At 51.4% G+C, this 284,697-nt stretch overlaps 1 long non-coding RNA gene across 1 annotated transcript; it reads left to right on the top strand.

Moving 5' to 3' along the window:
* Nucleotides 1–122,977: 122,977 nt before the first annotated feature.
* LOC137480446 (uncharacterized) lies at nt 122,978–262,590 on the top strand. Its single transcript, XR_011002920.1, has 3 exons — nt 122,978–123,102; nt 261,936–262,034; nt 262,487–262,590. It is a non-coding gene; the product is annotated as an uncharacterized lncRNA (long non-coding RNA).
* The last annotated feature ends 22,107 nt before the right edge of the window (nt 262,591–284,697 follow it).

Genomic DNA, 284,697 nt, shown 5'->3' with positions numbered 1-284,697 from the left:
ATGGCTGGCGCCACGGTCCCCTCTGGTGCCACGGTCCCCTCTGGTGCCACGGTCCCCTCCTGGCTCGTGGCACGTCCCTGCTGGTGGAGGAGCCCTGCTCGTGCTGCTGCCTGCGTTCAACAAGGCCGGTCCCGCTCCCCAGCCAAAGAGAGACTAAAGCCACTGCTTTGGGCAGCTCCTTTGAACGAGTTTAACGCTTACTCATCTCTATCCCAGAGCTCTCAAAAGCCACACAGCAACAGCATAAAGTCACCTCGTCGACAGAGGTGAGGAGGTCTGAGCGAACAGAAGGTCGGCTTTCAAGCACATCGGGTCTTTTATTTAGTGGAAGCACTCACTCCTTCACGAGCCTGTTATAAATAGGGACAAGCCAATCTGGATTAATAATTAATAACTAAATTTGTTTGCTATCCCATATAACTATTTAGAGTTCGAATTCACCCACAGTCCACAGAGCAGCTCTGGGTGCAAAGCGACAGAATCGGTGCCTCCTCAAGTTTGCGCACCATTGTATTTCCGCAGAGGGTTTTTATACTTTTTATTCTGCCTTCGGCTATAAGTCATTGTGGCAAGCTGCATATTCATGCAGTCTTCTCTCACAGAGAAGGCATTTTGGCCGCTGATATCTTCTGAACAGCAGATCATCAGCTAGTGATGAATCCAGATGTCCTCTTCCTTGTCTTTCCTCCTGATGTTGAGTCTAGGTCCTGTCCTCTACGCCACCTGCTCATGATTTGCTTGGGCGTGCCTTAATGGCCAGCTTTTTGGTTATTGCTTTCTGCTGGCTAGGGCTTTTAAAATGCTAATTAGGTACCTGCAACTTGCTTGGCAACTTAATCTGCGAATTCCCTTCGCCTTGGTTTTTTACAGTAACTCTAAAACATTTTATGCCTACAGTGTGTAGCATTTATAACTACAGTTTATTACATGCACTCCTAACTGCACGAATTACATCTATAACTGGCTGCTATCTTGGCATTCGGAAGCTGTACGAGAGCAGAGGGTCAGCTGTTGATTTTTCTCCACGGTTTTCTCGTAACTCTGCTCATAGCATTGGTAGCCTGACTCCTGCAGTGGAGTTGTGGCGCGTCTGTGGTTGTCCAAAGAGCTCTGCTGAGGGTTCTGCTGCTGCCCAGTGCTTTCATTGGCCTCTTCATTGCTGGGCCTTGTCCTGGGGGGCCCGCTGGGGCTGCAGCCAGTGCTGGCTCCCACTGAGGCTGCCTGGCCAAGAGCAGCCCCAGGGGCACAGGGCAGAGGCAAGGCAAGTTCTCAGCATTGTTTGGGCAACACAGTTCAGGGCAGGACAGTGCTTATTTAGTAGCTCATGTAAAGTTTCATGGTAACAGTGATGTTACCGGACAAGCAAGTTTGCTCCAGTTCTGTGTTTAAACAAATCCAACCTGATGAAGGTTTGGCTTTGGCCTTGAGGCTTTGCTCTTTGTGTGAGCCCTGTTCTGGATTGATTCCCACTCAGTCTAGGAGCCAGTTTTGGGTGAAGGCTCATCCCAACCCTGACCCTTGGCAATTCTGGTCTCAAAGGGACCGCCGAGGCTGCACTGCACATGACTGGGGTTCAGGGCTCCATTATCAAGGGGCTTTGAAAAGTTTAAATTACTGTATTCTTAGTTTTTGGTTTTCTTTATGGAATTCCTTGACTTTTTTTAAGCTTAGTTTTTAAAAAAAATTCATTTCCAGTGCTTCTTCCAGTTATTGTGTATAGTGAATGATGGCATAATTGCCCCATAGCCGAATTAGAAAACAGTAAGTACTATAAAATGAAATAACTTTTACACACTTATGTCTTTCACAGACTCATGAAACTTATGTTGGTTTGATGCGACCAACAGAAGAGTTTTCCTCTGCTTTTAATTCAAAGAAGAAGAAGAGGTGGAACCTGTTGAGAAGAGTCTCTTCACTTCATAGCTAAAGCAAATTGCCAGCGTGCTTTTTTTGCAGCTCTGGGCAGGAAGATAAAAATCGATCAGCAGAAAATACTCGAGTGAAGGAACTGATATAAATTAGGGACTTGGTCTGTTTGCTCCCTAAGCCCTGGGTTCCTCAGAGCTGCAGCTCCCTGCTCCCTTTGCAGACAGAGGCTGGCTGTGGATGGCAGTCACCTGTCTGGCCTGGTGCACAGCAGGTGCACACACGAGCTGAGGGATCATCCCTGCACACCCCATCCTGGCAGAACTGAGCTCCTTGATGAATCTGACACGGTTTTACAGCATGGCAGCAAAAGAAGGCAAAAGAAAGGCTAGAATTGGTACCATTCCAACCGCTTTACATTTTGCCATGTGTAATGGAGATGGGAACTACAAGTTTCCTATTCATGCACAATTTGCTGTCTGAGAGCACTCCGGTCTCAAATCACAGGGGCTTGCAGCTCTGTGTCTGAGATGACTTTAAAAACAAAAACAACCTTTATGTGCAACACCTGTGTATCAAAACTTCACAATACAAATCACAAGCTGATTTCAGCTGTTAAATGGATGGAAAAAAACCTAAAAAGCAAAAAGCAAAAGCAAAACTGTGACCAAATAAAACAGGCAAACACAACAACCACCAAGAAAACAACAAAACCTGTAGCGAGATCTCGGGTCTCCAGGACGGTTTGGATGGATGAGAGATCTCTGACGTCAGGTCTTAGAAGATGTGGTTTATTAAAAGGGGGGAAAGGCCCTGCTTGGAGTTGCCAGGCGCAACTCGTGGCAGGCCCAGGGAGAGAGGGAGAGGGAGAGAGAGGGAGCGAGGGTTCCAGGTGAGGGTCCCAGGGGAAGGTCCAAGAGAGCATCCGGTCCCTCGGGCACACCTTATCAGGGGGCTTCAAGGTGGGCTGGAACAGGACTTGGGCCAATGGGGTCACAGATACCTGATACTTCAGGGGAGGGTCACAGGTGTGGGATGAACCATACATTGGGGGTGAGACAGAGCATTCCATTTGACCCTTGGACCTATCTGCAGGTAAAGGGCATTGTTTAATCAGAAGGGGGGATTGCTTTCAGCCTGGCTATACTACTGTTTTCTAGTTATTCAGTAGTCAAGGTTTGTTATTTCAAATCTAGTTCTCATCTCAATGTCTGTATTTTCCAAATCTTTTGCCAGGCAATCATATTTATAAGGTTTTCCTATTTCATCTTCCCCAACAAAAACCAACACAAACATCCCCAAAAATCCAGAAAAAGATAAAAGTCAGGTGAAGGAGGCAGAGATCCAAGAGCAACAAATGGGCAGAGAAACTACAGGAAGGACAGAGAATAAGAAAGGAGAGATAAGAAGTGCCTCTGGCATCAAAGTAGCCAGGGGATCTGAGACAGTGTTCTAACCCTTCTGAAAACAATCTGACATAAAAATGAACAGAAAATAAATGATGATGATTGTGATAATGGGAGTCTGCATGTTTAGCTTTAATATATCCATTGTGTGTGAGTTGTGTTTTCCATGTTAAGTCACATCATCTGGCGAGGGGTTTTTTTCTGTCCAAAGAAAAATACTGCAGTGGAAAAAGGGGCCGGCTTGGAAAACACTAAAAGCAAGAGCTAAAAATAAAGTACTTTTTTTTAATATGTTTTTTGGTTGTTTTTCTGGTTGTTCATGGGTTTTTTGTCTGTCTTTGAAAGCAGCCCCTCGGATGTTAATGCATGCAACAAGTCCTTTGTAAAGGGCTGTCTTTGCAAAAAACCTGCCAGCTTTGTGATGCAAGACAGAAACAGCATCCCTTGGCCTACACCCAGGATGTTATAAATAAATTTGCTTTCATAGATGGAGTTCTTAATGGTTTATTATTACGATAAGTTTTTTTGGATTGTTAATGAATATAATGAGTTGTTATATAATTAATGTAATAAGTTATTAAGTTGAATGCGCAGTTGTTTAAGTGTATGTATATGGCTACTAAACAGAGAAAGGGGGGTGGTAATAAGGTGCAAGGGTAAGGATCTTCTAGAAAAGTGACATCATAGGGTGATGACAGCAACTGGAGCTACGATTGGGAAACGAGCCACCCAATAAGTTTGCTGTGTTCCAAAATGTTTGCTCAGGACTGCACTATCTTATAGAGCGATCAGCGACCAAGGAAAGGACCGGTCGGCAAGAGGATCCGAAGCACACCAATCAAGCACCCCCAAGAGACTTTAAAAAATCCCTGGGTCGGAGCACCCAGGCTCTTTCGAGGGTACCTCGTGTCCGCAGGAACACCTTGTCACACAGAACTGTCAGAGCTCCCTCTGGCTTGTCGCGCAGGCCCTAGGCTTACCCTGAGAACTCGGCCTCTGTTGTTCTAAGTTTTAATAAACAGGCACATTCTTTATAAAAGTCATCAGCTTCCTTTTAATTTCATTTTGCCTGTTTACCACAAGGAGGCCCAGCAGCTCCTTGCTGAGGGCCCATTTCATGCAGGAACTGGCACTCAGAATATGAAATCAATAAAAAATGAAAGGGTGGGCGGAGGCGGCAGTGAGGTGGCCTCAAAGGTTCAACTCTGCACTCTGCTTTTGTCACCAACCTTGGCCAAGTTCCTGTGCTTGTTTTCCTGGAGAAATTGTACTCAACAAGGCTTCAGTGCCTTTGATCAAATCAGTCTTAAGAGCAGCTCGGGGCTGGGTCGGTCATTGAGACCTGAGCAGGGACTGGGGTCCAGCCAACAAAAGAACATGAGCTGCAGGCCACCCATACAGCTTTTCCTATTAATGAGCACTAAGCCTTTCTTTTGGCAAACAGAGGGATGGTGGGGGGATTTTTGCACCATCAGGCCAAGGCACAAGGCTCTGCATCCTCCCAAGGAACAGAGCCAGCCCCCTTCAGTGCGAGAGGGCGCGGCCTCAGTTGCAGCCCCGGTGCCTCCTGTGCCCCAGGGCACGGCCCTGGCTGTAAATGTCCTCGGCTGCAGCTCAGGGCCAGGGCGGAGCTCAGCAGCCTCATCAGAGCCCAGGGCCGCGGCCCTTCCCTGCCGGGGCCCTCGCCTGGCCCGGCCCGGCCTGAGCAGCCCGGCCTGGCCCCAGGGGACGGGCTCTGCCCGCCCGCTGTGCCCGCAGCCTTCCGGGCCCAAGGGTTTGCAAGAGGCTTTCTCCCAGCCTTGCAAAACCTTGGCCAGGTGTCCCTTTGCTGTGCTGAGAAGAGTAAAAAACCCCTCACATTTACGCTGATACACAGCTCATGAGGGATCCCTGCACACCTCAGCAGAGACCCCAGAACATCCCTGTGTGCCTCAGGAAGTCCAGGCCCAGATGATCCCACTGAAGGAAATGTGCCCTCAGCCCAGGGACACTCAGCATGGGCTCCCCCAGCCCCTCGGGGCCCCGCCGCTGCTCACAGCAGCCCCGGCCTGGCTCCTGCCTGCCCTCACCGTGGGCATCCACAGCTGCTCCTGGGCATGGAGCTCAGCCAGAGCTGGTGCTGGCTGGGCTTTGCGGGTGGTACAACATGGACATATCTATGACAACTCTATTTCTTTATTTGAACATAAAATTTGGTCCAAGCCCTGCCCTGGCAGAGAGGGGCTGCCCACCTTCAGTCGTCTTTGGGCAACAGGACCAGGGGGCTCTGGGGCAGAGGGTCTCGATGTGGAGGGATGAGTTTTGGGATGGGCTCAAGACATTAGTGCAGCCGCAGCAGGGCAGATAGGGACAGAAGTGAAGAGCTGGGAACACAGGTCGAGTTCTCTCTGCCTGAGTTTTTAGGCTCCACTTCTGAAGATGCACAGGGAGCACCTTTGGAGAGAGGAGTGGCTGAAGCCCCCGGCTGCCAGTGGTACACTGGGACCCTCCTGCACAGCAGGGCCCAGAGCTGGCAAGGCTCCCCAGCACGGCTGGAGCTGCTGGCACAGCTTGGCCCAGCTGAACAGCTGCCCCTCAAGGCCCCGGCGAGCAGGGGACGGCTCTGGGCAGGCTCCCTGGCCAGGAGCGGGCCCCAGAGCGCGTCTGCCTTTCGAGGGCAATCTCGAACCCGCTCTTTCTCCTCCCCACCTTGCCTTGTCTCCGCCCTGTGCCCCTGGGGCTGCTCTTGGCCAGAATTAATAATCCGTGATTGTTCTATCAGGAAAGGGACATGGAGAAGTTGCTCCAGCATGCACCATGGTCTTCACACTGTGACTGGCCAGCACTTTCAGTCAATCCATATCATGATCCCAGTGTAGAAGGAAGCACAGTCCAGAACCGTTTTCATGCTCTGCTGGGTCATGCTCTGCGAGGCCCTTGTCGTGCCCACGGCGTTGCTCGGCAGCCCCATCGGAGCCCGGGGTCGCAGCCATTCACTGCCGGGGCCGGAGCTGGCCCGACAAGGGTGCGAGGATACTGGAAACCCCGCCCGGCCCCCAAGGATGGGCTCTGGTCGCCCGCCGGACCCGCAGGCTGGGCCCAAGGCTTTGCAGGAAGCTTCCTGCTGACTTTGCAGCACCTCGACCGGGAGTGTCCCTTGGCTGTGCTGAGAAAACTGAAAAACCCCCTCTAGTTTAACCCCGGTGCACACCTCCTGAGGGATCCCTGCACAGCAGAGCAGAGACTATCAATACTCCTTTGTGCTTCAAGAGGGATTCCTGCGCCCCTCAGAAGAGACCCCAAAAGAGCCCTGTGTGCCTCACGATGAATCCGTGCACTCCTTAGAAGAGACCCCAAAATATCCCAGTGTGCCTCTTGAGGGATCCATGCACCCCTCAGGAGAGACCCCAAAAGAGCACTGCTTGCTTCATGAGGGATCCGTGCACACCAATGCAGAAACCCCAAGCCAGCCTTGTGGGCCTCACAAAAGAACCCAGCCTCCTGCCCACCTTCAGAAGGACTCAGCTCCTCTCCAGGCCTTGACGGCAAGCACTAACCCGCCACGTTAATCACGAGGAACTCAAGCCCCGGCCAGCCTTACAGAGGTCTCCCGTCACCTGTATGATCCCAAATCCCCTAAGAACCTCATGAGGAGCCCCTGCCACGTGCCCTGCTTACAAAGGACCCAAAGCCCCGCATGTCTTACTGCAAAACCCTGCACCCACAACACCCCCCGCCACCTCATGTGCCCCATGACGGAGCCCGGTCCTCTGCGAGCCTTACAGGGGTCCCCTCATCACCTGCATGCCATAGAAAAGCCAGGCCTGCCATTAACCCTAGCCAGCAGCCTGTTCCCTGACAGAAACCAGTTCCCTTCTGGGCATCCCCCAGAGTTGTGGGGCCGGCAGCATCTGTGGGAGCAATGGGGAGCGTGAGCCCGCGCCGTGCTGCGCTGCTGAGCTGGCAGCACGGTGGATACGGCCAGGACGTTCTCTGCTTCCCCCAGAGCTGGGGCCTGCAGGCACCTTGCCGCCCCTCGGCACAGGCTGTGCCACCCAGCAAAGCCCAGCCGGCCGGGAGGAGAGCCAGGGGCCAGCAGGAAGCTGAGAGAAGCCCCTGCTCTAGAAGTGAGGCAGTTGTTGCAGAAGCAAACAAAGATGGTGACTTGACGAGATTCCCACTGTGCTCAAAGTTTGCCTCTGAAGACTGAGACGTGAGCTTGTCAGAAATCCCAGAACACGTCAGGGAAAAGGATTTGTGTTAGATGTTGTGATCAGGCACAAGTCTCCAGTGGGAAAAGAGCCTCTGAAGCAGGCTGTGAGTCTTGGGGTATATTAGTTCTTAGTAGAGTATAGATTACCAATTAAATGCAATTTTATTTTTGATTCTAGAAATGTAAAAATGTTCTAAGTTTTTCTGAATTCTAAAACTACTTTGAAAAATATGGAACTGTGTGGGAAAAGGGACGAAATATTTGGAGAATTTTCTATGAAAAATATTCCTAAAACTTGAAAAATGAAAAATAAACATAGTAGCTGCTGGTCTCGGGAGCCTGATGCCCGGCTGCTGCCTGTCCATCACTGGCTGTGACCAGACAAGCAGCTCTGCCAGTGCTGGTGGTAGCACACAGGGACCAGGGCTGAAGCACAAAGATGTTGCTCAAGCCCTTTCCAGGCAAGAGGGCTGCACCTTCAGTCCTGGAAAGACAACAGAGGCAGCATCCTCGGGGACAGAGGGTCCTGTTCCGGGGGGTGGCAGCATGTCCCTGGCAATAAGTGGGCCATGCAGCTGTGGAAGGGACAATGGACACGGGCACAGAGATGCATGACAGGTCCAGTTCTCCCTGACTGACGTCTTTGGCCGGTCTTGTGAAGCAGCAGAGGCGCTCCTGTGGAGAGAGGAGCGGGTGAGGCTCCCGGCTGCCAGTGGCACACTGGGACCCTCCTGCACAGCAGGGCCCAGAGCTGGCAAGGCTCCCCAGCACGGCTGGAGCTGCTGGCACAGCTTGGCCCAGCTGGACAGCTGCCCCTCAAGGCCCCGGCGAGCAGGGGACGGCTCTGGGCAGGCTCCCTGGCCAGGAGCGGGCCCCAGAGCGCGTCTGCCTTTTGAGGGCAATCTCGTCCCCGCTCTTTCTCCTCCCCACCTTGCCTTGCCTCTGCCCTGTGCCCCTGGGGCTGCTCTTGGCCAGGCAGCCTCAGTGGGAGCCAGCACTGGCTGCAGCCCCAGCGGGCCCCCCAGGACAAGGCCCAGCAATGAAGAGGCCAATGAAAGCACTGGGCAGCAGCAGAACCCTCAGCAGAGCTCTTTGGACAACCACAGACGCGCCACAACTCCACTGCAGCCTCACTGGGAACATTCCCTGTCTACATTAGGCTTCCAAAAGAAGCTGTTTGAGGGATTGATGAACAAAACACTCACCGTTTTCTCTTCCAATGCTTCCAAATTCCGGCACAGCATAAAATGAAGACAAGCTCCAAAAGAAGCATGCCTGCCATTAACCCTAGCCAGCAGCCTGTTCCCTGACAGAAACCCATTCCAGTGCCCTTCTGGGAATCTGGAACAGGTGTTGTGGGGCCGGCAGCATCTGTGGGAGCAATGGGGAGCGTGAGCCCGCGCTGTGCTGCACTGCTGAGCTGGCAGCACGGTGGATACGGCCAGGACGTTCTCTGCTTCCCCCAGAGCTGGGGCCTGCAGGCACCTTGCCGCCCCTCGGCACAGGCTGTGCCACCCAGCAAAGCCCAGCCGGCCGGGAGGAGAGCCCGGGGCCAGCGCAGTTGCTTGGGCAGTCGCTGCTTGGAGGGACACGGGCCAAACCCATCCCTGAGCAGCCCCTGCCAGCCCTGGCCCTCCCTGCCCCGTGACAGCTCCCCCAGCCCCAGGGGACAGACTGTCATAAAGTCTACAGCCCGGAAAGAGATTGTCCCAGTGTCCTGCTTTAGGGCAAATTTTGGAGAAAACCCCCAAAAGGGCCCGCCCCAGAAATCAAGCTCACACCGCCCCTCCCCCCAATCAGTTTGGGAAAAAAGTCCTCAGAGAGAAGTGGAAAAAACCTGTATATTTAACAGGCAAAGCACTCCCCAGCCCAAAAAATGAGCAATACCAGATGACAAAACTCATTTGTCGCTCTGGAGAGATGACAGATTCAGAAAATCTCTCTGGTGGATGGTGGCTCTGTTATCAGTCCCTCTGGCACTGGGAAAGGCTGCTGCCCAGAGTAGCCCCCCGTGGGCCACAGAGTGCAAGCTCTCGGCGCTTCCCCAGGTCCCGGTCCGGAGCAGGTTTGAACGGATCCAAGGAAAGGGAAAGAAAACCAGTCGAGGGAAAACTTGGACTGCCTCAGCTAGCTAAAGCAACTAAAAAGCAAAGGAGCGCGGTGTTCTGCCCCGTCCGTGGCCAGAGAACACCGTGGAGTTCTGTGTTCCAGCAGACTGTGGAGGAGTGAGTGCAGTCTCTGATAACAAACTCCGTGCTTCTTCTTCTCCCCGCCTTCGCTGTCAGAGCCCGTCTGGAAGGCACACCATATAATATCCAGCATCAACAGAACACACCATCGGGGATACGAGCATCATAGCATCGCCCTAGGACGCCCAGTAATCGTGTGCTGCTTTTCTTCCCTGCAGTTGCTCCCAGAAACATCCCCCACACTGCTGGAAATGCCCACACATGGTCTGATCAGTCCCTATGCCTTTCCAGTCTGCTCTCAGAAATTTTGCAACAAGTTCACCAATAAATTCCAGGTTACCTCTGTGAATTGCACACTACAGTTTCCTTCATTTTTTCCCCAATACCTGGAAGCTCCTGTATATAGTAATGGCCTTGAGGATCTCGGATTCTTTTCAGTCTTTTTTTTTTTTTTTTTGTATTGAGACAGAGGGAACAGCCTTATTGCTTTTAGTTTTGGCACGTCTGTTTTTTTTCTTGGCCGGATGGTTTACTTATTATCTACACATGAACAGATTTTAATTTATGGTTTTTGTTTTTTTTTTCTTCCTCAAGCAATTATTTTGACAATCTGTCATTCACTCCTTAGTTAATGTTCCATATATGAACAATTTTGACTCTCTTTTTATTGGAATATAAAGATCTCAGAAAGCTATACTTTTAATGCTGATGACACTCTCTCTCCCCACTCCCAGCTGTCACAGTGATCCTTTTGGAAACATCCCTGAGGATAGGTAGAGTTATTTGGGAAGTGCTTGGCTTAACCTGGGTAACAGATTAATATTTTCAGCGCTATAAACCTGCATTGCTTCAGGCTTCACAGCCACTGTCCTGATTTGTGGCTCACTGCATGGATGCCAGTCTGAATTAAAACAATGTTTGTGAGGCAGCTGAAGAGCTTAGACCTCAGAGATTAAAATTCCTGGGAGGAGGAGGAGGAAGAAAGGATAAAATCCTGTTTCAAAGGCTGTTTCTTCATTTCTAGGATGCCAGAAGTATGGTAGACTACAGCTGTCTTCAAATGTCATTTAATTACAGAAAAACCCTCTACAGTGCCAGACACCAGGACAAATTACTCGACACTTTACCTCACAATTCGTCAGCTTGAATTCTAGTGAGAGGTAGGCCTTAGTTACAGTCTGATTCGAGCAAATCCACATTGTGTGAATGGCAAGAAGAATTTGCTTGGGAGCAGATGAATATGTCCCACTCAAGAATGAACAAAATTTGCCTTGACTTGGAAGAAAGTAGACAGGGAGCAAGGCAGCATTTGGGTTTTATCCAGCGATAAACAGGGCAAGAAGCTGTAACAATTTACCTGTTTTACAGAACACAAGTACTGATACAGCCAATAGTGCACCCACACAAAGGGATCTTCAGGACATTCCTTTATTTCTTAAGATGGAATGGGCAGCAAAATGCTGGCATTTATCTGCACTGGAAGCTGTGTTCCTCTCCTGTTTCTCCTTGAGCACACTGCGTGTTATTTGCAGACTTCACTGCCCAGCCCACCAATCCTCTCTTGGCCATTTGCTAAATGGCACAACTACCAAAATACAGGTGCCAGCATCGTCACCCCAGCACTAATCCCGCACTGCTTTGATGGAGCACAGGAGCACAGAGTGGCTTGGGTTGGAAGGGACGTTTAAAGGCCATCTAGTCCAATGCCCTGCAGTGAGCCAGGGGCACCTTTGACTAGGTCAGGTTGCTCAGAGCACGAGCTTGAATGACTGCAGGGATGCGTGTCCACCTCTCTGGGCAACCTGTGCCAGGGTTTCGAAAGCTACAGTGTAAAAAATGGGTTTCTTTTGTCTAGTCTGAATCGACCGTCTTTTAGATTAAAACCATTCCCCCAAGGTCTGGTCACAAAAGGCCCTACTAAGAATTCTGTCCCATCTCTTTTACAAGCCCCCTTAAGGTACTGAAAGGCAGCAATCAGGTCTCCCTGGAGTCTTCTCTCTTCCAGGCTGAACACCCCCAGCTCTCCCAGCCTGTCTCCAAAGCAGAAGGGCTCCAGCCCTCAGAGCATTTTGCCCCTCCTCTGGACTAGATCCAACAGAACCGTGTCCTTCCTGTGCTGGGGACCCAGAGCTGGATGCAGTACTCTGTCACGGTAGAGACGGAGAAAATACAAGGCAACACACGCCATTTCCAGAAGGCTTCAAACCCTGGTTTTATTCTAGCATGCATGCTTTTTCTACATTCTTCCAAAGCACATAAGTTTACTCATTGGTCACCAGGGGCAAGCCAAGTGCTTATTGGAATAGGCAGTTGCAGGTTTCTCTTATTTATCCTTCTTGCTTTCTTGGTTTCTATGTCAATGACTTTTGGTAGAAAATTCTTTCAGGGGTAAACATGGATCCTCTTATCAAACTTCTCTCTGGCTCACAGAAGACGCTGTAAAACGCGGGAATCTTTAAAATTAGAGGGTTTTGGGAAAGCTGCAAAAGGCAGGCCTCAGAGACAGCAGAACTGCGATTAGAGCTAAGCAGTAGCTGTAAGATTTGTCAGCAGAAAAATTATATAAGAAGTGGAAAAGTAAGGACAAACAGTACAATGGTCTGTGTATTACCGCTTGGCTAGAATGACTCCCTAAGCTACAGAAAAGTATCTCTAGCAAGACACTAGGAAGTTCTAAGCTTAATAATGGAGCTCTGTGCATTGGGTTTTAAGGCTTACAATACAAGTAGGTATTGTATTTGAAAGAAGCGAGCACTGTATTAACAAAAGGTACGTGTGCTTATAGAGGTTGGATAAATCTATTGTCAATATGCTTTTGCTTTGTGTGATTGGTCAAAAAGCTTTTAAAGTAAGTTGTCACATTAAGTTCTTTGTCTGCTGCCGGGGATGTGAGCTGCTGGCATCCTCCCATTGTCGTCACCATGTAATGAGGCTGACGCTAGAAAATAAACAGCTCGAGACGCGTTCCTCAGCAGTCCTGTCCCGTTCGTGATTTGTACACAGACCCCCGGCCAGCAGTTTAAAACACCTTCCACAGTACTCCAGGTGGAGTCTCACCAGAGCAAAGAGGTGGAATCACCTCCGTCAACCTCCTGGGCACTCTCCTTTGGATGCACATGGCTGACTCATTTCCAGCCTCTCATCTAGCACCAGCCTTCTTGGCCGGGCTGCTCTCCATCCCTTCATGCCCCATCCTGTGAGATCAGCTGGGGTGGGATGTGTCACAACCCTCGGACAGAGCTGTTGGGCAGGGTGAGCTCCCTGCCAAAGAAGGCAGATCCCACTCCCCACACAACTCCAGCCTGGCCATGAGGTCACAGCAGGCTCTGGGGTCACAGCAGGCTGAGGTCACAGCAGGCTCTGAGGTCACAGAGGTGCCAGAGCCCCGTGGTTGCACAGCACCACAACGACCGAGCAGTCAGTCCTTGAGCACAACTGCTGTGGCAGCAGCGGCGCTGGCAGCAGTGGTGCTGACACTGCGACAGCTGTGTGAGGACAGCGGTGGCAGCAAGAGCTGCGGGACTGGCAGAGGGCAAGGCACCATGGCCCTTGCTCTGCGCCTCTTCCTCCTGCTCCTCCTGGCCGTGGCCCTGCCTGCCAGGGCTGCCCAGGCTGCTCCGCTGCAAGCGCGGGGAGCAGGTGAGCCGGCAGCCTGGCTGCCCTTTCCCGGGACAGCGCTCCCTGCTCCCCGGGAAGCGCTGGGGGATGCTTTGCCCCTGGGCTTTCGGGAGGGTTTCCTCAGAGGGAGGGACAGAGCCCTCAGGGACCCTGGGCTGCTCCAGCCGCCCTCCCAGGGATGTTGCACAGGGCCTACCAAAACTGTGGAGAGTGGCCAGGAGCCAGCCCAGAGCTCCCCAGGCCCCTGTGCGGCTTTGGTCGTGTCCTTTCACATCTGGCTGCCACGGCCTTGCCTGACCACCTTGCAGTCCCAGTTCCCAAAGGCAGAGGGGGATCCCAGCACACCAGGAAATGGTTCTGTTCTGTGCTCCCTTCTAGATGAGCATGCTAGGAAGGCTTCTCCAGCAGCTTGGCTGCAGGAAGATTTCCAGCCTCTTAAGCCTCCTGCAGGTATGTTGTCAATGTTCCTAAAAGAATAATCATTGACAACCTGGCAGGAAGCCGGTGACAGAAGCTTCTGTGCCTGTTGAGTTACAGGTGTGTCTGCAGGGAAGACTTTCCAGGCTCCTTTCCTGGTTGCTGCACAGAAGCCTGGCTCCCATCGCAGCAGTGAGTCGTGTGTCCCTGCTGATCCCACAGGCTGAGCCCTGGTTTTGTGAGATCCATTCTTCTGAAATACAAACACTTCTCCTAAGGTCCTCCGAGAGAGAGGAACAAACCTACAGGAGACAGTAAATCCCTGGAGGCAGCCAAACATCTAGACCAGATGCTGACTGACCTGGAGAGACGCCGTGGTGGGTGCATTTCCCTCAGCCTTCCCCTGGGACTCAGCAGCCAGGGCCTTTCCCGGCACATCTGGACACGCCGCTCCCGGCACAGCGGGAAGGGATCCATGGTGGCCTGGCTGCCCTGCTGCTGCTTTCACGGCCTGCAGGGCTGTTTGCCAGCCTGGCCTGGCTGCAGCTTCTCCCCAGCCTCTGCAGGAAGGCATTTGGCACCAGCTGACAGGGAGCCCAACCTGAGATCCCCTGCAATTTCCTGCTCTCTGAACACATCTGGAGGGGCAGCTCTTTGGAGGAGGGCGGGCCCTGGAGCAGCCCCAATAACCTGGTCTTTATCCTGAATCTCATGCATGACAGTGACAAGCATTGCCTCCTGAAGATGCCACCTTCCCAGTGGGGAACAGCCCCACCTGATCCAGCTGTCTCTTTTCCTTTCCCCAGAGATGGAAGGAGAGGCTGTGCTGAAGGCTGAGTTTCCCGGAGGAAGCAGTGGCTCATTGGCAGCCTCCTCTGCAGGAAGGGAGGCGATGCCAGGCACAGTCACAGGAGGTAATTGCTGTGCCTCTGGGCCTGCTGAGCCCTGCTGAGGCTTGAGCTGCCCTCTCTGCTGCTTGGCAGTGCGGGCACACAGCATTACCTGAGCCCCTTGCAGTGCTCACTTCCCCATAGAAGGGGATCCCAGCACACCAAGGAACATTTCCCATCCGTGCTCCTTTCTAGATTGGGACCGTGACTTGAATATTTTAGAAATGCGGGCAAACCACGGTTCAAGCGTCTTGGAGCTTGGTGAAGGTAGGTTATCAGCAACCCTTTCCTAACCGAGCAATTATTGTCCAGAGTAATATTCATGTGTGATTTCCATAAAGATGCTTTGAAGTTGGATGGATTCTGGAAATCCTGTCCTCTGAATTTCTACTCTTGTGCCCAACAGTGATCCCACAGGATCGCTGTCAGTGGGAGGAAGGAGCATTTAGCTCTCCATCTTCCACCCATGTGCCATGCCAGTGTGTCCTTCCGGGTGCTCTGTGCAGCCACGGAGAAGAGCAGAGAGGGAAGGGGCCGGGCCCAGGGCTGTGCCCCGGGGCTGTGCCTTTGGCAGCTCCTTTGCTGGCCCCAGGGAGCCTGAGCTGCTCCTGCTGCTGCTGCCAAGCCCTGGCCCAGGCTGGGGCTGGGTTTAGAGCTGCTGGCAGCTCCAGGGAGTCCTTTCTCCCCCAGCTGCCCCGCAAGGGGCTCCTTCCATCCCAGTGTGGGGCCACCGCAGGCACGTGGTCCCCCTGCCCCTGCTGCTGAGTGGAAGGCAGAGCTGAGGGAGTGCCTTGGAGGCCACCAATCACCCAGGGGCACTCACTGCCACTCTGGCCTGAAGGAGACGTGGAACAACTTTCTGTTAAGGTCCTCCTACATGGAAGAACAAGGACAGAGGTGACAGTAAATCCCTGGAGGCAGCCAAACATCTAGACCAGATGCTGACTGACCTGGAGAGACGCCGTGGTGGGTGCATTTCCTTCAGCCTTCCCCTGGGACTCAGCAGCCGGGGCCTTTCCCTGCACATCTGGACACGCCGTGCCGGCACATCGGGAAGGGATCCATGGCAGCCTGGCTGCCCTGCTGCTGCTTTCAATGCCTGCAGGGCTGTTTGCCAGCCTGGCCTGGCTGCAGCTTCTCCCCAGCCGCTGCAGGAAGGCATTTGGCACCAGCTGACAGGGAGCCCAACCTGCAGCATGGGCCATGCACACCCTGAGATCCCCTGCAATTTCCCGATCACTGGGCAGACCAGGTGTAGGGGCTGCTTGGATGAGGGAGGTCATTGGCACAGCCCCAATAACCTGGCCATTTTCTACTGATCATTATCCATTACTTTGACAAGTATTGTCTCCTGAAGATGTCATGTCCTGGAATGGCGAATGGCTCCATCTGATCCAGCTGTCCTTTTTCCTTTCTCAAGTGAAAGAGAAAAAGTCTATGCTGAAGGTGGCACATCCCAGAGGAAGCAGTGGCTCAGTGCCCACCACTGCTGGAGGAAAGAACACAATGCCAGGCACGGACACAGGCACGGGCACAGGCAAAGGAGGTAATTGCTGTGCCGTGCTCAGCCGGGCTCAGCCCTCGGCAGGGCTGTGTGTCAGCAGCTCTTCCCCCAGGCCCTGCCCTTGCACGGCCCGGCAGCAGCCAAAGCTGGAGGCGCCTCGGCTTCGAGGCCTCTGGAGCTCGTTCCCAGCCCCGGGGAATCGGGCCTCGAGCACCGACGCCCCTCCCGCTGCAGCTGCTCCCGCAGCTGGCCCTGAGTGCCCAGAGGCCCGAGGCACAGGAGCAGCCCCGAGCGGGAGCCCTGCTGCGAGCCCAGGGCCAGAGCCAGCCCTGGCTCCTGACTGGGCAGGGGCTGCACTGGCTCCTGACAGGGCCTGACTCTGTCCCCTGGGGCTGGGGGAGCTGTCACGGGGCAGGGAGGGCCAGGGCTGGCAGGGGCTGCTCAGGGATGGGTTTGGCCCGTGTCCCTCCAAGCAGCGACTGCCCAAGCAGCTGCGCTGGCCCCGGGCTCTCCTCCCGGCCGGCCGGGCTTTGCTGGGTGGCACAGCCTGTGCCGAGGGGCGGCAAGGTGCCTGCAGGCCCCAGCTCTGGGGGGAGCAGAGAACATCCTGGCCGTATCCACCGTGCTGCCAGCTCAGCAGTGCAGCACAGCGCGGGCTCACGCTACCCATTGCTCCCACAGATGCTGCCGGGCCCACAACACCTGTTCCAGATTCCCAGAAGAGCATCAGAACTGGTTTCTGTCAGGGAACAGGCTCCTGGCTAGGGATAATGGCAGGCATGCTACTTTTGGAGCTTGTCTTCATAGTGTGCTGCTTTGGAATCTGGTATTCCTGGAAGAGAAAGCGTTGAGTTTTTTGTTGCTCTTGCCCTCAAACAGCTTCTTTTGAAAGTCTGTTATAGTCAGGGAATGTTCCCAGTGAGGCTGCAGTGGAGTTGTGGCCGGTCCGTGGTTGTCCAAAGAGCTCTGCTGAGGGTTCTGCTGCTGCCCAGTGCTTTCATTGGCCTCTTCATTGCTGGGCCTTGTCCTGGAGGGCCCGCTGGGGCTGCAGCCAGTGCTGGCTCCCACTGAGGCTGCCTGGCCAAGAGCAGCCCCAGGGGCACAGGACAAAATCAAGGCAAGGTGGGGAGGAGAAAGAGCGGGGACGAGATTGCCCTCGAAAGGCAGACGCGCTCTGGGGCCCGCTCCTGGCCAGGGAGCCTGCCCAGAGCCGTCCCCTGCTCGCCGGGGCCTTGAGGGGCAGCTGTCCAGCTGGGCCAAGCTGTGCCAGCAGCTCCAGCCGTGCTGGGGAGCCTTGCCAGCTCTGGGCCCTGCTGTGCAGGAGGGTCCCAGTGTGCCACTGGCAGCCGGGAGCCTCACCCGCTCCTCTCTCCACAGTCGCGCTGATGCAGCTCCAGCACCCTGGCCGAGAGAGAAGGCGTGACTCTCCCTCGCCCCCAGGGAGCTCAGAGACCGGCGGCTTTGGCAGCTCTCAGGCGTGGCCTCCGCAGCAGCAGCTGCCCAAGAAAGCAGAGCACCAGCACGCCGTGCCTCCCCCACCACCCCCAGCCCGGCCGTGAAGCGGAAGCCTCCCGAGATCCCCCCACCTCCTCCCCTCCCGAGCCCGCCGCCCTGGTCCGGCTAGGACTGGAACTGGGCCAGGCTCGGCAGCGTATGGGCCACCAACAGCTTTGGGCACCTGCTCTCCTTTACAAATGACACCCGTTACCTATGGACAACAGCCAGAGTCAGTTTGCATCCTGTCCTACCTTCAGCAGGAAGGGCTGAAGATTCTTCCCTGCCCTGTCTCATCCTTTACCACTTTGATTTTCATACAGCTGGTTGCTGGCTGCGTCTGTGAAAGACTTTACTAGCACTGCATGTTTTACCCCACCTGTCAGGGGGAAAAAATAAAAGAATTCTTCAGTTTAGACTTTGTTTTTAGTGTGGTTGGGCCACTCACATTTTGAGCGATTAATTTTCCATGGTACTTCTGATGGAGTAAGGGTTCAATTTAGTAGCTTAGAATTGAAATCATAGGAATGATTTCTAAACTGTATCGGGGGTTGGTGGTGGCCAGAGCAGGCAGGTAGAAGGAACAGGCCTGGACCTGCAGGACAGCCAGGCCGTGGGAGTGAATGATAGCCCCGTTACAGTGATTGTCCTAACCAGATCAAGCATGGTCTTCAGCAAATCAAGCATAGTCTTCAGTAGGTCAAGCGAAACTGCACCTGTGTGGGAATGGGAACTAGAATGGAACAATATAAGTTTAATAATTAATGTGGGGTGGGGGAGAGTAGAAGGGGTTATAAGCTACCGATTCGGGTGTATCGTTGAAGCCCAGATCTGGGGTCTCACCCCGGGGCTTCCGCGCGCTTCAATAAAACACCTTCATATACAATCAATTCTGATTGTGTGTGGATCCTGACGCTAACACTTCTTCCCTTTTCCTTACTACCCATAAAAAGTTCATCTGGACATTAAAATCACCAGAATTCCTGAGATTTACCTCAAAGCCCTGAGGGGAATCTAGCACAAAATATTCTCCCTGTGTACTGCACAACAAGAACTATCCAGAGCTAAGTACATTGGCAGCTGAGGCTTGTGGAACTCCCAGAATACTGAGCCTGCAGAGGAGGTGTCACCGTAGAGCAGGACGGGAACAAAAATGACTCCAAATCAAAGGCAAAGAGAATGAACTCCGATTTATTTTAAATGCACCGCTCCATTTATAGAGAACATAGTGCGGACTAATTTCATTGGCCTTAGAGTAAAACCATCTCACATTGTTATAAACGCCAATCACTTGGTTTTAAAATTTTAAAAGTTTAATAATAATAAAATAGTTATAAAAATAGTAATACAATTAGAGTAATGAAAATTTAGAGTTAGGACAATTACAAGACAATAAAAAGCAAAGAATTACGGACGTCCGGATGCTCTCGGGAACTTAAGCCCGATAAGCATGCCTTGTGAACAAAGGAATAATCTTTAGAAGCAGTAGCCTGTTGCATATTCATACATCTCACACATGATGCATAAATTCCTTGCAAATTAAGAACTTTTCTGGTTTTTGTCAACTTCTTCCCCTTAATCCTGGTGGTTCCATACAGACGGAGAGAAGGTGGAAGAATGTTTGTCTTTTCCGATAAGGAGGCAGTAATTCTTTATGGGCCCCCATCATTGTCATCTCTGGGTGAAGAGTTTCTTCATTATCTCATCTCTTGCTTGAGCTGGTAAAAAAAAAAAACCCACATACATAGGCTCTATTTTAACTACAAAACTAAATTTACCATACTATTAAAATGTTAATACAGCACTTATAATCAATATAACATAATACATATAGTATTCAATTTAATATTTGCGAAAAGCCAATCACAAAATATGCATTTTTCACAATCCCGACTCTTATTCTTTATAAATCATTTGGCTTGAGCAATATTTCTTATCTAATTGCATTCTTTAGACTATGTTAGTAATCAAATAAATGAAGGGATTAAACGAGGAAGAAACATCAGAGCAGTTGTAAAACATCCAAGGAAGAATCTTAATTTCTTCCACTATCCATTCTTCAACACATTACCCCATCAGTTAGTTTTTAACATTGTTTTCCCACTTTTGGACCGGTATCTGGGTTATTTCTTTAATTCTAATGCCTGAGCGGCTTTGTTTGTTATCTTCTCTATGACTGCTTGGAGTCTTATAATACGATTCAGTATCTAATTTGGGTTTAATACAGAGGTAGATTGCTGTGCTGGTTTCACCTTTTTGTTTACTAATGGCCTTTTTGCAAAATCTTGGACTGTATTCCTGAAATCAAATGTAAAACAAATCCATCTCTCTCATTTTGGACATTCAATGCCCCATCTATTACCACTTTTTCTTAAGTTCCTTGTAATTCAATCTTTTTCCCCTTTTTTTTTTTTTTTTTTTTTTTTTTGCAGGTACTCAGTTCGGATGGGTTATAACAGTGGCTGTTGACATGGGCGTGTGTAACAAAAAGGAACTTTGGTTTCTTTCCATGTAGTATTTGTTTTGTAGCATTTGTGACACAATCTTGCCAGTATCTCAAAAGGTAAAAGACAACAAATGAGAGACAGAAACAGGAATAACAGAGGTCTGGTATGGCTTATACCCCCACCTCCCCTGCCTATGGAGTTGCTTCCCGTAGCAGGTATGCGTGATCTTCTCGGTGGCGAGTACAGTGGTCAATGCAGGCTTGCCCTCTGTTTCCTTTGTTACCCTTTTTACTAAATATTTTTAGGCAAGTCCTTTTCAACACTCCTTAGCTGAGGTTTCTTACCATTCCTCAGGTATCTCTCAGTCAACAGGCACTGATAATTCCCATCCACAAAACAAAGTTATTACCTCAGTTGCTTTGAGTTCTATCTGTATAGGGGATAGATTCAGTACTCAATACCTATTGCAATGAGAACATAGATTTTGTGAGCTTCAATACCAATTATTCTCATAATTTGAACATTTACTTATAACCCAGTTAGCGTGTCCAGCACTGGGATGAATCAAATAAAGTTTACAGTATAATACTAATGGTAATTTCCCTTCTTCCCTGTACAAGTCACAGGCTAAGGCCAGAATGTGAGAACTCTGATTAAAATAATCTTGATCTTCCTGTTTGAAGTGGCAATGTTCCTCTCCTAAGGAGGCGTCGGAGGCGTCTGAGGGCTTATTTAGGCAGTGCTTAAAACCAGTGATGTAAACTTTGCTTTATTTCTCAGTTAGGTGTTATTCTTTGTACCTTCCTTGGTTCATTTGGGTTTTCCCAAACCATTACCACCCAGTCCCAGTTGAAAGTCAATTTGATATCACCCGGTTTAGATGTGATAGTCCATTCTTCAAGGTTCTTCACAAGTTCTTTGATTTTGCTGTCGTGAATTCACCCTCTTTCTGTGGTTCAGATTGCTGCTTTAGTGGTACCTGGAAAGGACTTCTTAGTAACACAGTGTTAAAAGAAAGACAATACTGCGTTAACTTTTACCATTAGTTTTCTTCAAAACTTTCTGGGTTTAACTAAAAGCTTTTTCTACAGCCGCTTCTTCTTCTTGTGTCCAGCTGTTTTAATAGCTGCAGAGGCCAATTCTTCTTCTTGTGAGCTATAAGTAGTTAAATAGAAAGACCAGGCCAATTTTAACACCACATGTATCACATCTCTTGCTTTTTACTTTTTGGGCAACATTTAACCCATTCTTCAGAACAAAAAGCCTCCTCTTCTTAACAACAAAAAACCAGAAAGAGAAAAGAGTTCTTGCTTAAACAAATAAATCACTTTGTGAAAGTCAGCTATCTCTGCCTTGATCTTATCTCTAGTGGTGGTCCCTTTCTTTTATTTATTTATTTGTTTATTTTTTAACAGTCTTGCATTTAACTCTGTCCTTCGCCTGCCTCTCTCTTTTTTCTCTCCCTCTCTTTCTCTCTCTTCACATTTTAACATCCACATTCCAGCATCAGTCCACCTTCTAACATCAGTCCACATTCCAATGTCTCAGAGAGGTAAGTCTGCCAATCACCCCTCCCCCTTTTTCAACTTCTTTACAAATTAAATTACTTTTGTTATGTGCGTTCTGCAAGCATGCAATTCATGGCACTCTCCACCAAGGCTACTAGCTACTCACAGCTGACACAGTACTAAAACTAAAGACTTGTTTTTTCTAACACAATTTTTTTTCCATTCACAAGCTCAAAAAGGTTGTAGGAACAAGGTAAACAACAACTTACTTCCGAAGTGACCCTACCTGCACCAAAAAATTTAAGACAATGCTAGTTAGTGCAATGCAATTTGCAACGAAGCCAAGGTATGATTTGGGAAGGGCATCTGAGGACACAGAGCATGAGTTTTACAAATCCATATTTTGAAGAGAGAATGGACAAAACATGAATACAGTGGGGGGAGACAGAAAGTAAGGAATTTGTCTCTGCAATACCTTCTCTTTGACTGCTAGGAAACGCTGTTCAAAGAGGCTCCTGTGGTAGAAACAATAATTGGATGGCAAGAGGCACTCTTGAATTTAAGCTTTAATGTCACAATAGGAAACAGCACCTGAGCACTGCAGTGGTGAAGCACCCTGCCTGCAAACTCACTAGAGGCAAGCTACTGCTGCCACGCTGCAGGGCTACCTGCAGCACAGAGGGAATCACGACCAAGCCCTCCTTGCAGGCCTGGGTAAACCACACAAGGAACCCACAACTTCTTCATAGCTGTCTAACTCATTCCAGAAATAAAACTACAGCAAGCAGAGATTCCCCCCCCACCATTTTTTTTTTTTTTTTTAATGTGTGTGTGTCACACACCTACAGCGATGCTGAAAGTAACAAATTAACAGCTTACATTAGAAGATACTGAAACCTTTTCTTCATCCAGCTTTGTGTGTTCCCATTTATATATGTAGCCATCTCCAATTCTTAGGTCAAAAAAAAAGAGCCCTATTTTTCAGAAGTGCTATGCATGAACAACTCTAGCTGCTGTTCTAGGTGCACTACAAGTAGTCAGCACTTCCAGAAACACAAACAAAACAAAAACTAACTAATAAAGCAAAACACATTTGGGTACACGTAAAAGGACAGGCTGGAAAAAAAATGTTTCCCATTGACCTGCTAAGCAGCAGGTGTTACCTTTAGTTTAACTTTACACACTGAGAACCACTTGATTGAACAGCCTTGCATCGATTCAAAATAAATTAAAAGTATGTTTGGCTATGTCACAGCTGTAAACTAGTTTTTCAACCTTAGAGTATAGCAAGTTACAAATTTTAAGATGAAAAAATCACAATGCAAATTGGAAGAAATAATTGAAACTACTTGGACACAGTAAAGGGAAAAGAATTAGCTGAATTAACAGCTCAATGGAGACATTTGCTCAGTATGAAGCATCTTCCCCTATTTCCTTCTCTAGCCCAAACTTCCTTGTTAAATTTTTTTTTTCCTTGTTACTTTTACAGTATCTTTGCTCACATTATAATATTTTGGAATATTTAACAAACAGGTTCTTTTTTGCCCCTGTGTCTACTACAAATTCTAATTCTTTTTCTTGGGGACCCACTTTTAAAGTTATCACAGACTCTAGATGGTATTTGTCCTTTAAAAAAATAGAGCCTCTAACATCCCTATTCTTCTTCTCTGCTCATCTCTCAGAAGATTTTCAGATCTGTTGCTCTCTTAGGACAATCTTTCTTATAATGTCTTTTGCTCTTACAGTAAAAGCAGACATTCCTGGAATGCTCCTCAGACTTGGTTTGTTTCTCACATCAGTCTCCGGATCCATTCTGGAACGTTGCCTTATATTTCTCCCAAGTCTGTCCAACCATTCAGTTGGATCCTCCCCTTTCCCTTGTTGCGCCTCAAAAGTCCTTTCAGCATTTTGCCCTCGAGATGATGCCCCGTTTTTTCTCTTGATTATTAAATTACAATTACCAGGGGAACGCAGCTCAGGGGAGCATGGGCAGGGTTCGCTGCCGGAACCGCCAAACGAGGGGGCATTTCCAGGGGATACCAGCCGGGAGCGTGGTTAATGGCGGCAGGGTCAGCTGTTCCCAGCAGAGGCGAAGCAGCAGCGGCGGTGCCCAGCGCAGCTGGCACAGTCTCAGAGTCGCTGGGGATGGGGCAGAGGAAACAGCCGCAGGAGGAGCTGTCAAGGATGGGACAGACGGGACGGACGGGACGGGCGAGAGCCCGCCAGGCGCGGCCGGCAGAGCGACCACGGACCAGCCGGGCGGGATGGGGGCAGGGGCCGGTTGGGCAGCCGCGAGCAGCGAGACCGGGACTGGTACAGAGGCTGCGGGTGGCGAAACAGGCACCGGGACAGGCGCCGGCACCGGGGCCGGCGGAGCTGAAGGCAGCAGCTCGCTGGGACCCGAAACCGGTGCTGGGGCCGCAGGCGGTGCAGGCGTGAATGGGAAGGGAGGAGGCAAAACCTGCAAAGGATCCCATTCTTTTTCTTTTCCTCTTTTTTCCTCTTGCTCCCCTCCCTTCTCTTTCCCTTTTTTCCCTTCTTGTTTTGTTTCGGGGATTTCTGATACCTTAAAGATTTCTATTTTCCTAAGATCCCCTGTCCAACACGTGGCAGATTCTTCTGAATTAAACGATTCCTTTGAGTTTACAAATACATTTAGAGCCTGACAAATCCATCTTTCAAAAGAACCATATCTAGGCCAATAAACATGGTCAGATCTTAGTTCTTTTGTTTGGCCATTCAAGCATATAAAATTGTATCATCTTTACTTTGTCCTTTTTTCTTGCACAAGGGCTTTTTTTTCCCCAGTTGGCTAACATAACTCCCAGGGGACTATCTTGGGGTATCTCTATTGATAATTTCTTACTCCTTTTTTTTCTTTCCTGTATTTTCCTTACTGGATTTCTGTCCCATTTTTCAAGATCTTATCTACTCACCCCCTGCCTCTGTTTTTCACTTTCCTCCCCCTACCCAAATACCACTTTTCCTTCGACTACACTCTCAAAAAAACCCCTCCTTTTTCTCACACCACCCCTCAACACAACACACTTTCCTCCAAGGAACTACAACAAAGCTTAAAATAAGCAATCTGCATTACATATACTTTCATTCGTCCCCATTCACTCAAGTTTATTTTTCACTTACTCACACACACAACAAAACAACCACAACAACAAGGTACCTTTTATTTTTCAACACACCTATTACACTTTTAGGTGTCCCTGGCCAGTCCCAGTGTTCTTGGATACCCCTCAATCCAGCTGTGTTGTTCCCAACCCCAGATTCTCTCGGGTGTACCCTCACTCCGGCAAAATTTTACTCAGTCCTGGGTGCTCTCGAAGATTAATATCTCAACCCAGCAGCAACCCTGGGTGCTCTTGAAGATTAATATCTCAACCCAGCAGACTTTTATTCAACCCTGGCTGCTCTTGAGGATTAATATCTCAACCCAGCAGCAACCCTGGGTGCTCTTGAGTATTAATCCCTCAACCCAGCCCATTCAATTCAACCTAGCAAAAAAAAATTTAAAGGCCCCTTTTTACCTTCTTATTTTCCCCAATGGATTATACCAGGAACACCCTCGGCTTCTTCTCTCCAAGGGGTCCCACTCCTTCCCCGAGACGCAATCCTAATTTTCCCCGGGGGGATTCTCTCACTCTTTTATCATTCTCTTCATCTCTGTACTGGCCGCTTTTCTCGCGAAAAAGACGGAAACGCAGCATGAGAAACGCCGCAATCTCTTAGCAGGTCTGGGGTACCCAGCCCGCCTCTCGTTCACACACATTCATCCCCCCCTTATCCACCCCATCCCAACAAATACTTACCTATCCCTTGTCCTTGGGTCTTTGTTCTTCACGTACACTTTGGTCATAGGGGCTAATTACCGTGGTTTTAGGGAATCCTTTCCCTTTTCTTTGTTTTATTGTCTCCTTTTGTCCATCGGATCGGAACCTGCATCTGTCGGTAGCACCAGGGGAGCACAGTTAGGCCGCCTAATCAGGGCAGGACGCGTCTCCCTCACTCTGACTCTCCTAAGGCACTGGCAGAGAGGTGTTAGGAACCATCCTCTGCTACCGTTTGTAATAAACGCCAAACACTTGGTTTTAAAATTTTAAAAGTTTAATAATAATAAAATAGTTATAAAAATAGTAATACAATTAGAGTAATGAAAATTTAGAGTTAGGACAATTACAAGACAATAAAAAGCAAAGAATTACGGACGTCCGGATGCTCTCGGGAACTTAAGCCCGATAAGCATACCTTGTGAACAAAGGAATAATCTTTAAAAGCAGTAGCCTGTTGCATATTCATACATCTCATACATGATGCATAAATTCCTTGCAAATTAAGAACTTTTCTGGTTTTTGTCAACTTCTTCCCCTTAATCCTGGTGGTTCCATACAGACGGAGAGAAGGTGGAAGAATATTTGTCTTTTCCGATAAGGAGGCAGTAATTCTTTATGGGCCCCCATCATTGTCATCTCTGTGTGAAGAGTTTCTTCATTATCTCATCTCTTGCTTGAGCTAGTAAAAAAAAAAAAAAACCCACATACATAGGCTCTATTTTAACTACAAAACTAAATTTACCATACTATTAAAATGTTAATACAGCACTTCTAATCAATATAACATAATACATATAGTATTCAATTTAATATTTGCGAAAAGCCAATCATAAAATATGCATTTTTCACAACATCATTGGTGTGCAGTGAATGATGCACGGTGGCAGAACATATCTATGAACAATGTGAACAACAAGATAGATGAGAGAATTATTTACATTCTTTCCCAACTTTCTCCCAGGCTCTCGCCTGGTTAGAAAACCTTCTCTTTTTCTCTCTGACTGAACTGAGAATATCCACCTTTCCTCCGTTTTGTTTACACTGGGGCCTCGTACATCCATGCAGGGTAAGTAACTTGAATGCATACTAATTTTGAGGCACATTGCTAGACTCAGGATCATCAGGACCCCCACTATGAAAACTCCTCTGCCTCTGCCTTCGCCCACCGGCTTGCCACCAGCGGCGGGGTAAACCATCTTCTCAGCAGCAGGAATAGTCTTTTGTGGTTTTGTACCTGGATCGAGCCGCATACCTCTGTTTAAAGATGCCCTACCTGGATAGTTTGACTGAGTCTGACTGCAGGATACTTTGTTTAACCCTTGGCACTCAACAGTAATGATTTTGAGCTTTTTACTTTAATTTTCCCCTCAGCCCATTTTGGACTAGGCAAAACCATACCCAGGAGTCTACTTTCATTATACCCAGACGAGTGGCGAGCCCTAAAACATGGCTAGTCAGGCACATCACACAAGCCCTTTGGCCAGAATCTCTTTATACAGTGTACCAGCCAAACCTCATCACAGTATTCACACTTAAAATGCACAAAGGGACAACAATCACACCCTGGTGGTTCAGTGCACCTTATCAGATCACTATCAGTCATTTACTTGGCCAGCACAGGGTTAACTTCAGGTCTCCAGGGGGAGAGGTGACTTCTTCCTCAGGTGTCTCTTCCTGGTTCTCGATCTTCTTTACTCCAGGTATCCAGGCTTTTTCTGCTGTCTGAATTGCTGTGTCTGTGGTTAAAAGGACAATAAAAGGATCTTCCCAGTGAGGGGTGAGGGGGGCTTCCCTCTAGGCTTTTATAAGCACTTTGTCTCCAGGTTACGTATAGAGAACTTTAAAGGGGTGCTCTGTGTCACCATCTTCTGTTTTTACAATTCTTGTCTTTTTTATCCCATGTTTTCTAAACAAATTTTAGTTTGCATGTTATCTCAGATATAAATACAAGTCCCCAGAAACTGGTCTAACTGGTCTGACACCTCTAAGGGATTATCTATCAAACTGCCCATCTCTTTTCTGAAGGCTCTGATGTCCCCGATGTTAAGTGGCACATTGATGGAGCTAGTAACTCCCGGTGTGGCTGGAATTTTTCTCAATGGGAGTAGATTGTGTCTCTTGACATGTACTACTGGGACTGCTTCTGGTCTCCTAATAGCTTCTAGGATTTGTTTTTTTTTTTAATTCCTCATGAACCAACCCTCGTCTACAGGTGCTGATCAAGCTTCTTTTTTTCCCAAATTTTCCAAAGGTGTGGACCACCCCAGAAGTGTATTGAGAATCAGTAAAAATCGCCCCTCTCTTCCTTTTTTAACTTTTTAAGTGTTTGTAAAACTGCACACAGTTCACAAACTGGTGCTGAACAACTGGCACCTAGGGGTCTCGACGCTACCACTTTTCCTGACTTCCCATCTACTATTGTATACTCTGACTTCCTTTTCCCTTCTATAAGCCTCTGCAATTTTACCACTTTTATAGAAATTTCACCTTCTCACTATACCCTTCAAAAATCTACCGTCCATCCTCTTCTTTTTCTTCCCCCCTCATGATCCTGTGCCCCAGACACCCGACCTTTGGCTTAGCAACCCACAACTTAGATTCTGACACCTCCAATCCCCTTCTCTTTTCTTGTATACCTTAGAATCTCCCTCCAAGAATCCTTTCCAGCAAGTAATACACTCCACTTCCTCTGAACCAGGGCTCCCCTGGCCACATATCTGCTGATAAATTACACAAACACCCACTTCCACTTTTACACTAGGGCCACTTTATGAACCCCTATTGTAATTTCCTCTCTGGCCAATGTTCTGTCCTATAACAAATCATCCTCACTTGATCCAACTTCCAGCCCTTTAGCCCTTTCCCACTTACTCCAGCCATCTAGCACATTACCCAGGGTGGCCTCTAGGAGGAATACCCCCACTCTTCTTCCTTGGCTGTCCTCCTTTGTCTACTGTGGGTCTGACCCAAGATGATTCCCAGCAACTATAAGCTTTCGGGCTGGTAAAAAAAAAAAAAAACAAAACAAAACACAAAAAAAAAAAAAAAAAAAAAACAAAAAAAAAAAAAAAACAAAACAAAAACAAAAAACAAAACTCAAAACTGCCCACTGCCACTTGCCCCCTTAAAATGTTCTCCTCTTGAACAGTTTCTGAGGAACACACAATCATTATTTTCTTCAGTAGGAAAATCTACCCCATCATTCCATACAAAAAGAAGGTAGCCAATCTGCTCCACAGCCTAAAATCCCTTTCTTACAGAACGGGGAAAGAACATGTATCTACATTGCTCCTACTGTGATGTGTTAATGCTTAAATTATTAGGAGCAAGTTGGCACATCTTCCAGGTACAGCTATTACCCAGTTCAACTCAGCTTCCTCTGGCTGGGGTAGCAAATTCTCTCTACCACAACTGAGATGTGTCCCAATACTCTATAAAAATGCTACAGTAACCTTTGTCAGACAGCAACACGGCAGCACTCCTGCTTCAGAAGAGCATTGCACAGCCTGTCAGTTTTCCCATCTCTCTGCAGACCATTCTGGTGAGGTCAAAGGAAGCTGTAGATACACCCTCAGCTATGCTCATTACTGGAACCAAGCAACAAACGCTACCTGGACTGTTGTGCTCTTCATTCATCCAAGGGAGGAGTCTAAAGCTGTTCAACAGCTCTAACAGCAATGTGGAAAAATGAAGACTGATTATGGGAAAAGAGGAAATAGCCCCCCCACCCCTTTTTTTTTCCTTTTTTTTTTTTTTTTAGCAATACAACATTATTGTTGTTCATGTTCAACTGAAAATGCTACACACTTTTCACTAATCTAAAAGTCTTAGGATAAGTGACTATGCTCTTCAAAACGGTGCAGAATCAATTCAACCCAGCTAAAACACCATAAAGACAGAAGAAGCAAGGAGAATGGGTCCTACTACTGACAGTACTGCCTCTGGTCATCTGAGAGGCCTGCTGATAGAAAAGAGGTCTCCTAGAAGTCCAGCCACAGGCAGAAACATAACTGCCATCAGGTCCTTTACAAAGAATATAGGCACCTTTTAAAATCTTATGAAAAGTTATCACTGACTTGTGAAGCTCATCCTGAATTAAGGGCAAGCCACTATTTGTTTATACAAAAATTGCTCCTTGTGGGTCCAACCTGAACCAGTCACAGATGGAAGCCTCATGACAAGTGAAGAGGTCTACTGACTGCAGCACATCATGCAATGGACCCAGCAAAGGGCCAACAGAGTGCACACTGAGCATGATTTTGTACTGAACATACTCAAGAAACACCTGAAGAGCTGATAATTTGGCAGCCCCTCACCCTCACAGGAATGATGCTGTAAAAAGGAAAAGCACATTTCCAAAAAAACCCCAAAACCACTGAAAAACAAATTATTTTTGCAAAGTCAGATAAAAAAAGACCCCTCAAACACCAGGGTCACTGATCTTCAGTTCAGAGAGATGCCAAAACACAGTTTAATCCCTGCAGCAGTTAACAGTGTGCTGACATTTGAATGAGGCCACACAGGAACTGACAGGAAAATTGGGAAGGCCCTTTGTCTCAGAGTGCAGGAAGGCAGCACTTTCTAACACAGTGCAGTCAACTGTGCAACTGTCAACCAGAGCAAATCCGGCACCTGCAGAAAACATGCCAGAAACAGATAACAAAACTCCTGTTCTAGAACAAATACTATGCATAGGAGCTCCTGAACGTCACTGAATACTGTCAGAGGTGAGTGGCAAAACCTGCTGCAGGTGAACAACAGAGTACACTGAGTTGGAAAGGACACACGGGAATCTATAAAAGCCAACTCTTGGCCCTGCCCAGAGCAGCTCCAAGAACCAACCCCAAGAGCACCACACCAAACAAATCCAGCTGTTTCCTACTAGGTCATCATTTTAGGATGAAGCTGTTGAGCCAGGTGTTTGCAACACAGGTATAGCATCTGGCACCTAAAAGGTCCATTTAAGTTCTACCAGTAGTCTGGGGACAAAGCCTGGATGCCGGCACCTTTTCCCTGGAGGGAGAGTGGCAGATTGAGACAAGGAGTGCATTTCTCAGTAACACACAGCTAGTGTTCATCCTATGAGAAGCTAATACCAAATTAACTCTGACAGAAGAGAGGCAAGTTTGTTAAGGCTCTGCCAGCTCTTCTACACATTTGCTCATAGCACATCATTTCAGAGGGTTATATACAAACTCAGATGCCAAAGTGCAGTTTCATTCTTATCGCCTGCACTAGATTAACTGCAGCTACCAGACCCAGGTCTTAACAGATCTTGGTTTTATCAAGCCAACTATCCCATTCAGCAGAAAGCAATTTAATACCCTGAGACCAGGAGTTTAGGACATGGTAAAAAGGGGGAAAAAAACAAAACAAACCAAAAACCACAAAAAAACCCACAAACTTATACAACAAGCAATTTTGCTAACATCTCCTTACTGTAACTCTTTGCTGAGTTCTAGAAGGAAACAAAAAAAATTTAACTGGCACTGTACTTATGCCTGTTTTTTGTTCAAGTTTACAAGCCTACTAGCCTCGCAGCGAACCGATTTGTGGATTTTTGGCTGATAATGAGCTCTCTTACCTTTTCCTTTCTGTACTTCCAAAGTCCTGGACCGAAGAGGTTTACCACTTCTCGAACACCCGAGAACGCACCCTCCCTCCCCGGTCCGCCCGTGATCGAACCCCTGAACTCCCCGAGTTGCAGGCTTTACGTGTGAAATGAGTTTTCCCGGTTCCGTCCGCTTCCCCCGCGACCGACCACTTTTCTCGCGGGATAGTGAAACTGCGGTCTTGGGTCCGCATTCGTCCCTTGACAGCGACATGTCTCACACACACGCTCGATCACCCCTCACTCAACCACGCGATACTTACGGTCCTTTTATCCGCGTGGATTCTTCGTGCACGTGGATTTTTATGAGTGAAAAAATTAACCGCGGCCTCAGAGATTCTGCTCCAAGTTCCCGAAAGCTCTGGGCCCATTTTATCCCCCTTTTTTGATAGTGACTCAGGCTCTGAGTTCAAAATCTGGTTGGTTCCACGGGACTCCCCAATCCCGTCTTGCAGCAGTCAGAGGCCCTGCAAGGCCTCCCTGGCGGTTACCCGCCTAAGACAAGAAATGCAGAGTCATGTTGAGTGGACCAGAGTAGCCCCCCTTCCGTCTTCGGACCCTTGTTATCTCTCTGTAAGGCTATAGGTCGTATTCTCCTCGGCCCTGGCCATTGGACAGTTTCCAACACCCCAGTAGCCTACATAAACCCCCATCTCTGCCCAGTTCAGGGGAAGAGCTGTCGCTGGAACCCTTCAAAGGACCCTGATAATATAGACACCGCTGCGGAACTCTACACAAGCTTCTCCTCTCTCAATCCCTGCGTCTGCCGAGGCACCTTTGTGAGCTCAGAGCTGAAATCACTAAGAGCTGAACTCACAGAGCTGAAATCACTCAATAGTGCTCGCTTAGGTTGCTTGCGGCTGGGAGTTAGCCCGAGGGACCCAGGGAGGTTGTGCCTCATCAGCACAGCGCTATCCGGGACACCTACAGCGGCAGCTGCCCGGGGGGCCAGACGGACAAAAAAAGGGTTTCCCTGGACCCCCAAATCAGATGCCCACATTCTCCACCAAGATTGTTATAAATGAATGCTCCAATTTATTAACTAAAGAAAATTTGTCAAATGGTCCAAATATAAGTTTAGAGAATAACAATGAAAAGCCACTATCAAAAAAGGACAGTGCCGAGCCCGGGATCGGCGCTGGGTGAGACACAGGTCTGACCACTGCAGCATAGGGTCCCCTATGTTCACCCCGACTGTTCTGTCCGAGCGATTTTCATAGGGTTTTTCTTGCCTGAGGCAAAGTCCCTTTCTTCTTTTCTGGGCTGCACCTATTCATGTGCTGTTCCTTCACTGTGGCAAGTGGAACAGAACTCTTCTGGAGAGTGATGATCACCCATGATCCTGTTCCCGGAGTTCGGTATTCAGATGTATCTCTCTGATGGTTCTGGTTATCTCACTCTCGGCTACTTATCGTGTGTTCTTCACCCGGGTGTTCCTTGGACCACCTTGGGGAAGCACCCATCTCCGAGCTGGCCACGTCCATTTGTTTGCAATTTAGGTCCTTTTCTCCCTGCCGCCAGCTGTGGTTTTGAAATACTGTGAAGCAACCTTCCCGTCCCCGGCTGGGGCGCTTAAAAATCTTACAGGAATATTTCTTACCAATATAACATATTTCATATATCTATTGCTCACAAGCACGAATTATCTAAAATACAGATAACAGAAGGGTGAGAACACTATCTCAGATCCCCTGGCTACTTTGATGCCAGAGGCACTTCTTATCTCTCCTTTCTTATTCTCTGTCCCTCCTGTAGTTCCTCTGCCCATTTGTTGCTCTTGGATCTCTGCCTCCTTCACCTGACTTTTATCTTTTTCTGGATTTGTGGGGATGTTTGTGTTGGTTTTGTTGTTTTCCTGGTGGTTGTTGTGTTTGCCTGTTTTATTTGGTCACAGTTTTGCTTTTGCTTTTGGCTTTTTAGGTTTTTTTCCATCCATTTAACAGCTGAAATCAGCTTGTGATTTGTATTGTGAAGTTTTGATACACAGGTGTTGCACATAAAGGTTGTTTTTGTTTTTAAAGTCATCTCAGACACAGAGCTGCAAGCCCCTGTGATTTGAGACCGGAGTGCTCTCAGACAGCAAGTTGTGCCTGAATAGGAAACTTGTAGTTCCCATCACCATTACACATGGCAAAATATAGAGCAGTTTGAATGGTACCAATTCTAGCCTTTCTTTTGCCTTCTTTTGCTGCCATGCCGTAAAACCGTGTCAGATTCATCAAGGAGCTCAGTTCTGCCAGGATGGGGTGTGCAGGGATGATCCCTCAGCTCGTGTGTGCACCTGCTGTGCACCAGGCCAGACAGGTGACTGCCATCCACAGCCAGCCTCTGTCTGCAAAGGGAGCAGGGAGCTGCAGCTCTGAGGAACTCAGGGCTTAGGGAGCAAACAGACCAAGTCCCTAATTTATATCAGTTCCTTCACTCGAGTATTTTCTGCTGATCGATTTTTATCTTCCTGCCCAGGGCTGCAAAAAAAGCACGCTGGCAATTTGCTTTAGCTATGAAGTGAAGACACTCTTCTCAACAGGTTCCACCTCTTCTTCTTCTTTGAATTAAAAGCAGAGGAAAACTCTTCTGTTGGTCGCATCAAACCAACATAAGTTTTATGAGTCTGTGAAAGACATAAGTGTGTAAAAGTTATTTCATTTTATAGTACTTACTGTTTTCTAATTCAGCTATTGGGCAATTATGCCATCATTCACTATACACAATAACTGGAAGAAGCACTGGAAATAAATTTGTTTTAAAAACTAAGCTTAAAAAAAGTCAAGGAATTCCATAAAGAAAACCAAATACTAGAATACAGTAATTTAAACTTTTCAAAGCCCCTTGATAATGGAGCCCTGAACCCCAGTCATGTGCAGTGCAGCCTCGGCGGTCCCTTTGAGACCAGAATTGCCAAGGGTCAGGGTTGGGATGAGCCTTCACCCAAAACTGGCTCCAAGACTGAGTGGGAATCAATCCAGAACAGGGCTCACACAAAGAGCAAAGCCTCAAGGCCAAAGCCAAACCTTCATCAGGTTGGATTTGTTTAAACACAGAACTGGAGCAAACTTGCTTGTCCGGTAACATCACTGTTACCATGACACTTTACATGAGCTACTAAATAAGCACTGTCCTGTCCTGAACTGTGTTGCCCAAATACTGTTGAGAACTTGCCTTGCGTCCGCCCTGTGCCCCTGGGGCTGCTCTTGGCCAGGCAGCCTCAGTGGGAGCCAGCACTGGCTGCAGCCCCAGCGGGCCCCCCAGGACAAGGCCCAGCAATGAAGAGGCCAATGAAAGCACTGGGCAGCAGCAGAACCCTCAGCAGAGCTCTTTGGACAACCACGGACGTGCCACAGCTCCACTGCAGCCTCACTGGGAACATTCCCTGTCTACATTAGGCTTCCAAAAGAAGCTGTTTGAGGGAATGATGAACAAAATACTCACCTTTTTCTCTTCCAATACATCCAAATTCCGGCACAGCATAAAATGAAGACAAGCTCCAAAAGAAGCATGCCTGCCATTAACCCTAGCCAGCAGCCGCTTCCCTGACAGAAACCCATTCCAATGCCCTTCTGGGAATCTGGAACAGGTGTTGTGGGGCCGGCAGCATCTGTGGGAGCAATGGGGAGCGTGAGCCCGCGCTGTGCTGCGCTGCTGAGCTGGCAGCACGGTGGATACGGCCAGGACGTTCTCTGCTTCCCCCAGAGCTGGGGCCTGCAGGCACCTTGCCGCCCCTCGGCACAGGCTGTGCCACCCAGCAAAGCCCAGCCGGCCGGGAGGAGAGCCCGGGGCCAGTGCAGCTGCTTGGGCAGTCGCTGCTTGGAGGGACAGGGGCCAAACCCATCCCTGAGCAGCCCCTGCCAGCCCTGGCCCTCCCTGCCCCGTGACAGCTCCCCCAGCCCCAGGGGACAGAGTCAGGCCCTGTCAGGAGCCAGTGCAGCCCCTGCCCAGTCAGGAGCCAGGGCTGGCTCTGGCCCTGGGCTGGCAGCAGGGCTCCCGCTCGGGGCTGCTCCTGTGCCTTGGGCCTCTGGGCACTCAGGGCCAGCTGCGGGAGCAGCTGCAGCGGGAGGGGCGTTGGTTCTCGAGTCCCGATTCCCCGGGGTTGGGAACGAGCTCCAGAGGCCTCGAAGCCGAGGCGCCTCCAGCTTTGGCTGCTGCCGGGCCGTGCAAGGGCAGGGCCTGGGGGAAGAGCTGCTGACACACAGCCCCGCCGAGGGCTGAGCCCGGCTGAGCCTGGCACAGCAATTACCTCCTGTGACTGTTTCTGTGCCTGGCATCGCCTTCCTTCCTGCAGCAGGGGCTGCCAATGGGCCACTGTTTCTTTGGGGAAACACCTCCTTCTGTCCTGCCTTTTGGTCTGTCACTAGGGAAACAAAAAAGAACAACTGGATCAGGTGGAACAATCACCCATTTGTTTGCTGATATCTTTAGGGCGTCATGCTTAGCAAAAATGGAAATAAGATTCATAAAACATCTGGGTTTTTAGGGCTGGGCCAGGGCCCCCCCTCCTCCAAACAACTGCCAGTCCCGAGCCGAAGTCGGATGAGATTGCCCAGGGTGAGGGCGCACACGTGCATGGTTCTGTCCTGGCACCTGCAGCCATGGCCTCCGTGCCGAGCTTTGGGCTCTGAGCTGGCGGCTCTCCCAGGGGAAAGGCCTTGACCTACCCTCACCATCTCCCAAAGGCGCAATCCTGAACGTGGGTTGGGAAGCCAGATCACTTTTAGCAACAGGTTCAGCTGCAAAGAAAGGCAGGACAGAACAGCTCCTGTGACTCTGCTGAAGATTCTCCTTCAGGCCAGAGTGGCAGTGAGTGCCCCTGGGTGATTGGTGCCCTCCAAGGCACTCCCTCAGCTCTGCCTTCCACTCAGCAGCAGGGGCAGGGGGACCGTGTGCCTGCAGTGGCCCCACACTGGGATGGAAGGAGCCCCTTGCGGGGCAGTTGGGGGAGAAAGGACTCCCTGGAGCTGCCAGCAGCTCTAAACCCAGCCCTAGCCTGGGCCAGGGCTTGGCAGCAGCAGCAGGAGCAGCTCAGGCTCCCTGGGGCCGGCAAAGGAGCTGCCAAAGGCACAGCCCCGGGCCCCGGCACCTTCCCTCTCTGCCCTTCTCCGTGGCTGCACAGAGCACCCGGAAGGTCACATTGGCATTGCACATGGGTGGAAGATGGAGAGCTAAATGCTCCTTCCTCCCACTGACAGCGATCCTGTGGGATCACTGTTGGGCTCCAGAATGGAGCAGGGGAGGATTTCCAGAACTGATCAACCTTCAGGGGAACTTAAGGGAAATGCCACATGAGTGAGCTCTCGCCACATTGACACTGATTATTCTGTCAGGAAAGGTACATTGAGAACTTGCCTCCAGCCTCTGGTAAAGTCTTCAAACCACCATTCACCAGCATTTCCAACTCGTAATCCCAATCACCATTCACCAGCATTTCCAACTCGTAATCCCAATCACCATTCACCAGCATTCCCAACTCGTAATCCCAGTCTAGAAGGGAGCACAGATCAGACCCATTTCCATGGTGTGCTGGGATCCCCTTCTGCCTTAGGGAACTGGGCACTGCAAGGGGGTCATATAAGGCTGTGGGAGCCTGTGGCTCCTGGTCACTCTCCATACTCTTTGCAGGCCCTGTACAACATCCCTGGAGGGGCAGCTGGAGCAGCCCAGGGCCCTGGGGCTCTCTCACTCCCACACAGGAAACCCTCACTAAATGCTTGGGGAAACTGCAGCAGGCAGTGCCACAACTATCCCTCCCAACCTTTGTCCCTCCCTCCGGCTCACCCAACTGACCGCGGAAAACCTCTCCTAGACCAAGGACACAGAGCCAGGCCCTCTCCGGACATACTGGAGCCCTGCTCTCGCCCTGCCCTTTCCCCACCATGGGCACCCCGTGCAGTCTCTCCCCGGTTTTGGGACGTTTCTCCCACGGAGGGACCGCAGCAGGACTGCTCAGTACCCGAGTGCCCCGAGCATAACAATTCCTCTGGGCTGTGCCGGTCTTGTCTGGGCTGTGCCCGCACTGCCAAGCAGCAGAGAGGGCAGCTCAAGCCTCAGCAAGACTCAGCAGGCCCAGAGGCACAGCAATTACCTCCTGTGACTGTGCCCATGCCTGGAATTGCCTCCCTTCCTTTAGGAAATGCTGCCTTCCATAACGCCTCTCTGTCCATCCCTTGAGAAAGGAAGAGGCACAGCTGGATCAGATGGAATCATTACACATCGGGAAGGTGGAAACTTCAGGAGGCAATACTTGTCAAAGACATGGATAAGGATCAGGAAAGTCCTGATTGCCCCAAGCCCTTGGGGCTGGCTATAGCCCTTCCTTCTCCAAGCAGCCACCCCACAGGATGTGCCTGGGACCAGGAAATTGCAGGGGAGCTCAGGGAGTGCATGGCCCATGCTGCAGGTTGGGCTCCCTGGCAGCTGGTGCCAAATGCCTTCCTGCAGAGGCTGGGGAGAAGCTGCAGCCAGGCCAGGCTGGCAAACAGCCCTGCAGGCCGTGAAAGCAGCAGCAGGGCAGCCAGGCCGCCATGGATCCCTTCCCGCTGTGCCGGGCACGGCGTGCCCAGATGTGCAGGGAAAGGCCCCGGCTGCTGAGTCCCAGGGGAAGGCTGGGGGAAATGCTCTCACCATGCTCTTTTTGCAGCTCCATCACAGCTTGCTTCAGGATGTTGTTTGGCTCACGGAATTTCTTCTTTCCTGTGCCTTTGTTCTTCCCTCTCAGAGGACCTTAACAGAACGTAGTTCCATTTCCCAGGAATGGATCCCACAAAACCAGAGCTCAGCCTGTGGGGTCAGCAGGGACACACTACTCACCCTCACCATGGGAGCCGGGTTTGTGTGTAGGAATCAGCAAAGGAACAGGAAAAATCCTCCCTGCAGACACATCTGTAACACAACAGCCACAGAAGCTTCTGTCACCTGGGTCCTGCCAGGTTGTCATCAATTATTCCTTGGTGAGACACTGGGAACATACCGGCAGGAGGCTCCAAGGGCTTCAGAATTTCATTCAGCCAAGCTAATGGAGAAGCCTTCCCATCAACCTCATCTAGAACGGAGCACAGATGTGAACATATTTCAGGGTCTGCTGGGATCCCCTTCTGCCTCTGAGAAATGGGCACTGGACGACAGTTGGGTAAGGCCGTGGGAACCAGATGTCAATGGACACGGCCAAAGGTGCCCGGGGGCCTGGGGAGCTCAGGCCTGGCTCCTGGTCACTCTCCACACTCTTTCCCTGCCCTGGCAACATCCCTGGAGGGGCGGCTGGAGCAGCCCAGGGCCCTGAGGGCTCTCTCACGACCACAGCTGGAACTCTTGCTAAAGCACTGGGGAAAACTGCAGCAGGCAGTGCCAGAACAATCCCTCTGGCCCTCCCTCCCGTCTGCCCTTTCTCACTCCCTTCCTGCCTTCTATCTCTCCATCCCTCTTTCCCCTGGGAGAAATCCCGCAGCCCAAGGACACATAGCCAGGCCTTCTCAGGACACACTGGAGCCTTGCGCTCGCCCTCTGCCCTTTCCCCACCATGGGCACCCCGTGCAGTCTCTCCCAGGTTTAGGGACGTCTCTCCCACAGAGGGACCCCAGCAGGACTGCCCAGTACCCGAGTGCCCTGAGCATAACAATTCCTCTGGGCTGTGCCGGTCTTGTCTGGGCTGTGCCCGCACTGCCAACCAGCAGAGAGGGCAGCTCAAGCCTCAGCAGGGCTCAGCAGACCCAGAGGCACAGCAATTACCTCCTGTGCCTGTGCCTGTGCGTGGCATCGCCTCCCTTCCTGCAGCAGGGGCTGCCAATGGGCCACTGCTTCTTTGGGGAAACACCTCCTTCTGTCCTGCCTTTTGGTCTGTCACTAGGGAAACAAAAAAGAACAACTGGATCAGGTGGAACAATTACCCATTTGTTTGCTGATATCTTTAGGGCATCATGCTTAGCAAAAATGTGAATAAGATTCATAAAACATCTGGGTTTTTAGGGCTGGGCCAGGGCCCCCCCTCCTCCAAACAACTGCCAGTGCCGAGCCGAAGTCGGATGAGATTGCCCAGGGTGAGGGCGCACACGTGCGTGGTTCTCTCCTGGTACCTGCAGCCATGGCCTCCGTGCCGAGCTTTGGGCTCTGAGCTGGCAGCTCTCCCAGGGGGAAAGGCCTTGACCTACCCTCACCATCTCCCAAAGGCGCAATCCTGAACGTGGGTTGGGAAGCCAGATCACTTTTAGCAACAGGTTCAGCTGCAAAGAAAGGCAGGACACAACAGCTCCTGTGACTCTGCTGAAGATTCTCCTTCAGGCCAGAGTGGCAGTGAGTGCCCCTGGGTGATTGGTGCCCTCCAAGGCACTCCCTCAGCTCTGCCTTCCACTCAGGAGCAGGGGCAGGGGGACTGCGTGCCAGCAGTGGCCCCACACTGGGATGGAAGGAGCCCCTTGTGGGGCAGTTGGGGGAGAAAGGACTCCCTGGAGCTGCCAGCAGCTCTAAACCCAGCCCCAGCCTGGGCCAGGGCTTGGCAGCAGCAGCAGGAGCAGCTCAGGCTCCCTGGGGCCGGCAAAGGAGCTGCGAAATGCACAGCCCCGGGGCACAGCCCTGGGCCCGGCCCCTTCCCTCTCTGCTCTTCTCCGTGGCTGCACAGAGCACCCGGAAGGACACACTGGCATGGCACATGGGTGGAAGATGGAGAGCTAAATGCTCCTTCCTCCCACTGACAGCGATCCTGTGGGATCCCTCAGGGCTCCAGAATGGAGCAGGGGAGGATTTCCAGAACTGATCAACCTTCAGGGGAACTTAAGGGAAATGCCACATGAGTGAGCTCTCGCCACATTGACACTGATTATTCTGTCAGGAAAGGTACATTGAGAACTTGCCTCCAGCCTCTGGTAAAGCCTTCAAACCACCATTCACCAGCATTTCCAACTCATAATCCCAATCACCATTCACCAGCATTTCCAACTCGTAATCCCAATCACCATTCACCAGCATTTCCAACTCGTAATCCCAATCACCATTCACCAGCATTCCCAACTCGTAATCCCAGTCTAGAAGGGAGCACAGATCAGACCCATTTCCATGGTATGCTGGGATCCCCTTCTGCCTTAGGGAACTGGGCACTGCAAGGGGGTCAGATAAGGCTGTGGGAGCCTGTGGCTCCTGGTCACTCTCCATACTCTTTGCAGGCCCTGTACAACATCCCTGGAGGGGCAGCTGGAGCAGCCCAGGGCCCTGGGGCTCTCTCACTCCCACACAGGAAACCCTCACTAAATGCTTGGGGAAACTGCAGCAGGCAGTGCCACAACTATCCCACCCAACCTTTGTCCCTCCCTCCTGCTCACCCAGCTGACCGCGGAAAACCTCTCCCAGCCCAAGGACACATAGCCAGGCCCTCTCAGGACACACTGGAGCCTTGCTCTCCCCCTCTGCCCTTTCCCACCATGGGCACCCCGTGCAGTCTCTCCCAGGTTTAGGGACGTTTCTCCCACGGAGGGACCGCAGCAGGACTGCTCAGTACCCGAGTGCCCTGAGCATAACAATTCCTCTGGGCTGTGCCGGTCTTGTCTGGGCTGTGCCCGCACTGCCAAGCAGCAGAGAGGGCAGCTCAAGCCTCAGCAGGGCTCAGCAGGCCCAGAGGCACAGCAATTACCTCCTGTGACTGTGCCCATGCCTGGAATTGCCTCCCTTCCTTCAGGAAATGCTGCCTTCCATAAAGCCTCTCTGTCCATCCCTTGAGAAAGGAAGGGGCACAGCTGGATCAGATGGAATCATTACACATCGGGAAGGTGGAAACTTCAGGAGGCAATCCTTGTCAAAGACATGGATAAGGATCAGGAAAGTCCTGATTGCCCCAAGCCCTTGGGGCTGGCTATAGCCCTTCCTTCTCCAAGCAGCCACCCCACAGGATGTGCCTGGGACCAGGAAATTGCAGGGGAGCTCAGGGAGTGCATGGCCCATGCTGCAGGTTGGGCTCCCTGGCAGCTGGTGCCAAATGCCTTCCTGCAGAGGCTGGGGAGAAGCTGCAGCCAGGCCAGGCTGGCAAACAGCCCTGCAGGCCGTGAAAGCAGCAGCAGGGCAGCCAGGCCGCCATGGATCCCTTCCCGCTGTGCCGGGCACGGCATGCCCAGATGTGCCGGGAAAGGCCCCTGGATGCTGAGTCCCAGGGGAAGGCTGGGGGAAATGCTCTCACCATGCTCTTTTTGCAGCTCCATCACAGCTTGCTTCAGGATGTTGTTTGGCTCACGGAATTTCTTCTTTCCTGTGCCTTTGTTCTTCCCTCTCAGAGGACCTTAACAGAACGTAGTTCCATTTCCCAGGAATGGATCCCACAAAACCAGAGCTCCGCCTGTGGGGTCACCAGGGACACACTACTCACCCTCACGATGGGAGCCGGGCTTGTGTGTAGGAATCAGCAAAGGAGCAGGAAAAATCCTCCCTGCAGACACATCTGTAACACAACAGCCACAGAAGCTTCTGTCACCTGGGTCCTGCCAGGTTGTCATCAATTATTCCTTGGTGAGACACTGGGAACATACCGGCAGGAGGCTCCAAGGGCTTCAGAATTTCATTCAGCCAAGCTAATGGAGAAGCCTTCCCATCAACCTCATCTAGAACGGAGCACAGATGAGAACATATTTCAGGGTCTGCTGGGATCCCCTTCTGCCTCTGAGAAATGGGCACTGCAAGGCAGTTGGGTAAGGCCGTGGGAACCAGATGTCAATGGACACGGCCAAAGGTGCCCGGGGGCCTGGGGAGCTCAGGCCTGGCTCCTGGTCACTCTCCACACTCTTTCCCTGCCCTGGCAACATCCCTGGAGGGGCGGCTGGAGCAGCCCAGGGCCCTGAGGGCTCTCTCTCCCCCACAGCTGGAACTCTTGCTAAAGCACTGGGGAAAACTGCAGCAGGCAGTGCCAGAACAATCCCTCTGGCCCTCCCTCCCGTCTGCCCTTTCTCACTCCCTTCCTACCTTCTATCTCTCCATCCCTCTTTCCCCTGGGACAAATCCCGCAGCCCAAGGACACAGAGCCAGGCCCTCTCAGGACACACTGGAGCCTTGCTCTCCCCCTCTGCCCTTTCCCACCATGGGCACCCCGTGCAGTCTCTCCCAGGTTTAGGGACGTCTCTCCCACAGAGGGACCCCAGCAGGACTGCTCAGTACCCGAGTGCCCTGAGCATAACAATTCCTCTGGGCTGTGCCGGTCTTGTCCGGGCTGTGCCCGCACTGCCAAGCAGCAGAGAGGGCAGCTCAAGCCTCAGCAGGGCTCAGCAGGCCCAGAGGCACAGCAATTACCTCCTGTGCCTGTGCCTGGCATCGCCTCCCTTCCTGCAGAGGAGGCTGCCAATGAGCCACTGCTTCCTCCGGGAATCTCAGCCTTCAGCACAGCCTCTCCTTCCATCTCTGGGGAAAGGAAAAGGGACAGCTGGATCAGGTGGGGCTGTTCCCCACTGGGAAGGTGGCATCTTCAGGGGGCAATGCTTGTCAATGACATGGTTAAGAATTAGGAAATCCCTATAAACATTTCAGGTAGGCCAGCGGCCTCCTCTTTCCAAACACGTGGGCTTTCTAAACTATCCAGAGACTGGGAAATTGCAGGGGTTCTCAGGGTGTGCATGGCCCATGCTGCAGGTTGGGCTCCCTGTCAGCTGGTGCCAAATGCCTTCCTGCAGAGGCTGGGGAGAAGCTGCAGCCAGGCCAGGCTGGCAAACAGCCCTGCAGGCCGTGAAAGCAGCAGCAGGGCAGCCAGGCCGCCATGGATCCCTTCCCGCTGTGCCAGGCACGGTGTGTCCAGATGTGCAGGGAAAGGCCCCGGCTGCTGAGTCCCAGGGGAAGGCTGAAGGAAATGCACCCACCACGGTGTCTCTCCAGATAAGTCAGCATCTGGTCTATGTGTTTGGATGCCTCCAGGGAATTACTGTCTCCTGTAGGTTTGTTCCTCTCTCTCAGAGGACCTTAAGAGAAGTGTTTGCATTTCAGATGAATGGATCTCACAAAACCAGAGCTCAGCATGTGGGATCAGCAGGGACTCACAACTCACCCCTGTGATGGGAGCCAGGCTTCTGTGCAGCAACCAGGAAAGGAGCCTGGAAAGTCTTCCCTGCAGACACACCTGTAACTCAACAGGCACAGAAGCTTCTGTCACCGGCTTCCTGCCAGGTTGTCAATGATTATTCTTTTAGGAACATTGACAACATACCTGCAGGAGGCTTAAGAGGCTGGAAATCTTCCTGCAGCCAAGCTGCTGGAGAAGCCTTCCTAGCATGCTCATCTAGAAGGGAGCACAGAACAGAACCATTTCCTGGTGTGCTGGGATCCCCCTCTGCCTTTGGGAACTGGGACTGCAAGGTGGTCAGGCAAGGCCGTGGCAGCCAGATGTGAAAGGACACGGCCAAAGCTGCACAGGGGCCTGGGGAGCTCTGGGCTGGCTCCTGGCCACTCTCCACACTTTTGGTAGGCCCTGAGCAACATCCCTGGGAGGGCGGCTGGAGCAGCCCAGGGTCCCTGAGGGCTCTGTCCCTCCCTCTGAGGAAACCCTCCCTAAAGCCCAGGGGAAAAGCATCCCCCAGTGCTTCCCGGGGAGCAGGGAGCGCTGTCCCGGGAAAGGGGAGCCAGGCTGCCGGCTCACCTGCTCCCCGCACTTGCAGCGGAGCAGCCTGGGCAGCCCTGGCAGGCAGGGCCACGGCCAGGAGGAGCAGGAGGAAGAGGCGCAGAGCAAGGGCCATGGTGCCTTGCCCTCTGCCAGTCCCGCAGCTCTTGCTGCCACCGCTGTCCTCACACAGCTGTCGCAGTGTCAGCACCACTGCTGCCAGCGCCGCTGCTGCCACAGCAGTTGTGCTCCAGGACTGACTGCTCGGTCGTTGTGGTGCTGTGCAACCACGGGGCTCTGGCACCTCTGTGACCTCAGAGCCTGCTGTGACCTCAGCCTGCCGTGACCCCAGAGCCTGCTGTGACCTCATGGCCAGGCTGGAGTGGTGTGGGCAGTGGGATCTGCCTTCTTTGGCAGGGAGCTCACCCTGCCCAACGGCTCTGTCCAGGGGTTGTGACACATCCCACCCCAGCTGATCTCACAGGATGGGGCATGAAGGGATGGAGAGCAGCCCGGCCAAGAAGGCTGGTGCTAGATGAGAGGCTGGAAATGAGTCAGCCATGTGCATCCAAAGGAGAGTGCCCAGGAGGTTGACGGAGGTGATTCCACCTCTTTGCTCTGGTGAGACTCCACCTGGAGTACTGTGGAAGGTGTTTTATACTGCTGGCCGGGGGTCTGTGTACAAATCACGAACGGGACAGGACTGCTGAGGAACGCGTCTCGAGCTGTTTATTTTCTAGCGTCAGCCTCATTACATGGTGACGACAATGGGAGGATGCCAGCAGCTCACATCCCCGGCAGCAGACAAAGAACTTAATGTGACAACTTACTTTAAAAGCTTTTTGACCAATCACACAAAGCAAAAGCATATTGACAATAGATTTATCCAACCTCTATAAGCACACGTACCTTTTGTTAATGCAGTGCTCGCTTCTTTCAAATACAATACCTACTTGTATTGTAAGCCTTAAAACCCAATGCCCAGAGCCCTATTATTAAGCTTAGAACTTCCTAATATCTTGCTAGAGATACTTTTCTGTAGCTTAGGGAGTTATTCTAGCCAAGCGGTAACACACAGACCATTGTACTGTTTGTCCTTACTTTTCCACTTCTTCTATACTTTTTCTGCTGACAAATCTTACAGCTACTGCTTAGCTCTAATCGCAGTTCTGCTGTCTCTGAGGCCTGCCTTTTGCAGCTTTCCCAAAACCCTCTAATTTTAAAGATTCCCGCGTTTTACAGCGTCTTCTGTGAGCCAGAGAGAAGTTTGATAAGAGGATCCATGTTTACCCCTGAAAGAATTTTCTACCAAAAGTCATTGACATAGAAACCAAGAAAGCAAGAAGGATAAATAAGAGAAACCTGCAACTGCCTATTCCAATAAGCACTTGGCTTGCCTCTGGTGACCAATGAGTAAACTTATGTGCTTTGGAAGAATGTAGAAAAAGCATGCATGCTAGAATAAAACCAGGGTTTGAAGCCTTCTGGAAATGGCGTGTGTTGCCTTGTATTTTCTCTGTCTCTACCGTGACAGAGTACTGCATCCAGCTCTGGGTCCCCAGCACAGGAAGGACACGGTTCTGTTGGATCTAGTCCAGAGGAGGGGCAAAATGCTCTGAGGGCTGGAGCCCTTCTGCTTTGGAGACAGGCTGGGAGAGCTGGGGGTGTTCAGCCTGGAAGAGAGAAGACTCCAGGGAGACCTGATTGCTGCCTTTCAGTACCTTAAGGGGGCTTGTAAAAGAGATGGGACAGAATTCTTAGTAGGGCCTTTTGTGACCAGACCGTGGGGGAATGGTTTTAATCTAAAAGACGGTCGATTCAGACTAGACAAAAGAAACCCATTTTTTACACTGTAGCTTTCGAAACCCTGGCACAGGTTGCCCAGAGAGGTGGACACGCATCCCTGCAGTCATTCAAGCTCGTGCTCTGAGCAACCTGACCTAGTCAAAGGTGCCCCTGGCTCACTGCAGGGCATTGGACTAGATGGCCTTTAAACGTCCCTTCCAACCCAAGCCACTCTGTGCTCCTGTGCTCCATCAAAGCAGTGCGGGATTAGTGCTGGGGTGACGATGCTGGCACCTGTATTTTGGTAGTTGTGCCATTTAGCAAATGGCCAAGAGAGGATTGGTGGGCTGGGCAGTGAAGTCTGCAAATAACACACAGTGTGCTCAAGGAGAAACAGGAGAGGAACACAGCTTCCAGTGCAGATAAATGCCAGCATTTTGCTGCCCATTCCATCTTAAGAAATAAAGGAATGTCCTGAAGATCCCTTCCTGTGGGTGCACTATTGGCTGTATCAGTACTTGTGTTCTGTAAAACAGGTAAATTGTTACAGCTTCTTGCCCTGTTTATCGCTGGATAAAACCCAAATGCTGCCTTGCTCCCTGTCTACTTTCTTCCAAGTCAAGGCAAATTTTGTTCATTCTTGAGTGGGACATATTCATCTGCTCCCAAGCAAATTCTTCTTGCCATTCACACAATGTGGATTTGCTCGAATCAGACTGTAACTAAGGCCTACCTCTCACTAGAATTCAAGTTGACGCATTGTGAGGCAAAGTGTCGAGTAATTTGTCCTGGTGTCTGGCACTGTAGAGGGTTTTTCTGTAATTAAATGACATTTGAAGACAGCTGTAGTCTACCATACTTCTGGCATCCTAGAAATGAAGAAACAGCCTTTGAAACAGGATTTTATCCTTTCTTCCTCCTCCTCCTCCCAGGAATTTTAATCTCTGAGGTCTTAGCTCTTCAGCTGCCTCACAAACATTGTTTTAATTCAGACTGGCATCCATGCAGTGAGCCACAAATCAGGACAGTGGCTGTGAAGCCTGAAGCAATGCAGGTTTATAGCGCTGAAAATATTAATCTGTTACCCAGGTTAAGCCAAGCACTTCCCAAATAACTCTACCTATCCTCAGGGATGTTTCCAAAAGGATCACTGTGACAGCTGGGAGTGGGGAGAGAGAGTGTCATCAACATTAAAAATACAGCTTTCTGAGATCGTTATATTCCAATAAAAAGAGAGTCAAAATTGTTCATATATGGAACATTAACTAAGGAGTGAATGACAGATTGTCAAAATAATTGCTTGGGGAACAAAAAAAACAACATAAATTAAAATCTTTTCATGTGTAGATAATAAGTAAACCATCCGGCAAAGAAAAAAAACAGACGTGCCAAAACTAAAAGCAATAAGGCTGTTCCCTCTGTCTCAATACAAAAAAAAAAAAAAAAAAAGACTGAAAAGAATCAGAGATCCTCAAGACCATTACTATATACAGGAGCTTCCAGGTATTGGGGAAAAAATGAAGGAAACTGTAGTGTGCAATTCACAGAGGTAACCTGGAATTTATTGGTGAACTTGTTGCAAAATTTCTGAGAGCAGACTGGAAAAGCATAGGGACTGATCAGACCACGTGTGGGCATTTCCAGCAGTGTGGGGGATGTTTCTGGGAGCAACTGCAGGGAAGAAAAGCAGCACACGATTACTGGGCGTCCTAGGGCGACGCTATGATGCTCGTATCCCCGATGGTGTGTTCTGTTGATGCTGGATATTATATGGTGTGCCTTCCAGACGGGCTCTGACAGCGAAGGCGGGGAGAAGAAGAAGCACGGAGTTTGTTATCAGAGACTGCACTCACTCCTCCACAGTCTGCTGGAACACAGAACTCCATGGTGTTCTCTGGCCACGGACAGGGCAGAACACCGCGCTCCTTTGCTTTTTAGTTGCTTTAGCTAGCTGAGGCAGTCCAAGTTTTCCCTCGACTGGTTTTCTTTCCCTTTCCTTGGATCCGTTCAAACCTGCTCCGGACCGGGACCTGGGGAAGCGCCGAGAGCTTGCACTCTGTGGCCCACGGGGGGCTCCTCTGGGCAGCAGCCTTTCCCAGTGCCAGAGGGACTGATAACAGAGCCACCATCCACCAGAGAGATTTTCTGAATCTGTCATCTCTTCAGAGCGACAAATGAGTTTTGTAATCTGGTATTGCTCATTTTTTGGGCTGGGGAGTGCTTTGCCTGTTAAATATACAGGTTTTTTCCACTTCTCTCTGAGGACTTTTTTCCCAAAGTGATTGGGGGGAGGGGCGGTGTGGGCTTGATTTCTGGGGCGGGCCCTTTTGGGGGTTTTCTCCCAAATTTGCCCTAAAGCAGGACACTGGGACAATCTCTTTGCAGGCTGTAGACTTTATGACAGTCTGTCCCCTGGGGCTGGGGGAGCTGTCACGGGGCAGGGAGGGCCAGGGCTGGCAGGGGCTGCTCAGGGATGGGTTTGGCCCATGTCCCTCCAAGCAGCGACTGCCCAAGCAGCTGCGCTGGCCCCGGGTTCTCCTCCCGGCCGGCTGGGCTTTGCTGGGTGGCACAGCCTGTGCCGAGGGGCGGCAAGGTGCCTGCGGGCCCCAGCTCTGGGGGAAGCAGAGAACGTCCTGGCCGTATCCACCGTGCTGCCAGCTCAGCAGCGCAGCACAGCGCGGGCTCACGCTCCCCATTGCTCCCACAGATGCTGCCGGCCCCACAACACTGGGGGATGCCCAAAAGGGAACTCGTTTCTGTCAGGGAACACGCTGCTGGATGGGTTAATGGCAGGCCTGGCTTTTTTATGGCATTTAGGTAATGGGGGGACCCCTGTAAGTCTGGCAGATGACCAGGCTCCGTCATGGGGCCCACGAGGTGGTAGGGGGTGTTGTGGGTGCAGGGTTTTGCAGTAAGACATGCGGGGCTTTGGGTCCTTTGTAAGCAGGGCACGTGGCAGGGGTTCCTCATGAGGTTCTTAGGGGATTTGGGATCTCTGCTGTGTCATACAGGTGACTGGAGACCTCTGTAAGGCTTGCAGGGGCTTGAGTTCCTCGTGATTAACGTGGCGGGTTAGTGCTTGCCGTCAAGGCCTGGAGAGGAGCTGAGTCCTTCCGAAGGTGGGCAGGAGGCTGGGTTCTTTTGGGAGGCACACAAGGCTGGCTTGGGGTTTCTGCATTGGTGTGCACGGATTCCTCGTGAGGCACACATGGCTTTTTTGGGGTCTCTTCTAAGGAGTGCACGGATTCATCGTGAGGCACACAGGGCTCTTTTGGGGTCTCTTCTGAGGGGCGCAGGAATCCCTCCCGAAGCACAAAGGAGTATTGATAGTCTCTGCTATGCTGTGCAGGGATCCCTCAGGAGGTGTGCACCGGGGTTAAACTAGAGGGGGTTTTTCAGTTTTCTCAGCACAGCCAAGGGACACTCCCGGTCGAGGTGCTGCAAAGTCAGCAGGAAGCTTCCTGCAAAGCCTTGGGCCCAGCCTGCGGGTCCGGCGGGCGACCAGAGCCCATCCCTGGGGGCCGGGCGGGGTTTCCAGTATCCACCGCACCCTTGTCGGGCCAGCTCCCGCCCCGGCGGTGAATGGCTGCGGCCCCGGGCTCCAATGGGGCTGCCGAGCAACGCCGTGGGCACGACAAGGGCCTCGCTGCGCCCTGGCCCTGTGCTGCAGCCAAACACCTTTACAGCCACGGCGGTTCTCTGGGGCACAGGAGGCTACAAGTCAGGCCGTGCCTTCTCGCACTGACGAAGGAGCTCCTTGCATTGCCCTGTTCCCTAGAGCACGCGGGGAGCCCAGCAGAGCATGAAAACGGTTCTGGACTGCGCTCCCGTCTACACTGGGATCACGATATGGATTGACTGAAAGTGCTGGCCAGTCACAGTGTGAAGACCATGGTGCATGCTGGAGCAACTTCTCCATGTCCCTTTCCTGATAGAACAATCACGGATTATTAATTCTGGCCAAGAGCAGCCCCAGGGGCACAGGGCGGAGACAAGGCAAGGTGGGGAGGAGAAAGAGCGGGGACGAGATTGCCCTCAAAATGCAGGCGCGCTCTGGGGCCCGCTCCTGGCCAGGGAGCCTGCCCAGAGCCGTCTCCTGCTCGCCGGGGCCTTGAGGGGCAGCTGTCCAGCTGGGCCAAGCTGTGCCAGCCGCTCCAGCCGTGCTGGGGAGCCTTGCCAGCTCTGGGCCCTGCTGTGCGGAGGGTCCCAGTGTGCCACTGGCAGCCGGGGGCTTCAGCCACTCCTCTCTCCAAAGGTGCTCCCTGTGCATCTTCAGAAGAGGAGCCTAACAACTCAGGCAGAGAGAACTCGACCTGTGTTCCCAGCTCTTCACTTCTGTCCCTATCTGCCCTGCTGCGGCTGCACTAATATCTTGAGCCCATCCCAAAACTCATCCCTCCACAATGAGACCCTCTGCCCCAGAGCCCCCTGGTCCTGTTGCCCAAAGACGACTGAAGGTGGGCAGCCCCTCTCTGCCAGGGCAGGGCTTGGACCAAATTTTATGTTCAAATAAAGAAATAGAGTTGTCATAGATATGTCCATGTTGTACCACCCGCAAAGCCCAGCCAGCACCAGCCCTGGCTGAGCTCCATGCCCAGGAGCAGCTGTGGATGCCCACGGTGAGGGCAGGCAGGAGCCAGGCCGGGGCTGCTGTGAGCAGCGGCGGGGCCCCGAGGGGCTGGGGGAGCCCATGCTGCGCGTCCCTGGGCTGAGGGCACATTTCCTTCAGTGGGATCATCTGGGCCTGGACTTCCTGAGGCACACAGGGATGTTCTGGGGTCTCTGCTGAGGTGTGCAGGGATCCCTCATGAGGCACACAGGGATGTTCTGGGGTCTCTGCTGAGGTGTGCAGGGATCCCTCATGAGGCACACAGGGATGTTCTGGGGTCTCTGCTGAGGTGTGCAGGGATCCCTCGTGAGCTGTGTATCAGCGTAAATGTGAGGGGTTTTTTACTCTACTCAGCACAGCAAAGGGACACCTGGCCAAGGTTTTGCAAGGCTGGGAGAAAGCCTCTTGCAAACCCTTGGGCCCGGAAGGCTGCGGGCACAGCGGGCAGGCAGAGCCCGTCCCCTGGGGCCAGGCCGGGCTGCTCAGGCCGGGCCGGGCCAGGCGAGGGCCCCGGCAGGGAAGGGCCGCGGCCCTGGGCTCTGATGAGGCTGCTGAGCTCCGCCCTGGCCCTGAGCTGCAGCTGAGGACATTTACAGCCAGGGCCGTGCCCTGGGGCACAGGAGGCACCGGGGCTGCAACTGAGGCCGCGCCCTCTCGCACTGAAGGGGGCTGGCTCTGTTCCTTGGGAGGATGCAGAGCCTTGTGCCTTGGCCTGGTGGTGCAAAAATCCCCCCACCATCCCTCTGTTTGCAAAAAGAAAGGCTTAGTGCTCATTAATAGGAAAAGCTGTATGGGTGGCCTGCAGCTCATGTTCTTTTGTTGGCTGGACCCCAGTCCGTGCTCAGGTCTCAATGACCGACCCAGCCCCGAGCTGCTCTTAAGACTGATTTGATCAAAGGCACTGAAGCCTTGTTGAGTACAATTTCTCCAGGAAAACAAGCACAGGAACTTGGCCAAGGTTGGTGACAAAAGCAGAGTGCAGAGTTGAACCTTTGAGGCCACCTCACTGCCGCCTCCGCCCACCCTTTCATTTTTTATTGATTTCATATTCTGAGTGCCAGTTCCTGCATGAAATGGGCCCTCAGCAAGGAGCTGCTGGGCCTCCTTGTGGTAAACAGGCAAAATGAAATTAAAAGGAAGCTGATGACTTTTATAAAGAATGTGCCTGTTTATTAAAACTTAGAACAACAGAGGCCGAGTTCTCAGGGTAAGCCTAGGGCCTGCGCGACAAGCCAGAGGGAGCTCTGACAGTTCTGTGTGACAAGGTGTTCCTGCGGACACGAGGTACCCTCGAAAGAGCCTGGGTGCTCCGACCCAGGGATTTTTTAAAGTCTCTTGGGGGTGCTTGATTGGTGTGCTTCGGATCCTCTTGCCGACCGGTCCTTTCCTTGGTCGCTGATCGCTCTATAAGATAGTGCAGTCCTGAGCAAACATTTTGGAACACAGCAAACTTATTGGGTGGCTCGTTTCCCAATCGTAGCTCCAGTTGCTGTCATCACCCTATGATGTCACTTTTCTAGAAGATCCTTACCCTTGCACCTTATTACCACCCCCCTTTCTCTGTTTAGTAGCCATATACATACACTTAAACAACTGTGCATTCAACTTAATAACTTATTACATTAATTATATAACAACTCATTATATTCATTAACAATCCAAAAAAACTTATCGTAATAATAAACCATTAAGAACTCCATCTATGAAAGCAAATTTATTTATAACATCCTGGGTGTAGGCCAAGGGATGCTGTTTCTGTCTTGCATCACAAAGCTGGCAGGTTTTTTGCAAAGACAGCCCTTTACAAAGGACTTGTTGCATGCATTAACATCCGAGGGGCTGCTTTCAAAGACAGACAAAAAACCCATGAACAACCAGAAAAACAACCAAAAAACATATTAAAAAAAAGTACTTTATTTTTAGCTCTTGCTTTTAGTGTTTTCCAAGCCGGCCCCTTTTTCCACTGCAGTATTTTTCTTTGGACAGAAAAAAACCCCTCGCCAGATGATGTGACTTAACATGGAAAACACAACTCACACACAATGGATATATTAAAGCTAAACATGCAGACTCCCATTATCACAATCATCATCATTTATTTTCTGTTCATTTTTATGTCAGATTGTTTTCAGAAGGGTTAGAACACTGTCTCAGATCCCCTGGCTACTTTGATGCCAGAGGCACTTCTTATCTCTCCTTTCTTATTATCTGTCCTTCCTGTAGTTTCTCTGCCCATTTGTTGCTCTTGGATCTCTGCCTCCTTCACCTGACTTTTATCTTTTTCTGGATTTGTGGGGATGTTTGTGTTGGTTTTGTTGTTTTCCTGGTGGTTGTTGTGTTTGCCTGTTTTATTTGGTCACAGTTTTGCTTTTGCTTTTTGCTTTTTAGGTTTTTTTTTCCATCCATTTAACAGCAGAAATCAGCTTGTGATTTGTATTGTGAAGTTTTGATACACAGGTGTTGCACATAAAGGTTGTTTTTGTTTTTAAAGTCATCTCAGACACAGAGTTGCAAGCCCCTGTGATTTGAGACCGGAGTGCTCTCAGACAGCAAATTGTGCATGAATAGGAAACTTGTAGTTCCCATCTCCATTACACATGGCAAAATGTAAAGCGGTTGGAATGGTACCAATTCTAGCCTTTCTTTTTCCTTCTTTTGCTGCCATGCCGTAAAACCGTGTCAGATTCATCAAGGAGCTCAGTTCTGCCAGGATGGGGTGTGCAGGGATGATCCCTCAGCTCGTGTGCTCACACAAAGAGCAAAGCCTCAAGGCCAAAGCCAAACCTTCATCAGGTTGGCTTTGTTTAAACACAGAACTGGAGCAAACTTGCTTGTCCGGTAACATCACTGTCACCATGACACTTTACATGAGCTACTAAATAAGCACTGTCCTGTCCTGAACTGGGTTGCCCAAATACTGTTGAGAACTTGCCTTGCCCCTGCCCTGTGCCCCTGGGGCTGCTCTTGGCCAGGCAGCCTCAGTGGGAGCCAGCACTGGCTGCAGCCCCAGCGGGCCCCCCAGGACAAGGCCCAGCAATGAAGAGGCCAATGAAAGCACTGGGCAGCAGCAGAACCCTCAGCAGAGCTCTTTGGACAACCACGGACCGGCCACAACTCCACTGCAGGAGTCAGGCTTCCAATGCTATGAGCATAGTTACAAGAAAACCGTGGAGAAAAATCAACAACTGACCCTCTGCTCTCGTACAGATTCCGAATGCCAAGATAGCAGCCAGTTATAGATGTAATTCGGGCAGTTAGGAGTGCATGTAATAAACTGTAGTTATAAATGCTACACACTGTAGCCATAAAATGTTTTAGAGTTACTGTAAAAAACCAAGGCGAAGGGAATTTGCAGATTAAGTTGCCCAGCAAGTTGCAGGCACCTAATTAGCATTTTAAAAGCCCTAGCCAGCAGAAAGCAATAACCAAAAAGCTGGCCATTAAGGAACGCCCAAGCAAATCATGAGCAGGTGGCGTAGAGGACAGGACCTAGACTCATCATCAGGAGGAAAGACAAGGAAGAGGACATCTGGATTCATCACTAGCTGATGATCTGCTGTTCAGAAGATATCAGCGGCCAAAATGCCTTCTCTGTGAGAGAAGACTGCATGAATATGCAGCTTGCCACAATGACTTATAGCCGAAGGCAGAATAAAAAGTATAAAAACCCTCTGCGGAAATACAATGGTGCTCAAACTTGAGGAGGCACCGATTCTGTCACTTTGCACCCAGAGCTGCTCTGTGGACTGTGGCTGAATTCGAACTCTAAATAGTTATATGGGATAGCAAACAAATTTAGTTATTAATTATTAATCCAGATTGGCTTGTCCCTATTTATAACAGGCTCGTGAAGGAGTGAGTGCTTCCACTAAATAAAAGACCTGATGTGCTTGAAAGCCGACCTTCTGTTCGCTCAGACCTCCTCACCTCTGTCGACGAGGTGACTTTATGCTGTTGCTGTGTGGCTTTTGAGAGCTCTGGGATAGAGATGAGTAAGCGTTAAACTCGTTCAAAGGAGCTGCCCAAAGCAGTGGCTTTAGTCTCTCTTTGGCTGGGGAGCGGGACCGGCCTTGTTGAACGCAGGCAGCAGCACGAGCAGGGCTCCTCCACCAGCAGGGACATGCCACGAGCCAGGAGGGGACCGTGGCACCAGAGGGGACCGTGGCACCAGAGGGGACCGTGGCGCCAGCCATGCCCAGCCACCATGAACAGGGTGGCAAAGTCAGGTGCTGCTGTCAGGCTGCATTAACAGCCCAGGCGAGGCATCATCAGGAGCCAGGTTTGGGGACCATCCAAGGAGTCCTGTCAAGAGCAAATCATTTGAATATTCTCTCTAGGACAAAAAAAGAGCAAAGCAATCCAGCTGACATGTGAGGAAAGTGAATTCAAGTTCATTTAAAGCGCTGCTCAATTCAGGATTGGGTTTCTTTTAGGTGAACTGATGCTAATAAATGTTTTCCTTCATATGCTGGGGTTTCTCTGCGATCAGACTTCTTTGATGATACATTTCTGACCCCATTTGGTTTTGCTCTTTAAGGCAAGTTGAGAAGCTGAGTAGCTTTCTTGAGGAATGCAGAATTGTTTGTAGCTCAGTTTTTTCTCCGGAGGAGCCTTCCATTTTAGCACAGGAGGAAGGGGAGGCAAAGGTTTAAAAGCTTTCCCTCCTGGAGTGACACACCTTCAGAGGAGTCTGTGAGGAGAAGTCCCCTCAGCCACTGCCAGGGCTGTTTGCCTCCTCTGCAGGCTCAGTATTCTGGGAGTTCCACAAGCCTCAGCTGCCAATGTACTTTGCTCTGGATATTTCTTGTTGTGCAGTACACAGGGAGAATATTTTGTGCTAGATTCCCCTCTGGGCTTTGAGGTAAATCTCGGGAATTCTGGTGATTTTAATGTCCAGATGAATTTTTGATGGATAGTAAGGAAAAGGGAAGAAGTACCATGGAAAATTAATTGCTCAAAATGTGAGTGGCCCAACCACACTAAAAACAAAGTCTAAACTGATGAATTTTTTTATTTTTTTTTTCCCCTGACAGGTGGGGTAAAAATGCAGTGCTACTAAAGTCTTTCACAGATGCAGCCAGCAACCAGCTGTATGAAAATCAAAGTGGTAAAGGATGAGACAGGGCAGGGAAGAATCTTCAGCCCTTCCTGTTGAAGGTAGTACAGGATGCAAACCGACTCTGGCTGTTGTCCATAGGTAACGGGTGTCATTTGTAAAGGAGAGCAGGTGCCCAAAGCTGTTGGTGGCCCATGCCCTGACGAGCCTGGCCCAGTTCCAGTCCTAGCCGGACCAGGGCGGCGGACTCGGGAGGGGAGGAGGTGGGGGGATCTCGGGAGGCTTCCGCTTCACGGCCGGGCTGGGGGGCCGTGGGGGAGGCACGGCGTGCTGGTGCTCTGCTTTCTTGGGCAGCTGCTGCTGCGGAGGCCTCAGCAGAGAGCTACCAAAGCCGCCGGTCTCTGAGCTCCCTGGGGGAGCGGGAGAGTCACGCCTTCTCGGCCGGGGTGCGGGAGCTGCGTCAGCGCGACTGTGGAGAGAGGAGCGGGTGAGGCTCCCGGCTGCCAGTGGCACACTGGGACCCTCCTGCACAGCAGGGCCCAGAGCTGGCAAGGCTCCCCAGCACGGCTGGAGCGGCTGGCACAGCTTGGCCCAGCTGGACAGCTGCCCCTCAAGGCCCCGGCGAGCAGGGGATGGCTCTGGGCAGTCTCCCTGGCCAGGAGCGGGCCCCAGAGCGCGTCTGCCTTTCGAGGGCAATCTCGTCCCCGCTCTTTCTCCTCTCTACCTTGCCTTGCCTCTGCCCTGTGCCCCTGGGGCTGCTCTTGGCCAGGCAGCCTCAGTGGGAGCCAGCACTGGCTGCAGCCCCAGCGGGCCCCCCAGGACAAGGCCCAGCAATGAAGAGGCCAATGAAAGCACTGGGCAGCAGCAGAACCCTCAGCAGAGCTCTTTGGACAACCACGGACCGGCCACAACTCCACTGCAGCCTCACTGGGAACATTCCCTGACTATCAGCCGCATTTAAAGGTGCTGGAGGGTAGCGATCAGCAACAACTTACTGTTTCTTTTCCTTCCGCCACCGGAAACCAACATAGCACAGCACCACAGAGAGTGGCACAGTGAACAGTGTCACTACTGTGCCTATCACGCAGGACCTGCGCACATCCTGGGGGCACAAAACTCTTGGGGTGCTCGGTGGATTCTGAGCCTTTGCACGTGACTTGCCAAGCAATTCTGTTGGAGCAATGGGGAGTATGAGCCCGCGCTGTGCTGCACTGCTGAGCTGGCAGCACGGTGGATACGGCCAGGACGTTCTCTGCTTCCCCCAGAGCTGGGGCCTGCAGGCACCTTGCCGCCCCTCGGCACAGGCTGTGCCACCCAGCAAAGCCCAGCCGGCCGGGAGGAGAGCCCGGGGCCAGCGCAGCTGCTTGGGCAGTCGCTGCTTGGAGGGACACGGGCCAAACCCATCCCTGAGCAGCCCCTGCCAGCCCTGGCCCTCCCTGCCCCGTGACAGCTCCCCCAGCCCCAGGGGACAGACTGTCATAAAGTCTACAGCCTGCAAAGAGATTGTCCCAGTGTCCTGCTTTAGGGCAAATTTGGGAGAAAACCCCCAAAAGGGCCCGCCCCAGAAATCAAGGCCACACGGCCCCTCCCCCCAATCACTTTGGGAAAAAAGTCCTCAGAGAGAAGTGGAAAAAACCTGTATATTAAACAGGCAAAGCACTCCCCAGCCCAAAAAATGAGCAATACCAGATGACAAAACTCATTTGTCGCTCTGAAGAGATGACAGATTCAGAAAATCTCTCTGGTGGATGGTGGCTCTGTTATCAGTCCCTCTGGCACTGGGAAAGGCTGCTGCCCAGAGTAGCCCCCCGTGGGCCACAGAGTGCAAGATCTCGGCGCTTCCCCAGGTCCCGGTCCGGAGCAGGTTTGAACGGATCCAAGGAAAGGGAAAGAAAACCAGTCGAGGGAAAACTTGGACTGCCTCAGCTAGCTAAAGCAACTAAAAAGCAAAGGAGCGCGGTGTTCTGCCCCGTCCGTGGCCAGAGAACACCGTGGAGTTCTGTGTTCCAGCAGACTGTGGAGGAGTGAGTGCAGTCTCTGATAACAAACTCCGTGCTTCTTCTTCTCCCCGCCTTCGCTGTCAGAGCCCGTCTGGAAGGCACACCATGTAATATCCAGCATCAACAGAACACACCATCGGGGATACGAGCATCATAGCGTCGCCCTAGGACGGCCCAGTAATCGTGTGCTGCTTTTCTTCCCTGCAGCTGCTCCCAGAAACATCCCCCACACTGCTGGAAATGCCCACACATGGTCTGATCAGTCCCTATGCTTTTCCAGTCTGCTCTCAGAAATTTTGCAACAAGTTCACCAATAAATTCCAGGTTACCTCTGTGAATTGCACACTACAGTTTCCTTCATTTTTTCCCCAATACCTGGAAGCTCCTGTATATAGTAATGGTCTTGAGGATCTCTGATTCTTTTCAGTCTTTTTTTTTTTTTTTTGTATTGAGACAGAGGGAACAGCTTTATTGCTTTTAGTTTTGGCACGTCTGTTTTTTTTCTTTGCCGGATGGTTTACTTATTATCTACACATGAAAAGATTTTAATTTATGGGTTTTGGTTTTTTTTTTTTTTTTTTTTTGTTCCCCAAGCAATTATTTTGACAATCTGTCATTCACTTCTTAGTTAATGTTCCATATATGAACAATTTTGACTCTCTTTTTATTGGAATATAAAGATCTCAGAAAGCTGTATTTTTAATGTTGATGACACTCTCTCTCCCCACTCCCAGCTGTCACAGTGATCCTTTTGGAAACATCCCTGAGGATAGGTAGAGTTATTTGGGAAATGCTTGGCTTAACCTGGGTAACAGATTAATATTTTCAGTGCAATAAACCTGCATTGCTTCAGGCTTCCCAGCCACTGTCCTGATTTGTGGCTCACTGCATGGATGCCAGTCTGAATTAAAACAATGTTTGTGAGGCAGCTGAAGAGCTTAGATCTCAGAGATTAAAATTCCTGGGAGGAGGAGGAGGAAGAAAGGATAAAATCCTGTTTCAAAGGCTGTTTCTTCATTTTAAGGATGCCAGAAGTATGGTAGACTACAGCTGTCTTCAAATGTCATTTAATTACAGAAAAACCCTCTACAGTGCCAGACACCAGGACAAATTACTCGACACTTTGCCTCACAATGCGTCAACTTGAATTCTAATGAGAGGTAGGCCTTAGTTACAGTCTGATTCGAGCAAATCCACATTGTGTGAATGGCAAGAAGAATTTGCTTGGGAGCAGATGAATATGTCCCACTCAAGAATGAACAAAATTTGCCTTGACTTGGAAGAAAGTAGACAGGGAGCAAGGCAGCATTTGGGTTTTATCCAGCGATAAACAGGGCAAGAAGCTGTAACAATTTACCTGTTTTACAGAACACAAGTACTGATACAGCCAATAGTGCACCCACACAAAGGGATCTTCAGGACATTCCTTTATTTCTTAAGATGGGATGGGCAGCAAAATGCTGGCATTTATCTGCACTGGAAGCTGTGTCCCTCTCCTGTTTCTCCTTGAGCACACTGTGTGTTATTTGCAGACTTCACTGCCCAGCCCACCAATCCTCTCTTGGCCATTTGCTAAATGGCACAACTACCAAAATACAGGTGCCAGCATCGTCACCCCAGCACTAATCCCGCACTGCTTTGATGGAGCACAGGAGCACAGAGTGGCTTGGGTTGGAAGGGACGTTTAAAGGCCATCTAGTCCAATGCCCTGCAGTGAGCAGGGACACCTTTGACTAGGTCAGGTTGCTCAGAGCACGAGCTTGAATGACTGCAGGGATGCGTGTCCACCTCTCTGGGCAACCTGTGCCAGGGTTTCGAAAGCTACAGTGTAAAAAATGGGTTTCTTTTGTCTAGTCTGAATCGACCGTCTTTTAGATTAAAACCATTCCCCCACGGTCTGGTCACAAAAGGCCCTACTAAGAATTCTGTCCCATCTCTTTTACAAGCCCCTTAAGGTACTGAAAGGCAGCAATCAGGTCTCCCTGGAGTCTTCTCTCTTCCAGGCTGAACACCCCCAGCTCTCCCAGCCTGTCTCCAAAGCAGAAGGGCTCCAGCCCTCAGAGCATTTTGCCCCTCCTCTGGACTAGATCCAACAGAACCGTGTCCTTCCTGTGCTGGGGACCCAGAGCTGGATGCAGTACTCTGTCACGGTAGAGATGGAGAAAATACAAGGCAACACACGCCATTTCCAGAAGGCTTCAAACCCTGGTTTTATTCTAGCATGCATGCTTTTTCTACATTCTTCCAAAGCACATAAGTTTACTCATTGGTCACCAGAGGCAAGCCAAGTGCTTATTGGAATAGGCAGTTGCAGGTTTCTCTTATTTATCCTTCTTGCTTTCTTGGTTTCTATGTCAATGACTTTTGGTAGAAAATTCTTTCAGGGGTAAACATGGATCCTCTTATCAAACTTCTCTCTGGCTCACAGAAGACGCTGTAAAACGCGGGAATCTTTAAAATTAGAGGGTTTTGGGAAAGCTGCAAAAGGCAGGCCTCAGAGACAGCAGAACTGCGATTAGAGCTAAGCAGTAGCGGTAAGATTTGTCAGCAGAAAAAGTATAGAAGAAGTGGAAAAGTAAGGACAAACAGTACAATGGTCTGTGTGTTACCGCTTGCTAGAATAACTCCCTAAGCTACAGAAAAGTATCTCTAGCAAGATATTAGGAAGTTCTAAGCTTAATAATAGGGCTCTGGGCATTGGGTTTTAAGGCTTACAATACAAGTAGGTATTGTATTTGAAAGAAGCGAGCACTGCATTAACAAAAGGTACGTGTGCTTATAGAGGTTGGATAAATCTATTGTCAATATGCTTTTGCTTTGTGTGATTGGTCAAAAAGCTTTTAAAGTAAGTTGTCACATTAAGTTCTTTGTCTGCTGCCGGGGATGTGAGCTGCTGGCATCCTCCCATTGTCGTCACCATGTAATGAGGCTGATGCTAGAAAATAAACAGCTCGAGACCCGTTCCTCAGCAGTCCTGTCCCGTTCGTGATTTGTACACAGACCCCCGGCCAGCAGTATAAAACACCTTCCACAGTACTCCAGGTGGAGTCTCACCAGAGCAAAGAGGTGGAATCACCTCCGTCAACCTCCTGGGCACTCTCCTTTGGATGCACATGGCTGACTCATTTCCAGCCTCTCATCTAGCACCAGCCTTCTTGGCCGGGCTGCTCTCCATCCCTTCATGCCCCATCCTGTGAGATCAGCTGGGGTGGGATGTGTCACAACCCTCGGACAGAGCCGTTGGGCAGGGTGAGCTCCCTGCCAGAGAAGGCAGATCCCACTCCCCACACCACTCCAGCCTGGCCATGAGGTCACAGCAGGCTCTGGGGTCACAGCAGGCTGAGGTCACAGCAGGCTCTGAGGTCACAGAGGTGCCAGAGCCCCGTGGTTGCACAGCACCACAACGACCGAGCAGTCAGTCCTTGAGCACAACTGCTGTGGCAGCAGCGGCGCTGGCAGCAGTGGTGCTGACACTGCGACAGCTGTGTGAGGACAGCGGTGGCAGCAAGAGCTGCGGGACTGGCAGAGGGCAAGGCACCATGGCCCTTGCTCTGCGCCTCTTCCTCCTGCTCCTCCTGGCCGTGGCCCTGCCTGCCAGGGCTGCCCAGGCTGCTCCGCTGCAAGAACTGGGAGCAGGTGAGCCGGCAGCCTGGCTCCCCTTTCCCGGGACAGCGCTCCCTGCTCCCCGGGAAGCGCTGGGGGATGCTTTTCCCCCTGGGCTTTAGGGAGGGTTTCTGCTGTGGGAGGGACAGAGGAACCCTGGGCTGCTCCAGCCGCCCTCCCAGGGATGTTGCACAGGGCCTACCAAAAGTGTGGAGAGTGGCCAGGAGCCAGCCCAGAGCTCCCCAGGCCCCTGTGCAGCTTTGGCCGTGTCCTTTCACATCTGGCTGCCACGGCCTTGCCTGACCACCTTGCAGTCCCAGTTCCCAAAGGCAGAGGGGGATCCCAGCACACCAGGAAATGGTTCTGTTCTGTGCTCCCTTCTAGATGAGCATGCTAGGAAGGCTTCTCCAGCAGCTTGGCTGCAGGAAGATTTCCAGCCTCTTAAGCCTCCTGCAGGTATGTTGTCAATGTTCCTAAAAGAATAATCATTGACAACCTGGCAGGAAGCCGGTGACAGAAGCTTCTGTGCCTGTTGAGTTACAGGTGTGTCTGCAGGGAAGACTTTCCAGGCTCCTTTCCTGGTTGCTGCACAGAAGCCTGGCTCCCATCACAGGGGTGAGTTGTGAGTCCCAGCTGACCCCACGTGCTGAGCTCTGGTTTTGTGAGATCCATTCATCTGAAATGCAAACACTTCTCTTAAGGTCCTCTGAGAGAGAGGAACAAACCTACAGGAGACAGTAATTCCCTGGAGGCATCCAAACACATGGACCAGATGCTGAATTATCTGGAGAGACACCGTGGTGGGTGCATTTCCTTCAGCCTTCCCCTGGGACTCAGCAGCCGGGGTCTTTCCCTGCACATCTGGACACGCCGTGCCTGGCACAGCGGGAAGGGATCCATGGCAGCCTGGCTGCCCTGCTGCTGCTTTCACGACCTGCAGGGCTGTTTGCCAGCCTGGCCTGGCTGCAGCTTCTCCCCAGCCTCTGCAGGAAGGCATTTGGCACCAGCTGACAGGGAGCCCAACCTGCAGCATGGGCCTTGCAGACTCTGAGATCCCCTGCAATTTCCCAGTCTCTGGATAGTTTAGAAAGCCCACGTGTTTGGAAAGAGGAGGCCGCTGGCCTACCTGAAATGTTTATAGGGATTTCCTAATTCTTAACCATGTCATTGACAAGCATTGCCCCCTGAAGATGCCACCTTCCCAGTGGGGAACAGCCCCACCTGATCCAGCTGTCCCTTTTCCTTTCCCCAGAGATGGAAGGAGAGGCTGTGCTGAAGGCTGAGATTCCCGGAGGAAGCAGTGGCTCATTGGCAGCCTCCTCTGCAGGAAGGGAGGCGATGCCAGGCACAGGCACAGGAGGTAATTGCTGTGCCTCTGGGCCTGCTGAGCCCTGCTGAGGCTTGAGCTGCCCTCTCTGCTGCTTGGCAGTGCGGGCACAGCCCGGACAAGACCGGCACAGCCCAGAGGAATTATTATGCTCAGGGCACTCGGGTACTGAGCAGTCCTGCTGGGGTCCCTCCGTGGGAGAAACGTCCCTAAACCTGGGAGAGACTGCATGGGGTGCCCATGGTGGGAACGGGCAGAGGGGGAGAGCAAGGCTCCAGTGTGTCCTGAGAGGGCCTGGCTCTGTGTCCTTGGGCTGGGAGAGGTTTTCCGCGGTCAGCTGGGTAAGCAGGAGGGAGGGACAAAGGTTGGGAGGGATAGTTGTGGCACTGCCTGCTGCAGTTTCCCCAAGCATTTAGTGAGGGTTTCCTGTGTGGGAGTGAGAGAGCCCCAGGGCCCTGGGCTGCTCCAGCTGCCCCTCCAGGGATGTTGTACAGGGCCTGCAAAGAGTATGGAGAGTGACCAGGAGCCACAGGCTCCCACAGCCTTACCTGCCCCCCTTGCAGTGCCCAGTTCCCTAAGGCAGAAGGGGATCCCAGCACACCATGGAAATGGGTCTGATCTGTGCTCCCTTCTAGACTGGGATTACGAGTTGGGAATGCTGGTGAATGGTGATTGGGATTACGAGTTGGAAATGCTGGTGAATGGTGATTGGGATTACGAGTTGGAAATGCTGGTGAATGGTGATTGGGATTACGAGTTGGAAATGCTGGTGAATGGTGGTTTGAAGGCTTTACCAGAGGCTGGAGGCAAGTTCTCAATGTACCTTTCCTGACAGAATAATCAGTGTCAATGTGGCGAGAGCTCACTCATGTGGCATTTCCCTTAAGTTCCCCTGAAGGTTGATCAGCTCTGGAAATGCTCCCCTGCTCCATTCTGGAGCCCTGAGGGATCCCACAGGATCGCTGTCAGTGGGAGGAAGGAGCATTTAGCTCTCCATCTTCCACCCATGTGCAATGCCAGTGTGTCCTTCCGGGTGCTCTGTGCAGCCACGGAGAAGAGCAGAGAGGGAAGGGGCCGGGCCCAGGGCTGTGCCCCGGGGCTGTGCATTTCGCAGCTCCTTTGCCGGCCCCAGGGAGCCTAAGCTGCTCCTGCTGCTGCTGCCAAGCCCTGGCCCAGGCTGGGGCTGGGTTTAGAGCTGCTGGCAGCTCCAGGGAGTCCTTTCTCCCCCGACTGCCCCGCAAGGGGCTCCTTCCATCCCAGTGTGGGGCCACCGCAGGCACATGGTCCCCCTGCCCCTGCTCCTGAGTGGAAGGCAGAGCTGAGGGAGTGCCTTGGAGGGCACCAATCACCCAGGGGCACTCACTGCCACTCTGGCCTGAAGGAGAATCTTCAGCAGAGTCACAGGAGCTGTTGTGTCCTGCCTTTCTTTGCAGCTGAACCTGTTGCTAAAAGTGATCTGGCTTCCCAACCCACGTTCAGGATTGCGCCTTTGGGAGATGGTGAGGGTAGGTCAAGGCCTTTCCCCTGGGAGAGCTGCCAGCTCAGAGCCCAAAGCTCGGCCAGGAGGCCATGGCTGCAGGTGCCAGGAGAGAACCATGCACGTGTGCGCCCTCACCCTGGGCAATCTCATCCGACTTCGGCTCGGGACTGGCAGATGTTTGGAGGGGGGGGGGGCCCTGGCCCAGCCCTAAAAACCCAGATGTTTTATGAATCTTATTCCCATTTTTGCTAAGCATGATGCCCTAAAGATATCAGCAGACAAATGTGTGATTGTTCCACCTGATCCAATTGTTCTTTTTTGTTTCCCTAGTGACAGACCAAAAGGCAGGACAGAAGGAGGTGTTTCCCCAAAGAAACAGTGGCCCATTGGCAGCCCCTGCTGCAGGAAGGAAGGCGATGCCAGGCACAGAAACAGTCACAGGAGGTAATTGCTGTGCCGGGCTCAGCCGGGCTCAGCCCTCAGCGGGGCTGTGTGGCAGCAGCTCTTCCCCCAGGCCCTGCCCTTGCACGGCCCGGCAGCAGCCAAAGCTGGAGGCGGCTCGGCTTCGAGGCCTCTGGAGCTCGTTCCCAACCCCGGGGAATCGGGACTCGGGCACCAACGCCCCTCCCGCTGCAGCTGCTCCCGCAGCTGGTCCTGAGTGCCCAGAGACCCAATGCACAGGAGCAGCCCCGAGCGGGAGCCCTACTGCCAGCCTAGGGCCAGAGCCAGCCCTGGCTCCTGACCGGGCAGGGGCTGCACTGGCTCCTGACAGGGCCTGACTCTGTCCCCTGGGGCTGGGGGAGCTGTCATGGGGCAGGGAGGGCCAGGGCTGGCAGGGGCTGCTCAGGGATGGGTTTGGCCCGTGTCCCTCCAAGCAGCGACTGCCCAAGCAGCTGCACTGGCCCCGGGCTCTCCTCCCGGCCGGCCGGGCTTTGCTGGGTGGCACAGCCTGTGCCGAGGGGCGGCAAGGTGCCTGCAGGCCCCAGCTCTGGGGGAAGCAGAGAACGTCCTGGCCGTATCCACCGTGCTGCCAGCTCAGCAGTGCAGCACAGCGCGGGCTCACGCTCCCCATTGCTCCCACAGATGCTGCCGGCCCCACAACACCTGTTCCAGATTCCCAGAAGAGCATCAGAACTGGTTTCTGTCAGGGAACAGGCTCCTGGCTAGGGATAATGGCAGGCATGCTACTTTTGGAGCTTGTCTTCATGTTGTGCTGCTTTGGAATCTGGTATTCCTGGAAGAGAAAGCGTTGAGTTTTTTGTTGCTCTTGCCCTCAAACAGCTTCTTTTGAAAGTCTGTTATAGTCAGGGAATGTTCCCAGTGAGGCTGCAGTGGAGTTGTGGCCGGTCCGTGGTTGTCCAAAGAGCTCTGCTGAGGGTTCTGCTGCTGCCCAGTGCTTTCATTGGCCTCTTCATTGCTGGGCCTTGTCCTGGGGGGCCCGCTGGGGCTGCAGCCAGTGCTGGCTCCCACTGAGGCTGCCTGGCCAAGAGCAGCCCCAGGGGCACAGGGCAGAGGCAAGGCAAGATGGGGAGGAGAAAGAGCGGGGACGAGATTGCCCTCGAAAGGCAGACGCGCTCTGGGGCCCGCTCCTGGCCAGGGAGCCTGCCCAGAGCTGTCCCCTGCTCGCCGGGGCCTTGAGGGGCAGCTGTCCAGCTGGGCCAAGCTGTGCCAGCAGCTCCAGCCGTGCTGGGGAGCCTTGCCAGCTCTGGGCCCTGCTGTGCAGGAGGGTCCCAGTGTGCCACTGGCAGCCGGGAGCCTCACCCGCTCCTCTCTCCACAGTCGCGCTGATGCAGCTCCCGCACCCCGGCCGAGAAGGCGTGACTCTCCCTCGCCCCCAGGGAGCTCAGAGACCGGCGGCTTTGGCAGCTCTCAGGCGTGGCCTCCGCAGCAACAGTTGCCCAAGAAAGCAGAGCACCAGCACGCCGTGCCTCCCCCACGGCCCCCCAGCCCGGCCGTGAAGCGGAAGCTTCCCGAGATCCCCCCACCTCCCCCCACCTCCTCCCCTCCCGAGTCCGCCGCCCTGGTCCGGCTAGGATTGGAACTGGGCCAGGCTCGGCAGGGTATGGGCCACCAACATCTTTGGGCACCTGCTCTCCTTTACAAATGACACCCGTTACTTATGGACAACAGCCAGAGTCGGTTTGCATCCTGTCCTACCTTCAACAGGAAGGGCTGAAGATTCTTCCCTGCCCTGTCTCATCCTTTACCACTTTGATTTTCATACAGCTGGTTGCTGGCTGCATCTGTGAAAGACTTTAGTAGCACTGCATTTTTACCCCACCTGTCAGGGGAAAAAAAAATAAAAGAATTCATCAGTTTAGACTTTGTTTTTAGTGTGGTTGGGCCACTCACATTTTGAGCAATTAATTTTCCATGGTACTTCTGACGGAGTAAGGGTTCAATTTAGTAGCTTAGAATTGAAATCATAGGAATGATTTCTAAACTGTATCGGGGGTTGGTGGTGGCCAGAGCAGGCAGGTAGAAGGAACAGGCCTGGACCTGCAGGACAGCCAGGCCGTGGGAGTGAATGATAGCCCCGTTACAGTGATTGTCCTAACCAGATCAAGCATGGTCTTCAGCAAATCAAGCATAGTCTTCAGTAGGTCAAGCGAAACTGCACCTGTGTGGGAATGGGAACTAGAATGGAACAATATAAGTTTAATAATTAATGTGGGGTGGGGGAGAGTAGAAGGGGTTATAAGCTACCGATTCGGGTGTATCGTTGAAGCCCAGATCTGGGGTCTCACCCCGGGGCTTCCGTGCGCTTCAATAAAACACCTTCATATACAATCAATTCTGATTGTGTGTGGATCCTGACGCTAACACTTCTTCCCTTTTCCTTACTACCCATAAAAAGTTCATCTGGACATTAAAATCACCAGAATTCCTGAGATTTACCTCAAAGCCCTGAGGGGAATCTAGCACAAAATATTCTCCCTGTGTACTGCACAACAAGAACTATCCAGAGCTAAGTACATTTGGCAGCTGAGGCTTGTGGAACTCCCAGAATACTGAGCCTGCAGAGGAGGTGTCGCTGTAGAGCAGGACGGGAACGAAAATGACTCCAAATCAAAGGCAAAGAGAATGAACTCCGATTTATTTTAAATGCACCGCTGTATTTATAGAGAACATAGTGCGGACTAATTTCATTGGTCTTAGAGTGAAACCATCTCACATTGTTATAAACGCCAATCACTTGGTTTTAAAATTTTAAAAGTTTAATAATAATAAAATAGTTATAAAAATAGTAATACAATTAGAGTAATGAAAATTTAGAGTTAAGACAATTACAAGACAATAAAAAGCAAAGAATTATGGACGTCCGGATGCTCTCGGGCACTTAAGCCCGATAAGCATACCTTGTGAACAAAGGAATAATCTTTAAAAGCAGTAGCCTGTTGCATATTCATACATCTCACACATGATGCATAAATTCCTTGCAAATTAAGAACTTTTCTGGTTTTTGTCAACTTCTTCCCCTTAATCCTGGTGGTTCCATACAGACGGAGAGAAGGTGGAAGAATGTTTGTCTTTTCCGATAAGGAGGCAGTAATTCTTTATGGGCCCCCATCATTGTCATCTCTGTGTGAAGAGTTTCTTCATTATCTCATCTCTTGCTTGAGCTAGTAAAAAAAAAAAACCCCACATACATAGGCTCTATTTTAACTACAAAACTACATATACCATACTATTAAAATGTTAATACAGCACTTCTAATCAATATAACATAATACATATAGTATTCAATTTAATATTTGCGAAAAGCCAATCATAAAATATGCATTTTTCACAATCCCGACTCTTACTCTTTATAAATCATTTCGCTTGAGCAATATTTCTTATCTAATTGCATTCTTTAGACTATGTTAGTAATCAAATAAATGAAGGGATTAAACGAGGAAGAAACATCAGAGCAGTTGTAAAACATCCAAGGAAGAATCTTAATTTCTTCCACTATCCATTCTTCAACACATTACCCCATCAGTTAGTTTTTAACATTGTTTTCCCACTTTTGGACCGGTATCTGGGTTATTTCTTTAATTCTAATGCCTGAGCGGCTTTGTTTGTTATCTTCTCTATGACTGCTTGGAGTCTTATAATACGATTCAGTATCTAATTTGGGTTTAATACAGAGGTAGATTGCTGTGCTGGTTTCACCTTTTTGTTTACTAATGGCCTTTTTGCAAAATCTTGGACTGTATTCCTGAAATCAAATGTAAAACAAATCCATCTCTCTCATTTTGGATATTCAATGCCCCATCTATTACCACTTTTTCTTAAGTTCCTTGTAATTCAATCTTTTTCCCCTTTTTTTTTTTTTTTTTTTTTTTTTTTTTGCAGGTACTCAGTTCGGATGGGTTATAACAGTGGCTGTTGACATGGGCGTGTGTAACAAAAAGGAACTTTGGTTTCTTTCCATGTAATATTTGTTTTGTAGCATTTGTGACACAATCTTGCCAGTATCTCAGAAGGTAAAAGACAACAAATGAGAGACAGAAACAGGAATAACAGAGGTCTGGTATGGCTTGTACCCCCACCTCCCCTGCCTATGGAGTTGCTTCCCGTAGCAGGTATGCGTGATCTTCTCGGTGGCGAGTACAGTGGTCAATGCAGGCTTGCCCTCTGTTTCCTTTGTTACTCTTTTTACTAAATATTTTTAGGCAAGTCCTTTTCAACACTCCTTAGCTGAGGTTTCTTACCATTCCTCAGGTATCTCTCAGTCAACAGGCACTGATAATTCCCATCCACAAAACAAAGTTATTACCTCAGTTGCTTTGAGTTCTATCTGTATAGGGGATAGATTCAGTACTCAATACCTATTGCAATGAGAACATAGATTTTGTGAGCTTCAATACCAATTATTCTCATAATTTGAACATTTACTTATAACCCAGTTAGCGTGTCCAGCACTGGGATGAATCAAATAAAGTTTACAGTATAATACTAATGGTAATTTCCCTTCTTCCCTGTACAAGTCACAGGCTAAGGCCAGAATGTGAGAACTCTGATTAAAATAATCTTGATCTTCCTGTTTGAAGTGGCAATGTTCCTCTCCTAAGGAGGCGTCGGAGGCGTCTGAGGGCTTATTTAGGCAGTGCTTAAAACCAGTGATGTAAACTTTGCTTTATTTCTCAGTTAGGTGTTATTCTTTGTACCTTCCTTGGTTCATTTGGGTTTTCCCAAACCATTACCACCCAGTCCCAGTTGAAAGTCAATTTGATATCACCCGGTTTAGATGTGATAGTCCATTCTTCAAGGTTCTTCACAAGTTCTTTGATTTTGCTGTCGTGAATTCACCCTCTTTCTGTGGTTCAGATTGCTGCTTTAGTGGTACCTGGAAAGGACTTCTTAGTAACACAGTGTTAAAAGAAAGACAATACTGCATTAACTTTTACCATTAGTTTTCTTCAAAACTTTCTGGGTTTAACTAAAAGCTTTTTCTACAGCCGCTTCTTCTTCTTGTGTCCAGCTGTTTTAATAGCTGCAGAGGCCAATTCTTCTTCTTGTGAGCTATAAGTAGTTAAATAGAAAGACCAGGCCAATTTTAACACCACATGTATCACATCTCTTGCTTTTTACTTTTTGGGCAACATTTAACCCATTCTTCAGAACAAAAAGCCTCCTCTTCTTAACAACAAAAAACCAGAAAGAGAAAAGAGTTCTTGCTTAAACAAATAAATCACTTTGTGAAAGTCAGCTATCTCTGCCTTGATCTTATCTCTAGTGGTGGTCCCTTTCTTTTATTTATTTATTTGTTTATTTTTTAACAGTCTTGCATTTAACTCTGTCCTTCGCCTGCCTCTCTCTTTTTTCTCTCCCTCTCTTTCTCTCTCTTCACATTTTAACATCCACATTCCAGCATCAGTCCACCTTCTAACATCAGTCCACATTCCAATGTCTCAGAGAGGTAAGTCTGCCAATCACCCCTCCCCCTTTTTCAACTTCTTTACAAATTAAATTACTTTTGTTATGTGCGTTCTGCAAGCATGCAATTCATGGCACTCTCCACCAAGGCTACTAGCTACTCACAGCTGACACAGTACTAAAACTAAAGACTTGTTTTTTCTAACACAATTTTTTTTCCATTCACAAGCTCAAAAAGGTTGTAGGAACAAGGTAAACAACAACTTACTTCCGAAGTGACCCTACCTGCACCAAAAAATTTAAGACAATGCTAGTTAGTGCAATGCAATTTGCAACGAAGCCAAGGTATGATTTGGGAAGGGCATCTGAGGACACAGAGCATGAGTTTTACAAATCCATATTTTGAAGAGAGAATGGACAAAACATGAATACAGTGGGGGGAGACAGAAAGTAAGGAATTTGTCTCTGCAATACCTTCTCTTTGACTGCTAGGAAACGCTGTTCAAAGAGGCTCCTGTGGTAGAAACAATAATTGGATGGCAAGAGGCACTCTTGAATTTAAGCTTTAATGTCACAATAGGAAACAGCACCTGAGCACTGCAGTGGTGAAGCACCCTGCCTGCAAACTCACTAGAGGCAAGCTACTGCTGCCACGCTGCAGGGCTACCTGCAGCACAGAGGGAATCACGACCAAGCCCTCCTTGCAGGCCTGGGTAAACCACACAAGGAACCCACAACTTCTTCATAGCTGTCTAACTCATTCCAGAAATAAAACTACAGCAAGCAGAGATTCCCCCCCACCATCTTTTTTTTTTTTTTTTTTTTTTTTTAATGTGTGTGTGTCATACACCTACAGCGATGCTGAAAGTAACAAATTAACAGCTTACATTAGAAGAGACTGAAACCTTTTCTTCATCCAGCTTTGTGTGTTCCCATTTATATATGTAGCCATCTCCAATTCTTAGGTCAAAAAAAAAGAGCCCTATTTTTCAGAAGTGCTATGCATGAACAACTCTAGCTGCTGTTCTAGGTGCACTACAAGTAGTCAGCACTTCCAGAAACACAAACAAAACAAAAACTAACTAATAAAGCAAAACACATTTGGGTACACGTAAAAGGACAGGCTGGAAAAAAAATGTTTCCCATTGACCTGCTAAGCAGCAGGTGTTACCTTTAGTTTAACTTTACACACTGAGAACCACTTGATTGAACAGCCTTGCATCGATTCAAAATAAATTAAAAGTATGTTTGGCTATGTCACAGCTGTAAACTAGTTTTTCAACCTTAGAGTATAGCAAGTTACAAATTTTAAGATGAAAAAATCACAATGCAAATTGGAAGAAATAATTGAAACTACTTGGACACAGTAAAGGGAAAAGAATTAGCTGAATTAACAGCTCAATGGAGACATTTGCTCAGTATGAAGCATCTTCCCCTATTTCCTTCTCTAGCCCAAACTTCCTTGTTAAATTTTTTTTTTCCTTGTTACTTTTACAGTATCTTTGCTCACATTATAATATTTTGGAATATTTAACAAACAGGTTCTTTTTTGCCCCTGTGTCTACTACAAATTCTAATTCTTTTTCTTGGGGACCCACTTTTAAAGTTATCACAGACTCTAGATGGCATTTGTCCTTTAAAAAAATAGAGCCTCTAACATCCCTATTCTTCTTCTCTGCTCATCTCTCAGAAGATTTTCAGATCTGTTGCTCTCTTAGGACAATCTTTCTTATAATGTCTTTTGCTCTTGCAGTAAAAGCAGACATTCCTGGAATGCTCCTCAGACTTGGTTTGTTTCTCACATCAGTCTCCGGATCCATTCTGGAACGTTGCCTTATATTTCTCCCAAGTCTGTCCAACCATTCAGTTGGATCCTCCCCTTTCCCTTGTTGTGCCTCAAAAGTCCTTTCAGCATTTTGCCCTCGAGATGATGCCCCTTTTGTTCTCTTGATTATTAAATTACAATTACCAGGGGAACGCAGCTCAGGGGAGCATGGGCAGGGTTCGCTGCCGGAACCGCCAAACAAGGGGGCATTTCCAGGGGATACCAGCCGGGAGCGTGGTTAATGGCGGCAGGGTCAGCTGTTCCCAGCAGAGGCGAAGCAGCAGCGGCGGTGCCCAGTGCAGCTGGCACAGTCTCAGAGTCGCTGGGGATGGGTCGGAGGAAACAGCCGCAGGAGGAGCTGTCAAGGATGGGACAGACGGGACGGACGGGACGGGCGAGAGCCCGTCAGGCGCGGCCGGCAGAGCGACCACGGACCAGCCGGGCGGGATGGGGGCAGGGGCCGGTTGGGCAGCCGCGAGCAGCGAGACGGGGACTGGTACAGAGGCTGCGGGTGGCGAAACAGGCACCGGGACAGGCGCCGGCACCGGGGCCGGCGGAGCTGAAGGCAGCAGCTCGCTGGGACCCGAAACCGGTGCTGGGGCCGCAGGCGGTGCAGGCGTGAATGGGAAGGGAGGAGGCAAAACCTGCAAAGGATCCCATTCTTTTTCTTTTCCTCTTTTTTCCTCTTGCTCCCCTCCCTTCTCTTTCCCTTTTTTCCCTTCTTGTTTTGTTTCGGGGATTTCTGATACCTTAAAGATTTCTATTTTCCTAAGATCCCCTGTCCAACACGTGGCAGATTCTTCTGAATTAAACGATTCCTTTGAGTTTACAAATACATTTAGAGCCTGACAAATCCATCTTTCAAAAGAACCATATCTAGGCCAATAAACGTGGTCAGATCTTAGTTCTTTTGTTTGGCCATTCAAGCATATAAAATTGTATCATCTTTACTTTGTCCTTTTTTCTTGCACAAGGGCTTTTTTTTCCCCAGTTGGCTAACATAACTCCCAGGGGACTATCTTGGGGTATCTCTATTGATAATTTCTTACTCCTTTTTTTTCTTTCCTGTCTTTTCCTTACTGGATTTCTGTCCCATTTTTCAAGATCTTATCTACTCACCCCCTGCCTCTGTTTTTCACTTTCCTCCCCCTACCCAAATACCACTTTTCCTTCGACTACACTCTCAAAAAAACCCCTCCTTTTTCTCACACCACCCCTCAACACAACACACTTTCCTCCAAGGAACTACAACAAAGCTTAAAATAAGCAATCTGCATTACATATACTTTCATTCGTCCCCATTCACTCAAGTTTATTTTTCACTTACTCACACACACAACAAAACAACCACAACAACAAGGTACCTTTTATTTTTCAACACACCTATTACACTTTTAGGTGTCCCTGGCCAGTCCCGGTGTTCTTGGATACCCCTCAATCCAGCTGTGTTGTTCCCAACCCCAGATTCTCTCGGGTGTACCCTCACTCCGGCAAAATTTTACTCAGTCCTGGGTGCTCTCGAAGATTAATATCTCAACCCAGCAGCAACCCTGGGTGCTCTTGAAGATTAATATCTCAACCCAGGAGCAACCCTGGGTGCTCTTGAAGATTAATATCTCAACCCAGCAGACTTTTATTCAACCCTGGGTGCTCTTGAAGATTAATATCTCAACCCAGCAGCAACCCTGGGTGCTCTTGAGTATTAATCCCTCAACCCAGCCCATTCAATTCAACCTAGCAAAAAAAAATTTAAAGGCCCCTTTTTACCTTCTTATTTTCCCCAATGGATTATACCAGGAACACCCTCGGCTTCTTCTCTCCAAGGGGTCCCACTCCTTCCCCGAGACGCAATCCTAATTTTCCCCGGGGGGATTCTCTCACTCTTTTATCATTCTCTTCATCTCTGTACTGGCCGCTTTTCTCGCGAAAAAGACGGAAACGCAGCATAAGAAATGCCGCAATCTCTTAGCATGTCTGGGGTACCCAGCCCGCCTCTCGTTCACACACATTCATCCCCCCCTTATCCACCCCATCCCAACAAATACTTACCTATCCCTTGTCCTTGGGTCTTTGTTCTTCGTGTACACTTTGGTCATAGGGGCTAATTACCGTGGTTTTAGGGAATCCTTTCCCTTTTCTTTGTTTTATTGTCTCCTTTTGTCCATCGGATCGTAACCTGCATCTGTCGGTAGCACCAGGGGAGCACAGTTAGGCCGCCTAATCAGGGCAGGACGCGTCTCCCTCACTCTGACTGTCCTAAGGCACTGGCAGAGAGGTGTTAGGAACCATCCTCTGCTACCATTTGTAATAAACGCCAAACACTTGGTTTTAAAATTTTAAAAGTTTAATAATAATAAAATAGTTATAAAAATAGTAATACAATTAGAGTAATGAAAATTTAGAGTTAGGACAATTACAAGACAATAAAAAAGCAAAGAATTACGGACGTCCGGATGCTCTCGGGCACTTAAGCCCGATAAGCATACCTTGTGAACAAAGGAATAATCTTTAAAAGCAGTAGCCTGTTGCATATTCATACATCTCATACATGATGCATAAATTCCTTGCAAATTAAGAACTTTTCTGGTTTTTGTCAACTTCTTCCCCTTAATCCTGGTGGTTCCATACAGATGGAGAGAAGGTGGAGGAATGTTTGTCTTTTCCGATAAGGAGGCAGTAATTCTTTATGGGCCCCCATCATTGTCATCTCTGTGTGAAGAGTTTCTTCATTATCTCATCTCTTGCTTGAGCTGGTAAAAAAAAAAACCCACATACATAGGCTCTATTTTAACTACAAAACTAAATTTACCATACTATTAAAATGTTAATACAGCACTTCTAATCAATATAACATAATACATATAGTATTCAATTTAATATTTGCGAAAAGCCAATCATAAAATATGCATTTTTCACAACATCATTGGTGTGCAGTGAATGACGCATGGTGGCAGAACATATCTATGAACAATGTGAACAACAAGATAGATGAGAGAATTATTTACATTCTTTCCCAACTGTCTCCCAGGCTCTCGCCTGGTTAGAAAACCTTCTCTTTTTCTCTCTGACTGAACTGAGAATATCCACATTTCCTCCGTTTTGTTTACACTGGGGCCTCGTACATCCATGCAGGGTAAGTAACTTGAATGCATACTAATTTTGAGGCACATTGCTAGACTCAGGATCATCAGGACCCCCACTATGAAAACTCCTCTGCCTCTGCCTTCACCCACCAGCTTGCCACCAGCGGCGGGGTAAACCATCTTCTCAGCAGCAGGAATAGTCTTTTGTGGTTTTGTACCTGGATCGAGCCGCATACCTCTGTTTAAAGATGCCCTACCTGGATAGTTTGACTGAGTCTGACTGCAGGATACTTTGTTTAACCCTTGGCACTCAACAATAATGATTTTGAGCTTTTTACTTTAATTTTCCCCTCAGCCCATTTTGGAATAGGCAAAACCACACCCAGGAGTCTACTTTCATTATACCCAGACGAGTGGCGAGCCCTAAAACATGGCTAGTCAGGCACATCACACAAGCCCTTTGGCCAGAATCTCTTTATACAGTGTACCAGCCAAACCGCATCACAGTATTCACACTTAAAATGCACAAAGGGACAACAATCACAACCTGGTGGTTCAGTGCACCTTATCAGATCACTATCAGTCATTTACTTGGCCAGCACAGGGTTAACTTCAGGTCTCCAGGGGGAGAGGTGACTTCTTCCTCAGGTGTCTCTTCCTGGTGCTCGATCTTCTTTACTCCAGGTATCCAGGCTTTTTCTGCTGTCTGAATTGCTGTGTCTGTGGTTAAAAGGACAATAAAAGGATCTTCCCAGTGAGGGGTGAGGGGGGCTTCCCTCTAGGCTTTTATAAGCACTTTGTCTCCAGGTTACGTATAGAGAACTTTAAAGGGGTGCTCTGTGTCACCATCTTCTGTTTTTACAATTCTTGTCTTTTTTATCCCATGTTTTCTAAACAAATTTTAGTTTGCATGTTATCTCAGATATAAATACAAGTCCCCAGAAACTGGTCTAACTGGTCTGACACCTCTAAGGGATTATCTATCAAACTGCCCATCTCTTTTCTGAAGGCTCTGATGTCCCCGATGTTAAGTGGCACATTGATGGAGCTAGTAACTCCCGGTGTGGCTGGAATTTTTCTCAATGGGAGTAGATTGTGTCTCTTGACATGTACTACTGGGACTGCTTCTGGTCTCCTAATAGCTTCTAGGATCTGATATTTTTTTTTTTAATTCCTCATGAACCAACCCTCGTCTACAGGTGCTGATCAAGCTTCTTTTTTTCCCAAATTTTCCAAAGGTGTGGACCACCCCAGAAGTGTATTGAGAATCAGTAAAAATCGCCCCTCTCTTCCTTTTTTAACTTTTTAAGTGTTTGTAAAACTGCATACAGTTCACAAACTGGTGCTGAACAACTGGCACCTAGGGGTCTCGACGCTACCACTTTTCCTGACTTCCCATCTACTATTGTATACTCTGACTTCCTTTTCCCTTCTATAAGCCTCTGCAATTTTACCACTTTTATAGAAATTTCACCTTCTCACTATACCCTTCAAAAATCTACCGTCCATCCTCTTCTTTTTCTTCCCCCCTCATGATCCTGTGCCCCAGACACCCGACCTTTGGCTTAGCAACCCACAACTTAGATTCTGACACCTCCAATCCCCTTCTGTTTTCTTGTATACTTTAGAATCTCCCTCCAAGAATCCTTTCCAGCAAGTAATACACTCCACTTCCTCTGAACCAGGGCTCCCCTGGCCACATATCTGCTGATAAATTACACAAACACCCACTTCCACTTTTACACTAGGGCCACTTTAAGAACCCCTATTGTAATTTCCTCTCTGGCCAATGTTCTGTCCTATAACAAATCATCCTCACTTGATCCAACTTCCAGCCCTTTAGCCCTTTCCCACTTACTCCAGCCATCTAGCACATTACCCAGGGTGGCCTCTAGGAGGAATACCCCCACTCTTCTTCCTTGGCTGTCCTCCTTTGTCTACTGTGGGTCTGACCCAAGATGATTCCCAGCAACTATAAGCTTTCGGACTGGTAAAAAAAAAAAACAAAACACAAAAAAAAAAAAAAAAAAAAAAACAAAACAAAACAAAAACAAAAAACAAAACTCAAAACTGCCCACTGCCACTTGCCCCCTTAAAAAGTTTCCCTCTTGAACAGTTTCTGAGGAACACACAATCATTATTTTCTTCAGTAGGAAAATCTACCCCATCATTCCATACAAAAAGAAGGTAGCCAATCTGCTCCACAGCCTAAAATCCCTTTCTTACAGAACGGGGAAAGAACATGTATCTACATTGCTCCTACTGTGATGTGTTAATGCTTAAATTATTAGGAGCAAGTTGGCACATCTTCCAGGTACAGCTATTACCCAGTTCAACTCAGCTTCCTCTGGCTGGGGTAGCAAATTCTCTCTACCACAATTGAGATGTGTCCTAATACTCTATAAAAATGCTACAGTAACCTTTGTCAGACAGCAACACGGCAGCACTCCTGCTTCAGAAGAGCATTGCACAGCCTGTCAGTTTTCCCATTTCTCCGGAGACCATTCTGGTGAGGTCAAAGGAAGCTGTAGATACACCCTCAGCTATGCTCATTACTGGAACCAAGCAACAAACGCTACCTGGACTGTTGTGCTCTTCATTCATCCAAGGGAGGAGTCTAAAGCTGTTCAACAGCTCTAACAGCAATGTGGAAAAATGAAGACTGATTATGGGAAAAGAGGAAATAGCCCCCCCACCCCTTTTTTTTTTCCTTTTTTTTTTTTTTAGCAATACAACATTATTGTTGTTCATGTTCAACTGAAAATGCTACACACTTTTCACTAATCTAAAAGTCTTAGGATAAGTGACTATGCTCTTCAAAACGGTGCAGAATCAATTCAACCCAGCTAAAACACCATAAAGAGAGAAGAAGCAAGGAGAATGGGTCCTACTACTGACAGTACTGCCTCTGGTCATCTGAGAGGCCTGCTGATAGAAAAGAGGTCTCCTAGAAGTCCAGCCACAGGCAGAAACATAACTGCCATCAGGTCCTTTACAAAGAATATAGGCACCTTTTAAAATCTTATGAAAAGTTATCACTGACTTGTGAAGCTCAACCTGAATTAAGGGCAAGCCACTATTTGTTTATACAAAAATTGCTCCTTGTGGGTCCAACCTGAACCAGTCACAGATGGAAGCCTCATGACAAGTGAAGAGGTCTACTGACTGCAGCACATCATGCAATGGACCCAGCAAAGGGCCAACAGAGTGCACACTGAGCATGATTTTGTACTGAACATACTCAAGAAACACCTGAAGAGCTGATAATTTGGCAGCCCCCCACCCTCACAGGAATGATGCTGTAAAAAGGATAAGCACATTTCCAAAAAAACCCCAAAACCACTGAAAAACAAATTATTTTTGCAAAGTCAGATAAAAAAAGACCCCTCAAACACCAGGGTCACTGATCTTCAGTTCAGAGAGATGCCAAAACACAGTTTAATCCCTGCAGCAGTTAACAGTGTGCTGACATTTGAATGAGGCCGCACAGGAACTGACAGGAAAATTGGGAAGGCCCTTTGTCTCAGAGTGCAGGAAGGCAGCACTTTCTAACACAGTGCAGTCAACTGTGCAACTGTCAACCAGAGCAAATCCGGCACCTGCAGAAAACATGCCAGAAACAGATAACAAAACTCCTGTTCTAGAACAAATACTATGCATAGGAGCTCCTGAACGTCACTGAATACTGTCAGAGGTGAGTGGCAAAACCTGCTGCAGGTGAACAACAGAGTACACTGAGTTGGAAAGGACACACGGGAATCTATAAAAGCCAACTCTTGGCCCTGCCCAGAGCAGCTCCAAGAACCAACCCCAAGAGCACCACACCAAACAAATCCAGCTGTTTCCTACTAGGTCATCATTTTAGGATGAAGCTGTTGAGCCAGGTGTTTGCAACACAGGTATAGCATCTGGCACCTAAAAGGTCCATTTAAGTTCTACCAGTAGTCTGGGGACAAAGCCTGGATGCCGGCACCTTTTCCCTGGAGGGAGAGTAGCAGATTGAGACAAGGAGTGCATTTCTCAGTAACACACAGCTAGTGTTCATCCTATGAGAAGTTAATACCAAATTAACTCTGACAGAAGAGAGGCAAGTTTGTTAAGGCTCTGCCAGCTCTTCTACACATTTGCTCATAGCACATCATTTCAGAGGGTTATATACAAACTCAGATGCCAAAGTGCAGTTTCATTCTTATCGCCTGCACTAGATTAACTGCAGCTACCAGACCCAGGTCTTAACAGATCTTGGTTTTATCAAGCCAACTATCCCATTCAGCAGAAAGCAATTTAATACCCTGAGACCAGGAGTTTAGGACATGGTAAAAAGGGGGAAAAAAACAAAACAAACCAAAAACCACGAAAAAAAAAAAAAAACTTATACAACAAGCAATTTTGCTAACATCTCCTTACTGTAACTCTTTGCTGAGTTCTAGAAGGAAACAAAAAAAATTTAACTGGCACTGTACTTATGCCTGTTTTTTGTTCAAGTTTACAAGCCTACTAGCCTCGCAGCGAACCGATTTCTGGATTTTTGGCTGATAATGAGCTCTCTTACCTTTTCCTTTCTGTACTTCCAAAGTCCTGGACCGAAGAGGTTTACCACTTCTCGAACACCCGAGAACGCACCCTCCCTCCCCGGTCCGCCCGTGATCGAACCCCTGAACTCCCCGAGTTGCAGGCTTTACGTGTGAAATGAGTTTTCCCGGTTCCGTCCGCTTCCCCCGCGACCGACCACTTTTCTCGCGGGATAGTGAAACTGCGATCTTGGGTCCGCATTCGTCCCTTGACAGCGACATGTCTCACACACACGCTCGATCACCCCTCACTCAACCACGCAATACTTACGGTCCTTTTTTCCGCGTGGATTCTTCGTGCACGTGGATTTTTATGAGTGAAAAAATTAACCGCGGCCTCAGAGATTCTGCTCCAAGTTCCCGAAAGCTCTGGGCCCATTTTATCCCCCTTTTTTGATAGTGACTCAGGCTCTGAGTTCAAAATCTGATTGGTTCCACGGGACTCCCCAATCCCGTCTTGTAGCAGTCAGAGGCCCTGCAAGGCCTCCCTGGCGGTTACCCGCCTAAGACAAGAAATGCAGAGTCATGTTGAGTGGACCAGAGTAGCCCCCCTTCCGTCTTCGGACCCTTGTTATCTCTCTGTAAGGCTATAGGTCGTATTCTCCTCGGCCCTGGCCATTGGACAGTTTCCAACACCCCAGTAGCCTACATAAACCCCCATCTCTGCCCAGTTCAGGGGAAGAGCTGTCACTGGAACCCTTCAAAGGACCCTGATAATATAGACACCGCTGCGGAACTCTACACAAGCTTCTCCTCTCTCAATCCCTGCGTCTGCCGAGGCACCTTTGTGAGCTCAGAGCTGAAATCACTAAGAGCTGAACTCACAGAGCTGAAATCACTCAATAGTGCTCGCTTAGGTTGCTTGCGGCTGGGAGTTAGCCCGAGGGACCCAGGGAGGTTGTGCCTCATCAGCACAGCGCTATCCGGGACACCTACAGCGGCAGCTGCCCGGGGGGCCAGACGGACAAAAAAAGGGTTTCCCTGGACCCCCAAATCAGATGCCCACATTCTCCACCAAGATTGTTATAAATGAATGCTCCAATTTATTAACTAAAGAAAATTTGTCAAATGGTCCAAATATAAATTTAGAGAATAACAATGAAAAGCCACTATCAAAAAAGGACAGTGCCGAGCCCGGGATCGGCGCTGGGTGAGACACAGGTCTGACCTCTGCAGCATAGGGTCCCCTATGTTCACCCCGACTGTTCTGTCCGAGCGATTTTCATAGGGTTTTTCTTGCCTGAGGCAAAGTCCCTTTCTTCTTTTCTGGGCTGCACCTATTCATGTGCTGTTCCTTCACTGTGGCAAGTGGAACAGAACTCTTCTGGAGAGTGATGATCACCCATGATCCTGTTCCCGGAGTTCGGTATTCAGATGTATCTCTCTGATGGTTCTGGTTATCTCACTCTCGGCTACTTATCGTGTGTTCTTCACCCGGGTGTTCCTTGGACCACCTTGGGGAAGCACCCATCTCCGAGCTGGCCACGTCCATTTGTTTGCAATTTAAGTCCTTTTCTCCCTGCCGCCAGCTGTGGTTTTGAAATACTGTGAAGCAACCGTCCCGTCCTCGGCTGGGGCGCTTAAAAATCTTACAGGAATATTTCTTACCAATATAACATATTTCATACATCTATTGCTCACAAGCACGAATTATCTAAAATACAGATAACAGAAGGGTGAGAACACTATCTCAGATCCCCTGGCTACTTTGATGCCAGAGGCACTTCTTATCTCTCCTTTCTTATTCTCTGTCCCTCCTGTAGTTCCTCTGCCCATTTGTTGCTCTTGGATCTCTGCCTCCTTCACCTGACTTTTATCTTTTTCTGGATTTGTGGGGATGTTTGTGTTGGTTTTGTTGTTTTCCTGGTGGTTGTTGTGTTTGCCTGTTTTATTTGGTCACAGTTTTGCTTTTGCTTTTGGCTTTTTAGGTTTTTTTCCATCCATTTAACAGCTGAAATCAGCTTGTGATTTGTATTGTGAAGTTTTGATACACAGGTGTTGCACATAAAGGTTGTTTTTGTTTTTAAAGTCATCTCAGACACAGAGCTGCAAGCCCCTGTGATCTGAGACCGGAGTGCTCTCAGACAGCAAATTGTGCATGAATAGGAAACTTGTAGTTCCCATCACCATTACACATGGCAAAATATAGAGCAGTTTGAATGGTACCAATTCTAGCCTTTCTTTTGCCTTCTTTTGCTGCCACGCCTTAAAACCGTGTCAGATTCATCAAGGAGCTCAGTTCTGCCAGGATGGGGTGTGCAGGGATGATCCCTCAGCTCGTGTGTGCACCTGCTGTGCACCAGGCCAGACAGGTGACTGCCATCCACAGCCAGCCTCTGTCTGCAAAGGGAGCAGGGAGCTGCAGCTCTGAGGAACTCAGGGCTTAGGGAGCAAACAGACCAAGTCCCTAATTTATATCAGTTCCTTCACTCGAGTATTTTCTGCTGATCGATTTTTATCTTCCTGCCCAGGGCTGCAAAAAAAGCACGCTGGCAATTTGCTTTAGCTATGAAGTGAAGAGACTCTTCTCAACAGGTTCCACCTCTTCTTCTTCTTTGAATTAAAAGCAGAGGAAAACTCTTCTGTTGGTCGCATCAAACCAACATAAGTTTCATGAGTCTGTGAAAGACATAAGTGTGTAAAAGTTATTTCATTTTATAGTACTTACTGTTTTCTAATTCAGCTATTGGGCAATTATGCCATCATTCACTATACACAATAACTGGAAGAAGCACTGGAAATAAATTTGTTTTAAAAACTAAGCTTAAAAAAAGTCAAGGAATTCCATAAAGAAAACCAAATACTAGAATACAGTAATTTAAACTTTTCAAAGCCCCTTGATAATGGAGCCCTGAACCCCAGTCATGTGCAGTGCAGCCTCGGCGGTCCCTTTGAGACCAGAATTGCCAAGGGTCAGGGTTGGGATGAGCCTTCACCCAAAACTGGCTCCTATACTGAGTTGGAATCAATCCAGAACAGGGCTCACACAAAGAGCAAAGCCTCAAGGCCAAAGCCAAACCTTCATCAGGTTGGATTTGTTTAAACACAGAACTGGAGCAAACTTGCTTGCCCGGTAACATCACTGTTACCATGACACTTTACATGAGCTACTAAATAAGCACTGTCCTGTCCTGAACTGTGTTGCCCAAATACTGTTGAGAACTTGCCTTGCGTCCGCCCTGTGCCCCTGGGGCTGCTCTTGGCCAGGCAGCCTCAGTGGGAGCCAGCACTGGCTGCAGCCCCAGCGGGCCCCCCAGGACAAGGCCCAGCAATGAAGAGGCCAATGAAAGAACTGGGAAGCAGCAGAACCCACAGCAGAGCTCTTTGGACAACCACGGACCGGCCACAGCTCCACTGCAGCCTCACTGGGAACATTCCCTGTCTACATTAGGCTTCCAAAAGAAGCTGTTTGAGGGAATGATGAACAAAACACTCACCGTTTTCTCTTCCAATGCTTCCAAATTCCGGCACAGCATAAAATGAAGACAAGCTCCAAAAGAAGCATGCCTGCCGTTAACCCTAGCCAGCAGCCGCTTCCCTGACAGAAACCCATTCCAATGCCCTTCTGGGAATCTGGAACAGGTGTTGTGGGGCCGGCAGCATCTGTGGGAGCAATGGGGAGCGTGAGCCCACGCTGTGCTGCACTGCTGAGCTGGCAGCACGGTGGATACGGCCAGGACGTTCTCTGCTTCCCCCAGAGCTGGGGCCTGCAGGCACCTTGCCGCCCCTCGGCACAGGCTGTGCCACCCAGCAAAGCCCGGCCGGCCGGGAGGAGAGCCCGGGGCCAGCGCAGCTGCTTGGGCAGTCGCTGCTTGGAGGGACACGGGCCAAACCCATCCCTGAGCAGCCCCTGCCAGCCCTGGCCCTCCCTGCCCCGTGACAGCTCCCCCAGCCCCAGGGGACAGAGTCAGGCCCTGTCAGGAGCCAGTGCAGCCCCTGCCCAGTCAGGAGCCAGGGCTGGCTCTGGCCCTGGGCTGGCAGCAGGGCTCCCGCTCGGGGCTGCTCCTGTGCCTTGGGCCTCTGGGCACTCAGGGCCAGCTGCGGGAGCAGCTGCAGCGGGAGGGGCGTTGGTGCTCGAGTCCCGATTCCCCGGGGTTGGGAACGAGCTCCAGAGGCCTCGAAGCCGAGCCGCCTCCAGCTTTGGCTGCTGCCGGGCCGTGCAAGGGCAGGGCCTGGGGGAAGAGCTGCTGACACACAGCCCCGCCGAGGGCTGAGCCCGGCTGAGCCTGGCACAGCAATTACCTCCTGTGACTGTTTCTGTGCCTGGCATCGCCTTCCTTCCTGCAGCAGGGGCTGCCAATGGGCCACTGTTTCTTTGGGGAAACACCTCCTTCTGTCCTGCCTTTTGGTCTGTCACTAGGGAAACAAAAAAGAACAACTGGATCAGGTGGAACAATCACCCATTTGTTTGCTGATATCTTTAGGGCGTCATGCTTAGCAAAAATGGAAATAAGATTCATAAAACATCTGGGTTTTTAGGGCTGGGCCAGGGCCCCCCCTCCTCCAAACAACTGCCAGTCCCGAGCCGAAGTCGGATGAGATTGCCCAGGGTGAGGGCGCACAGGTGCATGGTTCTGTCCTGGCACCTGCAGCCATGGCCTCCTGGCCGAGCTTTGGGCTCTGAGCTGGCAGCTCTCCCAGGGGAAAGGCCTTGACCTACCCTCACCATCTCCCAAAGGCGCAATCCTGAACGTGGGTTGGGAAGCCAGATCACTTTTAGCAACAGGTTCAGCTGCAAAGAAAGGCAGGACAGAACAGCTCCTGTGACTCTGCTGAAGATTCTCCTTCAGGCCAGAGTGGCAGTGAGTGCCCCTGGGTGATTGGTGCCCTCCAAGGCACACCCTCAGCTCTGCCTTCCACTCAGCAGCAGGGGCAGGGGGACCGCGTGCCTGCAGTGGCCCCACACTGGGATGGAAGGAGCCCCTTGCGGGGCAGTTGGGGGAGAAAGGACTCCCTGGAGCTGCCAGCAGCTCTAAACCCAGCCCTAGCCTGGGCCAGGGCTTGGCAGCAGCAGCAGGAGCAGCTCAGGCTCCCTGGGGCCAGCAAAGGAGCTGCCAAAGGCACAGCCCCGGGCCCCGGCACCTTCCCTCTCTGCCCTTCTCCGTGGCTGCACAGAGCACCCGGAAGGTCACATTGGCATTGCACATGGGTGGAAGATGGAGAGCTAAATGCTCCTTCCTCCCACTGACAGCGATCCTGTGGGATCACTGTTGGGCTCCAGAATGGAGCAGGGGAGGATTTCCAGAACTGATCAACCTTCAGGGGAACTTAAGGGAAATGCCACATGAGTGAGCTCTCGCCACATTGACACTGATTATTCTGTCAGGAAAGGTACATTGAGAACTTGCCTCCAGCCTCTGGTAAAGTCTTCAAACCACCATTCACCAGCATTTCCAACTCGTAATCCCAATCACCATTCACCAGCATTTCCAACTCGTAATCCCAATCACCATTCACCAGCATTCCCAACTCGTAATCCCAGTCTAGAAGGGAGCACAGATCAGACCCATTTCCATGGTATGCTGGGATCCCCTTCTGCCTTAGGGAACTGGGCACTGCAAGGGGGGCAGATAAGGCTGTGGGAGCCTGTGGCTCCTGGTCACTCTCCATACTCTTTGCAGGCCCTGTACAACATCCCTGGAGGGGCAGCTGGAGCAGCCCAGGGCCCTGGGGCTCTCTCACTCCCACACAGGAAACCCTCACTAAATGCTTGGGGAAACTGCAGCAGGCAGTGCCACAACTATCCCTCCCAACCTTTGTCCCTCCCTCCTGCTCACCCAACTGACCGCGGAAAACCTCTCCTAGACCAAGGACACAGAGCCAGGCCCTCTCCGGACATACTGGAGCCCTGCTCTCGCCCTGCCCTTTCCCCACCATGGGCACCCCGTGCAGTCTCTCCCCGGTTTTGGGACGTTTCTCCCACGGAGGGACCGCAGCAGGACTGCTCAGTACCCGAGTGCCCCGAGCATAACAATTCCTCTGGGCTGTGCCGGTCTTGTCTGGGCTGTGCCCGCACTGCCAAGCAGCAGAGAGGGAAGCTCAAGCCTCAGCAAGACTCAGCAGGCCCAGAGGCACAGCAATTACCTCCTGTGACTGTGCCCATGCCTGGAATTGCCTCCCTTCCTTTAGGAAATGCTGCCTTCCATAACGCCTCTCTGTCCATCCCTTGAGAAAGGAAGAGGCACAGCTGGATCAGATGGAATCATTACACATCGGGAAGGTGGAAACTTCAGGAGGCAATACTTGTCAAAGACATGGATAAGGATCAGGAAAGTCCTGATTGCCCCAAGCCCTTGGGGCTGGCTATAGCCCTTCCTTCTCCAAGCAGCCACCCCACAGGATGTGCCTGGGACCAGGAAATTGCAGGGGAGCTCAGGGAGTGCCTGGCCCATGCTGCAGGTTGGGCTCCCTGGCAGCTGGTGCCAAATGCCTTCCTGCAGAGGCTGGGGAGAAGCTGCAGCCAGGCCAGGCTGGCAAACAGCCCTGCAGGCCGTGAAAGCAGCAGCAGGGCAGCCAGGCTGCCATGGATCCCTTCCCGCTGTGCCGGGCACGGCGTGCCCAGATGTGCCGGGAAAGGCCCCTGGATGCTGAGTCCCAGGGGAAGGCTGGGGGAAATGCTCTCACCATGCTCTTTTTGCAGCTCCATCACAGCTTGCTTCAGGATGTTGTTTGGCTCACGGAATTTCTTCTTTCCTGTGCCTTTGTTCTTCCCTCTCAGAGGACCTTAAAAGAACGTAGTTCCATTTCCCAGGAATGGATCCCACAAAACCAGAGCTCCGCCTGTGGGGTCAGCAGGGACACACTACTCACCCTCACCATGGGAGCCGGGTTTGTGTGTAGGAATCAGCAAAGGAACAGGAAAAATACTCCCTGCAGACACATCTGTAACACAACAGCCACAGAAGCTTCTGTCACCTGGGTCCTGCCAGGTTGTCATCAATTATTCCTTGGTGAGACACTGGGAACATACCGGCAGGAGGCTCCAAGGGCTTCAGAATTTCATTCAGCCAAGCTAATGGAGAAGCCTTCCCATCAACCTCATCTAGAACGGAGCACAGATGAGAACATATTTCAGGGTCTGCTGGGATCCCCTTCTGCCTCTGAGAAATGGGCACTGCAAGGCAGTTGGGTAAGGCCGTGGGAGCCAGATGTCAATGGACATGGCTAAAGGTGCCCAGGGGCCTGGGGAGCTCAGGCCTGGCTCCTGGTCACTCTCCACACTCTTTCCCTGCCCTGGCAACATCCCCGGAGGGGCGGCTGGAGCAGCCCAGGGCCCTGAGGGGTCTCTCTCCCCCACAGCTGGAACTCTTGCTAAAGCACTGGGGAAAACTGCAGCAGGCAGTGCCAGAACAATCCCTCTGGCCATCCCTCCTGCCCTTTCTCACTCCCTTCCTACCTTCTATCTCTCCATCCCTCTTTCCCCTGGGACAAATCCCGCAGCCCAAGGACACAGAGCCAGGCCCTCTCAGGATACACTGGAGCCTTGCTCTCCCCTCTGCCCTTTCCCCACTATGGGCACTCCGTGCAGTCTCTACCAGGTTTAGGGACGTGTCTCCCATGGAGGGACCCCAGCAGGACTGCTCAGTACCCGAGTGCCCTGAGCATAATAATTCCTCTGGGCTGTGCCGGTCTTGTCCGGGCTGTGCCCGCACTGCCAAGCAGCAGAGAGGGCAGCTCAAGCCTCAGCAGGGCTCAGCAGGCCCAGAGGCACAGCAATTACCTCCTGTGACTGTGCCTGGCATCGCCTCCCTTCCTGCAGCAGGGGCTGCCAATGAGCCACTGCTTCCTCCGGGAAACTCAGCCTTCAGCACAGCCTCTCCTTCCATCTCTGGGGAAAGGAAAAGGGACAGCTGGATCAGGTGGGGCTGTTCCCCACTGGGAAGGTGGCATCTTCAAGAGGCAATGCTTGTCAAAGTCATGGTTAAGAATTACGAAATCCCTATAAACTTTTCGGGTAGGCCAGCGGCCTCCACTTTCCAAACAGGTGCCCTTTCTAAACTATCCAGAGACTGGGAAATTGCAGGGGATCTCAGGGTGTGCATGGCCCATGCTGCAGGTTGGGCTCCCTGTCAGCTGGTGCCAAATGCCTTCCTGCAGAGGCTGGGGAGAAGCTGCAGCCAGGCCAGGCTGGCAAACAGCCCTGAAGGCCGTGAAAGCAGCAGCAGGGCAGCCAGGCCGCCATGGATCCCTTCCCGCTGTGCCGGGTACGGCGTGTCCAGATGTGCAGGGAAAGGCCCCGGATGCTGAGTCCCTGGGGAAAGCTGAGGGAAATGCACCCACCTTGTCCTGCCTGCAGCATTTCCTTCAGCATTTGCCTCATGTGCTCAGATGGCTCGTGCGGTTTCTTGTGTCCTGTAGCTTTGTTTTTTCCTGTTGGAGGACCTTAGAGCAACATAGTTCCATTTCCCAGGAATGGATCCCACAAAACCAGTGCTCAGCCTGTGGGGTCACCAGGGACACACTACTCACCCCTGCGACGGGAGCTGGGCTTGCGTGCAGTAACCAGCAAAGGACCTGGGAAAGTCCTCCCTGCAGACACACCTGTAACTCAACAGCCACAGAAGCTCCTGTCACCTCTGCAGATCTGCACCGGCAGCACGGATCCGCAGGAGCGCTGAGGGGATGGTGCAGGGCGAGGGCACACACGTGCATGGTTCTGTCCTGGCACCTGCAGCCATGGCCCCCTGGCCGAGCTTTGGGCTCTGAGCTGGCAGCTCTCCCAGGGGGAAAGGCCTTGACCTACCCTCACCATCTCCCAGAGGCTCAGTAATGGCTATGGGTGGGGAAGCTGGACCACCTTCACCAACAGCTTCAGCTGCAAAGAAAGGCAGGACAGAACAGCTCCCGTGGCACTGTAGGAGATCCTCAGGCTCCACCAAGGCTCAGCCCTGGGGCACAGCCCTGGGCCAGCCCCTCCCCTGTCTGCTCCTCTCTGTGGCTGCACAGAGCACACGGAAGCACACACTGGCATTGCACTCAGGAGGAAGATGGACAGCTAAATGCTCCTTCCTCCCACTGACATCGATCCTGTGGAGTCACTCAGGGCTCAAGAAGGGAGCAGGGCAAGGTTGTCAGAATCCTTCAACCTTGACTTAACCTTAATGAAAATGGCAGATGAGTGAACTCTTTGCCACCTTGACCCTGATTATTCTGTCAGTAAAAAGGGAAATTCAGAACTTGCCTCCAGCATTCTCCATGATCTTTAAAGTGCCATTCACCAGCACTTGCAAATGATTCAATTCGCGATCCAAATCTAGAGGGAAGCAGAGACCAGACCCATTTCCATGGTGTGCTGGGATCCCCTTCTGCATTAGGGAACTGGGCACTGCAAGGGGGTCAGGTAAGGCAATGGGATCCAGATTTGAATGGACATGGCCAAAGCTGGACAGGGGCTTGGGAATCTCTGGGCTGGCTCCTGGACACTCTCCACCCTCTTTCCCTGCCCCGTATAACATTTCTGGAGAGGAAAATGGGGCTGCCCAGGGTCCCCGGGGTCTCTCTTCCTCCCACAAAAGAAACTCTCCCTAAAGCCCAGGGGAAAAGCATCCCCCAGCGCTTCCCGGGGAACAGGGAGCGCTGTCCCGGGAAAGGGGAGCCAGGCTGCCGGCTCACCTGCTCCCAGTTCTTGCAGCGGAGCAGCCTGGGCAGCCCTGGCAGGCAGGGCCACAGCCAGGAGGAGCAGGAGGAAGAGGCGCAGAGCAAGGGCCATGGTGCCTTGCCCTCTGCCAGTCCCGCAGCTCTTGCTGCCACCGCTGTCCTCACACAGCTGTCGCAGTGTCAGCACCACTGCTGCCAGCGCCGCTGCTGCCACAGCAGTTGTGCTCAAGGACTGACTGCTCGGTCGTTGTGGTGCTGTGCTGGCATTGCAGGTCAGGCTGTGTCCCTGGAAATGCTCTTGATGGCTTCCCTCTTTTCCTGGGCATGCCACTGGAGGAGGTCCAGGCCCAGATGATTCCACTGAAGGAAATGTGCCCTCAGCCCTGCCTGGCTCCTGTCTGCCCTCACCGTGGGCATCCACAGCTGCTCCTGGGCATGGAGCTCAGCCAGGGCTGGTGCCGGCTGGGCTTTGCTGGTGGTACAACATGGACATATCTATGACAACTCTATTTCTTTATTTGAACATAAAATTTGGTCCAAGCCCTGCCCTGGCAGAGAGGGGCTGCCCACCTTCAGTCGTCTTTGGGCAACAGGACCAGGGGGCTCTGGGGCAGAGGGTCTCGTTGTGGAGGGATGAGTTTTGGGATGGGCTCAAGACATTAGTGCAGCCGCAGCAGGGCAGATAGGGACAGAAGTGAAGAGCTGGGAACACAGGTCGAGTTCTCTCTGCCTGAGTTTTTAGGCTCCTCTTCTGAAGATGCACAGGGAGCACATTTGGAGAGAGGAGTAGCTGAAGCAGCTGCCAGTGGCACACTGGGACCCTCCTTCACAGCAGGGCCCAGAGCTGGCAAGGCTCCCCAGCACGGCTGGAGCTGCTGGCACAGCTTGGCCCAGCTGGACAGCTGCCCCTCAAGGCCCCGGCGAGCAGGGGACGGCTCTGGGCAGGCTCCCTGGCCAGGAGCGGGCCCCAGAGCGCGCCTGCCTTTCGAGGGCAATCTCGAACCCGCTCTTTCTCCTCCCCACCTTGCCTTGCCTCCGCCCTGTGCCCCCGGGGCTGCTCTTGGCCCGAATTAATAATCTGTAATTGTTCTATCAGGAAGGGGACATGGAGAAGTTGCTCCAGCATGCACCATGGTCTTCACACTGTGACTGGCCAGTGTTAAAAACAGGCGAATCAGAGCCAGAGTATTTTAAAAAGCCTGGGCCTGTTTATTAAAAACAAAGGCAACCGAGGACGAGGCCCCCGGATAAGCCCAGGACCTCGGCGGCAAGTCAGAGTCTCAAAAAGTAACAAGTGTCTGTGCACAGGGCACAGGGTGCTTCTTTGGGTACAAAGTCCGCAGAAAGACCCCGGGTGGCCAGCACCTGGGGCTGTTAAAGTCTCTGGACGCTGACGATTGGTGCGTTCTTGATCCCTTTGCTGATTGGCCCTCTTTCTGCTCGCTGGTTGGTCCATAAGGTGGTGCATTCCTGGCCAATCATTCTGGAATTTCGAGGCACTATTGGCTGGTCAATCCCTCCAATCGCAGGCTGAACTGGTGATATCACTCTTCGATGCACCTCGTCTCCTCCCCCTGGTTGGCAACCATGCACATCCACTTAACTCAGAGTACATATTTAACTTTGTGGAACTGTCCACTACATTAACAATCCATTACATTAGTTGGCAATTCCTTATGACTCATTTGAAACAATTAACCATCATCAACCCCACCTACTAAAGCAACTTTATTTATAACAGCCAGCACTTTCAGTCAATCCATATCTCGATCCCAGTGTAGACGGGAGCGCAGTCCAGAACCGTTTTCGTGCTCTGCTGGGCTCCCCGCGTGCTTTAGGGAACTGGGCAATGCAAGGAGCTCCTGCGTCAGTGCGAGAAGGCACGGCCTGACTTGTAGCCTCCTGTGCCCCAGAGAACCGCCGTGGCTGTAAAGGTGTTTGGCTGCAGCACAGGGCCAGGGCGCAGCGAGGCCCTTGTCGCGCCCCCGGCGTTGCTCGGCAGCCCCATCGGAGCCCGGGGCCGCGGCCATTCACCGCCGGGGCCGGAGCTGGCCCGACAAGGGTGCGGTGGATACCGGAAACCCCGCCCGGCCCCCAAGGATGGGCTCTGGTCGCCCGCCGGTCCCGCAGGCCGGGCCCAAGGCTTTGCAGGAAGCTTCCTGCCGACTTTGCAGCACCTCGACCAGGAGTGTCCCTTTGCTGTGCTGAGAAAACTGAAAAACCCCCTCTAGTTTAACCCCGGTGCACACCTCCTGAGGGATCCCTGCACAGCACAGCAGAGACTATCAATACTCCTTTGTGCTTCAAGAGGGATTCCTGCGCCCCTCAGAAGAGACCCCAAAAGAGCCCTGTGTGCCTCACGATGAATCCGTGCACTCCTTAGAAGAGACCCCAAAATATCCCAGTGGGCCTCATGTGGGATTCCTGCACCCCTCAGGAGAGTCCCCAAAAGAGCACTGCTTGCTTCATGAGGGATCCGTGCACACCAATGCAGAAACCCCAAGCCAGCCTTGAGTGCCTCACAAAAGAACCCAGCCTCCTGCCCACCTTCGGAAGGACTCAGCTCCTCTCCAGGCCTTGACGGCAAGCACTAACCCGCCAGGTTAATCACGAGGAACTCAAGCCCCGGCCAGCCTTACAGAGGTCTCCCGTCACCTGTATGATCCCAAATCCCCTAAGAACCTCATGAGGAGCCCCTGCCACGTGCCCTGCTTACAAAGGACGCAAAGCCCCACATGTCTTACTGCAAAACCCTGCACCCACAACACCCCCGACCACCTCACGTGCGCCGTGACGGAGCCCGGTCATCTGCCAGCCTTACAGGGGTCCCCTCATCACCTGCATGTCATGGAAAAGCCAGGCCTGCCATTAACCCGAGCCAGCAGCCTGTTCCCTGACAGAAACCAGTTCCCTTCTGGGCATCCCCCAGAGTTGTGGGGCCGGCAGCATCTGTGGGAGCAATGGGGAGCATGAGCCCGCGCCGTGCTGCACTGCTGAGCTGGCAGCACGGTGGATACGGCCAGGACGTTCCCTGCTTCCCCCAGAGCTGGGGCCTGCAGGCACCTTGCCGCCCCTCGGCACAGGCTGTGCCACCCAGCAAAGCCCAGCCGGCCGGGAGGAGAGCCCGGGGCCAGCGCAGCTGCTTGGGCAGTCGCTTCTTGGAGGGACACGGGCCAAACCCATCCCTGAGCAGCCCCTGCCAGCCCTGGCCCTCCCTGCCCCGTGACAGCTCCCCCAGCCCCAGGGGACAGACTGTCATAAAGTCTACAGCCCGCAAAGAGATTGTCCCTGTGTCCTGGTTTAGGGCAAATTTGGGAGAAAACCCCCAAAAGGGCCCGCCCCAGAAATCAAGCTCACACCGCCCCTCCCCCCAATCAATTTGGGAAAAAAGTCCTCAGAGAGAAGTGGAAAAAACCTGTATATTTAACAGGCAAAGCACTCCCCAGCCCAAAAAATGAGCAATACCAGATGACAAAACTCATTTGTCGCTCTGGAGAGATGACAGATTCAGAAAATCTCTCTGGTGGATGGTGGCTCTGTTATCAGTCCCTCTGGCACTGGGAAAGGCTGCTGCCCAGAGGAGCCCCCCGTGGGCCACAGAGTGCAAGCTCTCGGCGCTTCCCCAGGTCCCGGTCCGGAGCAGGTTTGAACGGATCCAAGGAAAGGGAAAGAAAACCAGTCGAGGGAAAACTTGGACTGCCTCAGCTAGCTAAAGCAACTAAAAAGCAAAGGAGCGCGGTGTTCTGCCCCGTCCGTGGCCAGAGAACACCGTGGAGTTCTGTGTTCCAGCAGACTGTGGAGGAGTGAGTGCAGTCTCTGATAACAAACTCCGTGCTTCTTCTTCTCCCCGCCTTCGCTGTCAGAGCCCGTCTGGAAGGCACACCATATAATATCCAGCATCAACAGAACACACCATCGGGGATACGAGCATCATAGCGTCGCCCTAGGACGCCCAGTAATCGTGTGCTGCTTTTCTTCCCTGCAGTTGCTCCCAGAAACATCCCCCACACTGCTGGAAATGCCCACACATGGTCTGATCAGTCCCTATGCCTTTCCAGTCTGCTCTCAGAAATTTTGCAACAAGTTCACCAATAAATTCCAGGTTACCTCTGTGAATTGCACACTACAGTTTCCTTCATTTTTTCCCCAATACCTGGAAGCTCCTGTATATAGTAATGGTCTTGAGGATCTCTGATTCTTTTCAGTCTTTTTTTTTTTTTCTGTATTGAGACAGAGGGAACAGCCTTATTGCTTTTAGTTTTGGCACGTCTGTTTTTTTTCTTGGCCGGATGGTTTACGTATTATCTACACATGAAAAGATTTTAATTTATGGTTTTTGTTTTTTTTTTCTTCCTCAAGCAATTATTTTGACAATCTGTCATTCACTCCTTAGTTAATGTTCCATATATGGACAATTTTGACTCTCTTTTTATTGGAATATAAAGATCTCAGAAAGCTGTATTTTTAATGCTGATGACACTCTCTCTCCCCACTCCCAGCTGTCACAGTGATCCTTTTGGAAACATCCCTGAGGATAGGTAGAGTTATTTGGGAAGTGCTTGGCTTAACCTGGGTAACAGATTATTGTTTTCAGCGCTATAAACCTGCATTGCTTCAGGCTTCCCAGCCACTGTCCTGATTTGTGGCTCACTGCATGGATGCCAGTCTGAATTAAAACAATGTTTGTGAGGCAGCTGAAGAGCTTAGACCTCAGAGATTAAAATTCCTGGGAGGAGGAGGAGGAAGAAAGGATAAAATCCTGTTTCAAAGGCTGTTTCTTCATTTCTAGGATGCCAGAAGTATGGTAGACTACAGCTGTCTTGAAATGTCATTTAATTACAGAAAAACCCTCTACAGTGCCAGACACCAGGACAAATTACTCGACACTTTGCCTCACAATGCATCAACTTGAATTCTAGTGAGAGGTAGGCCTTAGTTACAGTCTGATTCGAGCAAATCCACATTGTGTGAATGGCAAGAAGAATTTGCTTGGGAGCAGATGAATATGTCCCACTCAAGAATGAACAAAATTTGCCTTGACTTGGAAGAAAGTAGACAGGGAGCAATGCAGCATTTGGGTTTTATCCAGCGATAAACAGGGCAAGAAGCTGTAACAATTTACCTGTTTTACAGAACACAAGTACTGATACAGCCAATAGTGCACCCACACAAAGGGATCTTCAGGACATTCCTTTATTTCTTAAGATGGAATGGGCAGCAAAATGCTGGCATTTATCTGCACTGGAAGCTGTGTTCCTCTCCTGTTTCTCCTTGAGCACACTGCGTGTTATTTGCAGACTTCACTGCCCAGCCCACCAATCCTCTCTTGGCCATTTGCTAAATGGCACAACTACCAAAATACAGGTGCCAGCATCGTCACCCCAGCACTAATCCCGCACTGCTTTGATGGAGCACAGGAGCACAGAGTGGCTTGGGTTGGAAGGGACGTTTAAAGGCCATCTAGTCCAATGCCCTGCAGTGAGCAGGGACACCTTTGACTAGGTCAGGTTGCTCAGAGCACGAGCTTGAATGACTGCAGGGATGCGTGTCCACCTCTCTGGGCAACCTGTGCCAGGGTTTCGAAAGCTACAGTGTAAAAAATGGGTTTCTTTTGTCTAGTCTGAATCGACCGTCTTTTAGATTAAAACCATTCCCCCACGGTCTGGTCACAAAAGGCCCTACTAAGAATTCTGTCCCATCTCTTTTACAAGCCCCCTTAAGGTACTGAAAGGCAGCAATCAGGTCTCCCTGGAGTCTTCTCTCTTCCAGGCTGAACACCCCCAGCTCTCCCAGCCTGTCTCCAAAGCAGAAGGGCTCCAGCCCTCAGAGCATTTTGCCCCTCCCCTGGACTAGATCCAACAGAACCGTGTCCTTCCTGTGCTGGGGACCCAGAGCTGGATGCAGTACTCTGTCACGGTAGAGACGGAGAAAATACAAGGCAACACACGCCATTTCCAGAAGGCTTCAAACCCTGGTTTTATTCTAGCATGCATGCTTTTTCTACATTCTTCCAAAGCACATAAGTTTACTCATTGGTCACCAGAGGCAAGCCAAGTGCTTATTGGAATAGGCAGTTGCAGGTTTCTCTTATTTATCCTTCTTGCTTTCTTGGTTTCTATGTCAACGACTTTGGTAGAAAATTCTTTCAGGGGTAAACATGGATCCTCTTATCAAACTTCTCTCTGGCTCACAGAAGACGCTGTAAAACGCGGGAATCTTTAAAATTAGAGGGTTTTGGGAAAGCTGCAAAAGGCAGGCCTCAGAGACAGCAGAACTGCGATTAGAGCTAAGCAGTAGCTGTAAGATTTGTCAGCAGAAAAAGTATAGAAGAAGTGGAAAAGTAAGGACAAACAGTACAATGGTCTGTGTATTACCGCTTGGCTAGAATGACTCCCTAAGCTACAGAAAAGTATCTCTAGCAAGATATTAGGAAGTTCTAAGCTTAATAATGGAGCTCTGTGCATTGGGTTTTAAGGCTTACAATACAAGTAGGTATTGTATTTGAAAGAAGCGAGCACTGTATTAACAAAAGGTACGTGTGCTTATAGAGGTTGGATAAATCTATTGTCAATATGCTTTTGCTTTGTGTGATTGGTCAAAAAGCTTTTAAAGTAAGTTATCACATTAAGTTCTTTGTCTGCTGCCGGGGATGTGAGCTGCTGGCATCCTCCCATTGTCGTCACCATGTAATGAGGCTGACGCTAGAAAATAAACAGCTCGAGACGCGTTCCTCAGCAGTCCTGTCCCGTTCGTGATTTGTACACAGACCCCCGGCCAGCAGTATAAAACACCTTCCGCAGTACTCCAGGTGGAGTCTCACCAGAGCAAAGAGGTGGAATCACCTCCGTCAACCTCCTGGGCACTCTCCTTTGGATGCACATGGCTGACTCATTTCCAGCCTCTCATCTAGCACCAGCCTTCTTGGCCGGGCTGCTCTCCATCCCTTCATGCCCCATCCTGTGAGATCAGCTGGGGTGGGATGTGTCACAACGCTCGGACAGAGCCGTTGGGCAGGGTGAGCTCCCTGCCAAAGAAGGCAGATCCCACTGCCCACACCACTCCAGCCTGGCCATGAGGTCACAGCAGGCTCTGGGGTCACAGCAGGCTGAGGTCACAGCAGGCTCTGAGGTCACAGAGGTGCCAGAGCCCCGTGGTTGCACAGCACCACAACGACCGAGCAGTCAGTCCTTGAGCACAACTGCTGTGGCAGCAGCGGCGCTGGCAGCAGTGGTGCTGACACTGCGACAGCTGTGTGAGGACAGCGGTGGCAGCAAGAGCTGCGGGACTGGCAGAGGGCAAGGCACCATGGCCCTTGCTCTGCGCCTCTTCCTCCTGCTCCTCCTGGCCGTGGCCCTGCCTGCCAGGGCTGCCCAGGCTGCTCCGCTGCAAGCGCGGGGAGCAGGTGAGCCAGCAGCCTGGTTCCCCTTTCCCGGGACAGCGCTCCCTGCTCCCCGGGAAGCGCTGGGTGATGCTTTTCCCCTGGGCTTTAGGGAGGGTTTCCTCAGAGGGAGGGACAGAGCCCTCAGGGACCCTGGGCTGCTCCAGCCGCCCTCCCAGGGATGTTGCACAGGGCCTACCAAAAGTGTGGAGAGTGTCCAGGAGCCAGCCCAGAGCTCCCCAGGCCCCTGTGCGGCTTTGGCCATGTCCTTTCACATCTGGCTGCCACGGCCTTGCCTGACCACCTTGCAGTCCCAGTTCCCAAAGGCAGAGGGGGATCCCAGCACACCAGGAAATGGTTCTGTTCTGTGCTCCCTTCTAGATGAGCATGCTAGGAAGGCTTCTCCAGCAGCTTGGCTGCAGGAAGATTTCCAGCCTCTTAAGCCTCCTGCAGGTATGTTGTCAATGTTCCTAAAAGAATAATCATTGACAACCTGGCAGGAAGCCAGTGACAGAAGCTTCTGTGCCTGTTGAGTTACAGGTGTGTCTGCAGGGAAGACTTTCCAGGCTCCTTTCCTGGTTGCTGCACAGAAGCCTGGCTCCCATCGCAGGGGTGAGTCGTGTGTCCCTGCTGATCCCACAGGCTGAGCCCTGGTTTTGTGAGATCCATTCATCTGAAATGCAAACACTTCTGCTAGGGTCCTCCGAGAGAGAGGAACAAACCTACAGGAGACAGTAAATCCCTGGAGGCAGCCAAACATCTAGACCAGATGCTGACTGACCTGGAGAGACGCCGTGGTGGGTGCATTTCCCTCAGCCTTACCCTGGGACTCAGCAGCTGGGGCCTTTCCCTTCGCATTAGGGCACGCCGTGCCCGGCACAGCGGGAAGGGATCCATGGCGGCCTGGCTGCCCTGCTGCTGCTTTCACGGCCTGCAGGGCTGTTTGCCAGCCTGGCCTGGCTGCAGCTTCTCCCCAGCCGCTGCAGGAAGGCATTTGGCACCAGCTGCCAGGGAGCCCAACCTGAGATCCCCTGCAATTTCCCGCTCTCTGAACACATCTGGAGGGGCAGCTCTTTGGAGGAGGGCGGGCCCTGGAGCAGCCCCAATAACCTGGTCTTTATCCTGAATCTCATGCATGACAGAGACAAGCATTGCCTCCTGAAGATGCCACCTTCCCAGTGGGGAACAGCCCCACCTGATCCAGCTGTCCCTTTTCCTTTCCCCAGAGATGGAAGGAGAGGCTGTGCTGAAGGCTGAGATTCCCGGAGGAAGCAGTGGCTCATTGGCAGCCTCTGCTGCAGGAAGGGAGGCGATGCCAGGCACAGTCACAGGAGGTAATTGCTGCGCCTCTGGGCCTGCTGAGCCCTGCTGAGGCTTGAGCTGCCCTCTCTGCTGCTTGGCAGTGCGGGCACACAGCATGACCTGAGCCCCTTGCAGTGCTCACTTCCCCATAGAAGGGGATCCCAGCACACCAAGGAACATTTCCCATCCGTGCTCCTTTCTAGATTGGGACCGTGACTCGCATCTTTTAGAAATGCGGGCAAACCACGGTTCAAGCGTCTTGGAGCTTGGTGAAGGTAAGTTATCAGCAACCCTTTCCTAACCGAGTAATATATTGTCCAGAGTAATATTCATGTGTGATTTCCATAAAGATGCTTTGAAGTTGGATGGATTCTGGAAATCCTGTCCTCCGAATTTCTACTCTTGTGCCCAACAGTGATCCCACAGGATCGCTGTCAGTGGGAGGAAGGAGCATTTAGCTCTCCATCTTCCACCCATGTGCCATGCCAGTGTGTCCTTCCGGGTGCTCTGTGCAGCCACGGAGAAGAGCAGAGAGGGAAGGGGCCGGGCCCAGGGCTGTGCCCCGGGGCTGTGCCTTTGGCAGCTCCTTTGCTGGCCCCAGGGAGCCTGAGCTGCTCCTGCTGCTGCTGCCAAGCCCTGGCCCAGGCTGGGGCTGGGTTTAGAGCTGCTGGCAGCTCCAGGGAGTCCTTTCTCCCCTGACTGCCCCGCAAGGGGCTCCTTCCATCGCAGTGTGGGGCCACCGCAGGCACGTGGTCCCCCTGCCCCTGCTCCTGAGTGGAAGGCAGAGCTGAGGGAGTGCCTTGGAGGGCACCAATCACCCAGGGGCACTCACTGCCACTCTGGCCTGAAGGAGACGTGGAACAATGTTCTGTTAAGGTCCTCCTACATGGAAGAACAAGGACAGAGGAGACAGTAAATCCCTGGAGGCAGCCAAACATCTAGACCAGATGCTGACTGACCTGGAGAGTCGCCGTGGTGGGTGCATTTCCTTCAGCCTTCCCCTGGGACTCAGCAGCCGGGGCCTTTCCCTGCACATCTGGCACACCGTGCCCGGCACAGCGGGAAGGGATCCATGGCGGCCTGGCTGCCCTGCTGCTGCTTTCACGGCCTGCAGGGCTGTTTGCCAGCCTGGCCTGGCTGCAGCTTCTCCCCAGCCTCTGCAGGAAGGCATTTGGCACCAGCTGCCAGGGAGCCAACCTGCAGCATGGGCCATGCACACCCTGAGCTCCCCTGCAATTTCCCGATCTCTGGGCAGACCAGGTGTAGGGGCTGCTTTTGTGAGTGAGGTCATTGGCACAGCCCAAGTAACCTGGCCATTTTCTACTGATCCTTATCCATGACTTTGACAAGTATTGTCTCCTGAAGATGTCATGTCCTGGAATGGTGAATGGTTCCATCTGATCCAGCTGTCCTTTTTCCTTTCTAAAGCAAAAGAGAAAAAGTCTATGCTGAAGGTGGCACATCCAAGAGGAAGCAGTGGCTCAGTGCCCACCACAGCTGGAGGAAGGAAGGCGATGCTAGGCATGGACACAGGTACGGGTAGAGGCGCAGGAGGTAATTGCTGCGCCGGGCTCAGCTGGGCTCAGCCCTCGGCAGGGCTGTGTGTCAGCAGCTCTTCCCCCAGGCCTTGCCCTTGCACGGCATGGCAGCAGCCAAAGCTGGAGGCGCCTCAGCTTCGAGGCCTCTGGAGCTCGTTCCCAGCCCCAGGGAATCGGGACTCAGGCACAAACGCCCCTCCCGCTGCAGATGCTCCCGCAGCTGGCCCTAAGTACCCAGAGGCCCAAGGCACAGGAGCAGCCCCGAGTGGGAGCCCTGCTGCGAGCCCAGGGCCAGAGCCAGCCCTGGCTCCTGACTGGGCAGGGGCTGCACTGGCTCCTGACAGGGCCTGACTCTGTCCCCTGGGGCTGGGGGAGCTGTCACGGGGAAGGGAGGGCCAGGGCTGGCAGGGGCTGCTCAGGGATGGGTTTGGCCCGTGTCCCTCCAAGCAGCGACTGCCCAAGCAGCTGCGCTGGCCCCGGGCTCTCCTCCCGGCCGGCTGGGCTTTGCTGGGTGGCACAGCCTGTGCCGAGGGGCGGCAAGGTGCCTGCAGGCCCTAGCTCTGGGGGAAGCAGAGAACGTCCTGGCCGTATCCACCGTGCTGCCAGCTCAGCAGTGCAGCACAGCGCGGGCTCACGCTTCCCATTGCTCCCACAGATTCTGCCAGCCCCACAACACCTGTTCCCGATTCCCAGAAGGGCATTGGAACGGGTTTCTGTCAGGGAACAGGCTGCTGGCTAGGGATCATGGCAGGCATGCTTCTTTTGGAGCTTGTCTTCATTTTATGCTGTGCAGGAATTTGGATGTATTGGAAGAGAAAACGGTGAGTATTTTGTTCATCATTCCCTCAAACAGCTTCTTTTGAAAGCCTAATGTAGACAGGGAATCTTCCCAGTGAGGCTGCAGTGGAGCTGTGGCACGTCCGTGGTTGTCCAAAGAGCTCTGCTGAGGGTTCTGCTGCTGCCCAGTGCTTTCATTGGCCTCTTCATTGCTGGGCCTTGTCCTGGGGGGCCCGCTGGGGCTGCAGCCAGTGCTGGCTCCCACTGAGGCTGCCTGGCCAAGAGCAGCCCCAAGGGCACAGGGCGGAGGCAAGGCAAGTTGGGGAGCAGAAAGAGCGGGTTCGAGATTGCCCTCGAAAGGCAGACGCGCTCTGGGGCCCGCTCCTGGCCAGGGAGCCTGCCCAGAGCCGTCCCCTGCTCGCCGGGGCCTTGAGGGGCAGCTGTCCAGCTGGGCCAAGCTGTGCCAGCAGCTCCAGCTGTGCTGGGGAGCCTTGCCAGCTCTGGGCCCTGCTGTGCAGGAGGGTCCCAGTGTGCCACTGGCAGCCGGGAGCCTCACCCGCTCCTCTCTCCACAGGAGCGCCTCTGCAGCTTCACAAGACCGGCCAAAGACGTCAGTCAGGGAGAACTGGACCTGTCATGCATCTCTGTGCCCGTGTCCATTGTCCCTTCCACAGCTGCATTGCCCACTTATTGCTGGGGACATGCTGCCACCCTCCAGAATAAGACCCTCTGTCCCCGAGGATGCTGCCTCTGTTGTCTTTCCAGGACTGAAGGTGCAGCCCTCCTGCCAGGGAAGAGCTTGAGCAACATCTTTGTGCTTCAGCTCTGGTCCCTGGGTGGTACCACCAGCACTGGCAGAGCTGCTTGTCTGGTCACAGCCAGTGATGGGCAGGCAGCAGCCAGGAATCAGGCTCCTGAGACCAGCAGCTACTATGTTTATTTTTCATTTTGCAAGATTTAGGATTATTTTTCATAGAAAATTCTCCAAATATTTCGACCCTTTTCCCACACAGTTCTATATTTTTCAAAGTAGTTTTAGAATTCAGAAAAACTTAGAACATTTTTACACTTCTAGAATCAAAAATAAAATTGCATTTAATTGGTAATCTATACTTTTCTAAGAAGTAGCACACCCCAAGACTCACAGCCGGCTTCAGAGGCTCTTTTCCCACTGGAGACTTGTGCCTGATCACAACATCTAACACAAAACCTTTTCCCTGACGTGTTCTGGGATTTCTGACAAGCTCAGCTCTCAGTCTTCAGAGGCAAAGTTTGAGCACAGTGGGAATCTCTTCAAGTCACCATCTTTGTTTGCTTCTGCAACAACTGCCTCACTTCTAGAGCAGGGGCTTCTCTCAGCTTCCTGCTGGCCCCGGGCTCTCCTCCCGGCCGGCTGGGCTTTGCTGGGTGGCACAGCCTGTGCCGAGGGGCGGCAAGGTGCCTGCAGGCCCCAGCTCTGGGAGAAGCAGAGAACGTCCTGGCCGTATCCACCGTGCTGCCAGCTCAGCAGTGCAGCACGGCGCGGGCTCATGCTCCCCATTGCTCCTACAGATGCTGCCGGCCCCACAACTCTGGGGGATGCCCAGAAGGGAACTGGTTTCTGTCAGGGAACAGGCTGCTGGCTCGGGTTAATGGCAGGCCTGGCTTTTCCATGACGTGCAGGTGATGGGGGGACCCCTGTAAGGCTGGCAGATGACCGGGCTCCGTCACGGGGCACATGAGGTGGCGGGGGGTGTTGTGGGTGCAGGGTTTTGCAGTAAGACATGTCGGGCTTTGGGTCCTTTGTTAGCAGTGCACGTGGCAGGGGCTCCTCATGAGGTTCTTAGGGGATTTGGGATCATACAGGTGACTGGAGACCTCTGTAAGGCTGGCCGGGGCTTGAGTTCCTCGTGATTAACCTGGCGGGTTAGTGCTTGCCATCAAGGCCTGGAGAGGAGCTGAGTCCTTCCGAAGGTGGGCAGGAGGCTGGGTTCTTTTGTGAGGCACTCAAGGCTGGCTTGGGGTTTCTGCATTGGTGTGCACGGATCCCTCATGAAGCAAGCAGTGCTCTTTTGGGGACTCTCCTGAGGGGTGCAGGAATCCCACATGAGGCCCACTGGGATATTTTGGGGTCTCTTCTAAGGAGTGCACGGATTCATCGTGAGGCACACAGGGCTCTTTTGGGGTCTCTTCTGAGGGGCGCAGGAATCCCTCTTGAAGCACAAAGGAGTATTGATAGTCTCTGCTGTGCTGTGCAGGGATCCCTCAGGAGGTATGCACCGGGGTTAAACTAGAGGGGGTTTTTCAGTTTTCTCAGCACAGCAAAGGGACACTCCTGGTCGAGGTGCTGCAAAGTCGGCAGGAAGCTTCCTGCAAAGCCTTGGGCCCGGCCTGCGGGTCCGGCGGGCGACCAGAGCCCATCCTTGGGGGCCGGGCGGGGTTTCCAGTATCCACCGCACCCTTGTCGGGCCAGCTCCTGCCCCGGCGGTGAATGGCCGCGGCCCCGGGCTCCGATGGGGCTGAAGAGCAACGCCGTGGGCACGACAAGGGCCTCACTGCGCCCTGGCCCTGTGCTGCAGCCAAACACCTTTACAGCCACGGCGGTTCTCTGGGGCACAGGAGGCTACAAGTCAGGCCGTGCCTTCTCGCACTGACGAAGGAGCTCCTTGCATTGCCCAGTTCCCTAAAGCACGCGGGGAACCCAGCAGAGCACGAAAACGGTTCTGGACTGCGCTCCCGTCTACACTGGGATCGAGATATGGATTGACTGAAAGTGCTGGCTGTTATAAATAAAGTTGCTTTAGTAGGTGGGGTTGATGATGGTTAATTGTTTCAAATGAGTCATAAGGAATTGCCAGCTAACGTAATGGATTGTTAATGTAGTGAACAGTTCCACAAAGTTAAATATGTACTGTGAGTTAAGTGGATGTGCATGGTTGCCAACCAGGGGGAGGAGACGAGGTGCATCGAAGAGTGATATCACCAGTTCCGCCTGCGATTGGAGGGATTGACCAGCCAATAGTGCCTCGAAATTCCAGAATGATTGGCCAGGAATGCACCACCTTATGGACCAACCAGCGAGCAGAAAGAGGGCCAATCAGCAAAGGGATCAGGAACGCACCAATCGTCAGCGTCCAGAGACTTTAACAGCCCCAGGTGCTGGCCACCCGGGGTCTTTCTGCGGACTTTGTACCCAAAGAAGCACCCTGTGCCCTGTGCACAGACACTTGTTACTTTTTGAGACTCTGACTTGCTGCCGAGGTCCTGGGCTTATCCTGGGGCCTCGTCCTCAGTTGCCTTTGTTTTTAATAAACAGGCCCAGGCTTTTTAAAATACTCTGGCTCTGATTCGCCTGTTTTTAACACTGGCCAGTCACAGTGTGAAGACCATGGTGCATGCTGGAGCAACTTCTCCATGCCCCCTTTCTGATAGAACAATTACAGATTATTAATTCGGGCCAAGAGCAGCCCCGGGGGCACAGGGCGGAGGCAAGGCAAGGTGGGGAGGAGAAAGAGCGGGTTCGAGATTGCCCTCGAAAGGCAGACGCGCTCTGGGGCCCGCTCCTGGCCAGGGAGCCTGCCCAGAGCCGTCTCCTGCTCGCCGGGGCCTTGAGGGGCAGCTGTCCAGCTGGGCCAAGCTGTGCCAGCAGCTCCAGCCGTGCTGGGGAGCCTTGCCAGCTCTGGGCCCTGCTGTGCAGGAGGGTCCCAGTGTGCCACTGGCAGCCGGGAGCCTCACCCGCTCCTCTCTCCACAGGAGCGCCTCTGCTGCTTCACAAGACCGGCCAAAGACTTCAGTCAGGGAGAACTGGACCTGTCATGCATCTCTGTGCCCGTGTCCATTGTCCCTTCCATAGCTGCATTGCCCACTTATTGCTGGGGACATGCTGCCACCCCCCGGAACAGGACCCTCTGTCCCCGAGGATGCTGCCTCTGTTGTCTTTCCGGGACTGAAGGTGCAGCCCTCCTGCCTGGAAAGGGCTTGAGCAACATCTTTGTGCTTCAGCCCTGGTCCCTGGGTGGTACCACCAGCACTGGCAGAGCTGCTTGTCTGGTCACAGCCAGTGATGGACAGGCAGCAGCCGGGCATCAGGCTCCCGAGACCAGCAGCTACTATGTTTATTTTTCATTTTTCAAGTTTTAGGAATATTTTTCATAGAAAATTCTCCAAATATTTCGTCCCTTTTCCCACACAGTTCCATATTTTTCAAAGTAGTTTTAGAATTCAGAAAAACTTAGAACATTTTTACATTTCTAGAATCAAAAATAAAATTGCATTTAATTGGCAATCTATACTCTACTACATGGCATGCAGGTGATGAGGGGACCCCTGTAAGGCTGGCAGACGACCGGGCTCCGTCATGGGGCCCACGAGGTGGCGGGGGGTGTTGTGGGTGCAGGGTTTTGCAGTAAGACATGTGGGGCTTTGCGTCCTTTGTAAGCAGTGCACGTGGCAGGGGCTCCTCATGAGGTTCTTAGGGGATTTGGGATCATACAGGTGACGGGAGACCTCTGTAAGGCTGGCCGGGGCTTGAGTTCCTCGTGATTAACGTGGCGGGTTAGTGCTTGCCGTCAAGGCCTGGAGAGGAGCTGAGTCCTTCCGAAGGTGGGCAGGAGGCTGGGTTCTTTTGTGAGGCACTCAAGGCTGGCTTGGGGTTTCTGCATTGGTGTGCACGGATCCCTCATGAAGCAAGCAGTGCTCTTTTGGGGACTCTCCTGAGGGGTGCAGGAATCCCACATGAGGCCCACTGGGATATTTTGGGGTCTCTTCTAAGGAGTGCACGGATTCATCGTGAGGCACACAGGGCTCTTTTGGGGTCTCTTCTGAGGGGCGCAGGAATCCCTCTTGAAGCACAAAGGAGTATTGATAGTCTCTGCTGTGCTGTGCAGGGATCCCTCAGGAGGTGTGCACCGGGGTTAAACTAGAGGGGGTTTTTCAGTTTTCTCAGCACAGCAAAGGGACACTCCCGGTCGAGGTGCTGCAAAGTCGGCAGGAAGCTTCCTGCAAAGCCTTGGGCCCGGCCTGCGGGACCGGCGGGCGACCAGAGCCCATCCTTGGGGGCCGGGCGGGGTTTCCGGTATCCACCGCACCCTTGTCGGGCCAGCTCCGGCCCCGGCGGTGAATGGCCGCGGCCCCGGGCTCCGATGGGGCTGCCGAGCAACGCCGGGGGCGCGACAAGGGCCTCGCTGCGCCCTGGCCCTGTGCTGCAGCCAAACACCTTTACAGCCACGGCGGTTCTCTGGGGCACAGGAGGCTACAAGTCAGGCCGTGCCTTCTCGCACTGACGCAGGAGCTCCTTGCATTGCCCAGTTCCCTAAAGCACGCGGGGAACCCAGCAGAGCACGAAAACGGTTCTGGACTGCGCTCCCGTCTACACTGGGATCGAGATATGGATTGACTGAAAGTGCTGGCTGTTATAAATAAAGTTGCTTTAGTAGGTGGGGTTGATGATGGTTAATTGTTTCAAATGAGTCATAAGGAATTGCCAGCTAACGTAATGGATTGTTAATGTAGTGAACAGTTCCACAAAGTTAAATATGTACTGTGAGTTAAGTGGATGTGCATGGTTGCCAACCAGGGGGAGGAGACGAGGTGCATCGAAGAGTGATATCACCAGTTCCGCCTGCGATTGGAGGGATTGACCAGCCAATAGTGCCTCGAAATTCCAGAATGATTGGCCAGGAATGCACCACCTTATGGACCAACCAGCGAGCAGAAAGAGGGCCAATCAGCAAAGGGATCAGGAACGCACCAATCGTCAGCGTCCAGAGACTTTAACAGCCCCAGGTGCTGGCCACCCGGGGTCTTTCTGCGGACTTTGTACCCAAAGAAGCACCCTGTGCCCTGTGCACAGACACTTGTTACTTTTTGAGACTCTGACTTGCTGCCGAGGTCCTGGGCTTATCCTGGGGCCTCGTCCTCAGTTGCCTTTGTTTTTAATAAACAGGCCCAGGCTTTTTAAAATACTCTGGCTCTGATTCGCCTGTTTTTAACACTGGCCAGTCACAGTGTGAAGACCATGGTGCATGCTGGAGCAACTTCTCCATGCCCCCTTTCTGATAGAACAATTACAGATTATTAATTCGGGCCAAGAGCAGCCCCGGGGGCACAGGGCGGAGGCAAGGCAAGGTGGGGAGGAGAAAGAGCGGGTTCGAGATTGCCCTCGAAAGGCAGACGCGCTCTGGGGCCTGCTCCTGGCCAGGGAGCCTGCCCAGAGCCGTCCCCTGCTCGCCGGGGCCTTGAGGGGCAGCTGTCCAGCTGGGCCAAGCTGTGCCAGCCGCTCCAGCCGTGCTGGGGAGCCTTGCCAGCTCTGGGCCCTGCTGTGCAGGAGGGTCCCAGTGTGCCACTGGCAGCCGGGAGCCTCACCCGCTCCTCTCTCCACAGGAGCGCCTCTGCTGCTTCACAAGACCGGCCAAAGACTTCAGTCAGGGAGAACTGGACCTGTCATGCATCTCTGTGCCCGTGTCCATTGTCCCTTCCACAGCTGCATTGCCCACTTATTGCTGGGGACATGCTGCCACCCCCCGGAACAGGACCCTCTGTCCCCGAGGATGCTGCCTCTGTTGTCTTTCCAGGACTGAAGGTGCAGCCCTCTTGCCTGGAAAGGGCTTGAGCAACATCTTTGTGCTTCAGCTCTGGTCCCTGGGTGGTACCACCAGCACTGGCAGAGCTGCTTGTCTGGTCACAGCCAGTGATGGGCAGGCAGCAGCCGGGCATCAGGCTCCCGAGACCAGCAGCTACTATGTTTATTTTTCATTTTTCAAGTTTTAGGAATATTTTTCATAGAAAATTCTCCAAATATTTCGTCCCTTTTCCCACACAGTTCCATATTTTTCAAAGTAGTTTTAGAATTCAGAAAAACTTAGAACATTTTTACATTTCTAGAATCAAAAATAAAATTGCATTTAATTGGTAATCTATACTCTACTACATGGCATGCAGGTGATGAGGGGACCCCTGTAAGGCTGGCAGACGACCGGGCTCCGTCATGGGGCCCACGAGGTGGCGGGGGGTGTTGTGGGTGCAGGGTTTTGCAGTAAGACATGTGGGGCTTTGCGTCCTTTGTAAGCAGTGCACGTGGCAGGGGCTCCTCATGAGGTTCTTAGGGGATTTGGGATCATACAGGTGACGGGAGACCTCTGTAAGGCTGGCCGGGGCTTGAGTTCCTCGTGATTAACGTGGCGGGTTAGTGCTTGCCGTCAAGGCCTGGAGAGGAGCTGAGTCCTTCCGAAGGTGGGCAGGAGGCTGGGTTCTTTTGTGAGGCACTCAAGGCTGGCTTGGGGTTTCTGCATTGGTGTGCACGGATCCCTCATGAAGCAAGCAGTGCTCTTTTGGGGACTCTCCTGAGGGGTGCAGGAATCCCACATGAGGCCCACTGGGATATTTTGGGGTCTCTTCTAAGGAGTGCACGGATTCATCGTGAGGCACACAGGGCTCTTTTGGGGTCTCTTCTGAGGGGCGCAGGAATCCCTCTTGAAGCACAAAGGAGTATTGATAGTCTCTGCTGTGCTGTGCAGGGATCCCTCAGGAGGTGTGCACCGGGGTTAAACTAGAGGGGGTTTTTCAGTTTTCTCAGCACAGCAAAGGGACACTCCCGGTCGAGGTGCTGCAAAGTCGGCAGGAAGCTTCCTGCAAAGCCTTGGGCCCGGCCTGCGGGACCGGCGGGCGACCAGAGCCCATCCTTGGGGGCCGGGCGGGGTTTCCGGTATCCACCGCACCCTTGTCGGGCCAGCTCCGGCCCCGGCGGTGAATGGCCGCGGCCCCGGGCTCCGATGGGGCTGCCGAGCAACGCCGGGGGCGCGACAAGGGCCTCGCTGCGCCCTGGCCCTGTGCTGCAGCCAAACACCTTTACAGCCACGGCGGTTCTCTGGGGCACAGGAGGCTACAAGTCAGGCCGTGCCTTCTCGCACTGACGCAGGAGCTCCTTGCATTGCCCAGTTCCCTAAAGCACGCGGGGAGCCCAGCAGAGCACGAAAACGGTTCTGGACTGCGCTCCCGTCTACACTGGGATCGAGATATGGATTGACTGAAAGTGCTGGCTGTTATAAATAAAGTTGCTTTAGTAGGTGGGGTTGATGATGGTTAATTGTTTCAAATGAGTCATAAGGAATTGCCAGCTAACGTAATGGATTGTTAATGTAGTGAACAGTTCCACAAAGTTAAATATGTACTGTGAGTTAAGTGGATGTGCATGGTTGCCAACCAGGGGGAGGAGACGAGGTGCATCGAAGAGTGATATCACCAGTTCAGCCTGCGATTGGAGGGATTGACCAGCCAATAGTGCCTCGAAATTCCAGAATGATTGGCCAGGAATGCACCACCTTATGGACCAACCAGCGAGCAGAAAGAGGGCCAATCAGCAAAGGGATCAGGAACGCACCAATCGTCAGCGTCCAGAGACTTTAACAGCCCCAGGTGCTGGCCACCCGGGGTCTTTCTGCGGACTTTGTACCCAAAGAAGCACCCTGTGCCCTGTGCACAGACACTTGTTACTTTTTGAGACTCTGACTTGCTGCCGAGGTCCTGGGCTTATCCTGGGGCCTCGTCCTCAGTTGCCTTTGTTTTTAATAAACAGGCCCAGGCTTTTTAAAATACTCTGGCTCTGATTCGCCTGTTTTTAACACTGGCCAGTCACAGTGTGAAGACCATGGTGCATGCTGGAGCAACTTCTCCATGCCCCCTTTCTGATAGAACAATTACGGATTATTAATTCGGGCCAAGAGCAGCCCCGGGGGCACAGGGCGGAGGCGAGGCAAGGCAAGGTGGGGAGGAGAAAGAGCGGGTTCGAGATTGCCCTCGAAAGGCAGACGCGCTCTGGGGCCCGCTCCTGGCCAGGGAGCCTGCCCAGAGCCGTCCCCTGCTCGCCGGGGCCTTGAGGGGCAGCTGTCCAGCTGGGCCAAGCTGTGCCAGCAGCTCCAGCCGTGCTGGGGAGCCTTGCCAGCTCTGGGCCCTGCTGTGCAGGAGGGTCCCAGTGTGCCACTGGCAGCCGGGAGCCTCACCCGCTCCTCTCTCCACAGGAGCGCCTCTGCTGCTTCACAAGACCGGCCAAAGACTTCAGTCAGGGAGAACTGGACCTGTCATGCATCTCTGTGCCCGTGTCCATTGTCCCTTCCATAGCTGCATTGCCCACTTATTGTTGGGGACATGCTGCCACCCCCCGGAACAGGACCCTCTGTCCCCGAGGATGCTGCCTCTGTTGTCTTTCCGGGACTGAAGGTGCAGCCCTCTTGCCTGGAAAGGGCTTGAGCAACATCTTTGTGCTTCAGCTCTGGTCCCTGGGTGGTACCACCAGCACTGGCAGAGCTGCTTGTCTGGTCACAGCCAGTGATGGACAGGCAGCAGCCGGGCATCAGGCTCCCGAGACCAGCAGCTACTATGTTTATTTTTCATTTTTCAAGTTTTAGGAATATTTTTCATAGAAAATTCTCCAAATATTTCGTCCCTTTTCCCACACAGTTCCATATTTTTCAAAGTAGTTTTAGAATTCAGAAAAACTTAGAACATTTTTACATTTCTAGAATCAAAAATAAAATTGCATTTAATTGGTAATCTATACTCTACTACATGGCATGCAGGTGATGAGGGGACCCCTGTAAGGCTGGCAGACGACCGGGCTCCGTCATGGGGCCCACGAGGTGGCGGGGGGTGTTGTGGGTGCAGGGTTTTGCAGTAAGACATGCGGGGCTTTGCGTCCTTTGTAAGCAGTGCACGTGGCAGGGGCTCCTCATGAGGTTCTTAGGGGATTTGGGATCATACAGGTGACGGGAGACCTCTGTAAGGCTGGCCGGGGCTTGAGTTCCTCGTGATTAACCTGGCGGGTTAGTGCTTGCCGTCAAGGCCTGGAGAGGAGCTGAGTCCTTCCGAAGGTGGGCAGGAGGCTGGGTTCTTTTGTGAGGCACTCAAGGCTGGCTTGGGGTTTCTGCATTGGTGTGCACGGATCCCTCATGAAGCAAGCAGTGCTCTTTTGGGGACTCTCCTGAGGGGTGCAGGAATCCCACATGAGGCCCACTGGGATATTTTGGGGTCTCTTCTAAGGAGTGCACGGATTCATCGTGAGGCACACAGGGCTCTTTTGGGGTCTCTTCTGAGGGGCGCAGGAATCCCTCTTGAAGCACAAAGGAGTATTGATAGTCTCTGCTGTGCTGTGCAGGGATCCCTCAGGAGGTGTGCACCGGGGTTAAACTAGAGGGGGTTTTTCAGTTTTCTCAGCACAGCAAAGGGACACTCCCGGTCGAGGTGCTGCAAAGTCGGCAGGAAGCTTCCTGCAAAGCCTTGGGCCCGGCCTGCGGGACCGGCGGGCGACCAGAGCCCATCCTTGGGGGCCGGGCGGGGTTTCCGGTATCCACCGCACCCTTGTCGGGCCAGCTCCGGCCCCGGTAGTGAATGGCTGCGACCCCGGGCTCCGATGGGGCTGCCGAGCAACGCCGTGGGCACGACAAGGGCCTCGCAGAGCATGACCCAGCAGAGCATGAAAACGGTTCTGGACTGTGCTTCCGTCTACACTGGGATCGAGATATGGATTGACTGAAAGTGCTGGCCAGTCACAGTGTGAAGACCATGGTGCATGCTGGAGCAACTTCTCCATGTCCTTTTCCTGATAGAACAATCACAGATTATTAATTCTGGCCAAGAGCAGCCCCAGGGGCACAGGGCGGAGACAAGGCAAGGTGGGGAGGAGAAAGAGCGGGTTCGAGATTGCCCTCAAAATGCAGACGCGCTCTGGGGCCCGCTCCTGGCCAGGGAGCCTGCCCAGAGCCGTCCCCTGCTCGCCGGGGCCTTGAGGGGCAGCTGTCCAGCTGGGCCAAGCTGTGCCAGCAGCTCCAGCCGTGCTGGGGAGCCTTGCCAGCTCTGGGCCCTGCTGTGCGGAGGGTCCCAGTGTGCCACTGGCAGCCGGGGGCTTCAGCCACTCCTCTCTCCAAAGGTGCTCCCTGAGCATCTTCAGAAGAGGAGCCTAAAAACTCAGGCAGCGAGAACTTGACCTGTGTTCCCAGCTCTTCACTCCTGTCCCTATCTGCCCTGCTGCGGCTGCACTAATGTCTTGAGCCCATCCCAAAACTCATCCCTCCACAACGAGACCCTCTGCCCCAGAGCCCCCTGGTCCTGTTGCCCAAAGACGACTGAAGGTGGGCAGCCCCTCTCTGCCAGGGCAGGGCTTGGACCAAATTTTATGTTCAAATAAAGAAATAGAGTTGTCATAGATATGTCCATGTTGTACCACCCGCAAAGCCCAGCCAGCACCAGCCCTGGCTGAGCTCCATGCCCAGGAGCAGCTGTGGATGGCCACGGTGAGGGCAGGCAGGAGCCAGGCCGGGGCTGCTGTGAGCAGCGGCGGGGCCCCGAGGGGCTGGGGGAGCCCATGCTGAGCGTCCCTGGGCTGAGGGCACATTTCCTTCAGTGTGATCATCTGGGCCTGGACTTCCGGAGGCACACAGGGATGTTCTGGGGTCTCTGCCGAGGTGTTCAGGGATCCCTCATGAGGCACACAGGGATGTTCTGGGGTCTCTGCTGAGGTGTGCAGGGATCCCTCATGAGGCACACAGGGATGTTCTGGGGTCTCTGCTGAGGTGTGCAGGGATCCCTCATGAGCTGTGTATCAGCGTAAATGTGAGGGGTTTTTTACTCTTCTCAGCACAGCAAAGGGACACTTGGCCAAGGTTTTGCAAGGCTGGGAGAAAGCCTCTTGCAAACCCTTGGGCCCGGAAGGCTGCGGGCACAGCGGGCGGGCAGAGCCCGTCCCCTGGGGCCAGGCCGGGCTGCTCAGGCCGGGCCGGGCCAGGCGAGGGCCCCAGCAGGGAAGGGCCGCGGCCCTGGGCTCTGATGAGGCTGCTGAGCTCCGCCCTGGCCCTGAGCTGCAGCCGAGGACATTTACAGCCAGGGCCGTGCCCTGGGGCACAGGAGGCACCGGGGCTGCAACTGAGGCCGCGCCCTCTCGCACTGAAGGGGGCTGGCTGTGTTCCTTGGGAGGATGCAGAGCCTTGTGCCTTGGCCTGATGGTGCAAAAATCCCCCCACCATCCCTCTGTTGGCAAAAAGAAAGGCTTAGTGCTCATTAATAGGAAAAGCTGTATGGGTGGCCTGCAGCTCATGTTCTTTTGTTGGCTGGACCCCAGTCCGTGCTCAGGTCTCAATGACCGACCCAGCCCCGAGCTGCTCTTAAGACTGATTTGATCAAAGGCACTGAAGCCTTGTTGACTACAATTTCTCCAGGAAAACAAGCACAGGAACTTGGCCAAGGTTGGTGACAAAAGCAGAGTGCAGAGTTGAACCTTTGAGGCCACCTCACTGCCGCCTCCGCCCACCCTTTCATTTTTTATTGATTTCATATTCTGAGTGCCAGTTCCTGCATGAAATGGGCCCTCAGCAAGGAGCTGCTGGGCCTCCTTGTGGTAAACAGGCAAAATGAAATTAAAAGGAAGCTGATGACTTTTATAAAGAATGTGCCTGTTTATTAAAACTTAGAACAACAGAGGCCGAGTTCTCAGGGTAAGCCTAGGGCCTGCGCGGCAAGCCAGAGGGAGCTCTGACAGTTCTGTGTGACAAGGTGTTCCTGCGGACACGAGGTACCCTCGAAAGAGCCTGGGTGCTCCGACCCAGGGATTTTTTAAAGTCTCTTGGGGGTGCTTGATTGGTGTGCTTTGGATCCTCTTGCCGACCGGTCCTTTCCTTGGTCGCTGATCGCTCTATAAGATAGTGCAGTCCTGAGCAAACATTTTGGAACACAGCAAACTTATTGGGTGGCTCGTTTCCCAGTCGTAGTTCCAGTTGCTGTCATCACCCTATAATGTCACTTTTCTAGAAGATCCTTACCCTTGCACCTTATTACCACCCCCCTTTCTCTGTTTAGTAGCCATATACATACACTTAAACAACTGCGCATTCAACTTAATTACTTATTACATTAATTATATAACAACTCATTATATTCATTAACAATCCAAAAAAACTTATCGTAATAATAAACCACTAAGAACTCCATCTATGAAAGCAAATTTATTTATAACATCCTGGGTGTGGGCCAAGGGATGTTGTTTCTGTCTTGCATCACAAAACTGGCAGGTTTTTTGCAAAGACAGCCCTTTACAAAGGACTGGTTGCGTGCATTAACATCCGAGGGGCTGCTTTCAAAGACAGACAAAAAACCCATGAACAACCAGAAAACCAACCAAAAATCATATTAAAAAAAAGTACTTTATTTTTAGCTCTTGCTTTTAGTGTTTTCCAAGCCGGCCCCCTTTTCCACTGCAGTATTTTTCTTTGGACAGAAAAAAAATCCTCGCCAGATGATGTGACTTAACATGGAAAACACAACTCACACACAATGGATATATTAAAGCTAAACATGCAGACTCCCATTATCACAATCATCATCATTTATTTTCTGTTCATTTTTATGTCAGATTGTTTTCAGAAGGGTTAGAACACTGTCTCAGATCCCCTGGCTACTTTGATGCCAGAGGCACTTCTTATCTCTCCTTTCTTATTCTCTGTCCTTCCTGTAGTTTCTCTGCCCATTTGTTGCTCTTGGATCTCTGCCTCCTTCACCTGACTTTTATCTTTTTCTGGATTTTTGGGGATGTTTGTGTTGGTTTTTGTTGGGGAAGATGAAATAGGAAAACCTTATAAATATGATTGCCTGGCAAAAGATTTGGGAAATACAGACATTGAGATGAGAACTAGATTTGAAATAACAAACCTTGACTACTGAATAACTAGAAAACAGTAGTATAGCCAGGCTGAAAGCAATCCCCCCTTCTGATTAAACAATGCCCTTTACCTGCAGATAGGTCCAAGGGTCAAATGGAATGCTCTGTCTCACCCCCAATGTATGGTTCATCCCACACCTGTGACCCGCCCCTGAAGTATCAGGTATCTGTGACCGCATTGGCCCAAGTCCTGTTCCAGCCCACCTTGAAGCCCCCTGATAAGGTGTGCCCGAGGGACCGGATGCTCTCTTGGACCTTCCCCTGGGACCCTCACCTGGAACCCTCGCTCCCTCTCTCTCCCTCTCCCTCTCTCCCTGGGCCTGCCACGAGTTGCGCCTGGGAACTCCAAGCAGGGCCTTTCCCCCCTTTTAATAAACCACATCTTCTAAGACCTGACTTCAGAGATCTCTCATCCATCCAAACCGTCCTGGAGACCCGCGATCTTGCAACAGGTTTTGTTGTTTTCTTGGTGGTTGTTGTGTTTGCCTGTTTTATTTGGTCACAGTTTTGCCTTTTGCTTTTTGCTTTTTAGGTTTTTTTTCCATCCATTTAACAGCAGAAATCAGCTTGTGATTTGTATTGTGAAGTTTTGATACACAGGTGTTGCACATAAAGGTTGTTTTTGTTTTTAAAGTCATCTCAGACACAGAGCTGCAAGCCCCTGTGATTTGAGACCGGAGTGCTCTCAGACAGCTAATTGTGCGTGAATAGGAAACTTGCAGTTCCCATCTCCATTACACATGGCAAAATGTAAAGCGGTTGGAATGGTACCAATTCTAGCCTTTCTTTTGCCTTCTTTTGCTGCCATGCCGTAAAACCGTGTCAGATTCATCAATGACCTCGGTTATTCCAGAATGGGGTGTGCAGGGATGATCCCTCAGCTCGTGTGTGCACCTGCTGTGCACCAGGCCAGACAGGTGACTGCCATCCACAGCCAGCCTCTGTCTGCAAAGGGAGCAGGGAGCTGCAGCTCTGAGGAACTCAGGGCTTAGGGAGCAAACAGACCAAGTCCCTAATTTATATCAGTTCCTTCACTCGAGTATTTTCTGCTGATCGATTTTTATCTTCCTGCCCAGGGCTGCAAAAAAAGCACGCTGGCAATTTGCTTTAGCTATGAAGTGAAGAGACTCTTCTCAACAGGTTCCACCTCTTCTTCTTCTTTGAATTAAAAGCAGAGCAAAACTCTTCTGTTGGTTGCATCACACCAACATAAATTTCATGAGTCTGTGAAAGACATAAGTGTGTAAAAGTTATTTCATTTTATAGTACTTACTGTTTTCTAATTCAGCCATGGGGCAATTATGCCATCATTCACTATACACAATAACTGGAAGAAGCAGTGGAAAAGAAATTTTTTAAAAAACTAGGCTTAAAAAAAGTCAAGGAATTCCATAAAGAAAACCAAATACTAAGAATACAGTAATTTAAACTTTTCAAAGCCCCTTGATAATGGAGCCCTGAACCCCAGTCATGTGCAGTGCAGCCTCGGCGGTCCCTTTGAGACCAGAATTGCCAAGGGTCAGGGTTGGGATGAGCCTTCACCCAAAACTGGCTCCTAGACTGAGTGGGAATCAATCCAGAACAGGGCTCACACAAAGAGCAAAGCCTCAAGGCCAAAGCCAAACCTTCATCAGGTTGGATTTGTTTAAACACAGAACTGGAGCAAACTTGCTTGTCCGGTAACATCACTGTTACCATGACACTTTACGTGAGCTACTAAATAAGCACTGTCCTGTCCTGAACTGGGTTGCCCAAATACTGTTGAGAACTTGCCTTGCGTCCGCCCTGTGCCCCTGGGGCTGCTCTTGGCCAGGCAGCCTCAGTGGGAGCCAGCACTGGCTGCAGCCCCAGCGGGCCCCCCAGGACAAGGTCCAGCAATGAAGAGGCCAATGAAAGCACTGGGCAGCAGCAGAACCCTCAGCAGAGCTCTTTGGACAACCACGGACCGGCCACAACTCCACTGCAGGAGTCAGGCTACCAATGCTATGAGCAGAGTTACGAGAAAACCGTGGAGAAAAATCAACAACTGACCCTCTGCTCTCGTACAGCTTCCAAATGCCAAGATAGCAGCCAGTTATAGATGTAATTCGTGCAGTTAGGAGTGCATGTAATAAACTGTAGTTATAAATGCTACACACTGTGGCCATAAAATGTTTTAGAGTTACTGTAAAAAACCAAGGTGAAGGGAATTCTCAGATTAAGTTTCCGAGCAAGTTGCAGGCACCTAATTAGCATTTTAAAAGCCCTAGCCAGCAGAAAGCAATAACCAAAAAGCTGGCCATTAAGGCACACCCAAGGAAATCATGAGCAGGCGGTGTAGAGGACAGGACCTAGACTCAACATCAGGAGGAAAGACAAGGAAGAGGACATCTGGATTCATCACTAGCTGATGATCTGCTGTTCAGAAGATATCAGCGGCCAAAATGCCTTCTCTGTGAGAGAAGACTGCATGAATATGCAGCTTGCCACAATGACTTATAGCCGAAGGCAGAATAAAAAGTATAAAAACCCTCTGCGGAAATACAATGGTGCGCAAACTTGAGGAGGCACCGATTCTGTCGCTTTGCACCCAGAGCTGCTCTGTGGACTGTGGGTGAATTCGAACTCTAGTTATATGGGATAGCAAACAAATTTAGTTATTAATTATTAATCCAGATTGGCTTGTCCCTATTTATAACAGGCTCGTGAAGGAGTGAGTGCTTCCACTAAATAAAAGACCCAATGTGCTTGAAAGCCGACCTTCTGTTCGCTCAGACCTCCTCATCTCTGTCAACGAGGTGACTTTATGCTGTTGCTGTGTGGCTTTTGAGAGCTCTGGGATAGAGATGAGTAAGCGTTAAACTCGTTCAAAGGAGCTGCCCAAAGCAGTGACTTTAGTCTCTCTTTGGCTGGGGAGCGGGACCGGCCTTGTTGAACGCAGGCAGCAGCACGAGTAGGGCTCCTCCACCAGCAGGGACGTGCCACGAGCCAGGAGGGGACCGTGGCACCAGAGGGGACCGTGGCACCAGAGGGGACCGTGGCGCCAGCCATGCCCAGCCACCATGAACCGGGTGGCAAAGTCAGGTGCTGCTGTCAGGCTGCATTAACAGCCCAGGCAAGGCATCATCAGGAGCCAGGTTTGGGGACCATCCAAGGAGTCCTGTCAAGAGCAAATCATTTGAATATTCTCGCTAGGACAAAAAAAGAGCAAAGCAATCCAGCTGACATGTGAGGAAAGTGAATTCAAGTTCATTTAAAGCGCTGCTCAATTCAGGACTGGGTTTCTTTTAGGTGAACTGATGCTAATAAATGTTTTCCTTCATATGCTGGGGTTTCTCTGCGATCAGACTTCTTTGATGATACATTTCTGACCCCATTTGGTTTTGCTCTTTAAGGCAAGTTGAGAAGCTGAGTAGCTTTCTTGAGGAATGGAGAATTGTTTGTAGCTCAGTTTTTTCTCCGGAGGAGCCTTCCATTTTAGCACAGGAGGAAGGGGAGGCAAAGGTTTAAAAGCTTTCCCTCCTGGAGTGACACACCTTCAGAGGAGTCTGTGAGGAGAAGTCCCCTCAGCCACTGCCAGGGCTGTTTGCCTCCTCTGCTGGCTCAGTATTCTGGGAGTTCCACAAGCCTCAGCTGGCAATGTACTTTGCTCTGGATAGTTCTTGTTGTGCAGTACACAGGGAGAATATTTTGTGCTAGATTCCCCTCAGGGCTTTGAGGTAAATCTCAGGAATTCTGGTGATTTTAATGTCCAGATGAACTTTGTATGGGTAGTAAGGGAAAGGGAAAAAGTACCATGGAAAATTAATTGCTCAAAATGTGAGTGGCCCAACCACACTAAAAACAAAGTCTAAACTGAAGAATTTTTTTATTTTCTTTTTCCCCTGACAGGTGGGGTAAAACATGCAGTGCTACTAAAGCCTTTCACAGATGCAGCCAGCAACCAGCTGTATGAAAATCAAAGTGGTAAAGGATGAGACAGGGCAGGGAAGAATCTTCAGCCCTTCCTGTTGAAGGTAGGACAGGATGCAAACCGACTCTGGCTGTTGTCCATAGGTAACGGGTGTCATTTGTAAAGGAGAGCAGGTGCCCAAAGCTGTTGGTGGCCCATACCCTGCCGAGCCTGGCCCAGTTCCAGTCCTAGCCGGACCAGGGCGGCGGGCTCGGGAGGGGAGGAGGTGGGGGGATCTCGGGAGGCCTCCACTTCACGGCCAGGCTGGGGGGCCGTGGGGGAGGCACGGCGTGCTGCTGCTCTGCTTTCTTGGGCAGCTGCTGCTGCGGAGGCCAGAGCAAAGAGCTGCCAAAGCCGCCGGTCTCTGAGCTCCCTGGGGGCGAGGGAGAGTCACGCCTTCTCGGCCGGGGTGCTGGAGCTGCGTCAGCGCGACTGTGGAGAGAGGAGCGGCTGAGGCCCCCTGCTGCCAGTGGCACACTGGGACCCTCCTGCACAGCAGGGCCCAGAGCTGGCAAGGCTCCCCAGCACGGCTGGAGCTGCTGGCACAGCTTGGCCCAGCTGGACAGCTGCCCCTCAAGGCCCCGGGGAGCAGGGGACGGCTCTGGGCAGGCTCCCTGGCCAGGAGCGGGCCCCAGAGCGCGTCTGCCTTTCGAAGGCAATCTCGTCCCCGCTCTTTCTGCTCCCCACCTTGCCTTGCCTCTGCCCTGTGCCCCTGGGGCTGCTCTTGGCCAGGCAGCCTCAGTGGGAGCCAGCACTGGCTGCAGCCCCAGCGGGCCCCCCAGGACAAGGCCCAGCAATGAAGAGGCCAGTGAAAGCACTGGGCAGCAGCAGAACCCTCAGCAGAGCTCTTTGGACAACCACGGACCGGCCACAACTCCTCTGCAGCCTCACTGGGAACATTCCCTGACTATCAGCAGCATTTAAAGGTGCTGGAGGGTAGCGATCAGCAACAACTTACTGTTTCTTTTCCTTCCACCACCGGAAACCAACATAGCACAGGACCACAGAGAGTGGCACAGTGAACAGTGTCACTACTGTGCCTATCATGCAGGACCTGCGCACATCCTGGGGGCACAAAACTCTTGGTGTTCTCGGTGGATTCTGGGCATTTGCACGTGACTTGCCAAGCAATTCTGTGGGAGCAATGGGGAGCGTGAGCCCGCGCTGTGCTGCACTGCTGATCTGGCAGCACGGTGGATTCGGCCAGGACGTTCTCTGCTTCCCCCAGAGCTGGGGCCTGCAGGCACCTTGCCGCCCCTCGGCACAGGCTGTGCCACCCAGCAAAGCCCAGCCGGCCGGGAGGAGAGCCCGGGGCCAGCGCAGCTGCTTGGGCAGTCGCTGCTTGGAGGGACACGGGCCAAACCCATCCCTGAGCAGCCCCTGCCAGCCCTGGCCCTCCCTGCCCCGTGACAGCTCCCCCAGCCCCAGGGGACAGACTGTCATAAAGTCTACAGCCCGCAAAGAGATTGTCCCTGTGTCCTGCTTTAGGGCAAATTTGGGAGAAAACCCCCAAAAGGGCCCGCCCCAGAAATCAAGCCCACACGGCCCCGCCCACCAATCAGTTTGGGAAAAAAGTCCTGAGAGAGAAGTGGAAAAAACCTGTATATTTAACAGGCAAAGCACTCCCCAGCCCAAAAAATGAGCAATACCAGATGACAAAACTCATTTGTCGCTCTGAAGAGATGACAGATTCAGAAAATCTCTCTGGTGGATGGTGGCTCTGTTATCAGTCCCTCTGGCACTGGGAAAGGCTGCTGCCCAGAGTAGCCCCCCGTGGGCCACAGAGTGCAAGCTCTCGGCGCTTCCCCAGGTCCCGGTCCGGAGCAGGTTTGAACGGATCCAAGGAAAGGGAAAGAAAACCAGTCGAGGGAAAACTTGGACTGCCTCAGCTAGCTAAAGCAACTAAAAAGCAAAGGAGCGCGGTGTTCTGCCCCGTCCGTGGCCAGAGAACACCGTGGAGTTCTGTGTTCCAGCAGACTGTGGAGGAGTGAGTGCAGTCTCTGATAACAAACTCCGTGCTTCTTCTTCTCCCCGCCTTTGCTGTCAGAGCCCCTCTGGAAGGCACACCATATAATATCCAGCATCAACAGAACACACCATCGGGGATACGAGCATCATAGCGTCGCCCTAGGACGCCCAGTAATCGTGTGCTGCTTTTCTTCCCTGCAGTTGCTCCCAGAAACATCCCCCACACTGCTGGAAATGCCCACACATGGTCTGATCAGTCCCTATGCTTTTCCAGTCTGCTCTCAGAAATTTTGCAACAAGTTCACCAATAAATTCCAGGTTACCTCTGTGAATTGCACACTACTGTTTCCTTCATTTTTTCCCCAATACCTGGAAGCTCCTGTATATAGTAATGGTCTTGAGGATCTCTGATTCTTTTCAGTCTTTTTTTTTTTTTTTTGTATTGAGACTGAGGGAACAGCCTTATTCCTTTTAGTTTTGGCACATCTGTTTTTTTTCTTGACCCGATGGTTTACTTATTATCTACACATGAAAAGATTTTAATTTATGGTGTTTTTTTTGTTCCTCAAGCAATTATTTTGACAATCTGTCATTCACTCCTTAGTTAATGTTCCATATATGAACAAATTTGACTCTCTTTTTATTGGAATATAAAGATCTCAGAAAGCTGTATTTTTAATGCTGATGACACTCTCTCTCCCCACTCCCAGCTGTCACAGTGATCCTTTTGGAAACATCCCTGAGGATAGGTAGAGTTATTTGGGAAGTGCTTGGCTTAACCTGGGTAACAGATTAATATTTTCAGCGCTATAAACCTGCATTGCTTCAGGCTTCACAGCCACTGTCCTGATTTGTGGCTCACTGCATGGATGCCAGTCTGAATTAAAACAATGTTTGTGAGGCAGCTGAAGAGCTTAGACCTCAGAGATTAAAATTCCTGGGAGGAGGAGGAGGAAGAAAGGATAAAATCCTGTTTCAAAGGCTGTTTCTTCATTTTAAGGATGCCAGAAGTATGGTAGACTACAGCTGTCTTCAAATGTCATTTAATTACAGAAAACCCTCTACAGTGCCAGACACCAGGACAAATTACTCGACACTTTGCCTCACAATGCATCAACTTGAATTCTAGTGAGAGGTAGGCCTTAGTTACAGTCTGATTCGAGCAAATCCACATTGTGTGAATGGCAAGAAGAATTTGCTTGGGAGCAGATGAATATGTCCCACTCAAGAATGAACAAAATTTGCCTTGACTTGGAAGAAAGTAGACAGGGAGCAAGGCAGCATTTGGGTTTTATCCAGCGATAAACAGGGCAAGAAGCTGTAACAATTTACCTGTTTTACAGAACACAGGTACTGTTAGAGCCAATAGTGCACCCACACAAAGGGATCTTCAGGACATTCCTTTATTTCTTAACATGGGATGGGCAGCAAAATGCTGGCATTTATCTGCACTGGAAGCTGTGTTCCTCTCCTGTTTCTCCTTGAGCACACTGTGTGTTATTTGCAGACTTCACTGCCCAGCCCACCAATCCTCTCTTGGCCATTTGCTAAATGGCACAACTACCAAAATACAGGTGCCAGCATCGTCACCCCAGCACTAATCCCGCACTGCTTTGATGGAGCACAGGAGCACAGAGTGGCTTGGGTTGGAAGGGACGTTTAAAGGCCATCTAGTCCAATGCCCTGCAGTGAGCCAGGGGCACCTTTGACTAGGTCAGGTTGCTCAGAGCACGAGCTTGAATGACTGCAGGGATGCGTGTCCACCTCTCTGGGCAACCTGTGCCAGGGTTTCGAAAGCTACAGTGTAAAAAATGGGTTTCTTTTGTCTAGTCTGAATCGACCGTCTTTTAGATTAAAACCATTCCCCCAAGGTCTGGTCACAAAAGGCCCTACTAAGAATTCTGTCCCATCTCTTTTACAAGCCCCCTTAAGGTACTGAAAGGCAGCAATCAGGTCTCCCTGGAGTCTTCTCTCTTCCAGGCTGAACACCCCCAGCTCTCCCAGCCTGTCTCCAAAGCAGAAGGGCTCCAGCCCTCAGAGCATTTTGCCCCTCCTCTGGACTAGATCCAACAGAACCGTGTCCTTCCTGTGCTGGGGACCCAGAGCTGGATGCAGTACTCTGTCACGGTAGAGACGGAGAAAATACAAGGCAACACACGCCATTTCCAGAAGGCTTCAAACCCTGGTTTTATTCGAGCATGCATGCTTTTTCTACATTCTTCCAAAGCACATAAGTTTACTCGTTGGTCACCAGAGGCAAGCCAAGTGCTTATTGGAATAGGCAGTTGCAGGTTTCTCTTATTTATCCTCCTTGCTTTCTTGGTTTCTATGTCAACGACTTTGGTAGAAAATTCTTTCAGGGGTAAACATGGATCCTCTTATCAAACTTCTCTCTGGCTCACAGAAGACGCTGTAAAACGCGGGAATCTTTAAAATTAGAGGGTTTTGGGAAAGCTGCAAAAGGCAGGCCTCAGAGACAGCAGAACTGCGATTAGAGCTAAGCAGTAGCTGTAAGATTTGTCAGCAGAAAAAGTATAGAAGAAGTGGAAAAGTAAGGACAAACAGTACAATGGTCTGTGTATTACCGCTTGGCTAGAATGACTCCCTAAGCTACAGAAAAGTATCTCTAGCAAGATATTAGGAAGTTCTAAGCTTAATAATGGAGCTCTGTGCATTGGGTTTTAAGGCTTACAATACAAGTAGGTATTGTATTTGAAAGAAGCGAGCACTGCATTAACAAAAGGTACGTGTGCTTATAGAGGTTGGATAAATCTATTGTCAATATGCTTTTGCTTTGTGTGATTGGTCAAAAAGCTTTTAAAGTAAGTTGTCACATTAAGTTCTTTGTCTGCTGCCGGGGATGTGAGCTGCTGGCATCCTCCCATTGTCGTCACCATGTAATGAGGCTGATGCTAGAAAATAAACAGCTCGAGACGCTATCCTCAGCAGTCCTGTCCCGTTCGTGATTTGTACACAGACCCCCGGCCAGCAGTATAAAACACCTTCCGCAGTACTCCAGGTGGAGTCTCACCAGAGCAAAGAGGTGGAATCACCTCCATCAACCTCCTGGGCACTCTCCTTTGGATGCACATGGCTGACTCATTTCCAGCCTCTCATCTAGCACCAGCCTTCTTGGCCGGGCTGGTCTCCATCCCTTCATGCCCCATCCTGTGAGATCAGCTGGGGTGGGATGTGTCACAACCCTCGGACAGAGTTGTTGGGCAGGGTGAGCTCCCTGCCAAAGAAGGCAGATCCCACTCCCCACACAACTCCAGCCTGGCCATGAGGTCACAGCAGGCTCTGGGGTCACGGCAGGCTGAGGTCACAGCAGGCTCTGAGGTCACAGAGGTGCCAGAGCCCCGTGGTTGCACAGCACCACAACGACCGAGCAGTCAGTCCTTGAGCACAACTGCTGTGGCAGCAGCGGCGCTGGCAGCAGTGGTGCTGACACTGGGACAGCTGTGTGAGGACAGCGGTGGCAGCAAGAGCTGCGGGACTGGCAGAGGGCAAGGCACCATGGCCCTTGCTCTGCGCCTCTTCCTCCTGCTCCTCCTGGCCGTGGCCCTGCCTGCCAGGGCTGCCCAGGCTGCTCCGCTGCAAGCGCGGGGAGCAGGTGAGCCGGCAGCCTGGCTGCCCTTTCCCGGGACAGCGCTCCCTGTTCCCCGGGAAGCGCTGGGGGACGCTTTGCCCCGGGGCTTTAGGGAGGGTTTCCTCAGAGGGAGGGACAGAGCCCTCAGGGACCCTGGGCTGCTCCAGCCGCCCTCCCAGGGATGTTGCACAGGGCCTACCAAAAGTGTGGAGAGTGGCCAGGAGCCAGCCCAGAGCTCCCCAGGCCCCTGTGCAGCTTTGGCCGTGTCCTTTCACATCTGGCTGCCACGGCCTTGCCTGACCACCTTGCAGTCCCAGTTCCCAAAGGCAGAGGGGGATCCCAGCACACCAGGAAATGGTTCTGTTCTGTGCTCCCTTCTAGATGAGCATGCTAGGAAGGCTTCTCCAGCAGCTTGGCTGCAGGAAGATTTCCAGCCTCTTAAGCCTCCTGCAGGTATGTTGTCAATGTTCCTAAAAGCATAATCATTGACAACCTGGCAGGAAGCCGGTGACAGAAGCTTCTGTGCCTGTTGAGTTACAGGTGTGTCTGCAGGGAAGACTTTCCAGGCTCCTTTCCTGGTTGCTGCACAGAAGCCTGGCTCCCATCGCAGGGGTGAGTCGTGTGTCCCTGCTGATCCCACAGGCTGAGCCCTGGTTTTGTGAGATCCATTCTTCTGAAATGCAAACACTTCTCCTAAGGTCCTCCGAGAGAGAGGAACAAACCCACAGGAGATAGTAAATCCCTGGAGGCAGCCAAACATCTAGACCAGATGCTGACTGACCTGGAGAGACGCCGTGGTGGGTGCATTTCCCTCAGCCTTCCCCTGGGACTCAGCAGCTGGGGCCTTTCCCTGCACATCTGGACACGCCGTGCCCGGCACAGCGGGAAGGGATCCATGGCGGCCTGGCTGCCCTGCTGCTGCTTTCACGGCCTGCAGGGCTGTTTGCCAGCCTGGCCTGGCTGCAGCTTCTCCCAAGCCGCTGCAGGAAGGCATTTGGCACCAGCTGCCAGGGAGCCCAACCTGAGATCCCCTGCAATTTCCCGCTCTCTGAACACATCTGGAGGGGCAGCTCTTTGGAGGAGGGCGGGCCCTGGAGCAGCCCCAATAACCTGGTCTTTATCCTGAATCTCATGCATGACAGAGACAAGCATTGCCTCCTGAAGATGCCACCTTCCCAGTGGGGAACAGCCCCACCTGATCCAGCTGTCCCTTTTCCTTTCCCCAGAGATGGAAGGAGAGGCTGTGCTGAAGGCTGAGATTCCCGGAGGAAGCAGTGGCTCATTGGCAGCCTCTGCTGCAGGAAGGGAGGCGATGCCAGGCACAGTCACAGGAGGTAATTGCTGTGCCTCTGGGCCTGCTGAGCCCTGCTGAGGCTTGAGCTGCCCTCTCTGCTGCTTGGCAGTGCGGGCACACAGCATGACCTGAGCCCCTTGCAGTGCTCACTTCCCCATAGAAGGGGATCCCAGCACACCAAGGAACATTTCCCATCCGTGCTCCTTTCTAGATTGGGACCGTGACACGCATCTTTTAGAAATGCGGGCAAACCATGGTTCAAGCGTCTTGGAGCTTGGTGAAGGTAAGTTATCAGCAACCCTTTCCTATCCGAGTAATTATTGTCCAGAGTAATATTCATGTGTGATTTCCATAAAGATGCTTTGAAGTTGGATGGATTCTGGAAATCCTGTCCTCCGAATTTCTACTCTTGTGCCCAACAGTGATCCCACAGGATCGCTGTCAGTGGGAGGAAGGAGCATTTAGCTCTCCATCTTCCACCCATGTGCCATGCCAGTGTGTCCTTCCGGGTGCTCTGTGCAGCCACGGAGAAGAGCAGAGAGGGAAGGGGCCGGGCCCAGGGCTGTGCCCCGGGGCTGTGCCTTTCGAAGCTTTTTTGCTGGCCCCAGGGAGCCTGAGCTGCTCCTGCTGCTGCTGCCAAGCTCCGGCCCAGGCTGGGGCTGGGTTTAGAGCTGCTGGCAGCTCCAGGGAGTCCTTTCTCCCCTGACTGCCCCGCAAGGGGCTCCTTCCATCCCAGTGTGGGGCCACTGCAGGCACGTGGTCCCCCTGCCCGTGCTCCTGAGTGGAAGGCAGAGCTGAGGGAGTGCCTTGGAGGGCACCAACCACCCAGGGGCACTCACTGTCAGTCTGGCCTGAAGGAGATGTGGAACAATGTTCTGTTAAGGTCCTCCTACATGGAAGAACAAGGACAGAGGAGATAGTAAATCCCTGGAGGCAGCCAAACATCTAGACCAGATGCTGACTGACCTGGAGAGACGCCGTGGTGGGTGCATTTCCTTCAGCCTTCCCCTGGGACTCAGCAGCCGGGGCCTTTCCCTGCACATCTGGACACGCCGTGCCCGGCACAGCGGGAAGGGATCCATGGCGGCCTGGCTGCCCTGCTGCTGCTTTCACGGCCTGCAGGGCTGTTTGCCAGCCTGGCCTGGCTGCAGCTTCTCCCCAGCCTCTGCAGGAAGGCATTTGGCACCAGCTGACAGGGAGCCAACCTGCAGCATGGGCCATGCACACCCTGAGCTCCCCTGCAATTTCCCGATCTCTGGGCAGACCAGGTGTAGGGGCTGCTTTGGTGAGGGAGGTCATTGGCACAGCCCAAGTAACCTGTCTATTTTCTACTGATCCTTATCCATGACTTTGACAAGTATTGTCTCCTGAAGATGTCATGTCCTGGAATGGTGAATGGTTCCATCTGATCCAGCTGTCCTTTTTCCTTTCTAAAGCAAAAGAGAAAAAGTCTATGCTGAAGGTGGCACATCCAAGAGGAAGCAGTGGCTCAGTGCCCACCACTGCTGGAGGAAGGAAGGCGATGCCCGGCATGGACACAGGCACGGGTAGAGGCGCAGGAGGTAATTGCTGTGCCGGGCTCAGCTGGGCTCAGCCCTCGGCAGGGCTGTGTGTCAGCAGCTCTTCCCCAGGCCCTGCCCTTGCACGGCATGGCAGCAGCCAAAGCTGGAGGCGCCTCGGCTTCAAGGCCTCTGGAGCTCGTTCCCAACCCCAGGGAATCGGGACTCGGGCACCAACGCCTCTCCCGCTGCAGCTGCTCCCGCAGCTGGCCCTGAGTGCCCAGAGGCCCAAGGCACAGGAGCAGCCCCGAGCGGGAGCCCTGCTGCCAGCCCAGGGCCAGAGCCAGCCCTGGCTCCTGACTGGGCAGGGCCTGCACTGGCTCCTGACAGGGCCTGACTCTGTCCCCTGGGGCTGGGGGAGCTGTCACGGGGCAGGGAGGGCCAGGGCTGGCAGGGGCTGCTCAGGGATGGGTTTGGCCCCTGTCCCTCCAAGCAGCGACTGCCCAAGCAGCTGCGCTGGCCCCGGGCTCTCCTCCCGGCCGGCTGGGCTTTGCTGGGTGGCACAGCCTGTGCCGAGGGGCGGCAAGGTGCCTGCAGGCCCCAGCTCTGGGGGAAGCAGAGAACGTCCTGGCCGTATCCACCGTGCTGCCAGCTCAGCAGTGCAGCACAGCGCGGGCTCACGCTCCCCATTGCTCCAACAGAATTGCTTGGCAAGTCACATGCGAACGCCCAGAATCCACCGAGAACCCCAAGAGTTTTGTGCCCCCAGGATGTGCGCAGGTCCTGCATGATAGGCACAGTAGTGACACTGTTCACTGTGCCACTCTCTGCGGTCCTGTGCTATGTTGGTTTCCGGTGGTGGAAGGAAAAGAAACAGTAAGTTGTTGCTGATCGCTACCCTCCCGAATCTTGAAATGCTGCTGATAGTGGAGTTGTGGCCGGTCCGTGGTTGTCCAAAGAGCTCTGCTGAGGGTTCTGCTGCTGCCCAGTGCTTTCATTGGCCTCTTCATTGCTGGGCCTTGTCCTGGGGGGCCCGCTGGGGCTGCAGCCAGTGCTGGCTCCCACTGAGGCTGCCTGGCCAAGAGCAGCCCCAGGGGCACAGGGCAGGGGCAAGGCAAGTTCTCAACAGTATTTGGGCAACCCAGTTCAGGACAGGACAGTGCTTATTTAGTAGCTCATGTAAAGTGTCATGGTGACAGTGATGTTACCGGACAAGCAAGTTTGCTCCAGTTCTGTGTTTAAACAAAGCCAACCTGATGAAGGTTTGGCTTTGGCCTTGAGGCTTTGCTCTTTGTGTGAGCCCTGTTCTGGATTGGTTCCCACTCAGTCTAGGAGCCAGTTTTGGGTGAAGGCTCATCCCAACCCTGACCCTTGGCAATTCTGGTCTCAAAGGGACCGCCGAGGCTGCACTGCACATGACTGGGGTTCAGGGCTCCATTATCAAGGGGCTTTGAAAAGTTTAAATTACTGTATTCTTAGTATTTGGTTTTCTTTATAGAATTCCTTGACTTTTTTTAAGCCTAGTTTTTTAAAAAAGTTCATTTCCAGTGCTTCTTCCAGTTATTGTGTATAGTGAATGATGGCATAATTGCCCAATAGCTGAATTAGAAAACAGTAAGTACTATAAAATGAAATAACTTTTACACACTTATGTCTTTCACAGACTCATGAAACTTATGTTGGTTTGATGCGACCAACAGAAGAGTTTTGCTCTGCTTTTAATTCAAAGAAGAAGAGGTGGAACCTGTTGAGAAGAGTCTCTTCACTTCATAGCTAAAGCAAATTGCCAGCGTGCTTTTTTTGCAGCCCTGGGCAGGAAGATAAAAATCGATCAGCAGAAAATACTCGAGTGAAGGAACTGATATAAATTAGGGACTTGGTCTGTTTGCTCCCTAAGCCCTGAGTTCCTCAGAGCTGCAGCTCCCTGCTCCCTTTGCAGACAGAGGCTGGCTGTGGATGGCAGTCACCTGTCTGGCCTGGTGCACAGCAGGTGCACACACGAGCTGAGGGATCATCCCTGCACACCCCATCCTGGCAGAACTGAGCTCCTTGATGAATCTGACACGGTTTTACGGCATGGCAGCAAAAGAAGGCAAAAGAAAGGCTAGAATTGGTACCATTCCAACCGCTTTACATTTTGCCATGTGTAATGGAGATGGGAACTACAAGTTTCCTATTCATGCACAATTTGCTGTCTGAGAGCACTCCGGTCTCAAATCACAGGGGCTTGCAGCTCTGTGTCTGAGATGACTTTAAAAACAAAAACAACCTTTATGTGCAACACCTGTGTATCAAAACTTCACAATACAAATCACAAGCTGATTTCTGCTGTTAAATGGATGGAAAAAAAACCTAAAAAGCAAAAAGCAAAAGCAAAACTGTGACCAAATAAAACAGGCAAACACAACAACCACCAGGAAAACAACAAAACCAACACAAACATCCCCACAAATCCAGAAAAAGATAAAAGTCAGGTGAAGGAGGCAGAGATCCAAGAGCAACAAATGGGCAGAGGAACTACAGGAGGGACAGAGAATAAGAAAGGAGAGATAAGAAGTGCCTCTGGCATCAAAGTAGCCAGGGGATCTGAGATAGTGTTCTCACCCTTCTGTTATCTGTATTTTAGATAATTCGTGCTTGTGAGCAATAGATGTATGAAATATGTTATATTGGTAAGAAATATTCCTGTAAGATTTTTAAGCGCCCCAGCCGGGGACGGGAAGGTTGCTTCACAGTATTTCAAAACCACAGCTGGCAGCAGGGAGAAAAGGACCTAATTTGCAAACAAATGGACGTGGCCAGCTCGGAGATGGGTGCTTCCCCAAGGTGGTCCAAGGAACACCCGGGTGAAGAACACACGATAAGTAGCCGAGAGTGAGATAACCTGAATCACCAAGGAGATACATCTGAATACCGAACTCCGGGAACAGGATCATGGGTGATCATCACTCTCCAGAAGGGTTCTGTTCCACTTGCCACAGTGAAGGAACAGCACATGAATAGGTGCAGCCCAGAAAAGAAGAAAGGGACTTTGCCTCAGGCAAGAAAAACCCTATGAAAATCGCTCAGACAGAACAGTCGGGGTGAACATAGGGGACCCTATGCTGCAGTGGTCAGACCTGTGTCTTACCCAGCGCCGATCCCGGGCTCGGCACTGTCCTTTTTTGATAGTGGCTTTTCATTGTTATTCTCTAAATTTATATTTGGACCATTTGACAAATTTTCTTTAGTTAATAAATTGGAGCATTCATTTATAACAATCTTGGTGGAGAATGTGGGCATCTGATTTGGGGGTCCAGGGAAACCCTTTTTTTTGTCCGTCTGGCCCCCCGGGCAGCTGCCGCTGTAGGTGTCCCGGATAGCGCTGTGCTGATGAGGCACAACCTCCCTGGGTCCCTCGGGCTAACTCCCAGCCGCAAGCAACCTAAGCGAGCACTATTGAGTGATTTCAGCTCTGTGAGTTCAGCTCTTAGTGATTTCAGCTCTGAGCTCACAAAGGTGCCTCGGCAGACGCAGGGATTGAGAGAGGAGAAGCTTGTGTAGAGTTCCGCAGCGGTGTCTATATTATCAGGGTCCTTTGAAGGGTTCCAGCGACAGCTCTTCCCCTGAACTGGGCAGAGATGGGGGTTTATGTAGGCTACTGGGGTGTTGGAAACTGTCCAATGGCCAGGGCCGAGGAGAATACGACCTATAGCCTTACAGAGAGATAACAAGGGTCCGAAGACGGAAGGGGGGCTACTCTGGTCCACTCAACATGACTCTGCATTTCTTGTCTTAGGTGGGAAACCGCCAGGGAGGCCTTGCAGGGCCTCTGACTGCTGCAAGACGGGACTGGGGAGTCCCGTGGAACCAACCAGATTTTGAACTCAGAGCCTGAGTCACTATCAAAAAAGGGGGATAAAATGGGCCCAGAGCTCTCGGGAACTTGGAGCAGAATCTCTGAGGCCGCGGTTAATTTTTTCACTCATAAAAATCCACGTGCACGAAGAATCCACGCGGGAAAAAGGACCGTAAGTATCGCGTGGTTGAGTGAGGGGTGATCGAGCGTGTGTGTTTGAGACGTGACACTGTCACGGGACGAGTGCGGACCCAAGATCGCAGTTTCACTATCCTGCGAGAAAAGTGGTCGGTCGCGGGGGAAGCGGACAGAACCGGGAAAACTCATTTCACACATAAAGCCTGCAACTCGGGGAGTTCAGGGGTTTGATCACGGGCAGACCGGGGAGGGAGGGTGCGTTCTCGAGTGTTCGAGAACTGGTAAACCTCTTCGGTCCAGGACTTTGGAAGTACAGAAAGGAAAAGGTAAGAGAGCTCATTATCAGCCAAAAATCCAGAAATCGGTTCGCTGCGAGGCTAGTCGGCTGGTAAACTTGAACAAAAAACAGGCATAAGTACAGTGCCGGTTAAATTTTTTTTTTATTCCTTCTAGAACTCAGCAAAGAGTTACAGTAAGGAGATGTTAGCAAAATTGCTTGTTGTATAAGTTTTTTTTTTTTGTGGTTTTTGGTTTGTTTTGTTTTTTTCCCCCTTTTTACCATGTCCTAAACTCCTGGTCTCAGGGTATTAAATTGCTTTCTGCTGAATGGGATAGTTGGCTTGATAAAACCAAGATCTGTTAAGACCTGGGTCTGGTAGCTGCAGTTAATCTAGTGCAGGCGATAAGAATGAAACTGCACTTTGGCATCTGAGTTTGTATATAACCCTCTGAAATGATGTGCTATGAGCAAATGTGTAGAAGAGCTGGCAGAGCCTTAACAAACTTGCCTCTCTTCTGTCAGAGTTAATTTGGTATTAGCTTCTCATAGGATGAACACTAGCTGTGCGTTACTGAGAAATGCACTCCTTGTCTCAATCTGCCACTCTCCCTCCAGGGAAAAGGTGCCGGCATCCAGGCTTTGTCCCCAGACTACTGGTAGAATTTAAATGGACCTTTTAGGTGCCAGATGCTATACCTGTGTTGCAAACACCTGGCTCAACAGCTTCATCCTAAAATGATGACCTAGTAGGAAACAGCTGGATTTGTTTGGTGTGGTGCTCTTGGGGTTGGTTCTTGGAGCTGCTCTGGGCAGGGCCAAGAGTTGGCTTTTATAGATTCCCGTGTGTCCTTTCCAACTCAGTGTACTCTGTTGTTCACCTGCAGCAGGTTTTGCCACTCACCTCTGACAGTATTCAGTGACGTTCAGGAGCTCCTATGCATAGTATTTGTTCTAGAACAGGAGTTTTGTTATCTGTTTCTGGCATGTTTTCTGCAGGTGCCGGATTTGCTCTGGTTGACAGTTGCACAGTTGACTGCACTGTGTTAGAAAGTGCTGCCTTCCGGCACTCTGAGACAAAGGGCCTTCCCAATTTTCCTGTCAGTTCCTGTGCGGCCTCATTCAAATGTCAGCACACTGTTAACTGCTGCAGGGATTAAACTGTGTTTTGGCATCTCTCTGAACTTAAGATCAGTGACCCTGGTGTTTGAGGGGTCTTTTTTTATCTGACTTTGCAAAAATAATTTGTTTTTCAGTGGTTTTGGGGTTTTTTTGGAAATGTGCTTTTCCTTTTTACAGCATCATTCCTGTGAGGGTGAGGGGCTGCCAAATTATCAGCTCTTCAGGTGTTTCTTGAGTATGTTCAGTACAAAATCATGCTCAGTGTGCACTCTGTTGGCCCTTTGCTGGGTCCATTGCATGATGTGCTGCAGTCAGTAGACCTCTTCACTTGTCATGAGGCTTCCATCTGTGACTGGTTCAGGTTGGACCCACAAGGAGCAATTTTTGTATAAACAAATAGTGGCTTGCCCTTAATTCAGGATGAGCTTCACAAGTCAGTGATAACTTTTCATAAGATTTTAAAAGGTGCCTATATTCTTTGTAAAGGACCTGATGGCAGTTATGTTTCTGCCTGTGGCTGGACTTCTAGGAGACCTCTTTTCTATCAGCAGGCCTCTCAGATGACCAGAGGCAGTACTGTCAGTAGTAGGACCCATTCTCCTTGCTTCTTCTCTCTTTATGGTGTTTTAGCTGGGTTGAATTGATTCTGCACCGTTTTGAAGAGCATAGTCACTTATCCTAAGACTTTTAGATTAGTGAAAAGTGTGTAGCATTTTCAGTTGAACATGAACAACAATAATGTTGTATTGCTAAAAAAAAAAAAAAAGGAAAAAAAAAGGGGTGGGGTGGCTTTTTCCTCTTTTCCCATAATCAGTCTTCATTTTTCCACATTGCTGTTAGAGCTGTTGAACAGCTTTAGACTCCTCCCTTGGATGAATGAAGAGCACAACAGTCCAGGTAGCGTTTGTTGCTTGGTTCCAGTAATGAGCATAGCTGAGGGTGTATCTACAGCTTCCTTTGACCTCACCAGAATGGTCTCCAGAGAAATGGGAAAACTGACAGGCTGTGCAATGCTCTTCTGAAGCAGGAGTGCTGCCGTGTTGCTGTCTGACAAAGGTTACTGTAGCATTTTTATAGAGTATTAGGACATATCTCAGTTGTGGTAGAGAGAATTTGCTACCCCAGCCAGAGGAAGCTGAGTTGAACTGGGTAATAGCTGTACCTGGAAGATGTGCCAACTTGCTCCTAATAATTTAAGCATTAGCACATCACAGTAGGAGCAATGTAGATACATGTTCTTTCCCCGTTCTGTAAGAAAGGGATTTTAGGCTGTGGAGCAGATTGGCTACCTTCTTTTTGTATGGAATGATGGGGTAGATTTTCCTACTGAAGAAAATAATGATTGTGTGTTCCTCAGAAACTGTTCAAGAGGAGAACTTTTTAAGGGGGCAAGTGGCAGTGGCAGTTTTGAGTTTTGTTTTCTGATTTTTTTTTGTTGTGTTTTTTTTTTGTTTTTTTTTTTTTTTGGTTTTTTTTTTTTTTTTTTGTTTTTTTTTTTTTGTGTTTTGTTTTTTTTTTTTTTACCAGCCCGAAAGCTTTTAGTGGCTGGGAATCATCTTGGGTCAGACCCACAGTAGGCAAAGGAGGACAGCCAAGGAAGAAGAGTGGGGGTATTCCTCCTAGAGGCCACCCTGGGTAATGTGCTAGATGGCTGGAGTAAGTGGGAAAGGGCTAAAGGGCTGGAAGTTGGATCAAGTGAGGATGATTTGTTATAGGATAGAACATTGGCCAGAGAGGAAATTACAATAGGGGTTCATAAAGTGGCCCTAGTGTAAAAGTGGAAGTGGGTGTTTGTGTAATTTATCAGCAGATATGTGGCCAGGGGAGCCCTGGTTCAGAGGAAGTGGAGTGTATTACTTGCTGGAAAGGATTCTTGGAGGGAGATTCTAAAGTATACAAGAAAAGAGAAGGGGATTGGAGGTGTCAGAATCTAAGTTGTGGGTTGCTAAGCCAAAGGTCAGGTGTCTGGGGCACAGGATCATGAGGGGGGAAGAAAAAGAAGAGGATGGACGGTAGATTTTTGAAGGGTATAGTGAGAAGGTGAAATTTCTATAAAAGTGGTAAAATTGCAGAGGCTTATAGAAGGGAAAAGGAAGTCAGAGTATACAATAGTAGATGGGAAGTCAGGAAAAGTGGTAGCGTCGAGACCCCTAGGTGCCAGTTGTTCAGCACCAGTTTGTGAACTGTATGCAGTTTTACAAACACTTAAAAAGTTAAAAAAGGAAGAGAGGGGCGATTTTTACTGATTCTCAATACACTTCTGGGGTGGTCCACACCTTTGGAAAATTTGGGAAAAAAAGAAGCTTGATCAGCACCTGTAGACAAGGGTTGGTTCATGAGGAATTAAAAAAAAATCAAATCCTAGAAGCTATTAGGAGACCAGAAGCAGTCCCAGTAGTACATGTCAAGAGACACAATCTACTCCCATTGAGAAAAATTCCAGCCACACCGGGAGTTACTAGCTCCATCAATGTGCCACTTAACATCCGGGGACATCAGAGCCTTCAGAAAAGAGATGGGCAGTTTGATAGATAATCCCTTAGAGGTGTCAGACCAGTTAGACCAGTTTCTGGGGACTTGTATTTATATCTGAGATAACATGCAAACTAAAATTTGTTTAGAAAACATGGGATAAAAAAGACAAGAATTGTAAAAACAGAAGATGGTGACACAGAGCACCCCTTTAAAGTTCTCTATACATAACCTGGAGACAAAGTGCTTATAAAAGCCTAGAGGGAAGCCCCCCTCACCCCTCACTGGGAAGATCCTTTTATTGTCCTTTTAACCACAGACACAGCAATTCAGACAGCAGAAAAAGCCTGGATACCTGGAGTAAAGAAGATCGAGCACCAGGAAGAGACACCTGAGGAAGAAGTCACCTCTCCCCCTGGAGACCTGAAGTTAACCCTGTGCTGGCCAAGTAAATGACTGATAGTGATCTGATAAGGTGCACTGAACCACCAGGTTGTGATTGTTGTCCCTTTGTGCATTTTAAGTGTGAATACTGTGATGAGGTTTGGCTGGTACACTGTATAAAGAGATTCTGGCCAAAGGGCTTGTGTGATGTGCCTGACTAGCCATGTTTTAGGGCTCGCCACTCGTCTGGGTATAATGAAAGTAGACTCCTGGGTGTGGTTTTGCCTATTCCAAAATGGGCTGAGGGGAAAATTAAAGTAAAAAGCTCAAAATCATTACTGTTGAGTGCCAAGGGTTAAACAAAGTATCCTGCAGTCAGACTCAGTCAAACTATCCAGGTAGGGCATCTTTAAACAGAGGTATGCGGCTCGATCCAGGTACAAAACCACAAAAGACTATTCCTGCTGCTGAGAAGATGGTTTACCCCGCCGCTGGTGGCAAGCCGGTGGGTGAAGGCAGAGGCAGAGGAGTTTTCATAGTGGGGGTCCTGATGATCCTGAGTCTAGCAATGTGCCTCAAAATTAGTATGCATTCAAGTTACTTACCCTGCATGGATGTACGAGGCCCCAGTGTAAACAAAACGGAGGAAATGTGGATATTCTCAGTTCAGTCAGAGAGAAAAAGAGAAGGTTTTCTAACCAGGCGAGAGCCTGGGAGACAGTTGGGAAAGAATGTAAATAATTCTCTCATCTATCTTGTTGTTCACATTGTTCATAGATATGTTCTGCCACCGTGCGTCATTCACTGCACACCAATGATGTTGTGAAAAATGCATATTTTATGATTGGCTTTTCGCAAATATTAAATTGAATACTATATGTATTATGTTATATTGATTAGAAGTGCTGTATTAACATTTTAATAGTATGGTAAATTTAGTTTTGTAGTTAAAATAGAGCCTATGTATGTGGAGTTTTTTATTTTACTAGCTCAAGCAAGAGATGAGATAATGAAGAAACTCTTCACACAGAGATGACAATGATGGGGGCCAATAAAGAATTACTGCCGCCTTATCGGAAAAGGCAAACATTCTTCCACCTTCTCTCCGTCTTTATGGAACCACCAGGATTAAGGGGAAGAAGTTGACAAAAACCAGAAAAGTTCTTAATTTGCCAGGAATTTATGCATCATTTATGAGAGAGAGGTGCCCAAAGCTGTTGGTGGCCCATGCCCTGCCGAGCCTGGCCCAGTTCCAGTCCTAGCCGGACCAGGGCGGCGGGCTCGGGAGGGGAGGAGGTGGGGGGATCTCGGGAGGCTTCCGCTTCACAGCTGGGTTGGGGGGCCGTGGGGGAGGCACGGAGTGCTGCTGCTCTGCTTTCTTGGGCAACTGCTGCTGCGGAGGCCACAGCGGAGAGCTGCCAAAGCCGCCGGTCTCTGAGCTCCCTGGGGGCGAGGGAGAGTCACGCCTTCTCGGCCGGGGTGCGGGAGCTGCGTCAGAGCGACTGTGGAGAGAGGAGTGGGTGAGGCTCCCGGCTGCCAGTGGCACACTGGGACCCTCCTGCACAGCAGGGCCCAGAGCTGGCAAGGCTCCCCAGCACGGCTGGAGCTGCTGGCACAGCTTGGTCCAGCTGGACAGCTGCCCCTCAAGGCCCCGGCGAGCAGGGGACGGCTCTGGGCAGGCTCCCTGGCCAGGAGCGGGCCCCAGAGCGCGTCTGCCTTTCGAGGGCAATCTCGTCCCCGCTCTTTCTGCTCCCCACCTTGCCTTGTCTCTGCCCTGTGCCCCTGGGGCTGCTCTTGGCCAGGCAGCCTCAGTGGGAGCCAGCACTGGCTGCAGCCCCAGTGGGCCCCCCAGGACAAGGCCCAGCAATGAAGAGGCCAATGAAAGCACTGGGCAGCAGCAGAACCCTCAGCAGAGCTCTTTGGACAACCACGGACGTGCCACAGCTCCACTGCAGCCTCACAGGGAACATTCCCTGATTATCAGCAGCATTTCAAGATTCGGGAGGGTAGCGATCAGCAACAACTTACTGTTTCTTTTCCTTCCACCACCGGAAACCAACATAGCACAGGACCGCAGAGAGTGGCACAGTGAACAGTGTCACTACTGTGCCTATCATGCAGGACCTGCGCACATCCTGGGGGCACAAAACTCTTGGGGTTCTCGGTGGATTCTGGGCGTTCGCATGTGACTTGCCAAGCAATTCTGTTGGAGCAATGGGGAGCGTGAGCCCGCGCTGTGCTGCACTGCTGAGCTGGCAGCACGGTGGATACGGCCAGGACATTCTCTGCTTCCCCCAGAGCTGGGGCCTGCAGGCACCTTGCCGCCCCTCGGCACAGGCTGTGCCACCCAGCAAAGCCCAGCCGGCCGGGAGGAGAGCCCGGGGCCAGCGCAGCTGCTTGGGCAGTCGCTGCTTGGAGGGACAGGGGCCAAACCCATCCCTGAGCAGCCCCTGCCAGCCCTGGCCCTCCCTGCCCCGTGACAGCTCCCCCAGCCCCAGGGGACAGAGTCAGGCCCTGTCAGGAGCCAGTGCAGCCCCTGCCCAGTCAGGAGCCAGGGCTGGCTCTGGCCCTGGGCTTGCAGCAGGGCTCCCGCTCGGGGCTGCTCCTGTGCCTTGGGCCTCTGGGCACTCAGGGCCAGCTGCGGGAGCAGCTGCAGCGGGAGGGGCGTTGGTGCCCGAGTCCCGATTCCCCGGGGCTGGGAAGGAGCTCCAGAGGCCTCGAAGCCGAGGCGCCTCCAGCTTTGGCTGCTGCCGGGCCGTGCAAGGGCAGGGCCTGGGGAAGAGCTGCTGACACACAGCCCCGCTGAGGGCTGAGCTCGCAATTACCTCCTTTGCCTGTGCCCGTGCCTGTGTCCGTGCCTGGCATCGCCTTCCTTCCTCCAGCAGTGGTGGGCACTGAGCCACTGCTTCCTCCGGGATATGCTACCTTCGGCATAGACTTTTTCTCTGTCCCTTGAGAAAGGAAAAAGGACAGCTGGATCAGATGGAACCATTCACCATTCCAGGACATGACATCTTCAGGAGACAATACTTGTCAAAGTCATGGATAAGGATCAGTAGAAAATGGCCAGGTTACTTGGGCTGTGCCAACGACCTCCCTCATCCAAGCAGCCCCTACACCTGGTCTCCTCAGAGACCAGGAAATTACAGGGGATCTCAGGGTGTGCATGGCCCATGCTGCAGGTTGGCTCCCTGGCAGCTGGTGCCAAATGCCTTCCTGCAGAGGCTGGGGAGAAGCTGCAGCCAGGCCAGGCTGGCAAACAGCCCTGCAGGTCGTGAAAGCAGCAGCAGGGCAGCCAGGCCGCCATGGATCCCTTCCCGCTGTGCCGGGAGCGGCGTGTCCAGATGTGCCGGGAAAGGCCCCGTCTGCTGAGTCCCAGGGAAAGCTGAGGGAAATGCACCCACCACGGCGTCTCTCCAGGTCAGTCAGCATCTGGTCTAGATGTTTGGCTGCCTCCAGGGATTTACTGTCTCCTGTAGGTTTGTTCCTCTCTCTCGGAGGACCTTAGGAGAAGTGTTTGCATTTCAGATGAATGGATCTCACAAAACCAGGGCTCAGCCTGTGGGATCAGCAGGGACACACGACTCACCCCTGCGATGGGAGCCAGGCTTCTGTGCAGCAACCAGGAAAGGAGCCTGGAAAGTCTTCCCTGCAGACACACCTGTAACTCAACAGGCACAGAAGCTTCTGTCACCGGCTTCCTGCCAGGTTGTCAATGATTATGCTTTTAGGAACATTGACAACATACCTGCAGGAGGCTTAAGAGGCTGGAAATCTTCCTGCAGCCAAGCTGCTGGAGAAGCCTTCCTAGCATGCTCATCTAGAAGGGAGCACAGAACAGAACCATTTCCTGGTGTGCTGGGATCCCCCTCTGCCTTTGGGAACTGGGACTGCAAGGTGGTCAGGCAAGGCCGTGGCAGCCAGATGTGAAAGGACACGGCCAAAGCTGCACAGGGGCCTGGGGAGCTCTGGGCTGGCTCCTGGCCACTCTCCACACTTTTGGTAGGCCCTGTGCAACATCCCTGGGAGGGCGGCTGGAGCAGCCCAGGGTTCCTGAGGGCTCTGTCCCTCCCACAGCAGAAACCCTCCCTAAAGCCCAGGGGAAAAGCATCACCCAGCGCTTCCCGGGGAGCAGGGAGCGCTGTCCCGGGAAAGGGGAACCAGGCTGCTGGCTCACCTGCTCCCCGTGCTTGCAGCGGAGCAGCCTGGGCAGCCCTGGCAGGCAGGGCCACGGCCAGGAGGAGCAGGAGGAAGAGGCGCAGAGCAAGGGCCATGGTGCCTTGCCCTCTGCCAGTCCCGCAGCTCTTGCTGCCACCGCTGTCCTCACACAGCTGTCACAGTGTCAGCACCACTGCTGCCAGCGCCGCTGCTGCCACAGCAGTTGTGCTCAAGGACTGACTGCTCGGTCGTTGTGGTGCTGTGCAACCACGGGGCTCTGGCACCTCTGTGACCTCAGAGCCTGCTGTGACCTCAGCCTGCTGTGACCCCAGAGCCTGCTGTGACCTCATGGCCAGGCTGGAGTTGTGTGGGGAGTGGGATCTGCCTTCTTTGGCAGGGAGCTCACCCTGCCCAACGGCTCTGTCCGAGGGTTGTGACACATCCCACCCCAGCTGATCTCACAGGATGGGGCATGAAGGGATGGAGAGCAGCCCGGCCAAGAAGGCTGGTGCTAGATGAGAGGCTGGAAATGAGTAAGCCATGTGCATCCAAAGGAGAGTGCCCAGGAGGTTGACGGAGGTGATTCCACCTCTTTGCTCTGGTGAGACTCCACCTGGAGTACTGTGGAAGGTGTTTTATACTGCTGGCCGGGGGTCTGTGTACAAATCACGAACGGGACAGGACTGCTGAGGAACGCGTCTCGAGCTGTTTATTTTCTAGCATCAGCCTCATTACATGGTGACAACAATGGGAGGATGCCAGCAGCTCACATCCCCAGCAGCAGACAAAGAACTTAATGTGACAACTTACTTTAAAAGCTTTTTGACCAATCACACAAAGCAAAAGCATATTGACAATAGATTTATCCAACCTCTATAAGCACACGTACCTTTTGTTAATACAGTGCTCGCTTCTTTCAAATACAATACCTACTTGTATTGTAAGCCTTAAAACCCAATGCACAGAGCTCCATTATTAAGCTTAGAACTTCCTAATATCTTGCTAGAGATACTTTTCTGTAGCTTAGGGAGTTATTCTTGCCAAGCGGTAACACACAGACCATTGTACTGTTTGTCCTTACTTTTCCACTTCTTATATAATTTTTCTGCTGACAAATCTTACAGCTACTGCTTAGCTCTAATCGCAGTTCTGCTGTCTCTGAGGCCTGCCTTTTGCAGCTTTCCCAAAACCCTCTAATTTTAAAGATTCCCGCGTTTTACAGCGTCTTCTGTGAGCCAGAGAGAAGTTTGATAAGAGGATCCATGTTTACCCCTGAAAGAATTTTCTACCAAAGTCGTTGACATAGAAACCAAGAAAGCAAGGAGGATAAATAAGAGAAACCTGCAACTGCCTATTCCAATAAGCACTTGGCTTGCCCCTGGTGACCAATGAGTAAACTTATGTGCTTTGGAAGAATGTAGAAAAAGCATGCATGCTAGAATAAAACCAGGGTTTGAAGCCTTCTGGAAATGGCGTGTGTTGCCTTGTATTTTCTCCGTCTCTACCGTGACAGAGTACTGCATCCAGCTCTGGGTCCCCAACACAGGAAGGACACGGTTCTGTTGGATCTAGTCCAGAGGAGAGGCAAAATGCTCTGAGGGCTGGAGCCCTTCTGCTTTGGAGACAGGCTGGGAGAGCTGGGGGTGTTCAGCCTGGAAGAGAGAAGACTCCAGGGAGACCTGATTGCTGCCTTTCAGTACCTTAAGGGGGCTTGTAAAAGAGATGGGACAGAATTCTTAGTAGGGCCTTTTGTGACCAGACCGTGGGGGAATGGTTTTAATCTAAAAGACGGTCGATTCAGACTAGACAAAAGAAACCCATTTTTTACACTGTAGCTTTCGAAACCCTGGCACAGGTTGCCCAGAGAGGTGGACACGCATCCCTGCAGTCATTCAAGCTCGTGCTCTGAGCAACCTGACCTAGTCAAAGGTGCCCCTGGCTCACTGCAGGGCATTGGACTAGATGGCCTTTAAACGTCCCTTCCAACCCAAGCCACTCTGTGCTCCTGTGCTCCATCAAAGCAGTGCGGGATTAGTGCTGGGGTGACGATGCTGGCACCTGTATTTTGGTAGTTGTGCCATTTAGCAAATGGCCAAGAGAGGATTGGTGGGCTGGGCAGTGAAGTCTGCAAATAACACACAGTGTGCTCAAGGAGAAACAGGAGAGGAACACAGCTTCCAGTGCAGATAAATGCCAGCATTTTGCTGCCCATCCCATGTTAAGAAATAAAGGAATGTCCTGAAGATCCCTTTGTGTGGGTGCACTATTGGCTGTATCAGTACTTGTGTTCTGTAAAACAGGTAAATTGTTACAGCTTCTTGCCCTGTTTATCACTGGATAAAACCCAAATGCTGCATTGCTCCCTGTCTACTTTCTTCCAAGTCAAGGCAAATTTTGTTCATTCTTGAGTGGGACATATTCATCTGCTCCCAAGCAAATTCTTCTTACCATTCACACAATGTGGATTTGCTCGAATCAGACTGTAACTAAGGCCTACCTCTCACTGGAATTCAAGTTGATGCATTGTGAGGCAAAGTGTCGAGTAATTTGTCCTGGTGTCTGGCACTGTAGAGGGTTTTTCTGTAATTAAATGACATTTGAAGACAGCTGTAGTCTACCATACTTCTGGCATCCTAGAAATGAAGAAACAGCCTTTGAAACAGGATTTTATCCTTTCTTCCTCCTCCTCCTCCCAGGAATTTTAATCCCTGGGATTAATGAAGAAGACAGCTGTAGTCTACCATACTTCTGGCATCCTAGAAATGAAGAAACAGCCTTTGAAACAGGATTTTATCCTTTCTTCCTCCTCCTCCTCCCAGGAATTTTAATCCCTGAGGTCTAAGCTCTTCAGCTGCCTCACAAACATTGTTTTAATTCAGACTGGCATCCATGCAGTGAGCCACAAATCAGGACAGTGGCTGTGAAGCCTGAAGCAATGCAGGTTTATTGCACTGAAAATAATAATCTCTTACCCAGGTTAAGCCAAGCACTTCCCAAATAACTCTACCTATCCTCAGGGATGTTTCCAAAAGGATCACTGTGACAGCTGGGAGTGGGGAGAGAGAGTGTCATCAACATTAAAAATACAGCTTTCTGAGATCTTTATATTCCTATAAAAAGAGAGTCAAATTTGTTCATATATGGAACATTAACTAAGGAGTGAATGAAAGATTGTCAAAATAATTGCTTGAGGAACAAAAAAAACACCATAAATTAAAATCTGTTCATGTGTAGATAATAAGTAAACCATCGGGTCAAGAAAAAAAAACAGATGTGCCAAAACTAAAAGCAATAAGGCTGTTCCCTCTGTCTCAATACAAAAAAAAAAAAAAAAAAAAAAGACTGAAAAGAATCCGAGATCCTCAAGACCATTACTATATACAGGAGCTTCCAGGTATTGGGGAAAAAATGAAGGAAACTGTAGTGTGCAATTCACAGAGGTAACCTGGAATTTATTGGTGAACTTGTTGCAAAATTTCTGAGAGCAGACTGGAAAAGCATAGGGACTGATCAGACCATGTGTGGGCATTTCCAGCAGTGTGGGGGATGTTTCTGGGAGCAACTGCAGGGAAGAAAAGCAGCACACGATTACTGGGCGTCCTAGGGCGACGCTATGATGCTCGTATCCCCGATGGTGTGTTCTGTTGATGCTGGATATTATATGGTGTGCCTTCCAGACGGGCTCTGACAGCGAAGGCGGGGAGAAGAAGAAGCACGGAGTTTGTTATCAGAGACTGCACTCACTCCTCCACAGTCTGCTGGAACACAGAACTCCACGGTGTTCTCTGGCCACGGACGGGGCAGAACACCGCGCTCCTTTGCTTTTTAGTTGCTTTAGCTAGCTGAGGCAGTCCAAGTTTTCCCTCGACTGGTTTTCTTTCCCTTTCCTTGGATCCGTTCAAACCTGCTCCGGACCGGGACCTGGGGAAGCGCCGAGAGCTTGCACTCTGTGGCCCACGGGGGGCTACTCTGGGCAGCAGCCTTTCCCAGTGCCAGAGGGACTGATAACAGAGCCACCATCCACCAGAGAGATTTTCTGAATCTGTCATCTCTTCAGAGTGACAAATGAGTTTTGTCATCTGGTAGTGCTCATTTTTTGGGCTGGGGAGTGCTTTGCCTGTTAAATATACAGGTTTTTTCCACTTCTCTCTGAGGACTTTTTTCCCAAACTGATTGGGGGGAGGGGCCGTGTGGGCTTGATTTCTGGGGCGGGCCCTTTTGGGGATTTTCTCCCAAATTTGCCCTAAAGCAGGACACTGGGACAATCTCTTTGCGGGCTGTAGACTTTATGACAGTCTGTCCCCTGGGGCTGGGGGAGCTGTCACGGGGCAGGGAGGGCCAGGGCTGGCAGGGGCTGCTCAGGGATGGGTTTGGCCCCTGTCCCTCCAAGCAGCGACTGCCCAAGCAGCTGCGCTGGCCCCGGGCTCTCCTCCCGGCCGGCTGGGCTTTGCTGGGTGGCACAGCCTGTGCCGAGGGGCGGCAAGGTGCCTGCAGGCCCCAGCTCTGGGGGAAGCAGAGAACGTCCTGGCCGAATCCACCCTGCTGCCAGCTCAGCAGTGCAGCACAGCGCGGGCTCACGCTCCCCATTGCTCCAACAGAATTGCTTGGCAAGTCACGTGCAAATGCTCAGAATCCACCGAGAACCCCAAGAGTTTTGTGCCCCCAGGATGTGCGCAGGTCCTGCATGATAGGCACAGTAGTGACACTGATCACTGTGCCACTCTCTGTGGTCCTGTGCTATGTTGGTTTCCGGTGGCGGAAGGAAAAGAAACAGTAAGTTGTTGCTGATCGCTACCCTCCAGCACCTTTAAATGCGGCTGATAGTCTGGGAATGTTCCCAGTGAGGCTGCAGTGGAGTTGTGGCCGGTCCGTGGTTGTCCAAAGAGCTCTGCTGAGGGTTCTGCTGCTGCCCAGTGCTTTCATTGGCCTCTTCATTGCTGGGCCTTGTCCTGGGGGGCCCGCTGGGGCTGCAGCCAGTGCTGGCTCCCACTGAGGCTGCCTGGCCAAGAGCAGCCCCAGGGGCACAGGGCAGAGACAAGGCAAGGTGGGGAGCAGAAAGAGCGGGTTCGAGATTGCACTCGAAAGGCAGACGCGCTCTGGGGCCCGCTCCTGGCCAGGGAGCCTGCCCAGAGCCGTCCCCTGCTCGCCGGGGCCTTGAGAGGCAGCTGTCCAGCCGGGCCAAGCTGTGCCAGCAGCTCCAGCCGTGCTGGGGAGCCTTGCCAGCTCTGGGCCCTGCTGTGCAGGAGGGTCCCAGTGTGCCACTGGCAGCCGGGAGCCTCACCCGCTCCTCTCTCCACAGGAGCGCCTCTGCAGCTTCACAAGACCGGCCAAAGACGTCAGTCAGGGAGAACTGGACCTGTCATGCATCTCTGTGCCCGTGTCCATTGTCCCTTCCACAGCTGCATTGCCCACTTATTGCCAGGGACATGCTGCCACCCTCCAGAACAAGACCCTCTGTCCCCGAGGATGCTGCCTCTGATGTCTTTCCAGGACTGAAGGTGCAGCCCTCCTGCCAGGGAAGAGCTTGAGCAACATCTTTGTGCTTCAGCTCTGGTCCCTGGGTGCTACCACCAGCACTGGCAGAGCTGCTTGTCCGGTCACAGCCAGTGATGGGCAGGCAGCAGCCGGGCATCAGGCTCCCGAGACCAGCAGCTACTATGTTTATTTTTCATTTTGCAAGATTTAGGAATATTTTTCATAGAAAATTCTCCAAATATTTTGACCCTTTTCCCACACAGTTCTATATTTTTCAAAGTAGTTTTAGAATTCAGAAAAACTTAGAACATTTTTACATTTCTATAATGAAAAATAAAATTGCATTTAATTGGTAATCTATACTTTTCTAAGAAGTAACACACCCCAAGACTCACAGCCTGCTTCAGAGGCTCTTTTCCCACTGGAGACTTGTGCCTGATCACAACAACTAACATAAAACCTTTTCCCTGATGTGTTCTGGGATTTCTGACAAGCTCACCTCTCAGTCTTCAGAGGCAAACTTTGAGCACAGTGGGAATCTCTTCAAGTCACCATCTTTGTTTGCTTCTGCAACAACTGCCTCACTTCTAGAGCAGGGGCTTCTCTCATCTTCCTGCTGGCCCCTGGCTCTCCTCCCGGCCGGCTGGGCTTTGCTGGGTGGCACAGCCTGTGCCGAGGGCCGGCAAGGTGCCTGCAGGCCCCAGCTCTGTGGGAAGCAGAGAATGTCCTGGCCGTATCCACCATGCTGCCAGCTCAGCAGTGCAGCACAGCGCGGGCTCACGCTCCCCATTGCTCCCACAGATGCAGCCAGCCCCACAACACCTGTTCCAGATTCCCACAAGAGCATCAGAATGGGTTTCTGTCAGGGAACAGGCTCCTGGCTAGGGATAATGGCAGGCATGCTACTTTTGGAGCTTGTCTTCATGTTGTGCTGCTTTGGAATCTGGTATACCTGGAAGAGAAAGCGTTGAGTTTTTTGTTGCTCTTGCCCTCAAACAGCTTCTTTTGAAAGTCTGTTATAGTCAGGGAATGTTCCCAGTGAGGCTGCAGTGGAGTTGTGGCCGGTCCGTGGTTGTCCAAAGAGCTCTGCTGAGGGTTCTGCTGCTGCCCAGTGCTTTCATTGGCCTCTTCATTGCTGGGCCTTGTCCTGGGGGGCCCGCTGGGGCTGCAGCCAGTGCTGGCTCCCACTGAGGCTGCCTGGCCAAGAGCAGCCCCAGGGGCACAGGGCAGAGGCAAGGCAAGGTGGGGAGCAGAAAGAGCGGGGACGAGATTGCCCTCGAAAGGCAGACGCGCTCTGGGGCCCGCTCCTGGCCAGGGAGCCTGCCCAGAGCCGTCCCCTGCTCCCCGGGGCCTTGAGGGGCAGCTGTCCGGCTTTGGGCACCTGCTCTCCTTTACAAATGACACCCGTTACCTATGGACAACAGCCAGAGTCGGTTTGCATCCTGTACTACCTTCAACAGGAAGGGCTGAAGATTCTTCCCTGCCCTGTCTCATCCTTTACCACTTTGATTTTCATACAGCTGGTTGCTGGCTGCGTCTGTGAAAGACTTTACTAGCACTGCATGTTTTACCCCACCTGTCAGGGAAAAAAAAAAAAAAAATTCTTTAGTTTAGACTTTGTTTCTAGTGTGGTTGGGCCACTCACATTTTGAGCGATTAATTTTCCATGGTACTTCTGATGGAGTAAGGGTTCAATTCAGTAGCTTAGAATTGAAATCATAGGAATGATTTCTAAACTGTATTGGGGGTTGGTGGTGGCCAGAGCAGGCAGGTAGAAGGAACAGGCCTGGACCTGCAGGACAGCCAGGCCGTGGGAGTGAATGATAGCCCCGTTACAGTGATTGTCCTAACCAGATCAAGCATGGTCTTCAGCAAATCAAGCATAGTCTTCAGTAGGTCAAGCGAAACTGCACCTGTGTGGGAATGGGAACTAGAATGGAACAATATAAGTTTAATAATTAATGTGGGGTGGGGGAGAGTAGAAGGGGTTATAAGCTACCGATTCGGGTGTATCGTTGAAGCCGAGATCTGGGGTCTCACCCCGGGGCTTCCACGCGCTTCAATAAAACACCTTCATATACAATCAATTCTGATTGTGTGTGGATCCTGACGCTAACACTTCTTCCCTTTTCCTTACTACCCATCAAAAGTTCATCTGGACATTAAAATCACCAGAATTCCTGAGATTTACCTCAAAGCCCTGAGGGGAATCTAGCACAAAATATTCTCCCTGTGTACTGCACAACAAGAAATATCCAGAGCAAAGTACATTGCCAGCTGAGGCTTGTGGAAATCCCAGAATACTGAGCCTGCAGAGGAGGTGTCGCCGTAGAGCAGGACGGGAACGCAAATGACTCCAAATCAAAGGCAAAGAGAATGAACTCCGATTTATTTTAAATGCACCGCTCCATTTATAGAGAACATCGTGCGGACTAATTTCATTGGTCTTAGAGCAAAACCATCTCACATTGTTATAAACGCCAATCACTTGGTTTTAAAATTTTAAAAGTTTAATAATAATAAAATAGTTATAAAAATAGTAATACAATTAGAGTAATGAAAATTTAGAGTTAGGACAATTACAAGACAATAAAAAGCAAAGAATTACGGATATCCGGATGCTCTCGGGCACTTAAGCCCGATAAGCATACCTTGTGAACAAAGGAATAATCTTTAAAAGCAGTAGCCTGTTGCATATTCATACATCTCACACATGATGCATAAATTCCTTGCAAATTAAGAACTTTTCTGGTTTTTGTCAACTTCTTCCCCTTAATCCTGGTGGTTCCATAAAGACGGAGAGAAGGTGGAGGAATGTTTGTCTTTTCTGATAAGGAGGCAGTAATTTTTATGGGCCCCCATCATTGTCATCTCTGGGTGAAGAGTTTCTTCATTATCTCATCTCTTGCTTGAGCTGGAAAAAAAAAATAAACCCACATACATAGGCTCTATTTTAACTACAAAACTAAATTTACCATACTATTAAAATGTTAATACAGCACTTCTAATCAATATAACATAATACATATAGTATTCAATTTAATATTTGCGAAAAGCCAATCATAAAATATGCATTTTTCACAACATCATTGGTGTGCAGTGAATGACGCACGGTGGCAGAACATATCTATGAACAATGTGAACAACAAGATAGATGAGAGAATTATTTACATTCTTTCCCAACTGTCTCCCAGGCTCTCGCCTGGTTAGAAAACCTTCTCTTTTTCTCTCTGACTGAACTGAGAATATCCACATTTCCTCCGTTTTGTTTACACTGGGGCCTCGTACATCCATGCAGGGTAAGTAACTTGAATGCATACTAATTTTGAGGCACATTGCTAGACTCAGGATCATCAGGACCCCCACTATGAAAACTCCTCTGCCTCTGCCTTCGCCCACCGGCTTGCCACCAGCGGCGGGGTAAACCATCTTCTCAGCAGCAGGAATAGTCTTTTGTGGTTTTGTACCTGGATCGAGCCGCATACCTCTGTTTAAAGATGCCCTACCTGGATAGTTTGACTGAGTCTGACTGCAGGATACTTTGTTTAACCCTTGGCACTCAACAGTAATGATTTTGAGCTTTTTACTTTAATTTTCCCCTCAGCCCATTTTGGAATAGGCAAAACCACACCCAGGAGTCTACTTTCATTATACCCAGACGAGTGGCGAGCCCTAAAACATGGCTAGTCAGGCACATCACACAAGCCCTTTGGCCAGAATCTCTTTATACAGTCTACCAGCCAAACCTCATCACAGTATTCACACTTAAAATGCACAAAGGGACAACAATCACAACCTGGTGGTTCAGTGCACCTTATCAGATCACTATCAGTCATTTACTTGGCCAGCACAGGGTTAACTTCAGGTCTCCAGGGGGAGAGGTGACTTCTTCCTCAGGTGTCTCTTCCTGGTGCTCGATCTTCTTTACTCCAGGTATCCAGGCTTTTTCTGCTGTCTGAATTGCTGTGTCTGTGGTTAAAAGGACAATAAAAGGATCTTCCCAGTGAGGGGTGAGGGGGGCTTCCCTCTAGGCTTTTATAAGCACTTTGTCTCCAGGTTACGTATAGAGAACTTTAAAGGGGTGCTCTGTGTCACCATCTTCTGTTTTTACAATTCTTGTCTTTTTTATCCCATGTTTTCTAAACAAATTTTAGTTTGCATGTTATCTCAGATATAAATACAAGTCCCCAGAAACTGGTCTAACTGGTCTGACACCTCTAAGGGATTATCTATCAAACTGCCCATCTCTTTTCTGAAGGCTCTGATGTCCCCGGATGTTAAGTGGCACATTGATGGAGCTAGTAACTCCCGGTGTGGCTGGAATTTTTCTCAATGGGAGTAGATTGTGTCTCTTGACATGTACTACTGGGACTGCTTCTGGTCTCCTAATAGCTTCTAGGATTTGATTTTTTTTTAATTCCTCATGAACCAACCCTTGTCTACAGGTGCTGATCAAGCTTCTTTTTTTCCCAAATTTTCCAAAGGTGTGGACCACCCCAGAAGTGTATTGAGAATCAGTAAAAATCGCCCCTCTCTTCCTTTTTTAACTTTTTAAGTGTTTGTAAAACTGCATACAGTTCACAAACTGGTGCTGAACAACTGGCACCTAGGGGTCTCGACGCTACCACTTTTCCTGACTTCCCATCTACTATTGTATACTCTGACTTCCTTTTCCCTTCTATAAGCCTCTGCAATTTTACCACTTTTATAGAAATTTCACCTTCTCACTATACCCTTCAAAAATCTACCGTCCATCCTCTTCTTTTTCTTCCCCTCTCATGATCCTGTGCCCCAGACACCTGACCTTTGGCTTGGCAACCCACAACTTAGATTCTGACACCTCCAATCCCCTTCTCTTTTCTTGTATACTTTAGAATCTCCCTCCAAGAATCCTTTCCAGCAAGTAATACACTCCACTTCCTCTGAACCAGGGCTCCCCTGGCCACATATCTGCTGATAAATTACACAAACACCCACTTCCACTTTTACACTAGGGCCACTTTATGAACCCCTATTGTAATTTCCTCTCTGGCCAATGTTCTATCCTATAACAAATCATCCTCACTTGATCCAACTTCCAGCCCTTTAGCCCTTTCCCACTTACTCCAGCCATCTAGCACATTACCCAGGGTGGCCTCTAGGAGGAATACCCCCACTCTTCTTCCTTGGCTGTCCTCCTTTGTCTGCTGTGGGTCTGACCCAAGATGATTCCCAGCCACTATAAGCTTTCGGGCTGGTAAAAAAAAAAAAAAACAAAACACACACACAAAAAAAAAAACCCCAAAAAAACCCAAAACAAAACAAAAAAAAAAAAAAACCCAGAAAACAAAACTGCCCACTGCCACTTGCCCCCTTAAAAAGTTCTCCTCTTGAACAGTTTCTGAGGAACACACAATCATTATTTTCTTCAGTAGGAAAATCTACCCCATCATTCCATACAAAAAGAAGGTAGCCAATCTGCTCCACAGCCTAAAATCCCTTTCTTACAGAACGGGGAAAGAACATGTATCTACATTGCTCCTACTGTGATGTGCTAATGCTTAAATTATTAGGAGCAAGTTGGCACATCTTCCAGGTACAGCTATTACCCAGTTCAACTCAGCTTCCTCTGGCTGGGGTAGCAAATTCTCTCTACCACAACTGAGATATGTCCTAATACTCTATAAAAGTGCTACAGTAACCTTTGTCAGACAGCAACACGGCAGCACTCCTGCTTCAGAAGAGCATTGCACAGCCTGTCAGTTTGCCCATTTCTCCGGAGACCATTCTGGTGAGGTCAAAGGAAGCTGTAGATACACCCTCAGCTATGCTCATTACTGGAACCAAGCAACAAACGCTACCTGGACTGTTGTGCTCTTCATTCATCCAAGGGAGGAGTCTAAAGCTGTTCAACAGCTCTAACAGCAATGTGGAAAAATGAAGACTGATTATGGGAAAAGAGGAAATAGCCCCCCCACCCCTTTTTTTTTCCTTTTTTTTTTTTTAGCAATACAACATTATTGTTGTTCATGTTCAACTGAAAATGCTACACACTTTTCACTAATCTAAAAGTCTTAGGATAAGTGACTATGCTCTTCAAAACGGTGCAGAATCAATTCAACCCAGCTAAAACACCATAAAGAGAGAAGAAGCAAGGAGAATGGGTCCTACTACTGACAGTACTGCCTCTGGTCATCTGAGAGGCCTGCTGATAGAAAAGAGGTCTCCTAGAAGTCCAGCCACAGGCAGAAACATAACTGCCATCAGGTCCTTTACAAAGAATATAGGCACCTTTTAAAATCTTATGAAAAGTTATCACTGACTTGTGAAGCTCAACCTGAATTAAGGGCAAGCCACTATTTGTTTATACAAAAATTGCTCCTTGTGGGTCCAACCTGAACCAGTCACAGATGGAAGCCTCATGACAAGTGAAGAGGTCTACTGACTGCAGCACATCATGCAATGGACCCAGCAAAGGGCCAACAGAGTGCACACTGAGCATGATTTTGTACTGAACATACTCAAGAAACACCTGAAGAGCTGATAATTTGGCAGCCCCCCACCCTCACAGGAATGATGCTGTAAAAAGGATAAGCACATTTCCAAAAAAACCCCAAAACCACTGAAAAACAAATTATTTTTGCAAAGTCAGATAAAAAAAGACCCCTCAAACACCAGGGTCACTGATCTTAAGTTCAGAGAGATGCCAAAACACAGTTTAATCCCTGCAGCAGTTAACAGTGTGCTGACATTTGAATGAGGCCGCACAGGAACTGACAGGAAAATTGGGAAGGCCCTTTGTCTCAGAGTGCAGGAAGGCAGCAGTTTCTAACACAGTGCAGTCAACTGTGCAACTGTCAACCAGAGCAAATCCGGCACCTGCAGAAAACATGCCAGAAACAGATAACAAAACTCCTGTTCTAGAACAAATACTATGCATAGGAGCTCCTGAACGTCACTGAATACTGTCAGAGGTGAGTGGCAAAACCTGCTGCAGGTGAACAACAGAGTACACTGAGTTGGAAAGGACACACGGGAATCTATAAAAGCCAACTCTTGGCCCTGCCCAGAGCAGCTCCAAGAACCAACCCCAAGAGCACCACACCAAACAAATCCACCTGTTTCCTACTAGGTCATCATTTTAGGATGAAGCTGTTGAGCCAGGTGTTTGAAACACAGGTATAGCATCTGGCACCTAAAAGGTCCATTTAAGTTCTACCAGTAGTCTGGGGACAAAGCCTGGATGCCGGCACCTTTTCCCTGGAGGGAGAGTGGCAGATTGAGACAAGGAGTGCATTTCTCAGTAACACACAGCTAGTGTTCATCCTATGAGAAGCTAATACCAAATTAACTCTGACAGAACAGAGGCAAGTTTGTTAAGGCTCTGCCAGCTCTTCTACACATTTGCTCATAGCACATCATTTCAGAGGGTTATATACAAACTCAGATGCCAAAGTGCAGTTTCATTCTTATCGCCTGCACTAGATTAACTGCAGCTACCAGACCCAGGTCTTAACAGATCTTGGTTTTATCAAGCCAACTATCCCATTCAGCAGAAAGCAATTTAATACCCTGAGACCAGGAGTTTAGGACATGGTAAAAAGGGGGAAAAAAACAAAACAAACCAAAAACCACAAAAAAAAAAAAACCTTATACAACAAGCAATTTTGCTAACATCTCCTTACTGTAACTCTTTGCTGAGTTCTAGAAGGAATCAAAAAAAATTTTAACCGGCACTGTACTTATGCCTGTTTTTTGTTCAAGTTTACCAGCCTACTAGCCTCGCAGCGAACCGATTTCTGGATTTTTGGCTGATAATGAGCTCTCTTACCTTTTCCTTTCCGGACTTCCAAAGTCCTGGAAAGAAGAGGTTTACCAGTTCTCGAACACCCGAGAACGCACCCTCCCTCCCCGGTCCGCCCGTGATCGAACCCCTGAACTCCCCGAGTTGCAGGCTTTACGTGTGAAATGAGTTTTCCCGGTTCCGTCCGCTTCCCCCGCGACCGACCACTTTTCTCGCGGGATAGTGAAACTGCGATCTTGGGTCCGCACTCGTCCCGTGACAGCGACATGTCTCACAGACACGCTCGATCACCCCTCACTCAACCACGCCATACTTACGGTCCTTTTTTCCGCGTGGATTCTTCGTGCACGTGGATTTTTATGAGTGAAAAAATTAACCGCGGCCTCAGAGATTCTGCTCCAAGTTCCCGAGAGCTCTGGGCCCATTTTATCCCCCTTTTTTGATAGTGACTCAGGCTCTGAGTTCAAAATCTGGTTGGTTCCACGGGACTCCCCAGTCCCGTCTTGCAGCAGTCAGAGGCCCTGCAAGGCCTCCCTGGCGGTTACCCGCCTAAGACAAGAAATGCAGAGTCATGTTGAGTGGACCAGAGTAGCCCCCCTTCCGTCTTCGGACCCTTGTTATCTCTCTGTAAGGCTATAGGTCGTATTCTCCTCGGCCCTGGCCATTGGACAGTTTCCAACACCCCAGTAGCCTACATAAACCCCCATCTCTGCCCAGTTCAGGGGAAGAGCTGTGGCTGGAACCCTTCGAAGGACCCTGATAATATAGACACCGCTGCGGAACTCTACACAAGCTTCTCCTCTCTCAATCCCTGCGTCTGCCGAGGCACCTTTGTGAGCTCAGAGCTGAAATCACTAAGAGCTGAACTCACAGAGCTGAAATCACTCAATAGTGCTCGCTTAGGTTGCTTGCGGCTGGGAGTTAGCCCGAGGGACCCAGGGAGGTTGTGCCTCATCAGCACAGCGCTATCCGGGACACCTACAACGACAGCTGCCCGGGGGGCCAGACGGACAAAAAAAGGGTTTCCCTGGACCCCCAAATCAGATGCCCACATTCTCCACCAAGATTGTTATAAATGAATGCTCCAATTTATTAACTAAAGAAAATTTGTCAAATGGTCCAAATATAAGTTTAGAGAATAACAATGAAAAGCCACTATCAAAAAAGGACAGTGCCGAGCCCGGGATCGGCGCTGGGTAAGACACAGGTCTGACCACTGCAGCATAGGGTCCCCTATGTTCACCCCGACTGTTCTGTCTGAGCGATTTTCATAGGGTTTTTCTTGCCTGAGGCAAAGTCCCTTTCTTCTTTTCTGGGCTGCACCTATTCATGTGCTGTTCCTTCACTGTGGCAAGTGGAACAGAACCCTCCTGGAGAGTGATGATCACCCATGATCCTGTTCCCGGAGTTCGGTATTCAGATGTATCTCTCTGATGGTTCTGGTTATCTCACTCTCGGCTACTTATCGTGTGTTCTTCACCCGGGTGTTCCTTGGACCACCTTGGGGAAGCACCCATCTCCGAGCTGGCCACGTCCATTTGTTTGCAAATTAGGTCCTTTTCTCCCTGCTGCCAGCTGTGGTTTTGAAATACTGTGAAGCAACCTTCCCGTCCCCGGCTGGGGCGCTTAAAAATCTTACAGGAATATTTCTTACCAATATAACATATTTCATACATCTATTGCTCACAAGCACGAATTATCTAAAATACAGATAACAGAAGGGTGAGAACACTATCTCAGATCCCCTGGCTACTTTGATGCCAGAGGCACTTCTTATCTCTCCTTTCTTATTCCCTGTCCCTCCTGTAGTTCCTCTGCCCATTTGTTGCTCTTGGATCTCTGCCTCCTTCACCTGACTTTTATCTTTTTCTGGATTTGTGGGGATGTTTGTGTTGGTTTTGTTGTTTTCCTGGTGGTTGTTGTGTTTGCCTGTTTTATTTGGTCACAGTTTTGCTTTTGCTTTTTGCTTTTTAGGTTTTTTTCCATCCATTTAACAGCAGAAATCAGCTTGTGATTTGTATTGTGAAGTTTTGATACACAGGTGTTGCACATAAAGGTTGTTTTTGTTTTTAAAGTCATCTCAGACACAGAGCTGCAAGCCCCTGTGATTTGAGACCGGAGTGCTATCAGACAGCAAATTGTGCATGAATAGGAAACTTGTAGTTCCCATCACCATTACACATGGCAAAATATAGAGCAGTTTGAATGGTACCAATTCTAGCCTTTCTTTTGCCTTCTTTTGCTGCCATGCCTTAAAACCGTGTCAGATTCATCAAGGAGCTCAGTTCTGCCAGGATGGGGTGTGCAGGGATGATCCCTCAGCTCGTGTGTGCACCTGCTGTGCACCAGGCCAGACAGGTGACTGCCATCCACAGCCAGCCTCTGTCTGCAAAGGGAGCAGGGAGCTGCAGCTCTGAGGAACCCAGGGCTTAGGGAGCAAACAGACCAAGTCCCTAATTTATATCAGTTCCTTCACTCGAGTATTTTCTGCTGATCGATTTTTATCTTCCTGCCCAGAGCTGCAAAAAAAGCACGCTGGCAATTTGCTTTAGCTATGAAGTGAAGAGACTCTTCTCAACAGGTTCCACCTCTTCTTCTTCTTTGAATTAAAAGCAGAGCAAAACTCTTCTGTTGGTCGCATCAAACCAACATAAGTTTCATGAGTCTGTGAAAGACATAAGTGTGTAAAAGTTATTTCATTTTATAGTACTTACTGTTTTCTAATTCAGCTATTGGGCAATTATGCCATAATTCACTATACACAATAACTGGAAGAAGCACTGGAAATGAATTTTTTTTAAAAACTAAGCTTAAAAAAAGTCAAGGAATTCCATAAAGAAAACCAAATACTAAGAATACAGTAATTTAAACTTTTCAAAGCCCCTTGATAATGGAGCCCTGAACCCCAGTCATGTGCAGTGCAGCCTCGGCGGTCCCTTTGAGACCAGAATTGCCAAGGGTCAGGGTTGGGATGAGCCTTCACCCAAAACTGGCTCCAAGACTGAGTGGGAATCAATCCAGAACAGGGCTCACACAAAGAGCAAAGCCTCAAGGCCAAAGCCAAACCTTCATCAGGTTGGATTTGTTTAAACACAGAACTGGAGCAAACTTGCTTGTCCGGTAACATCACTGTTACCATGACACTTTACATGAGCTACTAAATAAGCACTGTCCTATCCTGAACTGGGTTGCCCAAATACTGTTGAGAACTTGCCTTGCGTCCGCCCTGTGCCCCTGGGGCTGCTCTTGGCCAGGCAGCCTCAGTGGGAGCCAGCACTGGCTGCAGCCCCAGCGGGCCCCCCAGGACAAGGCCCAGCAATGAAGAGGCCAATGAAAGCACTGGGCAGCAGCAGAACCCTCAGCAGAGCTCTTTGGACAACCACGGACCGGCCACAACTCCACTGCAGCCTCACTGGGAACATTCTCTGCCTACATTAGGCTTTCAAAAGAAGCTGTTTGAGGGAATGATGAACAAAACACTCACCGTTTTCTCTTCCAATGCTTCCAAATTCCGGCACAGCATAAAATGAAGACAAGCTCCAAAAGAAGCATGCCTGCCATGATCCCTAGCCAGCAGCCACTTCCCTGACAGAAACCAAGTCCAATGCCCTTCTGGGAAACGGGAACACGTGTTGTGGTGCTGGATGCATCTGTGGGAGCAATGGGGAGCGTGAGCCCGCGCTGTGCTGCACTGCTGAGCTGGCAGCACGGTGGATACGGCCAGGACGTTCTCTGCTTCCCCCAGAGCTGGGGCCTGCAGGCACCTTGCCGCCCCTCGGCACAGGCTGTGCCACCCAGCAAAGCCCAGCTGGCCGGGAGGAGAGCCCGGGGCCAGCGCAGCTGCTTGGGCAGTCGCTGCTTGGAGGGACACGGGCCAAACCCATCCCTGAGCATCCCCTGCCAGCCCTGGCCCTCCCTGCCCCGTGACAGCTCCCCCAGCCCCAGGGGACAGACTGTCATAAAGTCTACAGCCCGCAAAGAGATTGTCCCAGTGTCCTGCTTTAGGGCAAATTTGGGAGAAAACCCCCAAAAGGGCCTGCCCCAGAAATCAAGCCCATACCGCCCCTCCCCCCAATCAGTTTGGGAAAAAAGTCCTCAGAGAGAAGTGGAAAAAACCTGTATATTTAACAGGCAAAGCACTCCCCAGCCCAAAAAATGAGCAATACCAGATGACAAAACTCATTTGTTGCTCTGGAGAGATGACAGATTCAGAAAATCTCTCTGGTGGATGGTGGCTCTGTTATCAGTCCCTCTGGCACTGGGAAAGGCTGCTGCCCAGAGTAGCCCCCCGTGGGCCACAGAGTGCAAGCTCTCGGCGCTTCCCCAGGTCCCGGTCCGGAGCAGGTTTGAACGGATCCAAGGAAAGGGAAAGAAAACCAGTCGAGGGAAAACTTGGACTGCCTCAGCTAGCTAAAGCAACTAAAAAGCAAAGGAGCGCGGTGTTCTGCCCCGTCCGTGGCCAGAGAACACCGTGGAGTTCTGTGTTCCAGCAGACTGTGGAGGAGTGAGTGCAGTCTCTGATAACAAACTCCGTGCTTCTTCTTCTCCCCGCCTTCGCTGTCAGAGCCCGTCTGGAAGGCACACCATATAATATCCAGCATCAACAGAACACACCATCGGGGATACGAGCATCATAGCGTCGCCCTAGGACGCCCAGTAATCGTGTGCTGCTTTTCTTCCCTGCAGTTGCTCCCAGAAACATCCCCCACACTGCTGGAAATGCCCACACATGGTCTGATCAGTCCCTATGCTTTTCCAGTCTGCTCTCAGAAATTTTGCAACAAGTTCACCAATAAATTCCAGGTTACCTCTGTGAATTGCACACTACAGTTTCCTTCATTTTTTCCCCAATACCTGGAAGCTCCTGTATATAGTAATGGTCTTGAGGATCTCGGATTCTATTCAGTCTTTTTTTTTTTTTTTGTATTGAGACAGAGGGAACAGCCTTATTGCTTTTAGTTTTGGCACGTCTGTTTTTTTTCTTGACCCGATGGTTTACGTATTATCTACACATGAACAGATTTTAATTTATGGTGTTTATTTTCTTCCCCAAGCAATTATTTTGACAATCTGTCATTCACTCCTTAGTTAATGTTCCATATATGAACAAATTTGACTCTCTTTTTATTGGAATATAAAGATCTCAGAAAGCTGTATTTTTAATGCTGATGACACTCTCTCTCCCCACTCCCAGCTGTCACAGTGATCCTTTTGGAAACATCCCTGAGGATAGGTAGAGTTATTTGGGAAGTGCTTGGCTTAACCTGGGTAACAGATTAATATTTTCAGTGCTATAAACCTGCATTGCTTCAGGCTTCACAGCCACTCTCCTGATTTGTGGCTCACTGCATGGATGCCAGTCTGAATTAAAACAATGTTTGTGAGGCAGCTGAAGAGCTTAGACCTCAGAGATTAAAACTCCTGGGAGGAGGAGGAGGAAGAAAGGATAAAATCCTGTTTCAAAGGCTGTTTCTTCATTTCTAGGATGCCAGAAGTATGGTAGACTACAGCTGTCTTCAAATTTCATTTAATTACAGAAAACCCTCTACAGTGCCAGACACCAGGACAAATTACTCGACACTTTGCCTCACAATGCATCAACTTGAATTCTAGTGAGAGGTAGGCCTTAGTTACAGTCTGATTCGAGCAAATCCACATTGTGTGAATGGCAAGAAGAATTTGCTTGGGAGCAGATGAATATGTCCCACTCAAGAATGAACAAAATTTGCCTTCACTTGAAAGAAAGTAGACAGGGAGCAATGCAGCATTTGGGTTTTATCCAGCGATAAACAGGGCAAGAAGCTGTAACAATTTACCTGTTTTACAGAACACAAGTACTGATACAGCCAATAGTGCACCCACACAAAGGGATCTTCAGGACATTCCTTTATTTCTTAACAAGGGATGGGCAGCAAAATGCTGGCATTTATCTGCACTGGAAGCTGTGTTCCTCTCCTGTTTCTCCTTGAGCACACTGCGTGTTATTTGCAGACTTCACTGCCCAGCCCACCAATCCTCTCTTGGCCATTTGCTAAATGGCACAACTACCAAAATACAGGTGCCAGCATCGTCACCCCAGCACTAATCCCGCACTGCTTTGATGGAGCACAGGAGCACAGAGTGGCTTGGGTTGGAAGGGATGTTTAAAGGCCATCTAGTCCAATGCCCTGCAGTGAGCAGGGACACCTTTGACTAGGTCAGGTTGCTCAGAGCACGAGCTTGAATGCCTGCAGGGATGCGTGTCCACCTCTCTGGGCAACCTGTGCCAGGGTTTCAAAAGCTACAGTGTAAAAAATGGGTTTCTTTTGTCTAGTCTGAATCGACCGTCTTTTAGATTAAAACCATTCCCCCAAGGTCTGGTCACAAAAGGCCCTACTAAGAATTCTGTCCCATCTCTTTTACAAGCCCCCTTAAGGTACTGAAAGGCAGCAATCAGGTCTCCCTGGAGTCTTCTCTCTTCCAGGCTGAACACCCCCAGCTCTCCCAGCCTGTCTCCAAAGCAGAAGGGCTCCAGCCCTCAGAGCATTTTGCCCCTCCTCTGGACTAGATCCAACAGAACCGTGTCCTTCCTGTGCTGGGGACCCAGAGCTGGATGCAGTACTCTGTCACGGTAGAGATGGAGAAAATACAAGGCAACACACGCCATTTCCAGAAGGCTTCAAACCCTGTTTTTATTCTAGCATGCATGCTTTTTCTACATTCTTCCAAAGCACATAAGTTTGCTCATTGGTCACCAGGGGCAAGCCAAGTGCTTATTGGATTAGGCAGTTGCAGGTTTCTCTTATTTATCCTCCTTGCTTTCTTGGTTTCTATGTCAATGACTTTTGGTAGAAAATTCTTTCAGGGGTAAACATGGATCCTCTTATCAAACTTCTCTCTGGCTCACAGAAGACGCTGTAAAACGCGGGAATCTTTAAAATTAGAGGGTTTTGGGAAAGCTGCAAAAGGCAGGCCTCAGAGACAGCAGAACTGCGATTAGAGCTAAGCAGTAGCTGTAAGATTTGTCAGCAGAAAAATTATATAAGAAGTGGAAAAGTAAGGACAAACAGTACAATGGTCTGTGTGTTACCGCTTGGCTAGAATGACTCCCTAAGCTACAGAAAAGTATCTCTAGCAAGATATTAGGAAGTTCTAAGCTTAATAATGGAGCTCTGGGCATTGGGTTTTAAGGCTTACAATACAAGTAGGTATTGTATTTGAAAGAAGCGAGCACTGTATTAACAAAAGGTACGTGTGCTTATAGAGGTTGGATAAATCTATTGTCAATATGCTTTTGCTTTGTGTGATTGGTCAAAAAGCTTTTAAAGTAAGTTGTCACATTAAGTTCTTTGTCTGCTGCCGGGGATGTGAGCTGCTGGCATCCTCCCATTGTCGTCACCATGTAATGAGGCTGATGCTAGAAAATAAACAGCTCGAGACGCGTTCCTCAGCAGTCCTGTCCCGTTCGTGATTTGTACACAGACCCCCGGCCAGCAGTATAAAACACCTTCCACAGTACTCCAGGTGGAGTCTCACCAGAGCAAAGAGGTGGAATCACCTCCGTCAGCCTCCTGGGCACTCTCCTTTGGATGCACATGGCTGACTCATTTCCAGCCTCTCATCTAGCACCAGCCTTCTTGGCCGGGCTGCTCTCCATCCCTTCATGCCCCATCCTGTGAGATCAGCTGGGGTGGGATGTGTCACAACCCTCGGACAGAGCTGTTGGGCAGGGTGAGCTCCCTGCCAAAGAAGGCAGATCCCACTCCCCACACAACTCCAGCCTGGCCATGAGGTCACAGCAGGCTCTGGGGTCACAGCAGGCTGAGGTCACAGCAGGCTCTGAGGTCACAGAGGTGCCAGAGCCCCGTGGTTGCACAGCACCACAACGACCGAGCAGTCAGTCCTTGAGCACAACTGCTGTGGCAGCAGCGGCGCTGGCAGCAGTGGTGCTGACACTGTGACAGCTGTGTGAGGACAGCGGTGGCAGCAAGAGCTGCGGGACTGGCAGAGGGCAAGGCACCATGGCCCTTGCTCTGCGCCTCTTCCTCCTGCTCCTCCTGGCCGTGGCCCTGCCTGCCAGGGCTGCCCAGGCTGCTCCGCTGCAAGCACGGGGAGCAGGTGAGCCAGCAGCCTGGTTCCCCTTTCCCGGGACAGCGCTCCCTGCTCCCCGGGAAGCGCTGGGTGATGCTTTTCCCCTGGGCTTTAGGGAGGGTTTCTGCTGTGGGAGGGACAGAGCCCTCAGGGACCCTGGGCTGCTCCAGCCGCCCTCCCAGGGATGTTGCACAGGGCCTACCAAAAGTGCGGAGAGTGGCCAGGAGCCAGCCCAGAGCTCCCCAGGCCCCTGTGCAGCTTTGGCCGTGTCCTTTCACATCTGGCTGCCACGGCCTTGCCTGACCACCTTGCAGTCCCAGTTCCCAAAGGCAGAGGGGGATCCCAGCACACCAGGAAATGGTTCTGTTCTGTGCTCCCTTCTAGATGAGCATGCTAGGAAGGCTTCTCCAGCAGCTTGGCTGCAGGAAGATTTCCAGCCTCTTAAGCCTCCTGCAGGTATGTTGTCAATGTTCCTAAAAGAATAATCATTGACAACCTGGCAGGAAGCCGGTGACAGAAGCTTCTGTGCCTGTTGAGTTACAGGTGTGTCTGCAGGGAAGACTTTCCAGGCTCCTTTCCTGGTTGCTGCACAGAAGCCTGGCTCCCATCACAGGGGTGAGTCGTGTGTCCCTGCTGATCCCACAGGCTGAGCCCTGGTTTTGTGAGATCCATTCATCTGAAATGCAAACACTTCTCTTTAGGTCCTCCGAGACAGAAGAACGAACCCACAGGAGATAGTAAATCCCTGCAGGCATCCGAACACATGGACCAGATGCTGAGTGACCTGGAGAGACGCCGTGGTGGGTGCATTTCCTTCAGCCTTCCCCTGGGACTCAGCAGCTGGGGCCTTTCCCTGCACATCTGGACACGCCGTGCCCGGCACAGCGGGAAGGTATCCATGGCGGCCTGGCTGCCCTGCTGCTGCTTTCACGGCCTGCAGGGCTGTTTGCCAGCCTGGCCTGGCTGCAGCTTCTCCCCAGCCGCTGCAGGAAGGCATTTGGCACCAGCTGCCAGGGAGCCCAACCTGAGATCCCCTGCAATTTCCCGCTCTCTGAACACATCTGGAGGGGCAGCTCTTTGGAGGAGGGTGGGCCCTGGAGCAGCCCCAATAACCTGGTCTTTATCCTGAATCTCATGCATGACAGAGACAAGCATTGCCTCCTGAAGATGCCACCTTCCCAGTGGGGAACTGCCCCACCTGATCCAGCTGTCCCTTTTCCTTTCCCCAGAGATGGAAGGACAGGCTGTGCTGAAGGCTGAGATTCCCGGAGGAAGCAGTGGCTCATTGGCAGCCTCTGCTGCAGGAAGGGAGGCGATGCCAGGCACAGTCACAGGAGGTAATTGCTGTGCCTCTGGGCCTGCTGAGCCCTGCTGAGGCTTGAGCTGCCCTCTCTGCTGCTTGGCAGTGCGGGCACACAGCATGACCTGAGCCCCTTGCAGTGCTCACTTCCCCATAGAAGGGGATCCCAGCACACCAAGGAACATTTCCCATCCGTGCTCCTTTCTAGATTGGGACCGCGACTCGCATCTTGTAGAAATGCTGGCAAACCACGGTTCAGGCGTCTTGGAGCTTGGTGAAGGTAAGTTATCAGCAACCCTTTCCTAACCGAGCAATTATTGTCCAGAGTAATATTCATGTGTGATTTCCATAAAGATGCTTTGAAGTTGGATGGATTCTGGAAATCCTGTCCTCCGAATTTCTACTCTTGTGCCCAACAGTGATCCCACAGGATCGCTGTCAGTGGGAGGAAGGAGCATTTAGCTCTCCATCTTCCACCCATGTGCCATGCCAGTGTGTCCTTCCGGGTGCTCTGTGCAGCCACGGAGAAGAGCAGAGAGGGAAGGGGCCGGGCCCAGGGCTGTGCCCCGGGGCTGTGCCTTTGGCAGCTCCTTTGCTGGCCCCAGGGAGCCTGAGCTGCTCCTGCTGCTGCTGCCAAGCCCTGGCCCAGGCTGGGGCTGGGTTTAGAGCTGCTGGCAGCTCCAGGGAGTCCTTTCTCCCCCAACTGCCCCGCAAGGGGCTCCTTCCATCCCAGTGTGGGGCCACCGCAGGCACGTGGTCCCCCTGCCCCTGCTCCTGAGTGGAAGGCAGAGCTGAGGGAGTGCCTTGGAGGGCACCAATCACCCAGGGGCACTCAGTGCCACTCTGGCCTGAAGAAGACGTGGAACAACTTTCTGTTAAGGTCCTCCTACATGGAAGAACAAAGACAGAGGAGACAGTAAATCCCTGGAGGCAGCCAAACATCTAGACCAGATGCTGACTGACCTGGAGAGACGCCGTGGTGGGTGCATTTCCTTCAGCCTTCCCCTGGGACTCAGCAGCCGGGGCCTTTCCCTGCACATCTGGACACGCCGTGCCCGGCACAGCGGGAAGGGATCCATGGCGGCCTGGCTGCCCTGCTGCTGCTTTCACGGCCTGCAGGGCTGTTTGCCCGCCTGGCCTGGCTGCAGCTTCTCCCCAGCCTCTGCAGGAAGGCATTTGGCACCAGCTGCCAGGGAGCCCAACCTGAGATCCCCTGCAATTTCCTGCTCTCTGAACACATCTGGAGGGGCAGCTCTTTGGAGGAGGGTGGGCCCTGGAGCAGCCCCAATAACCTGGTCTTTATCCTGAATCTCATGCATGACAGAGACAAGCATTGCCTCCTGAAGATGCCACCTTCCCACTGGGGAACAGCCCCACCTGATCCAGCTGTCCCTTTTCCTTTCCCCAGAGATGGAAGGAGAGGCTGTGCTGAAGGTTGAGATTCCCGGAGGAAGCAGTGGCTCATTGGCAGCCTCCTCTGCAGGAAGGGAGGCGATGCCAGGCACAGTCACAGGAGGTAATTGCTGTGCCTCTGGGCCTGCTGAGCCCTGCTGAGGCTTGAGCTGCCCTCTCTGCTGCTTGGCAGTGCGGGCACACAGCATTACCTGAGCCCCTTGCAGTGCTCACTTCCCCATAGAAGGGGATCCCAGCACACCAAGGAACATTTCCCATCCGTGCTCCTTTCTAGATTGGGACCGTGACTTGCATCTTTTAGAAATGCGGGCAAACCACGGTTCAGGCGTCTTGGAGCTTGGTGAAGGTAAGTTATCAGCAACCCTTTCCTAACCGAGCAATTATTGTCCAGAGTAATATTCATGTGTGATTTCCATAAAGATGCTTTGAAGTTGGATGGATTCTGGAAATCCTGTCCTCCGAATTTCTACTCTTGTGCCCAACAGTGATCCCACAGGATCGCTGTCAGTGGGAGGAAGGAGCATTTAGCTCTCCATCTTCCACCCATGTGCCATGCCAGTGTGTCCTTCCGGCTGCTCTGTGCAGCCACGGAGAAGAGCAGAGAGGGAAGGGGCCGGGCCCAGGGCTGTGCCCCGGGGCTGTGCCTTTGGCAGCTCCTTTGCTGGCCCCAGGGAGCCTGAGCTGCTCCTGCTGCTGCTGCCAAGCCCTGGCCCAGGCTGGGGCTGGGTTTAGAGCTGCTGGCAGCTCCAGGGAGTCCTTTCTCCCCTGACTGCCCCGCAAGGGGCTCCTTCCATCCCAGTGTGGGGCCACCGCAGGCACATGGTCCCCCTGCCCCTGCTCCTGAGTGGAAGGCAGAGCTGAGGGAGTGCCTTGGAGGGCACCAATCACCCAGGGGCACTCACTGCCACTCTGGCCTGAAGGAGACGTGGAACAATGTTCTGTTAAGGTCCTCCTACATGGAAGAACAAAGACAGAGGAGACAGTAAATCCCTGGAGGCAGCCAAACATCTAGACCAGATGCTGACTGACCTGGAGAGACGCCGTGGTGGGTGCATTTCCCTCAGCCTTCCCCTGGGATTCAGTAGCCGGGGCCTTTCCCTGCACATCTGGACACGCCGTGCCCGGCACAGCGGGAAGGGATCCATGGCGGCCTGGCTGCCCTGCTGCTGCTTTCACGGCCTGCAGGGCTGTTTGCCAGCCTGGCCTGGCTGCAGCTTCTCCCCAGCCTCTGCAGGAAGGCATTTGGCACCAGCTGCCAGGGAGCCCAACCTGAGATCCCCTGCAATTTCCTGCTCTCTGAACACATCTGGAGGGGCAGCTCTTTGGAGGAGGGTGGGCCCTGGAGCAGCCCCAATAACCTGGTCTTTATCCTGAATCTCATGCATGACAGAGACAAGCATTGCCTCCTGAAGATGCCACCTTCCCACTGGGGAACAGCCCCACCTGATCCAGCTGTCCCTTTTCCTTTCCCCAGAGATGGAAGGAGAGGCTGTGCTGAAGGCTGAGATTCCCGGAGGAAGCAGTGGCTCATTGGCAGCCTCTGCTGCAGGAAGGGAGGCGATGCCAGGCACAGTCACAGGAGGTAATTGCTGTGCCTCTGGGCCTGCTGAGCCCTGCTGAGGCTTGAGCTGCCCTCTCTGCTGCTTGGCAGTGCGGGCACACAGCATGACCTGAGCCCCTTGCAGTGCTCACTTCCCCATAGAAGGGGATCCCAGCACACCAAGGAACATTTCCCATCCGTGCTCCTTTCTAGATTGGGACCGTGACTTGCATCTTTTAGAAATGCGGGCAAACCACGGTTCAAGCGTCTTGGAGCTTGGTGAAGGTAGGTTATCAGCAACCCTTTCCTAACCGAGTAATATATTGTCCAGAGTAATATTCATGTGTGATTTCCATAAAGATGCTTTGAAGTTGGATGGATTCTGGAAATCCTGTCCTCCGAATTTCTACTCTTGTGCCCAACAGTGATCCCACAGGATCGCTGTCAGTGGGAGGAAGGAGCATTTAGCTCTCCATCTTCCACCCATGTGCCATGCCAGTGTGTCCTTCCGGGTGCTCTGTGCAGCCACGGAGAAGAGCAGAGAGGGAAGGGGCCGGGCCCAGGGCTGTGCCCCGGGGCTGTGCCTTTGGCAGCTCCTTTGCTGGCCCCAGGGAGCCTGAGCTGCTCCTGCTGCTGCTGCCAAGCCCTGGCCCAGGCTGGGGCTGGGTTTAGAGCTGCTGGCAGCTCCAGGGAGTCCTTTCTCCCCTGACTGCCCCGCAAGGGGCTCCTTCCATCCCAGTGTGGGGCCACCGCAGGCACATGGTCCCCCTGCCCCTGCTCCTGAGTGGAAGGCAGAGCTGAGGGAGTGCCTTGGAGGGCACCAATCACCCAGGGGCACTCACTGCCACTCTGGCCTGAAGGAGACGTGGAACAATGTTCTGTTAAGGTCCTCCTACATGGAAGAACAAAGACAGAGGAGACAGTAAATCCCTGGAGGCAGCCAAACATCTAGACCAGATGCTGACTGACCTGGAGAGACGCCGTGGTGGGTGCATTTCCCTCAGCCTTCCCCTGGGATTCAGTAGCCGGGGCCTTTCCCTGCACATCTGGACACGCCGTGCCCGGCACAGCGGGAAGGGATCCATGGCGGCCTGGCTGCCCTGCTGCTGCTTTCACGGCCTGCAGGGCTGTTTGCCAGCCTGGCCTGGCTGCAGCTTCTCCCCAGCCTCTGCAGGAAGGCATTTGGCACCAGCTGCCAGGGAGCCCAACCTGAGATCCCCTGCAATTTCCTGCTCTCTGAACACATCTGGAGGGGCAGCTCTTTGGAGGAGGGTGGGCCCTGGAGCAGCCCCAATAACCTGGTCTTTATCCTGAATCTCATGCATGACAGAGACAAGCATTGCCTCCTGAAGATGCCACCTTCCCACTGGGGAACAGCCCCACCTGATCCAGCTGTCCCTTTTCCTTTCCCCAGAGATGGAAGGAGAGGCTGTGCTGAAGGCTGAGATTCCCGGAGGAAGCAGTGGCTCATTGGCAGCCTCTGCTGCAGGAAGGGAGGCGATGCCAGGCACAGTCACAGGAGGTAATTGCTGTGCCTCTGGGCCTGCTGAGCCCTGCTGAGGCTTGAGCTGCCCTCTCTGCTGCTTGGCAGTGCGGGCACACAGCATGACCTGAGCCCCTTGCAGTGCTCACTTCCCCATAGAAGGGGATCCCAGCACACCAAGGAACATTTCCCATCCGTGCTCCTTTCTAGATTGGGACCGTGACTTGCATCTTTTAGAAATGCGGGCAAACCACGGTTCAAGCGTCTTGGAGCTTGGTGAAGGTAGGTTATCAGCAACCCTTTCCTAACCGAGTAATATATTGTCCAGAGTAATATTCATGTGTGATTTCCATAAAGATGCTTTGAAGTTGGATGGATTCTGGAAATCCTGTCCTCCGAATTTCTACTCTTGTGCCCAACAGTGATCCCACAGGATCGCTGTCAGTGGGAGGAAGGAGCATTTAGCTCTCCATCTTCCACCCATGTGCCATGCCAGTGTGTCCTTCCGGGTGCTCTGTGCAGCCACGGAGAAGAGCAGAGAGGGAAGGGGCCGGGCCCAGGGCTGTGCCCCGGGGCTGTGCCTTTGGCAGCTCCTTTGCTGGCCCCAGGGAGCCTGAGCTGCTCCTGCTGCTGCTGCCAAGCCCTGGCCCAGGCTGGGGCTGGGTTTAGAGCTGCTGGCAGCTCCAGGGAGTCCTTTCTCCCCCAACTGCCCCGCAAGGGGCTCCTTCCATCCCAGTGTGGGGCCACCACAGGCACGTGGTCCCCCTGCCCCTGCTCCTGAGTGGAAGGCAGAGCTGAGGGAGTGCCTTGGAGGGCACCAATCACCCAGGGGCACTCACTGCCACTCTGGCCTGAAGGAGACGTGGAACAATGTTCTGTTAAGGTCCTCCTACATGGAAGAACAAGGACAGAGGAGACAGTAAATCCCTGGAGGCAGCCAAACATCTAGACCAGATGCTGACTGACCTGGAGAGACGCCGTGGTGGGTGCATTTCCCCCAGCCTTCCCCTGGGACTCAGCAGCCGGGGCCTTTCCCTGCACATCTGGACACGCCGTGCCCGGCACAGCGGGAAGGGATCCATGGCGGCCTGGCTGCCCTGCTGCTGCTTTCACGGCCTGCAGGGCTGTTTGCCAGCCTGGCCTGGCTGCAGCTTCTCCCCAGCCTCTGCAGGAAGGCATTTGGCACCAGCTGCCAGGGAGCCCAACCTGAGATCCCCTGCAATTTCCTGCTCTCTGAACACATCTGGAGGGGCAGCTCTTTGGAGGAGGGTGGGCCCTGGAGCAGCCCCAATAACCTGGTCTTTATCCTGAATCTCATGCATGACAGAGACAAGCATTGCCTCCTGAAGATGCCACCTTCCCACTGGGGAACAGCCCCACCTGATCCAGCTGTCCCTTTTCCTTTCCCCAGAGATGGAAGGAGAGGCTGTGCTGAAGGTTGAGATTCCCGGAGGAAGCAGTGGCTCATTGGCAGCCTCCTCTGCAGGAAGGGAGGCGATGCCAGGCACAGTCACAGGAGGTAATTGCTGCGCCTCTGGGCCTGCTGAGCCCTGCTGAGGCTTGAGCTGCCCTCTCTGCTGCTTGGCAGTGTGGGCACACAGCATTACCTGAGCCCCTTGCAGTGCTCACTTCCCCATAGAAGGGGATCCCAGCACACCAAAGAACATTTCCCATCCGTGCTCCTTTCTAGATTGGGACCGTGACTCGCATCTTTTAGAAATGCGGGCGAACCACGGTTCAGGCGTCTTGGAGCTTGGTGAAGGTAGGTTATCGGCAACCCTTTCCTAACCGAGTAATTATGGTCCAGAGTAATATTCATGTGTGATTTCCATTAAGATGCTTTGAAGTTGGATGGATTCTGGAAATCCTGTCCTCCGAATTTCTACTCTTGTGCCCAACAGTGATCCCACAGGATCGCTGTCAGTGGGAGGAAGGAGCATTTAGCTCTCCATCTTCCACCCATGTGCCATGCCAGTGTGTCCTTCCGGCTGCTCTGTGCAGCCACGGAGAAGGGCAGAGAGGGAAGGGGCCGGGCCCAGGGCTGTGCCCCGGGGCTGTGCCTTTGGCAGCTCTTTTGCCGGCCCCAGGGAGCCTGAGCTGCTCCTGCTGCTGCTGCCAAGCCCTGGCCCAGGCTGGGGCTGGGTTTAGAGCTGCTGGCAGCTCCAGGGAGTCCTTTCTCCCCCAACTGCCCCGCAAGGGGCTCCTTCCATCCCAGTGTGGGGCCACCGCAGGCACGTGGTCCCCCTGCCCCTGCTCCTGAGTGGAAGGCAGAGCTGAGGGAGTGCCTTGGAGGGCACCAATCACCCAGGGGCACTCAGTGCCACTCTGGCCTGAAGAAGACGTGGAACAACTTTCTGTTAAGGTCCTCCTACATGGAAGAACAAAGACAGAGGAGACAGTAAATCCCTGGAGGCAGCCAAACATCTAGACCAGATGCTGACTGACCTGGAGAGACGCCGTGGTGGGTGCATTTCCTTCAGCCTTCCCCTGGGACTCAGCAGCCGGGGCCTTTCCCTGCACATCTGGACACGCCGTGCCCGGCACAGCGGGAAGGGATCCATGGCGGCCTGGCTGCCCTGCTGCTGCTTTCACGGCCTGCAGGGCTGTTTGCCCGCCTGGCCTGGCTGCAGCTTCTCCCCAGCCTCTGCAGGAAGGCATTTGGCACCAGCTGACAGGGAGCCAACCTGCAGCATGGGCCATGCACACCCTGAGATCCCCTGCAATTTCCCGATCTCTGGGCAGACCAGGTGTAGGGGCTGCTTTGGTGAGGGAGGTCATTGGCACAGCTCCAATAACCTGGCCATTTTCTACTGATCCTTATCCATGACTTTGACAAGTATTGTCTCCTGAAGATGTCATGTCCTGGAATGGTGAATGGCTCCATCTGATCCAGCTGTCCTTTTTCCTTTCTCAAGCGAAAGAGAAAAAGTCTATGCTGAAGGTGGCACATCCCAGAGGAAGCAGTGGCTCAGTGCCCACCACTGCTGGAGGAAAGAACACAATGCCAGGCACGGACACAGGCACGGGCACAGGCAAAGGAGGTAATTGCTTTGTTGGGCTCAGCTGGGCTCAGCCCTCGGCAGGGCTGTGTGTCAGCAGCTCTTCCCCCAGGCCCTGCCCTTGCACAGCCCGGCAGCAGCCAAAGCTGGAGGCGCCTCGGCTTCGAGGCCTCTGGAGCTCGTTCCCAGCCCCAGGGAATCGGGCCTCGAGCACCGACGCCTCTCCCGCTGCAGCTGCTCCCGCAGCTGGCCCTGAGCGCCCAGAGGCCCAAGGCACAGGAGCAGCCCCGAGCGGGAGCCCTGCTGCCAGCCCAGGGCCAGAGCCAGCCCTGGCTCCTGACTGGGCAGGGGCTGCACTGGCTCCTGACAGGGCCTGACTCTGTCCCCTGGGCTGGGGGAGCTGTCACGGGGCAGGGAGGGCCAGGGCTGGCAGGGGCTGCTCAGGGATGGGTTTGGCCCCTGTCCCTCCAAGCAGCGATTGCCCAAGCAGCTGCGCTGGCCCCGGGCTCTCCTCCCAGCCGGCTGGGCTTTGCTGGGTGGCACAGCCTGTGCCGAGGGGCGGCAAGGTGCCTGCAGGCCCCAGCTCTGGGGGAAGCAGAGAACGTCCTGGCCGTATCCACCGTGCTGCCATCTCAGCAGTGCAGCACAGCGCGGGCTCACGCTCCCCATTGCTCCCACAGATGCTGCCGGCCCCACAACACCTGTTCCAGATTCCCAGAAGGGCATTGGAACGGGCTTCTGTCAGGGAACAGGCTGCTGGCTAGGGTTAATGGCAGGCATGCTTCTTTTGGAGCTTGTCTTCATTTTATGCTGTGCCGGAATTTGGAAGTATTGGAAGAGAAAACGGTGAGTGTTTTGTTCATCATTCCCTCAAACAGCTTCTTTTGGAAGCATAGTGTAGACAGGGAATGTTCCCAGTGAGGCTGCAGTGGAGTTGTGGCCGGTCCGTGGTTGTCCAAAGAGCTCTGCTGAGGGTTCTGCTGCTGCCCAGTGCTTTCATTGGCCTCTTCATTGCTGGGCCTTGTCCTGGGGGGCCCGCTGGGGCTGCAGCCAGTGCTGGCTCCCACTGAGGCTGCCTGGCCAAGAGCAGCCCCAGGGGCACAGGGCAGAGGCAAGGCAAGGTGGGGAGGAGAAAGAGCGGGGACGAGATTGCCCTCGGAAGGCAGACGTGCTCTGGAGCCCGCTCCTGGCCAGGGAGCCTGCCCAGAGCCGTCCCCTGCTCGCCGGGGCCTTGAGGGGCAGCTGTCCAGCTGGGCCAAGCTGTGCCAGCAGCTCCAGCCGTGCTGGGGAGCCTTGCCAGCTCTGGGCCCTGCTGTGCAGGAGGGTCCCAGTGTGCCACTGGCAGCCGGGAGCCTCACCCGCTCCTCTCTCCACAGGAGCGCCTCTGCTGCTTCACAAGACTGGCCAAAGACGTCAGTCAGGGAGAACTGGACCTGTCATGCATCTCTGTGCCCGTGTCCATTGTCCCTTCCACAGCTGCATTGCCCACTTATTGCTGGGGACATGCTGCCACCCCCCAGAACAGGACCCTCTGTCCCTGAGGATGCTGCCTCTGATGTCTTTCCAGGACTGAAGGTGCAGCCCTCCTGCCAGGGAAGAGCTTGAGCAACATCTTTGTGCGTCGGCTCTGGTCCCTGGGTGGTACCACCAGCACTGGCAGAGCTGCTTGTCTGGTCACAGCCAGTGATGGGCAGGCAGCAGCCAGGCATCAGGCTCCCGAGACCAGCAGCTACTATGTTTATTTTTCATTTTTCAAGATTTAGGAATATTTTTCATAGAAAATTCTCCAAATATTTCGTCCCTTTTCCCACACAGTTCCATATTTTTCAAAGTAGTTTTAGAATTCAGAAAAACTTAGAACATTTTTACATTTCTAGAATCAAAAATAAAATTGCATTTAATTGGTAATCTATACTCTACTAAGAACTAATACACCCCAAGACTCACAGCCTGCTTCAGAGGCTCTTTTCCCTCTGGAGATTGTGCCTGATCACAACATCTAACATAAAACCTTTTCCCTGACGTGTTCTGGGATTTCTGACAAGCTCACCTCTCAGTCTTCAGAGGCAAACTTTGAGCACAGTGGGAATCTCTTCAAATCACCATCTTTGTTTGCTTCTGCAACAACTGCCTCACTTCTAGAGCAGGGGCTTCTCTCAGCTTCCTGCTGGCCCCGGGCTCTCCTCCCGGCCGGCTGGGCTTTGCTGGGTGGCACAGCCTGTGCCGAGGGGCGGCAAGGTGCCTGCAGGCCCCAGCTCTGGGGGAAGCAGAGAACGTCCTGGCCGTATCCACCGTGCTGCCAGCTCAGCAGTGCAGCACAGCGTGGACTCACGCTCCCCATTGCTCCCACAGATGCAGCCAGCCCCACAACACCTGTTCCAGATTCCCAGAAGAGCATCAGAATGGGTTTCTGTCAGGGAACAGGCTCCTGGCTAGGGATAATGGCAGGCATGCTACTTTTGGAGCTTGTCTTCATTTTATGCTGTGCCGGAATTTGGAAGTATTGGAAGAGAAAGCGTTGATTTTTTTTTTTTTTTTTGCTCTTGCACTCAAACAGCTTCTTTTGAAAGTCTGTTATAGTCAGGAAATGTTCCCAGTGAGGCTGCAGTGGATTTGTGGGCAGTGCGTGGTTGTCCAAAGAGCTCTGCTGAGGGTTCTGCTGCTGCCCAGTACTTTCATTGGCCTCTTCATTGCTGGGCCTTGTCCTGGGGGGCCCGCTGGGGCTGCAGCCAGTGCTGGCTCCCACTGAGGCTGCCTGGCCAAGAGCAGCCCCAGGGGCACAGGGCAGGGGCAAGGCAAGGTGGGGAGTAGAAAGAGCGGGGACGAGATTGCCTTCGAAAGGCAGACGCGCTCTGGGGCCCGCTCCTGGCCAGGGAGCCTGCCCAGAGCCGTCCCCTGCTCGCCGGGGCCTTGAGGGGCAGCTGTCCAGCTGGGCCAAGCTGTGCCAGCAGCTCCAGCCGTGCTGGGGAGCCTTGCCAGCTCTGGGCCCTGCTGTGCAGGAAGGTCCCAGTGTGCCACTGGCAGCCGGGGGCCTCACCCGCTCCTCTCTCCACAGTCGCGCTGCGGCAGTTCCCGCACCCTGGCCGAGAGAGAAGGCGTGACTCTCCCTCGCCCCCAGGGAGCTCAGAGACCGGCGGCTTTGGCAGCTCTCAGCTGTGGCCTCCGCAGCAACAGTTGCCCAAGAAAGCAGAGCACCAGCACTCTGTGCCTCCCCCACGGCCCCCCAACCCAGCTGTGAAGTGGAAGCCTCCCGAGATCCCCCCACCTCCTCCCCTCCCGAGCCCGCCGCCCTGGTCCGGCTAGGACTGGAACTGGGCCAGGCTCGGCAGGGTATGGGCCACCAACAGCTTTGGGCACCTGCTCTCCTTTACAAATGACACCCGTTACCTATGGACAACAGCCAGAGTCGGTTTGCATCCTGTACTACCTTCAACAGGAAGGGCTGAAGATTCTTCCCTGCCCTGTCTCATCCTTTACCACTTTGATTTTCATACAGCTGGTTGCTGGCTGCATCTGTGAAAGACTTTAGTAGCACTGCATGTTTTACCCCACCTGTCAGGGGAAAAAAAAAAAAAAAATTCTTCAGTTTAGACTTTGTTTTTAGTGTGGTTGGGCCACTCACATTTTGAGCGATTAATTTTCCATGGTACTTCTGATGGAGTAAGGGTTCAATTCAGTAGCTTAGAATTGAAATCATAGGAATGATTTCTAAACTGTATCGGGGGTTGGTGGTGGCCAGAGCAGGCAGGTAGAAGGGACAGGCCTGGACCTGCAGGACAGCCAGGCCGTGGGAGTGAATGATAGCCCCGTTACAGTGATTGTCCTAACCAGATCAAGCATGGTCTTCAGCAAATCAAGCATAGTCTTCAGTAGGTCAAGCGAAACTGCACCTGTGTGGGAATGGGAACTAGAATGGAACAATATAAGTTTGATAATTAATGTGGGGTGGGGGAGAGTAGAAGGGGTTATAAGCTACCGTATCGTTGAAGCCCAGATCTGGGGTCTCACCCCGGGGCTTCCGCGCGCTTCAATAAAACACCTTCATATACAATCAATTCTGATTGTGTGTGGATCCTGACGCTAACACTTCTTCCCTTTTCCTTACTACCCATCAAAAGTTCATCTGGACATTAAAATCACCAGAATTCCTGAGATTTACCTCAAAGCCCTGAGGGGAATCTAGCACAAAATATTCTCCCTGTGTACTGCACAACAAGAACTATCCAGAGCTAAGTACATTGTCAGCTGAGGCTTGTGGAACTCCCAGAATACTGAGCCTGCAGAGGAGGTGTCGCCGTAGAGCAGGACGGGAACGCAAATGACTCCAAATCAAAGGCAAAGAGAATGAACTCCGATTTATTTTAAATGCACCGCTCCATTTATAGAGAACATAGTGCGGACTAATTTCATTGGTCTTAGAGTAAAAACATCTCACACCATTGGTGTGCAGTGAATGACGCACGGTGGCAGAACATGTCTATGAACAATGTGAACAACAAGATAGATTAGATAATTATTTACATTCTTTCCCAACTGTCTCCCAGGCTCTCACCTGGTCAGAAAACCTTCTCTTTTTCTCTCTGACTGAACTGAGAATATCCACATTTCCTCCGTTTTGTTTACAGAAAAGAAAAAAGAAAAAGGCGGTGTTTGTGCCCTCCTGCAGGGCCCTTGCAGGAAAGAACAAACACAGCTCGAGCGTTTTATCAACTCCAATCAATCAAAACCTCAATTTGGATATTGGCTCAGAACAGTCAAAGAGGTTCCAAACTCTTATTATAAATTTCAATAAATCATTTACCAACTCTAGCATAGTAACAACTCATTGTCAGTCTGCCAAAGGACTAGCAGTCCAACTTGTCAAAACCCATTTCCCAGTGTGAGCAGATGCCCACATGACAGAAAAGAAGCTATTAACAAACACGTGCACATACCCAAATCAGCAAAATTCGGAACCTGGCAAGATGAGCAACATCTGTTTACCACAGCTGCAAAGCCTTTAGGCCTCTGGGATTTATCCCAGCCAATAAGGTGCAGCAGGTCAAGCCTTGGTTGGCATTCATCAAAATGCTTTTGCAAGGTGTGTGCACTTAATAGAAGAATCATGCAAGGCTTTTGGCCCATGCAGTCATGTCCTCAATGAGTGACAAATTTGAAATCAGGTCCAGATTGCATCCTCAAAGCTTTCAAAGCAATTGAGTGAAATTGACCCAATTCAGAAACACTTGCGAAATCTCTGAAATGTCATGAAATCTCTGAAATGCCATGGCCACAGCCCTTAATTTAATCACTTGGGCCGAGGCTCTCGTGGCTTTCCAGTACTTTGAGCTGTCAGTAAAACACAGCTCTTTCCGCCTTTTTTTTTTTTTTTTTTTTTTTTTTTTCCCCAGAAAAGCCAGCAGCACCTGCGGGCTCTAGGACCCTGCGGTGCTCGGCGAGGCGGAGGACCCGGTCCAGGGGGCCGGGCCAAGCGTCCCAAACCTGGCCGGGGGGGCAGAGAACCCAGGCTCTCTGCCGAGCCAAGATCCACGCGGCTCGGTCCCTCCCCCCAGCTTCTCATAGGCATCACTTGGGGCACTTGAATCTGGGGTCCCTGGGACACTCCATGGCCACCCGCCAAGGGGCGACCCATTCCAACCTTATATTTCGGTGCACGCCCCCACCAGGCTGCGAGAATTCCGGTATTTCCTCCGGCTTTTCGACCTCACCCCGCCCCACTCAGCCATGGATCAAGCCACAGCTTCTCGGGACCCCGCTCCTCCCGCTCTACGAACAGAAGCAGGAGGTGCGGGTTTTCCCGGGAATATAAAATTCCACCCTGGTTTTAGAGACCTTTGCACCATTCATGCCTGCCCAGTACAAGGGGCTGCTCTTCGCTCCCGGTGTGTTTGCACTGCCCCGCGATACAATGGACTGGATCGCGGCCCCATCCCCATCCCCAGCCATGGTACCAGCAGCAGTGGCGCTGCTGCGGACCCAGCCGGTGCTCCCTCCCACTGCCTCTGCCTCTGCCTCAGTGGGACGGAGCTCGGGGCAGTCTGGGGGAAGCAGAGGGAGTGGTGGGCTGGATGCAGGCTCTGAAACAAACAGGCTGGATGTGTTGTCCAGCACAGGGCTGCCTGCCTTTGCCGGCGGCGAATCACAGAGCGAAGTCGCTGCTGATGAGTCGGCTTCAGGCGGCGTGGCGGCGGGAGCCGCGGTGCCCTGCGGGCGCTCCCCACCCGCAGCGAGCAGCGCGGAGGATGCAGTCTCCCCCATGCCGTGGCATGCCGCCAGCCCAAGCGGAGCGGGCGGCGCGGCTTCAGCGGCCTCTCTCGGCGCTGGCGGTCACGGCGGCGGCTGCGACACCTCTGCCATTCCCGGGGTCGGCGGCGATGTCAGTCCCGGGGTGGGGGACCGCGGCGGCAGCAGCGGCGGCGGCGTCTCTCTCAGGAGTGGCGCCATGGCAGGCGGGGCGGGGAGGGCAGCCCCCGCCCCTGGCGCGGGAGCCAGTCCCACAGAGGGTGGGACGGAGAACGACATGGTGGTCCCGCCCAGGATGTGCTGCTGCACAACTGACGCTGGTATCTCAAAGGATATCAAATCCGCCGGTCCGCACGGCGCGCAGGGAGGCGCTGCGCCTGTCAGCTGCGCCTGTCCCGTTGGCGAAGCAGAAGCCCCCGCTTGCAGCGGGGCGCGTGCCAGGGGATGGATCAGAGGCTCCATTGCCGGTCCCAGCAGTACAAGAGGGCGGGACCCGTACATCTGCACAGGCTCCATCAGCGAAGGAGTCGGGGGGGCTCCAGCCCCCGCTGCGCCGTGGACTGCGGGCGGCGCCGGCCCCCCCGCGAACGCAGTCCGGAAAGGGGGGGGCTGCGGAGCCGCGGGCGGTGGCGGCTGCCACCGGTCCGGGGCCGCCCCGTGCAGTCCCTGCAATGCCGGGTGTGCCGAAGCTGATAGTTGCGGCAAAGGCGCCCCCGCCGCCTGGAAGGCGGATGATGTCACCGGCACCTGTGACATAGTGGGGACCAGCCTCAAAGTTTACCAAGGGCTCTTCTTGATGGTTCGCTGGATCCCCTAACTTATAGAGCCCCTGACACCCCTTGTCGTCTCCCCTTGAAATCTCTTCTAAGACTTCTTGTCTTGTCTTTATGCATTGCCTCATCAAGCTGAAACTTCTGACAATTCCTTTTAAGGTGTCCTATCTCACCACAGTAATAGTACCTCCTTTTGCTTTGTGAAGCCTCAGGTTTCCTGAACTCATTAAAGTTCTTATTTGCTCCATATGATGGTGCTGGTTGGTCTCTACTTTTTTTAGATAATGGCCCTGGTCTATTCTCACTTGACTTAGATGGCAGTGCTGGTGATCTGTCTGCTCTTATACTTTCTCGAGCAACTGCGACCATAATTCTAGCCTTAGTTTTGGCTTTTTCTTCTTCCCTTCTTAAATACACTCTTAGGGCTTCTTTGAGCAACGCATTCATGTTCTTTTCTTGCCAGTCCTCCATCTTTTCTAGCTTCCGTCTAATATCGGGCCAGGATTTGGTGACAAACTGGACCTTCAAGAGGACTTGACCCTCTGGGCTGTCTGGGTCTATATTTGAATCTAACTGGAAATTTCATTTTAGTCGGTTAAGCCAAATTGCTGGGGTTTCATCCTTCTCCTGAGTACTATCAAATGCCAATTTCGTATTGCTTCCCCTAGGGATAGACTCTTTGATCCCTCTCATCATGAGGGACCTATAGTCTCTCATGTTTTGCCTTCCTTCTCCCTGGTTGGGATTCCAGTTGGGGTCTACTAAGGGTATCTTTTGGTCCCCTGGGGGCCCCAATCTATTTTCTTTTTCCCATATCCTCACCCCTGCTGTTCAGATCATCCAGACCTCTTCTGGAGAGAACAGAATGCTTAGAATAGAGTTCAGCTCTCCCCAGGTATAAATATTCGGCCCTAGAAATTGGTCTATCTGGTTAGATATTCCAGTGGGGTCTTCTACTAAATTTCCTAGCTCTTTCTTAAATCCCCGGACTTCGGAAGCTGTCAAAGGTGCATCAACAAACGCAACTCCTCCAGCTCTACATCAAGGTCCTCTTGGGCTTGTAGGTGTTGGTTTAACTGATTACACATCCACTGATCTCGTGTTCCATACCACGGCCACTCTCCCTGTAGTTCTAACTTCGGCCATACTTCTATACTGTAATGTATCATCTTATTTTTGTCTAGACCCTTCGTGGTCTCCCAAGAATCTCATTGGTCTAACAGTTGCCCCAAGGGGCTGTTAGGGGGAATTCTCTTTGCTTTCTCTTTGGAAGGATCTGCTCCTTTACTATAACCTCTTCCCATTTTCAGGCCTCAAAAAAAGAAAAAAATATATACTTTAAATGGTGCCTCTATTTAAAAGGGAATATACAGACAGGCAATTAAAGCTCATCTGGTCCCTTCCCACAACTTAGTATTTTGAATCTCTTGACTGAACTTAATCTCTTTTAACTCAACTCCCACTCTTGGTACTACCCTCCTGACACTTTGCAATGCCTCTTGGCTAGGACAATCACTAGTCACACTCACATATATTGTCTTTTGTTCTCTTGCTCTTCGGTCTAAGTTTTGGACTTCCTCCTGAACTTTTTAAGCTTGGGCCCCTGCTAAGTCTTGCCTAAACTCTTACTTGGCCTTCTGCCCAACCTTCTTACTAGGCTTGGGAAGCTTGGTCTCCCTGCCGAGGTAAGGTCGGACCTTACACCTGCCAAGCCTTACACTCGAACTCCGGCCAAGCCCCCTTGCCTGACTCTACTAGCAGTCTTAGCTTGCTTGCCTTTCTGCTTACTCGGGTTCATGCCTGCTCTGCCAGGGACATCCTGCCCTTCCTTCCAGGGACATTCCTCTACCTGCTCTGCTGGGGACCTCTGGCCCTGCCTGCCAGGGACATCCCACCTGCCCTGTTAGCCAGTCCTGCCTGCCGGGGACATGCCCTCTGCCTGGCGGGACTTGTCACTCCTGCCTGCTAGGACATCCCGCCCTACATGCCAGGGACATCCCACCTGCCCTGCTGGTGACATTCCCCATGCCCTGATTGCCAGGGACTTACTTTGCCCCTAGGGGATCCCCACAAGCCCAGAGGAGGGCCTGCTTTACTTCTAAGGAGACGCCTCAGTCACTCCTCTATTCCACTCGCTTTCCCCCGTTCCCGACGGCCCCTTTGCAGGAGTCAGGAAACGCGGTACTAGCGGGTCCCTCTCACCCCCTCTCACTAGGGGGTCCGTGCTGCCGGCCCCCATCTCAATCACTCACTCATTGCTTGTCCCCTGTTTTTCCTTACCGCTCCGACGCTCCTCCTCGTTGCTCGTCTCACGGTGATCCTAGGGTCCGGAGGTAGCCAGCAACTCCTGAGGGTCCCTCGAAGCAGGTGGTCGAGCTGTCCCGGGGTCCTCTTTGGGCGTGGCTAATCCGGAATGAGCCCCAAGTTGAAATGAACAGGGCTAATGCCTTTATTAATGTTCAGCTCTTTTATGAAAAAGATCAGCTGGGCAGGGGGCCCACACGGAGCTCGCCCCCGCTGTTGTAGCTTTCCCAGGTGGCCGAAAGGAAAGAGGCGTGCAGAGTCTGTCACTGAAGTCCAGAGCAGCAGCTATCCCTTCTTCTTCCCAGTGGCACAACCGGTGGCCAAAGGGTGAGGAGGCGTGGCGTGCAGAGGCTGTTGCTGAAGTCCAGAACAACAGCTGACCCCGCTCCTTCCCTGGTGGCAGCCCCAGGGGGCTCTGTCTCTTCTGTCTCGACCTCGCACAGCCTATTCTAGTCTAGTCTTTTTAGGTGATGATGACAGACAAAAGTCGATTCGGGGGATGTGTTTCCCCTCTTCCTCAGCTAGGGCATTTGTCTACCCCCCTCTACTGTGTTTAGTTCTTTATTCAGGGGTGTCTTTATCCCCAAAAAATACTCCCATGATCCCAGGGGGTTTTCTTACTTGCATTTTAGTCCCAGAATGTCGGTGTGGTGGGGGGAGGCAGGTTATCCCCAGGTAGTTTAGAGAAAACAAACAGAGCAATTAGATAATTAACATTTCAATATCGGTATGCAGCTAGAGCCAGCAGCCATTCCATTGTTGCCATGGGAACTTGGAAGACCCTGCCCACCTGCCTGGGGAACACCTGGAAACTTTGTTCATTACACTCCCTAAGCCCTGAGTTCCTCAGAGCTGCAGCTCCCTGCTCCCCTTGCAGACAGAGGCTGGCTGTGGATGGCAGTCACCTGTCTGGCCTGGTGCACAGCAGGTGCACACACGAGCTGAGGGATCATCCCTGCACACCCCATCCTGGCAGAACTGAGCTCCTTGATGAATCTGCCCCGGTTTTAAGGCGTGGCAGCAAAAGAAGGCAAAAGAAAGGCTAGAATTGGTACCATTCCAACCGCTTTACATTTTGCCATGTGTAATGGAGATGGGAACTACAAGTTTCCTATTCATGCACAATTTGCTGTCTGAGAGCACTCCAGTCTCAAATCACAGGGGCTTGCAGCTCTGTGTCTGAGATGACTTTAAAAACAAAAACAACCTTTATGTGCAACACCTGTGTATCAAAACTTCACAATACAAATCACAAGCTGATTTCTGCTGTTAAATGGATGGAAAAAAACCCAAAAAGCCAAAAGCAAAAGCAAAACTGTGACCAAATAAAACAGGCAAACACAACAACCACCAAGAAAACAATAAAACCAACACAAACATGGTCACGGGTTTTTTGTCTGTCTTTGAAAGCAGCCCCTCGGATGTTAATGCACGCAACCAGTCCTTTGTAAAGGGCTGTCTTTGCAAAAAACCTGCCAGCTTTGTGATGCAAGACAGAAACAGCATCCCTTGGCCTACACCCAGGATGTTATAAATAAATTTGCTTTCATAGATGGAGTTCTTAATGGTTTATTATTACAATAAGTTTTTTTGGATTGTTAATGAATATAATGAGTTGTTATATAATTAATGTAATAAGTTATTAAGTTGAATGCGCAGTTGTTTAAGTGTATGTATATGGCTACTAAACAGAGAAAGGGGGGTGGTAATAAGGTGCAAGGGTAAGGATCTTCTAGAAAAGTGACATTATAGGGTGATGACAGCAACTGGAACTACGACTGGGAAACGAGCCACCCAATAAGTTTGCTGTGTTCCAAAATGTTTGCTCAGGACTGCACTATCTTATAGAGCGATCAGCAACCAAGAAAAGGACCGGTCGGCAAGAGGATCCAAAGCACACCAATCAAGCACCCCCAAGAGACTTTAAAAAATCCCTGGGTCGGAGCACCCAGGCCCTTTCGAGGGTACCTCGTGTCCGCAGGAACACCTTGTCACACAGAACTGTCAGAGCTCCCTCTGGCTTGTCGCGCAGGCCCTAGGCTTACCCTGAGAACTCGGCCTCTGTTGTTCTAAGTTTTAATAAACAGGCACATTCTTTATAAAAGTCATCAGCTTCCTTTTAATTTCATTTTGCCTGTTTACCACAAGGAGGCCCAGCAGCTCCTTGCTGAGGGCCCATTTCATGCAGGAACTGGCACTCAGAATATGAAATCAATAAAAAATGAAAGGGTGGGCGGAGGCGGCAGTGAGGTGGCCTCAAAGGTTCAACTCTGCACTCTGCTTTTGTCACCAACCTTGGCCAAGTTCCTGTGCTTGTTTTCCTGGAGAAATTGTACTCAACAAGGCTTCAGTGCCTTTGATCAAATCAGTCTTAAGAGCAGCTCGGGGCTGGGTCGGTCATTGAGACCTGAGCACGGACTGGGGTCCAGCCAACAAAAGAACATGAGCTGCAGGCCACCCATACAGCTTTTCCTATTAATGAGCACTAAGCCTTTCTTTTTGCAAACAGAGGGATGGTGGGGGGATTTTTGCACCACCAGGCCAAGGCACAAGGCTCTGCATCCTCCCAAGGAACAGAGCCAGCCCCCTTCAGTGCGAGAGGGCGCGGCCTCAGTTGCAGCCCCGGTGCCTCCTGTGCCCCAGGGCACGGCCCTGGCTGTAAATGTCCTCGGCTGCAGCTCAGGGCCAGGGCGGAGCTCAGCAGCCTCATCAGAGCCCAGGGCCGCGGCCCTTCCCTGCCGGGGCCCTCGCCTGGCCCGGCCCGGCCTGAGCAGCCCGGCCTGGCCCCAGGGGACGGGCTCTGCCCGCCCGCTGTGCCCGCAGCCTTCCGGGCCCAAGGGTTTGCAAGAGGCTTTCTCCCAGCCTTGCAAAACCTTGGCCAGGTGTCCCTTTGCTGTGCTGAGAAGAGTAAAAAACCCCTCACATTTACCCTGATACACAGCTCACGAGGGATCCCTGCACACCTCAGCAGAGACCCCAGAACATCCCTGTGTGCCTCATGAGGGATCCCTGCACACCTCAGCAGAGACCCCAGAACATCCCTGTGTGCCTCATGAGGGATCCCTGCACACCTCAGCAGAGACCCCAGAACATCCCTGTGTGCCTCACGAGGGATCCCTGCACACCTCAGCAGAGACCCCAGAACATCCCTGTGTGCTTCATGAGGGATCCCTGCACACCTCAGCAGAGACCCCAGAACATCCCTGTGTGCCTCATGAGGGATCCCTGCACACCTCAGCAGAGACCCCAGAACATCCCTGTGTGCCTCCGGAAGTCCAGGCCCAGATGATCCCACTGAAGGAAATGTGCCCTCAGCCCAGGGACGCTCAGCATGGGCTCCATCAGCCCCTCGGGGCCCCGCCGCTGCTCACAGCAGCCCCGGCCTGGCTCCTGCCTGCTCTCACCGTGGGCATCCACAGCTGCTCCTGGGCATGGAGCTCCGCCAGGGCTGGTGCTGGCTGGGCTTTGCGGGTGGTACAACATGGACATATCTATGACAACTCTATTTCTTTATTTGAACATAAAATTTGGTCCAAGCCCTGCCCTGGCAGAGAGGGGCTGCCCACCTTCAGTCGTCTTTGGGCAACAGGACCAGGGGGCTCTGGGGCAGAGGGTCTCGTTGTGGAGGGATGAGTTTTGGGATGGGCTCAAGACATTAGTGCAGCCGCAGCAGGGCAGATAGGGACAGGAGTGAAGAGCTGGGAACACAGGTGCAGTTCTCGCTGCCTGAGTTGTTAAGCTCCTCTTCTGAAGATGCTCAGGGAGCACCTTTGGAGAGAGGAGTGGCTGAAGCCCCCGGCTGCCAGTGGCACACTGGGACCCTCCTGCACAGCCGGGCCCAGAGCTGGCAAGGCTCCCCAGCATGGCTGGAGCTGCTGGCACAGCTTGGCCCAGCTGGACAGCTGCCCCTCAAGGCCCCGGCGAGCAGGGGACGGCTCTGGGCAGGCTCCCTGGCCAGGAGCGGGCCCCAGAGCGCGTCTGCATTTTGAGGGCAATCTCGAACCCGCTCTTTCTCCTCCCCACCTTGCCTTGTCTCCGCCCTGTGCCACTGGGGCTGCTCTCGGCCAGAATTAATAATCCGTGATTGTTCTATCAGGAAAGGGACATGGATAGGTTGCTCCAGCATGCACCATGGTCTTCACACTGTGACTTGCCAGCACTTTCAGTCAATCCATATCATGATCCCAGTGTAGAAGGAAGCGCAGTCCAGAACCGTTTTCATGCTCTGCTGGGTTCCCCGCGTGCTTTAGGGAACTGGGCAATCAAGGAGCTCCTTCGTCAGTGCGAGAAGGCACGGCCTGACTTGTAGCCTCCTGTGCCCCAGAGAACCGCCGTGGCTGTAAAGGTGTTTGGCTGCAGCACAGGGCCAGGGCGCAGCGAGGCCCTTGTCGTGCCCCCGGCGTTGCTCGGCAGCCCCATCGGAGCCCGGGGCCGCAGCCATTCACCGCCGGGGCCAGAGCTGGCCCGACAAGGGTGCGGTGGATACTGGAAACCCCGCCCGGCCCCCAAGGATGGGCTCTGGTCGCCTGCCGGTCCCGCAGGCTGGGCCCAAGGCTTTGCAGGAAGCTTCCTGCTGACTTTGCAGCACCTCGACCGGGAGTGTCCCTTTGCTGTGCTGAGAAAACTGAAAAACCCCCTCTAGTTTAACCCCGGTGCACACCTCCTGAGGGATCCCTGCACAGCATAGCAGAGACTATCAATACTCCTTTGTGCTTCAAGAGGGATTCCTGCGCCCCTCAGAAGAGACCCCAAAATAGCCCTGTGTGCCTCACGATGAATCTGTGCACTCCTTAGAAGAGACCCCAAAATATCCCAGTGGGCCTCATGTGGGATCCATGCACCCCTCAGGAGAGACCCCAAAAGAGCACTGCTTGCTTCATGAGGGATCCGTGCACACCAATGCAGAAACCCCAAGCCAGCCCTGAGTGCCTCACAAAAGAACCCAACCTCCTGCCCACCTTCGGAAGGACTCAGCTCCTCTCCAGGCCTTGACGGCAAGCACTAACCCGCCACGTTAATCACGAGGAACTCAAGCCCCGGCCAGCCTTACAGAGGTCTCCAGTCACCTGTATGACACAGCAGAGATCCCAAATCCCCTAAGAACCTCATGAGGAGCCCCTGCCATGTGCACTGTTTACAAAGGACCCAAAGCCTGGCATGTCTTACTGCAAAACCCTGCACCCACAACACCCCCCACCACCTCATGTGCGCCGTGACGGAGCCCGGTCGTCTGCCAGCCTTACAGGGGTCCCCCCATCACCTGCATTCCATAGAAAAGCCAGGCCTGCCATTAACCCTAGCCAGCAGCCTGTTCCCTGACAGAAACCAGTTCCCTTCTGGGCATCCCCCAGTGTTGTGGGGCCGGCAGCATCTGTGGGAGCAATGGGGAGCGTGAGCCCGCGCTGTGCTGCGCTGCTGAGCTGGCAGCACGGTGGATACGGCCAGGACGTTCTCTGCTTCCCCCAGAGCTGGGGCCTGCAGGCACCTTGCCGCCCCTCGGCACAGGCTGTGCCACCCAGCAAAGCCCAGCCGGCCGGGAGGAGAGCCCGGGGCCAGCAGGAAGCTGAGAGAAGCCCCTGCTCTAGAAGTGAGGCAGTTGTTGCAGAAGCAAACAAAGATGGTGACTTGAAGAGATTCCCACTGTGCTCAAAATTTGCCTCTGAAGACTGAGAGGTGAGCTTGTCAGAAATCCCAGAACACGTCAGGGAAAAGGTTTTGTGTTAGATGTTGTGATCAGGCACAAGTCTCCAGTGGGAAAAGAGCCTCTGAAGCAGGCTGTGAGTCTTGGGGTGTGATACTTCTTAGAAAAGTATAGATTACCAATTAAATGCAATTTTATTTTTGATTCTAGAAATGTAAAAATGTTCTAAGTTTTTCTGAATTCTAAAACTACTTTGAAAAATATAGAACTGTGTGGGAAAAGAGTCGAAATATTTGGAGAATTTTCTGTGAAAAATATTCCTAAATTTTGCAAAATGAAAAATAAACATAGTAGCTGCTGGTCTCAGGAGCCTGATTCCTGGCTGCTGCCTGCCCATCACTGGCTGTGACCAGACAAGCAGCTCTGCCAGTGCTGGTGGTAGCACACAGGGACCAGGGCTGAAGCACAAAGATGTTGCTCAAGCTCTTCCCTGGCAGGAGGGCTGCACCTTCAGTCCTGGAAAGACATCAGAGGCAGCATCCTCGGGGACAGAGGGTCTTATTCTGGAGGGTGGCAGCATGTCCCCAGCAATAAGTGGGCAATGCAGCTATGGAAGGGACAATGGACACAGGCACAGAGATGCATGACAGGTCCAGTTCTCCCTGACTGACGTCTTTGGCCGGTCTTGTGAAGCAGCAGAGGCGCTCCTGTGGAGAGAGGAGCGGGTGAGGCTCCCGGCTGCCAGTGGCACACTGGGACCCTCCTGCACAGCAGGGCCCAGAGCTGGCAAGGCTCCCCAGCACGGCTGGAGCTGCTGGCACACCTTGGCCCGGCTGGACAGCTGCCTCTCAAGGCCCAGGCGAGCGGGGGACGGCTCTGGGCAGGCTCCCTGGCCAGGAGCGGGCCCCAGAGCGCGTCTGCATTTTGAGGGCAATCTCGAACCCGCTCTTTCTGCTCCCCAACTTGCCTTGCCTCTGCCCTGTGCCCCTGGGGCTGCTCTTGGCCAGGCAGCCTCAGTGGGAGCCAGCACTGGCTGCAGCCCCAGCGGGCCCCCCAGGACAAGGCCCAGCAATGAAGAGGCCAATGAAAGCACTGGGCAGCAGCAGAACCCTCAGCAGAGCTCTTTGGACAACCATGGACCGGCCACAACTCCACTGCAGCCTCACTGGGAACATTCCCTGTCTACATTAGGCTTTCAAAAGAAGCTGTTTGAGGGAATGATGAACAAAATACTCACCGTTTTCTCTTCCAATACATCCAAATTCCGGCACAGCATAAAATGAAGACAAGCTCCAAAAGAAGCATGCCTGCCATGATCCCTAGCCAGCAGCGTGTTCCCTTACAGAAACCAGTTCCAATGCCCTTCTGGGAATCGGGAACAGGTGTTGTGGGGCTGGCAGCATCTGTGGGAGCAATGGGAAGCGTGAGCCCGCGCTGTGCTGCACTGCTGAGCTGGCAGCACGGTGGATACGGCCAGGACGTTCTCTGCTTCCCCCAGAGCTGGGGCCTGCAGGCACCTTGCCGCCCCTCGGCACAGGCTGTGCCACCCAGCAAAGCCCAGCTGGCCGGGAGGAGAGCCTGGGGCCAGCGCAGCTGCTTGGGCAGTCGCTGCTTGGAGGGACACGGGCCAAACCCATCCCTGAGCAGCCCCTGCCAGCCCTGGCCCTCCCTGCCCCGTGACAGCTCCCCCAGCCCCAGGGGACAGAGTCAGGCCCTGTCAGGAGCCAGTGCAGCCCCTGCCCAGTCAGGAGCCAGGGCTGGCTCTGGCCCTGGGCTCGCAGCAGGGCTCCCGCTCGGGGCTGCTCCTGTGCCTTGGGCCTCTGGGCGCTCAGGGCCAGCTGCGGGAGCAGCTGCAGCGGGAGGGGCGTTGGTGCCCGAGTCCCGATTCCCCGGGGCTGGGAACGAGCTCCAGAGGCCTCGAAGCTGAGGCGCCTCCAGCTTTGGCTGCTGCCATGCCGTGCAAGGGCAGGGCCTGGGGGAAGAGCTGCTGACACACAGCCCCGCAGAGGGCTGAGCCCAGCTGAGCCCGGCACAGCAATTACATCCTGCGCCTCTACCCGTGCCTGTGTCCATGCCTGGCATCGCCTTCCTTCCTCCAGCTGTGGTGGGCACTGAGCCACTGCTTCCTCTTGGATGTGCCACCTTCAGCATAGACTTTTTCTCTTTTGCTTTAGAAAGGAAAAAGGACAGCTGGATCAGATGGAACCATTCACCATTCCAGGACATGACATCTTCAGGAGACAATACTTGTCAAAGTCATGGATAAGGATCAGTAGAAAATGGCCAGGTTATTGGGGTTTGCCAATGACCTCCCTCATCCAAGCAGCCCCTACACCTGGTCTGCCCAGAGATCGGGAAATTGCAGGGGAGCTCAGGGTGTGCATGGCCCATGCTGCAGGTTGGCTCCCTGTCAGCTGGTGCCAAATGCCTTCCTGCAGAGGCTGGGGAGAAGCTGCAGCCAGGCCAGGCTGGCAAACAGCCCTGCAGGCCGTGAAAGCAGCAGCAGGGCAGCCAGGCCGCCATGGATCCCTTCCCGCTGTGCCGGGCACGGCGTGCCCTAATGCGAAGGGAAAGGCCCCAGCTGCTGAGTCCCAGGGTAAGGCTGAGGGAAATGCACCCACCACGGCGTCTCTCCAGGTCAGTCAGCATCTGGTCTAGATGTTTGGCTGCCTCCAGGGATTTACTGTCTCCTGTAGGTTTGTTCCTCTCTCTCGGAGGACCTTAGGAGAAGTGTTTGTATTTCAGAAGAATGGATCTCACAAAACCAGGGCTCAGCCTGTGGGATCAGCAGGGACACACGACTCACCCCTGCGATGGGAGCCAGGCTTCTGTGCAGCAACCAGGAAAGGAGCCTGGAAAGTCTTCCCTGCAGACACACCTGTAACTCAACAGGCACAGAAGCTTCTGTCACCGGCTTCCTGCCAGGTTGTCAATGATTATTCTTTTAGGAACATTGACAACATACCTGCAGGAGGCTTAAGAGGCTGGAAATCTTCCTGCAGCCAAGCTGCTGGAGAAGCCTTCCTAGCATGCTCATCTAGAAGGGAGCACAGAACAGAACCATTTCCTGGTGTGCTGGGATCCCCCTCTGCCTTTGGGAACTGGGACTGCAAGGTGGTCAGGCAAGGCCGTGGCAGCCAGATGTGAAAGGACACGGCCAAAGCTGCACAGGGGCCTGGGGAGCTCTGGGCTGGCTCCTGGCCACTCTCCACACTTTTGGTAGGCCCTGTGCAACATCCCTGGGAGGGCGGCTGGAGCAGCCCAGGGTCCCTGAGGGCTCTGTCCCTCCCTCTGAGGAAACCCTCCCTAAAGCCCAGGGGAAAAGCATCACCCAGCGCTTCCCGGGGAGCAGGGAGCGCTGTCCCGGGAAAGGAGAACCAGGCTGCCGGCTCACCTGCTCCCCGCGCTTGCAGCGGAGCAGCCTGGGCAGCCCTGGCAGGCAGGGTCACGGCCAGGAGGAGCAGGAGGAAGAGGCGCAGAGCAAGGGCCATGGTGCCTTGCCCTCTGCCAGTCCCGCAGCTCTTGCTGCCACCGCTGTCCTCACACAGCTGTCGCAGTGTCAGCACCACTGCTGCCAGCGCCGCTGCTGCCACAGCAGTTGTGCTCAAGGACTGACTGCTCGGTCGTTGTGGTGCTGTGCAACCACGGGGCTCTGGCACCTCTGTGACCTCAGAGCCCGCTGTGACCTCAGCCTGCTGTGACCCCAGAGCCTGCTGTGACCTCATGGCCAGGCTGGAGTGGTGTGGGGAGTGGGATCTGCCTTCTTTGGCAGGGAGCTCACCCTGCCCAACAGCTCTGTCCAGGGGTTGTGACACATCCCACCCCAGCTGATCTCACAGGATGGGGCATGAAGGGATGGAGAGCAGCCCGGCCAAGAAGGCTGGTGCTAGATGAGAGGCTGGAAATGAGTCAGCCATGTGCATCCAAAGGAGAGTGCCCAGGAGGTTGACGGAGGTGATTCCACCTCTTTGCTCTGGTGAGACTCCACCTGGAGTACTGTGGAAGGTGTTTTATACTGCTGGCCGGGGGTCTGTGTACAAATCACGAACGGGACAGGACTGCTGAGGAACGCGTCTCGAGCTGTTTATTTTCTAGCATCAGCCTCATTACATGGTGACGACAATGGGAGGATGCAGCAGACAAAGAACTTAATGTGACAACTTACTTTAAAAGCTTTTTGACCAATCACACAAAGCAAAAGCATATTGACAATAGATTTATCCAACCTCTATAAGCACACGTACCTTTTGTTAATACAGTGCTCGCTTCTTTCAAATACAATACCTACTTGTATTGTAAGCCTTCAAACCCAATGCCCAGAGCTCCATTATTAAGCTTAGAACTTCCTAATGTCTTGCTAGAGATACTTTTCTGTAGCTTAGGGAGTCATTCTAGCCAAGCGGTAATACACAGACCATTGTACTGTTTGTCCTTACTTTTCCACTTCTTCTATACTTTTTCTGCTGACAAATCTTACAGCTACTGCTTAGCTCTAATCGCAGTTCTGCTGTCTCTGAGGCCTGCCTTTTGCAGCTTTCCCAAAACCCTCTAATTTTAAAGATTCCCGCGTTTTACAGCGTCTTCTGTGAGCCAGAGAGAAGTTTGATAAGAGGATCCATGTTTACCCCTGAAAGAATTTTCTACCAAAGTCGTTGACATAGAAACCAAGAAAGCAAGGAGGATAAATAAGAGAAACCTGCAACTGCCTATTCCAATAAGAACTTGGCTTGCCTCTGGTGACCAATGAGTAAACTTATGTGCTTTGGAAGAATGTAGAAAAAGCATGCATGCTAGAATAAAACCAGGGTTTGAAGCCTTCTGGAAATGGTGTGTGTTGCCTTGTATTTTCTCTGTCTCTACCGTGACAGAGTACTGCATCCAGCTCTGGGTCCCCAGCACAGGAAGGACACGGTTCTGTTGGATCTAGTCCAGAGGAGGGGCAAAATGCTCTGAGGGCTGGAGCCCTTCTGCTTTGGAGACAGGCTGGGAGAGCTGGGGGTGTTCAGCCTGGAAGAGAGAAGACTCCAGGGAGACCTGATTGCTGCCTTTCAGTACCTTAAGGGGGCTTGTAAAAGAGATGGGACAGAATTCTTAGTAGGGCCTTTTGTGACCAGACCGTGGGGGAATGGTTTTAATCTAAAAGACGGTCGATTCAGACTAGACAAAAGAAACCCATTTTTTACACTGTAGCTTTCGAAACCCTGGCACAGGTTGCCCAGAGAGGTGGACACGCATCCCTGCAGTCATTCAAGCTCGTGCTCTGAGCAACCTGACCTAGTCAAAGGTGTCCCTGCTCACTGCAGGGCATTGGACTAGATGGCCTTTAAACGTCCCTTCCAACCCAAGCCACTCTGTGCTCCTGTGCTCCATCAAAGCAGTGCGGGATTAGTGCTGGGGTGACGATGCTGGCACCTGTATTTTGGTAGTTGTGCCATTTAGCAAATGGCCAAGAGAGGATTGGTGGGCTGGGCAGTGAAGTCTGCAAATAACACGCAGTGTGCTCAAGGAGAAACAGGAGAGGAACACAGCTTCCAGTGCAGATAAATGCCAGCATTTTGCTGCCCATCCCATCTTAAGAAATAAAGGAATGTCCTGAAGATCCCTTCCTGTGGGTGCACTATTGGCTGTATCAGTACTTGTGTTCTGTAAAACAGGTAAATTGTTACAGCTTCTTGCCCTGTTTATCGCTGGATAAAACCCAAATGCTGCCTTGCTCCCTGTCTACTTTCTTCCAAGTCAAGGCAAATTTTGTTCATTCTTGAGTGGGACATATTCATCTGCTCCCAAGCAAATTCTTCTTGCCATTCACACAATGTGGATTTGCTCGAATCAGACTGTAACTAAGGCCTACCTCTCACTAGAATTCAAGTTGATGCATTGTGAGGCAAAGTGTCGAGTAATTTGTCCTGGTGTCTGGCACTGTAGAGGGTTTTTCTGTAATTAAATGACATTTGAAGACAGCTGTAGTCTACCATACTTCTGGCATCCTAGAAATGAAGAAACAGCCTTTGAAACAGGATTTTATCCTTTCTTCCTCCTCCTCCTCCTCCCAGGAATTTTAATCTCTGAGGTCTAAGCTCTTCAGCTGCCTCACAAACATTGTTTTAATTCAGACTGGCATCCATGCAGTGAGCCACAAATCAGGACAGTGGCTGTGAAGCCTGAAGCAATGCAGGTTTATTGCACTGAAAATATTAATCTGTTACCCAGGTTAAGCCAAGCACTTCCCAAATAACTCTACCTATCCTCAGGGATGTTTCCAAAAGGATCACTGTGACAGCTGGGAGTGGGGAGAGTGTCATCAACATTAAAAATACAGCTTTCTGAGATCTTTATATTCCAATAAAAAGAGAGTCAAAATTGTTCATATATGGAACATTAACTAAGGAGTGAATGACAGATTGTCAAAATAATTGCTTGGGGAACAAAAAAAACACCATAAATTAAAATCTTTTCATGTGTAGATAATACGTAAACCATCCGGCCAAGAAAAAAAACAGATGTGCCAAAACTAAAAGCAATAAGGCTGTTCCGTCTGTCTCAATACAAAAAAAAAAAAAAAGACTGAAAAGAATCAGAGATCCTCAAGACCATTACTATATACAGGAGCTTCCAGGTATTGGGGAAAAAATGAAGGAAACTGTAGTGTGCAATTCACAGAGGTAACCTGGAATTTATTGGTGAACTTGTTGCAAAATGTCTGAGAGCAGACTGGAAAAGCATAGGGACTGATCAGACCACGTGTGGGCATTTCCAGCAGTGTGGGGGATGTTTCTGGGAGCAACTGCAGGGAAGAAAAGCAGCACACGATTACTGGGCGTCCTAGGGCGACGTTATGATGCTCGTATCCCCGATGGTGTGTTCTGTTGATGCTGGATATTATATGGTGTGCCTTCCAGAGGGGCTCTGACAGCCAAGGCGGGGAGAAGAAGAAGCACGGAGTTTGTTATCAGAGACTGCACTCACTCCTCCACAGTCTGCTGGAACACAGAACTCCACGGTGTTCTCTGGCCACGGACGGGGCAGAACACCGCGCTCCTTTGCTTTTTACTTGCTTTAGCTAGCTGAGGCAGTCCAAGTTTTCCCTCGACTGGTTTTCTTTCCCTTTCCTTGGATCCGTTCAAACCTGCTCCGGACCGGGACCTGGGGAAGCACCGAGAGCTTGCACTCTGTGGCCCACGGGGGGCTCCTCTGGGCAGCAGCCTTTCCCAGTGCCAGAGGGACTGATAACAGAGCCACCATCCACCAGAGAGATTTTCTGAATCTGTCATCTCTTCAGAGCGACAAATGAGTTTTGTCATCTGGTATTGCTCATTTTTTGGGCTAGGGAGTGCTTTGCCTGTTAAATATACAGGTTTTTTCCACTTCTCTCTGAGGACTTTTTTCCCAAACTGATGGGGGGGAGGGGCGGTATGGGCTTGATTTCTGGGGCGGGCCCTTTGGGGGTTTTCTCCCAAATTTGCCCTAAACCAGGACACTGGGACAATCTCTTTGCGGGCTGTAGACTTTATGACAGTCTGTCCCCTGGGGCTGGGGGAGCTGTCACGGGGCAGGGAGGGCCAGGGCTGGCAGGGGCTGCTCAGGGATGGGTTTGGCCCGTGTCCCTCCAAGCAGCGACTGCCCAAGCAGCTGCGCTGGCCCCGGGCTCTCCTCCCGGCCGGCTGGGCTTTGCTGGGTGGCACAGCCTGTGCCGAGGGGCGGCAAGGTGCCTGCAGGCCCTAGCTCTGGGGGAAGCAGAGAACGTCCTGGCCGTATCCACCGTGCTGCCAGCTCAGCAGTGCAGCACAGCGCGGGCTCACGCTCCCCATTGCTCCCACAAATGCAGCCAGCCCCACAACACCTGTTCCCGTTTCCCAGAAGGACATTGGAAGGGGTTTCTGTCAGGGAACAGGCTGCTGGCTAGGGTTAATGGCAGGCCTGGCTTTTCCATGACATGCAGGTGATGAGGGGACCCCTGTAAGGCTGGCAGATGACCGGGCTCCGTCACGGCGCACATGAGGTGGTGGGGGGTGTTGTGGGTGCAGGGTTTTGCAGTAAGACATGCCAGGCTTTGGGTCCTTTGTAAGCAGTGCACATGGCAGGGGTTCCTCATGAGGTTCTTAGGGGATTTGGGATCTCTGCTGTGTCATACAGGTGACTGGAGACCTCTGTAAGGCTTGCAGGGGCTTGAGTGCCTCGTGATTAACGTGGCGGGTTAGTGCTTGCCGTCAAGGCCTGGAGAGGAGCTGAGTCCTTCCGAAGGTGGGCAGGAGACTGGGTTCTTTTGTGAGGCACTCAAGGCTGGCTTGGGGTTTCTGCATTGGTGTGCACGGATCCCTCATGAAGCAAGCAGTGCTCTTTTGGGGACTCTCCTGAGGGATGCAGGAATCCCACATGAGGCCCATTGGGATATTTTGGGGTCTCTTCTAAGGAGTGCACGGATTCATCGTGAGGCACACAGGGCTCTTTTGGGGTCTCTTCTGAGGGGCGCAGGAATCCCTCTTGAAGCACAAAGGAGTATTGATAGTCTCTGCTCTGCTGTGCAGGGATCCCTCAGGAGGTGTGCACCGGGGTTAAACTAGAGGGGGTTTTTCAGTTTTCTCAGCACAGCAAAGGGACACTCCCAGTCGAGGTGCTGCAAAGTCAGCAGGAAGCTTCCTGCAAAGCCTTGGGCCCGGCCTGCGGGTCCGGCGGGCGACCAGAGCCCATCCTTGGGGGCCGGGCGGGGTTTCCGGTATCCACCGCACCCTTGTCGGGCCAGCTCCAGCCCCGGCGGTGAATGGCCGCGGCCCCGGGCTCCGATGGGGCTGCCGAGCAACGCCGGGGGCACGACAAGGGCCTCGCTGCGCCCTGGCCCTGTGCTGCAGCCAAACACCTTTACAGCCACGGCGGTTCTCTGGGGCACAGGAGGCTACAAGTCAGGCCGTGCCTTCTCGCACTGACGAAGGAGCTCCTTGCATTGCCCAGTTCTCTAAAGCACGCGGGGAGCCCAGCAGAGCATGAAAACGGTTCTGGACTGCGCTCCCGTCTACACTGGGATCGAGATATGGATTGACTGAAAGTGCTGGCTGTTATAAATAAACTTGCTTTAGTAGGTGGGGTTGATGATGGTTAATTGTTTCAAATGAGTCATAAGGAATTGCCAACTAATGTAATGGATTGTTAATGTAGTGAACAGTTCCACAAAGTTAAATATGTACTGTGAGTTAAGTGGATGTGCATGGTTGCCAACCAGGGGGAGGAGACGAGGTGCATCGAAGAGTGATATCACCAGTTCAGCCTGCGATTGGAGGGATTGACCAGCCAATAGTGCCTCGAAATTCCAGAATGATTGGCCAGGAATGCACCACCTTATGGACCAACCAGCGAGCAGAAAGAGGGCCAATCAGCAAAGGGATCAGGAACGCACCAATCGTCAGCGTCCAGAGACTTTAACAGCCCCAGGTGCTGGCCACCCAGGGTCTTTCTGCGGACTTTGTACCCAAAGAAGCACCCTGTGCCCTGTGCACAGACACTTGTTACTTTTTGAGACTCTGACTTGCTGCCGAGGTCCTGGGCTTATCCTGGGGCCTCGTCCTCAGTTGCCTTTGTTTTTAATAAACAGACCCAGGCTTTTTAAAATACTCTGACTCTGATTCGCCTGTTTTTAACACTGGCCAGTCACAGTGTGAAGACCATGGTGCATGCTGGAGCAACTTCTCCATGTCCCCTTCCTGATAGAACAATTACGGATTATTAACTTGGGCCAAGAGCAGCCCCGGGGGCACAGGGCGGAGGCAAGGCAAGGTGGGGAGGAGAAAGAGCGGGGACGAGATTGCCCTCGAAAGGCAGACGCGCTCTGGGGCCCGCTCCCTGGCCAGGGAGCCTGCCCAGAGTCGTCCCCTGCTCGCCGGGGCCTTGAGGGGCAGCTGTCCAGCTGGGCCAAGCTGTGCCAGCAGCTCCAGCCGTGCTGGGGAGCCTTGCCAGCTCTGGGCCCGGCTGTGCAGGAGGGTCCCAGTGTGCCACTGGCAGCCGGGGGCTTCAGCCACTCCTCTCTCCAAAGGTGCTCCCTGTGCATCTTCAGAAGAGGAGCCTAAAAACTCTGGCAGAGAGAACTCGACCTGTGTTCCCAGCTCTTCACTCCTGTCCCTATCTGCCCTGCTGCGGCTGCACTAATGTCTTGAGCCCATCCCAAAACTCATCCCTCCACAACGAGACCCTCTGCCCCAGAGCCCCCTGGTCCTGTTGCCCAAAGACGACTGAAGGTGGGCAGCCCCTCTCTGCCAGGGCAGGGCTTGGACCAAATTTTATGTTCAAATAAAGAAATAGAGTTGTCATAGATATGTCCAGGTGGTACCACCAGCAAAGCCCAGCTGGCACCAGCCCTGGCTGAGCTCCATGCCCAGGAGCAGCTGTGGATGCCCACGGTGAGGGCAGGCAGGAGCCAGGCAGGGCTGAGGGCACATTTCCTTCAGTGGGATCATCTGGGCCTGGACCTCCTCCAGTGGCATGCCCAGGAAAAGAGGGAAGCCATCAAGAACATTTCCAGGGACACAGCCTGGCCTGCAATGCCAGCAGGCAAAACAAAGGTTTTTGCTGGGCCATTGCCCTTGGATCAAGCAAAAGATTTACAGTCAGGCCAGTCCATTTGGCATAGATGGGGGTACACTCTGGGGGTACAGCCAAGGCCATGAGGTCACAGCAGGCTCTGGGGTCACAGCAGGCTGAGGTCACAGCAGGCTCTGAGGTCACAGAGGTGCCAGAGCCCCGTGGTTGCACAGCACCACAACGACCGAGCAGTCAGTCCTTGAGCACAACTGCTGTGGCAGCAGCGGCGCTGGCAGCAGTGGTGCTGACACTGCGACAGCTGTGTGAGGACAGCGGTGGCAGCAAGAGCTGCGGGACTGGCAGAGGGCAAGGCACCATGGCCCTTGCTCTGCGCCTCTTCCTCCTGCTCCTCCTGGCCGTGGCCCTGCCTGCCAGGGCTGCCCAGGCTGCTCCGCTGCAAGCGCGGGGAGCAGGTGAGCCGGCAGCCTGGCTGCCCTTTCCCGGGACAGCGCTCCCTGTTCCCCGGGAAGCGCTGGGGGATGCTTTTCCCCTGGGCTTTAGGGAGGGTTTCTTTTGTGGGAGGAAGAGAGACCCCGGGGACCCTGGGCAGCCCTATTTTCCTCTCCAGAAATGTTACACGGGGCAGGGAAAGAGGGTGGAGAGTGTCCAGGAGCCAGCCCAGAGATTCCCAAGCCCCTGTCCAGCTTTGGCCATGTCCATTCAAATCTGGATCCCATAGCCTTACCTGACCCCCTTGCAGTGCCCAGTTCCCAAAGGCAGAGGGGGATCCCAGCACACCATGGAAATGGGTCTGGTCTCTGCTTCCCTCTAGATTTGGATCGCGAATTGAATCATTTGCAAGTGCTGGTGAATGGCACTTTAAAGATCATGGAGAATGCTGGAGGCAAGTTCTGAATTTCCCTTTTTACTGACAGAATAATCAGGGTCAAGGTGGCAAAGAGTTCACTCATCTGCCATTTTCATTAAGGTTAAGTCAAGGTTGAAGGATTCTGAAAACCTTGCCCTGCTCCCTTCTTGAGCCCTGAGTGACTCCACAGGATCAATGTCAATGGGAGGAAGGAGCATTTAGCTGTCCATCTTCCTCCTGAGTGCAATGCCAGTGTGTGCTTCCGTGTGCTCTGTGCAGCCACGGAGAAGAGCAGACAGGGGAGGGGCTGGCCCAGGGCTGTGACCCAGGGCTGAGCCTTGGTGGAGCCTGAGGATCTCCTACAGCGCCACGGGAGCTGTTCTGTCCTGCCTTTCTTTGCAGCTGAAGCTGTTGGTGAAGGTGGTCCAGCTTCCCCACCCATAGCCATTACTGAGCCTCTGGGAGATGGTGAGGGTAGGTCAAGGCCTTTCCCCCTGGGAGAGCCGCCAGCTCAGAGCCCAAAGCTCGGCCAGGGGGGCCATGGCTGCAGGTGCCAGGACAGAACCATGCACGTGTGTGCCCTCGCCCTGCACCATCCCCTCAGCGCTCCTGCGGATCCGTGCTGCCGGTGCAGATCTGCAGAGGTGACAGGAGCTTCTGTGGCTGTTGAGTTACAGGTGTGTCTGCAGGGAGGACTTTCCCAGGTCCTTTGCTGGTTACTGCACGCAAGCCCAGCTCCCGTCGCAGGGGTGAGTAGTGTGTCCCTGCTGACCCCACAGGCTGAGCACTGGTTTTGTGGGATCCATTCCTGGGAAATGGAACTATGTTGCTCTAAGGTCCTCCAACAGGAAACAACAAAGCTACAGGACACAAGACACCGCACGAGCCATCTGAGCACATGAGGCAAATGCTGAAGGAAATGCTGCAGGCAGGACAAGGTGGGTGCATTTCCCTCAGCCTTCCCCTGGAACTCCGCAGCCGGGGCCTTTCCCTGCACATCTGGACACGCCGTGCCCGGCACAGCGGGAAGGGATCCATGGCGGCCTGGCTGCCCTGCTGCTGCTTTCACGGCCTGCAGGGCTGTTTGCCAGCCTGGCCTGGCTGCAGCTTCTCCCCAGCCTCTGCAGGAAGGCATTTGGCACCAGCTGCCAGGGAGCCCAACCTGAGATCCCCTGCAATTTCCCAGTCTCTGGATAGTTTAGAAGGGGCACCTGTTTGGAAAGTGGAGGCCGCTGGCCTACCCGAAAAGTTTATAGGGATTTCGTAATTCTTAACCATGTCTTTGACAAGCCTTGCCTCCTGAAGATGCCACCTTCCCAGTGGGGAACAGCCCCACCTGATCCAGCTGTCCCTTTTCCTTTCCCCAGAGATGGAAGGAGAGGCTGTGCTGAAGGCTGAGTTTCCCAGAGGAAGCAGTGGCTCATTGGCAGCCTCTGCTGCAGGAAGGGAGGCAATGCCAGGCACAGTCACAGGAGGTAATTGCTGTGCCTCTGGGCCTGCTGAGCCCTGCTGAGGCTTGAGCTGCCCTCTCTGCTGCTTGGCAGTGCGGGCACAGCCTGGACAAGACCGGCACAGCCCAGAGGAATCGTTATGCTCAGGGCACTCGGGTACTGAGCAGTCCTGCTGGGGTCCCTCCATGGGAGACACGTCCCTAAACCTGGGAGAGACTGCACGGGGTGCCCATGGTGGGGAAAGGGCAGAGGGGAGAGCAAGACTCCAGTGTGTCCTGAGAGGGCCTGGCTCTGTGTCCTTGGGCTGCGGGATTTGTCCCAGGGGAAAGAGGGATGGAGAGATAGAAGGTAGGAAGGGAGTGAGAAAGGGCAGGAGGGAGGGAGGGCCAGAGGGATCGTTCTGGCACTGCCTTCTGAAGTTTTCCCCAGTGCTTTAGCAAGAGTTCCAGCTGTGGGGGAGAGAGAGCCCTCAGGGCCCTGGGCTGCTCCAGCCGCCCCTCCAGGGATGTTGCCAGGGCAGGGAAAGAGTGTGGAGAGTGACCAGGAGCCAGGCCTGAGCTCCCCAGGCCCCTGGGCACCTTTGGCCGTGTCCATTGTCATCTGGCTCCCACGGCCTTACCCAACTGCCTTGCAGTGCCCATTTCTCAGAGGCAGAAGGGGATCCCAGCAGACCCTGAAATATGTTCTCATCTGTGCTCCGTTCTAGATGAGGTTGATGGGAAGGCTTCTCCATTAGCTTGGCTGAATGAAATTCTGAAGCCGTTGGAGCCTCCTGCCGGTATGTTCCCAGTGTCTCACCACGGAATAATTGATGACAACCTGGCAGGACCCAGGTGACAGAAGCTTCTGTGGCTGTTGTGTTACAGATGTGTCTGCAGGGAGGATTTTTCCTGTTCCTTTGCTGATTCCTACACACAAGCCCGGCTCCCATCGTGAGGGTGAGTAGTGTGTCCCTGGTGACCCCACAGGCTGAGCTCTGGTTTTATGGGATACATTCCTGGGAAATGGAACTACGTTCTGTTAAGGTCCTCTGAGAGGGAAGAACAAAGGCAGAGGAAAGAAGAAATTCCGTGAGCCAAACAACATCCTGAAGCAAACTGTGATGGAGCTGCACAAAGAGCATGGTGAGAGCATTTCCCCCAGCCTTCCCCTGGGACTCAGCAGCCGGGGCCTTTCCCTGCACATCTGGGCACGCCGTGCCCGGCACAGCGGGAAGGGATCCATGGCGGCCTGGCTGCCCTGCTGCTGCTTTCACGGCCTGCAGGGCTGTTTGCCAGCCTGGCCTGGCTGCAGCTTCTCCCCAGCCTCTGCAGGAAGGCATTTGGCACCAGCTGACAGGGAGCCCAACCTGCAGCATGGGCCATGCACACCCTGAGCTAGCCCTGCAATTTCCTGGTCCCAGGCACATCCTGTGGGGTGGCTGCTTGGAGAAGGAAGGGCTATAGCCAGCCCCAAGGGCTTGGGGCAATCAGGACTTTCCTGATCCTTATCCATGTCTTTGACAAGGATTGCCTCCTGAAGTTTCCACCTTCCCGATGTGTAATGATTCCATCTGATCCAGCTGTGCCTCTTCCTTTCTCAAGGGATGGACAGAGAGGCGTTATGGAAGGCAGCATTTCCTAAAGGAAGGGAGGCAATTCCAGGCATGGGCACAGTCACAGGAGGTAATTGCTGTGCCTCTGGGCCTGCTGAGCCCTGCTGAGGCTTGAGCTGCCCTCTCTGCTGCTTGGCAGTGCGGGCACAGCCCGGACAAGACCGGCACAGCACAGAGGAATTGTTATGCTTGGGGCACTCGAGTACTGAGCAGTCCTGCTGGGGTCCCTCCGTGGGAGAAACGTCCCTACACCTGGGAGAGACTGCACGGGGTGCCCATGGTGGGAAAGGGCAGAGGGCGAGAGCAAGGCTCCAGTATGTCCTGAGAGGGCCTGGCTATGTGTCCTTGGGCTGGGAGAGGTTTTCCACAGTCAGCTGGGTGAGCAGGAGGGAGGGACAAAGGTTGGGTGGGATAGTTGTGGCACTGCCTGCTGCAGTTTCCCCAAGCATTTAGTGAGGGTTTCCTGTGTGGGAGTGAGAGAGCCCCAGGGCCCTGGGCTGCTCCAGCTGCCCCTCCAGGGATGTTGTACAGGGCCTGCAAAGAGTATGGAGAGTGACCAGGAGCCACAGGCTCCCACAGCCTTACCTGCCCCCCTTGCAGTGCCCAGTTCCCTAAGGCAGAAGGGGATCCCAGCATACCATGGAAATGGGTCTGATCTGTGCTCCCTTCTAGACTGGGATTACGAGTTGGGAATGCTGGTGAATGGTGATTGGGATTACGAGTTGGAAATGCTGGTGAATGGTGATTGGGATTACGATTTGGTAATGCTGGTGAATGGTGATTGGGATTACGAGTTGGAAATGCTGGTGAATGGTGGTTTGAAGATTTTACCAGAGGCTGTAGGCAAGTTCTCAATGTACCTTTCCTGACAGAATAATCAGTGTCAATGTGGCAAGAGCTCACTCATGTGGCATTTCCCTTAAGTTCCCCTGAAGGTTGATCAGTTCTGGAAATGCTCCCCTGCTCCATTCTGGAGCCCTGAGTGACCCCACAGGATCGCTGTCAGTGGGAGGAAGGAGCATTTAGCTGTCCATCTTCCACCCATGTGCAATGCCAATGTGACCTTCCAGGTGCTCTGTGCAGCCACGGAGAAGGGCAGAGAGGGAAGGGGCCGGGCCCAGGGCTGTGCCCCGGGGCTGTGCCTTTCGCAGCTCCTTTGCTGGCCCCAGGGAGCCTGAGCTGCTCCTGCTGCTGCTGCCAAGCCCTGGCCCAGGCTGGGGCTGGGTTTAGAGCTGCTGGCAGCTCCAGGGAGTCCTTTCTCCCCCAACTGCCCCGCAAGGGGCTCCTTCCATCCCAGTGTGGGGCCACCGCAGGCATGTGGTCCCCCTGCCCCTGCTCCTGAGTGGAAGGCAGAGCTGAGGGCGTGCCTTGGAGGGCACCAATCACCCAGGGGCACTCACTGCCACTCTGGCCTGAAGGAGAATCTTCAGCAGAGTCACAGGAGCTGTTCTGCCCTGCCTTTCTTTGCAGCTGAACCTGTTGCTAAAAGTGATCTGGCTTCCCAACCCACGTTCAGGATTGCGCCTTTGGGAGATGGTGAGGGTAGGTCAAGGCCTTTCCCCTGGGAGAGCTGCCAGCTCAGAGACCAAAGCTCGGCCAGGAGGCCATGGCTGCAGGTGCCAGGAGAGAACCATGCACGTGTGCGCCCTCACCCTGGGCAATCTCATCCGACTTCAGCTTGGGACTGGCAGTTGTTTGGAGGAGGGGGGGCCCTGGCCCAGCCCTAAAAACCCAGATGTTTTATGAATCTTATTTCCATTTTTGCTAAGCATGACGCCCTAAAGATATCAGCAAACAAATGGGTGATTGTTCCACCTGATCCAGTTGTTCTTTTTTGTTTCCCTAGTGACAGGGACAGGACAGAAGGAGGTGTTTTCCCAAAGAAGAAGTGGCCCATTGGCAGCCCCTGCTGCAGGAAGGAAGGCGATGCCAGGCACAGAAACAGTCACAGGAGGTAATTGCTGTGCCGGGCTCAGCTGGGCTTAGCCCTCGGCAGGGCTGTGTGACAGCAGCTCTTCCCCCAGGCCCTGCCCTTGCACGGCCCGGCAGCCGCCAAAGCTGGAGGCGCCTCGGCTTCGAGGCCTCTGGAGCTCGTTCCCAGCCCCGGGGAATCGGGACTCGGGCACCAATGCCCCTCCCGCTGCAGCTGCTCCCGCAGCTGGCCCTGAGCGCCCAGAGGCCCAAGGCACAGGAGCAGCCCCGAGCGGGAGCCCTGCTGCCAGCCCAGGGCCAGAGCCAGCCCTGGCTCCTGACTGGGCAGGGGCTGCACTGGCTCCTGACAGGGCCTGACTCTGTCCCCTGGGGCTGGGGGAGCTGTCACGGGGCAGGGAGGGCCAGGGCTGGCAGGGGCTGCTCAGGGATGGGTTTGGCCCGTGTCCCTCCAAGCAGCGACTGCCCAAGCAGCTGCGCTGGCCCCGGGCTCTCCTCCCGGCCGGCTGGGCTTTGCTGGGTGGCACAGCCTGTGCCGAGGGGCGGCAAGGTGCCTGCAGGCCCCAGCTCTGGGGGAAGCAGAGAACGTCCTGGCCGTATCCACCGTGCTGCCAGCTCAGCAGTGCAGCACAGCGCGGGCTCACGCTCCCCATTGCTCCCACAGATGCTGCCGGCCCCACAACACCTGTTCCAGATTCCCAGAAGGGCATTGGAACGGGTTCCTGTCAGGGAACACGCTGCTGGCTAGGGATCATGGCAGGCATGCTTCCTTTGGAGCTTGTCTTCATTTTATGCAGTGCCGGAATTTGGAAGCATTGGAAGAGAAAACGGTGAGTGTTTTGTTCATCATTCCCTCAAAGAGCTTCTTTTGGAAGCCTAATGTAGACAGGGAATGTTCCCAGTGAGGCTGCAGTGGAGTTGTGGCCGGTCCGTGGTTGTCCAAAGAGCTCTGCTGAGGGTTCTGCTGCTGCCCAGTGCTTTCATTGGCCTCTTCATTGCTGGGCCTTGTCCTGGGGGGCCCGCTGGGGCTGCAGCCAGTGCTGGCTCCCACTGAGGCTGCCTGGCCAAGAGCAGCCCCAGGGGCACAGGGCAGAGGCAAGGCAAGGTGGGGAGGAGAAAGAGCGGGTTCGAGATTGCCCTCGAAAGGCAGACGCGCTCTGGGGCCCGCTCCTGGCCAGGGAGCCTGCCCAGAGCCGTCCCCTGCTCGCCGGGGCCTTGAGGGGCAGCTGTCCAGCTGGGCCAAGCTGTGCCAGCAGCTCCAGCCGTGCTGGGGAGCCTTGCCAGCTCTGGGCCCTGCTGTGCGGAGGGTCCCAGTGTGCCACTGGCAGCCGGGGGCTTCAGCCACTCCTCTCTCCAAAGGTGCTCCCTGAGCATCTTCAGAAGAGGAGCCTAAAAACTCAGGCAGCGAGAACTTCACCTGTGTTCCCAGCTCTTCACTCCTGTCCCTATCTGCCCTGCTGCGGCTGCACTAATGTCTTGAGCCCATCCCAAAACTCATCCCTCCACAACGAGACCCTCTGCCCCTGAGCCCCCTGGTCCTGTTGCCCAAAGACGACTGAAGGTGGGAAGCCCCTCTCTGCCAGGGCAGGGCTTGGACCAAATTTTATGTTCAAATAAAGAAATAGAGTTGTCATAGATATGTCCAGGTGGTACCACCAGCAAAGCCCAGCCAGCACCAGCCCTGGCTGAGCTCCATGCCCAGGAGCAGCTGTGGATGCCCACGGTGAGGGCAGGCAGGAGCCAGGCCGGGGCTGCTGTGAGCAGCGGCGGGGCCCCGAGGGGATGGGGGAGCCCATGCTGAGCGTCCCTGGGCTGAGGGCACATTTCCTTCAGTGTGATCATCTGGGCCTGGACTTCCGGAGGCACACAGGGATGTTCTGGGGTCTCTGCTGAGGTGTGCAGGGATCCCTCATGAGGCACACAGGGATGTTCTGGGGTCTCTGCTGAGGTGTGCAGGGATCCCTCATGAGCTGTGTATCAGCGTAAATGTGAGGGGTTTTTTACTCTTCTCAGCACAGCAAAGGGACACCTGGCCAAGGTTTTGCAAGGCTGGGAGAAAGCCTCTTGCAAACCCTTGGGCCCGGAAGGCTGCGGGCACAGCGGGCGGGCAGAGCCCGTCCCCTGGGGCCAGGCCGGGCTGCTCAGGCCCGGCCGGGCCAGGCGAGGGCCCCGGCAGGGAAGGGCCGCGGCCCTGGGCTCTGATGAGGCTGCTGAGCTCCGCCCTGGCCCTGAGCTGCAGCCGAGGACATTTACAGCCAGGGCCGTGCCCTGGGGCACAGGAGGCACCGGGGCTGCAACTGAGGCCGCGCCCTCTCGCACTGAAGGGGGCTGGCTCTGTTCCTTGGGAGGATGCAGAGCCTTGTGCCTTGGCCTGATGGTGCAAAAATCCCCCCACCATCCCTCTGTTTGCAAAAAGAAAGGCTTAGTGCTCATTAATAGGAAAAGCTGTATGGGTGGCCTGCAGCTCATGTTCTTTTGTTGGCTGGACCCCAGTCCGTGCTCAGGTCTCAATGACCGACCCAGCCCCGAGCTGCTCTTAAGACTGATTTGATCAAAGGCACTGAAGCCTTGTTGAGTACAATTTCTCCAGGAAAACAAGCACAGGAACTTGGCCAAGGTTGGTGACAAAAGCAGAGTGCAGAGTTGAACCTTTGAGGCTACCTCACTGCCGCCTCCGCCCACCCTTTCATTTTTTATTGATTTCATATTCTGAGTGCCAGTTCCTGCATGAAATGGGCCCTCAGCAAGGAGCTGCTGGGCCTCCTTGTGGTAAACAGGCAAAATGAAATTAAAAGGAAGCTGATGACTTTTATAAAGAATGTGCCTGTTTATTAAAACTTAGAACAACAGAGGCCGAGTTCTCAGGGTAAGCCTAGGGCCTGCGCGACAAGCCAGAGGGAGCTCTGACAATTCTGTGTGACAAGGTGTTCCTGCGGACACGAGGTACCCTCGAAAGAGCCTGGGTGCTCCGACCCAGGGATTTTTTAAAGTCTCTTGGGGGTGCTTGATTGGTGTGCTTTGGATCCTCTTGCCGACCGGTCCTTTTCTTGGTCGCTGATCGCTCTATAAGATAGTGCAGTCCTGAGCAAACATTTTGGAACACAGCAAACTTATTGGGTGGCTCGTTTCCCAGTCGTAGTTCCAGTTGCTGTCATCACCCTATGATGTCACTTTTCTAGAAGATCCTTACCCTTGCACCTTATTACCACCCCCCTTTCTGTATTTAGTAGCCATATACATACACTTAAACAACTGCGCATTCAACTTAGTAACTTATTACATTAATTATATAACAACTCATTATATTCATTAACAATCAAAAAAAACTTATCGTAATAATAAACCATTAAGAACTCCATCTATGAAAGCAAAATTATTTATAACATCCTGGGTGTGGGCCAAGGGATGCTGTTTCTGTCTTGCATCACAAAGCTGGCAGGTTTTTTGCAAAGACAGCCCTTTACAAAGGACTGGTTGCGTGCATTAACATCCGAGGGGCTGCTTTCAAAGACAGACAAAAAACCCATGAACAACCAGAAAACCAACCAAAAAACATATTAAAAAAAAGTACTTTATTTTTAGCTCTTGCTTTTAGTGTTTTCCAAGCCGGCCCCCTTTTCCACTGCAGTATTTTTCTTTGGACAGAAAAAAACCCCTCGCCAGATGATGTGACTTAACATGGAAAACACAACTCACACACAATGGATATATTAAAGCTAAACATGCAGACTCCCATTATCACAATCATCATCATTTATTTTCTGTTCATTTTTATGTCAGATTGTTTTCAGAAGGGTTAGAACACTGTCTCAGATCCCCTGGCTACTTTGATGCCAGAGGCACTTCTTATCTCTCCTTTCTTATTCTCTGTCCTTCCTGTAGTTTCTCTGCCCATTTGTTGCTCTTGGATCTCTGCCTCCTTCACCTGACTTTTATCTTTTTCTGGATTTTTGGGGATGTTTGTGTTGGTTTTTGTTGGGGAAGATGAAATAGGAAAACCTTATAAATATGATTGCCTGGCAAAAGATTTGGGAAATACAGACATTGAGATGAGAACTAGATTTGAAATAACAAACCTTGACTACTGAATAACTAGAAAACAGTAGTATAGCCAGGCTGAAAGCAATCCCCCCTTCTGATTAAACAATGCCCTTTACCTGCAGATAGGTCCAAGGGTCAAATGGAATGCTCTGTCTCACCCCCAATGTATGGTTCATCCCACACCTGTGACCCTCCCCTGAAGTATCAGGTATCTGTGACCCCATTGGCCCAAGTCCTGTTCCAGCCCACCTTGAAGCCCCCTGATAAGGTGTGCCCGAGGGACCGGATGCTCTCTTGGACCTTCCCCTGGGACCCTCACCTGGAACCCTCGCTCCCTCTCTCTCCCTCTCCCTCTCTCCCTGGGCCTGCCACGAGTTGCGCCTGGCAACTCCAAGCAGGGCCTTTCCCCCCTTTTAATAAACCACATCTTCTAAGACCTGACTTCAGAGATCTCTCATCCATCCAAACCGTCCTGGAGACCCGAGATCTCGCTACAGGTTTTGTTGTTTTCTTGGTGGTTGTTGTGTTTGCCTGTTTTATTTGGTCACAGTTTTGCTTTTGCTTTTTGCTTTTTAGGTTTTTTTTCCATCCATTTAACAGCAGAAATCAGCTTGTGATTTGTATTGTGAAGTTTTGAGACACAGGTGTTGCACATAAAGGTTGTTTTTGTTTTTAAAGTCATCTCAGACACAGAGCTGCAAGCCCCTGTGATTTGAGACCGGAGTGCTCTCAGACAGCAAATTGTGCATGAATAGGAAACTTGTAGTTCCCATCTCCATTACACATGGCAAAATGTAAAGCGGTTGGAATGGTACCAATTCTAGCCTTTCTTTTGCCTTCTTTTGCTGCCATGCCGTAAAACCGTGTCAGATTCATCAATGACCTCGGTTATTCCAGGATGGGGTGTGCAGGGATGATCCCTCAGCTCGTGTGTGCACCTGCTGTGCACCAGGCCAGACAGGTGACTGCCATCCACAGCCAGCCTCTGTCTGCAAAGGGAGCAGGGAGCTGCAGCTCTGAGGAACTCAGGGCTTAGGGAGCAAACAGACCAAGTCCCTAATTTATATCAGTTCCTTCACTCGAGTATTTTCTGCTGATCGATTTTTATCTTCCTGCCCAGGGCTGCAAAAAAAGCACGCTGGCAATTTGCTTTAGCTATGAAGTGAAGAGACTCTTCTCAACAGGTGCCACCTCTTCTTCTTCTTTGAATTAAAAGCAGAGCAAAACTCTTCTGTTGGTCGCATCAAACCAACATAAGTTTCATGAGTCTGTGAAAGACATAAGTGTGTAAAAGTTATTTCATTTTATAGTACTTACTGTTTTCTAATTCAGCCATGGGGCAATTATGCCATCATTCACTATACACAATAACTGGAAGAAGCACTGGAAATGAATTTTTTTTAAAAACTAAGCTTAAAAAAAGTCAAGGAATTCCATAAAGAAAACCAAATACTAAGAATACAGTAATTTAAACTTTTCAAAGCCCCTTGATAATGGAGCCCTGAACCCCAGTCATGTGCAGTGCAGCCTCGGCGGTCCCTTTGAGACCAGAATTGCCAAGGGTCAGGGTTGGGATGAGCCTTCACCCAAAACTGGCTCCAAGACTGAGTGGGAATCAATCCAGAACAGGGCTCACACAAAGAGCAAAGCCTCAAGGCCAAAGCCAAACCTTCATCAGGTTGGATTTGTTTAAACACAGAACTGGAGCAAACTTGCTTGTCCGGTAACATCACTGTTACCATGACACTTTACATGAGCTACTAAATAAGCACTGTCCTGTCCTGAACTGTGTTGCCCAAATACTGCTGAGAACTTGCCTTGCGTCCGCCCTGTGCCCCTGGGGCTGCTCTTGGCCAGGCAGCCTCAGTGGGAGCCAGCACTGGCTGCAGCCCCAGCGGGCCCCCCAGGACAAGGCCCAGCAATGAAGAGGCCAATGAAAGCACTGGGCAGCAGCAGAACCCTCAGCAGAGCTCTTTGGACAACCACGGACCGGCCACAACTCCACTGCAGGAGTCAGGCAACCAATGCTATGATCAGAGTTACGAGAAAACCGTGGAGAAAAATCAACAACTGACCCTCTGCTCTCGTACAGCTTCCGAATGCCAAGATAGCAGCCAGTTATAGATGTAATTCGTGCAGTTAGGAGTGCATGTAATAAACTGTAGTTATAAATGCTACACACTGTGGCCATAAAATGTTTTAGAGTTACTGTAAAAAACCAAGGTGAAGGGAATTCTCAGATTAAGTTTCCAAGCAAGTTGCAGGCACCTAATTAGCATTTTAAAAGCCCTAGCCAGCAGAAAGCAATAACCAAAAAGCTGGCCATTAAGGCACTCCCAAGGAAATCATGAGCAGGTGGCGTAGAGGACAGGACCTAGACTCAACATCAGGAGGAAAGACAAGGAAGAGGACATCTGGATTCATCACTAGCTGATGATCTGCTGTTCAGAAGATATCAGCAACCAAAATGCCTTCTCTGTGAGAGAAGACTGCATGAATATGCAGCTTGCCACAATGACTTATAGCCGAAGGCAGAATAAAAAGTATAAAAACCCTCTGCGGAAATACAATGGTGCGCAAACTTGAGGAGGCACCGATTCTGTCGCTTTGCACCCAGAGCTGCTCTGTGGACTGTGGGCGAATTCGAACTCTAAATAGTTATATGGGATAGCAAACAAATTTAGTTATTAATTATTAATCCAGATTGGCTTGTCCCTATTTATAACAGGCTCGTGAAGGAGTGAGTGCTTCCACTAAATAAAAGATCCGATGTGCTTGAAAGCCGACCTTCTGTTCACTCAGACCTCCTCATCTCTGTCGACGAGGTGACTTTATGCTGTTGCTGTGTGGCTTTTGAGAGCTCTGGGATAGAGATGAGTAAGCGTTAAACTCGTTCAAAGGAGCTGCCCAAAGCAGTGGCTTTAGTCTCTCTTTGGCTGGGGAGCGGGACCGGCCTTGTTGAACGCAGGCAGCAGCACGAGCAGGGCTCCTGCGCCAGCAGGGACGTGCCACGAGCCAGGAGGGGACCGTGGCACCAGAGGGGACCGTGGCACCAGAGGGGACCGTGGCGCCAGCCATGCCCAGCCACCATGAACAGGGTGGCAAAGTCAGGTGCTGCTGTCAGGCTGCATTAACAGCCCAGGCAAGGCATCATCAGGAGCCAGGTTTGGGGACCATCCAAGGAGTCCTGTCAAGAGCAAATCATTTGAATATTCTCGCTAGGACAAAAAAAGAGCAAAGCAATCCAGCTGACATGTGAGGAAAGTGAATTCAAGTTCATTTAAAGCGCTGCTCAATTCAGGATTGGGTTTCTTTTAGGTGAACTGATGCTAATAAATGTTTTCCTTCATATGCTGGGGTTTCTCTGCAATCAGACTTCTTTGATGATACATTTCTGACCCCATTTGGTTTTGCTCTTTAAGGTAAGTTGAGAGGCCGAGTAGCTTTCTTGAGGAATGGAGAATTGTTTGTAGCTCAGTTTTTTCTCCGGAGGAGCCTTCCATTTTAGCACAGGAGGAAGGGGAGGCAAAGGTTTAAAAGCTTTCCCTCCTGGAGTGACACACCTTCAGAAGAATCTGTGAGGAGAAGTCCCCTCAGCCACTGCCAGGGCTGTTTGCCTCCTCTGCTGGCGCAGTATTCTGGGAGTTCCACAAGCCTCAGCTGCCAATGTACTTTGCTCTGGATATTTCTTGTTGTGCAGTACACAGGGAGAATATTTTGTGCTAGATTCCCCTCAGGGCTTTGAGGTAAATCTCAGGAATTCTGGTGATTTTAATGTCCAGATGAACTTTTGATGGATAGTAAGGAAAAGTACCATGGAAAATTAATTGCTCAAAATGTGAGTGGCCCAACCACACTAAAAACAAAGTCTAAACTGAAGATTTTTTTTATTTTCTTTTTCCCCTGACAGGAGGGGTAAAACATGCAGTGATACTAAAGCCTTTCACAGACGCAGACAGCAACCAGCTAGCCGGACCAGGGCGGCGGGCTCGGGAGGGGAGGAGGTGGGGGGATCTTGGGAGGCTTCCGCTTCACGGCCGGGCTGGGGGGCCGTGGGGGAGGCACGGAGTGCTGCTGCTCTGCTTTCTTGGGCAACTGCTGCTGCTGAGGCCACGTCTGAGAGCTGCCAAAGCCGCCGGTCTCTGAGCTCCCTGGGGGCGAGGGAGAGTCACGCCTTCTCGGCCGGGGTGCTGGAGCTGCGTCAGCGCGACTGTGGAGAGAGGAGCGGGTGAGGCTCCCGGCTGCCAGTGGCACACTGGGACCCTCCTGCACAGCAGGGCCCAGAGCTGGCAAGGCTCCCCAGCACGGCTGGAGCTGCTGGCACAGCTTGGCCCAGCTGGACAGCTGCCCCTCAAGGCCCCGGCGAGCAGGGGACGGCTCTGGGCAGGCTCCCTGGCCAGGAGCGGGCCCCAGAGCGCGTCTGCCTTCCGAGGGCAATCTCGTCCCCGCTCTTTCTGCTCCCCACCTTGCCTTGCCTCCGCCCTGTGCTCCTGGGGCTGCTCTTGGCCAGGCAGCCTCAGTGGGAGCCAGCACTGGCTGCAGCCCCAGCGGGCCCCCCAGGACAAGGCCCAGCAATGAAGAGGCCAATGAAAGCACTGGGCAGCAGCAGAACCCTCAGCAGAGCTCTTTGGACAACCACGGACCGGCCACAACTCCACTGCAGCCTCACTGGGAACATTCCCTGACTATCAGCAGCATTTAAAGATGCTGGAGGGTAGAGATCAGCAACAACTTACTGTTTCTTTTCCTTCCAACACCGGAAACCAGCATAGCACAGGACCACAGAGAGTGGCACAGTGAACAGTGTCACTACTGTGCCTATCATGCAGGACCTGCGCACATCCTGGGGGCACAAAACTTTTGGGGTGCTCGGTGGATTCTGGGCGTTCGCACGTGACTTGCCAAGCAATTCTGTTGGAGCAATGGGGAGTATGAGCCCGCGCTGTGCTGCACTGCTGAGCTGGCAGCACGGTGGATACGGCCAGGACGTTCTCTGCTTCCCCCAGAGCTAGGGCCTGCAGGCACCTTGCCGCCCCTCGGCACAGGCTGTGCCACCCAGCAAAGCCCAGCCAGCCGGGAGGAGAGCCCGGGGCCAACGCAGCTGCTTGGGCAGTCGCTGCTTCGAGGGACACGGGCCAAACCCATCCCTGAGCATCCCTTGTCAGCCCTGGCCCTCCCTGCCCCGTGACAGCTCCCCCAGCCCCAGGGGACAGAGTCAGGCCCTGTCAGGAGCCAGTGCAGCCCCTGCCCAGTCAGGAGCCAGGGCTGGCTCTGGCCCTGGGCTGGCAGCAGGGCTCCCGCTCGGGGCTGCTCCTGTGCCTTGGGCCTCTGGGCACTCAGGGCCAGCTGCGGGAGCAGCTGCAGCGGGAGGGGCATTGGTGCCCGAGTCCTGATTCCCCAGGGCTGGGAACGAGCTCCAGGGGCCTCGAAGCCGAGGCGCCTCCAGCTTTGGCTGCTGCCGGGCCGTGCAAGGGCAAGGCCTGGGGAAGAGCTGCTGACACACAGCCCCGCTGAGGGCTGTGCTTGCAATTACCTCCTGTGACTGTTCCCGTGCCTGTGTCCGTGCCTGGCATCGCCTTCCTTCCTCCAGCAGAGGTGGGCATTGAGCCACTGCTTCCTGTAGGATGTGCCACTTTCGGCATAGACTTTTTCTCTGTCCCTTGAGAAAGGAAAAAGGACAGCTCGATCAGATGGAACCATTCACCATTCCAGGACGTGACATCTTCAGGAGACAATACTTTTCAAATCATGGATAAGGATCAGTAGAAAATGGCCAGGTTATTGGGGCTGTGCCAATGACCTCCCTCATCCAAGCAGCCCCTACACCTGGTCTGCCCAGAGATCGGGAAATTGCAGGGGATCTCAGGGTGTGCATGGCCCATGCTGGAGGTGGGCTCCCTGTCAGCTGGTGCCAAATGCCTTCCTGCAGAGGCTGGGGAGAAGCTGCAACCAGGCCAGGCTGGCAAACAGCCCTGCAGGCCGTGAAAGCAGCAGCAGGGCAGCCAGGCCGCCATGGACCCCTTCCGGATGTGCCTGGCACGGCGTGCCCAGATGTGCAGGGAAAGGCCCCGGCTGGTGCGTCCCAGGAGAAGGCTGTAGGAAATGCACCCACCACGGCGTCTCTCCAGGTCAGTCAGCATCTGGTCTAGATGTTTGGCTGCCTCCAGGGATTTACTGTCTCCTCTGTCTTTGTTCTTCCATGTAGGAGGACCTTAACAGAAAGTTGTTCCACGTCTCCTTCAGGCCAGAGTGGCAGTGAGTGCCCCTGGGTGATTGGTGCCCTCCAAGGCACTCCCTCAGCTCTGCCTTCCACTCAGGAGCAGGGGCAGGGGGACCACGTGCCTGCGGTGGCCCCACACTGGGATGGAAGGAGCCCCTTGCGGGGCAGTCGGGGGAGAAAGGACTCCCTGGAGCTGCCAGCACCTCTAAACCCAGCCCCAGCCTGGGCCAGGGCTTGGCAGCATCAGCAGGAGCAGCTCAGGCTCCCTGGGGCTGGCAAAGGAGCTGCGAAAGGCACAGCCCCGGGGCACAGCCCTGGGCCGGCCCCTTCCCTCTCTGCTTATCTCCGTGGCAGCACAGAGCACCCGGAAGGACACACTGGCATGGCACATGGGTGGAAGATGGAGAGCTAAATGCTCCTTCCTCCCACTGACAGCGATCCTGTGGGATCACTGTTGGGCACAAGAGTAGAAATTCGGAGGACAGGATTTCCAGAATCCATCCAACTTCAAAGCATCTTTATGGAAATCACACATGAATATTACTCTGGACAATAAATACTCGGTTAGGAAAGGGTTGCCGATAACCTACCTTCACCAAGCTCCAAGACGCCTGAACCGTGGTTTGCCCGCATTTCTAAAAGATGCGAGTCACGGTCGCAATCTAGAAAGGAGCACGGATGGGAAATGTTCCTTGGTGTGCTGGGATCCCCTTCTATGGGGAAGTGAGCACTGCAAGGGGCTCAGGTCATGCTGTGTGCCCGCACTGCCAAGCAGCAGAGAGGGCAGCTCAAGCCTCAGCAGGGCTCAGCAGGCCCAGAGGCACAGCAATTACCTCCTGTGACTGTGCCTGGCATCGCCTCCCTTCCTGCAGCAGAGGCTGCCAATGAGCCACTGCTTCCTCTGGGAAACTCAGCCTTCAGCACAGCCTGTCCTTCCATCTCTGGGGAAAGGAAAAGGGACAGCTGGATCAGGTGGGGCTGTTCCCCACTGGGAAGGTGGCATCTTCAGGAGGCAATGCTTGTCTCTGTCATGCGTGAGATTCAGGATAAAGACCAGGTTATTGGGGCTGCTCCAGGGCCCGCCCTCCTCCAAAGAGCTGCCCCTCCAGATGTGTTCAGAGATCGGGAAATTGCAGGGGATCTCAGGTTGGGCTCCCTTTCAGCTGGTGCCAAATGCCTTCCTGCAGAGGCTGGGGAGAAGCTGCAGCCAGGCCAGGCTGGCAAACAGCCCTGCAGGCCGTGAAAGCAGCAGCAGGGCAGCCAGGCCTCCATGGATCCCTTCCCGCTGTGCCGGGCACGGCGTGCCCAGATGTGCAGGGAAAGGCCCCGGCTGCTGAGTCCCAGGGGAAGGCTGAAGGAAATGCACCCACCACGGCGTCTCTCCAGGTCAGTCAGCATCTGGTCTAGATGTTTGGCTGCCTCCAGGGATTTACTGTCTCCTGTAGGTTTGTTCCTCTCTCTCGGAGGACCTTAGGAGAAGTTTTTGCATTTCAGATGAATGGATCTCACAAAACCAGGGCTCAGCCTGTGGGATCGGCAGGGACACACGACTCACCCCTGCGATGGGAGCCAGGCTTCTGTGCAGCAACCAGGAAAGGAGCCTGGAAAGTCTTCCCTGCAGACACACCTGTAACTCAACAGGCACAGAAGCTTCTGTCACCGCTTCCTGCCAGGTTGTCAATGATTATGCTTTTAGGAACATTGACAACGTACCTGCAGGAGGCTTAAGAGGCTGGAAATCTTCCTGCAGCCAAGCTGCTGGAGAAGCCTTCCTAGCATGCTCATCTAGAAGGGAGCACAGAACAGAACCATTTCCTGGTGTGCTGGGATCCCCCTCTGCCTTTGGGAACTGGGACTGCAAGGTGGTCAGGCAAGGCCGTGGCAGCCAGATGTGAAAGGACACGGCCAAAGCTGCACAGGGGCCTGGGGAGCTCTGGGCTGGCTCCTGGCCACTCTCCGCACTTTTGGTAGGCCCTGTGCAACATCCCTGGGAGGGCGGCTGGAGCAGCCCAGGGTCCCTGAGGGCTCTGTCCCTCCCACAGCAGAAACCCTCCCTAAAGCCCAGGGGCAAAGCATCCCCCAGTGCTTCCCGGGGAGCAGGGAGCGCTGTCCCGGGAAAGGGGAACCAGGCTGCTGGCTCACCTGCTCCCCGCGCTTGCAGCGGAGCAGCCTGGGCAGCCCTGGCAGGCAGGGCCACGGCCAGGAGGAGCAGGAGGAAGAGGCGCAGAGCAAGGGCCATGCTGCCTTGCCCTCTGCCAGTCCCGCAGCTCTTGCTGCCACCGCTGTCCTCACACAGCTGTCACAGTGTCAGCACCACTGCTGCCAGCGCCGCTGCTGCCACAGCAGTTGTGCTCAAGGACTGACTGCTCGGTCGTTGTGGTGCTGTGCAACCACGGGGCTCTGGCACCTCTGTGACCTCAGAGCCTGCTGTGACCTCAGCCTGCCGTGACCCCAGAGCCTGCTGTGACCTCATGGCCAGGCTGGAGTTGTGTGGGGAGTGGGATCTGCCTTCTTTGGCAGGGAGCTCACCCTGCCCAACAACTCTGTCCGAGGGTTGTGACACATCCCACCCCAGCTGATCTCACAGGATGGGGCATGAAGGGATGGAGAGCAGCCCGGCCAAGAAGGCTGGTGCTAGATGAGAGGCTGGAAATGAGTCAGCCATGTGCATCCAAAGGAGAGTGCCCAGGAGGTTGACGGAGGTGATTCCACCTCTTTGCTCTGGTGAGACTCCACCTGGAGTACTGTGGAAGGTGTTTTATACTGCTGGCCGGGGGTCTGTGTACAAATCACGAACGGGACAGGACTGCTGAGGAACGCGTCTCGAGCTGTTTATTTTCTAGCGTCAGCCTCATTACATGGTGACGACAATGGGAGGATGCCAGCAGCTCACATCCCCGGCAGCAGACAAAGAACTTAATGTGACAACTTACTTTAAAAGCTTTTTGACCAATCACACAAAGCAAAAGCATATTGACAATAGATTTATCCAACCTCTATAAGCACACGTACCTTTTGTTAATACAGTGCTCGCTTCTTTCAAATACAATACCTACTTGTATTGTAAGCCTTAAAACCCAATGCCCAGAGCTCCATTATTAAGCTTAGAACTTCCTAATATCTTGCTAGAGATACTTTTCTGTAGCTTAGGGAGTCATTCTAGCCAAGCGGTAACACACAGACCATTGTACTGTTTGTCCTTACTTTTCCACTTCTTCTATACTTTTTCTGCTGACAAATCTTACAGCTACTGCTTAGCTCTAATCGCAGTTCTGCTGTCTCTGAGGCCTGCCTTTTGCAGCTTTCCCAAAACCCTCTAATTTTAAAGATTCCCGCGTTTTACAGCGTCTTCTGTGAGCCAGAGAGAAGTTTGATAAGAGGATCCATGTTTACCCCTGAAAGAATTTTCTACCAAAAGTCATTGACATAGAAACCAAGAAAGCAAGGAGGATAAATAAGAGAAACCTGCAACTGCCTATTCCAATAAGAACTTGGCTTGCCTCTGGTGACCAATGAGTAAACTTATGTGCTTTGGAAGAATGTAGAAAAAGCATGCATGCTAGAATAAAACCAGGGTTTGAAGCCTTCTGGAAATGGCGTGTGTTGCCTTGTATTTTCTCTGTCTCTACCGTGACAGAGTACTGCATCCAGCTCTGGGTCCCCAGCACAGGAAGGACACGGTTCTGTTGGATCTAGTCCAGAGGAGGGGCAAAATGCTCTGAGGGCTGGAGCCCTTCTGCTTTGGAGACAGGCTGGGAGAGCTGGGGGTGTTCAGCCTGGAAGAGAGAAGACTCCAGGGAGACCTGATTGCTGCCTTTCAGTACCTTAAGGGGGCTTGTAAAAGAGATGGGACAGAATTCTTAGTAGGGCCTTTTGTGACCAGACCTTGGGGGAATGGTTTTAATCTAAAAGACGGTCGATTCAGACTAGACAAAAGAAACCCATTTTTTACACTGTAGCTTTCGAAACCCTGGCACAGGTTGCCCAGAGAGGTGGACACGCATCCCTGCAGTCATTCAAGCTCGTGCTCTGAGCAACCTGACCTAGTCAAAGGTGTCCCTGCTCACTGCAGGGCATTGGACTAGATGGCCTTTAAACGTCCCTTCCAACCCAAGCCACTCTGTGCTCCTGTGCTCCATCAAAGCAGTGCGGGATTAGTGCTGGGGTGACGATGCTGGCACCTGTATTTTGGTAGTTGTGCCATTTAGCAAATGGCCAAGAGAGGATTGGTGGGCTGGGCAGTGAAGTCTGCAAATAACACACAGTGTGCTCAAGGAGAAACAGGAGAGGGACACAGCTTCCAGTGCAGATAAATGCCAGCATTTTGCTGCCCATCCCATCTTAAGAAATAAAGGAATGTCCTGAAGATCCCTTCCTGTGGGTGCACTATTGGCTGTATCAGTACTTGTGTTCTGTAAAACAGGTAAATTGTTACAGCTTCTTGCCCTGTTTATCGCTGGATAAAACCCAAATGCTGCATTGCTCCCTGTCTACTTTCTTCCAAGTCAAGGCAAATTTTGTTCATTCTTGAGTGGGACATATTCATCTGCTCCCAAGCAAATTCTTCTTGCCATTCACACAATGTGGATTTGCTCGAATCAGACTGTAACTAAGGCCTACCTCTCACTGGAATTCAAGTTGATGCATTGTGAGGCAAAGTGTCGAGTAATTTGTCCTGGTGTCTGGCACTGTAGAGGGTTTTTCTGTAATTAAATGACATTTGAAGACAGCTGTAGTCTACCATACTTCTGGCATCCTTAAAATGAAGAAACAGCCTTTGAAACAGGATTTTATCCTTTCTTCCTCCTCCTTCTCCCAGGAATTTTAATCCCTGGGATTAAAGAAGAAGACAGCTGTAGTCTACCATACTTCTGGCATCCTAGAAATGAAGAAACAGCCTTTGAAACAGGATTTTATCCTTTCTTCCTCCTCCTCCTCCCAGGAATTTTAATCCCTGAGGTCTAAGCTCTTCAGCTGCCTCACAAACATTGTTTTAATTCAGACTGGCATCCATGCAGTGAGCCACAAATCAGGACAGTGGCTGTGAAGCCTGAAGCAATGCAGGTTTATTGCACTGAAAATATTAATCTGTTACCCAGGTTAAGCCAAGCACTTCCCAAATAACTCTACCTATCCTCAGGGATGTTTCCAAAAGGATCACTGTGACAGCTGGGAGTGGGGAGAGAGAGTGTCATCAACATTAAAAATACAGCTTTCTGAGATCTTTATATTCCAATAAAAAGAGAGTCAAAATTGTTCATATATGGAACATTAACTAAGGAGTGAATGACAGATTGTCAAAATAATTGCTTGGGGAACAAAAAAAAACCAAAAACCATAAATTAAAATCTGTTCATGTGTAGATAATAAGTAAACCATCGGGTCAAGAAAAAAAACAGACGTGCCAAAACTAAAAGCAATAAGGCTGTTCCCTCTGTCTCAATACAAAAAAAAAAAAAAAAAAAAGACTGAAAAGAATCAGAGATCCTCAAGACCATTACTATATACAGGAGCTTCCAGGTATTCGGGAAAAAATGAAGGAAACTGTAGTGTGCAATTCACAGAGGTAACCTGGAATTTATTGGTGAACTTGTTGCAAAATGTCTGAGAGCAGACTGGAAAAGCATAGGGACTGATCAGACCATGTGTGGGCATTTCCAGCAGTGTGGGGGATGTTTCTGGGAGCAGCTGCAGGGAAGAAAAGCAGCACACGATTACTGGGCGTCCTAGGGCGACGCTATGATGCTCGTATCCCCGATGGTGTGTTCTGTTGATGCTGGATATTATATGGTGTGCCTTCCAGACGGGCTCTGACAGCGAAGGCGGGGAGAAGAAGAAGCACGGAGTTTGTTATCAGAGACTGCACTCACTCCTCCACAGTCTGCTGGAACACAGAACTCCACGGTGTTCTCTGGCCACGGACGGGGCAGAACACCGCGCTCCTTTGCTTTTTAGTTGCTTTAGCTAGCTGAGGCAGTCCAAGTTTTCCCTCGACTGGTTTTCTTTCCCTTTCCTTGGATCCGTTCAAACCTGCTCCGGACCGGGACCTGGGGAAGCGCCGAGAGCTTGCACTCTGTGGCCCACGGGGGGCTCCTCTGGGCAGCAGCCTTTCCCAGTGCCAGAGGGACTGATAACAGAGCCACCATCCACCAGAGAGATTTTCTGAATCTGTCATCTCTTCAGAGCGACAAATGAGTTTTGTCATCTGGTATTGCTCATTTTTTGGGCTGGGGAGTGCTTTGCCTGTTAAATATACAGGTTTTTTCCACTTCTCTCTGAGGACTTTTTTCCCAAACTGATTGGGGGGAGGGGCCGTGTGGGCTTGATTTCTGGGGCGGGCCCTTTTGGGGGTTTTCTCCCAAATTTGCCCTAGACCAGGACACTGGGACAATCTCTTTGCGGGCTGTAGACTTTATGACAGTCTGTCCCCTGGGGCTGGGGGAGCTGTCATGGGGCAGGGAGGGCCAGGGCTGGCAGGGGCTGCTCAGGGATGGGTTTGGCCCCTGTCCCTCCAAGCAGCGACTGCCCAAGCAGCTGCGCTGGCCCCGGGCTCTCCTCCCGGCCGGCTGGGCTTTGCTGGGTGGCACAGCCTGTGCCGAGGGGCGGCAAGGTGCCTGCAGGCCCCAGCTCTGGGGGAAGCAGAGAACGTCCTGGCCGTATCCACCGTGCTGCCAGCTCAGCAGTGCAGCACAGCGCGGGCTCACGCTCCCCATTGCTCCCACAAATGCAGCCAGCCCCACAACACCTGTTCCCGTTTCCCAGAAGGACATTGGAAGGGGTTTCTCTCAGGGAACAGGCTGCTGGCTAGGGATCATGGCAGGCATGCTTCTTTTGGAGCTTGTCTTCATTTTATGCTGTGCCGGAATTTGGAAGTATTGGAAGAGAAAACGGTGAGTGTTTTGTTCATCATTCCCTCAAAGAGCTTCTTTTGGAAGCCTAATGTAGACAGGGAATGTTCCCAGTGAGGCTGCAGTGGAGTTGTGGCCGGTCCGTGGTTGTCCAAAGAGCTCTGCTGAGGGTTCTGCTGCTGCCCAGTGCTTTCATTGGCCTCTTCATTGCTGGGCCTTGTCCTGGGGGGCCCGCTGGGGCTGCAGCCACTGCTGGCTCCCACTGAGGCTGCCTGGCCAAGAGCAGCCCCAGGGGCACAGGACAGAGACAAGGCAAGGTGGGGAGGAGAAAGAGCGGGGACGAGATTGCCCTCGAAAGGCAGACGCGCTCTGGGGCCCGCTCCTGGCCAGGGAGCCTGCCCAGAGCCGTCCCCTGCTCGCCGGGGCCTTGAGGGGCAGCTGTCCAGCTGGGCCAAGCTGTGCCAGCAGCTCCAGCCGTGCTGGGGAGCCTTGCCAGCTCTGGGCCCTGCTGTGCAGGAGGGTCCCAGTGTGCCACTGGCAGCCGGGGGCCTCACCTGCTCCTCTCTCCACAGTCGCGCTGACGCAGCTCCAGCACCCCGGCCGAGAAGGCGTGACTCTCCCGTTCCCCCAGGGAGCTCAGAGACCGGCGGCTTTGGCAGCTCTCAGACGTGGCCTCCGCAGCAGCAGTCGCCCAAGAAAGCAGAGCACCAGCACTCCGTGCCTCCCCCACGGCCCCCCAACCCAGCTGTGAAGCGGAAGCCTCTTGAGATCCCCCCACCTCCTCCCCTCCCGAGCCCGCCGCCCTGGTCTGGCTAGCTGGTTGCTGGCTGCATCTGTGAAAGGCTTTAGTAGCACTGCATGTTTTACCCCACCTGTCAAGGGAAAAAGAAAATAAAAAAATTCTTCAGTTTAGACTTTGTTTTTAGTGTGGTTGGGCCACTCACATTTTGAGCAATTAATTTTCTATGGTACTTCTTCCCTTTTCCTTACTATCCATCAAAAGTTCATCTGGACATTAAAATCACCAGAATTCCTGAGATTTACCTCAAAGCCCTGAGGGGAATCTAGCACAAAATATTCTCCCTGTGTACTGCACAACAAGAAATATCCAGAGCAAAGTACATTGCCAGCTGAGGCTTGTGGAACTCCCAGAATACTGAGCCTGCAGAGGAGACAAACAGCCCTGGCAGTGGCTGAGGGGACTTCTCCTCACAGACTCTTCTGAAGGTGTGTCACTCCAGGAGGGAAAGCTTTTAAACCTTTGCCTCCCCTTCCTCCTGTGCTAAAATGGAAGGCTCCTCCGGAGAAAAAACTGAGCTACAAACAATTCTCCATTCCTCAAGAAAGCTACTCGGCCTCTCAACTTACCTTAAAGAGCAAAACCAAATGGGGTCAGAAATGTATCATCAAAGAAGTCTGATTGCAGAGAAACCCCAGCATATGAAGGAAAACATTTATTAGCATCAGTTCACCTAAAAGAAACCCAATCCTGAATTGAGCAGCGCTTTAAATGAACTTGAATTCACTTTCCTCACATGTCAGCTGGATTGCTTTGCTCTTTTTTTGTCCTAGCGAGAATATTCAAATGATTTGCTCTTGACAGGACTCCTTGGATGGTCCCCAAACCTGGCTCCTGATGATGCCTCGCCTGGGCTGTTAATGCAGCCTGACAGCAGCACCTGACTTTGCCACCCGGTTCATGGTGGCTGGGCATGGCTGGCGCCACGGTCCCCTCTGGTGCCACGGTCCCCTCTGGTGCCACGGTCCCCTCCTGGCTCGTGGCACGTCCCTGCTGGCGCAGGAGCCCTGCTCGTGCTGCTGCCTGCGTTCAACAAGGCCGGTCCCGCTCCCCAGCCAAAGAGAGACTAAAGTCACTGCTTTGGGCAGCTCCTTTGAACGAGTTTAACGCTTACTCATCTCTATCCCAGAGCTCTCAAAAGCCACACAGCAACAGCATAAAGTCACCTCGTCGACAGAGGTGAGGAGGTCTGAGCGAACAGAAGGTCGGCTTTCAAGCACATCGGGTCTTTTATTTAGTGGAAGCACTCACTCCTTCACGAGCCTGTTATAAATAGGGACAAGCCAATCTGGATTAATAATTAATAACTAAATTTGTTTGCTATCCCATATAACTATTTAGAGTTCGAATTCGCCCACAGTCCACAGAGCAGCTCTGGGTGCAAAGCGACAGAATCAGTGCCTCCTCAAGTTTGCGCACCATTGTATTTCCGCAGAGGGTTTTTATACTTTTTATTCTGCCTTCGGCTATAAGTCATTGTGGCAAGCTGCATATTCATGCAGTCTTCCCTCACAGAGAAGGCATTTTGGTTGCTGATATCTTCTGAACAGCAGATCATCAGCTAGTGATGAATCCAGATGTCCTCTTCCTTGTCTGTCCTCCTGATGTTGAGTCTAGGTCCTGTCCTCTACGCCACCTGCTCATGATTTGCTTGGGCGTGCCTTAATGGCCAGCTTTTTGGTTATTGCTTTCTACTGGCTAGGGCTTTTAAAATGCTAATTAGGTGCCTGCAACTTGCTGGGCAACATAATCTGAGAATTCCCTTCGCCTTGGTTTTTTACAGTAACTCTAAAACATTTTATGGCCACAGTGTGTAGCATTTATAACTACAATTTATTACATGCACTCCTAACTGCACGAATTACATCTATAACTGGCTGCTATCTTGGCATTCGGAAGCTGTACGAGAGCAGAGGGTCAGCTGTTGATTTTTCTCCACGGTTTTCTCGTAACTCTGCTCATAGCATTGGTAGCCTGACTCCTGCAGAGGAGTTGTGGCCGGTCCGTGGTTGTCCAAAGAGCTCTGCTGAGGGTTCTGCTGCTGCCCAGTGCTTTCATTGGCCTCTTCATTGCTGGGCCTTGTCCTGGGGGGCCCGCTGGGGCTGCAGCCAGTGCTGGCTCCCACTGAGGCTGCCTGGCCAAGAGCAGCCCCAGGGGCACAGGGCAGGGGCAAGGCAAGTTCTCAGCAGTATTTGGTCAACCCAGTTCAGGACAGGACAGTGCTTATTTAGTAGCTCATGTAAAGTGTCATGGTAACAGTGATGTTACCGGACAAGCAAGTTTGCTCCAGTTCTGTGTTTAAACAAATCCAACCTGATGAAGGTTTGGCTTTGGCCTTGAGGCTTTGCTCTTTGTGTGAGCCCTGTTCTGGATTGATTCCCACTCAGTCTTGGTGCCAGTTTTGGGTGAAGGCTCATCCCCACCCTGACCCTTGGCAATTCTGGTCTCAAAGGGACCGCCGAGGCTGCACTGCACATGACTGGGGTTCAGGGCTCCATTATCAAGGGGCTTTGAAAAGTTTAAATTACTGTATTCTTAGTATTTGGTTTTCTTTATGGAATTCCTTGACTTTTTTTAAGCCTAGTTTTTTAAAAAAATTCATTTCCACTGCTTCTTCCAGTTATTGTGTATAGTGAATGATGGCATAATTGCCCAATAGCTGAATTAGAAAACAGTAAGTACTATAAAATGAAATAACTTTTACACACTTATGTCTTTCACAGACTCATGAAACTTATGTTGGTTTGATGCGACCAACAGAAGAGTTTTCCTCTGCTTTTAATTCAAAGAAGAAGAAGAGGTGGAACCTGTTGAGAAGAGTCTCTTCACTTCATAGCTAAAGCAAATTGCCAGCGTGCTTTTTTTGCAGCTCTGGGCAGGAAGATAAAAATCGATCAGCAGAAAATACTCGAGTGAAGGAACTGATATAAATTAGGGACTTGGTCTGTTTGCTCCCTAAGCCCTGGGTTCCTCAGAGCTGCAGCTCCCTGCTCCCTTTGCAGACAGAGGCTGGCTGTGGATGGCAGTCACCTGTCTGGCCTGGTGCACAGCAGGTGCACACATGAGCTGAGGGATCATCCCTGCACACCCCATCCTGGCAGAACTGAGCTCCTTGATGAATCTGACACGGTTTTACGGCATGGCAGCAAAAGAAGGCAAAAGAAAGGCTAGAATTGGTACCATTCCAACCGCTTTACATTTTGCCATGTGTAATGGTGATGGGAACTACAAGTTTCCTATTCATGCACAATTTGCTGTCTGAGAGCACTCCGGTCTCAAATCACAGGGGCTTGCAGCTCTGTGTCTGAGATGACTTTAAAAACAAAAACAACCTTTATGTGCAACACCTGTGTATCAAAACTTCACAATACAAATCACAAGCTGATTTCAGCTGTTAAATGGATGGAAAAAAACCTAAAAAGCAAAAAGCAAAAGCAAAACTGTGACCAAATAAAACAGGCAAACACAACAACCACCAGGAAAACAACAAAACCAACACAAACATCCCCACAAATCCAGAAAAAGATAAAAGTCAGGTGAAGGAGGCAGAGATCCAAGAGCAACAAATGGGCAGAGGAACTACAGGAGGGACAGAGAATAAGAAAGGAGAGATAAGAAGTGCCTCTGGCATCAAAGTAGCCAGGGGATCTGAGATAGTGTTCTCACTCTTCTGTTATCTGTATTTTAGATAATTCGTGCTTGTGAGCAATAGATGTATGAAATATGTTATATTGGTAAGAAATATTCCTGTAAGATTTTTAAGCACCCCAGCCGGGGACGGGAAGGTTGCTTCACAGTATTTCAAAACCACAGCTGGCAGCAGGGAGAAAAGGACCTAAATTGCAAACAAATGGACGTGGCCAGCTTGGAGATGGGTGCTTCCCCAAGGTGGTCCAAGGAACACCCGGGTGAAGAACACACGATAAGTAGCCGAGAGTGAGATAACCAGAACCATCAGAGAGATACATCTGAATACCGAACTCCAGGAACAGGATCATGGGTGATCATCACTCTCCAGGAGGGTTCTGTTCCACTTGCCACAGTGAAGGAACAGCACATGAATAGGTGCAGCCCAGAAAAGAAGAAAGGGACTTTGCCTCAGGCAAGAAAAACCCTATGAAAATCGCTCAGACAGAACAGTCGGGGTGAACATAGGGGACCCTATGCTGCAGTGGTCAGACCTGTGTCTTACCCAGCGCCGATCCCGGGCTCGGCACTGTCCTTTTTTGATAGTGACTTTTCATTGTTATTCTCTAAACTTATATTTGGACCATTTGACAAATTTTCTTTAGTTAATAAATTGGAGCATTCATTTATAACAATCTTGGTGGAGAATGTGGGCATCTGATTTGGGGGTCCAGGGAAACCCTTTTTTTGTCCGTCTGGCCCCCCGGGCAGCTGTCGTTGTAGGTGTCCCGGATAGCGCTGTGCTGATGAGGCACAACCTCCCTGGGTCCCGCGGGCTAACTCCCAGCCGCAAGCAACCTAAGCGAGCACTATTGAGTGATTTCAGCTCTGTGAGTTCAGCTCTTAGTGATTTCAGCTCTGAGCTCACAAAGGTGCCTCGGCAGACGCAGGGATTGAGAGAGGAGAAGCTTGTGTAGAGTTCCGCAGCGGTGTCTATATTATCAGGGTCCTTTGAAGGGTTCCAGCGACAGCTCTTCCCCTGAACTGGGCAGAGATGGGGGTTTATGTAGGCTACTGGGGTGTTGGAAACTGTCCAATGGCCAGGGCCGAGGAGAATACGACCTATAGCCTTACAGAGAGATAACAAGGGTCCGAAGACGGAAGGGGGGCTACTCTGGTCCACTCAACATGACTCTGCATTTCTTGTCTTAGGTGGGAAACCGCCAGGGAGGCCTTGCAGGGCCTCTGACTGCTGCAAGACAGGATTGGGGAGTCCCGTGGAACCAACCAGATTTTGAACTCAGAGCCTGAGTCACTATCAAAAAAGGGGGATAAAATGGGCCCAGAGCTCTCGGGAACTTGGAGCAGAATCTCTGAGGCCGCGGTTAATTTTTTCACTCATAAAAATCCACGTGCACGAAGAATCCACGCGGAAAAAAGGACCGTAAGTATTGCGTGGTTGAGTGAGGGGTGATCGAGCATGTGTTTGAGACATGTCGCTGTCACGGGAAGAATGCGGACCCAAGATCACAGTTTCACTATCCCGCGAGAAAAGTGGTCGGTCGCGGGGGAAGCGGACGGAACCGGGAAAACTCATTTCACACGTAAAGCCTGCAACTCGGGGAGTTCAGGGGTTCGATCACGGGCGGACCGGGGAGGGAGGGTGCGTTCTCGAGTGTTCGAGAACTGGTAAACCTCTTCGGTCCAGGACTTTGGAAGTACAGAAAGGAAAAGGTAAGAGAGCTCATTATCAGCCAAAAATCCAGAAATCGGTTCGCTGCGAGGCTAGTAGGCTTGTAAACTTGAACAAAAAACAGGCATAAGTACAGTGCCGGTTAAATTTTTTTTTGATTCCTTCTAGAACTCAGCAAAGAGTTACAGTAAGGAGATGTTAGCAAAATTGCTTGTTGTATAAGTTTTTTTTTTTTTTGTGGTTTTTGGTTTGTTTTGTTTTTTTTCCCCCTTTTTACCATGTCCTAAACTCCTGGTCTCAGGGTATTAAATTGCTTTCTGCTGAATGGGATAGTTGGCTTGATAAAACCAAGATCTGTTAAGACCTGGGTCTGGTAGCTGCAGTTAATCTAGTGCAGGCGATAAGAATGAAACTGCACTTTGGCATCTGAGTTTGTATATAACCCTCTGAAATGATGTGCTATGAGCAAATGTGTAGAAGAGCTGGCAGAGCCTTAACAAACTTGCCTCTCTTCTGTCAGAGTTAATTTGGTATTAACTTCTCATAGGATGAACACTAGCTGTGTGTTACTGAGAAATGCACTCCTTGTTTCAATCTGCCACTCTCCCTCCAGGGAAAAGGTGCCGGCATCCAGGCTTTGTCCCCAGACTACTGGTAGAATTTAAATGGACCTTTTAGGTGCCAGATGCTATACCTGTGTTGCAAACACCTGGCTCAACAGCTTCATCCTAAAATGATGACCTAGTAGGAAACAGCTGGATTTGTTTGGTGTGGTGCTCTTGGGGTTGGTTCTTGGAGCTGCTCTGGGCAGGGCCAAGAGTTGGCTTTTATAGATTCCCGTGTGTCCTTTCCAACTCAGTGTACTCTGTTGTTCACCTGCAGCAGGTTTTGCCACTCACCTCTGACAGTATTCAGTGACGTTCAGGAGCTCCTATGCATAGTATTTGTTCTACATCAGGAGTTTTGTTATCTGTTTCTGGCATGTTTTCTGCAGGTGCCGGATTTGCTCTGGTTGACAGGTTCACAGTTGACTGCACTGTGTTAGAAACTGCTGCCTTCCGGCACTCTGAGACAAAGGGCCTTCCCAATTTTCCTGTCAGTTCCTGTGCGGCCTCATTCAAATGTCAGCACACTGTTAACTGCTGCAGGGATTAAACTGTGTTTTGGCATCTCTCTGAACTTGAGATCAGTGGCCCTGGTGTTTGAGGGGTCTTTTTTTATCTGACTTTGCAAAAATAATTTGTTTTTCAGTGGTTTTGGGGTTTTTTTGGAAATGTGCTTATCCTTTTTACAGCATCATTCCTGTGAGGGTGGGGGGCTGCCAAATTATCAGCTCTTCAGGTGTTTCTTGAGTATGTTCAGTACAAAATCATGCTCAGTGTGCACTCTGTTGGCCCTTTGCTGGGTCCATTGCATGATGTGCTGCAGTCAGTAGACCTCTTCACTTGTCATGAGGCTTCCATCTGTGACTGGTTCAGGTTGGACCCACAAGGAGCAATTTTTGTATAAACAAATAGTGGCTTGCCCTTAATTCAGGATGAGCTTCACAAGTCAGTGATAACTTTTCATAAGATTTTAAAAGGTGCCTATATTCTTTGTAAAGGACCTGATGGCAGTTATGTTTCTGCCTGTGGCTGGACTTCTAGGAGACCTCTTTTCTATCAGCAGGCCTCTCAGATGACCAGAGGCAGTACTGTCAGTAGTAGGACCCATTCTCCTTGCTTCTTCTGTCTTTATGGTGTTTTAGCTGGGTTGAATTGATTCTGCACCGTTTTGAAGAGCATAGTCACTTTTCCTAAGACTTTTAGATTAGTGAAAAGTGTGTAGCATTTTCAGTTGAACATGAACAACAATAATGTTGTATTGCTAAAAAAAAAAAAAAAAAGGAAAAAAAAAGGGGTGGGGGGGCTATTTCCTCTTTTCCCATAATCAGTCTTCATTTTTCCACATTGCTGTTAGAGCTGTTGAACAGCTTTAGACTCCTCCCTTGGATGAATGAAGAGCACAACAGTCCAGGTAGCGTTTGTTGCTTGGTTCCAGTAATGAGCATAGCTGAGGGTGTATCTACAGCTTCCTTTGACCTCACCAGAATGGTCTCCAGAGAAATGGGAAAACTGACAGGCTGTGCAATGCTCTTCTGAAGCAGGAGTGCTGCCGTGTTGCTGTCTGACAAAGGTTACTGTAGCATTTTTATAGAGTATTAGGACACATCTCAGTTGTGGTAGAGAGAATTTGCTACCCCAGCCAGTGGAAGCTGAGTTGAACTGGGTAATAGCTGTACCTGGAAGATGTGCCAACTTGCTCCTAATAATTTAAGCATTAGCACATCACAGTAGGAGCAATGTAGATACATGTTCTTTCCCCGTTCTGTAAGAAAGGGATTTTAGGCTGTGGAGCAGATTGGCTACCTGCTTTTTGTATGGAATGATGGGGTAGATTTTCCTACTGAAGAAAATAATGATTGTGTGTTCCTCAGAAACTGTTCAAGAGGAGAACTTTTTAAGGGGGCAAGTGGCAGTGGCAGTTTTGAGTTTTGTTTTTTGTTTTTGTTTTTGTTTTTTTTTTGTTTTTTTGTTTTTTTTTTTTTTTTGTGTGTGTGTTTTGTTTTTTTTTTTTTACCAGCCCGAAAGCTTATAGTGGCTGGGAATCATCTTGGGTCAGACCCACAGTAGGCAAAGGAGGACAGCCAAGGAAGAAGAGTGGGGGTATTCCTCCTAGAGGCCACCCTGGGTAGTGTGCTAGATGGCTGGAGTAAGTGGGAAAGGGCTAAAGGGCTGGAAGTTGGATCAAGTGAGGATGATTTGTTATAGGATAGAACATTGGCCAGAGAGGAAATTACAATAGGGGTTCTTAAAGTGGCCCTAGTGTAAAAGTGGAAGTGGGTGTTTGTGTAATTTATCAGCAGATATGTGGCCAGGGGAGCCCTGGTTCAGAGGAAGTGGAGTGTATTACTTGCTGGAAAGGATTCTTGGAGGGAGATTCTAAAGTATACAAGAAAAGAGAAGGGGATTGGAGGTGTCAGAATCTAAGTTGTGGGTTGCTAAGCCAAAGGTCAGGTGTCTGGGGCACAGGATCATGAGGGGGGAAGAAAAAGAAGAGGATGGACGGTAGATTTTTGAAGGGTATAGTGAGAAGGTGAAATTTCTATAAAAGTGGTAAAATTGCAGAGGCTTATAGAAGGGAAAAGGAAGTCAGAGTATACAATAGTAGATGGGAAGTCAGGAAAAGTGGTAGCGTCGAGACCCCTAGGTGCCAGTTGTTCAGCACCAGTTTGTGAACTGTATGCAGTTTTACAAACACTTAAAAAGTTAAAAAAGGAAGAGAGGGGCGATTTTTACTGATTCTCAATACACTTCTGGGGTGGTCCACACCTTTGGAAAATTTGGGAAAAAAAGAAGCTTGATCAGCACCTGTAGACGAGGGTTGGTTCATGAGGAATTAAAAAAAAATCAAATCCTAGAAGCTATTAGGAGACCAGAAGCAGTCCCAGTAGTACATGTCAAGAGACACAATCTACTCCCATTGAGAAAAATTCCAGCCACACCGGGAGTTACTAGCTCCATCAATGTGCCACTTAACATCGGAGACATCAGAGTCTTCAGAAAAGAGATGGGCAGTTTGATAGATAATCCCTTAGAGGTGTCAGACCAGTTAGACCAGTTTCTGGGGACTTGTATTTATATCTGAGATAACATGCAAACTAAAATTTGTTTAGAAAACATGGGATAAAAAAGACAAGAATTGTGAAAACAGAAGATGGTGACACAGAGCACCCCTTTAAAGTTCTCTATACGTAACCTGGAGACAAAGTGCTTATAAAAGCCTAGAGGGAAGCCCCCCTCACCCCTCACTGGGAAGATCCTTTTATTGTCCTTTTAACCACAGACACAGCAATTCAGACAGCAGAAAAAGCCTGGATACCTGGAGTAAAGAAGATCGAGCACCAGGAAGAGACACCTGAGGAAGAAGTCACCTCTCCCCCTGGAGACCTGAAGTTAACCCTGTGCTGGCCAAGTAAATGACTGATAGTGATCTGATAAGGTGCACTGAACCACCAGGTTGTGATTGTTGTCCCTTTGTGCATTTTAAGTGTGAATACTGTGATGAGGTTTGGCTGGTACACTGTATAAAGAGATTCTGGCCAAAGGGCTTGTGTGATGTGCCTGACTAGCCATGTTTTAGGGCTCGCCACTCGTCTGGGTATAATGAAAGTAGACTCCTTCGTGTGGTTTTGCCTATTCCAAAATGGGCTGAGGGGAAAATTAAAGTAAAAAGCTCAAAATCATTACTGTTGAGTGCCAAGGGTTAAACAAAGTATCCTGCAGTCAGACTCAGTCAAACTATCCAGGTAGGGCATCTTTAAACAGAGGTATGCGGCTCGATCCAGGTACAAAACCACAAAAGACTATTCCTGCTGCTGAGAAGATGGTTTACCCCGCCGCTGGTGGCAAGCCGGTGGGCGAAGGCAGAGGCAGAGGAGATTTCATATTGGGGGTCCTGATGATCCTGAGTCTAGCAATGTGCCTCAAAATTAGTATGCATTCAAGTTACTTACCCTGCATGGATGTACGAGGCCCCAGTGTAAACAAAACGGAGGAAATGTGGATATTCTCAGTTCAGTCAGAGAGAAAAAGAGAAGGTTTTCTAACCAGGCGAGAGCCTGGGAGACAGTTGGGAAAGAATGTAAATAATTCTCTCATCTATCTTGTTGTTCACATTGTTCATAGATATGTTCTGCCACCGTGCGTCATTCACTGCACACCAATGATGTTGTGAAAAATGCATATTTTATGATTGGCTTTTCGCAAATATTAAATTGAATACTATATGTATTATGTTATATTGATTAGAAGTGCTGTATTAACATTTTAATAGTATGGTAAATTTAGTTTTGTAGTTAAAATAGAGCCTATGTAAGTGGGTTTTTTTTTTTTACTAGCTCAAGCAAGAGATGAGATAATGAAGAAACTCTTCACACAGAGATGACAATGATGGGGGCCCATAAAGAATTACTGCCTCCTTATCGTAAAAGACAAACATTCCTCCACCTTCTCTCCGTCTTTATGGAACCACCAGGATTAAGGGGAAAAGTTGACAAAAACCAGAAAAGTTCTTAATTTGCAAGGAATTTATGCATCATGTATGAGATGTATGAATATGCAACAGGCTATTGCTTTTAAAGATTATTCCTTTGTTCACAAGGTATGCTTATCGGGCTTAAGTGCCCGAGAGCATCCGGATGTCCATAATTCTTTGCTTTTTTATTGTCTTGTAATTGTCCTAACTCTAAATTTTCATTACTCTAATTGTATTACTATTTTTATAACTATTTTATTATTATTAAACTTTTAAAATTTTAAAACCAAGTGTTTGGCGTTTATTACAAATGGTAGCAGAGGATGGTTCCTAACACCTCTCTGCCAGTGCCTTAGGAGAGTCAGAGTGAGGGAGACGCGTCCTGCCCTGATTAGGCGGCCTCACTGTGCTCCCCTGGTGCTACCGACAGATGCAGGTTACGATCCGATGGACAAAAGGAGACAATAAAACAAAGAAAAGGGAAAGGATTCCCTAAAACCACGGTAATTAGCCCCTATGACCAAAGTGCACGCGAAGAACAAAGACCCAAGGACAAGGGATAGGTAAGTATTTGTTGGGATGGGGTGGATAAGGGGGGGATGAATGTGTGTGAACGAGAGGCGGGCTGGGTACCCCAGACATGCTAAGAGATTGCGGCGTTTCTTATGCTGCGTTTCCGTCTTTTCCGCGAGAAAAGCGGCCAGTACAGAGATGAAGCGAATGATAATAGAGTGAGAGAATCCCCCCGGGGAAAATTAGGGTTGCGTCTCGGGGAAGGAGTGGGACCCCTTGGAGAGAAGAAGCCGAGGGTGTTCCTGGTATAATCCATTGGGGAAAATAGGAAGGTAAAAAGGGGCCTTTAAATTTTTTTTTGCTAGGTTGAATTGAATGGGCTGGGTTGAGGGATTAATACACAAGAGCACCCAGGGTTGCTGCTGGGTTGAGATATTAATCTTCAAGAGCACCCAGGGTTGAATAAAAGTCTGCTGGGTTGAGATATTAATCTTCAAGAGCACCCAGGGTTGCTGCTGGGTTGAGATATTAATCTTCGAGAGCACCCAGGACTGAGTAAAATTTTGCCGGAGTGTGGGTACACCCGAGAGAATCTGGGGTTGGGAACAACACAGCTGGATTGAGGGGTATCCAAGAACACCGGGACTGGCCAGGGACACCTAAAAGTGTAATAGGTGTGTTGAAAAATAAAAGGTACCTTGTTGTTGTGGTTGTTTTGTTGTGTGTGTGAGTAAGTGAAAAATAAACTTGAGTGAATGGGGACGAATGAAAGTATATGTAATGCAGATTGTTTATTTTAAGCTTTGTTGTAGTTCCTTGGAGGAAAGTGTGTTGTGTTGAGGGGTGGTGTGAGAAAAAGGAGGGGTTTTTTTGAGAGTGTAGTCGAAGGAAAAGTGGTATTTGGGTAGGGGGAGGAAAGTGAAAAACAGAGGCAGGGGGTGAGTAGATAAGATCTTGAAAAATGGGACAGAAATCCAGTAAGGAAAAGACAGGAAAGAAAAAAAAGGAGTAAGAAATTATCAATAGAGATACCCCAAGATAGTCCCCTGGGAGTTATGTTAGCCAACTGGGGAAAAAAAAGCCCTTGTGCAAGAAAAAAGGACAAAGTAAAGATGATACAATTTTATATGCTTGAATGGCCAAACAAAAGAACTAAGATCTGACCACGTTTATTGGCCTAGATATGGTTCTTTTGAAAGATGGATTTGTCAGGCTCTAAATGTATTTGTAAACTCAAAGGAATCGTTTAATTCAGAAGAATCTGCCACGTGTTGGACAGGGGATCTTAGGAAAATAGAAATCTTTAAGGTATCAGAAATCCCCGAAACAAAACAAGAAGGGAAAAAAGGGAAAGAGAAGGGAGGGGAGCAAGAGGAAAAAAGAGGAAAAGAAAAAGAATGGGATCCTTTGCAGGTTTTGCCTCCTCCCTTCCCATTCACGCCTGCACCGCCTGCGGCCCCAGCACCGGTTTCGGGTCCCAGCGAGCTGCTGCCTTCAGCTCCGCCGGCCCCGGTGCCGGCGCCTGTCCCGGTGCCTGTTTCGCCACCCGCAGCCTCTGTACCAGTCCCCGTCTCACTGCTCGCGGCTGCCCAACCGGCCCCTGCCCCCATCCCGCCCGGCTGGTCCGTGGTCGCTCTGCCGGCCGCGCCTGGCGGGCTCTCGCCCGTCCCGTCCGTCCCGTCTGTCCCATCCTTGACAGCTCCTCCTGCAGCTGTTTCCTCTGCCCCATCCCCAGCGACTCTGAGACTGTGCCAGCTGCGCTGGGCACTGCCGCTGCTGCTTTGCCTCTGCTGGGAACAGCTGACCCTGCCGCCATTAACCACGCTCCCGGCTGGTATCCCCTGGAAATGCCCCCTCGTTTGGCGGTTCCGGCAGCGAACCCTGCCCATGCTCCCCTGAGCTGCGTTCCCCTGGTAATTGTAATTTAATAATCAAGAGAAAAAAAGGGGCATCATCTCGAGGGCAAAATGCTGAAAGGACTTTTGAGGCGCAACAAGGGAAAGGGGAGGATCCAACTGAATGGTTGGACAGACTTGGGAGAAATATAAGGCAACGTTCCAGAATGGATCCGGAGACTGATGTGAGAAACAAACCAAGTCTGAGGAGCATTCCAGGAATGTCTGCTTTTACTGTAAGAGCAAAAGACATTATAAGAAAGATTGTCCTAAGAGAGCAACAGATCTGAAAATCTTCTGAGAGATGAGCAGAGAAGAAGAATAGGGATGTTAGAGGCTCTATTTTTTTAAAGGACAAATACCATCTAGAGTCTGTGATAACTTTAAAAGTGGGTCCCCAAGAAAAAGAATTAGAATTTGTAGTAGACACAGGGGCAAAAAAGAACCTGTTTGTTAAATATTCCAAAATATTATAATGTGAGCAAAGATACTGTAAAAGTAACAAGGAAAAAAAAAAATTTAACAAGGAAGTTTGGGCTAGAGAAGGAAATAGGGGAAGATGCTTCATACTGAGCAAATGTCTCCATTGAGCTGTTGATTCAGCTAATTCTTTTCCCTTTACTGTGTCCAAGTAGTTTCAATTATTTCTTCCAATTTGCATTGTGATTTTTTCATCTTAAAATTTGTAACTTGCTATACTCTAAGGTTGAAAAACTAGTTTACAGCTGTGACATAGCCAAACATACTTTTAATTTATTTTGAATCGATGCAAGGCTGTTCAATCAAATGGTTCTCAGTGTGTAAAGTTAAACTAAAGGTAACACCTGCTGCTTAGCAGGTCAATGGGAAACATTTTTTTTCCAGCCAGTCCTTTTACGTGTACCCAAATGTGTTTTGCTTTATTAGTTAGTTTTTGTTTTGTTTGTGTTTCTGGAAGTGCTGACTACTTGTAGTGCACCTAGAACAGCAGCTAGAGTTGTTCATGCATAGCACTTCTGAAAAATAGGGCTCTTTTTTTTTGACCTAAGAATTGGAGATGGCTACATATATAAATGGGAACACACAAAGCTGGATGAAGAAAAGGTTTCAGTATCTTCTAATGTAAGCTGTTAATTTGTTACTTTCAGCATCGCTGTAGGTGTGTGACACACACACATTAAAAAAAAAAAAAAAAAGATGGTGGGGGGGAATCTCTGCTTGCTGTAGTTTTATTTCTGGAATGAGTTAGACAGCTATGAAGAAGTTGTGGGTTCCTTGTGTGGTTTACCCAGGCCTGCAAGGAGGGCTTGGTCGTGATTCCCTCTGTGCTGCAGGTAGCCCTGCAGCGTGGCAGCAGTAGCTTGCCTCTAGTGAGTTTGCAGGCAGGGTGCTTCACCACTGCAGTGCTCAGGTGCTGTTTCCTATTGTGACATTAAAGCTTAAATTCAAGAGTGCCTCTTGCCATCCAATTATTGTTTCTACCACAGGAGCCTCTTTGAACAGCGTTTCCTAGCAGTCAAAGAGAAGGCATTGCAGAGACAAATTCCTTACTTTCTGTCTCCCCCCACTGTATTCATGTTTTGTCCATTCTCTCTTCAAAATATGGATTTGTAAAACTCATGCTCTGTGTCCTCAGATGCCCTTCCCAAATCATACCTTGGCTTCGTTGCAAATTGCATTGCACTAACTAGAATTGTCTTAAATTTTTTGGTGCAGGTAGGGTCACTTTGGAAGTAAGTTGTTGTTTACCTTGTTCCTACAACCTTTTTGAGCTTGTGAATGGAAAAAAAATTGTGTTAGAAAAAACAAGTCTTTAGTTTTAGTACTGTGTCAGCTGTGAGTGGCTAGTAGCCTTGGTGGAGATTGCCATGAATTGCATGCTTGCAGAACGCACATAACAAAAGTAATTTAATTTGTAAAGAAGTTGAAAAAGGGGGAGGGGTGATTGGCAGACTTACCTCTCTGAGACATTGGAATGTGGACTGATGTTAGAAGGTGGACTGATGCTGGAATGTGGATGTTAAAATGTGAAGAGAGAGAAAGAGAGGGAGAGAAAAAAGAGAGAGGCAGGCGAAGGACAGAGTTAAATGCAAGACTGTTAAAAAATAAATAAATAAATAAATAAATAAAAGGGACTACCATAGAGATAAGATCAAGGCAGAGATAGCTGACTTTCACAAAGTGATTTATTTGTTTAAGCAAGAACTCTTTTCTCTTTCTGGTTTTTTGTTGTTAAGAAGAGGAGGCTTTTTGTTCTGAAGAATGGGTTAAATGTTGCCCAAAAAGTAAAAAGCAAGAGATGTGATACATGTGGTGTTAAAATTGGCCTGGTCTTTCTATTTAACTACTTATAGCTCACAAGAAGAAGAATTGGCCTCTGCAGCTATTAAAACAGCTGGACACAAGAAGAAGCGGCTGTAGAAAAAGCTTTTAGTTAAACCCAGAAAGTTTTGAAGAAAACTAATGGTAAAAGTTAATGCAGTATTGTTTTTCTTTTAACACTGTGTTACTAAGAAGTCCTTTCCAGGTACCACTAAAGCAGCAATCTGAACCACAGAAAGAGGGTGAATTCACGACAGCAAAATCAAAGAACTTGTGAAGAACCTTGAAGAATGGACTATCACATCTAAACCGGGTGATATCAAATTGACTTTCAACTGGGACTGGGTGGTAATGGTTTGGGAAAACCCAAATGAACCAAGGAAGGTACAAAGAATAACACCTAACTGAGAAATAAAGCAAAGTTTACATCACTGGTTTTAAGCACTGCCTAAATAAGCCCTCAGATGCCTCCGACGCCTCCTTAGGAGAGGAACATTGCCACTTCAAACAGGAAGATCAAGATTATTTTAATCAGAGTTCTCACATTCTGGCCTTAGCCTGTGACTTGTACAGGGAAGAAGGGAAATTACCATTAGTATTATACTGTAAACTTTATTTGATTCATCCCAGTGCTGGACACGCTAACTGGGTTATAAGTAAATGTTCAAATTATGAGAATAATTGGTATTGAAGCTCACAAAATCTATGTTCTCATTGCAATAGGTATTGAGTACTGAATCTATCCCCTATACAGATAGAACTCAAAGCAACTGAGGTAATAACTTTGTTTTGTGGATGGGAATTATCAGTGCCTGTTGACTGAGAGATACCTGAGGAATGGTAAGAAACCTCAGCTAAGGAGTGTTGAAAAGGACTTGCCTAAAAATATTTAGTAAAAAGAGTAACAAAGGAAACAGAGGGCAAGCCTGGATTGACCACTGTACTCGCCACCGAGAAGATCACGCATACCTGCTACGGGAAGCAACTCCATAGGCAGGGGAGGTGGGGGTATAAGCCATACCAGACCTCTGTTATTCCTGTTTCTGTCTCTCATTTGTTGTCTTTTACCTTCTGAGATACTGGCAAGATTGTGTCACAAATGCTACAAAACAAATATTACATGGAAAGAAACCAAAGTTCCTTTTTGTTACACACGCCCATGTCAACAGCCACTGTTATAACCCATCCAAACTGAGTACCTGCAAAAAAAAAAAAAAAAAAAAAAAAAGGGAGAAAAAGATTGAATTACAAGGAACTTAAGAAAAAGTGGTAATAGATGGGGCATTGAATGTCCAAAATGAGAGAGATGGATTTGCTTTACATTTGATTTCAGGAATACAGTCCAAGATTTTGCAAAAAGGCCATTAGTAAACAAAAAGGTGAAACCAGCACAGCAATCTACCTCTGTATTAAACCCAAATTATATACTGAATCGTATTATAAGACTCCAAGCAGTCATAGAGAAGATAACAAACAAAGCAGCTCAGGCATTAGAATTAAAGAAATAACCCAGATACCGGTCCAAAAGTGGGAAAACAATGTTAAAAACTAACTGATGGGGTAATGGGTTGAAGAATGGATAGTGGAAGAAATTAAGATTCTTCCTTGGATGTTTTACAACTGCTCTGATGTTTCTTCCTCGTTTAATCCCTTCATTTATTTGATTACTAACATAGTCTAAAGAATGCAATTAGAAAAGAAATATTGCTCAAGCCAAATGATTTATAAAGAATAAGAGTCGGGATTGTGAAAAATGCATATTTTGTGATTGGCTTTTCGCAAATATTAAATTGAATACTATATGTATTATGTTATATTGATTAGAAGTGCTGTATTAACATTTTAATAGTATGGTATATGTAGTTTTGTAGTTAAAATAGAGCCTATGTAAGTGGGTTTTTTTTTTTACTAGCTCAAGCAAGAGATGAGATAATGAAGAAACTCTTCACACAGAGATGACAATGATGGGGGCCCATAAAGAATTACTGCCTCCTTATCGGAAAAGACAAACATTCTTCCACCTTCTCTCCGTCTTTATGGAACCACCAGGATTAAGGGGAAGAAGTTGACAAAAACCAGAAAAGTTCTTAATTTGCAAGGAATTTATGCATCATGTATGAGATGTATGAATATGCAACAGGCTACTGCTTTTAAAGATTATTCCTTTGTTCACAAGGTATGCTTATCGGGCTTAAGTGCCCGAGAGCATCCGGACATCCATAATTCTTTGCTTTTTATTGTCTTGTAATTGTCCTAACTCTAAATTTTCATTACTCTAATTGTATTACTATTTTTATAACTATTTTATTATTATTAAACTTTTAAAATTTTAAAACCAAGTGATTGGCGTTTATAACAAAGTGAGATGGTTTTACTCTAAGGCCAATGAAATTAGTCCGCACTATGTTCTCTATAAATACAGCGGTGCATTTAAAATAAATCGGAGTTCATTCTCTTTGCCTTTGATTTGGAGTCATTTTCGTTCCCGTCCTGCTCTACGGTGACACCTCCTCTGCAGGCTCAGTATTCTGGGAGTTCCACAAGCCACAGCTGCCAATGTACTTTGCTCTGGATAGTTCTTGTTGTGCAGTACACAGGGAGAATATTTTGTGCTAGATTCCCCTCAGGGCTTTGAGGTAAATCTCAGGAATTCTGGTGATTTTAATGTCCAGATGAACTTTTGATGGGTAGTAAGGAAAAGGGAAGAAGTGTTAGCGTCAGGATCCACACACAATCAGAATTGATTGTATATGAAGGTGTTTTATTGAAGCGCGTGGAAGCCCCGGGGTGAGACCCCAGATCTGGGCTTCAACGATACACCCGAATCGGTAGCTTATAACCCCTTCTACTCTCCCCCACCCCACATTAATTATTAAACTTATATTGTTCCATTCTAGTTCCCATTCCCACACAGGTGCAGTTTCGCTTGACCTACTGAAGACTATGCTTGATTTGCTGAAGTCCATGCTTGATCTGGTTAGGACAATCACTGTAACGGGGCTATCATTCACTCCCACGGCCTGGCTGTCCTGCAGGTCCAGGCCTGTTCCTTCTACCTGCCTGCTCTGGCCACCACCAACCCCCGATACAGTTTAGAAATCATTCCTATGATTTCAATTCTAAGCTACTGAATTGAACCCTTACTCCGTCAGAAGTACCATGGAAAATTAATCGCTCAAAATGTGAGTGGCCCAACCACACTAAAAACAAAGTCTAAACTGATGAATTCTTTTATTTTTTTTTCCCCTGACAGGTGGGGTAAAAATGCAGTGCTACTAAAGTCTTTCACAGATGCAGCCAGCAACCAGCTGTATGAAAATCAAAGTGGTAAAGGATGAGACAGGGCAGGGAAGAATCTTCAGCCCTTTCCGTTGAAGGTAGTACAGGATGCAAACCGACTCTGGCTGTTGTCCATAGGTAACGGGTGTCATTTGTAAAGGAGAGCAGGTGCCCAAAGCTGTTGGTGGCCCATACGCTGCCGAGCCTGGCCCAGTTCCAATCCTAGCCGGACCAGGGCGGCGGACTCGGGAGGGGAGGAGGTGGGGGGATCTCAAGAGGCTTCCGCTTCACGGCCGGGCTGGGGGGCCGTGGGGGAGGCACAGAGTGCTGGTGCTCTGCTTTCTTGGGCAACTGTTGCTGCGGAGGCCACAGCTGAGAGCTGCCAAAGCCGCCGGTCTCTGAGCTCCCTGGGGGCGAGGGAGAGTCACGCCTTCTCGGCCGGGGTGCGGGAGCTGCATCAGCGCGACTGTGGAGAGTGGAGCACGTGAGGCTCCCGGCTGCCAGTGGCACACTGGGACCCTCCTGCACAGCAGGGCCCAGAGCTGGCAAGGCTCCCCAGCACGGCTGGAGCTGCTGGCACAGCTTGGCCCAGCTGGACAGCTGCCCCTCAAGGCCCCGGCGAGCAGGGGACGGCTCTGGGCAGGCTCCCTGGCCAGGAGCGGGCCCCAGAGCGCGTCTGCCTTTCGAGGGCGATCTCGAACCCGCTCTTTCTCCTCCCCACCTTGCCTTGATTTTGTCCTGTGCCCCTGGGGCTGCTCTTGGCCAGGCAGCCTCAGTGGGAGCCAGCACTGGCTGCAGCCCCAGCGTTCCCCCCAGGACAAGGCCCAGCAATGAAGAGGCCAATGAAAGCACTGGGCAGCAGCAGAACCCTCAGCAGAGCTCTTTGGACAACCACGGACCGGCCACAACTCCACTGCAGCCTCACTGGGAACATTCCCTGACTATAACAGACTTTCAAAAGAAGCTGTTTGAGGGCAAGAGCAACAAAAAACTCAACGCTTTCTCTTCCAGGAATACCAGATTCCAAAGCAGCACAACATGAAGACAAGCTCCAAAAGTAGCATGCCTGCCATTATCCCTAGCCAGGAGCCTGTTCCCTGACAGAAACCCATTCTGATGCTCTTCTGGGAATCTGGAACAGGTGTTGTGGGGCCGGCAGCATCTGTGGGAGCAATGGGAAGCGTGAGCCCACGCTGTGCTGCACTGCTGAGCTGGCAGCACGGTGGATACGGCCAGGACGTTCCCTGCTTCCCCCAGAGCTGGGGCCTGCAGGCACCTTGCCGCCCCTCGGCACAGGCTGTGCCACCCAGCAAAGCCCAGCCGGCCGGGAGGAGAGCCCGGGGCCAGCAGGAAGCTGAGAGAAGCCCCTGCTCTAGAAGTGAGGCAGTTGTTGCAGAAGCAAACAAAGATGGTGACTTGAAGAGATTCCCACTGTGCTCAAAGTTTGCCTCTGAAGACTGAGAGGTGAGCTTGTCAGAAATCCCAGAACACATCAGGGAAAAGGTTTTGTGTTAGATGTTGTGATCAGGCACAAGTCTCCAGTGCGAAAAGAGCCTCTGAAGCAGGCTGTGAGTCTTGGGGTGTGATACTTCTTAGAAAAGTATAGATTACCAATTAAATGCAATTTTATTTTTGATTCTAGAAATGTAAAAATGTTCTAAGTTTTTCTGAATTCTAAAATTACTTTGAAAAATATGGAACTGTGTGGGAAAAAGGACGAAATATTTGGAGAATTTTCTATGAAAAATATTCCTAAATCTTGCAAAATGAAAAATAAACATAGTAGCTGCTGGTCTCGGGAGCCTGATGCCCAGCTGCTGCCTGCCCATCACTGGCTGTGACCAGACAAGCAGCTCTGCCAGTGCTGGTGGTAGCACCCAGGGACCAGAGCCGACGCACAAAGATGTTGCTCAAGCTCTTCCCTGGCAGGAGGGCTGCACCTTCAGTCCTGGAAAGACAACAGAGGCAGCATCCTCGGGGACAGAGGGTCCTGTTCTGGGGGGTGGCAGCATGTCCCCAGCAATAAGTGGGCAATGCAGCTGTGGAAGGGACAATGGACACGGGCACAGAGATGCATGACAGGTCCAGTTCTCCCTGACTGACATCTTTGGCCGGTCTTGTGAAGCTGCAGAGGCGCTCCTGTGGAGAGAGGAGCGGGTGAGGCTCCCGGCTGCCAGTGGCACACTGGGACCCTCCTGCACAGCAGGGCCCAGAGCTGGCAAGGCTCCCCAGCACGGCTGGAGCTGCTGGCACAGCTTGGCCCAGCTGGACAGCTGCCCCTCAAGGCCCCGGCGAGCAGGGGACGGCTCTGGGCAGGCTCCCTGGCCAGGAGCGGGCCCCAGAGCGCGTCTGCCTTTCGAGGGCAATCTCGAACCCGCTCTTTCTGCTCCCCACCTTGCCTTGTCTCCGCCCTGTGCCCCTGGGGCTGCTCTTGGCCAGGCAGCCTCAGTGGGAGCCAGCAGTGGCTGCAGCCCCAGCGGGCCCCCCAGGACAAGGCCCAGCAATGAAGAGGCCAATGAAAGCACTGGGCAGCAGCAGAACCCTCAGCAGAGCTCTTTGGACAACCACGGACCGGCCACAACTCCACTGCAGCCTCACTGGGAACATTCCCTGTCTACATTAGGCTTCCAAAAGAAGCTCTTTGAGGGAATGATGAACAAAACACTCACCGTTTTCTCTTCCAATACTTCCAAATTCCGGCACAGCATAAAATGAAGACAAGCTCCAAAAGTAGCATGCCTGCCATTATCCCTAGCCAGGAGCCTGTTCCCTGACAGAAACCCATTCTGATGCTCTTCTGGGAATCTGGAACAGGTGTTGTGGGGCTGGCTGCATCTGTGGGAGCAATGGGGAGCGTGAGTCCACGCTGTGCTGCACTGCTGAGCTGGCAGCACGGTGGATACGGCCAGGACGTTCCCTGCTTCCCCCAGAGCTGGGGCCTGCAGGCACCTTGCCGCCCCTCGGCACAGGCTGTGCCACCCAGCAAAGCCCGGCCGGCCGGAAGGAGAGCCCGGGGCCAGCGCAGCTGCTTGGGCAGTCGCTGCTTCGAGGGACAGGGGCCAAACCCATCCCTGAGCAGCCCCTGCCAGCCCTGGCCCTCCCTGCCCCGTGACAGCTCCCCCAGCCCCAGGGGACAGAGTCAGGCCCTGTCAGGAGCCAGTGCAGCCCCTGCCCAGTCAGGAGCCAGGGCTGGCTCTGGCCCTGGGCTGGCAGCAGGGCTCCCGCTCGGGGCTGCTCCTGTGCCTTGGGCCTCTGGGCGCTCAGGGCCAGCTGCCGGAGCGGCTGCAGCGGGAGGGGCGTTGGTGCCCGAGTCCCGATTCCCCGGGGCTGGGAACGAGCTCCAGAGGCCTCGAAGCCGAGGCGCCTCCAGCTTTGGCTGCTGCCGGGCCGTGCAAGGGCAGGGCCTGGGGGAAGAGCTGCTGCCACACAGCCCCGCAGAGGGCTGAGCCCGGCTGAGCCTGACACAGCAATTACCTCCTGTGACTGTTTCTGTGCCTGGCATCGCCTTCCTTCCTGCAGCAGGGGCTGCCAATGGGCCACTGCTTCTTTGGGGAAACACCTCCTTCTGTCCTGCCTTTTGGTCTGTCACTAGGGAAACGAAAAAGAACAATTGGATCAGGTGGAACAATCACCCATTTGTCTGCTGATATCTTTAGGGCGTCATGCTTAGCAAAAATGGGAATAAGATTCATAAAACATCTGGGTTTTTAGGGCTGGGCCAGGGCCCCCCCTCCTCCAAACAACTGCCAGTCCCGAGCCGAAGTCGGATGAGATTGCCCAGGGTGAGGGCGCACACGTGCATGGTTCTCTCCTGGCACCTGCAGCCATGGCCTCCTGGCCGAGCTTTGGGCTCTGAGCTGGCGGCTCTCCCAGGGGAAAGGCCTTGACCTACCCTCACCATCTCCCAAAGGCGCAATCCTGAACGTGGGTTGGGAAGCCAGATCACTTTTAGCAACAGGTTCAGCTGCAAAGAAAGGCAGGACAGAACAGCTCCTGTGACTCTGCTGAAGATTCTCCTTCAGGCCAGAGTGGCAGTGAGTGCCCCTGGGTGATTGGTGCCCTCCAAGGCACTCCCTCAGCTCTGCCTTCCACTCAGGAGCAGGGGCAGGGGGACTGCGTGCCAGCAGTGGCCCCACACTGGGATGGAAGGAGCCCCTTGCGGGGCAGTTGGGGGAGAAAGGACTCCCTGGAGCTGCCAGCAGCTCTAAACCCAGCCCCAGCCTGGGCCAGGGCTTGGCAGCAGCAGCAGGAGCAGCTCAGGCTCCCTGGGGCCGGCAAAGGAGCTGCGAAAGGCACAGCCCCGGGGCACAGCCCTGGGCCCGGCCCCTTCCCTCTCTGCTCTTCTCCATGGCTGCACAGAGCACCCGGAAGGACACACTGGCATGGCACATGGGTGGAAGATGGAGAGCTAAATGCTCCTTCCTCCCACTGACAGAGATCCTGTGGGATCCCTCAGGGCTCCAGAATGGAGCAGGGGAGCATTTCCAGAGCTGATCAACCTTCAGGGGAACTTAAGGGAAATGCCACATGAGTGAGCTCTCGCCACATTGACACTGATTATTCTGTCAGGAAAGGTACATTGAGAACTTGCCTCCAGCCTCTGGTAAAGCCTTCAAAAAACCATTCACCAGCATTTCCAACTCGTAATCCCAATCACCATTCACCAGCATTTCCAACTCGTAATCCCATTCACCATTCACCAGCATTTCCAACTCGTAATCCCAATCACCATTCACCAGCATTCCCAACTCGTAATCCCAGTCTAGAAGGGAGCACAGATCAGACCCATTTCCATGGTGTGCTGGGATCCCCTTCTGCCTTAGGGAACTGGGCACTGCAAGGGGGTCAGATAAGGCTGTGGGAGCCTGTGGCTCCTGGTCACTCTCCATACTCTTTGCAGGCCCTGTACAACATCCCTGGAGGGGCAGCTGGAGCAGCCCAGGGCCCTGGGGCTCTCTCACTCCCACACAGGAAACCCTCACTAAATGCTTGGGGAAACTGCAGCAGGCAGTGCCACAACTATCCCTCCCAACCTTTGTCCCTCCCTCCTGCTCACCCAGCTGACCGCGGAAAACCTCTCCCAGCCCAAGGACACATAGCCAGGCCCTCTCAGGACACACTGGAGCCTTGCTCTCCCCCTCTGCCCTTTCCCACCATGGGCACCCCATGCAGTCTCTCCCAGGTTTAGGGACGTCTCTCCCACGGAGGGACCCCAGCAGGACTGCTCAGTACCCGAGTGCCCTGAGCATAACAATTCCTCTGGGCTGTGCCGGTCTTGTCTGGGCTGTGCCCGCACTGCCAAGCAGCAGAGAGGGCAGCTCAAGCCTCAGCAGGGCTCAGCAGGCCCAGAGGCACAGCAATTACCTCCTGTGACTGTGCCCATGCCTGGAATTGCCTCCCTTCCTTCAGGAAATGCTGCCTTCCATAACGCCTCTCTGTCCATCCCTTGAGAAAGGAAGGGGGACAGCTGGATCAGATGGAATCATTACACATCGGGAAGGTGGAAACTTCAGGAGGCAATCCTTGTCAAAGACATGGATAAGGATCAGGAAAGTCCTGATTGCCCCAAGCCCTTGGGGCTGGCTATAGCCCTTCCTTCTCCAAGCAGCCACCCCACAGGATGTGCCTGGGACCAGGAAATTGCAGGGGAGCTCAGGGAGTGCATGGCCCATGGTGCAGTTTGGGCTCCCTGTCAGCTGGTGCCAAATGCCTTCCTGCAGAGGCTGGGGAGAAGCTGCAGCCAGGCCAGGCTGGCAAACAGCCCTGCAGGCCGTGAAAGCAGCAGCAGGGCAGCCAGGTCACCGTGGATCCCTTCCCGCTGTGCCGGGCACGGCGTGTCCAGATGTGCCGGGAAAGACCCCAGGCTGCTGAGTCCCAGGAGAAGGCTGGGGGAAATGCTCTCACCATGCTCTTTTTACAGCTCCATCACAGCTTGCTTCAGGATGTTGTTTGGCTCACGGAATTTCTTCTTTCCTGTGCCTTTGTTCTTCCCTCTCAGAGGACCTTAACAGAACGTAGTTCCATTTCCCAGGAATGGATCCCACAAAACCAGAGCTCCGCCTGTGGGGTCACCAGGGACACACTACTCACCCTCACGATGGGAGCCGGGCTTGTGTGTAGGAATCAGCAAAGGAACAGGAAAAATCCTCCCTGCAGACACATCTGTAACACAACAGCCACAGAAGCTTCTGTCACCTGGGTCCTGCCAGGTTGTCATCAATTATTCCTTGGTGAGACACTGGGAACATACCGGCAGGAGGCTCCAAGGGCTTCAGAATTTCATTCAGCCAAGCTAATGGAGAAGCCTTCCCATCAACCTCATCTAGAACGGAGCACAGATGAGAACATATTTCAGGGTCTGCTGGGATCCCCTTCTGCCTCTGACAAATGGGCACTGCAAGGCAGTTGGGTAAGGCCGTGGGAACCAGATGTCAATGGACACGGCCAAAGGTGCCCAGGGGCCTGGGGAGCTCAGGCCTGGCTCCTGGTCACTCTCCACACTCTTTCCCTGCCCTGGCAACATCCCTGGAGGGGCGGCTGGAGCAGCCCAGGGCCCTGAGGGCTCTCTCTCCCCCACAGCTGGAACTCTTGCTAAAGCACTGGGGAAAACTGCAGCAGGCAGTGCCAGAACGATCCCTCTGGCCCTCCCTCCCTCCTGCCCTTTCTCACTCCCTTCCTACCTTCTATCTCTCCATCCCTCTTTCCCCTGGGACAAATCCCGCAGCCCAAGGACACAGAGCCAGGCCCTCTCAGGACACACTGGAGCCTTGCTCTCCCCCTCTGCCCGCTCCCCACCATGGGCACCCTGTGCAGTATCTCCCAGGATTTGGGACGTCTCTCCCACAGAGGGACCCCAGCAGGACTGCTCAGTACCCGAGTGCCCTGAGCATAACGATTCCTCTGGGCTGTGCCGGTCTTGTCCAGGCTGTGCCCGCACTGCCAAGCAGCAGAGAGGGCAGCTCAAGCCTCAGCAGGGCTCAGCAGGCCCAGAGGCACAGCAATTACCTCCTGTGACTGTGCCTGGCATCGCCTCCCTTCCTGCAGCAGGGGCTGCCAATGAGCCACTGCTTCCTCCGGGAAACTCAGCCTTCAGCACAGCCTCTCCTTCCATCTCTGGGGAAAGGAAAAGGGACAGCTGGATCAGGTGGGGCTGTTCCCCACTGGGAAGGTGGCATCTTCAGGAGGCAATGCTAGTCAATGACATGGTTAAGAATTAGGAAATCCCTATAAACATTTCAGGTAGGCCAGCTGCCTCCTCTTTCCAAACACGTGGGCTTTCTAAACTATCCAGAGACTGGGAAATTGCAGGGGAGCTCAGAGTCTGCAAGGCCCATGCTGCCGGTTGGGCTCCCTGTCAGCTGGTGCCAAATGCCTTCCTGCAGAGGCTGGGGAGAAGCTGCAGCCAGGCCAGGCTGGCAAACAGCCCTGCAGGCCGTGAAAGCAGCAGCAGGGCAGCCAGGCCGCCATGGATCCCTTCCCGCTGTGCCGGGTACGGCGTGTCCAGATGTGCAGGGAAAGGCCCCAGCTGCTGAGTCCCAGGGGAAGGCTGAAGGAAATGCACCCACCACGGCGTCTCTCCAGATAATTCAGCATCTGGTCCATGTGTTTGGATGCCTCCAGGGAATTACTGTCTCCTGTAGGTTTGTTCCTCTCTCTCGGAGGACCTTAGGAGAAGTGTTTGCATTTCAGATGAATGGATCTCACAAAACCAGAGCTCAGCATGTGGGGTCAGCAGGGACTCACAACTCACCCCTGCGATGGGGGCCAGGCTTCTGTGCAGCAACCAGGAAAGGAGCCTGGAAAGTCTTCCCTGCAGACACACCTGTAACTCAACAGGCACAGAAGCTTCTGTCACCGGCTTCCTGCCAGGTTGTCAATGATTATTCTTTTAGGAACATTGACAACATACCTGCAGGAGGCTTAAGAGGCTGGAAATCTTCCTGCAGCCAAGCTGCTGGAGAAGCCTTCCTAGCATGCTCATCTAGAAGGGAGCACAGAACAGAACCATTTCCTGGTGTGCTGGGATCCCCCTCTGCCTTTGGGAACTGGGACTGCAAGGTGGTCAGGCAAGGCCGTGGCAGCCAGATGTGAAAGGACACGGCCAAAGCTGCAGAGGGGCCTGGGGAGCTCTGGGCTGGCTCCTGGCCACTCTCCACACTTTTGGTAGGCCCTGTGCAACATCCCTGGGAGGGCGGCTGGAGCAGCCCAGGGTCCCTGAGGGCTCTGTCCCTCCCTCTGAGGAAACCCTCCCTAAAGCCCAGGGGAAAAGCATCCCCCAGCGTTTCCCGGGGAGCAGGGAGCGCTGTCCCGGGAAAGGGGAACCAGGCTGCTGGCTCACCTGCTCCCCGCGCTTGCAGCGGAGCAGCCTGGGCAGCCCTGGCAGGCAGGGCCACGGCCAGGAGGAGCAGGAGGAAGAGGCGCAGAGCAAGGGCCATGGTGCCTTGCCCTCTGCCAGTCCCGCAGCTCTTGCTGCCACCGCTGTCCTCACACAGCTGTCGCAGTGTCAGCACCACTGCTGCCAGCGCCGCTGCTGCCACAACAGTTGTGCTCAAGGACTGACTGCTCGGTCGTTGTGGTGCTGTGCAACCACGGGGCTCTGGCACCTCTGTGACCTCAGAGCCTGCTGTGACCTCAGCCTGCTGTGACCCCAGAGCCTGCTGTGACCTCATGGCCAGGCTGGAGTGGTGTGGGGAGTGGGATCTGCCTTCTTTGGCAGGGAGCTCACCCTGCCCAACAACTCTGTCCGAGGGTTGTGACACATCCCACCCCAGCTGATCTCACAGGATGGGGCATGAAGGGATGGAGAGCAGCCCGGCCAAGAAGGCTGGTGCTAGATGAGAGGCTGGAAATGAGTCAGCCATGTGCATCCAAAGGAGAGTGCCCAGGAGGTTGACGGAGGTGATTCCACCTCTTTGCTCTGGTGAGACTCCACCTGGAGTACTGTGGAAGGTGTTTTATACTGCTGGCCGGGGGTCTGTGTACAAATCACGAACGGGACAGGACTGCTGAGGAACGCGTCTCGAGCTGTTTATTTTCTAGCATCAGCCTCATTACATGGTGACGACAATGGGAGGATGCCAGCAGCTCACATCCCCGGCAGCAGACAAAGAACTTAATGTGACAACTTACTTTAAAAGCTTTTTGACCAATCACACAAAGCAAAAGCATATTGACAATAGATTTATCCAACCTCTATAAGCACACGTACCTTTTGTTAATACAGTGCTCGCTTCTTTCAAATACAATACCTACTTGTATTGTAAGCCTTAAAACCCAATGCCCAGAGCTCCATTATTAAGCTTAGAACTTCCTAATGTCTTGCTAGAGATACTTTTCTGTAGCTTAGGGAGTCATTCTAGCCAAGCGGTAATACACAGACCATTGTACTGTTTGTCCTTACTTTTCCACTTCTTATATAATTTTTCTGCTGACAAATCTTACCGCTACTGCTTAGCTCTAATCGCAGTTCTGCTGTCTCTGAGGCCTGCCTTTTGCAGCTTTCCCAAAACCCTCTAATTTTAAAGATTCCCGCGTTTTACAGCGTCTTCTGTGAGCCAGAGAGAAGTTTGATAAGAGGATCCATGTTTACCCCTGAAAGAATTTTCTACCAAAAGTCATTGACATAGAAACCAAGAAAGCAAGGAGGATAAATAAGAGAAACCTGCAACTGCCTATTCCAATAAGCACTTGGCTTGCCCCTGGTGACCAATGAGTAAACTTATGTGCTTTGGAAGAATGTAGAAAAAGCATGCATGCTAGAATAAAACCAGGGTTTGAAGCCTTCTGGAAATGGCGTGTGTTGCCTTGTATTTTCTCCGTCTCTACCGTGACAGAGTACTGCATCCAGCTCTGGGTCCCCAGCACAGGAAGGACACGGTTCTGTTGGATCTAGTCCAGAGGAGGGGCAAAATGCTCTGAGGGCTGGAGCCCTTCTGCTTTGGAGACAGGCTGGGAGAGCTGGGGGTGTTCAGCCTGGAAGAGAGAAGACTCCAGGGAGACCTGATTGCTGCCTTTCAGTACCTTAAGGGGGCTTGTAAAAGAGATGGGACAGAATTCTTAGTAGGGCCTTTTGTGACCAGACCTTGGGGGAATGGTTTTAATCTAAAAGACGGTCGATTCAGACTAGACAAAAGAAACCCATTTTTTACACTGTAGCTTTCGAAACCCTGGCACAGGTTGCCCAGAGAGGTGGACACGCATCCCTGCAGTCATTCAAGCTCGTGCTCTGAGCAACCTGACCTAGTCAAAGGTGTCCCTGCTCACTGCAGGGCATTGGACTAGATGGCCTTTAAACGTCCCTTCCAACCCAAGCCACTCTGTGCTCCTGTGCTCCATCAAAGCAGTGCGGGATTAGTGCTGGGGTGACGATGCTGGCACCTGTATTTTGGTAGTTGTGCCATTTAGCAAATGGCCAAGAGAGGATTGGTGGGCTGGGCAGTGAAGTCTGCAAATAACACACAGTGTGCTCAAGGAGAAACAGGAGAGGAACACAGCTTCCAGTGCAGGTAAATGCCAGCATTTTGCTGCCCATTCCATCTTAAGAAATAAAGGAATGTCCTGAAGATCCCTTTGTGTGGGTGCACTATTGGCTGTATCAGTACTTGTGTTCTGTAAAACAGGTAAATTGTTACAGCTTCTTGCCCTGTTTATCACTGGATAAAACCCAAATGCTGCATTGCTCCCTGTCTACTTTCTTCCAAGTCAAGGCAAATTTTGTTCATTATTGAGTGGGACATATTCATCTGCTCCCAAGCAAATTCTTCTTGCCATTCACACAATGTGGATTTCCTCGAATCAGACTGTAACTAAGGCCTACCTCTCACTAGAATTCAAGTTGATGCATTGTGAGGCAAAGTGTCGAGTAATTTGTCCTGGTGTCTGGCACTGTAGAGGGTTTTTCTGTAATTAAATGACATTTGAAGACAGCTGTAGTCTACCATACTTCTGGCATCCTAGAAATGAAGAAACAGCCTTTGAAACAGGATTTTATCCTTTCTTCCTCCTCCTCCTCCCAGGAATTTTAATCTCTGAGGTCTTAGCTCTTCAGCTGCCTCACAAACATTGTTTTAATTCAGACTGGCATCCATGCAGTGAGCCACAAATCAGGACAGTGGCTGTGAAGCCTGAAGCAATGCAGTTTTATTGCACTGAAAATATTAATCTGTTACCCAGGTTAAGCCAAGCACTTCCCAAATAACTCTACCTATCCTCAGGGATGTTTCCAAAAGGATCACTGTGACAGCTGGGAGTGGGGAGAGAGAGTGTCATCAGCATTAAAAATACAGCTTTCTGAGATCTTTATATTCCAATAAAAAGAGAGTCAAAATTGTTCATATATGGAACATTAACTAAGAAGTGAATGACAGATTGTCAAAATAATTGCTTGAGGAACAAAAAAAACACCATAAATTAAAATCTTTTCATGTGTAGATAATACGTAAACCATCCGGCCAAGAAAAAAAAACAGATGTGCCACAACTAAAAGCAATAAGGCTGTTCCCTCTGTCTCAATACAAAAAAAAAAAAAAAAAAAAGCCTGAAAAGAATCAGAGATCCTCAAGACCTTTACTATATACAGGAGCTTCCAGGTATTGCGGAAAAAAATGAAGGAAACTGTAGTGTGCAATTCACAGAGGTAACCTGGAATTTATTGGTGAACTTGTTGCAAAATTTCTGAGAGCAGACTGGAAAAGCATAGGGACTGATCAGACCATGTGTGGGCATTTCCAGCAGTGTGGGGGATGTTTCTGGGAGCAACTGCAGGGAAGAAAAGCAGCACACGATTACTGGGCGTCCTAGGGCGACGCTATGATGCTCGTATCCCCGATGGTGTGTTCTGTTGATGCTGGATATTATATGGTGTGCCTTCCAGAGGGGCTCTGACAGCGAAGGCGGGGAGAAGAAGAAGCACGGAGTTTGTTATCAGAGACTGCACTCACTCCTCCACAGTCTGCTGGAACACAGAACTCCACGGTGTTCTCTGGCCACGGACGGGGCAGAACACCGCGCTCCTTTGCTTTTTAGTTGCTTTAGCTAGCTGAGGCAGTCCAAGTTTTCCCTCGACTGGTTTTCTTTCCCTTTCCTTGGATCCGTTCAAACCTGCTCCGGACCGGGACCTGGGGAAGCGCCGAGAGCTTGCACTCTGTGGCCCACGGGGGGCTACTCTGGGCAGCAGCCTTTCCCAGTGCCAGAGGGACTGATAACAGAGCCACCATCCACCAGAGAGATTTTCTGAATCTGTCATCTCTCCAGAGCGACAAATGAGTTTTGTCATCTGGTATTGCTCATTTTTTGGGCTGGGGAGTGCTTTGCCTGTTAAATATACAGGTTTTTTCCACTTCTCTCTGAGGACTTTTTTCCCAAAGTGATTGGGGGGAGGGGCGGTATGGGCTTGATTTCTGGGGCGGGCCCTTTGGGGGTTTTCTCCCAAATTTGCCCTAAAGCAGGACACTGGGACAATCTCTTTGCGGGCTGTAGACTTTATGACAGTCTGTCCCCTGGGGCTGGGGGAGCTGTCACGGGGCAGGGAGGGCCAGGGCTGGCAGGGGCTGCTCAGGGATGGGTTTGGCCCCTGTCCCTCGAAGCAGAGACTGCCCAAGCAGCTGCGCTGGCCCCGGGCTCTCCTCCCGGCCGGCTGGGCTTTGCTGGGTGGCACAGCCTGTGCCGAGGGGCGGCAAGGTGCCTGCAGGCCCCAGCTCTGGGGGAAGCAGAGAACGTCCTGGCCGAATCCACCCTGCTGCCAGCTCAGCAGTGCAGCACAGCGCGGGCTCACGCTCCCCATTGCTCCAACAGAATTGCTTGGCAAGTCACGTGCAAATGCTCAGAATCCACCGAGCACCCCAAGAGTTTTGTGCCCCCAGGATGTGCGCAGGTCCTGCATGATAGGCACAGTAGTGACACTGTTCACTGTGCCACTCTCTGCGGTCCTGTGCTATGTTGGTTTCCGGTGGCGGAAGGAAAAGAAACAGTAAGTTGTTGCTGATCGCTACCCTCCAGCACCTTTAAATGCGGCTGATAGTCAGGGAATGTTCCCAGTCAGGCTGCAGTGGAGTTGTGGCCGGTCCGTGGTTGTCCAAAGAGCTCTGCTGAGGGTTCTGCTGCTGCCCAGTGCTTTCATTGGCCTCTTCATTGCTGGGCCTTGTCCTGGGGGGCCCGCTGGGGCTGCAGCCAGTGCTGGCTCCCACTGAGGCTGCCTGGCCAAGAGCAGCCCCAGGGGCACAGGGCAGAGGCAAGGCAAGGTGGGGAGCAGAAAGAGCGGGTTCGAGACTGCCCTCGAATGGCAGACGCGCTCTGGGGCCCGCTCCTGGCCAGGGAGCCTGCCCAGAGCCGTCCCCTGCTCGCCGGGGCCTTGAGGGGCAGCTGTCCAGCTGGGCCAAGCTGTGCCAGCAGCTCCAGCCGTGCTGGGGAGCCTTGCCAGCTCTGGGCCCTGCTGTGCAGGAGGGTCCCAATGTGCCACTGGCAGCCGGGGGCCTCAGCCGCTCCTCTCTCCACAGTCGCTCTGACGCAGTTCCCGCACCCCGGCCGAGAAGGTGTGACTCTCCCTCGCCCCCAGGGAGCTCAGAGACCGGCGGCTTTGGCAGCTCTCCGCTGTGGCCTCCGCAGCAGCAGTTGCCCAAGAAAGCAGAGCACCAGCACTCCGTGCCTCCCCCACGGCCCCGCCGCCCGGCCGTGAAGCGGAAGCCTCCCGAGATCCCCCTACCTCCTCCCCTCCCGAGCCCGCCGCCCTGGTCCGGCTAGCTGGTTGCTGGCTGCATCTGTGAAAGACTTTACTAGCACTGCATGTTTTACCCCACCTGTCAGGGGAAAAAGAAAATAAAAAAATTCTTCAGTTTAGACTTTGTTTTTAGTGTGGTTGGGCCACTCACATTTTGAGCAATTAATTTTCCATGGTACTTCTTCCCTTTTCCTTACTATCCATCAAAAATTCATCTGGACATTAAAATCACCAGAATTCCTGAGATTTACCTCAAAGCCCAGAGGGGAATCTAGCACAAAATATTCTCCCTGTGTACTGCACAACAAGAAATATCCAGAGCAAAGCACATTGGCAGCTGAGGCTTGTGGAACTCCCAGAATACTGAGCCTGCAGAGGAGGCAAACAGCCCTGGCAGTGGCTGAGGGGACTTCTCCTCACAGACTCCTCTGAAGGTGTGTCACTCCAGGAGGGAAAGCTTTTAAACCTTTGCCTCCCCTTCCTCCTGTGCTAAAATGGAAGGCTCCTCCAGAGAAAAAACTGAGCTACAAACAATTCTCCATTCCTCAAGAAAGCTACTCAGCTTCTCAACTTGCCTTAAAGAGCAAAACCAAATGGGGTCAGAAATGTATCATCAAAGAAGTCTGATCGCAGAGAAACCCCAGCATATGAAGGAAAACATTTATTAGCATCACTTCACCTAAAAGAAACCCAGTCCTGAATTGAGCAGCGCTTTAAATGAACTTGAATTCACTTTCCTCACATGTCAACTGGATTGCTTTGCTCTTTTTTTGTCCTAGCGAGAATATTCAAATGATTTGCTCTTGACAGGACTCCTTGGATGGTCCCCAAACCTGGCTCCTGATGATGCCTCGCCTGGGCTGTTAATGCAGCCTGACAGCAGCACCTGACTTTGCCACCCGGTTCATGGTGGCTGGGCATGGCTGGCGCCACGGTCCCCTCTGGTGCCACGGTCCCCTCTGGTGCCACGGTCCCCTCCTGGCTCGTGGCACGTCCCTGCTGGTGGAGGAGCCCTGCTCGTGCTGCTGCCTGCGTTCAACAAGGCCGGTCCCGCTCCCCAGCCAAAGAGAGACTAAAGCCACTGCTTTGGGCAGCTCCTTTGAACGAGTTTAACGCTTACTCATCTCTATCCCAGAGCTCTCAAAAGCCACACAGCAACAGCATAAAGTCACCTCGTCGACAGAGGTGAGGAGGTCTGAGCGAACAGAAGGTCGGCTTTCAAGCACATCAGGTCTTTTATTTAGTGGAAGAACTCACTCCTTCACGAGCCTGTTATAAATAGGGACAAGCCAATCTGGATTAATAATTAATAACTAAATTTGTTTGCTATCCCATATAACTAGAGTTCGAATTCGCCCACAGTCCACAGAGCAGCTCTGGGTGCAAAGCGACAGAATCGGTGCCTCCTCAAGTTTGCGCACCATTGTATTTCCGCAGAGGGTTTTTATACTTTTTATTCTGCCTTCGGCTATAAGTCATTGTGGCAAGCTGCATATTCATGCAGTCTTCTCTCACAGAGAAGGCATTTTGGCTGCTGATATCTTCTGAACAGCAGATCATCAGCTAGTGATGAATCCAGATGTCCTCTTCCTTGTCTTTCCTCCTGATGTTGAGTCTAGGTCCTGTCCTCTACGCCACCTGCTCATGATTTGCTTGGGCGTGCCTTAATGGCCAGCTTTTCGGTTATTGCTTTCTGCTGGCTAGGGCTTTTAAAATGCTAATTAGGTGCCTGCAACTTGCTCGGCAACTTAATCTGCGAATTCCCTTCGCCTTGGTTTTTTACAGTAACTCTAAAACATTTTATGGCCACAGTGTGTAGCATTTATAACTACAGTTTATTACATGCACTCCTAACTGCACGAATTACATCTATAACTGGCTGCTATCTTGGCATTCGGAATCTGTACGAGAGCAGAGGGTCAGCTGTTGATTTTTCTCCACGGTTTTCCTGTAACTCTGCTCATAGCATTGGTAGCCTGACTCCTGCAGAGGAGTTGTGGCTGGTCCGTGGTTGTCCAAAGAGCTCTGCTGAGGGTTCTGCTGCTGCCCAGTGCTTTCATTGGCCTCTTCATTGCTGGGCCTTGTCCTGGGGGGCCCGCTGGGGCTGCAGCCAGTGCTGGCTCCCACTGAGGCTGCCTGGCCAAGAGCAGCCCCAGGGGCACAGGGCAGAGGCAAGGCAAGTTCTCAGCAGTATTTGGGCAACACAGTTCAGGACAGGACAGTGCTTATTTAGTAGCTCATGTAAAGTGTCATGGTAACAGTGATGTTACCGGACAAGCAAGTTTGCTCCAGTTCTGTGTTTAAACAAATCCAACCTGATGAAGGTTTGGCTTTGGCCTTGAGGCTTTGCTCTTTGTGTGAGCCCTGTTCTGGATTGATTCCCACTCAGTCTAGGAGCCAGTTTTGGGTGTAGGCTCATCCCAACCCTGACCCTTGGCAATTCTGGTCTCAAAGGGACCGCCGAGGCTGCACTGCACATGACTGGGGTTCAGGGCTCCATTATCAAGGGGCTTTGAAAAGTTTAAATTACTGTATTCTTAGTATTTGGTTTTCTTTATGGAATTCCTTGACTTTTTTTAAGCTTAGTTTTTAAAAAAAATTCATTTCCAGTGCTTCTTCCAGTTATTGTGTATAGTGAATGATGGCATAATTGCCCCATGGCTGAATTAGAAAACAGTAAGTACTATAAAATGAAATAACTTTTACACACTTATGTCTTTCACAGACTCATGAAACTTATGTTGGTTTGATGCGACCAACAGAAGAGTTTTGCTCTGCTTTTAATTCAAAGAAGAAGAAGAGGTGGAACCTGTTGAGAAGAGTCTCTTCACTTCATAGCTAAAGCAAATTGCCAGCTTTCTTTTTTTGCAGCCCTGGGCAGGAAGATAAAAATCGATCAGCAGAAAATACTCGAGTGAAGGAACTGATATAAATTAGGGACTTGGTCTGTTTGCTCCCTAAGCCCTGGGTTCCTCAGAGCTGCAGCTCCCTGCTCCCTTTGCAGACAGAGGCTGGCTGTGGATGGCAGTCACCTGTCTGGCCTGGTGCACAGCAGGTGCACACACGAGCTGAGGGATCATCCCTGCACACCCCATCCTGGCAGAACTGAGCTCCTTGATGAATCTGACACGGTTTTACGGCATGGCAGCAAAAGAAGGCAAAAGAAAGGCTAGAATTGGTACCATTCCAACCGCTTTACATTTTGCCATGTGTAATGGAGATGGGAACTACAAGTTTCCTATTCATGCACAATTTGCTGTCTGAGAGCACTCCGGTCTCAAATCACAGGGGCTTGCAGCTCTGTGTCTGAGATGACTTTAAAAACAAAAACAACCTTTATGTGCAACACCTGTGTCTCAAAACTTCACAATACAAATCACAAGCTGATTTCTGCTGTTAAATGGATGGAAAAAAAACCTAAAAAGCAAAAAGCAAAAGCAAAACTGTGACCAAATAAAACAGGCAAACACAACAACCACCAGGAAAACAACAAAACCAACACAAACATCCCCACAAATCCAGAAAAAGATAAAAGTCAGGTGAAGGAGGCAGAGATCCAAGAGCAACAAATGGGCAGAGAAACTACAGGAAGGACAGATAATAAGAAAGGAGAGATAAGAAGTGCCTCTGGCATCAAAGTAGCCAGGGGATCTGAGACAGTGTTCTAACCCTTCTGAAAACAATCTGACATAAAAATGAACAGAAAATAAATGATGATGATTGTGATAATGGGAGTCTGCATGTTTAGCTTTAATATATCCATTGTGTGTGAGTTGTGTTTTCCATGTTAAGTCACATCATCTGGCGAGGGGTTTTTTTCTGTCCAAAGAAAAATACTGCAGTGGAAAAGGGGGCCGGCTTGGAAAACACTAAAAGCAAGAGCTAAAAATAAAGTACTTTTTTTTAATATGTTTTTTGGTTGGTTTTCTGGTTGTTCATGGGTTTTTTGTCTGTCTTTGAAAGCAGCCCCTCGGATGTTAATGCACGCAACCAGTCCTTTGTAAAGGGCTGTCTTTGCAAAAAACCTGCCAGCTTTGTGATGCAAGACAGAAACAACATCCCTTGGCCTACACCCAGGATGTTATAAATAATTTTGCTTTCATAGATGGAGTTCTTAATGGTTTATTATTACGATAAGTTTTTTTGGATTGTTAATGAATATAATGAGTTGTTATATAATTAATGTAATAAGTTATTAAGTTGAATGCACAGTTGTTTAAGTGTATGTATATGGCTACTAAACAGAGAAAGGGGGGTGGTAATAAGGTGCAAGGGTAAGGATCTTCTAGAAAAGTGACATTATAGGGTGATGACAGCAACTGGAACTACGACTGGGAAACGAGCCACCCAATAAGTTTGCTGTGTTCCAAAATGTTTGCTCAGGACTGCACTATCTTATAGAGCGATCAGCGACCAAGGAAAGGACCGGTCGGCAAGAGGATCCAAAGCACACCAATCAAGCACCCCCAAGAGACTTTAAAAAATCCCTGGGTCGGAGCACCCAGGCTCTTTCGAGGGTACCTCGTGTCCGCAGGAACACCTTGTCACACAGAACTGTCAGAGCTCCCTCTGGCTTGCCGCGCAGGCCCTAGGCTTACCCTGAGAACTCGGCCTCTGTTGTTCTAAGTTTTAATAAACAGGCACATTCTTTATAAAAGTCATCAGCTTCCTTTTAATTTCATTTTGCCTGTTTACCACAAGGAGGCCCAGCAGCTCCTTGCTGAGGGCCCATTTCATGCAGGAACTGGCACTCAGAATATGAAATCAATAAAAAATGAAAGGGTGGGCGGAGGCGGCAGTGAGGTGGCCTCAAAGGTTCAACTCTGCACTCTGCTTTTGTCACCAACCTTGGCCAAGTTCCTGTGCTTGTTTTCCTGGAGAAATTGTACTCAACAAGGCTTCAGTGCCTTTGATCAAATCAGTCTTAAGAGCAGCTCGGGGCTGGGTCGGTCATTGAGACCTGAGCACGGACTGGGGTCCAGCCAACAAAAGAACATGAGCTGCAGGCCACCCATACAGCTTTTCCTATTAATGAGCACTAAGCCTTTCTTTTTGCAAACAGAGGGATGGTGGGGGGATTTTTGCACCATCAGGCCAAGGCACAAGGCTCTGCATCCTCCCAAGGAACACAGCCAGCCCCCTTCAGTGCGAGAGGGCACGGCCTCAGTTGCAGCCCCGGTGCCTCCTGTGCCCCAGGGCACGGCCCTGGCTGTAAATGTCCTCGGCTGCAGCTCAGGGCCAGGGCGGAGCTCAGCAGCCTCATCAGAGCCCAGGGCCGCGGCCCTTCCCTGCCGGGGCCCTCGCCTGGCCCGGCCCGGCCTGAGCAGCCCGGCCTGGCCCCAGGGGACGGGCTCTGCCTGCCCGCTGTGCCCGCAGCCTTCCGGGCCCAAGGGTTTGCAAGAGGCTTTCTCCCAGCCTTGCAAAACCTTGGCCAAGTGTCCCTTTGCTGTGCTGAGTAGAGTAAAAAACCCCTCACATTTACGCTGATACACAGCTCATGAGGGATCCCTGCACACCTCAGCAGAGACCCCAGAACATCCCTGTGTGCCTCACGAGGGATCCCTGCACACCTCAGCAGAGACCCCAGAACATCCCTGTGTGCCTCATGAGGGATCCCTGCACACCTCAGCAGAGACCCCAAAACATCCCTGTGTGCCTCATGAGGGATCCCTGCACACCTCAGCAGAGACCCCAGAACATCCCTGTGTGCCTCAGGAAGTCCAGGCCCAGATGATCCCACTGAAGGAAATGTGCCCTCAGCCCAGGGACGCTCAGCATGGGCTCCCCCAGCCCCTCGGGGCCCCGCCGCTGCTCACAGCAGCCCCGGCCTGGCTCCTGCCTGCTCTCACCGTGGGCATCCACAGCTGCTCCTGGGCATGGAGCTCAGCCAGGACTGGTGCCGGCTGGGCTTTGCTGGTAGTACCACCTGGACGTATCTATGACAACTCTATTTCTTTATTTGAACATAAAATTTGGTCCAAGCCCTGCCCTGGCAGAGAGGGGCTGCCCACCTTCAGTCGTCTTTGGGCAACAGGACCAGGGGGCTCTGGGGCAGAGGGTCTCGTTGTGGAGGGATGAGTTTTGGGATGGGCTCAAGACATTAGTGCAGCCGCAGCAGGGCAGATAGGGACAGGAGTGAAGAGCTGGGAACACAGGTCGAGTTCTCTCTGCCTGAGTTTTTAGGCTCCTCTTCTGAAGATGCACAGGGAGCACCTTTGGAGAGAGGAGTGGCTGAAGCCCCCGGCTGCCAGTGGCACACTGGGACCCTCCGCACAGCAGGGCCCAGAGCTGGCAAGGCTCCCCAGCACGGCTGGAGCTGCTGGCACAGCTTGGCCCAGCTGGACAGCTGCCCCTCAAGGCCCCGGCGAGCAGGGGACGGCTCTGGGCAGGCTCCCTGGCCAGGAGCGGGCCCCAGAGCGCGTCTGCCTTTCGAGGGCAATCTCGAACCCGCTCTTTCTCCTCCCCACCTTGCCTTGTCTCCGCCCTGTGCCCCTGGGGCTGCTCTTGGCCAGAATTAATAATCCGTGATTGTTCTATCAGGAAAGGGACATGGAGAAGTTGCTCCAGCATGCACCACGGTCTTCACACTGTGACTGGCCAGCACTTTCAGTCAATCCATATCGTGATCCCAGTGTAGACGGGAGCGCAGTCCAGAACCGTTTTCATGCTCTGCTGGGCTCCCCGCGTGCTCTAGGGAACAGGGCAATGCAAGGAGCTCCTTCGTCAGTGCGAGAAGGCACGGCCTGACTTGTAGCCTCCTGTGCCCCAGAGAACCGCCGTGGCTGTAAAGGTGTTTGGCTGCAGCACAGAGCCAGGGCGTAGCGAGGCCCTTGTCATGCCCACGGCGTTGCTCGGCAGCCCCATCGGAGCCCGGGGCCGCAGCCATTCACCGCCGGGGCCGGAGCTGGCCCGACAAGGGTGCGGTGGATACCGGAAACCCCGCCCGGTCCCCAAGGATGGGCTCTGGTCGCCTGCCGGACCCGCAGGCCGGGCCCAAGGCTTTGCAGGAAGCTTCCTGCTGACTTTGCAGCACCTCGACTGGGAGTGTCCCTTTGCTGTGCTGAGAAAACTGAAAAACCCCCTCTAGTTTAACCCCGGTGCACACCTCCTGAGGGATCCCTGCACAGCATAGCAGAGACTATCAATACTCCTTTGTGCCTCAGGAGGGATTCCTGCGCCCCTCAGAAGAGACCCCAAAAGAGCCCTGTGTGCCTCATGATGAATCCGTGCACTCCTTAGAAGAGACCCCAAAAGAGCCATGTGTGCCTCACGAGGAATCCGTGCACACCAATGCAGAAACCCCAAGCCAGCATTGTGTGCCTCCCAAAAGAACCCAGCCTCCTGTCCACCTTCGGAAGGACTCAGCTCCTCTCCAGGCCTTGACGGCAAGCACTAACCCGCCACGTTAATCACGAGGAACTCAAGCCCCTGCCAGCCTTACAGAGGTCTCCAGTCACCTGTATGCCACAGTAGAGATCCCAAATCCCCTAAGAACCTCATGAGGAACCCCTGCCACGTGCCCTGCTTACAAAGGACCCAAAGCCCCGCATGTCTTACTGCAAAACCCTGCACCCACAACACCCCCTACCACCTCGTGGGCCCCATGACGGAGCCTGGTCATCTGCCAGCATTACAGGGGTCCCCCCATTACCTACATGCCATAAAAAAGCCAGGCCTGCCATTAACCCATCCAGCAGCGTGTTCCCTGACAGAAACGAGTTCCCTTCTGGGCATCCCCCAGTGTTGTGGGGCCGGCAGCATCTGTGGGAGCAATGGGGAGCGTGAGCCCGCGCTGTGCTGCGCTGCTGAGCTGGCAGCACGGTGGATACGGCCAGGACGTTCTCTGCTTCCCCCAGAGCTAGGGCCTGCAGGCACCTTGCCGCCCCTCGGCACAGGCTGTGCCACCCAGCAAAGCCCAGCCGGCCGGGAGGAGAGCCCGGGGCCAGCGCAGCTTCTTGGGCAGTCGCTGCTTCGAGGGACACGGGCCAAACCCATCCCTGAGCAGCCCCTGCCAGCCCTGGCCCTCCCTGCCCCATGACTGCTCCCCCAGCCCCAGGGGACAGACTGTCATAAAGTCTACAGCCCGCAAAGAGATTGTCCCAGTGTCCTGCTTTAGGGCAAATTTGGGAGAAAATCCCCAAAAGGGCCCGCCCCAGAAATCAAGCCCACACGGCCCCTCCCCCCAATCAGTTTGGGAAAAAAGTCCTCAGAGAGAAGTGGAAAAAACCTGTATATTTAACAGGCAAAGCACTCCCCAGCCCAAAAAATGAGCAATACCAGATGACAAAACTCATTTGTCGCTCTGAAGAGATGACAGATTCAGAAAATCTCTCTGGTGGATGGTGGCTCTGTTATCAGTCCCTCTGGCACTGGGAAAGGCTGCTGCCCAGAGTAGCCCCCCGTGGGCCACAGAGTGCAAGCTCTCGGCGCTTCCCCAGGTCCCGGTCCGGAGCAGGTTTGAACGGATCCAAGGAAAGGGAAAGAAAACCAGTCGAGGGAAAACTTGGACTGCCTCAGCTAGCTAAAGCAATTAAAAAGCAAAGGAGCGCGGTGTTCTGCCCCGTCCGTGGCCAGAGAACACCGTGGAGTTCTGTGTTCCAGCAGACTGTGGAGGAGTGAGTGCAGTCTCTGATAACAAACTCCGTGCTTCTTCTTCTCCCCGCCTTCGCTGTCAGAGCCCCTCTGGAAGGCACACCATATAATATCCAGCATCAACAGAACACACCATCGGGGATACGAGCATCATAACGTCGCCCTAGGACGCCCAGTAATTGTGTGCTGCTTTTCTTCCCTGCAGTTGCTCCCAGAAACATCCCCCACACTGCTGGAAATGCCCACACATGGTCTGATCAGTCCCTATGCTTTTCCAGTCTGCTCTCAGAAATTTTGCAACAAGTTCACCAATAAATTCCAGGTTACTTCTGTGAATTGCACACTACATTTTCTTTCATTTTTTCCCCAATACCTGGAAGCTCCTGTATATAGTAATGGTCTTGAGGATCTCTGATTCTTTTCAGTCTTTTTTTTTTTTTTTTTGTATTGAGACAGAGGGAACAGCCTTATTGCTTTTAGTTTTGGCACGTCTGTTTTTTTTCTTTGCCGGATGGTTTACTTATTATCTACACATGAAAAGATTTTAATTTATGGTGTTTTTTTTGTTCCCCAAGCAATTATTTTGACAATCTGTCATTCACTCCTTAGTTAATGTTCCATATATGAACAATTTTGACTCTCTTTTTATTGGAATATAAAGATCTCAGAAAGTTGTATTTTTAATGTTGATGACACTCTCTCTCCCCACTCCCAGCTGTCACAGTGATCCTTTTGGAAACATCCCTGAGGATAGGTAGAGTTATTTGGGAAGTGCTTGGCTTAACCTGGGTAACAGATTAATATTTTCAGCGCTATAAACCTGCATTGCTTCAGGCTTCACAGCCACTGTCCTGATTTGTGGCTCACTGCATGGATGCCAGTCTGAATTAAAACAATGTTTGTGAGGCAGCTGAAGAGCTTAGACCTCAGAGATTAAAATTCCTGGGAGGAGGAGGAGGAAGAAAGGATAAAATCCTGTTTCAAAGGCTGTTTCTTCATTTCTAGGATGCCAGAAGTATGGTAGACTACAGCTGTCTTCAAATGTCATTTAATTACAGAAAAACCCTCTACAGTGCCAGACACCAGGACAAATTACTCGACACTTTGCCTCACAATGCATCAACTTGAATTCTAGTGAGAGGTAGGCCTTAGTTACAGTCTGATTCGAGCAAATCCACATTGTGTGAATGGCAAGAAGAATTTGCTTGGGAGCAGATGAATATGTCCCACTCAAGAATGAACAAAATTTGCCTTGACTTGGAAGAAAGTAGACAGGGAGCAATGCAGCATTTGGGTTTTATCCAGCGATAAACAGGGCAAGAAGCTGTAACAATTTACCTGTTTTACAGAACACAAGTACTGATACAGCCAATAGTGCACCCACACAAAGGGATCTTCAGGACATTCCTTTGTTTCTTAACATGGGATGGGCAGCAAAATGCTGGCATTTATCTGCACTGGAAGCTGTGTTCCTCTCCTGTTTCTCCTTGAGCACACTGCGTGTTATTTGCAGACTTCACTGCCCAGCCCACCAATCCTCTCTTGGCCATTTGCTAAATGGCACAACTACCAAAATACAGGTGCCAGCATCGTCACCCCAGCACTAATCCCGCACTGCTTTGATGGAGCACAGGAGCACAGAGTGGCTTGGGTTGGAAGGGACGTTTAAAGGCCATCTAGTCCAATGCCCTGCAGTGAGCAGGGACACCTTTGACTAGGTCAGGTTGCTCAGAGCACGAGCTTGAATGACTGCAGGGATGCATGTCCACCTCTCTGGGCAACCTGTGCCAGGGTTTCGAAAGCTACAGTGTAAAAAATGGGTTTCTTTTGTCTAGTCTGAATCGACCGTCTTTTAGATTAAAACCATTCCCCCAAGGTCTGGTCACAAAAGGCCCTACTAAGAATTCTGTCCCATCTCTTTTACAAGCCCCCTTAAGGTACTGAAAGGCAGCAATCAGGTCTCCCTGGAGTCTTCTCTCTTCCAGGCTGAACACCCCCAGCTCTCCCAGCCTGTCTCCAAAGCAGAAGGGCTCCAGCCCTCAGAGCATTTTGCCCCTCCTCTGGACTAGATCCAACAGAACCGTGTCCTTCCTGTGCTGGGGACCCAGAGCTGGATGCAGTACTCTGTCACGGTAGAGACGGAGAAAATACAAGGCAACACACGCCATTTCCAGAAGGCTTCAAACCCTGGTTTTATTCTAGCATGCATGCTTTTTCTACATTCTTCCAAAGCACATAAGTTTACTCATTGGTCACCAGAGGCAAGCCAAGTGCTTATTGGAATAGGCAGTTGCAGGTTTCTCTTATTTATCCTTCTTGCTTTCTTGGTTTCTATGTCAATGACTTTTGGTAGAAAATTCTTTCAGGGGTAAACATGGATCCTCTTATCAAACTTCTCTCTGGCTCACAGAAGACGCTGTAAAATGCGGGAATCTTTAAAATTAGAGGGTTTTGGGAAAGCTGCAAAAGGCAGGCCTCAGAGACAGCAGAACTGCGATTAGAGCTAAGCAGTAGCGGTAAGATTTGTCAGCAGAAAAATTATATAAGAAGTGGAAAAGTAAGGACAAACAGTACAATGGTCTGTGTGTTACCGCTTGGCTAGAATGACTCCCTAAGCTACAGAAAAGTATCTCTAGCAAGATATTAGGAAGTTCTAAGCTTAATAATGGAGCTCTGGGCATTGGGTTTTAAGGCTTACAATACAAGTAGGTATTGTATTTGAAAGAAGCGAGCACTGCATTAACAAAAGGTACGTGTGCTTATAGAGGTTGGATAAATCTATTGTCAATATGCTTTTGCTTTGTGTGATTGGTCAAAAAGCTTTTAAAGTAAGTTGTCACATTAAGTTCTTTGTCTGCTGCCGGGGATGTGAGCTGCTGGCATCCTCCCATTGTCGTCACCATGTAATGAGGCTGATGCTAGAAAATAAACAGCTCGAGACGCGTTCCTCAGCAGTCCTGTCCCGTTCGTGATTTGTACACAGACCCCCGGCCAGCAGTATAAAACACCTTCCACAGTACTCCAGGTGGAGTCTCACCAGAGCAAAGAGGTGGAATCACCTCCGTCAACCTCCTGGGCACTCTCCTTTGGATGCACATGGCTGACTCATTTCCAGCCTCTCATCTAGCACCAGCCTTCTTGGCCAGGCTGCTCTCCATCCCTTCATGCCCCATCCTGTGAGATCAGCTGGGGTGGGATGTGTCACAACCCCTGGACAGAGCTGTTGGGCAGGGTGAGCTCCCTGCCAAAGAAGGCAGATCCCACTCCCCACACCACTCCAGCCTGGCCATGAGGTCACAGCAGGCTCTGGGGTCACAGCAGGCTGAGGTCACAGCAGGCTCTGAGGTCACAGAGGTGCCAGAGCCCCGTGGTTGCACAGCACCACAACGACCGAGCAGTCAGTCCTTGAGCACAACTGCTGTGGCAGCAGCGGCGCTGGCAGCAGTGGTGCTGACACTGCGACAGCTGTGTGAGGACAGCGGTGGCAGCAAGAGCTGCGGGACTGGCAGAGGGCAAGGCACCATGGCCCTTGCTCTGCGCCTCTTCCTCCTGCTCCTCCTGGCCGTGGCCCTGCCTGCCAGGGCTGCCCAGGCTGCTCCGCTGCAAGCGCGGGGAGCAGGTGAGCCAGCAGCCTGGTTCCCCTTTCCCGGGACAGCGCTCCCTGCTCCCCGGGAAGCGCTGGGGGATGCTTTGCCCCTGGGCTTTAGGGAGGGTTTCCTCAGTGGGAGGGACAGAGCCCTCAGGGACCCTGGGCTGCTCCAGCCGCCCTCCCAGGGATGTTGCTCAGCGCCTACCAAAAGTGTGGAGAGTGGCCAGGAGCCAGCCCAGAGCTCCCCAGGCCCCTGTGCAGCTTTGGCCGTGTCCTTTCACATCTGGCTGCCACGGCCTTGCCTGACCACCTTGCAGTCCCAGTTCCCTAAGGCAGAGGGGGATCCCAGCACACCAGGAAATGGTTCTGTTCTGTGCTCCCTTCTAGATGAGCATGCTAGGAAGGCTTCTCCAGCAGCTTGGCTGCAGGAAGATTTCCAGCCTCTTAAGCCTCCTGCAGGTATGTTGTCAATGTTCCTAAAAGAATAATCATTGACAACCTGGCAGGAAGCCGGTGACAGAAGCTTCTGTGCCTGTTGAGTTACAGGTGTGTCTGCAGGGAAGACTTTCCAGGCTCCTTTCCCGGTTGCTGCACAGAAGCCTGGCTCCCATCACAGGGGTGAGTTGTGAGTCCCTGCTGACCCCACATGCTGAGCTCTGGTTTTGTGAGATCCATTCATCTGAAATGCAAACACTTCTCTTAAGGTCCTCTGAGAGAGAGGAACAAACCTACAGGAGACAGTAATTCCCTGGAGGCATCCAAACACATGGACCAGATGCTGAATTATCTGGAGAGACACCGTGGTGGGTGCATTTCCTTCAGCCTTCCCCTGGGACTCAGCAGCCGGGGCCTTTCCCTGCACATCTGGACACGCCGTGCCTGGCACAGCGGGATGGGATCCATGGCAGCCTGGCTGCCCTGCTGCTGCTTTCAATGCCTGCAGGGCTGTTTGCCATCCTGGCATGGCTGCAGCTTCTCCCCAGCCTCTGCAGGAAGGCATTTGGCACCAGCTGACAGGGAGCCCAACCGGCAGCATGGGCCTTGCAGACTCTGAGATCCCCTGCAATTTCCCAGTCTCTGGATAGTTTAGAAAGCCCACGTGTTTGGAAAGAGGAGGCCGCTGGCCTACCTGAAATGTTTATAGGGATTTCCTAATTCTTAACCATGTTATTGACAAGCATTGCCTCCTGAAGATGCCACCTTCCCAGGGGGGAACAGCCCCACCTGATCCAGCTGTCCCTTTTCCTTTCCCCAGAGATGGAAGGAGAGGCTGTGCTGAAGGCTGAGTTTCCCAGAGGAAGCAGTGGCTCATTGGCAGCCTCTGCTGCAGGAAGGGAGGCGATGCCAGGCACAGTCACAGGAGGTAATTGCTGAGGCCTGCTGAGCCCTGCTGAGGCTTGAGCTGCCCTCTCTGCTGCTTGGCAGTGCGGGCACAGCCCAGACAAGACCGGCACAGCCCAGAGGAATTGTTATGCTCAGGGCACTCGGGTACTGAGCAGTCCTGCTGGGGTCCCTCCATGGAAGACACGTCCCTAAACCTGGGAGAGACTGCACGGGGTGCCCATGGTGGGGAACGGGCAGAGGGGGAGAGCAAGGCTCCAGTGTGTCCTGAGAGGGCCTGGCTATTTGTCCTTGGGCTGGGGGATTTGTCCCAGGGGAAAGAGGGATGGAGAGATAGAAGGTAGGAAGGGAGTGAGAAAGGGCAGAAGGGAGGGAGGGCCAGAGGGATCGTTCTGGCACTGCCTGCTGCAGTTTTCCCCAGTGCTTTAGCAAGAGTTCCAGCTGTGGGCGTGAGAGAGCCCTCAGGGCCCTGGGCTGCTCCAGCCACTCCTCCAGGGATGTTGCCAGGGCAGGGAAAGAGTGTGGAGAGTGACCAGGAGCCAGGCCTGAGCTCCCCAGGCCCCCGGGCACCTTTGGCCGTGTCCATTGTCATCTGGCTCCCACGGCCTTACCCAACAGTCGTCCAGTGCCCATTTCTCAGAGGCAGAAGGGGATCCCAGCAGACCCTGAAATATGTTCTCATCTGTGCTCCGTTCTAGATGAGGTTGATGGGAAGGCTTCTCCATTAGCTTGGCTGAATGAAATTCTGAAGCCCTTGGAGCCTCCTGCCGGTATGTTCCCAGTGTCTCCCCAAGGAATAGTTGATGACAACCTGGCAGGACCCAGGTGACAGAAGCTTCTGTGGCTGTTGTGTTACAGATGTGTCTGCAGGGAGGATTTTTCCTGTTCCTTTGCTGATTCCTACACACAAGCCCGGCTCCCATCGTGAGGGTGAGTAGTGTGTCCCTGGTGACCCCACAGGCGGAGCTCTGGTTTTGTGGGATCCATTCCTGGGAAATGGAACTACGTTCTGTTAAGGTCCTCTGAGAGGGAAGAACAAAGGCACAGGAAAGAAGAAATTCCGTGAGCCAAACAACATCCTGAAGCAAGCTGTGATGGAGCTGCAAAAAGAGCATGGTGAGAGCATTTCCCCCAGCCTTCCCCTGGGACTCAGCAGCCGGGGCCTTTCCCGGCACATCTGGGCACGCCGTGCCCGGCACAGCGGGAAGGGATCCATGGCGGCCTGGCTGCCCTGCTGCTGCTTTCACGGCCTGCAGGGCTGTTTGCCAGCCTGGCCTGGCTGCAGCTTCTCCCCAGCCTCTGCAGGAAGGCATTTGGCACCAGCTGACAGGGAGCCCAACCTGCAGCATGGGCCATGCACACCCTGAGCTCCCCTGCAATTTCCTGCTCCCAGGCACATCCTGTGGGGTGGCTGCTTGGAGAAGGAAGGGCTATAGCCAGCCCCAAGGGCTTGGGGCAATCAGGACTTTCCTGATCCTTATCCATGTCTTTGACAAGTATTGCCTCCTGAAGTTTCCACCTTCCCGATGTGTAATGATTCCATCTGATCCAGCTGTGCCCCTTCCTTTCTCAAGGGATGGACAGAGAGGCTTTATGGAAGGCAGCATTTCCTGAAGGAAGGGAGGCAATTCCAGGCATGGGCACAGTCACAGGAGGTAATTGCTGTGCCTCTGGGCCTGCTGAGCCCTGCTGAGGCTTGAGCTGCCCTCTCTGCTGCTTGGCAGTGCAGGCACAGCCCAGACAAGACCGGCACAGCCCAGAGGAATTGTTATGCTCAGGGCACTCGGGTACTGAGCAGTCCTGCTGGGGTCCCTCCGTGGGAGAAACGTCCCTAAACCTGGGAGAGACTGCACGGGGTGCCCATGGTGGGAAAGGGCAGAGGGCGAGAGCAAGGCTCCAGTGTGTCCTGAGAGGGCCTGGCTATGTGTCCTTGGGCTGGGAGAGGTTTTCCGCGGTCAGCTGGGTGAGCAGGAGGGAGGGACAAAGGTTGGGTGGGATAGTTGTGGCACTGCCTGCTGCAGTTTCCCCAAGCATTTAGTGAGGGTTTCCTGTGTGGGAGTGAGAGAGCCCCAGGGCCCTGGGCTGCTCCAGCTGCCCCTCCAGGGATGTTGTACAGGGCCTGCAAAGAGTATGGAGAGTGACCAGGAGCCACAGGCTCCCACAGCCTTATCTGACCCCCTTGCAGTGCCCAGTTCCCTAAGGCAGAAGGGGATCCCAGCACACCATGGAAATGGGTCTGATCTGTGCTCCCTTCTAGACTGGGATTACGAGTTGGGAATGCTGGTGAATGGTGATTGGGATTACGAGTTGGAAATGCTGGTGAATGGTTTTTTGAAGGCTTTACCAGAGGCTGGAGGCAAGTTCTCAATGTACCTTTCCTGACAGAATAATCAGTGTCAATGTGGCGAGAGCTCACTCATGTGGCATTTCCCTTAAGTTCCCCTGAAGGTTGATCAGCTCTGGAAATGCTCCCCTGCTCCATTCTGGAGCCCAACAGTGATCCCACAGGATCGCTGTCAGTGGGAGGAAGGAGCATTTAGCTCTCCATCTTCCACCCATGTGCCATGCCAGTGTGTCCTTCCGGGTGCTCTGTGCAGCCACCGAGAAGAGCAGAGAGGGAAGGGGCCGGGCCCAGGGCTGTGCCCCGGGGCTGTGCCTTTGGCAGCTCCTTTGCCGGCCCCAGGGAGCCTGAGCTGCTCCTGCTGCTGCTGCCAAGCCCTGGCCCAGGCTGGGGCTGGGTTTAGAGCTGCTGGCAGCTCCAGGGAGTCCTTTCTCCCCTGACTGCCCCGCAAGGGGCTCCTTCCATCCCAGTGTGGGGCCACCGCAGGCACGTGGTCCCCCTGCCCCTGCTCCTGAGTGGAAGGCAGAGCTGAGGGAGTGCCTTGGAGGGCACCAATCACCCAGGGGCACTCACTGCCACTCTGGCCTGAAGGAGAATCTTCAGCAGAGTCACAGGAGCTGTTCTGTCCTGCCTTTCTTTGCAGCTGAACCTGTTGCTAAAAGTGATCTGGCTTCCCAACCCACGTTCAGGATTGCGCCTTTGGGAGATGGTGAGGGTAGGTCAAGGCCTTTCCCCCTGGGAGAGCTGCCAGCTCAGAGCCCAAAGCTCGGCCAGGAGGCCATGGCTGCAGGTGCCAGGACAGAACCATGCACGTGTGCGCCCTCACCCTGGGCAATCTCATCCGACTTCGGCTCGGGACTGGCAGTTGTTTGGAGGAGGGGGGGCCCTGGCCCAGCCCTAAAAACCCAGATGTTTTATGAATCTTATTTCCATTTTTGCTAAGCATGACGCCCTAAAGATATCAGCAAACAAATGGGTGATTGTTCCACCTGATCCAGTTGTTCTTTTTTGTTTCCCTAGTGACAGACCAAAAGGCAGGACAGAAGGAGGTGTTTCCCCAAAGAAGCAGTGGCCCATTGGCAGCCCCTGCTGCAGGAAGGGAGGCGATGCCAGGCATGGGCACAGTCACAGGAGGTAATTGCTGTGCCTCTGGGCCTGCTGAGCCCTGCTGAGGCTTGAGCTGCCCTCTCTGCTGCTTGGCAGTGCAGGCACAGCCCAGAAAAGACCAGCACAGCCCAGAGGAATTGTTATGCTCAGGGCACTCGGGTACTGAGCAGTCCTGCTGGGGTCCCTCTGTGGGAGAGACGTCCCTAAACCTGGGAGAGACTGCACGGGGTGCCCATGGTGGGGAACGGGCAGAGGGGGAGAGCAAGGCTCCAGTGTGTCCTGAGAGGGCCTGGCTATTTGTCCTTGGGCTGGGGGATTTGTCCCAGGGGAAAGAGGGATGGAGAGATAGAAGGTAGGAAGGGAGTAAGAAAGGGCAGGAGGGAGGGAGGGCCAGAGGGATTGTTCTGGCACTGCCTGCTGCAGTTTTCCCCAGTGCTTTAGCAAGAGTTCCAGCTGTGGTCGTGAGAGAGCTCTCAGGGCCCTGGGCTGCTCCAGCCGCCCCTCCAGGGATGTTGCAAGGGCAGGGAAAGAGTGTGGAGAGTGACCAGGAGCCAGGCCTGAGCTCCCCAGGCCCCCGGGCACCTTTGGCCGTGTCCATTGACATCTGGCTCCCACGGCCTTACCCAACTGCCGTGCAGTGCCCATTTCTCAGAGGCAGAAGGGGATCCCAGCAGACCCTGAAATATGTTCTCATCTGTGCTCCGTTCTAGATGAGGTTGATGGGAAGGCTTCTCCATTAGCTTGGCTGAATGAAATTCTGAAGCCCTTGGAGCCTCCTGCCGGTATGTTCCCAGTGTCTCACCAAGGAATAATTGATGACAACCTGGCAGGACCCAGGTGACAGAAGCTTCTGTGGCTGTTGTGTTACAGATGTGTCTGCAGGGAGGATTTTTCCTGTTCCTTTGCTGATTCCTACACACAAGCCCGGCTCCCATCGTGAGGGTGAGTAGTGTGTCCCTGGTGACCCCACAGGCGGAGCTCTGGTTTTGTGGGATCCATTCCTGGGAAATGGAACTACGTTCTGTTAAGGTCCTCTGAGAGGGAAGAACAAAGGCAGAGGAAAGAAGAAATTCCGTGAGCCAAACAACATCCTGAAGCAAGCTGTGATGGAGCTGCAAAAAGAGCATGGTGAGAGCATTTCCCCCAGCCTTCCCCTGGGACTCAGCAGCCGGGGCCTTTCCTGGCACATCTGGGCACGCCGTGCCCGGCACAGCGGGAAGGGATCCATGGCGGCCTGGCTGCCCTGCTGCTGCTTTCACGGGCTGCAGGGCTGTTTGCCAGCCTGGCCTGGCTGCAGCTTCTCCCCAGCCTCTGCAGGAAGGCATTTGGCACCAGCTGACAGGGAGCCCAACCTGCAGCATGGGCCATGCACACCCTGAGCTCCCCTGCAATTTCCTGCTCCCAGGCACATCCTGTGGGGTGGCTGCTTGGAGAAGGAAGGGCTATAGCCAGCCCCAAGGGCTTGGGGCAATCAGGACTTTCCTGATCCTTATCCATGTCTTTGACAAGTATTGCCTCCTGAAGTTTCCACCTTCCCGATGTGTAATGATTCCATCTGATCCAGCTGTGCCCCTTCCTTTCTCAAGGGATGGACAGAGAGGCTTTATGGAAGGCAGCATTTCCTGAAGGAAGGGAGGCAATTCCAGGCATGGGCACAGTCACAGGAGGTAATTGCTGTGCCTCTGGGCCTGCTGAGCCCTGCTGAGGCTTGAGCTGCCCTCTCTGCTGCTTGGCAGTGCGGGCACAGCCCAGACAAGACCGGCACAGCCCAGAGGAATTGTTATGCTCAGGGCACTCGGGTACTGAGCAGTCCTGCTGGGGTCCCTCCGTGGGAGAAACGTCCCTAAACCTGGGAGAGACTGCACGGGGTGCCCATGGTGGGGAACGGGCAGAGGGGGAGAGCAAGGCTCCAGTGTGTCCTGAGAGGGCCTGGCTATGTGTCCTTGGGCTGGGAGAGGTTTTCCACGGTCAGCTGGGTGAGCAGGAGGGAGGGACAAAGGTTGGGTGGGATAGTTGTGGCACTGCCTGCTGCAGTTTCCCCAAGCATTTAGTGAGGGTTTCCTGTGTGGGAGTGAGAGAGCCCCAGGGCCCTGGGCTGCTCCAGCTGCCCCTCCAGGGATGTTGTACAGGGCCTGCAAAGAGTATGGAGAGTGACCAGGAGCCACAGGCTCCCACAGCCTTATCTGACCCCCTTGCAGTGCCCAGTTCCCTAAGGCAGAAGGGGATCCCAGCACACCATGGAAATGGGTCTGATCTGTGCTCCCTTCTAGACTGGGATTACGAGTTGGGAATGCTGGTGAATGGTGATTGGGATTACGAGTTGGAAATGCTGGTGAATGGTGATTGGGATTACGAGTTGGAAATGCTGGTGAATGGTGATTGGGATTACGAGTTGGAAATGCTGGTGAATGGTGATTGGGATTACCAGTTGGAAATGCTGGTGAATGGTTTTTTGAAGACTTTACCAGAGGCTGGAGGCAAGTTCTCAATGTACCTTTCCTGACAGAATAATCAGTGTCAATGTGGTGAGAGCTCACTCATGTGGCATTTCCCTTAAGTTCCCCTGAAGGTTGATCAGTTCTGGAAATCCTCCCCTGCTCCATTCTGGAACCCTGAGTGACCCCACAGGATCGCTGTCAGTGGGAGGAAGGAGCATTTAGCTCTCCATCTTCCACCCATGTGCCATGCCAGTGTGTCCTTCCGGGTGCTCTGTGCAGCCACGGAGAAGAGCAGAGAGGGAAGGGGCCGGGCCCAGGGCTGTGCCCCGGGGCTGTGCCTTTCGCAGCTCCTTTGCCAGCCCCAGGGAGCCTGAGCTGCTCCTGCTGCTGCTGCCAAGCCCCGGCCCAGGCTGGGGCTGGGTTTAGAGCTGCTGGCAGCTCCAGGGAGTCCTTTCTCCCCCAGCTGCCCCGCAAGGGGCTCCTTCCATCCCAGTGTGGGGCCACCGCAGGCACGTGGTCCCCCTGCCCCTGCTGCTGAGTGGAAGGCAGAGCTGAGGGAGTGCTTTGGAGGGCACCAATCACCCAGGGGCACTCACTGCCCCTCTGGCCTGAAGGAGAATCTTCAGCAGAGTCACAGGAGCTGTTCTGTCCTGCCTTTCTTTGCAGCTGAACCTGTTGCTAAAAGTGATCTGGCTTCCCAACCCACGTTCAGGATTGCGCCTTTGGGAGATGGTGAGGGTAGGTCAAGGCCTTTCCCCCTGGGAGAGCTGCCAGCTCAGAGCCCAAAGCTCGACCAGGAGGGCATCGCTGCAGGTGCCAGGAGAGAACCATGCACGTGTGCGCCCTCACCCTGGGCAATCTCATCCGACTTCGGCTCGGGACTGGCAGTTGTTTGGAGGAGGGGGGGCCCTGGCCCAGCCCTAAAAACCCAGATGTTTTATGAATCTTATTTCCATTTTTGCTAAGCATGACACCCTAAAGATATCAGCAAACAAATGGGTGATTGTTCCACCTGATCCAGTTGTTCTTTTTTGTTTCCCTAGTGACAGACCAAAAGGCAGGACAGAAGGAGGTGTTTCCCCATAGAAGCAGTGGCCCATTGGCAGCCCCTGCTGCAGGAAGGAAAGTGATGCCAGGCACAGAAACAGTCACAGGAGGTAATTGCTGTGCTGGGCTCAGCTGGGCTCAGCCCGCGGCGGGGCTGTGTGGCAGCAGCTCTTCCCCCAGGCCCTGCCCTTGCACGGCCCGGCAGCAGCCAAAGCTGGAGGCGCCTCGGCTTCGAGGCCTCTGGAGCTCGTTCCCAACCCCGGGGAATCGGGACTCGGGCACCAACGCCCCTCCCGCTGCAGCCGCTCCGGCAGCTGGCCCTGAGCGCCCAGAGGCCCAAGGCACAGGAGCAGCCCCGAGCGGGAGCCCTGCTGCGAGCCCAGGGCCAGAGCCAGCCCTGGCTCCTGACTGGGCAGGGGCTGCACTGGCTCCTGACAGGGCCTGACTCTGTCCCCTGGGGCTGGGGGAGCTGTCACGGGGCAGGGAGGGCCAGGGCTGGCAGGGGCTGCTCAGGGATGGGTTTGGCCCGTGTCCCTCCAAGCAGCGACTGCCCAAGCAGCTGCGCTGGCCCCGGGCTCTCCTCCCGGCCGGCTGGGCTTTGCTGGGTGGCACAGCCTGTGCCGAGGGGCGGCAAGGTGCCTGCAGGCCCCAGCTCTGGGGGAAGCAGAGAATGTCCTGGCCGTATCCACCGTGCTGCCAGCTCAGCAGTGCAGCACAGCGCGGGCTCACGCTCCCCATTGCTCCCACAGATGCATCCAGCACCACAACACGTGTTCCCGTTTCCCAGAAGGACATTGGAATGGGTTTCTGTCAGGGAACACGCTGCTGGCTGGGGATCATGGCAGGCATGCTTCTTTTGGAGCTTGTCTTCATTTTATGCTGTGCCGGAATCTGGAAGCATTGGAAGAGAAAACGGTGAGTGTTTTGTTCATCATTCCCTCAAACAGCTTCTTTTGGAAGCCTAATGTAGACAGGGAATGTTCCCAGTGAGGCTGCAGTGGAGTTGTGGCCGGTCCGTGGTTGTCCAAAGAGCTCTGCTGAGGGTTCTGCTGCTGCCCAGTGCTTTCATTGGCCTCTTCATTGCTGGGCCTTGTCCTGGGGGGCCCGCTGGGGCTGCAGCCAGTGCTGGCTCCCACTGAGGCTGCCTGGCCAAGAGCAGCCCCAGGGGCACAGGGCGGACGCAAGGCAAGTTCTCAACATTGTTTGGGCAACACAGTTCAGGACAGGACAGTGCTTATTTAGTAGCTCATGTAAAGTGTCATGGTAACAGTGATGTTACTGGTCAAGCAAATTTGCTCCAGTTCTGTGTTTAAACATATCCAACCTGATGAAGGTTTGGCTTTGGCCTTGAGGCTTTGCTCTTTGTGTGAGCCCTGTTCTGGATTGATTCCCACTCAGTCTAGGAGCCAGTTTTGGGTGAAGGCTCATCCCAACCCTGACCCTTGGCAATTCTGGTCTCAAAGGGACCGCCAAGGCTGCACTGCACATGACTGGGGTTCAGGGCTCCATTATCAAGGGGCTTTGAAAAGTTTAAATTACTGTATTCTTAGTATTTGGTTTTCTTTATGGAATTCCTTGACTTTTTTTAAGCTTAGTTTTTAAAAAAAATTCATTTCCAGTGCTTCTTCCAGTTATTGTGTATAGTGAATGATGGCATAATTGCCCCATGGCTGAATTAGAAAACAGTAAGTACTATAAAATGAAATAACTTTTACACACTTATGTCTTTCACAGACTCATGAAACTTATGTTGGTTTGATGCGACCAACAGAAGAGTTTTCCTCTGCTTTTAATTCAAAGAAGAAGAAGAGGTGGAACCTGTTGAGAAGAGTGTCTTCACTTCATAGCTAAAGCAAATTGCCAGCGTGCTTTTTTTCCAGCCCTGGGCAGGAAGATAAAAATCGATCAGCAGAAAATACTCGAGTGAAGGAACTGATATAAATTAGGGACTTGGTCTGTTTGCTCCCTAAGCCCTGAGTTCCTCAGAGCTGCAGCTCCCTGCTCCCTTTGCAGACAGAGGCTGGCTGTGGATGGCAGTCACCTGTCTGGCCTGGTGCACAGCAGGTGCACACACGAGCTGAGGGATCATCCCTGCACACCCCATCCTGGCAGAACTGAGCTCCTTGATGAATCTGACACGGTTTTACGGCATGGCAGCAAAAGAAGGCAAAAGAAAGGCTAGAATTGGTACCATTCCAACCGCTTTACATTTTGCCATGTGTAATGGAGATGGGAACTACAAGTTTCCTATTCATGCACAATTTGCTGTCTGAGAGCACTCCGGTCTCAAATCACAGGGGCTTGCAGCTCTGTGTCTGAGATGACTTTAAAAACAAAAACAACCTTTATGTGCAACACCTGTGTCTCAAAACTTCACAATACAAATCACAAGCTGATTTCTGCTGTTAAGTGGATGAAAAAAAACCCAAAAAGCAAAAAGCAAAAGCAAAACTGTGACCAAATAAAACAGGCAAACACAACAACCACCAGGAAAACAACAAAACCAACACAAACATCCCCACAAATCCAGAAAAAGATAAAAGTCAGGTGAAGGAGGCAGAGATCCAAGAGCAACAAATGGGCAGAGGAACTACAGGAGGGACAGAGAATAAGAAAGGAGAGATAAGAAGTGCCTCTGGCATCAAAGTAGCCAGGGGATCTGAGATAGTGTTCTCACCCTTCTGTTATCTGTATTTTAGATAATTCGTGCTTGTGAGCAATAGATGTATGAAATATGTTATATTGGTAAGAAATATTCCTGTAAGATTTTTAAGCGCCCCAGCCGGGGACGGGAAGGTTGCTTCACAGTATTTCAAAACCACAGCTGGCGGCAGGGAGAAAAGGACCTAAATTGCAAACAAATGGACGTGGCCAGCTCGGAGATGGGTGCTTCCCCAAGGTGGTCCAAGGAACACCCGGGTGAAGAACACACGATAAGTAGCCGAGAGTGAGATAACCAGAACCATCAGAGAGATACATCTGAATACCGAACTCCGGGAACAGGATCATGGGTGATCATCACTCTCCAGAAGGGTTCTGTTCCACTTGCCACAGTGAAGGAACAGCACATGAATAGGTGCAGCCCAGAAAAGAAGAAAGGGACTTTGCCTCAGGCAAGAAAAACCCTATGAAAATCGCTCAGACAGAACAGTCGGGGTGAACATAGGGGACCCTATGCTGCAGTGGTCAGACCTGTGTCTCACCCAGCGCCGATCCCGGGCTCGGCACTGTCCTTTTTTGATAGTGGCTTTTCATTGTTATTCTCTAAATTTATATTTGGACCATTTGACAAATTTTCTTTAGTTAATAAATTGGAGCATTCATTCATAGCAATCTTGGTGGAGAATGTGGGCATCTGATTTGGGGGTCCAGGGAAACCCTTTTTTTGTCCGTCTGGCCCCCCGGGCAGCTGCCGCTGTAGGTGTCCCGGATAGCGCTGTGCTGATGAGGCACAACCTCCCTGGGTCCCTCGGGCTAACTCCCAGCCGCAAGCAACCTAAGCGAGCACTATTGAGTGATTTCAGCTCTGTGAGTTCAGCTCTTAGTGATTTCAGCTCTGAGCTCGCAAAGGTGCCTCGGCAGACGCAGGGATTGAGAGAGGAGAAGCTTGTGTAGAGTTCCGCAGCGGTGTCTATATTATCAGGGTCCTTCGAAGGGTTCCAGCCACAGCTCTTCCCCTGAACTGGGCAGAGATGGGGGTTTATGTAGGCTACTGGGGTGTTGGAAACTGTCCAATGGCCAGGGCCGAGGAGAATACGACCTATAGCCTTACAGAGAGATAACAAGGGTCCGAAGACGGAAGGGGGGCTACTCTGGTCCACTCAACATGACTCTGCATTTCTTGTCTTAGGCGGGTAACCGCCAGGGAGGCCTTGCAGGGCCTCTGACTGCTGCAAGACGGGACTGGGGAGTCCCGTGGAACCAACCAGATTTTGAACTCAGAGCCTGAGTCACTATCAAAAAAGGGGGATAAAATGGGCCCAGAGCTCTCGGGAACTAGAACCAGAATCTCTGAGGCCGCGGTTAATTTTTTCACTCATAAAAATCCACGTGCACGAAGAATCCACGAGGGAAAAAGGACTGCAAGTATCGCGTGGTTGAGTGAGGGGTGATCGAGCGTGTGTGTGAGACGTGACACTGTCAAGGGACGAGTGCGGACCCAAGATCGCAGTTTCACTATCCTGCGAGAAAAGTGGTCGGTCGCGGGGGAAGCGGACGGAACCGGGAAAACTCATTTCACACATAAAGCCTGCAACTCAGGGAGTTCAGGGGTTCGATCACGGGCGGACCGGGGAGGGAGGGTGAGTTCTCGAGTGTTCGAGAACTGGTAAACCTCTTCGGTCCAGGACTTTGGAAGTCCGGAAAGGAAAAGGTAAGAGAGCTCATTATCAGCCAAAAATCCACAAATCAGTTCGCTGCGAGGCTAGTAGGCTTGTAAACTTGAACAAAAAACAGGCATAAGTACAGTGCCGGTTAAATTTTTTTTTGATTCCTTCTAGAACTCAGCAAAGAGTTACAGTAAGGAGATGTTAGCAAAATTGCTTGTTGTATAAGTTTTTTTTTTTTTTTTTTTTTGTGGTTTTTGGTTTGTTTTGTTTTTTTCCCCCTTTTTACCATGTCCTAAACTCCTGGTCTCAGGGTATTAAATTGCTTTCTGCTGAATGGGATAGTTGGCTTGATAAAACCAAGATCTGTTAAGACCTGGGTCTGGTAGCTGCAGTTAATCTAGTGCAGGCGATAAGAATGAAACTGCACTTTGGCATCTGAGTTTGTATATAACCCTCTGAAATGATGTGCTATGAGCAAATGTGTAGAAGAGCTGGCAGGGCCTTAACAAACTTGTCTCTCTTCTGTCAGAGTTAATTTGGTATTAACTTCTCATAGGATGAACACTAGCTGTGTGTTACTGAGAAATGCACTCCTTGTTTCAATCTGCCACTCTCCCTCCAGGGAAAAGGTGCCGGCATCCAGGCTTTGTCCCCAGACTACTGGTAGAACTTAAATGGACCTTTTAGGTGCCAGATGCTATACCTGTGTTTCAAACACCTGGCTCAACAGCTTCATCCTAAAATGATGACCTAGTAGGAAACAGGTGGATTTGTTTGGTGTGGTGCTCTTGGGGTTGGTTCTTGGAGCTGCTCTGGGCAGGGCCAAGAGTTGGCTTTTATAGATTCCCGTGTGTCCTTTCCAACTCAGTGTACTCTGTTGTTCACCTGCAGCAGGTTTTGCCACTCACCTCTGACAGTATTCAGTGACGTTCAGGAGCTCCTATGCATAGTATTTGTTCTAGAACAGGAGTTTTGTTATCTGTTTCTGGCATGTTTTCTGCAGGTGCCGGATTTGCTCTGGTTGACAGTTGCACAGTTGACTGCACTGTGTTAGAAAGTGCTGCCTTCCGGCACTCTGAGACAAAGGGCCTTCCCAATTTTCCTGTCAGTTCCTGTGCGGCCTCATTCAAATGTCAGCACACTGTTAACTGCTGCAGGGATTAAACTGTGTTTTGGCATCTCTCTGAACTTGAGATCAGTGACCCTGGTGTTTGAGGGGTCTTTTTTTATCTGACTTTGCAAAAATAATTTGTTTTTCAGTGGTTTTGGGGTTTTTTTGGAAATGTGCTTTTCCTTTTTACAGCATCATTCCTGTGAGGGTGAGGGGCTGCCAAATTATCAGCTCTTCAGGTGTTTCTTGAGTATGTTCAGTACAAAATCATGCTCAGTGTGCACTCTGTTGGCCCTTTGCTGGGTCCATTGCATGATGTGCTGCAGTCAGTAGACCTCTTCACTTGTCATGAGGCTTCCATCTGTGACTGGTTCAGGTTGGACCCACAAGGAGCAATTTTTGTATAAACAAATAGTGGCTTGCCCTTAATTCAGGATGAGCTTCACAAGTCAGTGATAACTTTTCATAAGATTTTAAAAGGTGCCTATATTCTTTGTAAAGGACCTGATGGCAGTTATGTTTCTGCCTGTGGCTGGACTTCTAGGAGACCTCTTTTCTATCAGCGAGCCTCTCAGATGACCAGAGGCAGTACTGTCAGTAGTAGTACCCATTCTTCTTGCTTCTTCTCTCTTTATGGTGTTTTAGCTGGGTTGAATTGATTCTGCACCGTTTTGAAGAGCATAGTCACTTATCCTAAGACTTTTAGATTAGTGAAAAGTGTGTAGCATTTTCAGTTGAACATGAACAACAATAATGATGTATTGCTAAAAAAAAAAAAAAAAGGAAAAAAAAGGTGTGTGGGGGGCTTTTTCCTCTTTTCCCATAATCAGTCTTCATTTTTCCACATTGCTGTTAGAGCTGTTGAACAGCTTTAGACTCCTCCCTTGGATGAATGAAGAGCACAACAGTCCAGGTAGCGTTTGTTGCTTGGTTCCAGTAATGAGCATAGCTGAGGGTGTATCTACAGCTTCCTTTGACCTCACCAGAATGGTCTCCAGAGAAATGGGAAAACTGACAGGCTGTGCAATGCTCTTCTGAAGCAGGAGTGCTGCCGTGTTGCTGTCTGACAAAGGTTACTGTAGCATTTTTATAGAGTATTAGGACATATCTCAGTTGTGGTAGAGAGAATTTGCTACCCCAGCCAGTGGAAGCTGAGTTGAACTGGGTAATAGCTGTACCTGGAAGATGTGCCAACTTGCTCCTAATAATTTAAGCATTAGCACATCACAATAGGAGCAATGTAGATACATGTTCTTTCCCTGTTCTGTAAGAAAGGGATTTTAGGCTGTGGAGCAGATTGGCTACCTTCTTTTTGTATGGAATGATGGGTAGATTTTCCTACTGAAGAAAATAATGATTGTGTGTTCCTCAGAAACTGTTCAAGAGGGAAACTTTTTAAGGGGGCAAGTGGCAGTGGGCAGTTTTGAGTTTTGTTTTTTGTTTTTGTTTTGTTTTGTTTTGTTTTGTTTTGTTTTTTTTTGTGTTTTGTTTTTTTTTTTTACCAGCCCGAAAGCTTATAGTGGCTGGGAATCATCTTGGGTCAGACCCACAGTAGACAAAGGAGGACAGCCAAAGAATAAGAGTGGGGGTATTCCTCCTAGAGGCCACCCTGGGTAATGTGCTAGATGGCTGGAGTAAGTGGGAAAGGGCTAAAGGGCTGGAAGTTGGATCAAGTGAGGATGATTTGTTATAGGATAGAACATTGGCCAGAGAGGAAATTACAATAGGGGTTCTTAAAGTGGCCCTAGTGTAAAAGTGGAAGTGGGTGTTTGTGTAATTTATCAGCAGATATGTGGCCTGGGGAGCCCTGGTTCAGAGGAAGTGGAGTGTATTACTTGCTGGAAAGGATTCTTGGAGGGAGATTCTAAAGTATACAAGAAAAGAGAAGGGGATTGGAGGTGTCAGAATCTAAGTTGTGGGTTGCTAAGCCAAAGGTCAGGTGTCTGGGGCACAGGATCATGAGGGGGGAAGAAAAAGAAGAGGATGGACGGTAGATTTTTGAAGGGTATAGTGAGAAGGTGAAATTTCTATAAAAGTGGTAAAATTGCAGAGGCTTATAGAAGGGAAAAGGAAGTCAGAGTATACAATAGTAGATGGGAAGTCAGGAAAAGTGGTAGCGTCGAGACCCCTAGGTGCCAGTTGTTCAGCACCAGTTTGTGAACTGTATGCAGTTTTACAAACACTTAAAAAGTTAAAAAAGGAAGAGAGGGGCGATTTTTACTGATTCTCAATACACTTCTGGGGTGGTCCACACCTTTGGAAAATTTGGGAAAAAAAGAAGCTTGATCAGCACCTGTAGACAAGGGTTGGTTCATGAGGAATTAAAAAAAAAATCAAATCCTAGAAGCTATTAGGAGACCAGAAGCAGTCCCAGTAGTACATGTCAAGAGACACAATCTACTCCCATTGAGAAAAATTCCAGCCACACCGGGAGTTACTAGCTCCATCAATGTGCCACTTAACATCGGGGACATCAGAGCCTTCAGAAAAGAGATGGGCAGTTTGATAGATAATCCCTTAGAGGTGTCAGACCAGTTAGACCAGTTTCTGGGGACTTGTATTTATATCTGAGATAACATGCAAACTAAAATTTGTTTAGAAAACATGGGATAAAAAAGACAAGAATTGTAAAAACAGAAGATGGTGACACAGAGCACCCCTTTAAAGTTCTCTATACGTAACCTGGAGACAAAGTGCTTATAAAAGCCTAGAGGGAAGCCCCCCTCACCCCTCACTGGGAAGATCCTTTTATTGTCCTTTTAACCACAGACACAGCAATTCAGACAGCAGAAAAAGCCTGGATACCTGGAGTAAAGAAGATCGAGCACCAGGAAGAGACACCTGAGGAAGAAGTCACCTCTCCCCCTGGAGACCTGAAGTTAACCCTGTGCTGGCCAAGTAAATGACTGATAGTGATCTGATAAGGTGCACTGAACCACCAGGTTGTGATTGTTGTCCCTTTGTGCATTTTAAGTGTGAATACTGTGATGCGGTTTGGCTGGTACACTGTATAAAGAGATTCTGGCCAAAGGGCTTGTGTGATGTGCCTGACTAGCCATGTTTTAGGGCTCGCCACTCGTCTGGGTATAATGAAAGTAGACTCCTGGGTGTGGTTTTGCCTATTCCAAAATGGGCTGAGGGGAAAATTAAAGTAAAAAGCTCAAAATCATTACTGTTGAGTGCCAAGGGTTAAACAAAGTATCCTGCAGTCAGACTCAGTCAAACTATCCAGGTAGGGCATCTTTAAACAGAGGTATGCGGCTCGATCCAGGTACAAAACCACAAAAGACTATTCCTGCTGCTGAGAAGATGGTTTACCCCGCCGCTGGTGGCAACCCGGTGGGCGAAGGCAGAGGCAGAGGAGTTTTCATAGTGGGGGTCCTGATGATCCTGAGTCTAGCAATGTGCCTCAAAATTAGTATGCATTCAAGTTACTTACCCTGCATGGATGTACGAGGCCCCAGTGTAAACAAAACGGAGGAAATGTGGATATTCTCAGTTCAGTCAGAGAGAAAAAGAGAAGGTTTTCTAACCAGGCGAGAGCCTGGGAGACAGTTGGGAAAGAATGTAAATAATTCTCTCATCTATCTTGTTGTTCACATTGTTCATAGATATGTTCTGCCACCGTGCGTCATTCACTGCACACCAATGATGTTGTGAAAAATGCATATTTTATGATTGGCTTTTCGCAAATATTAAATTGAATACTATATGTATTATGTTATATTGATTAGAAGTGCTGTATTAACATTTTAATAGTATGGTAAATTTAGTTTTGTAGTTAAAATAGAGCCTATGTATGTGGGTTTTTTTTTTTTACTAGCTCAAGCAAGAGATGAGATAATGAAGAAACTCTTCACACAGAGATGACAATGATGGGGGCCCATAAAGAATTACTGCCTCCTTATCGGAAAAGACAAACATTCTTCCACCTTCTCTCCGTCTTTATGGAACCACCAGGATTAAGGGGAAGAAGTTGACAAAAACCAGAAAAGTTCTTAATTTGCAAGGAATTTATGCATCATGTATGAGATGTATGAATATGCAACAGGCTATTGCTTTTAAAGATTATTCCTTTGTTCACAAGGTATGCTTATCGGGCTTAAGTGCCCGAGAGCATGCGGACGTCCGTAATTCTTTGCTTTTTATTTTCTTGTAATTGTCCTAACTCTAAATTTTCATTACTCTAATTGTATTACTATTTTTATAACTATTTTATTATTATTAAACTTTTAAAATTTTAAAACCAAGTGTTTGGCGTTTATTACAAATGGTAGCAGAGGATGGTTCCTAACACCTCTCTGCCAGTGCCTTAGGACAGTCAGAGTGAGGGAGACGCGTCCTGCCCTGATTAGGCGGCCTAACTGTGCTTCCCTGGTGCTACCGACAGATGCAGGTTCCGATCCGATGGACAAAAGGAGACAATAAAACAAAGAAAAGGGAAAGGATTCCCTAAAACCGCGGTAATTAGCCCCTATGACCAAAGTGTACGCAAAGAACAAAGACCCAAGGACAAGGGATAGGTAAGTATTTGTTGGGATGGGGTGGATAAGGGGGGGATGAATGTGTGTGAAAGAGAGGCGGGCTGGGTACCCCAGACATGCTAAGAGATTGCGGCTTTTCTTATGCTGCGTTTCCGTCTTTTTCGCGAGAAAAGCGGCCAGTACAGAGATGAAGCGAATGATAAAAGAGTGAGAGAATCCCCCCGGGGAAAATTAGGATTGCGTCTCGGGGAAGGAGTGGGACCCCTTGGAGAGAAGAAGCCGAGGGTGTTCCTGGTATAATCCATTGGGGAAAATAAGAAGGTAAAAAGGGGCCTTTAAATTTTTTTTTGCTAGGTTGAATTGAATGGGCTGGGTTGAGGGATTAATACTCAAGAGCACCCAGGGTTGCTGCTGGGTTGAGATATTAATCTTCAAGAGCACCCAGGGTTGAATAAAAGTCTGCTGGGTTGAGATATTAATCTTCAAGAGCACCCAGGGTTGCTGCTGGGTTGAGATATTAATCTTCGAGAGCACCCAGGACTGAGTAAAATTTTGCCGGAGTGAGGGTACACCCGAGAGAATCTGGGGTTGGGAACAACACAGCTGGATTGAGGGGCATCCAAGAACACTGGGACTGGCCAGGGACACCTAAAAGTGTAATAGGTGTGTTGAAAAATAAAAGGTACCTTGTTGTTGTGGTTGTTTTGTTGTGTGTGTGAGTAAGTGAAAAATAAACTTGAGTGAATGGGGACGAATGAAAGTATATGTAATGCAGATTGTTTATTTTAAGCTTTGTTGTAGTTCCTTGGAGGAAAGTGTGTTGTGTTGAGGGGTGGTGTGAGAAAAAGGAGGGTTTTTTTTGAGAGTGTCGTCGAAGGAAAAGTGGCATTTGGGTAGGGGGAGGAAAGTGAAAAACAGAGGCAGGGGGTGAGTAGATAAGATCTTGAAAAATGGGACAGAAATCCAGTAAGGAAAATACAGGAAAGAAAAAAAAGGAGTAAGAAATTATCAATAGAGATACCCCAAGGTAGTCCCCTGGGATTTATGTTAGCCAACTGGGGAAAAAAAAGCCCTTGTGCAAGAAAAAAGGACAAAGTAAAGATGATACAATTTTATATGCTTGAATGGCCAAACAAAAGAACTAAGATCTGACCACGTTTATTGGCCTAGACATGGTTCTTTTGAAAGATGGATTTGTCAGGCTCTAAATGTATTTGTAAACTCAAAGGAATCGTTTAATTCAGAAGAATCTGCCACGTGTTGGACAGGGGATCTTAGGAAAATAGAAATCTTTAGGGTATCAGAAATCCCCGAAACAAAACAAGAAGGGAAAAAAGGGAACGAGAAGGGAGGGGAGCGAGAGGAAAAAAGAGGAAAAGAAAAAGAATGGGATCCTTTGCAGGTTTTGCCTCATCCCTTCCCATTCGCGCCTGCACCGCCTGCGGCCCCAGCACCGGTTTTGGGTCCCAGCGAGCTGCTCCCTTCAGCTCCGCCGGCCCCGGTGCCGGCGCCTGTCCCGGTGCCTGTTTCGCCACCCGCAGCCTCTGTACCAGTCCCCGTCTCGCTGCTCGCAGCTGCCCAACCGGCCCCTGCCCCCATCCCGCCCGGCTGGTCCGTGGTCGCTCTGCCGGCCGCGCCTGGCGGGCTCTTGCCCGTCCCATCCGTCCTGTCTGTCCCATCCTTGACAGCTCCTCCTGCGGCTGTTTCCTCCGCCCCATCCCCAGCGACTCTGAGACTGTGCCAGCTGCGCTGGGCACCGCCGCTGCTGCTTTGCCTCTGCTGGGAACAGCTGACCCAGCCGCCATTAACCACGCTCCCGGCTGGTATCCCCTGGAACTGCCCCCTCGTTTGGCGGTTCCGGCAGCGAACCCTGCCCATGCTCCCCTGAGCTGCGTTCCCCTGGTAATTGTAATTTAATAATCAAGAGAAAAAAAGGGGCATCATCTCGAGGGCAAAATGCTGAAAGGACTTTTGAGGCGCAACAAGGGAAAGGGGAGGATCCAACTGAATGGTTGGACAGACTTGGGAGAAATATAAGGCAACGTTCCAGAATGGATCCGGAGACTGATGTGAGAAACAAGCCAAGTCTCAGGAGCATTCCAGGAATGTCTGCTTTTACTGTAAGAGCAAAAGACATTATAAGAAAGATTGTCCTAAGAGAGCAACAGATCTGAAAATCTTCTGAGAGATGAGCAGAGAAGAAGAATAGGGATGTTAGAGGCTCTATTTTTTTAAAGGACAAATACCATCTAGAGTCTGTGATAACTTTAAAAGTGGGTCCCCAAGAAAAAGAATTAGAATTTGTAGTAGACACAGGGGCAAAAAAGAACCTGTTTGTTAAATATTCCAAAATATTATAATGTGAGCAAAGATACTGTAAAAGTAACAAGGAAAAAAAAATTTAACAAGGAAGTTTGGGCTAGAGAAGGAAATAGGGGAAGATGCTTCATACTGAGCAAATGTCTCCATTGAGCTGTTAATTCAGCTAATTCTTTTCCCTTTACTGTGTCCAAGTAGTTTCAATTATTTCTTCCAATTTGCATTGTGATTTTTTCATCTTAAAATTTGTAACTTGCTATACTCTAAGGTTGAAAAACTAGTTTACAGCTGTGACATAACCAAACATACTTTTAATTTATTTTGAATCGATGCAAGGCTGTTCAATCAAGTGGTTCTCAGTGTGTAAAGTTAAACTAAAGGTAACACCTGCTGCTTAGCAGGTCAATGGGAAACATTTTTTTTCCAGCCAGTCCTTTTACGTGTACCCAAATGTGTTTTGCTTTATTAGTTAGTTTTTGTTTTGTTTGTGTTTCTGGAAGTGCTGACTACTTGTAGTGCACCTAGAACAGCAGCTAGAGTTGTTCATGCATAGCACTTCTGAAAAATAGGGCTCTTTTTTTTTGACCTAAGAATTGGAGATGGCTACATATATAAATGGGAACACACAAAGCTGGATGAAGAAAAGGTTTCAGTCTCTTCTAATGTAAGCTGTTAATTTGTTACTTTCAGCATCGCTGTAGGTGTGTGACACACACACATTAAAAAAAAAAAAAAAAAAAAAAAAAAAAAAAAAAAAGATGGTGGGGGGGAATCTCTGCTTGCTGTAGTTTTATTTCTGAAATGAGTTAGACAGCTATGAAGAAGTTGTGGGTTCCTTGTGTGGTTTACCCAGGCCTGCAAGGAGGGCTTGGTCGTGATTCCCTCTGTGCTGCAGGTAGCCCTGCAGCGTGGCAGCAGTAGCTTGCCTTTAGTGAGTTTGCAGGCAGGGTGCTTCACCACTGCAGTGCTCAGGTGCTGTTTCCTATTGTGACATTAAAGCTTAAATTCAAGAGTGCCTCTTGCCATCCAATTATTGTTTCTACCACAGGAGCCTCTTTGAACAGCGTTTCCTAGCAGTCAAAGAGAAGGTATTGCAGAGACAAATTCCTTACTTTCTGTCTCCCCCCACTGTATTCATGTTTTGTCCATTCTCTCTTCAAAATATGGATTTGTAAAACTCATGCTCTGTGTCCTCAGATGCCCTTCCTAAATCATACCTTGGCTTCGTTGCAAATTGCATTGCACTAACTAGCATTGTCTTAAATTTTTTGGTGCAGGTAGGGTCACTTTAGAAGTAAGTTGTTGTTTACCTTGTTCCTACAACCTTTTTGAGCTTGTGAATGGAAAAAAAATTGTGTTAGAAAAAACAAGTCTTTAGTTTTAGTACTGTGTCAGCTGTGAGTGGCTAGTAGCCTTGGTGGAGAGTGCCATGAATTGCATGCTTGCAGAACGCACATAACAAAAGTAATTTAATTTGTAAAGAAGTTGAAAAAGGGGGAGGGGTGATTGGCAGACTTACCTCTCTGAGACATTGGAATGTGGACTGATGTTAGAAGGTGGACTGATGCTGGAATGTGGATGTTAAAATGTGAAGAGAGAGAAAGAGAGGGAGAGAAAAAAGAGAGAGGCAGGCGAAAGACAGAGTTAAATGCAAGACTGTTAAAAAATAAATAAATAAATAAATAAATAAAAGGGACCACCACTAGAGATAAGATCAAGGCAGAGATAGCTGACTTTCACAAAGTGATTTATTTGTTTAAGCAAGAACTCTTTTCTCTTTCTGGTTTTTTGTTGTTAAGAAGAGGAGGCTTTTTGTTCTGAAGAATGGGTTAAATGTTGCCCAAAAAGTAAAAAGCAAGAGATGTGATACATGTGGTGTTAAAATTGGCCTGGTCTTTCTATTTAACTACTTATAGCTCACAAGAAGAAGAATTGGCCTCTGCAGCTATTAAAACAGCTGGACACAAGAAGAAGAAGCGGCTGTAGAAAAAGCTTTTAGTTAAACCCAGAAAGTTTTGAAGAAAACTAATGGTAAAAGTTAATGCAGTATTGTCTTTCTTTTAACACTGTGTTACTAAGAAGTCCTTTCCAGGTACCAGTAAAGCAGCAATCTGAACCACAGAAAGAGGGTGAATTCACGACAGCAAAATCAAAGAACTTGTGAAGAACCTTGAAGAATGGACTATCACATCTAAACCGGGTGATATCAAATTGACTTTCAACTGGGACTGGGTGGTAATGGTTTGGGAAAACCCAAATGAACCAAGGAAGGTACAAAGAATAACACCTAACTGAGAAATAAAGCAAAGTTTACATCACTGGTTTTAAGCACTGCCTAAATAAGCCCTCAGACGCCTCCGACGCCTCCTTAGGAGAGGAACATTGCCACTTCAAACAGGAAGATCAAGATTATTTTAATCAGAGTTCTCACATTCTGGCCTTAGCCTGTGACTTGTACAGGGAAGAAGGGAAATTACCATTAGTATTATACTGTAAACTTTATTTGATTCATCCCAGTGCTGGACACGCTAACTGGGTTATAAGTAAATGTTCAAATTATGAGAATAATTGGTATTGAAGCTCACAAAATCTATGTTCTCATTGCAATAGGTATTGAGTACTGAATCTATCCCCTATACAGATAGAACTCAAAGCAACTGAGGTAATAACTTTGTTTTGTGGATGGGAATTATCAGTGCCTGTTGACTGAGAGATACCTGAGGAATGGTAAGAAACCTCAGCTAAGGAGTGTTGAAAAGGACTTGCCTAAAAATATTTAGTAAAAAGAGTAACAAAGGAAACAGAGGGCAAGCCTGGATTGACCACTGTACTCGCCACCGAGAAGATCACGCATACCTGCTACGGGAAGCAACTGCATAGGCAGGGGAGGTGGGGGTACAAGCCATACCAGACCTATGTTATTCCTGTTTCTGTCTCTCATTTGTTGTCT

The sequence above is a fragment of the Anomalospiza imberbis genome, chromosome 11 (assembly GCF_031753505.1).
Source record: "Anomalospiza imberbis isolate Cuckoo-Finch-1a 21T00152 chromosome 11, ASM3175350v1, whole genome shotgun sequence".
NCBI lineage: Eukaryota > Metazoa > Chordata > Aves > Passeriformes > Viduidae > Anomalospiza > Anomalospiza imberbis.
Note: the sequence above shows the minus strand (reverse complement) of the source record. Positions and strands in the feature narration are given on the sequence as shown.